This window comes from Rhinoderma darwinii, chromosome 4, assembly GCF_050947455.1.
Source record: "Rhinoderma darwinii isolate aRhiDar2 chromosome 4, aRhiDar2.hap1, whole genome shotgun sequence".
Lineage (NCBI taxonomy): Eukaryota > Metazoa > Chordata > Amphibia > Anura > Rhinodermatidae > Rhinoderma > Rhinoderma darwinii.
The window spans coordinates 232,529,570-232,817,927 of record NC_134690.1 but is presented as its reverse complement, the minus strand read 5'-3'; the positions used below and the strand labels follow the sequence as shown (position 1 = coordinate 232,817,927).

Genomic DNA, 288,358 nt, shown 5'->3' with positions numbered 1-288,358 from the left:
ATGCATTCGTCTGCTGCACCATAGAAAGAATACAGACTGCTTTTAAAGGGGATGTCTCGTCAAGGCAACCCCTGTCCAACCCTATTGAACACTTTATGGTCAAGACAATTGTTTCAGTTCCTTCTTTCTTATTGTTTGCGGGATGAGTTGTATTTATTTTAAAGGCACTATTTTGGGTTACCTATAATGTATTGTATAACTTTTGTAAAAACATTTGGGCGTTTTGTTTTTACGGTGTTCACTATACGGTATAAATGGCATGTTATCTTCACTTTGCTGGTCAGTACCATTACGGCGATACCAAGTTCTTTTTTGTACTTTTTACTACTTTTGCACAATAAAAAACACTTTAAAAAAAAAAGTTACATTTTTCCTTCAACAAAGCTGTATGAGGGCTTATTTTTTGCAGAACGAGTTGACGTTTTCGTTGGTTCCATTTTGGGTTACATACGAGTTTTTGCATAGGTCACATGGGATAAAACGTCATCTCAGGGCTGCAGAGCGTCATGACATCAGGACGTTGGTGGGTCGCGTCGCCATGGTAATTACCCTTTTTTTTTTCTGGCTGGTTTTCCGCAGTGGACATTTCGTCCGAAAACCTGCACCACAGTTTGGTGCGGTTTTTAGACCGTAATTCCCTGCGGAGCACAGGGCGGATACGCTGTGTGCTTTCAAGCAGCGTATCCACCCTGTGTGAACATACCCTTAGTGCAGTTGCACATAAACGACTGCCACTCGGGCTGTTTTTCATGGCATCCGAATGGCACCTGATAGTTTTCATGGCCCATTCATTTTAGCGGGTGAATCGGTTCCTTGAAAACTGACCCAATTCTCCGATCCGTGTAAAGATAGGACATGTTCTATCTTTCCATGGATCACTGATGGGACCCGACCGGCGCACACTGTCATGTGCTTGAGGCATAAGTGTTTTTGCCTCCCTTACAGCAGGTCCTGAGTTCTAGAGACCCGCTGAAGGAAAAGGCTAAACACTGTGTCGGAGATGCAGTGTCCTGTGTAGTTTCCTACTAGTAACCTCCTAGCAATATGCCATCGTTTTATGAGATTGGAAAACCCATTTAAACCCATATATTGTCATCTACCTTGGTTACATCTTATGTCCATTTGGTACTTCATAGTGAACCATTTTATAATGTCATTTTCATATTTGTTACACATTATACACAGGTGCAGTTGTAGATCAAAGAAGCAAAATATCACATTAGTGGCTAGATTATTTATTGCATTTATTTTTGATGAAAGAAAAAGACAAAAGTTCATTCTTTGCCTTTCGGACAACTATCTCTTGATGTTTTCTATCTATAGACGTTGTCACTTATTCTTGATGGTGCAAATCTATTGACAGAAGAGTCGGTTGTAGAAATCTGGAAATAGAGATGGGATTGTTTTTGAGTAATATTACGCCCATAAAGCTGTTAACCATATAGGATTTTTACTTAGGTACATTTTTTCACAATGTTTGAATGTGGCCCAACTAGAATATGGGACTAGATCATTGAAACATGGTTAGTATATGTCTTCAGAAGCCAGGGCAGACTGGCTGCCCGTAGTACCAGAGGATGCTCCTGAAGGCCCAGGGTGTGACACAATAATGGTTCACAAAGGTCCAGCAGAAGACAATTCCATTTGGAGCTACTCACTTGCCACTACACTCTATTTCTCATGGGTTGGTTCAGAAATATCCTTTTAGACCTTATTGATAATGAGTCCTGTGTATTAAATGATAACAACAAAATTTACGGTGCAAATAAAAGTGGACGTGCACATAGATGTAGGGGGCCCCTCACAATTATCTTCTCTGGTGAGCACAAGTAACCCCAGTCCAACACTATATATAAATATACACACATGCCAACATGCCATGTCAAGGTATCTGTTATGCCCGCGGTCGCTGGCTGTCGGCAGCCGCGACCACAGGACTGTATCTTCATGTCGGCATCTCCCTCCCTCAGAGATGTCGACACACACGACTGCAGTGTCTCTCCTGTGTCTTGTGGGGTGTGCGCACGCTCACTCCAGGCCTTAAAGGGCCAGTGTGCACACCTGTCTAAAGTTTCCCAATCAAACCAGTAACATCCTGAACTTTAAAAAGGGCTTACTCTCCTTGCCTGAGCGTTGTTTGTATTCCTGTGTTCGTCTATGCAAATGATCCCTTAGTTGTATCCTGCTCCCAGTGTTCCTGTATCCTGCTTCCCATATGCTGTGTTTGTTCCTGAGCCTAAGCCTATTGTGGGAGTCGTGTGTGCCTCATCTGCCACGTCTGTTACCATCTGCCACGTCTGTTGCCATCTGGCACGTCAGGTGTCATCTGCTACACCAAGCTCATCTGTGCCCACTTCACCACGTGTCTGCTATTCCGAGTACCTGCCTGATCTTCTACCCAGGTACCCATATCCGAGCGACTGTTATTGACTGTTGTTTAGCCAGCTGCTTCTCCGCTACGGTGGAGCAGCCTAGTGGGTCCACATACCACCCAGCCGTGGCAGTATCTCTGCATACAGGGCAAAAATATGACGCAACTTTATTTATATTGCCTAAGCCAGTAAACAGTGGGTGGCATTTAAATAGATATACTGTCTATACATGACTCAATTCCTGCCTAGCCGCATGAGCCCATCTGATGATCAGTACCCAACCTAGATTTGAAAAGCTTTACCAGTTGAGGTTTGTGTCATAGCACATAGAGAATTTCTAACATATTATTAAATATTTAATCTGTTTTATGTTATCTATAAGTCATATCCATATGAGCTTCTTGGCTAGGCAAAGAGGTCCCAAACCCAAACGTAGTATAGATGAGCAGATAACAAGATAACCAGGCCATCAGATATGATGAGAGATCTGCACAAACATGGCCAATCTTAAGCTTCCTATACATAATAAATGCTCTTCTCCACCTCCAGATCCCAAAAATAAAGGTGCACACTATGGCTATTTCTATGGGGAACAGAGGCTTAAGCAGCTGCTGGACACATCCTATGCCATTCATCTCTGGGAAGAATAAAAGAAGATGGAAAAATCCATCACAGCAATCAATGTTTTTCCTGAGAATGAATGGCCGGCAATGTATGCTGACAAAACTATGTGCGGCCAAATGTAGTAAGGCTAGAGCTCCACGAGAACATTTGGTTGCCTATGAGTCACGGTAGAATTACATCATTCTCGTGACTTGCGTGCAACCTATATGTAAACCTACGGGGGAAAAGCGACATTGTGGAAATTTTTACAATCAGTTTAAGATGCCTGCATTTTTATACATAATAGGTAGATCATGATTTCATGATCATGATGTCGTGATTTTACCGAAATTCGCAAGTAGGCAAATGTTACCATAAAGCTTTAACTTTAATTCTAACAATACATACCGATCTTGATAATGTTAATTCTAATCTTCTTGGTGGTAATGATGATGTTGTCTATGATTATTTTGATGGTGATGGTATCGTTTGTCTTGTAGATGGTGTTAGACTGGGGATACGCTGTGATCTTGGCTGCGACACAGGTCTTGCGGACAAAGATCGCTGTCTGCTCCTGCGTGCATCGCATGTAATTAAAGTAAATGTGGCCGCATTGCCACCCGCGGGTTGCCACTACCGTTAAACGACTGGCACAAGTACTCCAAACCTGTTGAATTTCTTGCAACTGTCAGGTCACGGTCGCAGGTCGCAATGCTGCCACATTCACTCTAGATATGTGTGATGTACGTAGGGGCACACAGTGATCTTTGGTTGGGTATCCTGTGCCACGGCCATAGTCACCTTGTAGTCCTAGCCTTTTTAAAAACCACGATATTATAGTGGCACATTTCTCCCCTTCTTTCAGCCCGCCACTGAATTTACCCAGATCTCAATTTCATTTTCAAGGATGTAGTAGGGATTCTCTGTTAGGCAGAAGAATAGAAGATGCTGTAAGTAGTTATAATGGAGCAATTCTAAAGGAGACATACAACACAATATCATTGCAATATATAGATATCTACACTATGTGGAAAGAAAGCATTCTTTAAATACACCCCAAAAAAGTTTGAAAACTTTTGGGTGCAAATTTCCTAAGACTGGCGTTTCATATGCCAGTCTTAGCTTTCTGTTTTGCTGAAATAAGATGCCACAACTCGAATAAATCTGTTGTATCTCTCCGCTTGTTTGATGAGGGGGTTGTCTGATCGGGGGCAATGTACAGGGCTAGGAGCTGGAGTAGATTTCTGCTGTAATTATCCATTATAATTTTCTGGCGTAAATTATAATAGATTTGTCGTGCAGCAGTGTTAAAGGGGGTGGGGTAATAGCGGGATTCACTGGTTAGTGGCACCCACTATTACTACCGCCTTCATAATCAGGGTAACTAGGGTTATGCCTAGTTCCCCTACCTTTTCCTTATACTAACGTTGATCTAATTGCTTTAACGGCTACTCAAGGGAATAAGACCGTATAGTAAATAAAGGTAATATTTATTAACATACAGTAATCACTCTCATATATAAATTACAGTAACTAATTACAGTACAGTATAAACACGGTATCACACTCCTAATTATACCGCCACCCACTTACCTAAACATACACAGAATACAGTTACGTTACAACACAATACACATACGTTACTTGTGATTCTCACACGCTCACTATCTCTATCCCACTCCCTCCTAATATAACTTTCCCTATACACTAAGGGTTAATACGGGATAAGGAGAAACAAGGGGAATGTGTTTCTGTGTACCTGGGGATGTGCAGGTCAAGGGTCACTGCAGGGTACTTAGGGCAGCAAGGGTGAACTTAGGGAACACAGGGTTACTCAGAGAAGCAGGGGTTAACTCTGGGACAGTACTCAGGGAGAGCAAGGGGTTAACTCAGGGAAGCAAGGGTTAACTTAGGGAGAGCAAGGGGTTAACTTACTCAGGGAGAGCACGGGGTTAACTCAGGGAAGCAAGGGTTAACTGTGGGACAGTACTTAGGGAGAGCAAGGGGTTAACTCAGGGAAGCAAGGGTTAACTTAGGGAGAGGAAGGGGTTAAGCAAGGGTTAACTCTGGGACAGTACTCAGGGAGAGCAAGGGGTTAACTCAGGGAAGCAAGGGTTAACTCAGGGAACTTAGGGACTCTGGGACAGTACTCAGGGAGATCAAGGGGTTAACTCAGGGAAGCAAGGGTTACAGCAGGAGGAGACAGGGAGAGACAGGGTTAAGTGTAGCTGCTGCTACACTTGATACTTAGCGTGACTTTGGTGGAGCAGAAGCAGAGGCAGAAGCAGAAGCAGGAGCCCAGGTCTTTGGAGGAGAGCTCTGTGAGCCGGGTCGTGGTGGTGTGGGAGGCAGGCAGCTCTCAGCTGATCGTCTTCTGCTAGCTCCAGCTAGCCTCGGCTCCTGAGCGTACCGACACAGGGCTATTTAACCCTGTCGGTGCGCTCGCAGCGGGGGATGTGGCGCTTGCCCCCGGCTAGCATGCGTCAGCATGGTGATAATCTATCACCAGCCGACTCATGAGCGCCCGCACGAGACAGTCCGTGCGTGCGGGAGACTTGAAATGGAGACAGGGGATAACTATCCCTTGTCTCCATGGTTTCCAAACAAAGCAGGGCAATGCTAATTGTCCTGCTTCGCTTACAACCGCATTCATGACCAGGGCTGTTGTTGTTACAGCCCTGGCTCATGATACATTATATGTATTATACATACACATATATATTATATATATATATGTGTATATATATATATATATACATATACACTGTATACATACACACGTATACATACACATATATATATATATATATATATATATATATATATACATATACAGTGAAGGAAATAAGTATTTGATCCCTTGCTGATTTTGTAAGTTTGCCCACTGTCAAAGTCATGAACAGTCTAGAATTTTTAGGCTAGGTTAATTTTACCAGTGAGAGATAGATTATATATAAAAAAAAAAAAACAGAAAATCACATAGTCAAAATTATATATATTTATTTGCATTGTGCACAGAGAAATAAGTATTTGATCCCCTACCAAGCATTAAGAGTTCAGCCTCCTCCAGACCAGTTACACGCTCCAAATCAACTTGGTGCCTGAATTAAAGACAGCTGTCTTAAATGGTCACCTGTATAAAAGACTCCTGTCCACAGACTCAATTAATCAGTCTGACTCTAACCTCTACAACATGGGCAAGACCAAAGAGCTTTCTAAGGATGTCAGGGACAAGATCATAGACCTGCACAAGGCTGGAATGGGCTACAAAACCATAAGTAAGACGCTGGGTGAGAAGGAGACAACTGTTGGTGCAATAGTAAGAAAATGGAAGACATACAAAATGACTGTCAATCGACATCGATCTGGGGCTCCATGCAAAATCTCACCTCGTGGGGTATCCTTGATCCTGAGGAAGGTGAGAGCTCAGCCGAAAACTACACGGGGGGAACTTGTTAATGATCTCAAGGCAGCTGGGACCACAGTCACCAAGAAAACCATTGGTAACACATTACGCCGTAATGGATTAAAATCCTGCAGTGCCCGCAAGGTCCCCCTGCTCAAGAAGGCACATGTACAGGCCCGTCTGAAGTTTGCAAATGAACATCTGGATGATTCTGAGAGTGATTGGGAGAAGGTGCTGTGGTCACATGAGACTAAAATTGAGCTCTTTGGCATTAACTCAACTCGCCGTGTTTGGAGGAAGAGAAATGCTGCGTATGACTTCAAGAACACCGTCAAACATGTCAAACATGGAGGTGGAAACATTATTTTGTGGGTGTTTCTCTGCTAAGGGCACAGGACTACTTCACTGCATCAATGGGAGAATGGATGGAGCCATGTACCGTCAAATCCTGAGTGACAACCTCCTTCCCTCCACCAGGACATTAAAAATGGCTCGTGGCTGGGTCTTCCAGCACAACAATGACCCGAAACATACAGCCAAGGCAACAAAGGAGTGGCTCAAAAAGAAGCACATTAAGGTCATGGAGTGGCCTAGCCAGTCTCCAGACCTTAATCCCATCGAAAACTTATGGAGGGAGCTGAAGATCCGAGTTGCCAAGCGACAGCCTCGAAATCTTAATGATTTACAGATGATCTGCAAAGAGGAGTGGGCCAAAATTCCATCTAACATGTGTGCAAACCTCATCATCAACTACAAAAAATGTCTGACTGCCATGCTTGCCAACAAGGGTTTTGCCACCAAGTATTAAGTCTTGTTTGCCAAAGGGATCAAATACTTATTTCTCTGTGCACAATGCAAATAAATATATATAATTTTGACTATGTGATTTTCTGTTTTTTTTTTTTTATATAATCTATCTCTCACTGGTAAAATTAACCTAGCCTAAAAATTCTAGACTGTTCATGTCTTTGACAGTGGGCAAACTTACAAAATCAGCAAGGGATCAAATACTTATTTCCTTCACTGTATATATGGACACTTCCCTTTACAAGCAGTGACCCCACCAACTTTGGTAAGCCACGCCCCCTATTCCCGAAAATGGTGAGGGGAGCGTAAAAACCCCAAAACTTTTATGCCCTTTTGTGACTTTCCTACGCTAGAGAAAAACTGATAAAACAATTGACAGCTAAGATGTCATGTCACGGTAGGATGCCACGCCTAGTAATCACATTACTGTTCTTACCTGGGTCATGTATTAATACTTCTCTCAGCTCATCCATTCTCTGAGCCATGAACAGCTTCTTCCTAAAAAAAACAAAACAGCAAAAAACAGAGAAAATCATTAAAGCCACAATCTTGTACAGAATTAAAGATAGAAGCGGAGGACAACGCAGACAAGGAGTGTGTTGACAACCCCATGCCACACACTCTATTACGGCACATGAACATCATATATCCCCCCCTCGTGACCCCCCTTTGTTAGCCGTAGCATAGGGAGTTGATGGAAAAAGCAGGCCTTGATCTCAAGGATTCGCCCAACCATGTATTACACGGTCTCTCATATATTTCAATTCTGAATAATTGATTAAAATCTAACATTCCTGTCACATGTAACCCTGTCCTGTCAGGGTCTGTCACATATAACGCTGGTTGTTCTTTATCTACTCAATTAAAATCAGTCTTTAACAAAAATAACATAAAATTAAAAATGGCAACAAAATTCTTCACCAATAACTGTCAGGGTCTGCAGGTTCATGGAGATTCCTGCAGATTTTTGCTGAATGAAGTGAAGCCTGAGGCAGCGACAGAGAAATAAGCTGTGGTCAACCATCTTTCGATCGCCATGCCATAACACAATTATTATACTTCCGTCATACTATGTTGTATTTGAGTTCCTAGAAGAGCACACACTGATACTTGGGGCCAGTGATAATGACTTAGAAGTAAACATGATGTCACTGGACAGGAGGACACAAATCATTACTTTATATGAACCCATACGAATTTTGTCTTACCCCTGGTACAGGGACATTGGGACATTGCACAACAGAGATACCATAAAGATAAGTATGCACCTACTTTCAGAATGATAAAAAAAAGAAATATAATAAATATAATGCAAGCAGTGTTGGTAACTTACCAGATATAACGCAGAAGCCAAGCAATAATAACATAAGTCATTATTGCCAAAAGAACGCTTGCCAAAATCTTATAGTCACCTGTTTAAGAAATAGATTCGATTTAGAATGGACACTGCTATAAAATCCCTATAGAAATCAAAGACCAAAGAAGTTGTACTCTTAATACGAGTAAAAGTAACTATTTTATTGAGACCAGTGTAAGAAAGAAAGAAATCGGATAAAATAAATTTTCACAATAATCATAATAATTATAAATAGATAAATGATGGAACATAATTTGTCAATTATATAAATGACTTCTGTGCAGTGTTTCAGCTAGTATTCTCAGTTATATCAGTAAGATGGGAAACTGCAGCTTTATTATTTCTATGAATACCCCTAAAATGACCAAATTAAATTATGGGAGGACCCCTTAAGGAGGAAGCCTATTCCCCCCTTTCTTCTGAATAGCGTTACATAAAATAACAACCCTAAATAAGGTGATTTATACATTGCCCCCATGCGTCTTCAGGCTCATGGAATCCCATGAGAACAAGCAATGTGACATCATCCCTCACATCGTATACATGGTATTGTATGATTGGTAGATGTGGTTGTATAATATTATTATTGGGGCTAATTCCTCTTTAAATATTACAATCTAATATATATAGAACTTTTTTATGGGGTAAATTTAGGGTGAGGGTTAGGACTTTGTCATATCTTATGGGGATGTTTTTGTATACAAGTTAAAAGTGGAAGACCCAGTTTATCTATGTGTACTAGTTATGGCATAAAGTGTAATGCACATATAATGGCAGTCATAGGGCTAACATAATATGTTATAGTGCGTATATATACATTATATCAGTCCCACTATCTACTGAATTTTATCGTTTTCATTTACATAAAATAATGCCCAGAAAATGCCAGCCACAGCACCAACATAATACCAGGGAGAGTGCTCATATAATATCAGTCATAAAGGACAGAAAATTGACCAATTCCATGCCCTCTGATATAACAATATCCAGAATTAACATGCAATCTGCCAATCAGCAGCCCCTTAAATGCCACTTCCCCCGCTTGAGACATGTCACAATGGGTTAGAACATGGAGGTTCAGCTGTGTGGCATGTGCTGTCTTTACTGACCACTCCTAGCATACAGCTACAGAAAGTAACAAGGGGGATTTGGATTCCAATGTAATGGGCCCCAAGCATTTGCCAACCCTGCCATATTGGTAGGTATGACACTGAAGAAGCAGACATAAAAATGGGAGGCAAAAATTCTTGTGGCACAAACCTGACATCTTCATTCGCCTTCACTAAACCCTCAAAGAGGTCAAACAGGTGATCTCCATTTACATTCCCCTTGGCACCATTGTGACATCATTTAGGTGCATGCCTATTATGTTGAGGTCTATGATGTAATAATGCCATACAGCAGAGAGTTATGTAACTTATATGTTCATTACTCATGGGCAAATATTACGTCTGGTGTCATTTATACGACTGACAAATAATAAATATTATTTTCACTGCATTTTCTTTTGAATCTGCGTCACATATTCAGTAATATCAGTTTATCTTGGTTATCTTCACTCACATAGACTATAATATAGAGTGCCCACACGTTCAGCCAACTCTCTGGTTATCTCCTACCCTCCTAAAACATTGGACCCCTGTCCCGGTGACTAGGAAATCCCACCAATCAAAAAATGCTATTGGTGTAATTACAATTGAAATTTCACATTTTTGCTAAATTCTTCCAGATCCCTCTACTAAGGAGAAACCCAATTCTCCTATTACATTTCTAAAAAGGGGTTGGTACATGGTTTGGCCCTGACTGTACACTATATATATATATATATATATATATATATATATATACACACATATATGCAGCACCAGAACAAATACCGATTAATTTAGTGCAACCCCTGCCGTATAGGTTTGTACGGCGTAAAACTACAGCTCCCAGCATGGCCTGAACAATAGTAAGGATATGCTGGGAGATGCTGTTTCACAAAAAAACTAAATCATAGCACTCATCATCTCGCTGCAGATTATACAGTGACTACAGTACTGATTAGAGGCAGAATAAACATTTACATTAAGTGACTCACCGGTGACGTCTCTGATTCTAGTTCTTTTTTTCTCCCTCTGGTCCAGACCTCTATTATGGATTTCTCCTGGCCACGACCCATTTCTGCAGTTTTCCGCTCAGATGTCTTCAGCTTCTCACTTTTAAAACATTTCTGCACCTATAAACGAAGTTAAAATTCTCAATACCTCTAAATAAATTAGAGCACTATACACCGCACCACTAACTATCATAGCACCATACACTGTGTCCCTGATTATAATAGAAACATACACTGTGTCTTTAGATAGTACCTCACATATAGCTCCCCCTGTATATAGTGTCCCACATATTGCTCCCCCTGTATATAGTACCCCACATCCCCACATATAGACCCCCCTGTAGATAGTGCCCCACATCCCCACATATAGACCCCCCCTGTATATAGTGGCCCACATCCCCACATATAGACCCCCCTGTATATAGTGCCCCAAATCCCCACATATAGACCCCCCTGTAGATAGTGGCTCACATCCCCACACATAGACCCCCCCTGTATATAGTGCCCCACACATAGACCCCCCTGTAGATAGTGCCCCACATCCCCACATATAGACCCCCCTGTTTATAGTGCCCCAGATCCCCATATAGACCCCCATGTATATAGTGGCCCACATCCCCATATAGACCCCCCTGTATATAGTGCCCCACATCCCCACATAAAGACCACTCTGTATATAGTGGCCCTCATCCCCACATATAGATGACCCCCCCCCCTGTAGATAATGCCACTCACAGTTTTAGTAGAAAAAAAAAAAAAAATACATACTCACATGATCTTGTTCCCGCGCTGTCCGGTGGCGAAGCAGATTTGCTCTCTTTTGAGCAGGTCTGCTGGAGCTGAACGACCCGTCGTTCAAAGGCGGTGATTGGCAGGTCTGAATGACTTGCCCCGTCAATCGGCACCTTTCAAGCATAGAAGCGGCGCGATGACGTCATCGCGACGCTAGCGTCGTTGAAAGGTGCTGATTGGTGGGGCAAGTCATTTTGCCCCGCCAATCAGCGTCATTGTAAGGCGCTGAATGGTCGGGCATGTTCCGGCCATTCAGCGCTAATGCATGTATTTGTACCTGCGTGCTATAAACGCAGATACAATTACTGCAAGACGGGGTGACTGTCACTATTTCCGGGGCCCCCTAAGGTGCTAGCGACGCCCGCGGGGATGAGAGGGTCCGTGTCGCCCGGGCTCGGCCGTGCGGGCCCCGTAGTAGCGTCGCTACAGCTGTAGCAGCCATATTGGCTGCTAGCGGCACCACCGGGCATATGGGGGGGCGTTTCGGCTCTCGGAATGGGCCCCCTCAAGCTACGTGCCGTTCGAAAGACAGGACGGAGTTGAACGTTATCCGAGGCAGCGAACTAGTGAGACAGAGAAAAAAGTGGAGCCATTCACTGTGATTGATAGTTCTGGTAAGTGGGTTGAGTGAGATGGGGAAGGGTGATGAATTCCGTTTTCCCCATGTTAGGTTTAAGGAAGCGGTAAGAGAAGAAGGAGGTTATAGCTGTTGGACACACTGGAACTCTGGAAAGCAGAGAAGTGACATCTGGACCAGAGAGTTAACTTTGCATGCCGTCAGCATAGAATTGGTATTGAAGGCCATGGGATTTTATGAGCTGTCCCAGGCCAAAGTTGTAGATGGAGAAGACAAAGTGTTCCAGGACAAAGCCTTCAGGGACACCAACAGAGGGAGGGCGAAATATGGAGGTGGTGTGTGAGTGGGAGACACTTAATGTTTGGTTGGTGAAGTATGAAGTGATCCAGGAGAGGGCCACGTCTGTGATACCAAGAGATGAGAGAATTTATAACAGGAGCAAGAAAACGACTGTCTTGAAAGCAGAGGACAGCAGAAAGCAGAGGACAGGTCTTGTAGAATGAGCAGATAGATAATGTTGTGAGGTTTTGGCAGTTAAAGATCATCAGTCACTTTGGTTAGGTTCCGTTTCAGTAGAGTGGTAGGGTTGGAAGCCAGATTGTAGGTGGTCGAAAAGAGTGTTGAATGAGAGGTGGACGATTTTTTTTATGTTACTAATGCCAATAGATAAAGGTAATTTTCCTGCTTGATGAGAATAAAAAATGAAAGAACTGCAGACCAGGGTCATTTGCTGGCACTGTACTTGCTGGCTGTGGAACCAGTTTTTGTTAGGCAAGAACCCTTTTATGATCCTGTGAATGTTTTTGTAAAGAATGGATTACAAAGATGAGCTGTAGCTAATATTTGACCACAGCATTTTTTTTGCCCTAAAAAAACAAGCCAAAAAATGCTGAGAAAAAAATGCCATAAAAAGCCTGACGTCTTTCCTAAAATCACTGTGTATGAAACCATCCTAATTATTATTATTTTTTAATACTGTGGTACTATTGAGAAAGTCCCACAGAATTTGTGAAGTTGTTCAGCTGTCATGAAGGGATTTTTTACACCATGAGATTATGCTACTCTATATTTGGCATGAAATGGCTAATAAAATGTTTTTTTTTTTACTTCCTCTTAACAGACTGAGTCTAATTTACTTACTTGTTGCTCCAGTTTCTCTTATCTCATTTTTAAACCCTTTTTCAGCCAATTTCTTTACAAACCAGCCTCATATAGGCCTTTGCCTTGTCCCAGACCACGTCCAACCCTGCTGAGTTCACATTTATGTGGAATAAATTTACCATCTCTTCTTCCATCTTATGCTGCTGATCCCTCAGGGACAACGAGTGTGCATTAATAATATAATCATTTGTTTACCGTTATTCCCACCCATCCTCATTTTAAGGCATCATTTACACGAGCGTAATATACGCGCGTGCTTTTCTCTTGTGTCGTACGCACCTATATTAGTCTATGGGGCAGTGCAGACAGTGCGTTGCGTAAAACACACGACATGTCCTATATTCGTGCGTTTTTCGCGCATCACGCACCCATTGAAGTCAATGGGTGCGTGAAAAACACGAATGACACACGGAAGCTCCTGCGTTGCATGCGCGTTTTTCACGCATCACTTGTTATGTCCATAAAAAAGAGTTTATAAAGCTGGGCCAAACAAGCACAAACCAGGAAGCGCTTGCGTTTCCTATGCGAGTGGGCCAGACTGAAAACTCCACCCAGACAACTGCAGGCATGCCGCGTGGGCTGGATGTGGAGAGGCTTATCAGCCTGGTGCAGGAGAAGGGAGAAATCTGGGACACCCGCGCGGAGTCCTATCACGACCACACGGCCAAGGAGGACGCCTGGGAGCAGATAGCCCAGGCGCTGTTTAGCTCCGAATGGGAGAGCAGCAGGACCCGCGACCGCACTAGGATGGGTGAGTATACATGTGTTCATAAACGATGCAATGTCATCCCTATTGAAGTAGTGTGTTCCTGTCTGTGTCTTTAGCTAAATGCCCGACTTACGTTTTGTGTTGCTGACGCATCACCGTGTAGCATGTCATTTGCGGTGTAGGGCCCCTCAGGTATTTTAGGGCCGATTTCTTTGTGCGTTACCGCAATGTGTGACCATGTATTTGTTTTTCCTCCTACAGTCCTGGATATAAAAACCCGCTGGCGGAGCTGTAGGGACCAGTTCCGCCGTGAGATGGGCGACAGAGGCAGAAGTGGGGATGGGGCTTCCCAAAAGCGGCCCTATATATACACCAAGAACCTGATGTTCCTCAAGGACATCATGGAGATGCGTTCGTAAGTAAATGTGCTATTGCATGTGTAAAATGTTTGTTTGCACAGGTCATGTTCGCCATACTGTTTTTTTGGGCATTGATCACTATTGGGTTCTCATTATGTTTTCCAATTACAGAACCACAGACAATTTGAACGATACAGAGGAGAGTGACCTGCCCGAGTCTGGGCCGCAACCTCCCGGCAGTCGAGTGGTGCCCCTTACCCCGGAGCCAACACCCCAGGACCCGGCCCCAGTAGAGATGGCCCCTGCCGTACTCTCTCCGCCTGAGGACCGCCCCCCGCGACAACCACCAAGATGCCGACGCAGTCAGCAGCCATCCGCCGGGGCCCAGGTGGATACTTGGGTACTGGACTATCTTCGGCGAGCAGCCGACGAGGACGGACAGGACTTCTTTGCCAGGGGAATTGTTCCCCTGCTGTGGAGGGTCCCAGAGGATAGGGTGGCACGCCTACACGCGGCCATCATAACCCTTATAGATTGCTGCTCAACACCCCCCCACAATCCGCACCACTGCTTCACAGCTATCGAGCAGTGACGCGGATTCGCCGTGGCTAGCACCACTTCTAATTTACCAGCCCCATACCACCCACCCACCCCTAGCGCACAACCTCACCCTTATTTCCGACCCATGGCTCCCCCTTTCCCTGGCCCAAGATACCAGGGCCATAATCAGCACCACTATGTTGGAGAGAAACATCTTCAGCAGCTCCATGGCCAGCATAGTGGTGCTGAAATGCCCGCTTACTCCTCCCCGGGCCACCACTACCAGCACTTGTAAAAGTGCCGTTGTGCTGTGCGGAGCAACGCACATTAGTGAAGGGCTCTAAAGTCTGCCCACCTACGTTTTACACCATGTTGGTGTGTACTTTATTTTCTTTTGTTGTGTTCCTTTGCACCCCTTGTTTGCTGTGCATTGTAAACAGTAAAACCAGGTTGTTGACAGTTGCAATTGCGTGGTGTTTTTTTTTCACACCCCTCCACACAATGTTTTCCGCAAATGTGTTTTACTGTACACTCACACACTGCTGGGCTTGGCCCAAAATTCGTGCACACGTTCTATGAGGTATTAGTTCATCTTTAGGGGTTTGCCATTGTTTGCAAGAGATGTGAAAGTTGGCGTGCTGTCATGTGACAATAGCCACACTAAGGACAGTCGCGATTTGAGTCGCCTAACTTTTGGCCAACCATCATTCATTCTCATGAAAACAGTTTCAGGAATGGCAAATGGCCCGATCAAACCCCAACAGATGTAAGCTCGCAACCCACGTCAAGGGTCCTCATGTATTGCGAGTCCCTAACACTACACGCCCATAACCTAAAACAACAAACACTGGCCACTTGGGACCTGTGGACTGAAAATCAAAAAAATATGCAACCCTTTAAATGACATCAAGCCCCCATGGTGCGGCTCCTGATGGGCTCTCAAAATATGCCGCCAAACTATCCCGCACTCGAAGTCCTGATGTGAGAGATCTCCCTAGAGGAATAGCCGGGACAGTGTCGCTGGTGGCTGCATGTGTTAGTATATATTCTGCATCAAAGGTAGCATCATGAATGCGGCAGAAGTTATGCAGAACTACACACGGTTATATGACACGTGTCACATTCTGCGGGGACAATTGCATTGTAGACAGAAAGACCCGCCACCTGTTCGACATAATGCCAAAGGCACATTCCACACATCTTCGAGCTCGGCATAGGCGGAGATTGAACATGCGGCGACGCTCATCCAAGCCCCTTCTTGCAAAAGGCCGCATTACTTGCCTTGTCAGGGCAAACCCCTCATCCGCAACGATGACATATGGGATTGGCGAGCCGCTGGAGCCAGGGAGGATTGAAGGTTCTGGCACCGCCAGGCGATTATTCAAAAGTCGTTTACCCATTCTTGATGAACGGAATATGCGGGCATCTGCAGAGCTTCCATACGAGCCTATGTCAACAATTGTGAAACAATAATTTGTGTCTGCCAAGGCCAACAATACCATAGAAAAAAACTGTTTGTAGTGATAGTATCGCGAGCCACTGCGTGGGGGCTTCTTCACCCGAATGTGTTTGCCGTCTAGGGCACCAATACAATTAGGAAATTGAGTTGCTCGAAGAAATCCCTCCGAAATTCGTTGCCACTGTTCGGTCGTGGGCTGAGGCATGACCGTGGTCTTTAAGCTCTGCCACAGCACAACACAGGTGGATGTGACAATGAAGGAAATGGTGGTCACTCCCAAAAGAAACTCAAAATGTAACGAATGGTAACTATTGCCTGTGGCCAGAAATCTAAAGGCAAGAGAAAACCAAACCAATAAACAACACATGTTAGGGCGGACTTGTAAAACATACAGCGTCATTGAAGAAGTAATTGCAAGTGCACACATACCTCAAGGTCACAAGCAGGCGTTCCTCTGGGGAAATGCAGCGTCTCATGTTGGTATTCTGGTAGGTGATTCCAGGGCGAATCTGCAGAAGATCAAATGTGGACACAGACATGCGGCAGAACGCTCGAAATTTTTCGTGGTGCCGACGTAAGTCCTCATAGAGAGTATGAAAATGCCCTTTGGAGGTTCGTTGGGCCACAAGTGGATGAACCCAAATGCGACTTCTTCCATGCATCTGGTGCTGCAGCATGGGTCGCCGTTCGCCAAAACGATGCAAAATCATCCACGCAAGAAGCACACGTGCCAGCGACTGAGAAGGCATAACTGGGCCTTGCAAGTCAAAACACGTGTCAACTGTTGAAACACACACTGGGGTTTCTGCAGAGGCTGCAATTAAGGCGCAAAACCAGTTTTTCCAGCAAGCAGGGATTGGGCCAGCAGGCCTATTTGTAGGCTGGCCTCGCATTAACTACCTCTGCGTTTTTTACGCGCGTTTTAAACGCAGGTCGCGCGCGTGTTAAAAACGCAACAACGCTGCTTATACGCATGACAAACGCAATGGCAACGCGCGCAATACGCAGCGTGTTTTACGCACGCTAATCGCACACGCTCGTGTAAATCAGGCCTAATTCACACAGGGACATGTCCAATAACCTGATCACCAAGAAGTAAATCTATTCGGATGACATTTATTATAACATGAAAATGTTTGACTTAATCCTTCAGGGAGGATTGAGGTGTTTACACGTTATTTTTTTAACCCCTTAACGACATGGGACGTAACTACGTTACGGCAGCTGAGGCGGAGGCACACAGGTCTGCCATTTCTGTGCTCTTATTAAGCTCTGCCAAAGGCAGGGCTTAGTAGGAGCCGTAATATTTACAATACACTGAAATACATAAGTATTGCAGTGTATTGTACAAGAGATCAAACGATCGCTTGTTCCAGTCGCCTAGGCGGGGGACTAAAAAATGTAAATAAAGTTTTTTGAAACATTATTTATCCTGTACGGTAAACGCCGTAAAAAATATAATGCTATGGTACAATGTTGCGGATGAGATATTCTAAAAAAAACATTCACATTGTGTGGTTGAAATGCCCACGTTTTTTAATTTCTTAGGGTATGTTCACACGCACTGTTTTCAGACGTAATTTGGGTGTTTTACACCTCGAATTACGCCTGAAAAAACGGCTCCAATACGCCTGCAAACATCTGTCCATTGCTTTCAATGGGTTTTACAGTGTTCTGTTCCCACGAGGTGTAAAAAGACGCCCACGAAAAAGAAGTGCCTGTCACTTCTTGGGACGTTTTTGGAGCCGTTTTTCATTGACTCCATTGAAAAACAGCTCCAATAACGTCCGTAAAATATGCGACGTTATACGCGAGTTATACACGAGTTGATACAAAAACGTCTGAAAATCAGGAGCTGTTTTCGCCTGAAAACAGCTCCATATTTTCTGACATATTTGGCGTTTGCGTGTGAACATACCCTTACGGTGAAAACTGCAGCTCTCCCTATTTCTGTGATTTTTGTGGCATTTAAAAACTACAAGTGCTACTTGCCAAGCATTTCTTTTTTTTTTTTTTTGTTCAGATGCTGCAATGTGGTTTTCCATAGAAACCGTTACCTAGAACTGCTTTTTTAACTCTTTCACTGCAAAAGTCGTATGTAATACGTTAGGACTCTAACCCTTATCTTCTATCTGTAATCCTCATTACGAGTTTTGGTTTCATGCCTCATTGAGATGGCGGCTGGACGACCAATGGGAAGTAATTTCCGCCATCCAATGGATAAAAAATTACACGTGTGACTCTTCATTACAATTATAGCCTTGAATGTTGACAACCCCTTTTTAGTAGTCAAAGGTCTGTCATAAGTGGTTTCTCAAACCCTCTTACATTCTAGAGGTAAGACTACCAACAGGGTATATGGTTGTGTTAGACCAGGTTCACATGCTGAGGATTCCGTGCCTAAATCCTGACAGAATTTGATATATTTCACCAGCAATGGTGCTGAAAAGTCACGGATTAGCTCAATTGAACCACAATAGGTCTAATCCGGATGCGGATCTGCTGGCTGTTCCGTTACAAAAAAAAAAAATTTTCAGCTGTGTATTTCTACCCCAGATTCTAAAAAAAATAAATTAATCTATGCTAAATGGCAACACTGTGTGAACATAGATGGTTCCGAACTAAAGGTCCTAAGTTACATGGGCCGTGAAAGGCAGCTCGTTGATCGGTGCTCATTTCACAAGTAGCAATGATCAGTAATGTATGGGGACAAGGGATCATTACTACGATCGTTCATCCCCATACATTTCCATCATGTCGGCAGCACATCTCCCTGCTTACACAAGGAGATTTGCTGCTAACAATGTGAATATTTATTGCTGCATAAATTATATGATCAGCCGATGAACAAACGTTTACTCGTTTATCAGTTTATTATTGTTCTGTTTAGCCAATTTTGACAATTTAACTGGTTAGTTTAGTATTAGGGTTAGTTAGTGTCAGGGAACCGTCAAAAAGCGTAGTTAGGTATAGCGTCAGGGAATTTAGCGTCCGTAATCCGTCACCGTAGTTAGATCTAGCGTTAGGGGTCCGTCACCGTAGTTAGGTTTAGCGTCAGGGAAGCTCGTAATAATCTAGATAGGTTTAGTGTCAGGGAATAGTCGCCGTAGTTAGATTTAGTCTCAGGGAAGTTCAAATAAAATCTAGTTAGGTTTAGTGTTAGGAACCCTCGCCCTAGTTAGGTTTAGTGTCAGGGAAGCCCACTCGTTCTATAAAAACAATTTTTTTTGGCTGGTTTAGCAGCCTATTAGGGAAGGAATCAAACATGTCCCAACGGACATTTAGTGCCGAAGAGGCATATTCATTTCTTGCCTCCGACACAGAGTCTTCGGATGGTGAGACTCTGTTTTAATTATCCACCTCCTCATCCAGTGATGAAGAAGAGGAACCCCCTAGGAGACGCCCCAGAACCACCACTGCAGTTGAAGCCCCCGAGCGAAATGACCCCGCCGCAGCTCAAGCCCCCGAGCGAAGTGACCCCATTTGGACCCCCACACCAGACATTTATGAGCCCCAAATCCCAGAGTACACGGGCAGCTCTGGGATAAAATTTAACACGGCAGGGCTCAGTGAGGTGGACTTTTTCAAGTTCTTCTTCACTGATGACTTTATAGAACTAATGGTCTCCCAGACTAATTTATATGCCCAACAGTATATAACAAAGAACTCCACATTATTTTATGCCCAATCCCACAGGTGGACCCCTGTAGATGCAGCAGAGTTGGGCAAGTTCTGGGGACTTCATTTGAACATGGGGCTTCTGAAAAAGCCATCCATTAGGACCTACTGGAGCACGGACATCTTATACCACACCCCGATGTACCGTATGGCCATGTCCAGGATGCGTTATGAGGCAATACTACGCTTCTTGCATTATACGGATAATGAGCAGTGCCCACCCAGAGATGACCCCAGTTTTGACCGTTTATACAAACTGAGACCCCTATTAGACCATTTCAGTGCCCGGTTTGCCCAAGCATAAACCCCCGGGAAGTCTATTTCTATAGATTAATCCCTGGTACATTTTAAAGGGAGGCTTCAATTCCGCCAGAACCTGCCGAGTAAGAGGGCAAGGTATGGCGTGAAGTTGTATAAGCGGTGCGAGAGTGCATCAGGGTATACATATAAATTCAGGATATATGAAGGGAAGGACAGCAGTATTCAGCCCCCAGAATGCCCCCCCCCCCCTTACTGGGAGTTAATGCAAAAATTGTGTGGGATTTGGTGCACCCACTGCTGGACCAGGGTTACCACCTCTACCTGGATAATTTTTATACCAGTGTTCCACTCTTCAAGTGCCTCGCTTCCAGAAGTACTGTGGCATGCGGCACTGCTAGAAAAAATCTGAGAGGCCTCCCTAAGACTCTAATTGGGCAAACACTCAGAAGGGGTGAGAGCAGGGCACAATCTAGCAGCAATTTATTGTGCGTCAAGTACAAGGACAAGAGAGATGTCCTTGTATTGACAACAATACATGGCCACACCAGTACCCATGTACCTGTACGAGGTACCAGTACAGAGACCCCCAAACCAGACTGCATCCTGGACTACAATAGGTACATGGGAGGGGTGGACTTGTCAGATCAAGTCCTGAAGCCCTACAGCGCCATGCGTAAATCGAGGGTGTGGTATAAGAAGCTGGCTGTGCACATTATACAGATGGCATTGTACAATGCGTACGTGCTACATCGATGTGCAGGCCAGAGGGGAACTTTCCTGGAATTTCAAGAGGTGGTTATCAAGAACCTAATCTTTAGGGACCGAGAAGGGGGGGGGGGTCACCCAGTACTTCTGGAAGCGAGGCCACACGCATCGTACCAGGGCAACACTTTCCAGGAGAAGTTCCCCAAACTGGCAAGAAGGGAAAAAGTCAAAAGAGGTGCAGAGTCTGCTCAAAGAGGGGGATAAGGAGGGAAACAATATACCAATGTGACACGTGTCCCGAAAAACCAGGGCTCTGTATGAAAGATTGTTTTCGAATTTATCATACATCCCTTAATTTTTAATTTACCCTGATGCACTCCGCACAGCTTATCCCCCTCATCTTTCCCTTCTGAGCCCTGCCGTGTGCCCAGCCACATGTAGGGTATTGCCGTACCCGGGAGAACCCACATTACAGCTTATGGGGTGTAGATCTCCGGTGACGCATGCTGGGCACACTATATCGGACACTGACATGCCATATATATATATATAGAAAATTGCAAATCTCACTCTGCACCATCTGCTGCGCATTATCTTTTACACAGTACCTGTGGGGTCAAAATGCTCACTACACCTCTAGATGAATGTCTTAAGGGGTGTCGTTTTTAAAATGGGGTCACTTCTCGGGGGTTTCAACTGTACTGGTACCTCAGGGGCTTCTTCATACATGACTTAGCACCAGAAAAGCTCCAGTAGGCCAAATGGTGGTCCTTTCCTTCTGAGCCCTGCCGTGTGCCCAGGCAGCTGATAACAGCCACATGTAGGGTATTGCCGTACCCGGGAGAACCCACATTACAGCTTATGGGGTGTAGATCTCTGGTGGCGCATGCTGGGCACACTATATCGGACACTGACATGCCATATATATATAGAAAATTGCAAATCTCACTTTGCACCATCTGCTGCGCATTATCTTTTACACAGTACCTGTGGGGTCAAAATGCTCACTACACCTCAAGATGAATTTCTTAAGGGGTATAGTTTTTAAAATGGGGTCACTTCTCAGGGGTTTCAACTGTATTGGTACCTCAGGGGCTTCTTCATACATAACTTAGCACCAGAAAAGCTCCAGGAGGCCAAATGGTGGTCCTCTCCGTCTGAGCCCTGCCATGGGCCCAAACGGCAGTTTATCTCCACAACTGGGGTATTGCCGCACTAAGGCCAAATTGGGCAACAAAATGGGGTATTTTGTTCCCTGTGAAAATAAGAAATTTTGATAAAAAATTACATCTTCTTGGAAAAAATTTCATTTTTTTAATCTCACAGCCCAATTGAAATAGGTGCTGTGAAAAAACTGGATGGTCAAAATGCTAACAACAACCATAAATGAATTCCCTGAGGGGTGTAGTTTCCAAAATGGGGTCACTTCTGGTGGGTTTCCATTGCTTTGATACCTCTGGGGCGCTGCAAATGCGACATGGCACCCGAAAACCAATCCAGCAAAATCTGGACTCCAACAAACACATGGCGCTCCTTTCCTTCTGAGCCCTCCCATGGGCCCAAACGGCAGTTTATCACCACAAATGGGGTATTGCCGCACTAAGGACAAATTGGGCAACGAAATGGGGTATTTTGTTCCCTGTGAAAATAAGAAATTTTGATCAAAAATTACATCTTCTTGGAAAAAATTTCATTTTTTTAATGTCACAGCCCAATTGAAATAGGTGCTGTGAAAAAACTGTATGGTCAAAATGCTAACAACAACAACAACAACAACCATAAATTAATTCCCTGAGGGGTGTAGTTTCCAAAATGGGGTCACTTCTGGTGGGTTTCCATTGCTTTGATACCTCTGGGGCTCTGCAAATGCGACATGGCACCCGAAAACCAATCCAGCAAAATCTGGACTCCAACAAACACATAGCGCTCCTTTCCTTCTGAGCCCTCCCATGGGCCCAAACGGCAGTTTATCACCACAAATGGGGTATTGCCGCACTAAGGACAAATTGGGCAACAAAATGGGGTATTTTGTTCCCTGTGAAAATAAGAAATTTTGATCAAAAATTACATCTTATTGGAAAAAAAGGCATTTTTTTTATGTCACAGCCCAATTCAAATAGGTGCTGTGAAAAAACTGTGCGGTCAAAATGCTAACAACATCCATAAATGAATTCCTTGAGGGGTGTAGTTTCCAAAATGGGGTCACTTCTGGTGGGTTTCCATTGCTTTTATACCTCAACACCTCTTCAAACCTGGCATGCTGCCTAAAATATATTCTAATAAAAAAGAGGCCTCAAAATGCACTAGGGGCTTTTTTGCTTCTAGGGCTTGTGTTTTAGTCCACGAGAATACTAGAGCCACATGTGGGACATTTCTAAAAACTGCAGAATCTGGACAATACATATTTAGTAGTATTTCTCTGGTAAAACCTTCTGTGTTACAGAAAAAAATTGAATAAAATTGAAATTCAGCAAGAAAAATGAAATTTGCAAATTTCACCTCCACTTTGCTTTAATTCCTGTGAAACGCCTGAAGGGTTAAAAAACTGTCTAAATACTGTTTTGAATACTTTGAGGGGTCTAGTTTTTAAAATGGGGTGTTTTGTGGGGGTTTCTAATACATAGGCCCCTCTAAGCCACTTCAGAACTGAACAGGTACCTTAAAAAAAAGGCTTTTGAAATTTTCTTAAAAATATGAGAAATTGCTGTTTATGTTCTAAGCCTTGTAACGTCCAAGAAAAATAAAAGAATGTTCAAAAAACGATGCCAATCTAAAGTAGACATATGGGAAATGTGAACTAGTAACTATTTTGGGTGGTATAACCGTCTGTTTTACAAGCAGATGCATTTAAATTCTGAAAAATGCTATTTTTTCAAAATTTTCTCTAAATTTTGCAATTTTTCACTAATAAACACTGAATATATCGACCAAATTTTACCACGAACATGAAGCCCAATGTGTCACGAGAAAACAATCTCAGAATCGCTTGGATAGGTTTAAGCATTCCGGCGTTATTACCACATAAAGTGAAATATGTCAGATTTGAAAAATGGGCTCCGTCCTTAAGGGGTTAAGGGAATGTTAGGAGATTAACCATGCTTAGATTCCATTTAATTTTTTTTTACAGAATGGGCATGACCAAGTTCTAAGCCCAAACACTTTAACAGTTCATGCCACAACCATCTAAATCTTTACAGGAAAATCTTTCTACTACCTACTTTTGGTACAAAGATTTCTAAGAGCCACACAAATGAAAAAACTGAGAAAGGTATATGTCAATTGCAGACCACATGGTTTTAAAGAGGTCAGACTAAACCCTATTTTATGAACGTTCTACGCATACAAATGTGTTAACTCGCTCTTTATCTCGACAAGTTTTTTGCAAACTAGGGGTCATGATGCCCTGGGTGAATCGCGATCCACTCACCGATGGCCCCAGGCCCACTGAGATGGTGGGGCCCAGGGCTGGTTCCCCATGGGTGGCATGTCCTGGTTTCAACTATATCTGCGTCATCAGGATGCAGATACAGTTGAATCCAATGCTAGAGAAGGGAGCTGATAGCCCCTTGCTCCAGCATTCACTTTGTAATGTTCGCCGCGCAGACAGGCGCGATGTAGTGACGTCATCAGACCTGTCTGTGCCAAGTTACACACGGCTCAGACCAGGGAAGCAGAGGTATCTCCTCACATCATGTTTGGCTATGATTTTCAAACGTTTATTTGATTTTTATTTTTTTATTTTTTGCCAAAACGGTTTTCAATGGGGCTTAAAAGTATTCACTAGTCTCAGTTTGTCTTTCCTATTGAACAACAGGATGCCGACAGATCAGATATTTTGTACAATGCAAGTCTATGGCAACAGGATGCTACAGGATAGGCATCCTGTTTAACATCCATTTTTTCAATAAACTTGCAATATAAATTACCCATTTAAAAAAAACAAAAAAAAACAAACAACCTGATCCATTTGAAAACAAATGGATGCAAAAACTACCACGGATCTGTCAAAAGACATACGGTTGTTCTTAACCCCTTAAGGACGCAGCCTAGTTTGGGCCTTAAAGAGGCTCTGTCACCAGATTTTGCAACCCCTATCTGCTATTGCAGCAGATAGGCGCTGCAATGTAGATTACAGTAACGTTTTTATTTTTAAAAAACGAGCATTTTTGGCCAAGTTATGACCATTTTTGTATTTATGCAAATGAGGCTTGCAAAAGTACAACTGGGCGTGTTGAAAAGTAAAAGTACAACTGGGCGTGTATTATGTGTGTTACATCGGGGCGTGTTTACTACTTTTACTAGCTGGGCGTTGTGACTAGAAGTATCATCCACTTCTCTTCAGAACGCCCAGCTTCTGGCAGTGCAGACACAGCTGTGTTCTCGAGAGATCACGCTGTGACGTCACTTCCCCAGGTCCTGCATCGTGTCAGACGAGCGAGGACACATCGGCACCAGAGGCTACAGATGATTCTGCAGCAGCATCGGCGTTTGCAGGTAAATCGATGTAGCTACTTACCTGCAAACGCTGATGCTGCTGCAGAATCAACTGTAGCCTCTGGTGCCGACACGATGCAGGACCTGTGAGTGACGTCACAGATCTGCACTGCCAGAAGCTGGGCGTTGTGAAGAGAAGTGGATGATACTTCTCATCAGAACGCCCAGCTAGTAAAAGTAGTAAAAACGCCCCGATGTACGCACATAATACACGCCCAGTTGTACTTTTACTTTTCAACACGCCCAGTTGTACTTTTGCAAGCCTCATTTGCATAAATACAAAAATGGCCATAACTTGGCCAAAAATGCTCGTTTTTTAAAAATAAAAACGTTACTGTAATCTACATTGCAACGCCTATCTGCTGCAATAGCAGATAGGGGTTGCAAAATCTGTTGACAGAGCCTCTTTAAGGCTCAGAGCCCATTTTTCAAATCTGACATATTTCACTTTATGTGGTAATAACGTCGGAATGCTTAAACCTATTCAAGCGATTCTGAGATTGTTTTCTCGTGACACATTGGGCTTCATGTTCGTGGTAAAATTAGGTCAATATATTCAGTGTTTATTGGTGAAAAATTGCAAAATTTAGAGAAAATTTTGAAAAAATAGCATTTTTCAGAATTTAAATGCATCTGCTTGTAAAACAGACGGTTATACCACCCAAAATAGTTACTAGTTCACATTTCCCATATGTCTACTTTAGATTGGCATCGTTTTATGAAAATTGTTTTATTTTTCTTGGAGGTTACAAGGCTTAGAACATAAACAGCAATTTCTCATATTTTTAAGAACATTTCAAAAGCCTTTTTTTAAAGGTACCTCTTCAGTTCTGAAATGGCTTTGAGGGCCTATGTATTAGAAACCCTGATAAAACACCACATTTTAAAAACTAGACCCCTCAAAGTATTCAAAACAGCATTTAGAAAGTTTTTTAACCCTTCAGGCATTTCACAGGAATTAAAGCAAAGTGGAGGTGAAATTTGCAAATTTCCTTTTTCTTGCTGAATTTCAATATTATTCAATTTTTTTTCTGTAAGGCCTCAATCACACGAGCGTGGCATTTTTGCACACGCAAAAACGCGGTGTGTTGCGTGCGCAAAAACCACTTAACAGCTCCGTGGGGCAGCAGCATATGATGCGTGGCTGCGTGCTTTTCGCACAGCCATCATTATGACACCCCATTTGGATGTTTGTAAACAGAAAAGCACGTGGTGCTTTTCTGTTTTCATTCATCCTTTTGACAGCTAATGCGTGAATCACGCTGTTCGCACGGAAGAGCTTCCGTGCGACATGCGTGGTTTTCACGCACCCATTGACTTCAATGGGTGCGTGATTCACGCAAAATGCCCAAAGAACGGATATGTCGTGACTTTTTTTCAGCGGACTCACGCTGAGTAAAAATCACGAACATGTCTGCATGGCCCCATAGACTAATATAGGTCCGTGCAACGCGCGTGCAAATCAAGCGTGTTGCACGGACGTTTTTCCTATTCGTCTGAATAAAGCCTAACACAGAAGGTTCTACAAGAGAAACACTACTAAATATGTATTGTCCAGATTCTGCAGTTTTTAGAAATGTCCCACATGTGTCTCTCGTGTGCTCGTGGACTAAAACACAAGCCCTAGAAGCAAAGAAGCACCTAGTGCATTTTGAGGCCTCTTTTTTATTAGAATATATTTTAGGCAGCATGCCAGGTTTGAAAAGGTGTTGAGGTGCCAAAACAGTTCGGAATCCCCCAATAGTGACCCCATTTTGGAAACTACACCCCTCAAGGAATTCATTTATGGTTCTTGTTACCATTTTGACTGCACAGTTTTTTCACAGCACCTATTTGAATTGGGCTGTGAAATGTAAAAAAATTCATTTTTTCCAATAAAAAGTCATTTGTGATCAAAAGTTCTTATTTTCACAGGGAACAAAATACCCCATTTTGTTGCCAAATTTGTCCTTATTGCGGCAATACTCCATTTGTGGTGATAAACTGCCGTTTGGGCCCATGGAAGGCCTCAGAAGTGTGTTCTTTGGAGTTCAGATTTTGCTGGTTTGGTTTTCGGGTGCCATGTCGCATTTGCAGAGGTATCAAAGCAATGGAAACCCACCAGAAGTGACCCCATTTTGGAAACTACACCCCTCAAGGAATTCATTTATGGGTAATGTGACCATTTAGACCCCATAGTTTCTTCACAGAACTTATTTGAATTGGGCTGGGAATTTAAAAAAATATATTTTTTCCAATAATATGTCGTTTTAGCTCAAAAATTCTTATTTTCACAAGAAATAAAATACTCCATTTTGTTGCCCAATTTGTCCTGAGTGCGGCAATACCCCATTTGTGGTGATAAACTGCCGTTTGGGCCCATGGGAGGGCTCAGAAGGAAAGGACCACCATTTGGCCTACTGGGAATTTTCTGGTGCTAAGTCATGTATGCAGAAGCCCCTGAGTTACCAGTACAGTTGAAACCCCCAAGAAGTGACCCCGTTTTAAAAACTACACCCTTAAGCCGCTATCGTGTAGCAGGCCGGCGATGGCAGCTTAACCCCTAAAAAGCCGCGATCTCTATTGAACGCAGCTTTTAAGGGGTTAATCAGCGGGGACACAGCGATCGGTCCCCGCTGTAGGAGCTGTGACAGCTGCTGTATGAGACAGCAGCTGTCACAGCTCCTGTATGTGTCGGGAGGACGGCCGAAACGGCCGTTACTTCCGAGACGTACTATTAGGTCATGGAGCGCGAACGATACAGCTACCATGACCTAATAGTACGTCCAGGAGCGGGAAGGGGTTAAAAAGCTTCTCGTTTCCTGTAAAAAATATATTTATATTTTTAAAGAAAAAAAAAACAGGAGGTTTCAACAGGATGAAAAAACTAGGTGTGAGCCTAGCCATAATTAGCAGTAATTGAATAAACAATTACCACCTGCCTATCCTATAAGGCCCGCACATGTAGTGGCTGTGTGCCACACAGCCAAGAACCATGTGTTTTTGTTGCCACATGGCTTGTACAGGTGAAGAACAAATGTATAGGCACCTTAAATGACCTCAGGAACCACACTTTTTTTTTTTTTGCACGTATGTTCACACTGCTTATTTTTAGGCTGATTTTGGAGAAGAAAAGCCTAATTTTAGGCTCCAAAATACACTAAGGATATGTTCACAGGCTAGACTAAAAACGTCTGAAAATACGGAGCTGTTTTCATGTGAAAACAGCTCTTGATTTTCAGAAATTTTGTAGCAACTTGCGTTTTTCGCGGCCGTTATTGGAGCTGTTTTTCAATGGAGTCAATGAAAAACGTCCCAAGAAGTGTCCTGCACTACTTTTTCGCAGGCGTGTTTTTACGCGTCGTATTTTGACAGCGACGCGTAAAATTACACCTCATGGGAACAGAACTCCGTAAAACCCATTGCAAGCAATAGGCAGATGTTTGTAGGCGTAGTGGAGCCGTTTTTTCAGGTGTAATTTGAGGCGTAAAACGCCCGAATTACGTCTGAAACCACTGCGTGTGAACATACCCTTAAAATAAGCCTGCAGTTTCCCATTGATTTTTAATGAGAAATAGACTGTGCTTTTCACATGAGACTTATTTTTTAGCTGCTGAATTTAAAAAAAACACCTTGTAAAAAAAAAAGTAGCATGTCACTTCTTGAGGCATTTTTGGAGCCGATTTTCCATTGATGAAAAACACCTAAGGGTATGTTCACACGGCCTATTTACGGACGTAAATCGGGCGTTTTTGCCCCGAATTACGCCCGAAAATAGCGCCTCAATAGCGCTGACAAACATCTGCCCATTGAAAGCAATGGGCAGACGTTTGTCTGTTCACACGAGGCGTATATTTACGCGCTGCTGTCAAATGACGGCGCGTAAATAGACGCCCGCGTAGAAGAAGTGACCTGTCACTTCTTTGGCCGTAATTGGAGCCGCTATTCATTGACTCCAATGAATAGCAGCGCTAATTACGGCCGTAATTGACGCGGCGTTCAAGCGCCTGCACATGCCGGTACGGCTGAAATTACGGGGATGTTTTCAGGCTGAAACATCCCCGTAATTTCAGCCGTTACGGACCCCCGCCGTGTGAACATACCCTTAAAGGCCGCAAAAGAAGCTTCAAATAAAAAAAAGGTTAATTTTCAGCTTCAAAAAAACGCCTTAAAATCAGAGGCTGTTTTCCCTTGAAAACCACGCTGTAATTTTCAGCCACTTCTTTTTGTACGTGTGAATATACCCTTTCTCTACTGATTCAGAAGAAGCAGTCTCCTTATTTTCTTATTAACTCATAGGATAGGTTGTATAGAGAGAGGGGTCTCTATCCCTATGCATGTGATTGGCATTGCCTTGGGGCTATATACAGAGGGTTAGGCTGGGTTCATACGAGCATGTTACGTCAGTAATGGACGGAACGTATTTCGGCCGCAGATCTCGGACCGAAGACACTGCCGGGAGCCGGGCTCCTAGCATCATAGTTATGTACGACGCTAGGTGTCACTGCCTCTTCGTGGAACTACTGTCCCGTACTGTAATCATGTTTTCAGTACGGGACAGTAGTTCCACGGAGAGGAAGGGACTCTTATCGTCGTGATGCTAGGAGCCCAGCTCCCGGCAGTGTGTTCGGTCCGGGATCTGCGGCCGAAATACGTTCCGTATTTTACGGACCGAACATGCTCGTGTGAATCCAGCCTTACTCTGTCCCTTTGGCAATTACAGGGACAGCTTTTGTGCATGTCTTAGCCGATGTATACACTAATTTTTCCCTGTGCCTCCGCATCTGATTAGACATAATAATTGAGTCCTACTCAATGATCTGCTTGCCATGTGTCAGCTAAAAGTTTTAACGTAATGTGCGGCAATGTTACCTCTAAGGCTGGATTCACACGAGCACATTATGTCAGTAATGGATGGAACGTATTTCGGCCGCAAGTCCCGGACCAAACACACTGCAGGGAGTCCCTGCCTCTCCGTGGAACTACTGTCCCGTACTGAAAACATTATTACAGTACGGGACAGTTGTCCGGCAGCGAGGCAGGGACTCCTAGAATCGTACATAAGTATGATGCTAGGAGCCCGGCTCCCTGCACTGTGTTTGGTCCGGGACTTGCGGCCGAAATACGTTCCGTCCATTACGGACGTAATGTGCTCGTGTGAATCCAGCCTTAGCCTTGGCAGCTCCTGAGCGGGGCAGTGAGGGAGCAGGGCAAGTCTCGATCAATGGTGGGCGATCTGATGACCAAAAGTAATACCCCCATTAAACGCTACTATAGCGACTAAATGATAGAATAAGGCTTAGTTCACATGGAGTGTTTTGACAAGTTTTTTGACGCGGAAACCGCGCCGCAAAACTCGTCAAAAACGTCCCTAAAATGCCTCCCATTGATTTCAATGGGATGCGGGGACGGTTTTCTCCCGCGAGCGGTAAAACCGCCTCGCGGGAGTAACAAGGGACATCCCCTATCTTCGGGCGTGTACGCCACTGACCTCCCATTGACTTCAATGGGAGGCAGAGAAAGCGTATTTCGCGGTGTTTTATGCCTGCGGCGCTCAATGGCCACGGGCGAAAAACGCAGCGAAAATTGACGTGCAGGGAGAGGAGAATCTGCCTCAAACTTCAAAACGGAATTTTGAGGCAGAAATTCCGCCTGCAAAATACTCCGTGTGAATATAGCCTAAGAAAACGAATTTTAAATTAGTTTTAATAACTTTTTTAAATACTATAGTATTACAAGTCCACCAGTAAAATAGACAGTTATAAACACTAATTATAGGTATCAATGAAAGAATCCCTCATTACAACACTGTCCCCATAGATAGCGCCACACAGACCCCCTGTAGATAGTGCCACAGATGCCCCTGTAGATACTGCCACACAGACCCCCCCATGGATACTGCCACACAGACCCCCCTGTAGATAGTGCCACACAGACCCCCCTGTAGATCGTGCCACACAGACCCCCTGTAGGTAATACCACACACAGACCCCCTGTATATAGTGCCACACAGCCCCCTTGTGTATATATATATATATATATATATAGTGCCACACAGCCCCCTTGTATATATACAGTGCCACACAGCCCCCTTGTATATAGTGCTACACAGCCCCCTTGTATATATAGTGCTACACAGCAATTCCCCCTATATATAGTGCTACACAGCCCCCCTCTCCCCTTGTATATAGTGCTACACAGCCCCCCTCTCCCCTTGTATATAGTGCTACACAGCCCCCTCCCCTTGTATATCGTGCTACACAGCCGCCCTCTCCCTTTGTATATAGTGCTACAAAGCCCCCCTCCCCTTGTATATAGTGCTACACAGCCCCCATCTCCCCTTGTATATAGCGCTACACAGCCCCCTCCTCCCCTTGTGTATATAGCGCTACATAGCCCCCTCCTCCCCTTGTGTAGATAGTGCTGCACAGCCCCCCTCCCCTTGTATATAGCGCTACACAGAAATTCCCCCTTGTATATAGTGCTACACAGCCCCTCTCCCTTTGTATATAGTGCTACAAAGCCCCTCTCCCCTTGTATATAGTGATACACAGCCCCCTCCTCCCCATGTGTATATAGTGCTACACAGCCTCCCTCCTCCCCTTGTGTATATAGTGCTATATAGCCCCCCTCCTCCCCTTGTGTATATAGTGCTACAGCCCCCTCTCCCCTTGTGTAAATAGTGCTACACATCCCCCTCCTCCCCTTGTGTATATAGTGCTACACAGCCCCCCTCTCTCCTTGTATATAGTGCTATACAGCCCCCCTCTCTCCTTGCATATAGTGCTACACAGCCCCCTCCTCCCCTTGTGTATATAGCGCTACACAGCCCCCTCCTCCCCTTGTGTATATAGAGCTGCACAGCCCCCCTCCACTTGTATATATAGCTTTGCACAGTCCCGCCCCCCTTGTATATAGCGCGACACAGCAATTCCACCTTGTATATAGTGCTACACAGCCCCTTCCTCCCCATGTGTATATAGTGCTACACAGCCTCCCTCCTCCTTGTGTATATAGTGCTACATAGCCCCCCCTCCTCCCCTTGTGTATATAGTGCTACAGCCCCTTCTCCCCTTGTGTAAATAGTGCTACACATCCCCCTCCTCCCCTTGTGTATATAGTGCTACACAGCCCCCCTCCTCCCTTTGTGTATATAGTGCTACACAGCCCCCCTCTCTCCTTGTATATATAGTGCTACATAGCCCCCCTCCTCCCCTTGTGTATATAGTGTTACAGCCCCCTCTCCCCTTGTGTAAATAGTGCTACACATCCCCCTCCTCCCCTTGTGTATATAGTGCTACACAGCCCCCCTCCTCCCTTTGTGTATATAGTGCTACACAGCCCCCCTCTCTCCTTGTATATATAGTGCTACATAGCCCCCCTCCTCCCCTTGTGTATATAGTGTTACAGCCCCCTCTCCCCTTGTGTATATAGTGCTACACAGCCCCCCTCTCTCCTTGTATATAGTGCTACACAGCCCCCTCGCACACAGATTGTACTTACCTTGCCCCGTTCCCGCGACAGACGAAGCTCTACACTGCCTCTCCGGCGGGATGCACGTGCAGACAGACGTGATGTGACGTCATCACGCCGACCTGCGCGACTCCCGGCACCTTATAGGCTGCAGGCTTAATGTGGACTGCAACCTATAATGTTCATTTGTTTGTGCGTCCTGAGGACGCATACAAGTGAATGTGGCTGTCACTAGCACCGGAGCCCTGTCCGGTGCTAGCGACGCCACTACATCTGCCCCAGCCCTTCTGATGTCTAGTCTGTAATGATTTACAAACGTATGAGGTGTGCTCCATGAAGCAGTCCTGCAGATCTGGTCCATTGGAACATGATTTCTCTCGGCCCAAAATTTTGCATTTGCTCGAGTTGAATGGGCTCAAATAGATCATGGGGCTTGAAGATCTGCTTGGTTATAGCAGATGGTAATCGCTTCCCTTATGCATCTGGACAGGGTTGCCCTAGAGACCTTCTAGCCTCTACTTCTGCCGTGGAAGGAGATAAAAAGATGATTCGACCTCCTAAACGCTTCAGTGCGATTCAGATAGACTTCCAAAGCCCTACCGACATACAAGGAATGGAGCTTGTCCTCTTCCTCTGAGGAGGGATCTGGGTAAAAGACAGGCAGTTCAATCTGCTGGTTAATACACTAAAGGATTGAAACACTGTGATATTCCTCTTACAAAACTCTCGTCGCCCTCCTACTCCTGCTCCCCGATCGTTCACAGAGCAGGAGAAAAAAAAAGACAGCAACCATAACTTACTGCTGAAACTATAAAGAAGGGGCTGGACGGAGCCTGCAGGGCTGAAGGGGAAGCCTCCATGACCTCCATGGTAGGGAAAGGGTTAACAGGTGAGGGAGAGTTGGAGGGAGTTGGAGGGGGTCAGGGAGGAGTCAGGGGGCCGTTGCTGCTCTTCCCGCTGTTTTCGGCATTGAGCCGGAAGCAGCGGAAGGAGTAGCACAGTAAGGACAAGCTCCCCGTTGCCCGCGCTCGTACAGCATGTCAGAGGCATTTTTGTTAGAGCAGCTGCGTGCTGCTGCTGTGCACCACGGTCCCGGATGGCTGGAGGAGACCGTGGCTGCATTAGCGAGGATCCCGGACGCCGTGTTGCCATGTCAGGCCCGGCGTTCGGGGTCTGTTGCAGGGGACAGGCTCCCCTCCCCCGGCCCCCTTCCTAGCATGGCGGCGGGGGGGGAGTCGGCAACAACTGCTCCTGTCCGGGCAGGCAGAGAGCGTTGCCGGGGGTGACGGCGACGCAGGCCGGGTCGACCCGTCCCTCCCGGCGTTCTCGACCTCCAGAGCGCCTCAGTCCTGAGACAGTCCCGCGGACACGGCGTCGCAGAGGGAGCCCGATCTCGGACGCTGCAGGCCAGGCAGCTGGGGGGACCGCCCCTTCCCAGGCCCTGCGTCCTGGCAGGAATCCCAAGCCGCGACGGGGTCCGGCGGTGAGCAGGGAGTCGCAGGCCGGGCTCCCTGTCACCCCTCCACCATCGGATGGAAGATCTGGAGGACGAGGTACGGCCGCCCCGCCTGGTGATGTTCCGGCCAGGGGGCAGGCCTCTTCAGGATCATCGAGACGGACGCCTAGATCTGCAGCGACGTTGAGGCAACAAGTCCAGTCGGAAGTCTGGGTTCCATCGGTCGGGCGGCAGGTTGCCGGCCCATCAGTCAGCGCTTCATCATCTCCGATCCGAAGATGTCGGTGGGATGGCCAGTCGTCTGCGAGAGAGGAGCTGGAGGAAGGTGAACTGGACGTGTATCGTCGAGGTCAGGATGGTCCGGCTGACGGGAACACAGCGCCTGTGCGGCCCGGTGAGTGTGTAACTCCATCATTGTCGTATCCAGCGATTTTTATGTCGGGTGTCAGCGGGGGGGCTGCTAGCGTCGCATCGGTGGCCGGTAGTGGCGCGGGCGGGCGCGATGGCGCGGGTCTGGCAGATTTAGTGGGTTGCTTGAGGGAGCTGGTCGGGCGCCTAGATAGGGCGGCGGCGCCGGTAGTTTCGGAAGTGTCCCCGGCGGTAGTGTGGGAGGGCCCCAGGGACGTGGGATTGGTACAGGCGCGGCCCGTGCTGGCGGTTAGGGAGGCGGTCGCGGTGTCGGTACAGACCGAGGCACAAAAGGATGGCGATCGGGTGCATATTGATGACCGTGCTCGGGGGGAGGTGTACGTTTGTTTCGAGGGTCCGTTGGGGGCGCATTTAAAGCAGGAGGTGCGCGAGCGGATCTGGAAGGACGAATATGTGGAGATTTTTTCTCTCTTGCCGCTCGCTAAATTTAATTTGGATAAGAGCAAGCGGGACGAGAGTAAAAAGGACGAGGAAGAACGGCGGCGGTATAGGCTTATCCCGCAAACGTTCGTTAATTGGTCGCAGGCGTTCGCCATATTGGCTACTGTGATAGGGGAAAAGGCGCCGGAAAATTGTTCGGCGTTGTTTTGTTATTTTGATGCCATTGGGGAGGCTCATAGGGCGTATGGTGGTCAGGCGTGGCTGCGGTACGATGAGCAATTCCGTCAGCGAAAAGCGGTTCGGCCGGCGATTCGGTGGGACCAGAAGGATATTGCTCTCTGGTTACGGGTTACGGCTCCGGTTAGGCAGTCCTTTCCCGGGAGCGCCGGCCAGGGAGGCCAGTCTAGTCAGGTTGGACAAAGCGGCGGGGGAAAGGCGGGTTTTTGCTGGCAATTTAATGAAGGCCAGTGTAAGTTCGGGGCCACGTGCAAGTTCAAGCACGTGTGTTCCGAGTGTAATGGGGCTTCACACGGGGCGGCAAAATGTATGCGGAAAAAGAGGTCAGGAAACCAGCCCTCCGCGGCTGGTCAAGGGGGTGTCGCCGGTGAGGGTGGAAAAGATGGCCCCTTATCTAAATGAGTATCCGGATAGGGCGGCGGCTAAGTTGCTTTACGAAGGGTTTCGTGCTGGTTTTGTTATTCCTCCGCCTCCTTATGAGGTTCCGGTTACGCGGAGGAATTTAAAATCGGCTTACTTGCATGCAAAAGTCGTGTCGGAAAAGTTGTTAAAAGAAGTTTCGTTGGGCCGCATGTCGGGGCCGTTTGTTGAGTCGCCTGTAAAAGATTTAGTTGTGTCCCCGTTGGGTATTGTCCCTAAACGCGAGCCCGGAAAATTTCGTTTGATTCAACATTTATCGTATCCCAAGGGTTCGTCGGTAAATGACGGGATTGATCACGAGTTGTGCTCCGTAGTTTATACCTCATTCGATAAGGCGGTGGGGTTAGTGCGGGCTGCGGGTCCAGGTGCGCTGCTAGCAAAAACCGACATCGAGGCGGCGTTCAGGTTGTTGCCGGTTCATCCAGAAAGCCAACGGCTGTTGGGTTGTTTTTGGAATGGGGCTTTTTACGTGGATCGGTGCCTTCCGATGGGGTGTTCCCTTTCTTGTGCATACTTCGAGGCGTTTAGTAGCTTCGTGGAGTGGGTAACGAGGGGAGTATCCGGGGTCGACTCGTTGATCCATTACTTAGATGATTTTTTGTGCGTTGGCCCGGGGTGTTCGCCGGTTTGCGGTAATTTGCTTCATGCACTACAGAAGGTGGCGAGGGATTTTGGGATTCCTTTGGCGCCAGAAAAAACGGAGGGCCCGGTAGCGACGATTTGTTTTTTGGGAATCTAAATAGACTCGGTGGCAATGGAGTGTCGTCTCCCTGCGGATAAGTTGGGTGCTTTGAGGCTGGAGGTTCGGCGGGCTTGTAGAATGAAGAAAATGACGCTGCGGGAGCTTCAGTCGCTGCTGGGGAAGTTGAATTTCGCCTGCCGGATTATGCCGATGGGGAGGGTGTTTGGTAGGAGGTTGGCGGCGGCAACGGCGGGAGTGCGTGCGCCGCATCATTTTGTGCGGCTCAAGGAGGAGCACCGAGCTGATCTTCAGGTTTGGGATGACTTCTTGGGCCAGTACAATGGTCGCTCGCTATGGATGGCCCCAGCGCAGGATACGAGTGATTTGAATATTTTTACGGATGCGGCTGGGGCGGGCGGTTTTGGAGCTTACGGGCTAGGTCCGTGGTGCGCAGGTCAATGGCCGGCTAGCTGGGTGTCCAGTGGACTCACGCGGAATCTGGCCCTGCTCGAGCTGTTTCCCATCGTGGTGGCGGCTACCATTTGGGGGGACAGGCTCAGGGATAAGAAGGTCCGTTTTTACTGCGACAACATGGGGGTGGTGCTTGCCATTAATAACATCACGGCGTCCTCTCCTCCGGTAGTTCAATTGTTGCGACATTTAGTGTTGGTGTGTTTGTCGTTGAACGCGTGGGTGGTGGCGGTGCATGTCCCGGGTGTACGGAATTGTATCGCTGATGCTCTTTCTCGCTCGCAGTGGGACCGGTTTCGGCAATTGGCACCGGGAGCGGAACATCTCGGTTTGGCTTGTCCGGAACATCTTTGGGATCTGGTATCGGTCCCGTAGAACAACTGTTACAAAGGTCTTTGGCGCGCACGACGTGGAGTGCTTATGCTGCTTGTTGGAGGCAGTGGGAGGAGTGGGTAAGAGAGTTGGGTGACGTCAATACGGATAGAGACAGGTTGGTGGCACTTTTGTACTGGTTAGGGGACGCCTGGGAGGCGGGGTTTTCAGTGGCGAAGGTGAACCGGTTCATATCTGCGGTGGCGTTTGGGTTTAAGTTGCGGGGCTTTCAGGATGTATCGAAGGAATTTCTGGTATCGCAGGCTTTGAAGGGGTTGCGCCGAGGTAGGGTGGAGGCGGATAGTAGAAGGCCTGTGTCATTTGCTTTGCTTAGCTCGTTGGGCGGTTCATTAGCATCGGTCTGTCGTTCTTCAGACGAAATGGATTTGTTTCGGTTGGCTTTTTCGTTAGCGTTCTTTGGGGCATTTAGAATAGGTGAGTTGGTGTCGCCAAGTACCAAACAGGCAGGGGGGCTGAGATCTGGCGAGGTGAGCCTATTCGCAGATCGGCTGGAGGTATGGTTGCGTCGGTCAAAAACTGACCAAGTAGGGAAGGGTAAACTGATAGTTTTGTTCGCCCTCCCGGGGTCGGTTATGTGCCCAGTAGAGTGCATGCGGGGTTTTACGCCAAAAAGGGGGTCTCCAGATTTGCCTTTGTTACGTCATGTGGACGGGTCGTTTTTGTCCAGGTTTCAGTTTGGAGCTGTATTTAAAAAATGTTTGACGGTGGTTGGTGTTGCGGCAGGCTCATATTCATCTCATTCCTTCAGGATTGGTGCAGCAACAGAAGCGGGGCGCTGGGGGTTGGATGATGAGGGGGTGCGGCGTATTGGTCGTTGGGAGTCCAACAGGTTTAAGTCCTATGTCCGCCCCCATATGTTATGATTTTTGTTGTTAACGCTTTAGAAATGTTATATGGTGGTGCCTAATTGTTTTTTCCATTTCAGATTCGCCTCCGTGTTTGGTGTGGTTGATGGGTCATTCTTACGTGCACTGGGGGGCTTTGAGGGCGGACGTCCGCCCGGATGGTCACCAGTTGCGCATTCCGCGACAGGATGCGGTTGTGCATTGGCTGGGATTTAGAGGTATGTCGTGGAGCAGGGTGTTGGCGGAATTCCAGACATATGCTCGGCTTGATAGGGTTCCGGAGGTCTTAGTGTTGCACGTGGGTGGGAATGACTTAGGAGTCCGCCCCTTTTGTGAGTTGGTGCGGGATATCAAACATGATATGTTGTGTTTGTGGGTATCTTATCCCAAGTTGGTGATAGTGTGGTCAGACATAGTCCCAAGAAAGCATTGGCGGTTAGCTAGGTCTGTGGAGAGAGTCAATAAGGCTCGCATTAAAGTTAATCGGGCGGTGTCCCGTTTTGTGGCAAAAAACGGGGGCATTTGCGTGAGGCATAGGGATTTGGAGTCAGGAGTGGGGAATTTCTGGAGGAGTGACGGGGTTCATCTGACCGAGGTTGGCATTGATCTTTGGAGCTTGGCGATAGCAGAAGGCATAGAAAGGGCGGTGGTGGTGTGGAGGAACTCACAGGCTTAAGGTGGTCAAGGCCTGTTTCGCTGTGGCGGGGGGAGTCCTTGAGGCCAGTCAGTACAAAATGGTGGGGGGGTCGCATCGGGGGTATGCGTCCCCCAAAAAAGGTACATGGTTGAAGACTTCATCGGGTGTTATCCCTTTGAAGTGGTCTTCTGGTAGAAGGTATATCACTTGAAGGCTTCATCGGGTGTTATCCCTTTGAAGTGGACTTCTAGTGGTCGGTATATCACTTGAGGGCTTCATCGGGTGTTATCCCCTTGAAGTGGACTTCTAGTGGTTGGAGCCATCTGCAGAGGTGAACGGTGCTTCCGAGCTGGTTTACGGCTGGAGGTAATTAGTGGTTTGCAGATGGCTAACTCGGTGTGTTCTTAAAAAAGGAATATCTGAAAGGGCTTCAAGGACTTCCTCTGCTCGGGTTAATGTTAACGTTAAATTGTTATTTACGTTTCTGACCCATGTTGGGTCATGTGAATTATTAGAAGGAATTCTCTGGTGGATTCCTAACTAGTTATCCGAAGGTTTCGGATTTAAATTGTTTTTATAAAACTGTAAATTAATAAACGGCTGCTGTGGCCATTTCACATCCAACCTCGGTGTCACGTGTCTTTCCTAAAGGTGGGGGTGGGGGGATAGGATGGGGTAAAGGAAGGTTCGTTAACACACGACTCTACTTAGGCAGGTCAAGAAGGGGCTGGACGGAGCCTGCAGGGCTGAAGGGGAAGCCTCCATGACCTCCCTGGTAGGGAAAGGGTTAACAGGTGAGGGAGAGTTGGAGGGAGTTGGAGGGGGTCAGGGAGGAGTCAGGGGGCCGTTGCTGCTCTTCCCGCTGTTTTCGGCATTGAGCCGGAAGCAGCGGAAGGAGTAGCACAGTAAGGACAAGCTCCCACCCTCCCGCCCTTGGTTTGTTACGTGGTGGGTATTTGCGTACGTCCGTATAGGAGTGTTTTGTTTTATTTGTGTGCTTATCTAACATGTTTTTCCTTTTTTCCTGAGTACGTTCTGTTGTCATGGCAGCTGGCGGGGGTAGTCCTTGAGGCCAGTCAGTACAAAATGGTGGGGGGGTCGCATCGGGGGTATGCGTCCCCCAAAAAAGGTACATGGTTGAAGACTTCATCGGGTGTTATCCCTTTGAAGTGGTCTTCTGGTAGAAGGTATATCACTTGAAGGCTTCATCGGATGTTATCCCTTTGAAGTGGACTTCTAGTGGTCGGTATATCACTTGAGGGCTTCATCGGGTGTTATCCCCTTGAAGTGGACTTCTAGTGGTTGGAGCCATCTGCAGAGGTGAACGGTGCTTCCGAGCTGGTTTACGGCTGGAGGTAATTAGTGGTTTGCAGATGGCTAACTCGGTGTGTTCTTAAAAAAGGAATATCTGAAAGGGCTTCAAGGACTTCCTCTGCTCGGGTTAATGTTAACGTTAAATTGTTATTTACGTTTCTGACCCATGTTGGGTCATGTGAATTATTAGAAGGAATTCTCTGGTGGATTCCTAACTAGTTATCCAAAGGTTTCGGATTTAAATTGTTTTTATAAAACTGTAAATTAATAAACGGCTGCTGTGGCCATTTCACATCCAACCTCGGTGTCACGTGTCTTTCCTAAAGGTGGGGGTGGGGGGATAGGATGGGGTAAAGGAAGGTTCGTTAACACACGACTCTACTTAGTCAGGTCATGCTGGGTTCACACGAGCACGTTACATCCATAATGGACGGAACGTATTTTGGCCGCAAGTCCTGGACCGAACACACTGCAGGGAGCCGGGCTCCTAGCATCATAGTTATGTACGATGCTAGGAGTCCCTGCCTCTCGGTGGAACTACTGTCCCGTACTGAAAACATGATTACAGTATGGGACAGTTGTCCTGCAGCGAGTCAGGCAGGGACTCCTAGCATCGTACATAACTATGATGCTAGGAGTCCGGCTCCTTGCAGTGTGTTCGGTCCGGGACTTGCGGCCGAAATACGTTCCGTCCATTACGGACTTAACATGCTCGTGTGAACCCAGCCTAACAGTAGAAACAACAGCATGGCCAGTGTGGAAAGAGGATACCACAGAGGGCTTTTACAGGGGTGAACCTAGCCCCTCTGCTGCCTGAGGCGAACTATAAAAAGAGACCCAACAATGCAGCACTAGCAGCCAGGGGCGTCACTAAGGACCTAAAATCTCAAGGGAAAAAGCCCCAATACATATGTGTCCGCCCAAAAAAATGTGTGCGTGTATAGGAGACAGCATAGCATATCTATAGCACTACGACCCTATAAACTATTGATAGGATTAGATACATTGGCTCAGCAGACAGTATCACACATGATAGGATTAGATACATTGGCCCAGCAGACCGTATCCCACATGATAGGATTAGATACAGTGGCTCAGCAGACAGTATCACACATGATAGGATTAGATATAAGGCCCAGCAGACAGTATCACACATGATAGGATTAGATATAAGGCCCAGCAGACAGTATCACACATGATAGAATTAGATACAGTGGCTCAGCAGACAGTATCACACATGATCGGATTAGATACACAGCTCAGCAGACAGTATTACACATTAGGCTGGGTTCACACGACCATGTTACGTCCGTAATGTACGGAACGTATTTCGGCCGGAAGACCCGGACCGAACACACTGCAGGGGGCCGGGCTCCTAGCATCATAGTGATGTACGACGCTAGGAGTCCCTGCCTCTGCGTGGAACTACTGTCCCGTACTGTAATCATGATTACAGTACGGGACAGTTGTCCTGCAGCGAGGCAGGGACTCCTAGCATCGTACATCACTATGATGCTAGGAGCCCGGCTCCCTACACTGTGTTCGGTCCGGGTCTTCCGGCCGAAATACGTTCCGTACTTTACGGACGTAACATGGTCGTGTGAACCCAGCCTTATAGGATTACATACAGTGGCTCAGCAGACAGTATCACACATGATAGGATTAGATACAGTGGCTTAGCAAGCAGTATCACACATGATAGGATTAGATACTGTGGCTCAGCAGACAGTATCACACATGAGGATTAGATACAGTGGCTCAGCAGACAGTATCACACATGATAGGATTAGATACACAGCTTAGCAGACAGTATCACACATGATAGGATTAGATACAGTGGCTCGGCAGACAGTATCACACATGATTGGATTAGATATAGCGCCCAGCTCGCTGACATTGCGGCTCCAGCACTGGACCCAGTAAAGGTAAGATTAATAATTGTTTTGCTTTTTTATGTGTTACTAATTATTCTTGTGTGTTTGTGTTTTTTTACAAGTTCGGTTGTTGGACTACTGTTTTTTTATTTCAATAAAAATTTTTATCTATGTGCTTGTACTTTTTTTAAACTTTATTATTACCGCCCTAGTAATGGCCGTTGGCTGATTGACAACCTCCATTACTAAGGCGGGGCTTAATTTTAGCAGGTGCAGAGGCTAACACTATCCCCCATTATTACCCAGTACCCACCAACACCAGGAGTACTGGGAAGAGCCGGGTACAAACCAGTACCAGACCATCTGTAGTAAAGGTCAGGCACCAGGGTGGTCGCAGGCTGGTATCATTAGGCTGGGGAAGGCCAAAAATAGTGGCCCTTCCTTCCTGGTAATGCTAGGCTGCTGCTGCTGTGTTGCATCTGGCTGGTTATGAAAATTGGGGGCGGGGGCCCCGCATTGTTCTTTCCAATTATTTTTTATTTTTTTTTAAATTACGTGGGGTCCCCTCCCCATTTTTCATAACCAGCCAGATACAATAAAGCAGCAGCAGCCTAGCATTACCAGGGTGGGCAGGGCCACTGTATCTGGCCTTTCCCAGCCTGATAATACCAGCCTGCGGCCGCCTCAACGCCCAGCCATCACTACAGATGGTCAAGTACTGGATCATACCCGGCTCTTCCCAGCACCCCTGGTGGCAGTGGGTACCGGGGTAATAAAGGGGGTTAGTGTTAGCCTCTGCACCGGCTAACACTAAGCCCCGCCTTGGCAATGGACGCTGTCAATCAGCCGGCGGCCATTACTAAGGCGGTAGTATTAGTTTAAAAAAAACACAAAGACATAGAAAAAATATTTTATTGAAATAAAAATAAACCACACAACCCTCATTAACCATTTTATTGATAATAAAAAAAGCCGTAATCGAAGTAGTCTTGGAATCCGACGTCGTCCAACGACCGAACCTGTAAGAAAACACACAAAAAACGATTAGTAACACATGTGTTAGGCTTAGATACAAGGCCCATGTGTGATACGATCTGTGGAACACTGTATCTGAGCCTACCACAAGGTAGGCTTAGATACAGGGTCCAGCTGACAGTAATCTTATACAGGAATACAGGGCCCATCAGACAGGATCACGCATGGGCCATGTATCTAAGCCTACCATGTGATTGGCTTAGATACAGGGCCCAGCAGACAGCATCACACAATCTGTGATCATGTCGCATGGGCCCTCTAAGCCTGCTACATCGTAGGCTTAAAGGACTTGTCCAGTCCCTGAACATTGATGGCCTATCCTCAGGATAGGCCACCAATAGCTGATGTGTCGGGGTCCGTCTCCCGGGACCCGTCAATCAGCTGTTTTGAAGGGGCCGCAGCACTCGTACGACAGCTGCTTCCCCTTCATTTCCCTTACTCGCTCACACTGTGAATTGCCGACACGGATTCACAGTGTAAACCACTGACCGGAATGAAGGGGAAGCAGCTGTCGCACGAGTGCTGCGGCCCCTTCAAAACAGCTGATTGGCCGGCTCCCAGGAGTCGGACCCACCAATCAGCTTCAGCAGACAGCGATATTAATCTTACCCTCCTCTTCAGCCGCGGCTGAAGCTCTGTCTTGACTCTATCCAGGATCACAATGTTGTGCGCGGCGCATAGCGTTGTGACATCATGCGCTGCGCACAGCGCTGTGATGTCAGGACCTCCACTGCGATTCCGAAACCAGGAAGGTAAGTACTGTCAAGTACTATAGTAAGAGCGGCCCGCGGCCCGAGTTACTATAGTAACTTTTTATTGATGTGGTGCGGGTGGCTACGGGCCCCCCTGGCTTCGGGGCCGGTCGCAATTGCGACCGCTGCGACCCCTATAGCTACGCCACTGCCTATAATATTGCAACATACACTACGCACAATACTGCTACACAGTCTACACACACAATACCAGAATATACACTATATACTCTACACATCAGTTTTCCCACTATTTACACAAAAGCACAGCAAAAACTGTTTCTAAATTATTGCTGCAAAACTACAATGTGTGAATGTCCTTACAGTATCATATGTACACGAGTATCATATATATCCACATACACAGATTATATATACATATATATATATACATACACACACACAATATATAAATAAAATACACACATTTACACACTCATACACACACTTCCCTTCTATGTAGGATCTCTAATGCAGACAGTCTCATATATAGACGAGAACCATATATCCACACACACACACACACACACACACACACACACACACACACACCAGTGGCGTAACTACCGCCGTAGCAGCAGTAGCGGCTGCTACGGGGCCCGCGGCATGAGGGGGCCCGTGTCGCCCGCCAGCACGGGCCCCCACCATGGCCGGAGGCTCCGCTAGCAGCCGCTATGGCTGCTACAGCGGGACGCCACTGATCACTACGGCAGAGCGGGGAGGTATCTCCCCGCTCTGCCACTAACTGGTTCCCGACCGCTGGCTGTATTTTTACGGCCAGCGGTCAGGGACGGGTCCTTAAAACCCGAGCCATAGACTTTCTACGGCTCGGGTTTTAACTTGCTGCCCGCGCGATCGGGCAGCTGAATGTCGGGTCTCCGGCTGTCAGTGACTGCCGGGGACCCTGAGGAGAAGACAGAAGCAGCTTTCGCTGCTTCTGTCTTCTCTGATGACTTGTACACAGCGCTGAATGCGCGCTGTGTACAGGAATAGAGACAGCAGCAGCGGCGCCGTCTCTATTCCTCCCGGTGATCATGTGACTGGTCACATGATCACCGGGTACCGTTAGTGGCAGACTGCTGCTGGGTCTTACTAGACCCAGCACAGCCCTATTAGTGACAATCGTCACTATGAGAGGGCTGATTTCACCTGTAACTGGGGCTGCTGTGCAGCTCCAGTTACAGTGGAAAAACATGGTGTAAAAGAAAGAAAAAAAAATATATAAAGTTCCCCAAAGGTCTTTTTTGACCTTTGAGGAACAGACCATAGTAATAAAAAAATAATAAAGTGCAAAAAAAATGTAAATAATAAATACACATAAAATACCCACCCCAAAAAAAAAACGTTCCCTCCGCCAATCATTGTTGTAACGCTAGCACTGACCCAATTACGCTAATATAGACATGTAATATATAAAAATTTACGGTAGACAATGACGATCACAAATAAAAGGTCTATTTTAGGGTAAAACTATGTTATTACCAAAAACAAATAGCTCAAACGTAAAAAAGCTTATTTTTTTTACTATTATTTTGAAACTTTATGAATAAAAATTCTAAAATAGCAAAAAAGGTGTGTATAAAAACGATAAAAAAAGAAACCTGCATTGTCTACGGAAAAAAACGTCGTAAAAATCATGTCGTTAGCCCAACAAATAAAAACGTTATAGCCATTTAACTAACACGTGCTAAAAATGGCTAAACGGTGTCTGGTCCTGAAGGCGCAAAATAGAGCAAAAGACGTATCCCCCCCCCCTCTCCACAGGACATGTATCCCCTCTCCACAGGATCTCCACAGGACATGTATCCCCTCTCCACAGGACATGTATCCCCCTCTCCACAGGATCTCCACAGGACATGTATCCCCCTCTCCACAGGATCTCCACAGGACATGTATCCCCTCTCCACAGGACATGTATCCCCTCTCCACAGGATCTCCACAGGACATGTATCCCCTCTCCACAGGACATCCACAGGACAGGGGATACATGCGTGATCGTTGGAAGCGATAGGGAGAACGGGGGACTGAAAGTCCCCTGAAGTTCTCCATCACAAACCTCAGACTTCCGGGGTCTATGTCGGCTTCTCCGTAGAAATGAATGGAGCGCCGGTCGTGCTTGTGCGCATGCGTGACCAGCGCTCCTTTCATTTTTATTGAGCTGCGCAGACGCCGGAAGTCAGAGGTTAGTCATGGAGAAGTTCAGGGGACTTTCAGTCCCCCGTTCTCCCTATCGCTGACAGCGATCACTCATGTATCCCCTGTCCTGTGGAGATCCTGTGGAGAGGGGATACATGTATTTTGTAGGACACACTGTAGGTCACATTTTTGTTGGGAGGGGGGACGCTGTATGGCGTTCCCTACGGGGGGGGGGGTGGCTGTATGGCGTTCCCTACAGGGGGGGTGGCTGTATGGCGTTCCCCACAGGGGGTGGCTGTATGGCGTTCCCTACAGGGGGGGTGGCTGTATGGCGTTCCCTACAGGGGGGGGGGTGGCTGTATGGCGTTCCCTGCAGGGGGGGCTGTATGGTGTTCCCTACAGAGGGGCTGTATGGCGTCATCTACAGCGGGGGCTGTAAAAATGGCACTATCTACAAGGGGGGGGGGGTTGTGTGACACCCAGGGGAGGGGGGGCCCCAGTCAAAAGTTTGCTATGGGGCCCAGTCTTTCCTAGTTACGCCCCTGACACACACACTTACCTTCTATGTAGGATCTCTCATGTAGTCTCTTGAAGCAGCAGGGGCTTTACAACATGTCCCATCCCAGGACAGCAGATATAACAGGCTGCAGAAGAAGCTGGTCTGTTAGAACAATGGGGGGACCCAGCACACGAGAGGAGGGGGGCAGAGGAGAGGGAAGCAAGGGGACACAGGAGAGGGAAGCAAAGGGATACAGGAGAGGGAAGCAAGGGGATACAGGAGACACAGAAGAGTGACACAGGGGAGGACTAGAAACGGAGCTTCCCCTCTGCAGACGCAGAGGCTGTGAACTCTCCCCTCCCCCTCTTCTCTGTTCCGACTACTTCAGACGAAAGGGAGAGAGAGAGGAGAAAGCAGCAGCACAGCAGTCCACCGCTCACCTCATGCGTCTCGTCACTTGTCATCTTGCTTGAGGAGAGAGCGCTCCTCCTGCAGACCTGCTCCTCTCTGGCGGCCGTGCTGCGTACAGCGTCAGAGAGGAGGAGTGTTCTTACAGACGTGCCCATCATGTGGCACGTCTGCTAAGTAAAATAAGCCCCCTCCCCCCGGTCCAGTCCGTCCCTGGCTCAAAATGCCACCCCCCACTTTCGGCTAGGCTGCGCCGCCTGAGGCTGTCAGCTCACCTTGCCTCATGGTAGGTGCGGCACTGGGCTTTTAAATACTAGCGCCTACTCCACATCACAGGATGCCAAAAACTACAGGGAATGTCAGAAAAGACTCCTGGAGCCATGATAGATTCTGGCAACCAAAATGTCAGGGAGACCAAGATTTCCTACACAGGTGTGCCTAAAATAAACACCATTGCAGCTCCTGTGGGATTGTCACCCAGCTTTCCCAGACTCCTGCACAGTTCTGCAGTTATGCATCCATATTGCTCTATAACTAGGCCAGGGAGGTGGATACTGCAGGAAGGAGGTGGGGGTGAGAAAACGCAGACCAGCTACTATGTATCTCTGAAAATCCAGCCCGCATACACCTGGACCCAGGTGTACACGAGATGGAAACAAAACCCAGAAGAAGGAAATAAAGAAAGAAGAGATACTTCCCAACATATCCTGGATCTTCGCTGTCTGACCTTCCAAGACAGAAGAAAAAAATACAATGCGGCTAAGGGCTTATTCAGACGAACGTATAATACATCCGTGCAACGCGCGTTATTTTCACGCGCCTCGCACGGACCTATGTTTGTCAATGGGGCCGTTCAGATTGTCCGTGATTTTCACGCGCCTCGCACGGACCTATGTTAGTCTATGGGGCCGTTCAGACTGTCCGTGATTTTCATGCAGCGTGTGTCTGCTGCGTAAAACTCACGACATGTCCTATATTTGTGCGTTTTTCGCGCATCACGCACCCATTGAAGTCAATGGATCCGTGAAAATAACGCGCAGCACACGGAAGCACTTCCGTGTGACGCGCGTGATTCACGCAACAGCAGTAAAAACTATGAATGAAAACAGAAAAGCACCACGTGCAAAAATCTCAACTCCACATTTTATATCAGCCCAACCAACCGGGCAGCTCTCAAGTGATGGTTAACACCAAATTGCCATTCCTCTCAATAAATACTCTTCACTATGGATCAGGCTCAGGATGGGGTGCCAATGTCGAGGACAAATAGCCTAACCGAAAAGGCAGCATGAATCAATATGGCCCAAACATATAAAGTACAAGAAGTAGAAGTATTATAATCTATATGGGCAGATTCAAGGGTGTATACCCAAAAGCATCAGGACTAAATATATAACCTATAAGAAATAGATGCTCACAAGACTCAAAAGATAATGAAAATAGAAAAATATTTTTAGTGAAACACATAAGAAACAATAGACAATGACTAAATATATAACCCATAAGAAATAGATGCTCCTCACGACTGACGACTTCCGGTGGTATGGATACAGCGGCCGGTAAGTACACAGTGAAGCTAATTAATTACTATAGACCTTTCTCAGCTGACGCTTCAACACGCAATTGGTCCGGTTTCATTCAAATTGTACTTGTCTGTTGTCTAGCAACCCCCCCCCCCCCAGACGAAGGCATTTGCACCGAAACGCGCGTTGGGGTGGACTTTGACTGTGTGCCTTGCCGTATCCACCATGGGTATGATATATCCTGCTTGATATGTTGCGTTAACTCTGCAGACAATTGTTCTTTTCCTTCAGCCTTTACTGCTCATATATTAGACCATATATTTGCTTAAACCTATGTCAAAACGTTTTGCATGGCTTATTAATAGTAGCACATATACTCATTATGTTTATGCAGCACTTTGCTCATTATATTACCTGTATGTCCTCTTTAGGGCTGTATTTGCACTTGCACTTTTTTGAAGGTCTGCTATAGGTACAAACTTGTGCTCTGTATCCACTCAGTTACACAGTCTTTTGTCCCGTTTTTAACTGTGGTTTATGGATTCCCCATTTTAATTCATTGTCTATTGTTTCTTATGTGTTTCAATAAAAATATTTTATCTTCATTATCTTTTGAGTCTTGTGAGCATCTATTTCTTATATGTCGAGGACAAATAGACACAGAGGAAATAGTCAGTAAACGACATGAGGTAACTTATAGCAATTTAATTTGCAAATATACATTTTAACCCCTCCTGCAACGTTAGGAAGTCATAATAGTCAGACAACATGGCTTTGGTTTGTTACATCAACAAGCAATTACTGTCAGGATGATATAGGCCTACTTAGCAGACAGGCTGGCAAGGTTTATGTCGTGCTTGGTCTTGCAAAACGAGAATGGTTTTGTCAAGAATTGAACTGTAATTTAAAGTATAAGAAAAGTCCTAGCAATGATGGTTTGCGCAAGCATAAATGTAAAAGGTCACGGAGAAAGCGGATACTTTTATGGGAAAAAATATTTGAAAGCTACAGTATTTGCTTTACTAAAAGGGAAGAGATTTGGGGGACATCTAGATTTTTTAAAAGTTATTTATATACAACCGAAGACCCAAGTAGTAAACATCAAAATAGATTTCTACACTGATAAGGAAAAGTAAACCAGGATGCCCACTACCCCCTTTACTTTTTAATTTAGCCATTGAACCTCTTTCCCACTATATTAGACAAAAAGCTCTGATAAGGGGTACAGAAATAAAGACAAGAACAAAAATCTAGCCTATTTGGGGATGATCTTTTTATTTTAGATACCCAGACTTCATTGTCTTAAGTATTATATACACTAGTTGAATTCAGATTATGCCCAGGTTATAAGATTTATTAAAACAAAAGTATGACTTTTTTTTCAACACCATCTAGAGATATAACCTGGATAAAACTGTTGAGAGTTTTAATAGCAGATTATAAATTCACAAATTTAGGAATATTTATGATCGCTCAAAGGAAATCTATAACCACAACATTCTGGGGAGTTAGATGAAATAAAATGTGAATTATGGAAAGATCTCCCCTTGTTGTTATTTAAACGGATTTAAACTGCTAAAAATGATAAATGTAACACTATAACCGAAGAACACAGCATGGATCTAAGCGGCCCAAGAGAGGTAAACTGCGGCTGTTAGCAAGCAAAAAATTTTTTTATGTGATATGAGCTAGATCCTGGGGCGTGTACCCACACAAGCATCCAAAGCATGAATATATAACCTAAAAAAGAGAAGATGCCAGAAGACTAGAAGTATAAGAAATTGAAAAAATACTTTATTGAGGACAACAAAAAACGAATCCATAAACCAACAGGTTAAAAGGACATGCAAGCCATGCAGCTCATGAAGTAAGTAAATTGTATAAATATAAATACATGAAAAAATGCCTGGTTGTAGACACTATCACTGTAAGCAATAACAAGTTAAATCCTGCCCAACACAGTTTAAATCAACATAGAATGGAGAAATACCAAATGAAATAATTGAATTAACAGGTATATGTGAAGATGGCAGAAAATACACATTGCTAATGAATGAAACAGTATAAGAACAAATTGCGATAGTTGAACATACCCATAGTAAGTCCAGGACTAGATGCACAGCAGTATGTCCACCCCAACGCGCGTTTCGGCGCTAATGCCTTCGTCTGGGGGTAGTGCTGGACAATGCGCATGCCACTTTAAATAGGGGGAGCCAGCCAATAGTGATAAAGTATCCAAAATGAGGGGTCCCGAGAATGAAAGGTGTACATGCCTCACTGTGTAATTACAGGTCGCTGCCTCAAGGTGAAGCAAGATGGCCGCGCCGCCGGAAGCGCCGCTCATGAGGGGCCGGAATCGGAAACGCGTCACCGCGTCAGCCGACACGGTCACGTGAGTCCGAGATCCGACACGTTACCAGCGACGGAACGGAGGCCCGTCACTCGTCCACCAATCAGAGGAGCGACACAGCGAGGAAAGGGTGACCCTGGATACAGCAAAAGGATATATTGGCTGGTATGAAAGATATGAAAAGATATATAGTATTTTGGCCGGAATCATCTGTGAGACCTTGCAAGACACATACTTAATATAGTGACATAAAATTATGAACAATTGTGAACAGAAATGTATATGTGCATAGCATAAGAATAAGTTACAAGAGCACATCAACGTTCCGCAACAAGAAACAATATACATGTGCGTGCCAAGGTGACATGTGGAAGACAAAAAATGTATTGGATGTAATGAAAAAGAAACGTGTAGGTGACATATATGTATATGTAAAAGTGACAGACAGCTCGATCGACAGAAAAAGAAACCATCGTATGGGGCCATATAAATGTGATAATGAAAAAAATAATAATGATAAAAAGGTATGTATATGAATGTATGCAATAATAATAAGGGGTGAAAAATAAATAAATAAATGTGAAACATTAATTAAAGTGTAAGTAAAATAAATAAAGTGAAATAAAGTGGAGTGTTGGTGCATATAAATATATAATCATGACAAGAATGGGTGCGAATAGAATGTTGTGAAACATAATATATTAATATTTATTATGTTGAAAAAACATCAAAAATGGTTACAATAATGTAATCGATGAACACAATAAAAAGGCCAGACGAATGATGATTCAAGGTAAAGGACCCCAAGAAAAGTGGACAAGCAGGAAATCCGGATATAATGAGAAGAATCTCAAATTAAAGATCTAATCTGTAGAATACAAATAAAAAATGTTAAAATCACAGAAACACAAAAAATATATATGTATATGAATTACACTGATAAAAGAATCCAACACCACTAAAATTACTGGCAATCAGAGAAATGATGAGAACCCCGTGGTCTCATTGAGACCCTTGGGGTGCAAGGTTTGGAGCCTCCAAATCCACTTGCACTCCCTCTGTAGTAAACGTTTTTTAAGGTCACCCCCACGCATATCAAGATTAATATGGTCAATACCCCTCACCTTCAACATTCTAGAATTACAAGCATGGTGGAGGCGGAAGTGTCTGGGGATTGTTTTAAGTTGTTCAACGTCGTCTGCATTTTTCGCATTTTCAATATCCCTAACATGCTCTCTAACTCGCAACCGCAACTCACGGGTGGTCATGCCAATGTATATCTTCGGACACGGACAAGTTGCGTAATAGATGACCCCTTTGGTGTTACAAGATATGGGCCAACAGATTTTGAAATTATTGGTACCACTAGAATCCACAAAAATGTTCGACCGCTCGACATTGGGACAACTAATACAGTCACCACACGGTTTGCAGCCCCATTTGGGCCCCTTTGTGCCAAAAACCTTACCAGGCTTGGTGGGTGAGAGATAGCTATGTACCATGGCATCACGCAGCTTGGGAGCTCTGCGTGGCGCCATGGCAGGGTAGTGTGGAAGTACCCTCTGTAAAATAGAGTCGGTCATCAAAATAGGCCAAAATTTGTTCAAAGTGTCACGCATCTCAGCCCAGCGTGAGTTGAAGGTGGTAACAAATCTCACCTTTGATTGTTTACGGTCCTTTGGGGTGACCTGAAGTAGTTGTTGTTGACTCACTTCTGATGCTCGATGACGGGCTTTACGTATGCAACGTTGACTGTAACCTCTCTGGGTGAACCTGTCTCCCAATTCATCAAAACGAGACTTGAGGTCATCTTCACTGGAACAAATCTTCTTGACGCGTAAGAATTGGCCTACTGGGATCGCATCAATAGTATGTCGTGGGTGTGAGGAAGTGGCATGCAATAGCGAATTGGTCGATGTCTCCTTACGATAAAGGTCCGTCTGCAAAAGACCATCAATATCCTTCTTAATCAAAATGTCCAAAAAATCAATATTTGAGTGGCTCCATTTGTAAGTAAGTTTGATATTAAGGGAATTGCTATTCAAAGCATTGATAAACGAAGAGAGATCATCTGGAGTACCCTGCCAGATCATGAAAATGTCATCGATGAACCGTGCCCAAAACAGGACACGGTTCATCGATGGCCCATGATCTGACATAAAAAGGTCCCTCTCCCACAGCCCCAGGAACAAATTGGCATACGAGGGTGCGCAGGCTGCCCCCATAGCCGTGCCCTGGAGCTGTAGGAAAAATGAACCGTTAAAGGTAAAAAAGTTGTGATTAAGAGTGAAATCAAGAAGAGACAAGATGAGTTGAGAAGTTTAATTCTCAATATCGCTCATCAATAAGAAGTTTGCCACTGCATGAAGGCCGTCCCTATGTTGAATGCTGGTATAAAGGGACTCAACATCACAAGTGACCAATAAATGGTCCGGATCTAAATGGATCCCCTTGATCTTTAGCAATAGATCAGCCGAGTCACGCAGATAAGACGGTAGACACTCTACCAAGGGTTTGAGATGGAAGTCAATCCATTTGCATGCCTTTTCAGTCAGACCCCCGGTACCCGAAATAATAGGCCTACCTGGCGGATTTTTAGCGTCTTTGTGGATCTTGGGTAACAGGTACATTGTTGGTATGGTAGGTTCTGGTACATAGAGAGAGTCACTCAACAGTTTCGTAATTGTGCCATTTTCCAAAGCATCTTGCAAAATCTTGTGGAACTTTAGTCTGAAAGATGACAGGGGGTTAAAAGTAAGTTTTTGATAGCAAACCGAATTTCGTAATTGACGGTTTGCCTCATTAACATATGACTGACGTGGCCACAATACTACGTTACCCCCCTTGTCAGCTGGTTTCACCAAAACATCATTCCATGATTTAATTTTAGCAAGACTATCCCTCTCTAGTTGGTTCAAATTATCATAACTGATTTTGCGAGATATCGTGCTCCACTCGTCCGAGACAAGTTTCACGAACAAATCCACTGCTGGGCAAATGGCGAGAGGGGGAAATTTAGTGGATTTATTCACTATGCACTCGGGTATCTTACCTTTGGGTAAGGAATCATCCTGATTAAGTAAATCTTCCAACGCACGTAATGTTTCTTTTTCTTGTGCTGTTGTGAAGATATTATCATCCTCTTTGAAATACCACCTCTTGAAAATCAGGGATCTCCCAAACAACTGTAAATCCTTCACTGCCAAGAAATGGTCAAAGGAAGAAGCAGGGGAGAAAGTCAAACCCCTTGCCAACAAAGACATGTCGCTAGGAGTAAGTGAATGCTTAGATAGGTTAATTACCTTTAAATGTTGATGACCTAGATTGAGTTCCGGATTGGAGTTTGGATTCACTTGTCTAGGATTGTAATCAATTCCTCTGTTGGCCCTTCTTTTTGGATATACTGAGTTGTTGTAATTGACTTTGCGTTTTTGTCTAGTGCTAATACGACCAGGAGCCGTGTTACGTGTGGTCGTTTCGTATTGGTCACTGAGAGATGATATGGATGAAATAGATGACGAACGACTGATGTTGGCAACAGGTGTTCTACGATTCCATCTATACATCCTTTTCTGAACGTAATCATCATGATCACGAATCAGTTTTTTGGTCTTAATAGACTCTATTTCTTTCTCCCATATGGTGCATTGTTGCTCCAGCTGTGCATTAAAAATCTCTAAATTCTCCTTAGTCATCTCAGATTTGAAACGTGATTGAATTGTTTCCAACTCTAGGTCCATAGTATCTATCGACTTGGAGTTTAAATCAATTAGAAGATCCATCATTTTCCGTGAACAGGCGTTGCAATTATTCTCCCACGAGGATGTGAAATTCACATCCTCGATGGGAAACGATGGAAACACCTGAACGCGCAAGCCCCTTGGAATAAGATTGTGCTGGAGATAGTTTTGCAAAAAAGCACGGTTCCACCATACTTTCATCCTTTTATGCATGAGGTTTTTAAAATAATTCTGGGACTCCCTAACATCTCTCTGACTGCCAGCACCTGCGGTTAAGGATCCATCTCTAAAAACATTTGAAATTTGGGAGAGCCATGATAATTCCCTGGCCCGAAAGTCCATAGTTGGATTGCTGCTGTTATCTGTAAAAAACAGAAACAAAACAAATAATATAACCGAAGAACACAGCATGGATCTAAGCGGCCCAAGAGAGGTACGTCTACATGTTGTCCTCAATAAAGTATTTTTTCAATTTCTTATACTTCTAGTCTTCTGGCATCTTCTCTTTTTTAGGTTATATATGATAAATGTAACACGTTTGCTCTACCCTATGCAGACTTTGTCCCACTTACTGAGATACAGTACTGTGCAAAAGTTTTGGGCAGTTGTGGAAAAATGCTGCAAAGTAAGAATGCGTTCAAAAATAGAAATCAGCTCAAAACTTGCAGAAACCAGGGGGACCCAGGTACAGCCATCTATTGTTTGTAAAGTTTGGCCAGAAGTGGTCAAAAAGCCATACCTTCGATGTGGAAACAAGGCCAAGCGACTCAACTATGCACGATAACATAGGAACTGGGGTGCAGAAAGATGGCACTTGGTGTTCTGGACTGAGGAGTCAAAATGTGAAATATTTGGCTGTAACAGAATGCAGTTTGTTTGCCGATGGGCTGGAGAGCGGTACAATAATGAGTGTCTGCAGGCAACACTAAAGCATGGTAAAGGTCCATTGCAAGTTTGGGGCTGCATTTCAGCAAATAGAATTGGTGATTTGGTTAGGATTAATAGTGTCCTCAATGCTGAGAAATACAGGCAAATACTTATCCATCATGCAATAGCATCAGGGAGGCGCCTGATTGGCTCCAAATTTATTCTGCAGCAGGACAACGACCCCAAACATTCAGCCAATGTAATTAAGAATTATCTTCAGCGTAAAAAACACCAAGTAGCCCTGGAAGTGATGATATGGCCCCCACAGAGCCCTGGTCTCAACATCATCGAGTCTGTCTGGGATTACATGAAGAGGCAGAAAGATCGGAGGAAGCCTACATCCGCAGAAGATCTGTGGAAGTTCTCAAAGGGGTTTGAAACAACCTGCCTGCCGAGTTCCTTTAACCGCTTCCCGACCGCCCACTGTATATTCACGTCGGCACTTGCTGGGCTCTGTGCAGTGCCGACGTGAATTCACGGTGGGCGTTAAAAGCACGATCCGGGTGTCTCAGAGTAGCGCTGACACCCGGATCGCGCTATTATCACCTGCCTCTGGTCCCGGAGATATGATCGGGACCTGATTAGTTCAGGTCCCGGTCATCTGATCGCAGGGAAAGTGTGTTGTAGCAACGAACTGGAAAGTTTGTTGCTATAACAAACTGGAAAGTTTGTTGCTACAACAAACTTTCCTGGGGTCCGATTGCGGGTGCTGAAGTCGGTTATAAGGCAGAACCGGGGGCCATACAACGGCCCCCGGGTCTGCCATGCAAGCCAGCCTATGAGAACCAGCCGGAGGCAGGTCCTCATAAGCTTCCTGTCAGTGTGACTCTCAGCGTCACACTGACAGTATATAATACGTTACACTACCTAGTAGGTAGTGTAATGTATTATAGCAGCGATCAGTGCTGCCAGTCTTCAAGTAAAAAGTAAAAAATAAAGTAATAAAAATGTTTTATAAAAGTGTAAAAACAAGTTATAAAAGTTACAAAAACAAAAAATGCTTTTTTTCCTATAATAAGCCTTTTATTATAGGAAAAAAAATGAAAATATTAAAAAAAGTACACATATTTGGTATCACCGCGTTCACAACGAACCAAACTATAAAACTATAATATTATTTTTCCCGCACGGTGAACACCGCAAAAAAAATAATTAAAAAACAAATGTCAGAATCACAATTTTTTGGTCACCAACCCTCCCAAAATATAGAATAAAAAGTGATCAAAAAGTCGCATGTACCCCAAAATAATACCAATAAAAACTACAACCCGTCCCGCAAAAAACAAGCCCTTACACCGCTTTTTGACGGAAAAATAAAAAATTATGGCTCTCAGAATATGGTGACACAAAAAATAAATAATTTTATAGAAAAGAGATTTTATTGCGCAATCGCCACAAAACATAAAAAACTATATACATATGGTATCGCCGTAATCGTACCGACCCGCAGAATAAAGTAAAATGTCATTTATACCGCACGGTGAACACTGTAAAAAAAATAAATACTAAAAACATTGTCAGAATTGATGTTTCTTTGTCACTTTGCTTGCCAAAAAAATCTAATAAAAAGTGATTAAAAAAATCACATGTACCCTAAAATGGTACCAATGAAAAGTACAGATTGTCCCGCAACAAATAAGTCCTCGCACGGCTCCGTTGGAGAAAAAATAAAAAAGTTCTGGCTCTCAGAATATGGCGATGCAAAATGTGTAGTGTTCCAAAAGCAGATGAGATCGGGCGACCAATTATCAGTGCGACACCGGCCACATATCTGCGGCTTATTATTTATGTACCCCATTATTATACCCTCTTATTATGTCCTGATGTTCTCCGCACAGGTTACATATACCCCCACATTATAAATTGAAATACCAGCAAAACCCCAAACAGAACAGTTACCAAGCAAAATCTGCGCTCCAAAAGCCAAATGGCGTTCCCTCCCTTCTGAGCCCCACAGCGTGCCCAAGCACCAGCTTACGTCCACATATATGATATTTTATATCCGGGAGAACCCGCTCAACATTGTATGAGGTATTTGTCTTCAGTGGCACAAACTGGGCACAACGTATTGTGCATTAAAATGGCATATCAGTGGAAAATTTTAATTTTCAATTTGCACCATCCGCTGCGCATTAACGCCTTCGCGCACCACGACTTAATAGCATGTCGTGGTGCGAGGGGTTATATATGGAGCGGGCTCACGCGCTGCGCCCGCTCCATATTCTGCAGCTGTCAGCTGTGTATTACAGCTGACACCCGGGACTAACAGACAGGAACAGCGATCGCGCTGTTACAGGAGCCTGTAAAATGACATTATACTGCAATACATTAGTATTGCAGTGTATTGTACCAGCGACCTAATGATCGCTCGTTCCAGTCCCCTAAAGGGACTTTTGGGAGGTTTCCACTGTTTTGGTACCTCAGGGGCTTTGCATATGCGACATGACACCCGAAAACCATTCCAGCTAAATTTGAGCTCCAAAAGCCAAATATTGTTCCTTCCCTTCTGAGTCCTGCCATGTGTCCAAACAGCAGTTTACTACCACATATGGTGTATTGCTGAAATCAGGACAAATTGCTTTACAAATTTTGGGGTGATTTTTCTACTTTATTCATTGTAAAAATTAAACATTTCTATGTTTTTTTCAGAAAAAAGTAGATTTTCATTTTCACGCCCTAATTCCACTAAATTCAGCAAAAAAACTGTGGGGTCAAAATGCTAACTAAGTGCAGTCTTCAAATTGGGGTCAGTTTTGGGGGGATTCCACTGTTTTGCTCCCTCCAGGGCGTTGCAAACGCGACATGGCACTGAAAAACAATCCAGCAAAATCTGCGCTTCAAAATCCAAATGGCGCTCCTTCCCTTCTGAGCTCTGCCGTGGGTCCAAACAGCAGTTTAGTACGACATATGGGGTATTGGCGTAATCGGGAGAAGTAGCTTTACAAGTTTTTGGGTGCTTTTTCATCTTTATTCCTTGCAAATATTATTTTTTTTTATATTTTTTCAGAAAAAAAGTAGATTTTCACTTTCACAGACATACTCCAATAAATATAGCAAAAGACCTGTGGGGTCAAGATGCTAACTATACCCCTAGATAAATTCCTTGAGGTGTGTAGTTTCCAAAACCGTCTCACTTTTGGGTGATTTCCACTGTTTTGGCACCACAAGACCTCTTCAAACCTGACATGGTGCCTAAAATATATTCTAAAAAAAGGAGGCCCCAAAATCCACTAGGTGCTCCTTTGCTTCTGAGGCCAGTGTTTCAGTAAATTAGCGCACTAGGGCCACATGTGGGATATTTCTAAAAACTGCAGAATCTGGGCAATAAATATTGAGTTGCATTTCTCGAGTAAAACCTTCTGTGTTACAGAAAAAAATGTATTACAAATGAATTTCAGCAAAAAAAATAAAATTTGTAAATTTCACCTGTACTTTGCTTTCATTTCTGTGAAGCGCCTAAAGGGTTAAGAAACTTCTGAATGCTGTTTTGAATACTTTGAGGGGTGCAGTTTTTAATATGGGGTGATTTATGGGGTCTATCTAGTACATAAGGCCCTCAAAGCCACTTCAGAACTGAACTGGCCCCTGTAAAAATAGCCTTTTGAAATTTTCTTGAAAATGTGAGACATTGCTGCTAAAGTTCTAAGCCGTGTAACGTCCTAGAAAAATAAAATAATGTTAAAAAAAACAATGCAAATATAAAGTAGACATATGGAATATGTAAAATAGTAACTATTTTGTGTGGCATTACTATCTGTTTTACAAGCAGATACATTTAAAATGAGAAAAATCATAATTTTTGCAAATTTTCTCTAAATTTTGGTGTTTTTCACAAATAAGCAATGAATTTATTGATCAATTGTACAATATGTCACGAGAAAACAATCTCAGAATCGCTTGGATAGGCAAAAGCATTCCAGAGTTATTAACACATAAATTGACACGTCAGATTTGAGAAAATGGGGCTGGTCATGAAGGTCAAAATGAGCTCGGTCTTGAAAGGGTTAAAAACTGTGTCCAAGTGTACCTAGAAGAATTTATGCTGTTTTAAAGTCAAAGAGTGTTCACACCAAATATCTTCTGTTCATTCACTTAGTTTTTATCAATTAACAAAATACAATTATCATTTCTATTTTTGAAAGCATTCTTACTTTGCAGCATTTTTCTATATCTGCCTAAGGCCTCATGCACACGACCGTATTTTTTCCCACCCGTAAATACTGGCGTAAATACGGGTCCGGTGTCACACGTATTCGACCCGTTTTGCACCAGTATTTACGGACCCGTGCCCGTAAATATGGGTCCGGTGTCACCCGTATTCCACCCGTATTTACGGGCACGTTTTTGGCGGCAAAATAGCACTGCACTAATCGGCAGCCCCTTCTCTCTATCAGTGCAGTATAGAGAGAAGGGACAGCCCTTTCTGTAATAAAAGTTAAAGAAATTCATACTTACCCGGCCGTTGTCTTGGTGACGCGTCCCTCTCTTCACATCCAGGCCGACATCCCTGGATGACGCGGCAGTCCATGTGACCGCTGCAGCCTGTGATTGACCTGTGATTGGCTGCAGCGGTCACATGTGCTGAAACGTCATCCAGGGACGGCCAGGACGTCGGGCCGGATGTCGAGAGGGACGCGTCACCAAGGCAACGGCCGGGAGACCGGACTGGAGGAAGCAGGAAGTTCTCGGTAAGTATGAACGTCTTTTATTTTTATTTTTTACAGGTTGCTCTTTATTCTGATCGGTAGTCACTGTCCAGGGTGCTGAAAGAGTTACTGCCGATCAGTTAACTCTTTCAGCTCCCTCGACAGTGACTAATTACTGACATTGCTTAGCAACGCTGCCGTAATGACGGGTGCACACATGTAGCCACCCGTCATTACGGGAGCTCCATAGACTTCTATGGACTGTCCGTGCCGTTATTACAGCCTGAAATAGGACATGTTCTATCTTTTTTAACGGCACGGGCACCTTCCCGTAAGAAAACGGGAAGGTACCTGTGGCCAATAGAAGTCTATGAGCCCGTTATTACGGGTCGTAATTACGACCCGTAATAACGGGAGTTTTTACGGTCGTGTGCATGAGGCCTAAAACTTTAGAAAAATCTTCTTTTTAAATAGCAAAGATTAGGCACTTTTATCCAATGAGCAGATTTTCCAAAATATACTGAAATAAGTAAAGAAATAAAAAAAATACAAAAGGAAATCGGGAAGGAAAAAGGGGGGTCTTAGGACGCTATATGGACAAAAAGTATTGTGGCACGCCTCTTAATCATTAAATTCAGGGGTTTCATTCAGTCCCATTGCCACATGTGTACAAAATCAAACACCTATCCGTGCAGTCTGCCTTTCCAAACATTTGCGAAAGATTGGGTCGTTCTAAAGAGCTCACTGAATTTGAGCGAAGTACCGTAATAGGATGCCACAGTTGCAACGTCAGTTCGTAAAAATTCTTCTCCCCTAGATATTCCACGATCAACTGTAAGTGTTATTATTGCAAAGTGGAAGTGTTTAGGAACCTCAGCCATGAAGTGGCAAATCGCGTAATGTTATATATAGAGCGGGGCCACCATGTGCTGAGGCGCATATGCAACGCTCTGCTGACTCAGTAACTGCATAGTTCCATACCTCCTCTGGCATTACAATCTGCACAAAAACTGTGCGCCGGAAGCTTCATGGCATGGGCTTCCATGGCCGTGCAGCTGCATGCAAGACTTATATCACCAAGCACAATGCCAAGCGTTGGATGGAGTGCTGTAAAATGCAGTCACTGGAGCAGTGGAAACGTGTTCTGTGGAGTGACAAATTATGCTTCTCTGGCAGTCTGATGGTCGAGTCTAGGTTTGGCAAACGCCAGGAGAATGTTACCAGTTAAGGGAAATTGTAATACTTTAGCATAACAAGAAATTTTGGACAATTACGTGCTTCCAACTTTGGGGAACAGTTTGGGTGAGGCCCTTTATTATTCCAGCATGACTGTGCTCCAGTGCACAAAGAAAGGTCTAACGATAAAGACATGGTTTGGCGAGCTTTGTAGAGAACTTGACCTCATCCCTATCGAACATCTTTTGGATGAACTAGACCAGAGACTGCAAGCCAGGTCCACTTGTCCAACATCAGTGTAGGACCTCACACATGCTCTTCTAGAAGAATGGGAAAACATTTCAACAGACACACTCCAAAACTTTGTAGAAAGCCTTTCCGGAAGATTGGTAGCTGTTTTAGCCTCATAGGGAGGGATCAACTCCATATTAATGCCTATTGATTTAGTTTGGAGCCGTCATAAAAACTCCTGTAGGTGTTAAACCATAAGTGGTTCTCTCTCCACCCAGGTATCTTCTTGGCAGCAGCGTTGGCTTTTAGTAAAACAGTGCTTGCGAAAACGGCAGGCTTGTAGTAGCCCCCCTTAGGCTACATTCACACGACAGTGAAAAACGGCTTGTAGATAGCACCCCACTGCCTAAAGATAGCTCTGGCAGGGGATTCCGCTCCTGGAGAAGCCTCCGGCGTCACTATCCATATATGGAAAGTGACGTCAAGGAGTTACTCCTGGAGCGGAATCACCGGCCCGCTCTGGCAGGGGATTCCACTCTTCTGCCGTCACTGTCCATATATGTCAGAGTCTCTGTCTATGAGCGGAATCCCCGGCCAGAGAGATTCCGCTCCTACAGTAGTGCCATCTACAGGGAAGGAGATACTATCTACAAGGGGGGCGCTATCTACAGGGGGCGTGCTATCTAGTGGGGGGTTGCGATATGGGGCGTGTGGCACTATCTACAGGGGCACTGTGGCCTTAGTATACATTCACACCACAGTGAAAAAATGGCCATTAAAAACTGATCAACTGTCAGTTTTTCGTGGCCATTTTGCATCAGTGTGTCTCCAAATTTTCATCCATTTCCAGTCCGTCTGTCCGTTTTTAATGGCCGTTAAAAAAATGGATTCATTCCATTTGTCAGGCTTTTTTTTTGTCCCAACCCCCTGAAACCACCCAAAGGAAGGTCACATGTTCACCTAGACACTATTTACAGCCCCTCTGTAGATGAAGCCACACAGCCTCCCTGTAGCGGATGCCACACAGGCCCCCTGTAGATGATGCCACACATACACCTCTCCAGAGAAAGCACCACACCCCTGTAGTAAATTTCTGGGACTGTCTCTGTAAATTCTGGACAGTCCCGGAAAATTCGCTAGTTGACAGCTATGTACAATGCCCCTGTACTATCGCCACACCACCCTTGTAGTGAGCGCAACAATATCCATTTATTATCAAACTTCCGGCTGAATGCCCTACACACTCACCCATGCATCGCCGTCTGCTTCAGGTGTGGGCTCTAGTCTTCGCACGTTCTGTGAAGGCGGCGCGATTATGTCATCACAGAACCCGTGAAGACTAGAGACCACATCTAAAGATGGCGCTGCATCAGTGAGTGTATAGGGCATTTAGCGTCATCGCTTCGCCGATAGCCAGCAAGGGAACCAATAGATCCCTTGCCTCTTGAATCCCCATGTCACAGATCCGTTTTTAACGGTTGTTACCTTATATTGACGGCCATTAAAAACGGATCCATTGACTTCTATGGGGGTCTACTGGCCGTGAAAACTACCAAAAATAGGACGTCATATTTTTTGACGGCCAATATTCACGGGCCGTTAAAAAAACGGCTGTGTGAATACACCCATAGAACATCATTGTTCTGAAAACGGACGTGTGATGGCCGTTCAAAAACATTTTTAATTGATTTAATTTTGATTTAGACACCACCTTCTGCATGCTAGATGTTACTTTAAAGTCTATAGTGAAATATTGAAAAGTCTGAAAAGTTTCTTATAGGCTGAAAAATGGCAAAGAATGTTTAAAAAACAGAAAAATTTCACTTAAAACGCCATTAAAAGGAAACGTCATAAAAAAAATGCATTCTAGAGTACATTTAAAAAACTGCTAGTGTATTTGCATGCAGACAAAAACCCTGCGTGAAGGAGGCCAAAATATTAGTTTTTAACCCCTTCTCCCGCAGCCATTTTTTGGATTTTCTTCATTTTATTTTATTTTCCAAAGGCCATAACTTTATTTTTTTGCCAAAAAAAACCTACATGGGCCTGATTTTTGCATGACGACCCCAAGCTACCATGACAACCATCAACACCCTGCAAACTCGTAACGGGGCGATGGGCTCTTGGAGGGGACCTTCCCCCTCCTTTTTATCGAATCCTGCTCGTTGCAGTGAAGTGTCAGCTGTTTTTAATGCTCGTGAGCCACTCCATTCTTCCCCTTGCCGACTTTGACATAAGTATACGTCAAATGTCGGGAAGGGGTTAAGATCCCATTTGCGTGTGCTGCCATAGTACAATCAGGAAAGATAACATTTCCGTATACAACATTTTTATTTTCTGGAGTCCGTAAGCAGCACAACATTCTTCACCAATAATATATTTCTATTGCTGCATACATTCTTACGTAGTTCTTAAGGCCGGGTTTACCTTTAACGTATTTGAGAGACAGGTAATTTTCGTTTTTCCATCGTCGCATTGCAATATGCCATAACCGAAAAAAATTATTCTTTGTGGGGAGTAATGGGAAAAAAAAATCAGCTATGTCTCCATTATTACTTCGGCTGCTTTTTATGGTGTTCCCTGGGTGGTAAAAACATGTTAATTGTATTCTGTGGGTCAATATAATTACAGCGATACAAAACGTATATGTTTTTATTTACTACTCTTAGGCCCCATGCACACGAACGTGTTTTTGCGTCCGCAATTCCCCCGAAAATCCACGGGAGAATTGCGGACCCATTCATTTCTATGGGCCCATACACACTATCCGTGTTTTCACGGGTCCCCGCATGTCCGCAAATCCGTGCCGCACAAACTCAGGACATGTCTTATTACGGCCCGCAAATTCGATGCGGACATGCCCATAGAAGTCAATGGGCCCGTGGAAAATGCGGGTACACCTCCGTGTGTCAACCGGTTTGCGGAAGTGTTGCTAGGCGACGACCGGGAATGAGTTCTGTCGTCATCCTGTTTTACCTAGGCTTTTTTTTTTTATCCGCATTTTGCGGATTACATACGGATGAACTGCGGATTACATACGGATGAACTGCGGAGGACATTTCACGGAACACGGTCCTGGAATTTGCGGACCAGAAAAAACACTACGGTTGTGTGCATGAGGCCTTACAAAGAAAAAACTGTAAAGCCCCATGCACACGAAAGTGTTTTTGTGGCCGCAATTTACCTGCAAATCTTCGGGTGAATTGCGGTCCCATTCACTTCTATGGGCCCATGCACATGACCGTGGTTTCCACGGTTCGTGCATTGCCTGGGAGCCTGGACCGCAAAAAGATAGGACGTCTTATTACGGCCGTATTTTGCGATCCAGGCTCACTGAAATTAATGCAAACACACGGCCATGTGCATGGCCGGTGATTTGTGGGTGGCCTACGGATGACACTCTGAGGCCGTCTGAGCCGCAACTCGTGGGCCGTGCACACCACTACGGTCGTAGTGCCATATTCTGAGAGCCATAACTTTATTTTTCTGTCAAATGAGTAGTGTGAGGGCTTGTTTTTTGTGGGATGACATGTCGTTTTTAAGAGTACATGTGACTTTTTGATCAATTTTTATTCCACTTCTTTGGTTGAAGCTAGGTGACCAAAAAACAGCAATGGTTGCATTGTGATTTTTATTTAATGGGATATTTTTTTTAGTTTGGCTTTTTACGGACACGGTAATACCAGTTATAGGAAACAGTATTTTTTTTAACTTCAATATTTTTATGCTTTTTACAACTTTTTACTATTTTTTAGCCCCCCTAGGGGACTTTAACATGTGATTTTTGGATCGCTCATGCAAAACTTATGTATTGCCGTGTATTTCTTTGACCTGTGCTCTATCTACTATTTAGTCTTGGCAAGGCTTAACCCCTTAATGACCGGCCTATTTTAAACCTTAATGACAAAGCTATTTTTTGCGTTTTTCCATCGTCGCATTCCAAGAGCTATAACTTTTTTAATTTTTGCGTCGACATAGCTGTATAAGGTCTTGTTTTTTGCGGGACAAGTTGTTTTTTTAATAACAGCATTTTGGGGTACATATAATTTATTGATTAACTTAGTAACTTTTTTGGGGGGGGGGGTAATGGAAAAAAAACAACTTTTTTGCGTCTCATATTTACGCCATTTACTGTGCGGTATAAATAACAATACACATAACTTTATTCAGTGGGTCATTACGATTATGGCGATACCAAATTTATATAGATTTTGTATGTTTTACTACTTTTACACAGTAAAAACTCTTTTCGCCATGTTTTAAGAGCCATAATTGGTTTTATTTTTACGCCGATGCAGCTGAATGAGGGCTTGTTTTTTGCGGGACGACTTCTATTTTTTTATTGGTACCATTTTGGAGTACATGCGACTTTTTATCACCGTGTGGGTTAAATAACAATCGCTTTATAGGTGGGGTCGTTACGGACGCAGCGATACCAAATATGTGTAATGTTTTTTAAAAAAAAAACATATTTAAGTATTTTATAAGGGAAAAAGTGGGCTTTTCATTTTTTTTATTTGGGATTTTTATTTATTAACTTTATTAAACTTTTTGCTAACTATTTTTAGTCCCACTAGGGGACTTCACTATGCGATCTTCTGATCGCTTTTATAATACACTGCAATACTTCTGTATTGCAGCGTATTATTGCCTGTCAGTGTAAAACTGACAGGCACCTGCTAGGTCATGCCTCAGGCATGGCTTAGCAGGCATCCACTACAGGCAGACCTGGGGGCATTTGTTAGGCCCACCGGCTGCCAGAGGCCATTGGCCCCTTGCGATTGCAATTGCAAGGTGCCGATGGGGTGAGAGGGGGAGCACCCTCCCTCCAAAACCACTTGGATGCGGCGCTCGCTATTGAGCGCCGCATCTAAGGGGTTAAACAGGTGAGAGCGATGTTGAAATCGATGCCGCCAGTTAGTGCAGGTGTCCGGCTGTCTTTAGACCACCCAACACCTGCTTTAGTCGGCACAGGACACCCGTGCCGGGCTTATGTCAGAGCGCCGTGAAAAGGCAGAGCTCTGGCATAAGTACCTTAAAGGAACAGTGTCATCACAATTTTTTTTTTAATATGTTAAAGATGTTAGTGCTTTATTAAAAACGTTTATATTTATTTGTGTGTTTGTGTTTTACTTTTTCTTATTTTTACACTTTTTCTTCCCTATGGGGGCTGCCATTTTTTTTTCCATTTCTGTATGTGTCGATTAACGACACATACAGACATAGAATATGGCAGCCACAGTCCCATAGGGACTGCGAACGGGGCCCGTTCCATCCACTAACATGTACGTCGTCTGTGTGGGAACTGCGCATGCGCCGCTCCCACACAGTCCAATTTGAAATGCGCGCCGTCCGGCGCCATTTTCCTGTGGACCGGACAGTAAGATTACTACTTCCGGTCGCGGCTTCCGGACTTGTGCACTTGGACCAGCGGCAGCAGACGGAGCGGACGGGCCGGAGGGAGCCGCGGCGGCAGGAGCAGGTAAGAGATTTCTATGTATGTTCGTGTTTGTGTACGTTTACTACTGTATGTAAACCTACTACACTGTGTGTTAGCTCAAAAAATGGCGACACACAGTGTAGGAGGTTAGACCATTCAAACCCCTCGTTTATCCCGGCACTAGCCAGGATAAAGGAGGGGGGGATGCTGAGAGCTCACTAGAGTGAGGGCTTTTTACCCAATTTTGCAATGCTGCAATTTTGCGAATAGCTCCATCTAGTGACCAGCAATGGGAAATATTATAAATTAGAATAAATTTATAATATTTCCTGACTCGTGAAAAAAATAAAAAAAATGTGAACAATGTTTGATCACCTACACACTAAATGTTTAATTAAAAAAAAACAAACATGTTTTTCTGGCAACACATTCCCTTTAATGTCCACCGTGAAAAGGTGTATTGGTGGTCGTTAAGGGGTTAAAGGGGTTCCCCATGCATTTTAAATTGATGACCTATACCCGGCATCCTGCTAATCTGCTGACTGAAGGGACCATGAAGTTCGCCTCCGCGGGCTCTTTAGTGTTTACACATTCTGTACACATTCGTAGCGACTGGGACTGCAGCTCAGCCCCCTCCACCTAATCTTTCAGATGCTTTGGTCGCTATTGACCCTGGCATCTGAGGGGTTAAAAGACCAGGATTGGAGTTATCTTCAATCCTAGTCCTTGTAGGCGGGTGTCAGCTGCTTGAAACAGCCGGCACCCGCCGCTTATAGAACAGGCTTAGCTTCTGAGCCCGCACTATATTGTAATGGTCTACATCCAATGTAATAGTACATTTGATGTCGCCAAGGAGTCAAAACAGGATGCAACAAGATACTTATCCTGTTACTATGGACTTCTATTGTACAAAAACAGTATTTTATTGGATCCCTTTCTTCAATAACACAGAAAAAGGGAGCCTGCATCATTTGTGTGTCCTGGATCCAGTTTGAATTGTAAATTTGCCCATAAAAAAAAACACAAAACACCAGTACCTTTCAGCAGGATGCAAAAACATGGTGTGAACCTAGCCTAACCCAGTTTTGTGTTGCCTACATACTCCAGGAAATAAACATTTCGGGTATACAAATTTAATCCTTATGTGCATCTGCAGAAACTAAAAAGAAAGATTATTCTGATTGAGTAAACAAAATCGCATCTCATAGCTTCTACCAAAAAAAGCTAAATAAGTGAACATATTTTGATGTAAAACTTACCCGAGTTTTGTATTTTGCAATATTACCGCACAAGGTTTGGACTCTTTTTTTCTTGTTTTATGTGACCGTCCTAAAACATCTTTTAATCAACTAGAGGTCAAAACTTGGTTTACATTTAATTGTAGATGTCTTTAAAACGTCAAATGATCAATAGAACAGGAGAACAATTTGGATCAACAGTTTAAAAAGAAGAAAAAAAAAAAAAGTCACCCTGGATCGAAAGAATGAAACAGATTTCACATTTTAACAAGAAAAAAAAAATATGCATAAATACCACACCTAATAGAAAAAACAATTACAATATATTCAAATTTATTATATTTAATGTATTTTATAAACACAAATAAAAACACAAAACCCAAACCACAATTAACAATGCTGCCTGTGCAGGATAAAAATAAGACTTTTGCCCAGATCCACTATACTTTCATAAAAAATGTCTACAAAGGGTACTTTCTCCAGATTGTGGACTCAGGTGGTCAATGGGATTGGAAGAAAACTACCAACAGCCCCTTACAGATTACATAAAGGACTATATTCCCACCGCAGAAACAACTGCAATGGAGCCTGCAACAAACCAAATGATCAGCCCAAAAAATCCACATCAGAATGAGCACGATGCAGATTTTGGCCACTATGTGCGGTGGGATTTTGAAAACTACCATTCACATGTATATTACTAAAAACAATTCTGCCACATCTGAACTCACGCTACCTGCCTAACTACACAGTCACTACTTCTGAGGTTTCTGCTCAATATGCAGCACCAGCTTTGGTAGGTCAATGCTGTGATATGATTTTGGGTATTCGAGTACATGGAAGAGTTAACATGTATAGTAAGTCCTGCCTGCTATTTATTTTTTCAGAACTCGTTCTTCTTGTCATAGTAATATTTTTACAAAAATATAAAAGGTGGAGAACATCTATAAGGCTAGGTTCACACAAGGCAGACTGGTGCAGTTTCTGATGCATTTTTTTAGGCAGCAATAACCAATAGCAGCACTTGCATAACCTAGAAAATTATTGAATGAATCTGGGTGGAAAATACAAAGGATCAATACATAATGAAATCTTTGGAACATGTAATTCTAATAGTTATTCCAGCCAGCTATGGCAGATCTCCAGGCAAACATTTAAGGTGGATTCACATGAGGCAGATTTTCTTGCAGAAGTTTAAAAATGTAGGAGCCAAATTATATTTTTGGATGCATTTTCGTCACCATCTGGAGCCCTGAGCCATCTGGAGAGTGCCACTATTTTAATTTTTAGAAGTTTGAAGGGAAGCCTGTGTGAAAGGTGTAATATGTTTAATGTTTTTAGCAAGAAACTGGTTTAAATAGTTAATTCACTAGTCAAAAGGTGCAAGGTCCTCCTAGCCACAACTCTATTGTGGGGCGGGGAAAAAATAAATATAAAAAAGCTTTTGGTATTTAGGGAGAGAAACTAATAGATTAATAAGTCTGGAACAATTGATATTTCTCAATTGATACAAGTGCTTTAATATCCTTTTATCCAAGGCAGTAATTCATTTCTAACACTCTGGCCTATTAAACATTCACTCAGAAAAGTATATGTAGAAGTCTGCATCAAGTATTCCAAAGTGCCTCACAACAGAGGGTTTACAAAAGAAAAAGCTTTAATGGACAATAAAATAAAACCCATGAATTATATACAGTAATCCAGCAAACAAAATGTCCAGTTACAGAGTCTTCAAAGAAACACACAACTGTCAAATAAAAAAGGAAAAATGCCCATGCCAAGTAATCTATGCAGCGACCATACCGGAGGCTTAACCCACACAAATTTGTGTCATCACTTCTAAGACCTCTCCTCACCAGTTATATTTTTTAACCCACAAGTGCTTAAACTGCTTTGTGAGCTATTTTTCAAGTGGGGACAGCAGAGAAAACAACCTCTCTGGTTTGTAGTTTTTAACAAAAAAATAAATTAAATAAAAATCAGTAGGCCCTAAAAATCTTACAAATTCCAGAAAAAGAAATACAAATAAAAAGCAAAAACACAAGATCAGAAATATAGGTAATTCTTTTGTTTCAGTTGCTTTCCGTTTGGCTCTGTTTGCTAGGTTTCCGTTTTTCTGCAGACTGCACTTTTGCTTCTGTCAAAAAAAACAACAAAACCAGAAACCTAGCAAACGGAGAGAAACGGAAAGAAACCGAAACAAAATAATTACCATTGAAATCAATGGTAATTCTAACAAAACCGTTGATTTCCATTTAATTTCGATCCTCTCTTCCTCTGACGGAAGAGAGGTAAACTTATATTAATAGTAGCGTGAACTTGGCCTTAGGCTGGATTCACACGAGCGTTGCGTTTTTTGCGCACGCAAACAACGCGGCGTTTTGCGCGCGCAAACACCATTTGACAGCTGCGTGTGTCATCCGTGTCTGATGCGCGGCTGCGTGATTTTCGCGCAGCCGCCATCATAGAGATGAGTCTAGTCGACGTCCGTCACTGTCCAAGGTGCTGAAAGAGCTAACTCTTTCAGCACCCTCGACAGTGAATGCCGTGAAAAAAAGAAAAAGTTCGTACTTACCGAGAACTTCCCGGCCGTTGCCTTGGTGACGCGTCCTTGGTGACGCGCCTCTCGACATCGGGCCCCACCTCCCTGGATGACGCGCCAGTCCATGTGACCGCTGCAGGCTGTGCTTGGCCTGTGATTGGCTGGAGCTGTCACTTGGCCTGAATTGTCATCCCAGGAGGTCAGACTGGAGGAAGATGCCGAGAGTTATCGGTAAGTCAGAATTTCGTTTTTTTTTTTACAGGTTCATGTTTATTGGGATCGGTAGTCACTGTCCATGGTGCTGAAACAGTTTAACTCTTTCTGCACCATGGACAGTGATTATCTCCTGACGGCGCGTACCGATAATTTTTTTGCCGGGTTCGGCCAAATCGAGTTCGGCCGAACCCGGTGAAGTTCGGTTCGCTTGTCCGGCTTCGCTAATCGCAAAGACACTCCGTTTGGATGTTCGGAAACAGAAAAGCACGTGGTGCTTTTCGGTTTACATTCATCCTTTTGACAGCTGTTGCGCAAACACGCAGTTCGCACGGAAGTGCTTCCGTGCGACATGCGTGGTTTTCACGCACCCATTGACTTCAATGGGTGCGTGATGCGTTGAAAACGCTGAATTAACGGACATGTCGTGAGTTTTTTGCAACGGAGCAACGCTGCGCAAAAAAACGCTGCCATGTCTGCACGGCCCCATTGACTAATATAGCTACGGGCAACGCACGTGAAAATCACGTGCGTTGCACGCGCGTATTTTACGTTTGTCTGAATAAGCCCTTAGGACTTGTTATACGTCCGTGATACGAGTGTGATTTTCACGAGCGTCGCACGGACCTATGTTAGTGAATGGGGCCGTTCAGACTGTCAGTGATTTTCACGCAGCGTATGTGCGCTGCGTAAAACTCACGACATGTCCTATACTTGCCCGTGTTTCGCGCAGCGCGCACCCATTGAAGTCAACGGGTGCGTGCAAATCACGCACGGCACACGGAAGCACTTCCGGGTGACGCGCGTAATTCGTGCTACAGCTGGTAAAGGAGAAGGGAAACACAAAATCCCCTCCTTCTTTACTGTGTCGTCACATAAAAATGGAGTGTCATAATGATGCCGGCTGAGTGAAAATCACACGGACCTTTTGCGCACGCAAAATGCAGCGTTTTTGGCGCGCGCAAAACGGACACGTTCGTGTGAATAATGCCTTAGAGAGATGTATGTGCAAGGAAATTAGTTATGGGGCTACCTCGTGCCAGAAACTAACTCAAAATGTGTCACCTTTTACATCCATTGGATCACATTGGTCAAACCAAAAGTTACATTCTAAACCACAAATCGGGGTTCTGAGCTCACCACTAAGCCAATTCTTGGAGCCTCCTAGCCTTCAATTCTACCCATTTACTGCAATCAGTAAAGGAACCACCTGTACGCTCCATAGACTTCTGCATTGGTACCTCACATTGAAGATTTTAACTTGCTTGCTTCCCCACACTGACAGGTATTTACTTGAATGGCAAGAGAAATATTGTCTCTCGGTAACACACCTCTAATCAACTGTAATATTGGTAACAGAATTCAAGGGTTTTTGAGATGCATTGAAAATTTGGTCTCAAAATATTCAGCTGTATCAAAACAAGTAAACACCCTAGCTTTTAACACTTCTGCTTTGTGAGACAACTATTTAGACCATTACTGGATGGCTCTTTCATTTTTAAAGTACACATCAAAGCATCATATAAAAGAGAAATTCTTTCAGCCAATAATTGAAGGCAATTTCAGCAAGCTCTACTTCTAGTCTTTTTTTTCCCTGTCCAAATTAAATTTTTTGGAGGGAGATCTATTAGCAATCACATCACTTGCTGTCCCATTTTTTGATACCAACTGGCTGTTGATATCTAAAGTTGAAGTAACTTCCGATGTGCCTTCTTGTATCACAGTGCTGTAGTTCTTACTTTGATCATTCATTTCAATGGATTCAAAATCTGCTTCATTCCAGTGCTGAGCATCCTCTTCCTCCTCTTCTATTCCGGAACCTGAAAGCAAAGCCCGCCGGTCCTCGCCCTCAATTCCGTCCCACCGCGTCTTGTCCTTTGGACAATTGGCCAGTTTGTACATAACTGGAAATAGAACTGCAGTCAAAACAGAAGAGCCCAAGATGGTATACATAAGTACTGGATAGGCAGGAAACAATCCCTGAAGGTAACCTACAGAAGCAGGAATAGCCATTTCCCCTAGTGCTGCTCCAACGACAAATAAGGAGGCAGACTTTCCTCCTATGGTTGTGTACTGCTGTGCCCAAGAAAAGCCACTGGGAAACGTAGTAGCCATGGAGGCACCATAGAGTGCACTACCAACCCAAAGCACAATGGGGTGGGTATGAAAAAGTAGTAAATACAAAGATGACACCGCACAGCCAATCACACTAAGAAGCAGCATGGTGCCAGGATACAAACAAGTTGCAAAACAGATGGCCAAGCCTCGAACGGCAGCAAACATTCCCCAAAATATTGAATTCAGTCCTGCTGCTTTGTCATGGTCCATTTCTGCTGTAGTGATGGCATAGGTAAAAATATAGGAACCATAAGCAACTTCTGCACCAACATAACAGAAAAAAAACAAGAAAAGAAGAAATATAAGGGCATTGTGGTATTTGGCTGTCCGTACTTTTTCTTCTGTACTCTTGGCGGCCGATTGCTTTGATTGGTCCTTGCTGTACAAGATAAATAAGAATAAAGAAACTAGCAAAATATATGTTGCAATAACAATATAGGATAACATGGACTTTCTTATTCCCAGAGGCAACTCCAGCGGCTCCTGAGATGTTTGGTTATCACTCCGCTGTTGTTCGATTACTTTGAAGTGAAGCTTGTCAAGTGGCAGAATTTCTGGGATTAGTTTTGCCAATATTGGAGCAAAGAGAGCACCCAAAGCAAAACTGAAATGGAGTGCTTGCACATGTGGTCCAGCTTCATCTCCCCAGGTGTTCAGAATGACAACATTTCCACCTGATGAACAAGAAGATACCATTGAGTGATTGATTTGATCATGAGACATCATAAACAAACGTGTTTAGTAAAATACTTATATGAAGCAACTTTCAGGGTCCATTCACACAAAGCGGTGCAGTTAGAACCGCATCAAAAAAAATGCATCTGAAAACCGCATGTGTTTTTACTGTGATTTGGTGCGTTTTTATATGCATATACATTTTTAACACAACCACATCGAAAAACGCATAAAAAAAAAAAAAATCACATGCATTTTTTAAATACATTTTTCTACCCAAAAGTTAAAAAAACAAACCAAATTGAAGCATGTGAACCCAGCTTTATTTATTCTGTAAACACTAGTGACTCATGCCCAATATGTCATCAATAGCAGGAAAAAACACCAACTTTTACAATTAACAATGCTGTTGCAAATACAGTAATACACCAGGAGATATGTTAAAAATACAGTAAGGCCGAATTTACATGAGCGTGTTTGGTCCGTGATATACGGACCGTATGTCGGCAGTATTTCCCAGGCCGAACACACTGCAGGGAGCCGGGCTCCTACCATCATACTTATCTATGACGCTAGGAATCCCTGCGTTGCTGCGGGAAAACTGTCCCGTACTGTAATCATGTTTTCAGTATGGGACAGTTTTCCTGCAACGAGGCAGGGACTCCTAGCATCATAGATAACTATGACGCTAGGAGCCCGGCTCCCTGAAGTGTGGTTGGTCTGGGAAATACTGCCGACATACGGTCCGTATATCACGGACCAAACACACTTGTGTGAATCCGGCCTTAAGGTCAACACTAAATAAATCAGCTCTTTATTAATCCCTTCCCGCACCTTGCCATTAATGCACGTCAATGTGTGCAGTAACTTTGCGCACCTTGACGTGCAGTTACGTCTGTACTTTGACAGGTAACTGCCGCGCGGCGCTACACCGCAGCGGCGATTAAATGTGCAAGATGTCTGCCCTGCATTCCCTGTTGCCGATCAGCGGCCCATCGTCACTAATTTTAACCCCTTAAATGCGGTGGTCGATTGTGATCGCCTCATTTAAGGCGTTTAGAGCAGATCGTCAGCCTCCACATGAAATCACGGGGGCTGGCGTTTGTTGCCACGGCTTCCGGGCTGCCATGTACAGAAGCTTATGAGGAACAGCCAGAGGCTGGTCTTCGTAGGCTTCCTGTCAGAGTGATTGTCACGTCACAATGACAGTTATAACACATTACACTACCTACGTAGTATAATGTATTCTAGCAGCGATCAGAGTTGCAAGTCTCATAGTCCCCTAGTGGGACAAGTAAAAAAAGATAATAAAAATGTTTTATAAATGTTTAAAAATAAAAGTTATAAGTTACATAAACAAAAAATGCTTTTTTTCCTATAAGGCTGAGTTTTTTTGCAGGCAGAAAATTCTGCCTCAAAATTCTGTTTGGAATTTTGAGGCAGCTTTTGATCTGCCTGCACACCGTTTGCCGCATTTTTAGCTCGGGCCCATTGAGCGCCACGGGCAAAAACGCTGTGAAATACACTTTCTTTGCCTCCCATTGATGTCAGAGACATAATGCCCGAAGATAGGGCATGTCGCTTCTTTTTCCCACGAGATGCGTTTTCCAACGCGGCTTCCGCGTCAAAAAACTCTGTGTGAACTGACTTTGTCTTTTATTATAGGAAAAAAGTGAACACGTTAAAAAAAGTACACATATTTGGCATCACCGCGTTCGTAACAACCCCAACTATGATGTTATTTTTCCTGCACGGTGAACACCACCACAAAAAAAAACAATGCCAGAATCACTATTTTTTGGTCACCACCCATCCCAAAATAGTACCAATAAAAATTCCAACCCGTCCTGCAAATAACAAGCCCTTAAGACAGCTTTTTTGACTGAATAATAAAAAAAAGTTATGACTCTCAGAATATGGTGACACAAAATAAATTATTTTATAAAAAAAAGTGTAATTTTATTGCGCAAACACTGCAAAACTTAAAAAAACTATATAATCGTATCGACCCACAGAATAAAGTAAAATTGTCATTTATAGCCCAGGTTGAACGCTGTAAAAAAACTGAATAAAAAACCTTGTCAGAATTGATGGTTTTTGGTCACCTTGCTTGCCAAAAATGGAATAAAAAGTGACCAAAAAAAACCGCATGCACCCCAAAATGGTACCAATGAAAACTACAAATTGTCCTGCAACAAATAAGCCCTCACACAGCTCAGGTGAAGAAAAAATGAAGTTCTGGCTCCCAGAGTATGTCGATGCAAAATGTGCAAAGAGTCCCAAAAGCGGATAAGAGTGGGCACCATTTATCAGTGCGACACTGGCCACATATCTGCGGATTATTATTTTACCCCACTATTATACCCTCTTATTATGCCCCAATATACGTCACAGATTACATGTGCCCCCACATTATAAAGTGAAACGCCAAACAGAACTACTACCAAGCAAAATCTGCTCTCTAAAAGCCAAATGCTGCTCCCTCCCTTCTGAGCCCTACATAGTGCCCAAACAACAGTTTACATCCACAGATATGGCATTGCCATACGCAGGAGAACCTGATTAATATTTTATGAGGTATTTGTCATAAGTGGCACAAACTGGGCATAACACAGTGCACTAAAATGGCATATCAATGGAAAATTAAAATTTTCACTCTGCCCCATCCGTTGCGCATTAACCCCTTCATGCACCACGAATTAATAGCATGTCGTGGTGTGGGGGGGTGAAGTATGGAGCGAGCTCACGCCATACACTGTGGGTGTCAGCTGTGTATTACAACTGACACCCGGGACTAACGAACAGGAACAGCGATCGCGCTGTTACAGGAGCCTGTAAAAATGACAATATACTGCAATACATTAGTATTGCAGTTTATTGTACCAGCTATTCAAGGATTGCTGGTTCAAGTCCCCTAGGGGGACTAATAAAATGTGTAAAAACACTAAAGTAAATAGTTATTAGTGAAAAAAATGTAAATAAATATTTAAAGTCCATATTTAAATATTAATGTTTAAATATTTAATGTAAAAAAAAAACCCACAATATTGGTACGCTGTGTCTGTAAAAGTCCAAACTATTACAATATACCATTATTTACCTTGCACGGTGAACGCAGTGAAAAATAATTTAAAACGGCAAAATCACTGTTTTTAGGTTACCTTTGCTCTACCAAAAAATGTAATAAAAAGCGCTGAAAAAGTTGTATGTACCAAAAAATGGTACCAATAAAAACTATAGCTCGTCCTGCAAAAAAAAAGCCTCACACCAATATTGACGGAAAAATAAAAATAAAAAGTTATGGCTCTTGGAAAGCGGGGAGGGAAAAACGCAAAAAGAAAAAATGGATCTAACCAGAAAGGGTAAATTAATTTCTAATCAAAAAACATTTATGACAACATGTGGGGTATTGCTGTACTCGGGAGAAATTGCTTTACAAATGTTGGGGTGCTTTTTCTCCTTTATCCTTTGAAATTGAAAAAAAATTCAACATTTTATTGGAAATAATGTTGATAATTCTAATAAATTCCGCAAAAGACCTGTGGAGTCTATATGCTCACTATACCCCTAGATAGATCCCTTAAGTGGTGTAGTTTCCCAAATGGGATCACTTTTGGGGGGTTTCCACTGTATTGGTGTCTCAGGAGCTTTGCAAATTCCACAGGACACCCGAAAACCATTTGAACTCCAAAACCAAATAGCGCTCCTTCCCTTCTAAGCCCCGCTGTGGGTCCAAACAGCAGTTTATTACCACATATGGCATATTTCCGTAAGCGGGAGAAATTGTTTTACAAATGTTCGGGTGTTTTTCTCCTTTATTCCTTGTAAAAATGTCTACGTTTTCTCAGAAAAAAAAAAAGTAGATTTTCAACCTTACAGACTAATTCCAATGAATTCAACAAAACAACTGTGGGTTCAAAATGCCAACTATACCCCTAAATTCCTTGAGGGGTGTAGTTTCCAAAATGGGGTCACTTTTGGGGAGATTCCACTGTTTTGGCACCACAAGACCTCTTCAAACCCAACATGGTGCCTAAAATATATTCTAAAAAAAATGAGGCCCAAAAATCCACTAGATGCTCTTTTGCTTCTGAGGCCGGTGTTTCAGTCCATTAGCACACTAGGGCCACATGTGGGATATTTCTAAAAACTGCAGAATCTGGGCAATAAATATTGAGTTGCATTTATTAGGTAAAACCTTCTGTGTTACAGAAAAAAAAAATATTACAAATGAATTTTGGCAAAACAAAAATTACATTTGTAAATTTCACCTCTACTTTGCTTTAATTCCTGTGAAACGCCTAAAGGGTTAAAACCCTTTCTGAATGTTGTTTCGAATACTTTGAGGGGTGCAGTTTTCAAAATGGGGTGATTAATGGGGACTTTCTAATATATAAGGCCCTCAAAGCCACCTCAGAACTGAACCTTGAAAAAATAGCCTTTTGAAATTTTCTTGAAAATATGAGAAATTGCTTCTAAAGTTCTAAGCCTTGTAACGTCGTAGAAAAATATAAGGATTTTCCAAAAACGATGCAAACAAAGTAGACATATGGGATATATCAAATAGTAATACCACACAAAATAGTTACTATCTGTCTTTCAAGCAGATACATTTAAATTTAGAAAAATGCACATTTTTGCACATATTCTCTACATTTTGGTGTTTTTCACAAATAAATATTGAATTTAGCAACCAAATTTTTTTCACCAACCTAAAGTACAATATGTTACGAGAAAACAATCTCCGAATCACTAGGATAGGTGAAAGTATTCCCAAGTTATTAACACATGAAATGGTCAGATTAAAAAAAAAAAAAAAATCTGCTTTGTCCTCAAAGCCAATACAGGCTCCGTCCTGAAGGGATTAAAAAAAAAAGTAACAAAAATTAAATAAAAAAAAATGTCCCCAAAAAGTCCTAATTTGCATAAAATATATTTTATTGCCCCTACATTAAACAACAACAAAAACCTACTCATATTAGGTATCTAAACGACCGTAATAACCTGAAGAATGAATTTAACAAGTTATTTGGCGTGAACATTTCTACATTTTCAGAAAAAATTTAGAAATGTTAAAATTTTACAAAGAATAAAAGGAGAAAAAACACCCCAACATTTGTAAAGCAATTTCTCCAGATTACGGCAATATGCCATATGTGGTAATAAACTGCTGTTTGGACCCACAGCAGGGTTTAGAAGGGAAGGAGCGCCATTTGGCTTTTGGAGCACTGATTTTGCCGAAATGGTTTTTGGATGTCATGTCGCATTTGCAAAGCCCTTAAAAAGACCAAAACAGTCGAAACACCCCAAAAGTGACCCCATATTGGAAACTAGACCCATTATCCTATCTAGAGGTATAGTGAGCATTTAGACCCCACAGGTGTTTTGCAGAATTTATTAGAATTAGGCAGTAAATGAATATTAACATTATTTCCACTAAAATGTTGAATTTTTTTTATTTTCACAAAGGATAAAGGAGAAAAAGCACCCCAACATTTGTAAAGCAATTTCTCCCGAGTACGGAAAATACCTCACGTGGTCAAAAATGTTTTTTCCATTTTAAATAAATTTACCCTTTCTGGACGGATACATTTTTCCCTCCCCGCTTTCCAAGATCAATAACTTTTTTATTTTTCCGTCAATAGAGTGGTGTGGGGGCTTATTTATTGCGGGAGGAGTTGTAGTTTCTATTGACACCATTTAAAGTACTGGGAAACTGAAAATGAAATTCTTTGCAGGCTGAAATTGGAACAAAAGTGTGATTCCTGCATGGTTTCTTGGGTTTTGTTTTTACTGCAGTAAAAACGTCAACTTTAATTTTTTCTGCGACTCAATACGATTACGGTGATATCAAATTTATATATATTTTTTGTTATATTTTACTACTTCTACAAAGTAAAAATGTTTTTTTCGAAAGGATGGAATGATGGTAATAGTGAAGATACTATATCAAGTTAGAAAAACGATAGGTATTTATTGGCTAGCTGCTGGACCACCGACGCAAAGGGAAATCACCAGGGCAAGTAATCACACCATCTTAATGGAACAAAAAATATATTATAAGTGAGGGAACATTAAAAACTTTGAAAAACAATAGGGCAATTGGATTGAACGCTCAGAGCTAGGGTTTACGGAGGTGCTCAGGCTACGAAGGTCAATATGAGGGATAGTTGGAGCTTGTTGATATGTGTACTGTATACGGTATAAATTGACATTGTTTACTATGCAGCATACTTAACATGTTATCTTTATTCTATGGGTCGGCACTATTACGGGGGATACCAAATATGTAAAGGATTTATATGTTTTCCTACGTCTGCACAATAAAAACCCTTTTAGAAAAAAATTTGCTTGCAAATTGCTGCATTCCAAGAGCCGTAAAATTTTTATTTTTACGTCGATGTAGCCATATTTGGGCTTGATTTTTGCGGGGAAAGGTGTAGTTTTCATTAGTACTATTTTGGGGTACATGGGACTTATGGATTAACTCTTATTTAATTTTTTACAGGGGGAATGGGAGAAAAAAAAAAAACATTTTGCCGTTTGTTGCGGGTTTTTTTGGACGCCGTTCATCTGGCGGTATTCATGTCTTAATTTTATTGTTTGAGTCGTTACGATCGCGGCGATACCTTGTATCTGTTATTTGTTTTGCCAATTCTACTAAATAAAACCACTTTTTGTCAAAAAAAGTGATTTTATTTTTTACTGTAATAATATTTATTTTTTTATTTCATAAACTTTATTTAACTATTTTATTATTTTTTTTTGTCCCACCAGGGGACTTTACTTTGCGAAATTATATTGCAGATATTATGCTTTGGGATACTTAGGCCTCATTCACACGGCAGGGTTTCCCGGCCGGGTGCCAGCCGTTCATAAATCGGCCGGCACCCGGCTGCATTAGGAATAATAGACTCCTAATGGGGCTATTCACACGACCGATTTTTTGACGGCCGGGAAAACCGGCCGTCAAAAAATAGGACATGCTCTATCTTCGCCCGGGTACCCGGCCCCCATAGAAGTCTATGGGGCCGGGTAATACACGGCCATCACCGGGATGTGTCCCGAGTGATGGCCGGGTTTTCCGGCGCTTGCGCTCTATCTCCTCCTCCTCACAGCGCAGCCTGCATGTGAGGAGGAGGAGGAGTTGATGCCATTCGGAAGAATGGCTACGCTGTACACTGTGTGGCAGGGCCGGGGTGTACAGCAGGTGGAAGGGAGCGCTGCGCTGGCTCCCTTCCCCTGCTTGTTTTAAAAGCACCCTGGCCCGGCGACACCTTCGATGGCGCCGCTAGCAGCTGCAGCTGCTACTACTGTAGCGACGTCACTATAGCAGAGCAGGGAGGTATCTCCCCGCTCTGCTATGTGCTAGCCGCACTTTAGCTCCTTGAAGGAGCGGAATCCCCGTGTGTTCGGGGATTCCGCTCCTGGACAGAGCGCTTGATGTCTCTGTCCATATCTGGGCAGTGACATCAGGGGAAACTCCTGAAGCGGAATCCCCGAACACATGGGGATTCCCCTTCAGGAGTTGCCGCTGATGTCACTGTCCGGATCTGCCCGGCCCGGCACGGATGCAAAACTTAATGCAAACCGGCCAGGCAAAATGGCCGATTTTACCGGCCGACACTCGGGCTCGGGAACGACCCGGTCGTGTGAATCCCGCCTTAGTATCCCAAGGCATTATTGCCTGTCAGGGTGAATCTGAAAGGCAATATATTGGTCCATGCCTCTGCATGGCCTAATAGGTAGTTGCTAAAGGCAGGGGGCCTTTGTTATGCCCTCGGCTGCAATGGAAACCCAATGGCGCCCCGTGATTTCTTTGTGGGGGCACGGAAGGGGTGACAGAGGGAGCTCCCTCCCTCTGTCAAACACATTAGATGCCTATTGACAGCGGCATTCAATGGGTTAAACTGCCGGAATCTGAGCGCGCTTCGATTCCGGCAGTTGGAGCAGGAGCCAGGGTGTGTATGACAGCCGTGCTCCTGCCGCTTATCGCATGGGTACACTGGCAGTACCCATGCGATCAGAGGACGGATATATCAGTCCTTATGCGGGAACTAGCTCCTGCATAGGATGCATGTATCGGTCCTTTGTCGTCAAGGCGTTAGTGGGAGTTATTTTAAGCACTCCAAGCAAATGTAGGTGAGGTAGACTAAACCCTCATCTTTATATGCGCAAAAAAAAGTGGAGTCAACACGTTTAATTTTTCGTATGTGATTTTGTTACTTACAATGTTGGGGGAATTGAGGGGGAGGAAACTTATGCACCTCCGATCACTCACCGGTTGGAGGTTAGGGTCACAGAGCTGGGGAAATAGCTCATCAAAGCCACCAATTACATTTTTATGCGAGTAGTGTCTTGGAACGTGAAGGGATTACTATCCCAGCATAAACGTGTGATGGTATTACGTCACCTGAAAAAACTATTGCCCTCTTGCAAGAAACGCGTTTAAAGGAGGCTGATTTTCATAGAATGAACAAAATGTGGGTGGGTGCGTTTCATGGTTCCCCGGCTGTCGGTGGCAAAGCAGGGGTATTGGTATTAATACATAAGGGACTTAAAGAGGCTCTGTCACCAGATTTTGCAACCCCTATCTGCTATTGCAGCAGATAGGCGCTGCAATGTAGATTACAGTAACGTTTTTATTTTAAAAAAACGAGCATTTTTGGCCAAGTTATGACCATTTTTGTAGTTATGCAAATGAGGCTTGCAAAAGTCCAAGTGGGTGTGTTTAAAAGTAAAAGTCCAAGTGGGTGTGTATTATGTGCGTACATCGGGGCGTTTTTAATACTTTCACTAGCTGGGCGCTCTGATGAGAAGTAACATCCTCTTCTCTTCAGAACGCCCAGCTTGTGACAGTGCAGATCTGTGACGTCACTCACAGGTCCTGCATCGTGACGGCCACATCGGCACCAGAGGCTACAGTTGATTCTGCAGCAGCATCAGCGTTTGCAGGTAAATCGATCTTACCTGCAAACGCTGATGCTGCTGCAGAATCAACTGTAGCCTCTGCTGCCGATGTGGCCGTCACGATGCAGGACCTGTGAGTGACGTCACAGATCTGCACTGTCACAAGCTGGGCGTTCTGAAGAGAAGAGGATGTTACTTCTCTTCACAGCGCCCAGCTAGTAAAAGTATTAAAAACGCCCCGATGTACGCACCTAATACACGCCCACTTGGACTTTTACTTTTAAACACACCCACTTGGACTTTTGCAAGCCTCATTTGCATAATTACAAAAATGGTCATAACTTGGCCAAAAATGCTCGTTTTTTAAAAATAAAAACGTTACTGTAATCTACATTGCAGCGCCGATCTGCTGCAATAGCAGATAGGGGTTGCAAAATCTGGTGACAGAGCCTCTTTAAACATCAAATATCGATTTCTTCTATTGATGATGAAGGTCGCTATATTAAGCTGCTCTTGGATACTCATGCAGGGAAAATTTTTTATATCTTTTGTATGCACCCAACAACATTTTCTTTCAGATAGAAGGTAATTTATTGCAAGACCGGGAACAGCAGATTCTTCAGGGAGGAGATCTGAATGCAGTGTTTGATGCATTGGAGGATAGAAAACGCTCATGTCAGATATTACAGAGAGATGTTCAAGAGGAGACTGTTTTACAGCATGTGACGGTTTCCACAAGTATGAGAGATGTATGGTGGCATTTCAATCAAATGGGTAGAAAATATACACATTATTCCCACTCACAATCTGCTTGGTCAAGGATTTATTTTGTTTTTAGCAACTCAGGGCTTGTTACATCGGATAAAGGATGTTGTTATTAAGGATATGGTGATCTCCCTCTCTGTTAGAACTGGAAGAGATTTTTCCAAAAGGAACTAACATATTATACCATCTACTTGCAGCATTAGCGAAGGGCGAGGAATTGGGAAACTGTTGAAAGGGTTGTGGGGAGAATATGCTCAAACTAACGCGGGAACACAGATCTAACCCATCTCTATACTGGGAGACGGCAAAAACGGTTATTAGAGGGAACATTATAGCCTAATATATCCAAGCCACTGAACACCTGAGAAAAACGTATTCCAATTTCCAGAGTGAACCTAAGGCCTCTTGCCCATTTCAGTTATTTCGTCTGGGTGCTATCCATTTTTTTAACTGATAGCACCCTGACACATTCATTTCAATGGGGCCATGCACACTTCCGTTGTTTTAAAGAAACCGTGCGGCTGTTCCGTCAAAAATAGGACAGGTCCTACTCCTGTACGTTTTTGACGGAACAGTCTCAGCCTGTTCATTGATTTGGTCCATGAAACAACAGACTGAAAACGGAAGAGATCCATGTGCGGTCCGTGTTTATGCGGCCGTACAACGGCCGACGGAAGTGTGCATGAGGCCTAGGGAAGAAAATAAAATTCAATGGGTATCAACCAAACAAAACTTTGACTTACAACATTTGAGACTTGAAACCTATTATAGAGACAGAAACTTGGCAGAGTTCTTTAAATTTGGAAATAAATCAAGGAGGCTTCTGGCCATCCTAGCGAGGGGAAGGAGGTCAATGCATCACATCTCAAGTTTAAGAGATGAAAAAGGGTATACCAAAAGAAAGTGAATATTTTTGGGCGCTTTTATGAGAAATTGTATCAACCAGGGCAGACTGATATACATAAAAGGACGTGACTTTTTAAAAGATATACCATTGCCACATGTAGGAGAGGAAGATAGCTCGTTGTTAAAAGCACCGATCATGGCGGAAGAAATTGGTATTATTATTGACAAACTCCGACCCAAAAAGCACCTGGCCCCGATGGGTACCCAGGAGAGTTCTATAGGATAATGAGGCATGAGGTTACTCCTGTGCTTAATGATTTGACATGGTGTTAGCAGGAGAGCAAATTTCTCCATCTAATAATGTGGCCTATATAAAAGTGCTACCTAAACTGGGGAAAGACTTAGAACAACCAGGTTCTTACAGGCCAATAACACGGACTAAGCAGGACCTCAAAATTATGTCTAAATTGATGGCAGATCGATTAGCAATTTTGTTGCCAAAATTAATAGGGACTCATCAAGGGGGATTTGTCAAAGGTCATTCTGCAGTCACGAACATTAGAACTGTTTAAGCAGTTCAGGATGGGTTGTCACTAAGGTAGGGGTGGGAAGTCCTCGGCATTATTAGCTAATGACGCCAGGAAGGCTTTTGATAATGTTAATTGGGAATGGCTGGTGGCAGTGTTGGACCACATGGGAATCCAGGGGCAATTCAGCACTTTTCTTTCTTGAAAATGTGAGAAATTGTAACATCCTAACAAAATAAAAGGATGTTAAAAAAAAACGATGCCAACCTAAAGTAGACGTATGGGAATACGTAATACATAATGCCCCCATACAGTATGAAGCCCACACAAAGGCCCCCATACATTATAATGCCCAATCAAATTCCCCTATACAGCAAAATGTCCCTATAGCTGCTCCCATACAACATAATGCCCCTATAGCCGCCCCGTACAGCATAATGCCCCTATAGCTGCCCGAAACAGCATAATGCACCCATACAGCACAATTCCTCCACAGTTGCCCCATACAGTATAATGCCCTATAGCTGCCGCCATACAGAATACCCCCACAGCTGCCCCATACAGCATAATGCGCCATAGCTGCCCCTCATACAGTATAATGGCCCCATAAAGTATAATGCCCCCTTAGATGCCCTTAGTGCCAATATAGATAGTGCCACACTGCCCATGTAGATAGTCAGTGGCGGATTGACAACTTGGGCCCCCCTCCTTCCCCCTCACACGCAATTCAACCTCCCCAGCCCGCTGATACTGTACCCGTCAGTGCCACTGACCTGACGGATTCAGGTTTTAGCACTAGATACAGCTGCTCTGTATACAGGATAAAAAAGCAGCTGTATCTCAAAAAGTAAAAATCATTTTTAATAAAAAAGTATTTAGAAAGTTGCAAACACACTGATACACTTTTTTTTTTTTAAAGAAAAAAATAATAAAAAATGAAAACACCTCTCTTTAAAGTATAACTGAACTTTTACAAAACTTTTGCAATGTCATAGTGATATCTTAAAACTTTTAAATGGCTGGGGGGGACCGAGCACTGAGACCCCCACCGATTGCTAAAATGAAGCGGCAGAAGTGCTCGGTTGAAGGAGCTGCTTCGGTTCTGATTGGCATTCCTCGGAGTGGTATACATCCGTACACTAGTTGTTCGGCTTTCCGAGAAAAGCATATCAGAAAAGAAGCGGCACAGCGGTCACCTGAGCGCTTCTGCCACTTTGTTTTAGCGATCGGTGGGTCACAGTGCTCGGATCCCCACCAATCAAAACTTCTGACATTTCACTATGACATGTCAGAAGTTTTTTAGAAGTTCAGTTACACTTAAAAGGGGTTTCCCCATGAGGGACATTTATTACCTATCCACAGGATAGGTCAGAAATGTCAGATAGATGCGGGTACCACCTCTGGGACCTGCACCTATTTCTAGAACGGGGCCCCCCTAAACCCCGTTCTAACTCTTTCTGCTCTCGCTGCCTCCCGGCCACTTCCTGACTTCATGGTAAGGAGTTACGAAAACAACGTTTCCGTAAATATCATAGTAGTAAATGGCAGTTACAGAAGCAGATCCCATATAGATCTTTGTAACACAAGAACCAAGCTCAGCATATAAATTTCAACACCTGCACAAATATAGCTCAATTTAGTGCAACCCCTGCCGTACAGGTTTGTACAGCATAAATCTACAGCTCCCAGCACGGCCCAAACAATAGTAAGGATTGGCTGGGAGCTGGGGTTTCAAAAAAAATAAAAAATAATCATACCACACATCATCCCGCTGCAGATCATATAGTGACTACAGTACTGATTAGGGGCAGAATAAACATTTATATTAAGTGACTCACCGGTGACGTCTTTTCAGATTCTAGTTATTATTTTTCTCTTTCATTCTTCATCCGGTCCAGGCCTATATGATGACTTCTCCTGGCCACAGCCCATTTCTGCAGTTTGCCGCTCAGATGTCTTCAGCTTCTCACTTTTCCAACATTTCTGTACCTATAAACAAAGATAAAATTCTCATGGCGCCACACACTATGCCCTGAATATAATGGCACAATACACGGTGTCCCTGATTATAATAGCACCATACACTGTGTCCCTGATTATAATAGCACAATACAATGTGTCCCTGATTATAATAGCACAAATCACGGTGTCCCTGATTATAATAGCAGTATACACGGTGCCTCTGATTATAGTAGAACCATACACTGTGTCCCACACACATCTCCCTGTAGATAGTACCCCCATAGAGCCCCCTGTAGACAGTGCTCCACATAGAGCCCCCTGTAGATAGTGCCCCACATACAGCCTCCTGTAGATATTGCCCCACATATGGCCCCCTGTACGTAGTGCCCCACATATGGCCCCCCTGTAGATTGTGCCCCATATATAGCTCCCCCCGTAGATAATGCCACTCACACTTTTAAGTGGAAACAACCCAAAACTTTACATATCCACCTTGATCCCGTTCCCGCGCCGTCCTGTATCAACGCAGGCCTGCTCTCATCTGAGCAGGTCTAATGGCGTCATCGTGCCGCTTGCATCGTTAAAAGGCGCTGATTGGCAGGGCAAGTCATTCTGCCCTGCCAATCAGCGACATTTTAAGGCGCCTAAACAGGAATCTGCAAATATATGGTACAGTGTCTTCAGAGTTGGCGGGGCCCACACTTTGTGAACTGCCCGAGGACCATGGTACCCTTAATCCCCCCCTGGTGGAAATCACCCATAAGCTACCTCATTGTGGAAACTACACACCTGAAGGAATTAATCTAGAGGTGTAGTGAGAATTTTGACCCCACAGGTGTTTTGCAGAAATTAGCACGCAATGGATGTTGCAGAGTGAAAAATGCCATGAAACTCCAGTTTCCGATATGTTGTGCCCAGCTTGTGCCACTGTGTAAAGAGAGTTATCTAAATAATGTGTTTTGTGATTTTAGAAACACCCTACATGTGGCCCTAATCATTTGCCTGGACATACGATAGCGCTCAGGAATGAGAGAGAACCATGCGCACTTGAAGCTTAATTTGGTGCTTCACACAGCATCATTAACCCCTTCACGACAGCCATACAGTTATATACGTTCCAACTGCGGATGCCCTGTCCAGTTGTCACATATATAAACGTTGGGAGCCTGGAATTGGGTTTAAATGGGTGTGGTGCTGCTTGTGTGAGTAGCACTGGACTTTCCTGTCTACCGGCTCTGCATCTCTCCCCCTTAGCTTCATCAAACAACCATGTGTTTGATCAGCCTTCGGGGGCTGAACAAGCTGAAGCATTGCTGCACTTTTCTGTCTGCCGGCGCTCTCCCCAATGTAGTCTCCAGGCAATGCATGGCAAGCGCTTTAGCAGGGGACTCCTGTCTTGGGAAAGTCCTTGACGTCACTGTCCATATATGGACAATGACAATAATGGCTTTGAGATACCGGAATACACCCCCGGAAAGCACGCCATTGCCCCCCTCCACATAGCACGCCACCGCCCCTCCCTCTACATAGCACGCCAACATGCCCTTCTACACAGTGTTCCAAATTATTATGCACATTGGATTTAAGTGTCAAACATTTAATTATTAGTTTTTCAATTAAACTCATGGATGGTATTGTGTTTTAGGGCTCTTTGGATTATTGTAATTAATCTCAGACACCTGTGATAATTAGTTTGCCAGATGTGCCCAATCAAAGGAAAACTACTTAAGAAGAACGCTCCACATTATTAAGCAGGCCACAGGTTTCAAGCAATATGGGAAATAAAAAGGATCTCTCTGCTGCCGAAAAGCGTGAAATAGTGCAATACCTTGGAGAAGGTATGAAAACATTGGAGTTTTCAAGAAAACTTAAGCGTGATCATCGTACTGTGAAAAGATTTGTGGCTGATTCAGAGCACAGACGGGTTCGTTCAGATAAAGACATAATGAGGAAGGTTTCTGCCAGACAAATTAATAGGATTAGGAGAGCAGCTGCTAAAATGCCATTGCAAAGCAGCAAACAGGTATTTGTAGCCGCTGGTGCCTCTGGAGTCCCGCGAACCTCAAGGTGTAGGATCCTCCAGAGGTTTGCAAGTGTGCATAAAGCTATTATTCGGCTACCCCTAAACAATGCTCACAAGCAGAAACCGTTGCAGTGGGCTCAGAAATACATGAAGACTAATTTTCAAACCGTGTTGTTTACTGAGGAGTGCCGTGCAACCCTGGATGGTCCAGATGGATGGAGTAATGGATGGTTGGTGAATGGCCACCATGTCCCAACAAGGCTGCGACGTCAGCAAGGAGGAGTCATGTTTTGGGCTGGAATCATGGGGAGAGAGCTGGTAGGCCCCTTTAGGGTCCCAGGCGGTGTGAAAATGACCTCTGCAAAGTACGTAGTGTATGACTGACCACTTTCTTCCGTGGTACAAAAAGACGCGTGCCTTCCATAGCAAAATTATCTTCATGCATGACAATGCACCATCTCATGCTGCAAAGAATACCTCTGTGTCATTGGCTGCTATGGGCATAAAAGGAGAGAAACTCATGGTGTGGCCCCCATGTTCCCCTGACCTCAACCCTATTGAGAAACTTTGGAGCATCCTCAAGCAAAATATCTATGAGGGTGGGAGGCAGTTCACATCAAAACAGAAGCTCTGGGAGGCTATTCTGTAATCCTGCAAAGATATTCAAGCAGAAACTGTCCAAATACTCACAAATTCAATGGATGCAAAAATTGTGAAGGTGATATCAAAGAAGGGGTCCTATGTTAACATGTAACTTGGCCTGCTAAGTTGTTGTTTTTTAAAGAGCTTTTGATTTCTGTAAATATGACCTCCTGATGCTGCAAATTCAACAAATTACCATTTTAGTTCCCTTTACAACCTTTAAAATGTTTTGATCTCTGTTGTGCATAATAATTTGAAACAGTGCATTTTGAGTTTTTTACTTCTAAAAAAAAAATCTGTTATCATTAGTAGATTTGTTCAATAAAATTCGCATTACACTCCAACGGTTGATGGCCTGAAGATCATACGGACTGTCATTAGCATTGACTATTTAGGAAAATCAGCGAAAAACAACATTTGCATAATATTTTGGAATGCGGTGTACATAGCATGCCACCGCGCCCCTCTACACAGCGCCACTGAAGCTGCCGCTAGGAGTGGAATCCTTGACCAGAGCATTGCCGATGCTTTGGCCGGAGACTCCGCTTCTAGAGGGAACCCCTGACGTCACCGTCCATATATGAACAGAGATGTCAGAGGCTCCTCAGGGAGAGACTCCGCTCCTAGAAGGCGACATCAGGGGCTCCCTCTAGGCGCACAATCCCCGGCCAAAGCGTCAGCAATGCTTTGGCCGGAGATTCACACTCCTAGAGGGAGCTTCAGGGGCACAATCTACAGGGGGGGGGGGGGGGTGCTATCTAAAAGGGGCTGTGACACTATCTACCTGGGCCTTGTGGCACTATATGGCCACTATTTATAAGGGACATTGTGGCGCTATCTAAATGAGCACTGTGTATGGCAATATCTACAGTGGGCAAAATCTACAGTGGGCACTGTGGCACTATGGCACTATCTACAGAGGCACTGTGGTGATTTTAGGTGTTGAGACAAAAAAACCTGACTAATGAAATTTTAACAGCCATGACACACATTGGTTAAAAACAGTCGGACGGCCAGGAAATAGATGAACATTTTGAGACGCACTGATGCTAAACGGGCCATGAAAAACTGACAGTTGAGCCATTATTAAAAGGTGTTTTTTTCAGTCATGCAAATATAGACTTATAGCCTTCTTCAATCTCCCCTCACAGCGATCCAGGCTAACAGAGAGAAGACGACTAATTGTTACAGAGCTGCAACAGCGATAGATATATATATATATATATATACACACACACACACACACACACACACACACACACACACACACACATACATATAAATACATATAATATAGAAAATGAAAGCCTCATAAGTCTTGTAAAAAACAAGTAAAAATAGTTATGGTATTCAAAGCGGTTGCAAATATATTATCGTTTAAAGAAGTGCATATCAAAAATGGGAAATTTGACCTGGACACGGGCATCGATGAGCCTCAGTCATGAAAGGGTTAAACACAAAAAAAAAGTGTGTCACAGGCTTGACAACCGTGCATGGGGGTTCTCTCAGTTGTCAACAAATTTGGAATCCCCACTATCTGCTGGTGTATTATTCTATCAATCCATTTAAAATAAAATTGTACACCACGAAAAAATTATTATATCACCAACAATTTGGATTAAAAGGTTCACGGTATATTTAGCCATTATATATTAGCCATTTTATGTATATTTCAACATATTGCTATTTGCAACTCGTTAGCAATATATATAGCCACTGTGGAGCAGTACAGATCAAACCCTCCACATGACCAGTGTATGTATTAATTAGTTGGTTGCTGCAGTGGCTTGTTACACCACCACCTTCCTACAACTACTTAGGCCCCATGCACACGACAGCAAAAAACCTCAGTTTTTGCGGACCGCAATTGCGGTCCGCAAAAACGGAGCCATTCACTTTCATTAAACACTGACACCTTTCCGTAGCACTACGGAAGGGTGTCAGTGCCGTGGAAATGTTCCGGGAATTATGGAACATGTCCGTTCTTTCGCATTTTGCGGGCCGTGCTCCCATACTTTGTATGGGAGCACGGCCCGAAAATGCGGCTGTCAGTCAGCGGCCGGCCGTGCCCGCAATCGCGGGCTGTGATTGCGGGCACGGTCGTGTGCATGGGGCCTAAGATTCACTGTGGAAAATACACGCATGAGAGTAAAACACAGACCCTGTCGGCTAACTCGACATGTTTCGGCAGTAAGGCTTTGTTCACATCTGCGTCGGGACTCCGTTCATGGGTTCCTTCTGAGCTTTCCGTCAGGGGAACCCATGAACGGAATACAAACTGAAACAAACGGAAAACATAGGTTTCCGTTTGCAACACCATTGATACTATGGGGACGGATCCGATGAAAATGGTTTCCGTTTGACACCGTTGTGTACGAGTTCCGTCATTTTGACGGAATGAATAGCGTAGTCGACTACGGTATGGATTCCATCTAAATGACGGAACCCTTACACAACAGTGACAAACGGAAACCGTTTGCACTGGATCCGTCACCATTGAAATCAATGGTGATGAAAACGGAACCTATGGTTTCTGTTTGTTTCAGTTTGGATTCCGTTGATGGGTTCCCTTGAGGGAAAGCTTCGACAGAACCCATGAACGGAGTCCTGATGGATGTGAACGCAGCCTTAAACGTCATAAACTCTTAATGGATAAATCTTAGTAGTATTCCTTCTTGAATAAATCTGTCAGAACATACATCACTTCCTTCACACTGGCTAAAACTAAACTTTTTCTACACCAGGGTCAAATGTGTCTGAATCCTGGCCAAGCAAAGTCACGCCCACTTTCTATTCCACTTTTACAAATGGAAGTGAATTTTAAAGGAAATTATTAATAGATATGTCGTATATCAGATTGGACAATATTTGGTAGTAAAATGTGCTGGAAAAAAAAAGTGCAGATACACTGATAAACGTGTGTATTTAGTACATACATTTAGGCCTTATGCACACCAAGGGGAAGATTTATTATTACGGTCTTCACTTAAAACTAGACCAAGCATGCAGAAGATGCCCCAATATTATGACTGGAGTCCCAGGCAGAGCGCTAGTAGCTCTGGGGTTGCCCCTGACATTACGGTCCATATATGCAAAGGTTTAGAAGTATGGGCAGCACAGCAAAGCCTCCAGGGCAAATGGGTGCCGGCCTCCGGGAATCTGGCTTGAAGATCCCACAGTGTGCAGACAAGAACAACAGAAAGTGGCAGCACTCCAGGTTGAAAATATGAAATAGATGGATTTATTCTCCCATATGTGCAATGAAGTAGCGCAACGTTTCAGCTGCTCAACACAGCCTTTCTCAAGCAGTAATACACAGGTGTAACAAGGGTTTTTATAGAGCCCAGTGGGTGGAGTAACAGTGAAAAATTAACATGTTTATTGTGCATTTTTAAAGTTTATTTTATGTATTTTATGTAAAATTATGTACATTTTTCAGTTAATCCACCCACTCCATCTCCCATTGAAATCAATGGGAGGCGATTTCGGGAAGTTATCGCAGGGAAAAAAGCGCCAAAAAACTTTTTGATCTATACTGCATTTGATTTTACAAACCTTACATGAAGCATTGTGCTTACCAGTGTCTAGGAATCCCATGGAAGTTCCCACAATAGTCATAACTCCAGTAAGAAATATGGCCTTCTTACACCATGGCAAGACAAAAAGTCCAGCACAAGTTGCCACCATTGACAATCCTAATGAAATAAGAATACACAGGAATTAAGATTAAACAACTTAATTCCAAACAAGTATAGATTGCATTTCACATCCAATGATCACAAAACAATGTAGTCCAATAACTTCTATAATCACGGATCCATTACTTTTTTTTAATTAAATTTAAAGCGTCATATGTGTGTACATAAGGAATAAATACTTCTCAGCTTTCTGACCTAGTGGGTAGTGATAGGAGAACAGGAGTCTCCTCATGTATGTGTGTATATATATATATTTATTTAAAAAATAAAACACAGCATGATGGACATTATAGAGCAGGAATGTGCAGTGTAGCTGTGAATCCAGCACTGGGGTGAGATAGAACACTTTCTGGGATGCTGCTGCAGTCTGTTTCTCCCTCTGCTCGCCTCTCCCCTGTCCATAGATCTCTAAGGACAACTAATACCTTATTCCACAGTCTGTCTTGTTTTGAGTAGATAGATTTAGAAGTAAATTCAGAGTGAGTGGGTCCGGACACGACATCACCCATAAGTGTGCTCTGGGGTCTATGGTGTGGGCTCCCCTGACAGAGCGACGGCATCCTGGGCTCATATCCCTCCTCCTGCCTGTGCTCCGCGACCCGATGCTTTTGGGCCTGGTTTGGGGTAGCATACCCGGCCTGGATTGATTGAGGCTGGACCGGATCCTCAAGGCTCATCCGGTGGACTGGAGACACTTACAACCGCCGACCCAGGATTATAAGATTAGTGGGCCCGGCCTACCTGTCTCAAGGAGGACTCGGTCAGCCATTGTAAGGCGGCTCACGCTGGTCGCAGCCACCATTTTGGATCCCTTAAGGTGGTCCTCCTCTGCACCATTTGTGGCCAGATACCCTGGGACTGTACAACGCTAGCTGGTGAGTCCCCTCTTCGGAGGCACCTTTTCCTCTGCATAACAAGCCCTGTTGATACATCCTGTGGTCCTATTTACATGTATTTCTCCTGTGCTGTCGGCCTGACCGTTGAGCTGTTGCCAAGATACCGCGGCAACCCTGTTTGTGGGTCACCTGCTAAACACAGTTTTTTGCTGACTTATCCAAAGGGCCCCCCTGCCCGATGAAGACCCCCTGTGTCCTTATACCGTGCCCACTATTGTGTAATGTAACGCTCTTAACATTGTCTGGTTGCCGAATCCCCACCCAGGGGTCTCACTACGCCTTGATGCTCCATACACCTGTATACACAGCTACTTAACACCCAGCAATGGCGCCTCCCAAATCACAAACCAAATCAGCCGCTAAACTGGACATGTTTCACAGAGTGAACTCCTTGGCGTCCACGCCTTCTTCTCATATCGCTGACCAAACCCCGGTGGAGTCGGATCAGCCGGCCTCTGCTATATCGGACTCTAATCCTGATAGCTTGAAGGTGCTGGCGGCCATCCATACATGTCAAACCACCCTCACCACACGTATTGAAGAGATTAAGGTTGATATCTCTCTCCAACGCCAAGATGATCAACACACACGAGAAAGGGTGACGGAGGTGGAAAACAGAGTCAGTACTCTGGAAGACCAAGCCCCACCAATCTCTAGACGTCTTGGAGACATTGAGCATGGCCTCACCAGACTACATCAGCATCTGGATGATCAGGAGAACAGACTGAGGCGCTGTAACCTTCGCTTCATAGGCTTGCCAGAGGGGTCGGAAGGCTCCGCTCCGGAGTCCTTTTTGGAAAACCAGCTCACTACCACCTTCGGCAGGGAGAAGTTCTCCGTTATGTTTGCAGTGGAGAAAGCGCACCGTATTCTGTGCCGTACTCCGCCTCCGGGAGTTCCACCTCACACGTTTATTGTTAAACTCAACTACCGAGACAGGGACACTATCCTTAAACTTACACAAGAAAAAGGAGCAATTCCGTATGCCAACTCACGGATATCAGTGTACCCGGATTTCTCTATTGAGGTCCAGAAGAAGAAAACTTTATTCTTTACTGCCAAGAAAAAGCTCAAAGAACTTGATCTCAAGTACGCAATGCTGTACCCTGCTCGGCTGAAAGTTCTGGTGGATAGCAGATCACATTTCTTCACTACTCCCTAGGAAGTTCTTGACTGGCTTGAATCCCGTCCTCGTGGTCAAGCTGGTTCTCCTCGTTTGCCGGATGTCTAAGTGCTGACGTTTGTAGCTGTGTTTCTCTACTGTCCTGCGGTTTCAAGCTTCTGGAATACTTCTAGTCACTGACATTCTGTGATGGAACTGTGGATCATTCGTTCACTGTATGGACACCTCCATCCTTCAGGATCCTTTTTTCTGCTGGGGAGGGGGGGTGCGCCCTTAGAACCCTTCTTTCATATGCTCTTTGAAAGTTACTGTTTGTAACTGGTACTACTGTTGTTACGACTACATTTGGTTTAAGGGATCCAAGACTTCATGCCTGCGTGCATGATTGTAGGGTGGGGGGACGGGTTTCAAAACTTTGTGAATTAAAAACAATAATTCAGAGTGAGTGTACAGTTAGTAGGGGGAAGACGAGTCTAATAAGTGGGGAAAGAGGCGTTTTTCTCTAATAAGATATTACATTTCCTGTATTCGCTCGTACGATTGATTTATGCAAAGTTTGTTGAAAAGTTAGTGACCATTTAAGTGATCTGAATACTAGTCTCTATCATCTAACATCAATATTTAAAGAAAATAGGGAGACCTGAATAAAAATGCACCCTTAGTTACCTGCAGGAATCTCAATAACAGACCTGTTCTCAATGCAGGTGGATACATTACAAATTATGTGGTGAAACTGACAATGCGTAATGGGCGCATTATATAAGTTACATACCTAAGAGTAGGTGCTGATTTATGCGGTCAAAAAGGATACCTCCCAAGACAGAGCCACTAAGATATCCAAAGGACCTCCCTACAAAAATGTAGGAAATGTTTCCAACAGTGCTATCCACATTAGCAGCCAGATCAGGGAACGTTGGACCCAACACCGAAATGGCCATACCCTAAAAAAAAGAACATACATTTTAATAAATCTGTTCTAGAAGCTTAACAAATGAGAATAACTTTTGTGGACAGAGAATTTGAATCCACAAATTCGATTAGGCCCTGTGCACACGCTATATTACAGCTCTATGCAAGCTACGTATATTTATAGCCAATGACAGGATCGGATCCTGTCCTGTGTAATGAGGAAAGCGTTTTCCAAAGCTTACAAGCGTACTACATTTTGAGAAAGGTTTTCTGGTATACCAGGATATAATAAGATTCCCATCATTGACTCTTACGCCTGGGCTACCCTGAGACTTTTTGAAGTGCAACGGATTGATTTTAAATATCAAGATACACCTGCAGTTGCATGCAATCTTCAGGGGCAAAGGCAGGATTTTTAAAGGCTCTGTATACCTTTGTAAGCAAAATGTATTTTTTTCTTAAATTAATGTATTTTGTGTTGGCTGTGAGCGGGTACATCTAAAATCCATCGCATCTGTTATACATTCATTTAATTTAAAACAATAATTTGCTTACAAAAGGGGCGTTCTTTGTGATTTGCTTCCTGCAGAAATTATTTGGAGATCGGTTCGGCAAAGACGAATTTAAGGCCACGTTCATATCACCGTTCCTTTCCACTGAGGGGTTCCATCAGAGGTAACCCCTCAATGGAGAGGCAAACGGAAGCATTAGCTTCCGTTTTCCTCACCATTTAACTCAATGGTGACAGATACCTAGCTAATGGTTTCTATTTGTCACCGTTGTGACAGGGTTCCGTCGTTTTGATGGAATAGCGCAGTCAACTGCTTTATTGGTTCCGTCATGAACAACGGAACCCTGTCACAACACTGACAAACGGAAAAAATTAGCTAGGTATCTGTCACCATTGAGTTAAATGGTGAGGGAAACGGAAGCTAAGGTTTCCGTTTGCCTTTCCGTTGAGGGGTTAACCCGACGGAAACCTCAGACGGAACTCTTCAATGAAAGGGCAGTGCTGGTGTGAACAGGCCCTAACACTGCTTCTGCATATTGCAGAGCAGTTTCCGGTTTAGGATTATGCAGTGTGATTATGTTTATGCTTATGTTTATAAATAAATTGTTATTACTAAAAATATTGACAGGGGACATATATTTAATTTGTGTTAGGCTTCGTTCACATCTGCGTTGTAGTCCCGTTCTGACATTCCGTCGGAGCTTTCCGTCAGAACGAGACCCTGAACAAACACAAACTGACACGAACGGAAACCAGGAGGTTTCCGTTTACATTACCATTGATTTCAATGGTGACGGATCCGGTGCCCATGGTTTTCGTTTGTTTCTGTTGTGCACCGGACTCGTTGTTTTGCCACAAGCAATAGCGTAGTCGACTCAAGGAATTTTTATAGGAGTATAGTTAGCATTTTGACCCCACAGGTTTTTTTGCTGAATTTAGTGGAATTAGGCCATGAAAATGATAATCTACTTTTTTCTGAAAAAACATAGAAATGTTTGTTTAATTTTTACAAGAAATAAAGGAGAAAAAGAACCAACACTTGTAAAGCAATTTCTCCCGGTTACAGCAATACCTCATATGTGGTAATAAACTGCTGTTTGGAGCCACAGCGGGGCTTAGAAGGGAAGGAGCGCTAACTGGCTTTTGGAGCTTCAATTTGGCTATAATGGTTTTCGGGTGTCATGTAGCGTTTGCAAAGCCCCTGAGACCAAAACAGTGGAAACACCCCAAAAGTTACCCCATTTGGGAAACTACACCCCTTAAGGAATCTATCTCGGAGTATCGTGAGCATTTAGACCCCACACGTCTTTTGCAGAATTTATTAGAATTAGGCCGTGAAAATGAATATCAACATTATTTCCACTAAAATGTTGATTTTTTTTAAATTTTACAAAAAGGATAAAAGGAGGAAAAAGCACCCCAACATTTGTAAAGCAATTTCTCCTGAGTACGGCAATACCGCACATGTGGTCATAAATGGTTTTTCATTAGAAAGTAATTAACCCTTCCTGGACATCCATTTTTTGCTTTTCCCTCCCTGCTTTCCAAGAGCCATAACTTTTTTATTTTTCCGTCAATAGAGTGGCGTGAGGGCTTTTTTTTTGTGGGACGAGCTGTAGTTTTTATTGGTACATACAACTTTTTGAGCACTTTTTATTACATATTCTGTTAGAGCCAAGGTGACCAAAAAAACAGCGATTTTGACGTTTTAAATTCTTTATTTTTCACGGCGTTCACCGTGCGAGTTAAAAAATTGTATATTGTAATAGTTTGGACTTTTACAGACACAGCGATACCAATTTTGTGTATTTTTAAACATTTTTACATTATTTAAAGAAAAAAATGTGAAAAGGGTTTTTTTGGACTCGAACTATTTACTTTTATTTTTACAAATTTTATTAACCTCCTAGGAGGAATTGAACCCGCAATCAGTAAATTGTCTATTTTACAGGTTCCTGTAACAGCGCGATCACTGTTCCTATCCGTTAGTCCTAGGTGTTAGCTGTAATACACAGCTGACACCCGCAGCGTATGGCGCGGGCTCAGTGCCTGAGCCTGCTCCATACATCACACCCCTCATCACGACATGCTATTAAGTCGTGGTGTGCGAAGGGGTTAATTCGCAGTGGATGGTGCATAGTGAAAATTACAATTTTCCACTGATATGCCATTTTAGTTCACTATATGTTATGCCCAGTTTGTGCCACTGAAGACAAATATCTCATAAAATATTAACCGGGTTCTCCCGGGTATGGCGATGCTATATCGGTGGACGTATGAAATTGGGAAAAAACTGCGATTCATCCATTGTTTTTTGTTTTTCGATTTTACGGTTTTCACCAAGCGGTAAAAACCACAATCCAATTTATAGAGATTTTTCAAGGTTCATACAGCACTAGGTTTTCAGGTGGGTGCATGCGTAGGGTCCCAACCCAATATAATATAAAGAAGGTACTATGCACACCAATTTGGGTAATTTCCAAGAGAAATATGTATTATTTTTCCAGTCCCAGTGCAATATTTCGGTCAGATCCTTGACCTTCTTCAGGCAATATAAATTCATGAATGGATATACATTAAACTTCATATATAACATATCATAATATCAGTAATCATGTAATAAATCGCATTGTGGGGGCTGCTGATGTGCTACAAACCCCCTATATGGGTTAATTGCCAAAATCAGCAGCGATGGGCCACTTATCGGCAACAGGGAGCGCAGGGCAGACACCCAGCACAGTTAAGCGCTGAGCAGCAGTTAACGGTTAAAGCCCAGACGTAGCGTCCATGTGCTAAGTAATAACTCGTCTGGACGTGCAGTTACGTCAAGGTGTGAGAAGGGGTTAACCAGTGGGACATAATTTTCACTTGATCCAATTTAATTAATAAATAGGTCTAACACTCGTAAGCCGAGTTCACATGGGGAGGACACGCTGCGTAAAAGCACGAAGCGTATCCGCCCTGTCCAATGCAGGGAAATCCGGGCGAAAAACCGAACCAAACTGTGGTGCTTTTTTTCGCCCGGACTGTCCGCTGCGAAAAACTGCAGCACTTAGCCGTCCGCCCTCCTGGGATGACGTTTCATCCCAAAAGACTGCTGCAGCATCATCCCAGGAGGCCGGCCCTCTGACGTCATCCAGGCCTCTGAATTCATCCCATGTGACCGCCGCTACAGCTGTGACATAGGATGAAACATTATTCCAGGAGGCCGGCATGGAGGAAGAAACACAGACTTCTGGGTAAGTACAAGATAAAAAAAAATTCCAAGTTGCGGGTTTTACCTCCCCATTGAATTTAATGGGGGAAAACCTGCAGCAAATAAGCAGTGTTTACGCAAATACAATTGACATGCTGCAGAATATTGCGCACCGCAGGTCAATTTGTGAGCGTCTTTTCTGCTCAGTAGTTACGCAGCGCGTGGATAAGATTTGTTTTATCTCATCCACTTTGCTGCTAATGTATATGCTGCGGATTTTCCACAACTAATTCCATTGCAGAAAATCCGCAGTATTTACGCAACGCGTGAACTGACCCTTATAAAATGGTGCGGTCCTGGGGTTTTAAAAAAAAAAAAAATTACTTAAAATCGTTTGGTTCCCTTCACACATCCATAGAATTTGATCAGTTTATACTATCTTCCTGCAGATGCCACAAAGGGGAGCTCACTGCATAGGGATTTCTACAGCTCTCATTGTACTCAATAATAAATTCATAAATTGTGAGCTTCCCCTAGTGGTAAAAGAAAAAATTAAAGCCTTTACTAAATTTTTCCTGAACTACTCAGAGGGTTGACAGTTGCAGTCCACAACATTAAATGCAACTCAATGTATTCCTTTGGACTGCAACTAGTTGCGCTAGCCTCCATGTAGCCCAGGCCTAAATATATGGCTCCCATACAGAGCTGCAATACAGCCATGTGCACAGAGGTTAAAGAGACTCTGTCACCACATTATAAGTGCCCTATCTCCTATATAAGGAGATGGGCGCTATAATGTAGGTGACAATAATGCTTTTTATTTAGAAAAACTATCTATTTTAAACCACTTTATGAGCGATTTTTAGCTTTATGCTAAGTGGGCGTGTTTTTACTTTAGACCAAGTGGGCGTTGTATAGAGGAGTGTATGACGCTGACCAATCAGCCTCATGCACTCATCTCCATTCATTTACACTGCACTAGCGATATAGTTATATCGCTATGTGCAGCCACATACACTAACATTACTGAAGTGTCCTGATGATGAATATACATTACTACCAGCCAGGACGTGATGTTTATTCAGAATCCTGACACGTCTGAATCTTTTCTGTGAGATTCCAGCAAGGCAAACGTAATCTCGTTTGAAATGACAGGTCATTTCGTAATCTCGCAAGATTACGTTTGCCTTGCTGTAAATCTCACAGAGACGCTACAGAAGTGTCAGGATTCTGAATACACATCACGTCCTGGCTGGTAGTGATGTATATTCATTATCAGGACACTGCAGTAAAGTTAGTGTTTGTGTATGTGACTGCACATGGCGAAAGTTAATAAAAGTTAATCAATAAATTATATGGAACCCAAAATGGTACAATTAAAAAATATAACTTGTCCCGCAAAAAACAAGACCTTATACAGCTATGTCGACGCAAAAATAAAAAAAAAGTTATAGCTCTTCGAATGTGACTATGGAAAACATAAAAAATGGCTTGGTCATTAGGGGGAAGGGGTTAATTGTGAAAAACACCAAAATGTAGCGAAAAATTGCAAAAATTAGCATTTTTCTCCATTTAAGTGTATCTGCTGTAAGACAGGCAGTTATACCACACAAAATTGTTGCTAATTAACATCCCCCATATATCTACTTTATATTTGCATCGTTTTTTGAACATCCTTTTAGTTTTCTATAACATCACAAGGCTTAGAACTTTAGCAGCAATTTCTCACATTTTCAAGAAAATTTCAAAAGGCTATTTTTACAGGGGCCAGTTCAGTTGTGAAGTCTTTAAGGGCCCTATATATTAGAAACTCCCAATAAGTCACCCCATTTTAAAACTCACCCCTCAAATATTCAAAACAGCATTTAGAAAGTTTCTTAACCCTTTAGATGTTTCACAGGAATTAAAGCAGAGTATAAATTTCATTTTCTCTTTTTTGAAAAAATTCATTTTTAATCCATTTTTTTTGTAACAGAAAGTTTTACCAGAGAAACGCAACTCAATATCTATTGCCCTGATTCTGCAGTTTTAGGAAATATCTCACATGTGGCCCTAGAGTGCTAATGGACTGCAGCACCGGCCTCACAAGCAAGGGAGCACCTAGTAGATTTTGGGGCCTCCTTTTTATTAGAATATATTTTAGGCACCATGTCAGGTTTGAAGAGGTCTTGTGGTGCCAAAACAGTGGAATCCCCTCAAAAGTGACCCCATTTGGGAAACTACACCCCTCAAGGAAATTATCTAGAGGTAAGTAGGCCGTGAAAATGAAAATCTAGATTTTTTTCAAAGAAAATGTTGGTTTAGCTAATTTTTTCTCATTTTCACAAGGACTAAAGGGGAAAAAGCACTACAACATTTGTAAAGCAATTTCTCCCGAGTAAAACAATACCCCACATGTGGTCATAAACAGCTGTTTGGACACACAGCAGGGCTTAGAAGAGAAAGAGCGCCATTTGACTTTTGGTGCTCAAATTTAGCAGGAATGGTTTGCGGAGGCCATGTCGCATTTGCAAAGCCCCTGAGGGACCAAAACAGTGAAAACACCTAAAAAGTGACGCCATTTAGGAAACTACACCCCTTGAGGGATTCATCTAGTGGTGTAGTGAGCATTTTGACCCCACAGGTGTTTTAATGTATTTATTAGAATTGGGCAGTGAAAATAAAAACAATCCCTTTTCTTCAACAAGACGTAAATTTAGTTAAAAATGTTTAATTTTCTCAACAAATAGAGGAAAAAAAGAACCCCAGCATTTGTAAAGCAATTTCTCGCATGGCAATACCCCATATGTGGTCATAAACTGCTGTATGTGCACACAGTAGGACTCAGAAAGGAAGGAACGGCATTTGGCGTGCAGATTTTGCTGGATTGGTTTCTGGGCACTATGTAGCATTTGCAAAGCCCCTGTGGGAACAAAACAGTGGAAAGCCCCCAGAAGTGACCCCATTTTGGAAACTACACCCCTCAAGGTATTCACATAGGGGTGTAGTGAGCATGTTAACCCCGCTGGTGTTTTGCAGAAATTAGTGTGCACTCGATGCTGCAGAGTGAACATTTTATTTTTTCCATAGATATGCCAATATGTGGTGCCCAGCTTGTGCCACCACTACAAGACAGCTCTTGAATTATTATGCAGCGTTTCCCGGTTTTAGAATCAACCTACATGTGGGCCTTAATCTTTTGCCTGGACATTCGGGGTGTAGTGAGCATTTTCACCCCACAGGTCTTTTCCATAAATGATTGCGCTGCGGATGGTGCAAAGTAAAAATTTCAGTTTTTCCCTAGATATGCTGTCATTTCAGTGGCAAATATGTCGTGCCCAGCTTGTACCACTGGAGACACTCACCCCAAAAATTGTTAAGAGGGTTCACCTGGGTATTGCAATGCCATATATGTGGAAATAAACAGCTGTTTGGGGACGCTGTAGGATTCAGAGCGGAGGGAGCACCATTTCTCTTTTGGAGAGTGGATTTTGCTTGGTAGTAGATTTGTTTGAGTATTGCTGGTGTTTCAGTTTATAATGTGGGGGTATTTGTAAGCCGGGCAGAGTACATCAGGTGCATAGTCAAGAGGTATAAATAACGGGGTAAAAAAATAATCAATAGATATTTTGCTGTGAAGCAATCCTTTCTGCACAGGCCAGTGTCGCACTGATAAATGGTGTCCTTTCTTATCCCCCTTCTGGTCCACACTTCGCACCTTTGCAGTTTGGGGAATTTTGCTGGGAAAGTGTTGTCCTGGTATAATACGGGCACCCTCGCTTTCAGCAGATATGTTTGGGCCCTACCGTTTGTGGTTCCCATATTTTAGGGCCTTGATAATTCGCCTCTTGAAACAGAAGAAATGGTTCTCTCAGTCCTGAACAGTTGCATATTTTTTCTTTCCTGGCTTATTGGAGCCTTAAAGTGTAGCTAAACGTTCGACAAACTTCTGACATGTCATAGAGACATGTCAGAAGTTTGGATTGGTGGAGATCCGAGCACTGAGACCCCCACTAATCTCTAGAACAAAGCAGCTGAAGCGCTTGTGTGAGCGTTCATCTGCTTCGTGTATGTTCGGCTATTTCCGGAAATAAATGTATTGGTGTACGGACTCAAAAGAAAGTCTATGAGTCCGTACACCGATACATCGGATTTCCGGAAAAAGTCGAACAGAAACGAAGCAGCTGAGCGCTAACACGAGCACTTCAGCTGCTTCGTTCTAGCGATTGGTGGGAGTCTCAGTGCTCGGACCTCCACCAATCCAAACTTCTGCCATGTGTCTATGACATTTCAGAAGTTTGTCGAACGTTTAGCTACACTTTAACTAATTTTATTTTTTCATAGACGTAGTGGTTTGATGGCTGTTTTTTTGCGGGACGAGCTGTAGTTTTTATTTGTACAATTTTTGGGTACATGAAAATTTTGGATCAGTTCTTATCCTATTTTTGGGAGGCCAGGTGATCAAAAAACTGCAATTCTGGCATCATTTATTAGGTTTTTTTTTATAGAGCGTTCACCATGCGTTATAAATTACATGTTAACTTTATTCTGCGGGTCAGTCAGATTCCGGCGATACCTAATTTATAGAACTTTATGTTTTACAACTTTTTGCACAATAAATATTAAATATATAAATATTACTTTTGTAAAAAGAATGTATTTTTTCTGTCGCCAAGTTATGAGAACCATAACGTTTTAATTTTTTAATCGACAGAACTGTATGAGGGCTTGTTTTTTGCGAGACGAGCTATAGTTTATATAGGTACCATTTTTGGATAAATACGACTTTTTGATCACTTTTTATTCCAATATTTGTAGGGCAAAGTGACCAACAAACAGAAATCCTAGTATAGTATTTTACGCCATTCACAGCGTGGAATAAATAACACAATATTTTTATAGTTCAGGCCGTTACGGTTGCGGCGATACCAAATATGTATTGTTTATTTTTTTTCAAATGATAAAGGACTTGATAAGGGAAAAGGGTGATTGTATTTTATTTAAAGAGGCTCTGTCACCAGATTCTCAAATCCCTATCTCCTATTGCATGTGATCGGCGCTGCAATGTAGATAACAGTAACGTGTGTTTTTTAAAAAAAACTTTCATTTTTGTCCAAGTTATGAGCTATTTTATTTATATGCAAATGAGCTTTGAAATGGACAACTGGGCGTGTTTTTTTTTCGTTATGTCCAACTGGGCGTGTATTGTGTTTTTAACTGGGCGTGTTTACTTGTTTTACTAACCGGGCGTTGTGAATAGAAGTGTATGATGCTGACCAATCAGTGACCAATCAGCATCATGCACTCCTCTCCATTCATTTACACAGCAGCATCACGTTCTTATTAGAACGATGTGCAGCCACATACACAAGTGTCCTGATAATGAATACACATGACCTCCAGCCTGGACGTCATGTGTATTCAGAATCCTGACACTTCTGAATCTTTTCTGTGAGATTCCAACAAGCCACGCGTAATCTCGCGAGATTACGAGGTAAACGAGATTTCGTTTCCCTTGCTGGAAATCTCACAGAAAAGATTCAGAAGTGTCAGGATTCTGAATACACATGACGTCCAGGCTGGAGGTTATGTATATTCATTATCAGGACACTTGTGTATGCGGCTGCACATCGTTCTAATAAGAACGTGATGCTGCTGTGTAAATGAATGGAGAGGAGTGCATGATGCTGATTGGTCACTGATTCGTCAGCATCATACACTTCTATTCACAACGCCCAGTTAGTAAAACAAGTAAACACGCCCAGTTAAAAACACAATACACGCCCAGTTGGACATACGAAAAAAAACACGCCCAGTTGTCCATTTCAAAGCTCATTTGCATATATATATATATATATATATATATATATAAATAAAATAGCTCATAACTTGGCCAAAAATGAACGTTTTTCAAAAAAAACAAACCGTTACTGTTCTCTACATTGCAGCGCCGATCACATGCAATAGGAGATAGGGATTTGAGAATCTGGTGACAGAGCCTCTTTAAGCTTTAATTATATGTTTTAAAACTTTTTTTTTTTTTTTTAAGTCCCACTAGGGGACTTGAAGGTCCAATTTTTTTTTTCTAATACATTGCACTACCTGTGTAGTGCAATATATTAGATCTATCAGTCATTCTCTGACAGCAAGCCGATTAGGCTTCGCCTCCCGGCGGGGCCTTATCGAATTCCGTAAAGTCATAGCAGGAGGCCATTGTTAGGCCTCCTGTTGCCATAGAAGCGGTCTGCAGCCCCGATTTCATGGCAGGGCTGCCGATCTGCTTGCAACCTCTGTTGGCTGCATCTAAGGGGTTAATGGCAGGGATCCGAGCTAGCTCCAGTTGCTGCCATTACAGGTGGATGTCAGCTGTAACATACAGATAACATCCACCGCTGATGATGCCCGCTCAGCTCCTGAGCAGTCGGCTACAGAAGCCTTTCAGGCCTCCAGAATGGGCATGAACGGCTTACGTGCTACGCAGGCCGGGAGGCCAGTATAGGCCTCCGGTTGCCATTGCAGCCACCGGAAACCCGGCAATTTCATTGCTGGGGTGCCGATGAGCTGCAAACACCTTAAATGCAGCGATCGCTTTTGACCGTTGCATTTAAGGGGTTAATGGCAGGGATCGAAGCGAATTTTGGTCCCCGCCATTACAACCGGATGTCAGCTGTAATACACCGCAAACATCCGGCGATGATGGAACCGACTCCGCTTCTGCGCCGGTGCCATGCATTTGTCATATGGATACTGCAAAATGCGGGAAGCGCTAGCTTTCCATGACGTATCCATACGACAAATGTCGGGAAGGGGTTAAACGGAAAGCGCCGGTTCCCTTACAATTACCTTTGATTTCAATGGTAATTCTTTCGTTTGTTGCTTTCCGTTTCTCACGTTTCCATTTTTTTTTTACGGAAGCAAAAGTGCAGTCTGCAGAACTTTTGTTTCCGTGAAAAAAAAGAAAACCTAGAAAACGGAGACAAACGGAAAGCAACTGAAACAAAAGAATTACCATTAAAATCAAAGGGAATTCTAGCGGAACCGTTGCCTTCCGTTTAATCTTTCGATCCTCTCTTCCTCTGACGCAAGAGAGGTAAACGTATACCAGCGGTAGTGTGAACATAGCCTTATACCTACAGAGGCCAAAATAGTGTCCCTTTAGCCTCCGTCGGGGCATAACGTTTTTTTATTTTCTGGATAAAATAGTGTAGTTGACAAAGATATTCCATCCAGAAAAAAAACAATGTTAAACTTAATCAGATGCTACAATAGACTATTGGTGATAGACGCCGCTGTACGGAATCTGTCACTGGTCAATGCTAAACGTATTCGCCGGGAAGCTCCAGTAACAGAACGTTCCGTATCTGTCCGGTCACCGGGGAATCCCCAAGTGGAGGTTAAAAGCAGCTGGGGACTCGGGCTGCTGTGAAGGTCTTGCCGCGACACTGGGGGGGGTGAGGAACTCTGTGTGGCACAGTCGTGGGGAGAGATTCTCTGGGGATCGCAGAGCTGTTGGCTGAAGTGGGGGACATTACTGTTGGGACTGGGGGAGGGGCACATAGTTGTAAGAGAGGGTGCGGTGTAAGCGATGTATCCCACTGTATGCCTATATAGTGAGATACGTTGTAGCCTTCCATCGGAGGTATACGTCTGGAGTCCTGCGGATGTATACCTCCGAGATAAGGCTGAAATACACTGTGAAAGGGGCCTAATATTTTATTACTGACTTTCTTTAGTCCTATGGATAAAGGCCTCGTGCACACCACCGTATTATAGATTCGTGATGTATCAATACATAGTACAGTGCTAATCTAAATCTATGGGCCCATACTGTACCTCTGTATAACCTCAAAGTTGTACAGAGCCATAATAGGCTTTGGGCCCTATTATATCTCCGTTTCATTTTATATGACATTGTTTGTGCCAGTTTAAAACAAAAAAAACATTCGCCATTGGATGTTGTATTATTAAACTAATCTCCAGGAAGAATAATCCAGTAATATAGTGTGGAATCACAGGAACGTTGTGGCCTTCATCCAGCTTCCTGCACACAGGCTTGTGACCAATTTCGACACCTGTAAGACTGGTCGGAGGTGGCCGTTTACACGTTTACACACACAGATTTTTTGTTAGGATAAAAAAAACTCTTGTCTTCCGCATATTTTATGATCTTAGTAAAATAAAATCTCTAGAATGGTTTTGTATATTTAGATCTCAACTTATTCTAGTAAACTATCAACGTCATCAGCCCCATCCCCCAGGAAATCTCATCCTGATCTGACTTGGAACGTCAGGCGATTAGGAGGGCACAATGTGTGCCAGACTGCCATCTCCAGTGAGAACCAGCCAGCAGTGCCCTGCTCAGTTTGGCTTCTGAAGCATGGTCATGAGGAGGTGGCAATCCTAACCGACTATATTGTAGCCATTCATCCTGGCAGTGTTTACAGGACTCTGTAATACGGAGGGTATTGGACATGTAAAAATACTGGAGGCCCACTGTGACTGGACAATCACCTGGAGCACACTTTGCCTCTAACTCTCTATGCAAGTAATAGAAGGTGTAGCTTTCCCAAAGGTGAACCTGCACCGCCATACTGTTGTATATCCGGACTAACAAGCAGCAGGAGTGAGGAAACACTACTCTGTAGTAACACGAGTTACTGGGGCACATGACAGGCTGCAGCCGACAAGCTCTTACCAGCCCCAGGAAAGCAGCGCACATGACGGTGGTCACACAGCACCTCAGTCCCCCGCACTGCCCTCCGTCTCGCTCTCTCAGGCCTCCGAGCACTAGCCGCACTTCATCCTCCGCTCTCCTCCTCCGACTGCCGCCTTCCTCATCCTCCCGGCCGTCTCTCATACTTGCCGGCCGCTTATCAAACAACGTGTCCTCTTCTTCCTCGTCCCCGGCCTCGTCGTCCTCCGCCCGGGCGAAACGCACCTGCTTCTTTTTTTTAGTGTTCCCCGCCATGTCCCCTATATTCTGCTGTCACTTAAGAGTCGCGGCCTCATTCCTCCCAGAGAATCCGGCTCCGATCTCCTCTCTCCGGGAACAACCCGGATGTAGCAGCCCTAGTCGAGCAGTGACAGGCCGGGTGTACCTGGGTGGGAGGAGCGGGAAGAGCCGGCCCTTTCTCTCCGCATCATTTTTGCTCCGGTCTCCGAGTCTTGTCACTGGAGCTGTGACTAGACCTGCAGTCCTCTTCCTCCATCCCACAGCAGTCCAGCTATCCTACTGTACACAGGCCGTCCATAATACTGGCGCACACATTACAATAAGTGGACATGTGCCACATTCACAGGGTGACAAAGTCCTTAGGCTTCATGCCCACTTCAGTCTTTTCCTTCAGGGTGCTATCCGGTTTGTCACTGATAGCACCCTGAACCCATTCATTTCAATGGGCCCATGCACACTTCAGTTATTTAAACGGATCCGTTGTTCCGTTCCATCAAAAGTAGAGCATGTCCTACTTTGGTCGATGATTCAGTGACCGTGTGGCCCATAGAAGTCAATGGGTCAGTCAAAAAAACGGATGGCACACGGAAGGCTTCCGTGTTCCGTCCGTTTTTGACGGATCCGTTGCCATAGCTACGGCTGGGTGAGCCAAAGTTCACAGACTACAGTACACTTTCATTCCTGAAGATGGATGTGGAGAGACTCATAGCATTGGTGCATAATCACCCAGAACTGTGGGATACGCGGGCAGAATGCTACCACGACCGCTATAAAAAGGACGCCGCGTGGGAGGAACTTGCCAAGGAGGTTTTGACGCACAGATGGCAGCAGGGAACTAGTGCCCACGTCACAAGATAAGTAAGTAAATGCACACATTTCACTCCAAAAATCCCAAAAAAACAAAGTAAGCCAAGCAGAGTCATCTCATACTGTTCTCTATGCTCTGAAAGCTGCAGAAAACGGCACCAAAAACTTCTTGTAACCTTTCTATGGGTGTTTCCTGGGACATGTGACAAGTTCAAATTAAGTTTACCTTCCGTTTTTTAAACGGAAGCCAAACGGAAGCGCAACGTGCGTGTAAAACGGAAACACGGAACGGAAACGGAGTGCACACGGAAACCACATGGAAACAAAAACGGACACACGTATCCGTCAAAAACGGTGATGAAAGTGTGCATGAGGCCTTAGGTGACAGGACGGTTTCGTTTTCTCTCATGAATTTCACACATAATCATTATTAGTATATTTTCTGTCATCTGCAAGAAAACATTGTTGGTAGGAACTGCAGTTTATTTTCTCAGATGAGACGATATGACGAGTCTGTGATTTTTGTAATTAAAATGGCATAAAATTTACCTCACGTGACAATAATTCCTGTATTTTACCTTACCGCTGTGACACATGCAAAAGACATTGAAGGTTTGCTTAAACTCAGGCCGGTTTCACACGTGTGTAAAATAGGCACATTTTTGCATTTGTATTATGGCCACAAATCTCAAAACAGCATCATAGGGATCTATAATGCTGTTATATAAGGTCATTAGATACACGGTTGGGCCTGGATTTGCAGCGAAGGGTAAGGGCACAAAAATGTGCCCTTTTCTGAAACCGGGATTAGTGTTTACTGAGGCATAGTGTATAGAAGCAATGTTTCGGCCATGCAGAAAATAAAAACAGACATGAGGAAAAACCTGCGGTATGCCAGTCTGAGGATGCAGTGTATCATTTTCTATATTTATCTCGGACCTTTTCGTGTGTTTTTTTGTGCATTTAAAACAAACACATAAAAATGCCTGTGGTTTTGTAACGTTTTAAGCATTTTTTGAACATGCATATTTTTTATGTTTTTTTAGGTATAATAAACAAAAAACTCCATAATGCCAATGGCTTTTGATACATTTGAGACTTTCTGGCCTAGAAAAGTTAATGAATTTCCCCCTATGCCTGTAGAGTTATTAATATATTCCAATAGACTAACAGCAAACATCTGGCCACAGGTTTTTTTACTTAGAAAAAGTGCATTGAAAAACGAACCTAAATGCTGTGTGTGAACCAAGCCTTAATTACGGACATCTTTAGACGTTGTGGTGAGGTGCAGTTAAAATCTGCATAAAAAAATGCATCCAAAAACCACATGCGTTGTTCTTGCTAAGGGGAGAATGTGCAACATCCTTTCTCAGGAAAAAAAAATTAAATATGAGGTTTTTTCTTTACATATGACAGTAAAAATGTTATCTACTTGTGAGAGGAGCCATATAAAATTACATATATAGGTCAAGCCTTTATTAAAATGTATTTAAATGAACTCGTCCCACAAAAAAAAAGCTCTTACACAGCCTTGTCAACGCAGAAATAAAAAGTTATGGCAACCCAAAAAATAAACGATTTTAAAAAAGTGATTTTATTCTGCTAACGCTGTAAAAACATTAAAAAAAAGTTATACATTTGGTATCGCCATTTTTGGAACGGCCCACAGAATAAAGTAAATATGTCATTTATAGCACTAACGCCGCTAAAATAAAACATACCAGAATTGCTGTTTTTTGGTCACCTTGCTTCCCAAAAAAATTAAATAGAAAATGACCAAAAAGTTGCATGTACCCCAAAATGGTACTACAGATTGTCCCACAGAAAATAAGCCCTCACACAGCTCAGTTGACGAAAAAATTAAAAAATTCTTGAATATGACACAAAATGTTCAGAGTATGTGCCGAAAGGGGATATGATCGGGCATCACTTATCAGTGCGACACAGGCCAGATATCTGTGGATTATTATTTATTTACCGCATTATTATACCCTCTAATTATACCCTGATGTACCCCGCACAGCTTACATATGATCCCACATTATAAACCGAAATGCCAGCAAAACCCAAACAGGACTACTACCAAGCAAAATCTGCGCTCCAAAAGCCAAATTGTGCTCCCTTCCTTCTGAACCTTACAGTGTGCCCAAACAGCAGTTTACATCCACATATATGTCATTACCGTACCAGAGAGAACCCGCTAACCGTTTATGAGGAATTTGTTTTCAGTGGCACAAACTGGGCTCAACATATTGTGCACTAAAATGTCATATCAACGGAAAATTCTAACTTGCACCATTCGCTGTGCATGAATTCCTTCTTGATAAATGCCTTGAGGGGTGTAGTTTCCAAGGTAGGGTCACTTCTTGTGGGTTTGTTTTACTATTTGACCTCAGAGCCCAGCAATTGTCGGCCAATGCTGCATAAATCTCCAAAATGACCTCAAATGCGTATGGTGCTTTTTCACTCCTGAACAGTGTCGAATGTCCAGGCAAAACATTAGGGCAACATGTAAAGAGTATCTAAAGCCAGGAAACACAGCATAATAATTAGAGAACTGTCTTTTCATAGTGGCACAAGCTGGGCACCACAATTTGGGCACTGAAATTACATATCTGTGCAAAAAAAATTCCGCTTTGCACCATCCGCTGTGCATTAATTTCTAATAGAAAATAAGGGGTGTCAAAAAATCTCACTACACCCCTTAAAAAATGCCTTGAGGGGTGTAGTTTCCAAAATGGCATCACTTCTGGGGGATTTGACTATTTGACCTTGGAACCCTGCAATTGTGGGCCAATGCTGTGAAGCTGTCATATTTCCAGGCAAAGGATAAATGCTTTTAGGGGTATAGTTTCCAAAATAGGGTCACTTTTCGGGGGTTTCCACTGTACTCTGGTACCTCAGGGGCTTTGCAAATGTGGCATGGTGCTTGAACAGCAAATAGTGCTCCTTCCTTTCTGAGCCCTGCCATGTGTCCAAACAACCGTTTACGACCACATATAGGGTATTACCATACTAGGGAGATATTGAGTAACACATCTTGTGGTGTTTTTTCTCCTATTACCCCCTGTAAAAAGGAAAAATTGGGAGCTAAATCTACATATTTTTGGAAAAAATAAATGTTTTCATTTTCACTGCCTAATTCTAATAAAATCTGTGAAACACCTGTGGGTTCAAAATGCTCACTACACACCTAGATGAATGTCCTGAGGGCTGTAGTTTTTCAAAATTGAGCCACTTCTCAAGGGTTTCTGAGGGGCTCTTTAAATGTGACATGGCGCTTAAAAACCAATCCTGCAAAATCTGTATGCCAAATAGCGCTCCTGCCTTTCTAAGCCCCGCTGTAAAGGATCTGCCAGTCACAGCTTCGGGGTTAACGCCCATAGATAATCAGTCTGCACCTGCTTCTATGTCTGTGAGACTGACTCCATCTTCCACCACTCAGGGTGGCAGGCTTAGGAGTGGGAGAACCTATCACAGCCTGGCCAGACAGAGTTAGCTCCCGCCCTCTGTCTATTTATACCTGCCTTTCCTGTTCCTCCTTGGCTTGTGATTATGTAGTGACGGGGGTGGGGAGACAGACAAGTGAGCCCTAATCTACCCGCCACTCAGTCCCTGCCTACTTGCAACGACCCGCCCTAGGCGACGGGGTACAACTGGGTGACGGTCCCTACGCTCAATAAGTGCACGACAGACAAACAGACAAGGGTACACAGAGCTAGGGGGAGAAAGGGGCAGTTGCCCACGGCAACACCGTGAGCAACAAGAGAAGTGAACAAGCCGAGTCAAACCAGGAGAGTACGAGGTGCCAAACGCAGAGCAGGAGAGTAGTGAACAAGCCGAGTCAAACCAGGAGTGTACGAGGTACCAAACGCAGAGCAGCAGAGTAGTCAGCAAGCCGGGGTAAATATGAAACAAGGACAATAGTACAAGAAGCTGCAGCAGGGCCAGGAAACCAAACGAGAAGAATCACAAGCAAAGGAGGAACAGGAAAGGCAGGTATAAATAGACAGAGGGCGGGAGCTAGCTCCGTCTGGCCAGGCTGTGATAGGTTCTCCCACTCCTAAGCCTGCCACCCTGAGTGGTGGAAGGTGGAGTCAGTCTCACAGACATAGAAGCAGGTGCAGACTGATTATCTATGGGCGTTAACCCCGAAGCTGTGCCTGGCAGATCCTTTACACCCGCCATGTGTCCAAACAGCGATAAATATAGCAAAAAAAAACACAGGGCACTCCTCTAAGGTGATAACGTAGGTTCAAAAACAGATAGCACAAACTTAGGTGAAAGAGGGGGTGTTTGGTAATACACTCACCTTCTACGGTTTTGCAAGGTGGTCGGCACAACACGAACTTCTAGCATGTGGAGACCACAGGCTCCATAGATTGGCAGTCAACTGGCCTTTGGAGTTGGCACCGGTAGCCGGGTAGTCAGCATAGTCCGATGTAAGAAAAAGTTCCAAAGATACACGAAAAAAGGATTCACTCCTTACTGAAGGTGCTCCTGGACAGGCGTGGATAGTCGACGGCGTTCCCAATAACGGAAAGGCCTCTCGAATGAAGTTGTAAACGACTTTATTGCTTAAAAAGATATGTGTATTTGAAACAGCATGTATCTCTATAGGTAGCTCTAGAAGCTACGTGTTTTGACTTAGTACTTAGGTCTTCATCAGGCTTACAAAAAGATATCAGAAAGCATTCTTTAGGTACTCGAGAACAAACACTTCTGGGTCAAAGGTACAGGTGATAGTTCGAAATGGGAGTGGTTAGTTCCCATTCCACTAACAGTAATTGGTCAATGTTAAAATCGATCTTAATCAATATAGTAAAATATATATGAACTGTAAAACAATGTTAAAACTTTATTAAAACTATACGAAACCAATAAAAAGACGTCTAGAGAGTTTGTTACAACATATGGGGTATTTCCGTACTTGGGAGAGATTGCTTTACAAATGTTGGGGTTCTTTTTCTCCTTTATCCCTTGTAAAAATGAAACAATTCTACAATTTAATAGAAGAAAAATTAGATTTAAATTTTCACGGCCTAATTCTAATAAGTTCTGCAAAAGACCCGTGGATTCTAAATGCTCACTATACCCCTAGATAGATTCCTTGAGTGGTGTAGTTTCTTAAATGGGGGTCACTTTTGGGGGGTTTGCAATGTTTTGGTCCCTCAGGAGCTTTGCAAATATGACATGACACACGAAAACCATTCCAGCAAAATGCTCCTAATGCCAAATTGTGCTCCATCCCTTCTGCCGTGTGTCAAAACAGCAGTTTACGACCACTTATGGGGTTTGACCATACTTTGGAGAAATTGCTTTACAAATTTTAGGGCGCTTTTTTTCCTAGTGGAAATAATTTATTTTAAAAATATTTTTTCATTTTCACAGCCTAATTTAAATTAATACAGCAAAAGACCTATGGGGTCAAAATGCTCACTATACCCATAGTTTAATTCCTTGAATGGTGTAGTTTTCCAAATGGAGTCACTTTTCAGGTGTTTCCACTGTTGTGGTATCTCAGGGGCTTTGCAAATGCGACATGACACCGGAAAATCATTGCAGCCAAATTTAAGCTCCAAAAATCAAATGGTGCTCCTTCCTTTCTGAGCTATGCCGTGTGTCCAAGGAGCAGTTAATGAGAACATATGGGGTATTGCTGAACTCGGGAGATATTGCTTTGCAAATGTTGGTATGCTTTTTCTCCTTTATTTCTTATTGACATTAGAAAAGCTGAGCTAAAACTACATTTTATGAGAAAAAATTAAAATTTTGATTTTCATGGCCTAGTTCCAATACATTTAGCAAAAAACCTGTGGGGTCAAATTGCTCACTTTACCCCTAAATAAATTCCCTGGGGGTGTAGTTTCCAAAATGGTCTCTTTTTGATGGTGTTTCCTATGTTTTAGGACCACAATACCTGTTCAAACTTGACATGGTGCCTAAAATATATTCTAATAAAAAGGAGGCCCCAAAATCCATTAGGTGCGTGCTCCTTTGCTTATGAGGCCAGTATTTCAGTGATGTAGCACACTAGGGCGACATGTAGGGTATTTCTAAAAACTGCAGAACCTGGGCAATAAAAATTAAGTTCCGTTTGTCTGGTAAAACCTTCTGTGTTACAGAAAAAATAAATTAAACAGGATTTTCTCAAAAAAATAAAAATTTAATTTGTAAATTTTACCTCCACTTTTCTTTAATTCCTGTGAAACACCTGAAGTGTAAAGAAAATCTCTAAATGCTGTTTTCAATACTTTGAGGGGTACAGTTTTTAAAATGGGGTGGCTTTTGGGGGGTTTCCAAAGTATAAGGCCCTCAAAGCCACTTCAGATCTGAACTGTTCCCTAAAAAAAAATAGATTTTGGAAATTTTCTTGAAAATGCGAGAAATTGCTGCTAAAGTTATAAGCCTCCTAACATCCTAAAAAACTAAAAGGATGTTCAAAAAACTATGTTAATATTAAGTAGACATATGGGAAATGATTAACTAGTAACTATTTTGTGTGGTATTACTTACTATCTGTCTTACAAGCACATACATTTACATTTAGAAAAATTCAAAGTTTTGCAAATTTTCTCTAAATTGTGGTGTTTTTCACAAATAAATACAGAACATATCGACCAAATTTTTCCCCTAACATAAAGTACAATATGTCACTGGAAAAGAATCTCAGAATCGCTTGGATAGGTAAAACCATTGCAAAGTTATTACCACATAAATTGACACATGTCAGATTTGAAAATATGGGCTGTGTCCACAAGACCAAAATTGTCTGTGTCTCCAAGGGGTTAATGTATTTTTGAAAATTCATAATAGTTTGTATATTATAGATGTGATATAACTATGTTATGATGTATGTACTAAGATCTATGTTTTACAGGTGACGCTGCACTGGTTAAGCATAAAAGGCTCAGAAAGTATCCACTTGATTATGAGGAAGGGGGGTTGTCCCCCGAAAAGTCACATGATGGAGGATCTCTGAATGAGAACTCAGCATTCTCTTTCTGTTACATGTATTGTAGTATATGCATGAAATTGTACAAATAAATGGGAACAAGATCTAGAACGACTACTTGAATGTAAGTAATTTTTTTGTATTTCCTATATACGGATTGGAGGCTTGTAACCTGTTTGTGTAAGAAGGCTGTGTGGCGGAATGGGAGTGGTATTCTGGCACCAAGTGTCAGATCATGTCAGGCTTTCCCACCCGTACCGCCTTTAGACAGTTGTTCCTAAATGAAGCCCGGTGATCGGCCCCTGTATCGTCCCTTTATTCCCCTCTATTTCCCCTCCTGGACTGTCCCATTATTACCCTCTATATCCCCTCATAGAATTTCCCCTTTTGGACTGTTCCGTGCACAGGAGGCGTGGCTGTTGTTGCATGACAGTTGGTAGGAAAAAGCAGTTGAACGATTGAGTCAGCCATTTTTTCAGATGGGGTATCCTGGTTCCAAAGTAAAGAAAGAAAAGTATTTATCATCAACCAATAGACTATATTATAGCTAGTGGTATGTGTACTGAGCCCCCCTGTGTCTCCCTCAAATAAACGCGCTATTTTAACTGTTAAACTATTTTCTGTGACCGCCTGGATTATTTCACCCACAACCAGGATACCGAGCACCTGATATCACCACAGGCTGTCAGGCCATATATTCTACAGGAAATACATGGGTATAGCTATCTCAGACATAATTTGGAGCGATGGAATACACAGATGTTATACTAAATGTGTTAATATTAAATGACCTGTTCAGGCTAATTAGGCTTGTTATATTTTGAAACTCTCTTCAAAGGGTTTATCCTCAGGAAAGGCCATCAATATTAGGTCGGCGGGAGTCCGACTCTCTGCACCACCACCAATCTGCTGTTTTAAGGGGCCGTGGCACTGGAGCAAGCACTGCAGTCTCTTCATTGTAAACCTCGGGTTTCAGGCTGCTTGTACTTGCACACGCCATTACTTTTGTAGCATGTAGTTGAAGCAAAAACCGGATAATTCTGAGGCGCAGGCATGTAGCGAAAATTGCTGCTGATGTTCAAGATAAATGACCCAAAATTGGCGATAAAAACTCTGTTGGTTTTTATCGCCAGTTTTGGGTCATTTATCTTGAACACTGACAGCAATTTTCTCTACATGGCTGCGCCTGAGAATTATCTGTTTTTTGCTACAACTACATTCTTCATGATATTTCTGGACCCATCGTTCCAGTCCGGAAACCTGGTGGCAACTTAGACACCCTTGCAGCCCAGCCGGGCTTATCCATTCACACTTCTTTGGAGGTTGTGCTCCTTGCATAACTCCTCCAGGTCATCGCAATTTGACCACCAATTATTTTCCCACCCATTTGTATTGTTTGATGCATTATTTGCGTGGTGTTTTTCTCTTTTTTTCTGTCATCATTTAGCTAATTACTTTTGTAACGGCTGTGCACGGTATTACAGCGCTGTCCCATTTGCAATCCCTTCAAACAGCTGATCGGCAAAAAGGACGAGAGTCAGACCCCGAACCATCTAATATTGATGGCCTTTCCTAAGGATAGGCCGGCATTTTTTGAATTCATGGATACCCCCATTAAGTAATTTAATCTGCAGGAATTTCCTGTATTACTTGTTCAACAAGGAACTGCTGGCTTCCATATACCTATAAATTTTTCTTATGAAAAGGAGATTCCATAAAGAATAGAATGGTCTTGTTTATTACAGGAAGCAGCTGCTTTCCCTATGTGCCCTGGGAATTTATGACAGGAAACATATCATTATGGCGATCAGACGAGCTGAGTGTTGTTTACTGCATGATGGGTTGTCTCAAATATTCCTCATTACTTTCCAATAGTGGGGGGCTTTATATGAAAATGTCAGTGAATTGAAATGGTGCCCATTTCCAATAGCATTCTTGTAATGTCCCCGTTCGCAAACCGCAGACTCCTATCTTCCTGCAGACGTCGTCCTCCCCAGAGATGCCAGCACATGCGGCCGTCCTGTCCTGCAGTGACCACTAGGGTGCGCGCTCTAGCTCATTCCCGGCCTCAATGAGCCACACATGTTTTAGATTTGAGCTGATTGCTGCCAGATCGCCCTGGACTATAAGAAGGGCCCTGACCCTTCCTGCATTGCCTGAGCGTTGTTTGCACCTACCCGTGTCTGTCTCTGCAAATGGTTCCTTGAGTGTTTTCCAGTTCCAGTGTTCCTGCTACCTGTACCCAGTATCCCATGCTATCTTGTTCCAGTACCGTGTAGAGTTGGAGTCCTGATGTGCTGTATGCTGTATACTACGCCTGTCTTGTTACACCACGCCTGGTGTCTGCCTGCCGCCAAGGTGCCATCCGAGCCTATCCTGCTACTGTCTGAAGTTACCACAGGTACACCTATACAAACTATAGACTTTGACTTGTATCCTGTTGGCCAGCTGCTATACCGTCAGGGCGGTACGGCCCAGTGGGTCCACAATACCCACAGATCGTGACAATTCTCAATGCTTTATTTACAATACAATAATTACAAACAGCTGCAGATGTATAAAAGATACTTTGCAGACAGAAGAAAACAAAATATTTTTTGTAATTTGTCCTTCCCTCTGCTGATTTATGAAAATGTGGATTTTTTTTTTCCTCCATGAGTGGACAATTCCTGGTGTGATGTTATCGCTGTGCTGTGTGCTGTGAACCAAACAGACGTCTGCACACCTATTCCTCAACCTTCTTTCTCCCCCACCTGCTGATTCACTGTAACACTGAAACTGCAGCTGCATCCCCTTCATCCCTGCCTTCTTTGTACTGTTTTACACTAGAAGTATTTTTGGAGACTGAGGAGGTTAGAGAGCCGGCAGGCAGAAAACTACAGCTGGATGGTGTAGAAAATGCCACATTTCCAAAATAAGATATGCAACAAAGTTCTATGTATTCACTTATACTACGGATTTATTAACTGATTTATAAACAAAGCGTTCTTGGGAGACAAATAACATTCTAATATGAATTATTACTACTACCTGTAAAAATGTAAGTGTGCAAATTAATATATTTTTAGCTTATATGTTTTTTTTTATTTCAAGCCGAGATCTAATTAAGGTCTAAAAAATTATACTCAAGCCACTACCCCATGTGTGATGCTTACCTGCTATTTTTTAATGAGTGAATGAAGCCTTAAATGGTCAGTAACCTTTCAACAAACTTTGCATAAATCAATAGTACAAGCGAATAAGAAATTTTATCTTTCTTTTTTTATGAAAAATGCTTTTTCCTCCATTTATCCGGCTCTTTTCATTCTGGCTTTACTGCTTTTTCTGCCTTTTTTTATCATGAGTTTTTTCCCTGCATGTTTTTCACATTTTTTTCCTCTTTTCTTTATCCTGATTCACGCTCTTAAGCTATTATTATACCTGAGACTGTACAGTTTATTTTCACATGTTAAAAAAGAAAAGAACACACACATGGTAGTCCATATTTATTATGTACTCATACACTGGCAGTTGTTATGCAACTCCTGCCCTCCTTTCACATTCATTGCATAGTTACACTTTAGCATTAGTCCTTTAACAAAAATAGCAACAGAAAATACTGTTTTTGTTTCATTTCATTACTAAAAAAGTTGAAAGTTATTCAAGCAGATGTATAAAAATTTCCTCAGATTTTCTTCATTTTGAGGACAATGATATAATACACATTAATATAGTATATTTAAAAGAATCAATACTTGGGAGGACCTTAGCAAAGGTCCCTATAAGGCATAAAGTTTGCATAAAAGCACAGCATTAGTCACATTTTTACAAATTTATACAGAGGGCAAAGGGTGGCAAATATGGCTATTACAACTCTTGCATATTTGTAATACCTTAAATCTTCAATCATACTGGATAGCATAGATAGCAACTAGTTCAGAATCATGTGAAGTATGTATGTAAATCATATAACGTTGAGTAAAGGCCCTTTTACACGGGCCAATGATCGGGTAAAATGAGCGTTGATATGAACGCTTGTTCCCGATCGTTGCCCTGTTTAACGGTTAGCCGATGAACAAGCAAACGCTCATTCATCGGCTGATCTGCTAGTTTATGGAGCATTAAATATTATGGTTGTCGGCGGCACATCTCCCTGTGTAAATAGAGAGATGTGCTGCCGATATGATGGCAAAGTATGGGGATGAATGATCGTAGAAACAATCCCGATACATAACCAACAATTGCTCCTTGTGAAAGGAGCAAACGAGTTACGATCAATGAGCTGTCTTGTTGATCAGCATTTGTTTTCACGGCCCATGTCGGGCCGTTTTATAGGACCCTAAGGCCTCATGCACATGACCGCGTTCGTGATATACTGACCACATGTAGGCCGCATTTCCCGGACTGAAAACAGTTCAGGGAGCCGGGCTCCTAGCATCAGCCAGCTCCCTGAACTGTGTTCGGTCCGGGACTTGCGGCCAATATGCAGGCCGTATATCACGGACCAAACATGGTCGTGTGCATGAGGTCTAACTCTGCATGTATCATGTATAATGGCCTACATCTGCATTACATTTCTTCTGGTTGCTAGTAGTACAAGTCAATAGTTTTACGACAGGCACCCCAACAGTTTAGTCATGGTCTCGTAATACAATGCTTTCTGCTGCACTGTTTTCTGGGAGAGTTGGGGCCTTGCAGTACACAACACCTCACATAATACAAATCATCAGAGCAAGCTCTGTACAGACACTGAACATGAATGTACCGTAGGGAATATGAGGTAAGTAGTGGTTAAAGGTATAAAACAGAAACACATATAACCCAAATCTTCCAGCTATAGGCTGCATATATTCTGTAAAAACTATTTCGTTTTACAGTTTAATTCTGAGGAAACTGAATTGATAACAATTTCATGGCCTGTGGAACAGATTTTTTTTTTTACCAACATCATGATAGAGTTTACATATTTGGCACAATTAATCCATAAATAATTAAAAAACTGGATTTAATTTTTAATATTATCATTGTAGCTTATTGACTAGTCAAGACTTTACATTATGTATATCTTAAAAAGAACCTGTCACTAGGTCCTAGAATCTAATCTACATGTTACCTTTAGCTCGCTTCCTCCCTGTTTCCATAGCCGATTTACTTTTTTTTCCTCATCCCCGTGTTCCTGCGTTATTGTACTGTGTTTTTTTTGGTGCCAATATGTCAATTCACTGTATTTTGCCAACGGGGCATGTACTACAGTTAATACCCCAGCCATCTTCACTGCCTCTGATACTGACCAATCAGTGTGAGGCAGCTCATGACCAGCCTTGCTCAACTTGATCTCACAAAACTTCTCATCAAGCGCATTTGTCATAAGCTGTCTCACCCTTATTGGACAGCATCAGAGGCTGTGAAGTTGGCTCCACTCCACTCCACAACCCGTAGACTAACTACAGTGAATTGACATATTGGGCACCAACAGAACGGTGAACAATAACTCTGGAACTGGCGGAGCAGAAAGAAAAGAAAAACGGCGATGGAAACAGGGAAGAGGCAGGCTTAAGTTAACACATGTAAACAAGATTCTAGGTCCTAGTGACGGGTCCTCTTTAACATGATTCAAGCATGGCTCACACAAGCACTTAAAATGTCTGCTGCTTCTTAGCAACAAACTTTAAACCCTCAAGTACCAAGCTTATTTTGACGTTAAAGCCTGCAGGATTTTTTTCGTTTTTGCATTGCTGCATTCCAAGAGCCATAACTTTTTTATTTTTCCGTCGATGCAGCCATATTTGGGTGGGACAAGATGTACTTTTTATTGGCACCAATTTAGGGTATATGGGACTTATTCATTAGCTTTTATAAAAAATTTTGTGAGGGGAGATGGTAAAAAAAAAGCAATTCCGATGTAGTTTTTTTGTGTGCCGTTCATCCTGCTGTTTAACCGGTTGAGGACCACCCATTGTATATTAATGGCATTTACGGCACGGGTTTTAAAAATAAAATAAATTAATTAATGAAATCAAAATTACACGTAAAAAAAATCCCCCGCCAACCATTGTCATAATGCTAGCCCTGACCCAATTACCCTAAGATAAACATGTACAGATGTAGCCGTCTTTATCTTGACTTTTAATGTATTAAATACACAGTGGCAAGATCCTTTATCTTGGCTTCTTCCGTTACTTTTCAATGTCTTTCGTTGTGTGATATCATGCTGCAGCAAATGATCAGTCAACATAAAGATGGCTACATCCGTAATATAGCAAAATTTACGGTAGACAATGATGATCTCAAATGAAAATTTTATTTTAGGGTAACACTATATTATTACCATAAAAAATTAGCTAAAACGTAAAAAAGCTTATTATTTTTTACTATTTTTTTTAAACTATAACCCTAAAAATTCTTAAGAAAAAGGCTAAAATTATGTGTATAAAAATGATAAGAATGTGGGCGTTTAACTAACGTGTGCTAAAAATGCCTAAACATTGCCTGATCCTGAACCGGTTAAACAATATTACGTTACGATCATGGCGAGACAATATATATATATTTTTTTTATTTACACTTTTACAAAATAAAATTACTTTTTATATTAAAAATTGGTTTTATTTTTTTCACTGAGCACTTTTTTATGCCTAATAAATTTTATTTCACTAAATGAAATTATTTTCTAAATCCCACTAGGGGACTTGACAAAGCAATCTTCTGATCACTAATATAATGCTTTGGTATACTTTGTATACCAAAGCATTACTGCCTGTCATTTTAAAACGGACAGACAGTCTATTAGACATACAGTCATGACAACCCATCGGCGGCCCCCTCCCTCTGTCAAACCACTAAAAAGACCCCAGTCGCTCCAGGGGCAAAATGCCTTTTTTTGTGACAAAGTCACAGGTTTAGTCTTTTGCGAAGTAGCAACTGGAAAAATGTTGCCGTGAATGTTGTCCATACTTAGTTGTCTATGAGTGTTGTGTTACAGCTCTGTACAACTCAGAACTTAGATGGAGCCATGTGCATGAGCCCTAAAACTACATTTAGATAGCAGCCACTAGTAATCTGAGATGTATATGAACGTGGGCATGATACTGCCCTCTGTTATTTCATCATAGATTCCTCTGTTTACAAAGTTGGCCACGTTTGACTGAAACATTTGTAGATAGGATCATCTGGTACTATACATAAACTTCCACCAGATTTGCAAAAATAAATAAAAATAAGTTGAATTTTCCTCTTATTTTGGGTCAGTTATCACAAATATTCCTTACAAATGTGTGCCCAATTATATCAGAAATCAGCATGTACATAGTACACAGGTATTATGAGAAGATTCTCCTATAGTGATATAAGAAACCTTCCTATAGTAAAGCTGTCTGCAGAGATGGCATGATGGCACACAACACAGGCTCGCCATGATCCTAGTGCTGCAATGTCTGCTGTGTACAGGATTGGATTACATCTAATGCTGCCAGTTAGTTTTACGTAACCAGACTCAGTAGACTTAACCCTCTCACAAACAGCATCAGAATAGAGGAAGGAAAGAGGGTACATTGTTTCAGTTCTGGTAGCATTTTTGTTATAGTGTTGGGTGAAGATTAGCTTTTTTTTAATGCTTGACATTGCTGTGTGCAATATTGTTCTACTGCTCCTCACGGTTTTTAAAATCTACGTACACCTTTGTAAGCAATTATTTTATTTATATTGAATGAATGTATTTTCTGTTTTTAAGCAACTTTTAAATTCACTTTAAAAAAAAATGTTTTTAAAGATACAGCTTCTATGTATCCTGTATACATAGAAGCTATATCGTTCCCTCTCAGACTAATCCGTCAGTGCAGCTGAACTAACAGCTCGGCTGAGAGGGGGTCCTGCGTGTCTCTGACACAAAAGATCCAGCTAGCAGTCATTGCATGGGTAACTTTGTTGTTTTCTGCCAGAGAAGGAAAATCTCTCTTGGTCATATGGTGCTCACTCAGAAGCACGGCGAAAGAGCTCTGAATCTGTACTGTAACATGACGAGCACCGGTGTGATCACATGATCATTCTCAGGAAAAAAACTATAAATAAAGTTTCTCAATCAATGACCGAAAGCTAAGATTTTTAAAACTGTGAGGAATTGATACAAAAAATGCATAACTTTTTTTTTTTTCATATAATGAATAAACTTTAGTTATTGAAACTAGAAAATCCCTTTAACTTTGCAGAACTGTCATTTTCAGTAGCAGCTCATTTTGGAACCAGGAACAGCAAGCTAGTAAATGGAGGTCCTCCAAGCCAGGCATTAAAAGTACGGCCGCTGGATGACATTTTAGGAGTTATATATTTATACACACACTATTTATATCTGATCTCAATCCAGGGACTTGGCTGCAAATTGTATCTACTATCATGGATGGGGCATATACATTGTTCTTGATTTTATGCTATGTGTTTAATAAAACCAAAACACTAGCCTTACATATAGTGTTGATTGGCTGTTATACACTAAAAACCAAATAAATGATTCCTGGTAATATTGAGATATATTCATCATGCTACAATAAAACTTTCTTCTGCGTAGTAATCTTGTACATACTGACATCAAAATCAAAACAATATTCACACATACTAGGTAACTAAATTGACTACAAATGCAGATAAGGCAAATTTGGATATATTCTGCTACATAACCCTGTGGCACACAGACCTTCCAGCACTTGTATTTACACATTGCTCATTTATATTTATAATATTACACAAACTAAACACACATCACTAAAGATAATACCATATAGTAGATTAAAGCCGTGTTCACATCAGCGTTCGTTTCCGCTGAGGGATTCCATCTGAGGTTTCCGTCGGGTTAACCCCTCAGCGGAAAGGCAAACGGAAGCCTCAGATTCCGTTTCCCTCACCATTAAAATCAATGGTGACGGAAACCTAGCTAATGGTTTCCGTCTGTCACTGTTGTGACAGGATTCCGTCGTTTTGACGGAATCAATAGCGCAGTTGACTGAACCTCCGACGGAACCCCTCAATGGAAGAGCAACGGTGATGTGAACAGGCCTTAAGCTGGTTACATTTTAGTATATAATAAATCTTTGGTATATTTTTTATTTTTTTTGGTTACTATTAGAGGAACACTGTAGGCAAAACATATACAATGTTTTATTACAAATGGTCCTTTTACATGAAAACATAGATTGCTAAAACGAGTCACGATCGCCGATATTAGCAAGTTAACGTTCCCAAGACTTGCATTTATAGGTTACAATAATCTGATGTTTTTATCGTAAATGCAAAAGTTCATGCGATCGCTTGTATTTCCTCCTCTCATCCTTTCCATGCGATGCCTGTTTACACGATCATTTTTGAGTCAGCGTAAAATATTCGCTCAACGGCAAAATGGCGAATTATCACTAATCGTTCACTCAATGCACATGTTTACACTGGACAATGATTGAAAACATTCAATTATCTCCCCATGTAACATGACAGGAATGACAGGGATTCAAGGAGCACGAGAGTAAATATGCCCCTCAGCCTCTGCACTAGACATAACTCAGTGGGGCAGATTTACTTCTGCCTCAAATTGAGCCAGATATGCAGTGCACGTTGTCCAACAGGGGGCTTGGCTTTGTATGAAAGGAGCAAAAAGGGGGAATGGCTTAAATCCGCCGACATGCAACAAAATTGTGCCATACTGGCGTAAACTTTGCCAACCAAGAGGTGGTAGATGCACCAAATTTACCACGGTTATAAATTTGTCACATCTTCTGACTGCCTGGCCTAAGTTTACACTGTCTAAATGTTAGACAGCATCAGTATTTTTATTTTGCTCGGATTATGTGTCTTTACTCATAAGTGAATTACAAACAAAGCACTTTTCATTATGATAAACTTCACCTCAAACCCTGTACTTATGCAGAAAACAGCCCTTGTTAAGCATAGTCATCTACACAGAGAGAGTGCTCATAAGGCACATATTCATGGGGAAACATAAAACCTGAACTGCCAGCACATAGGATGGACACCTGCAAGGTCTTTGGCTCATTCAAGAAGCTACTCATGGGTGGATACCAGCAAACAATTTAGTCCTAAAGTGCATATACAGCAAACACTGAGCCGCACATTGGTAATGAAGAATATATGAAGAAAAATTAAAGCAAACGCTACATATGGAACAGTAATCCCCTAAGTGATTTATACATCATTCCAAATAAAAGAGAGATGTTGTCAAGCACAAACAAGAATGCTTTCATATTGCTGCTTACAGGAATATATAGCTAAATACAAGTTATTTCTCCAGCATACACAACATGTGTGTCCTGCCTGGGGAAAGATGCAATTTGCTAATTTATTCTCGATCATCTATAATTAATAGAACATTTGGTTGTATATCTGACATATAAATCTAGTCCCAAAACAGCTGATATTGATATCAAGATAGATACGCTAGTAAGCGAGTAGAAACAGATAAAATTGTTCTGCCTGACAATAAAATTGTAATGTTTCTCTGCACGGGAGGCATATATAAGTACATTGTCACCTTTCACAAATGGAAAAACAGTGATATGTGAACATAGCTCAGCTTAGTTATATTGCTTGTGGGAAAACTCAGCTTGTATGTTAATAATTCATCTCCGGTGACCTTGAAATCTTTTATGTGTGATATACAAATTAAACTTAAATATATTTTGTTAGTGAGTCTCATTTCTGACAGGTAAGGCCCCATGCACACGAACGTATTTTTGAGGCCGCAATTCACCCGCAAATCTGCAGGTGAATTTTGGCCCCATTAATTTCAATGGACCCATGCACACAACCCTGGTTTTCACGGTCCGTGCATGGCCCAGGAGCCTGGACCGCAAAAAGAACGGACATGTCTTATTACGGCCGTGTATTGCGGTCCGGGCTCATAGAAATGGATGCGGGTGGCCGCGGGTGACACTCCGCCGTCTGAGCCGCAAGTCACAGCCCGTGCACATCACTACGGTCGTGTGCATGAGGCCTTAGACCCTGCAGCAGAAATGTATAGATACCCAGCATTGATTGAAAACAGATCCTAACTCTAGCAGGCCGCAAAATAAAAAACAATAAAAATGAACATTGTAAGGCTCCAAGCGCTATCACTCCAGAAATCTAATGTGATTGTAGATCAGACATAATTTTTCTGCACAGAAATCTGGTAAACAAAGTAGAAAATTGTTCAGCTACTAAGATTGAATATCAATAGAATAGATGCTATAAAAAAAACAAACCTGTACTGTTGTAAAGCTAGTTCTGAATGTATTACTTTTCTGTAGCATTGATTAGGCTGCTCAATAATCCTGGCATGATACCAGGGCGCTAAGTTTCAATAGGCTGGAATAAAGGAATCTGACATGGCAGGCTAGTCATATATGCAAGCAGACAGCCTAGTGTGATCATACAGCTTTGGTTTTATAGCACCAGTTACAAAATTCAGTCACTGTCATACAAAAGTCTTACAAAATTTGTTTTTGTGAAATAATGGAAATTATATGACAGAAACATCTTCCTTTTTAGAATTCTCAGCCGTGCCAGGTGTCAATGCACTGACAGGGTAATATTGCATGATGTTCTCTTCAGCCTCTCTATCCAATACTTTTTCCTTCTTATTTAAAGTCCTTTCATGGATCCAAGGGATAAGACAAAGGATAATTCCACCAATAATAGGGGGGACACCCGCCAAATAAAATGCTAGATCATAAGAACCAAGTTTGTCACGCAAAAAACCTGGGGGAGACAGTAAATGATAGGACGCGTTAGTCACCAATATCAAATGTACTCTTACAAATGTGCATAAAAATACAGTGACTTGATGCCATAGGATGACATTAAAAAAACAATTATATGCCAACCACTGCACAGTCATCATTCTAAATCAAAGTCCTTTTACATACTTGAGCTAGGTTCATAGTGCACAAGTACATGTAGCCTCTTCTAAAGGGGTATTCACATCTCCCTTATTAACATAACTCATCTATACATCCTCCAAACTGCAGCAAATAAACATGTTTCCTCTCAAAAAATTGTATATCTACCTATCTAGATGATCTCTTCATCACTAGTGTTTATCCGATTTGTGGGCAAAACTGCTTCCTTATTTGTGAGCATTTTCTATGTGGCCACATTCTGAGGACAGTCGAATAGGACAACTGTCCGGCTACTGCTCATGCCCGGGAGCCATCCTATTTATCCTATTCACAGGTGGCCGGGAGATACTGCGCATGTACAGGCAATAAGTGCTCCTGAGAATTTGGCCATAAAACTACAGAAAAAGAAACCTGTAATCTGCGCAAGCACGGTTACCGCAATAGTGCAGAAGCGCTTGCTGTATCCATGGACAACAATATGAAAACAAGAAGATGCTCATAGAGAAAACAGTAAGCCATATCTGGTGAGCAGGGCATTTTTAAAAAAGGAATAAATTATTTTCTAATATGCTTGTTTAGACTGTTCACATTACCGTTGCTCCGTTGGAGGTTTCTGCGCTATTGGTTCTGTCAAGAACAAAGGAACCCTGTCACAACGGTGACAAACAGAAACCATTAGCAATATTTCCGTCACCATTGATATCAATGGTGAGGGAAACGAAAGCTAAGGTTTCAGTTTGCCTTTCCGTTGAGGGGTTAACCTGACGGAAACCTCCGACGGAACGCTTCAATGGAAGGGCAACACTGATGTGAACAGGACCTTACGTGTGATGGAACATATAAAATTTTATCTATGGGGTGGGACTGCCCATTTAAGGAACTAATATAATACAAAACAATCATATTATTTGACTGGCAAAGTAAAATATAACATTCAGATTTACCTGCAACAGGAGGGCCAACAGTCATAGGAATAGACATAAATCCAAGTAAAAATCCAATGGCCTGAGATACATTCTCTGGCCCAACAAGCTCAAATGCAATGGGAGCCATAATACATATAAAGCAGCCATCAAATAGGCCCATGAAAAGACAGACCGCAATCAAACCACCAAAATTGTGGCACAATGGAATCATCATAGACATCAGTCCAATGAGAAAAAAGGATATCACCTACAAGAAGAAAAGTCCAGATAAAATTTTAATGGAAATAAATAATTCTGTACATCGAATCCATCTAAAAGACAATAAGGAAATATATGATAACTGTACTTTTTTGTTTCACAATGTACATAACTATAAGATCACAACACCACATAAATTAATGACATTTACTAAATGTATAATTTCAGCTGTAAATCCTGCTGTGAACAGTAATATTCGCCTATAACAATATTACTATGAATGAAACTACCTCATAAAAGCAAAGTCCAAAATCAAACACTCTCGTGGCTTCTCTCTAAGGCCATGTTCACACGTTTAGGAGTCACACCTTTGAAATAGTTTGTGTTTGGTTTTTTTAGTCAGTGTGATTGGTCCAACTTTCAAAATATTTTTTTTTTAAATTATTTTTACTTTGAGATACAGCTGCTTTGTTCCCTGTATAGAGAGCAGCAGTATCTTGCGCTGAGACCTGAATCCATCACTGACGGGCTCAAGGAGTATCCACCTGTAATCGATCACATCCAAATTATGAACTCAATGTAATCGATAGCAGCTCGATCCTGCTTGTCGACCCGCTAAGGGTATGTGCACACACACTAATTACGTCCGTAATATACGGACGTATTTCGGCCGCAAGTTCCGGACCGAACTCAGTGCAGGGAGCCGGGCTCCTAGCATCATAGTTATGTACGACGCTAGGAGTCCCTGCCTCGCTGCCGGACAACTGTCCCGTACTGTAATCATGTTTTCAGTACGTGACAGTTGTCCTGCAGCGAGGCAGGGACTCCTAGCATCGTACATAAGTATGATGCTTGGAGCCCGGCTCCCTGCACTGTGTTCGGTCCGGTATTTGCTGCCGATATACGTCCGTATATTACGGACGTAAATAGTGTGTGTGCACATACCCTAACACTGAACCCGTCAGATACAGGCTTCAGCGCTAGATACAGTTGCTCTGTATACAGAATACAAAGCAGGTGTATCTCAAAAAGTAAAAATAATTTTGAATAAAGTTTTTAGAAAGTCGCACCAATCACAATGACAGACATTTTTATTAAAGAAACAACGAAAAAAACACGATGTACATAGCCTTTAAATCCTGACGGAATCCGCTGACATTCAGCCGACAATGTATGTGAATGGGTTACTTTATTTCTCATTCGCACGCGGAGGGTGGGTTCACACACCCTATTTACGGACGTAATTCGGGCGTTTTAACCTCGAATTACGTGCGAAAATCCGGCACCAAAGCGTCGGCAAACATCTGCCCATTCATTTGAATGGGCTTTACGATGTTCTGTGCCGATGGTCATTTTTTTTACGCGCCGCTGTCAAAAGACGGCGCGTAAAAAAGATGCCCGCGTCAAAGAAGTGCCTGTCACTTCTTGAGACGTAATTGGAGCCGTTTTCCATTGACACCATGGAAAAACAGCTCCAATTACGTCCGTAATGGACGCAGCGAAAAGCGCCTGCACTTGCCATTACGTCTGAAATGCCGGAGCTGTTTTCTCCTGAAAACAGCTCCGTAATTTCAGCCGTAACGGAGGGTGCCGTGTGAACATACCCTTAGGAAAATATCTGCGTGGAATAATGAGGATTTAAAATCGGCAGCATGTTCATTATCGCTTTGGATTCCGCCCTGGAAAGCCGTGAAATAGATCAATTAAATTACAATGGGGCTAACAAGTGTGTGGATTCACTGGCCAATCCACGGCAGAAATCAAGGTGTCCGCTATGGATTTCTGCTGCGGATTTTCAAAAAGATCCTTGGTCGATTTGCCTATGGGGAATTTGTGGCATGTAAACATAGCCTAGCTTTGTTCATCAGCAAAACTCATCTTTTTATCATAAGGGTATGTTCACACGGCCTATTTTCGGCCTTTTTTCGGGCCATAAACGCCCGAAAAACGGCCGAAAAATCGGAAGCAGACGGAGAGTTTTTTGTGGCGTTATTTTACGCGTTTAAAAAATGCCACAAAAAAGAAGTGCAGGGCACTTCTTGGGACTTTTTTGGAGACGTTTTGCATATACTCTATTGAAAAAAGCTCCAAAAATGGTCGTAAAAAACGCAGCGAAAATCGCGAGTGGCACAAAAAACTTCTGAAAATCAGGAGCGGTTTTCTCTTGAAAACAGCTCCGTATTTTCAGACATTTTTGCTCACTGTGTGTGAATATACCCTAAGGGCAGATTCACACGAGCGTTGCATTTTTGCGCGCGCAAACGCGGCGTTTTGCACGCGCAAAAACCATTTGACAGCTGCGTGTGTCATCCGTGTCTGATGCGCGGCTGCGTGATTTTCGCGCAGCCGCCATCATAGAGATGAGGCTAGTCGACGGCCGTCACTGTCCAAGGTGCTGAAAGAGCTAACTCTTTCAGCACCCTCGACAGTGAATGCCGAACACAATATCGCAAAACCTGTAGAAAAAAAAGAAAAAGTTCGTACTTACCGAGAACTTCCCGGCCGTTGCCTTGGTGACGCGTCCTTGGTGACGCGTCCTTGGTGACGCGCCTCTCTTGACATCGGGCCCCACCTCCCTGGATGACGCGCCAGTCCATGTGACCGCTGCAGCCTGTGCTTGGCCTGTGATTGGCTGGAGCTGTCACTTGGACTTAATTGTCATCCCGGGAGGTCAGACTGGAGGAAGAAGCCGGGAGTTAGCGGTAAGTCAGAACTTCGTTTTTTTTCCTACAGGTTCATGTATATTGGGATCGGAAGTCACGGTCCATGGTGCTGAAACAGTTTAACTCTTTCAGCACCATGGACAGTGACTATCTCCTGACGTCGCGTACCGATAATTTTTTTGCCGGGTTCGGCCAAAACGAGTTTGGCCGAACCCGGTGAAGTTCGGTACGCTTGTCCGGCTTCGCTCATCGCAAAGACACTCCGTTTGGATGTTCGGAAACAGAAAAGCACGTGGTGCTTTTCTGTTTTCATTCATCCTTTTCACTGCTGTTGCGCGAATCACGCTCGTCCCACGGAAGTGCTTCCGTGTGGTGCGCGTGATTTTTGAAGTCAATGGGTGCGTGATGCGCGAAATACGCAGAGTTATTGAACCTGTCGCGCTTTTTGCGCAGCAGACAAACGCTGCACAAAAAGCACGGACTGTCTGTACTGCCCCATAGACTTGTATTGGTCCATGCGTGCCGCGTGAAAACCACGCGGCCCGCACGGACCGAATACACGCTCGTGTGAATCCCCCCTAACAGTGATGAGAAGTAATACATCTCATCCTATAGGCAATCCCTGCATGGCATTAATACATACAGTGTCCACACAGTCACTGGTGATGAACCTGCCACATGAGAGGCATACTTTGGGACTTATAACTGGTAAAAGGAGGTTGTTTAAAATAATATAATTATTTTTTATTTTTACGTTGGAGAGTGAGCGTGGCATAGAAACCCGGAGCAAGAAAATCTGTTTAAGGGCTGATGCATACGGGAATGAAAACCCTATGTGAAGTTTTGTTGTTTGTTTTTTTTAAAGATATGCAGACATATCAATATTTGATCTTCATTTTAACAGTATATAAAGGTGATGTAATTGATCAGAGAATAAAAATAAATGGACTTTGCAGTGATTATTAACAATTTTTTTTTACTGTTTATTGTTCAATTACGTTACCTTAAGCTATATTTACTTTTTCAAATGACTGTATATTAGGCCTCATGCACACGACCGTAGCCATGTGCACTGCCGTGATTTTCGGGTCGGCCGGCTGCGGACTGTCAGCTACGAGCCGCCCGCAAATCGCGGGACATGCACATGGCCGCGGCCATTACTTTCAATGAGCCAGGACCGCAGAAGTCGGCCGTAATAAGACAGGTCCGTTCTTTCTGCGGTGCGGGCTCCCGGGCCATGCACAGGCCGTAAAAACTACGGTCGTGTGCATGACTAGATAGAAATGAATGGGGTCGCAATTCTCCCGTGGATTTTCGGGGGAATTGCAGCCGCAAAAGCACGTTCGTGTGCATGGGGCCTTAGTGTACCTCAAACAGCTGCCATAAAAACACATTGTGCAGTCATTAAAGGGTTATTCCCACCTTAGACATTTATGGCATGTCTGATAGATGTGGGTCCCGTTTCGCCTGGTGGGGTGGCCCCTGGCACATATGTGCAGCTCTCTCCATTAATTTCTATGGTAGTTACGGAAACAGTGAGGCCACCCCTCTATTCAATCTCCGCCTGGATACGGCGGCTGCCTCATCAGATGGGACCCACATTCTTGATATTGGTGCAGGTCCCAGAGCTGGGACCCACATCTATTAGATATTTATGGCATATCCTATGCATAAGCGATAAATGTCTCTGGTAGAAATACCGCTTTAAAGGGGGTTAATTACGTCCTCAGAGTATGGTGCAGCAGACACATACTATTGTAAACAGGCTAACAGGGAAGTTCCATGGAATTAGAATTTCCTGATGCCACCATTCTCTATTATCAGAAGGCTTACACTTGTACCTGGAGATATTGTGATAATGTGTAGATATTAAAGAATTCTATAATATATAAGTGCAGGATCAATAAAAGCATCTAATAAAGCTGATATACGCTATATGGCCAAAGTATGTGGATACCTGACCATCACACCTACATGAACTCATTGGACAACCTATTCTAAAACTATGGGCATTAAAAGGGTTGTCTCATGAAAATCATTTATCACCTACCTGGAGTGTTCGGCTATTTCCATCAGTCCCAAAGAAAATAAATGGAGAGGGAGTGAACATGCGTTTGTACCGATACTTTCCAGTTGGGGACACAGAAATCTCATCCTCGTGATCGCTGGGAGTCTCAGCGGTCAGACTTATAGCGATCATACATTTATTACCTATTCAGTGGATAACTTATAAATGATTTTTATATGAATTTGGGCTCCCACTCCTTTGTGCCCATCCTGCCAAAAGAGCAATTGTGCGATAAGGCACTGATGTTGGACGAGAATGTCTGGCTCACAATTGGAGTACTAATTCATCCCAAAGATGTTCAATGGCTTTGAGGTCAGGGTTCTGTACAGGACACTTGAGTTCCTCCACACCAGAATGGTTAAACCATGTCTTTTTGCAACTTGCTTTGAGCACTGGGGCACAGTCATGCTGGAACAGGAAAGGGCATTCCCAAAACTGTTGCCAGAAAGTTGGAGGCAGACAACTGGAAAGAAGGGGCCTAGCCCAAGCTCTGAAAAACAGCCCAGGACTGTTATACCTATTTCACCACATTTTACAGTAGGCACCATGCATTCCGATAGATAACTGTAGCATTGCCCTGGCACCCGCCAAACCCAGATTTGTCCATAAGACAGCCAGATAGTTTATCAGGATTCATCACTCCAGAGATCACGTTTACCCCGCTCAAGAGAAAAGTGGTAGTGTGCTTTACACCCTTCCAACATTTAAAATTGTGCATGGTGATCTAGACTTTTGTGTAGCTTCTAGACTATGGAAACATATTTTATGAAGTTCCCAACGCCCAGTTCTTGTGTTGATGTCATGTCAACAGTAGGCACTTTTGGAGCTCTGTAGTAAGGGGCGCAAAAAAAAAAGAATAGGCGATTTTTACACCCAATGCACTTCAGCACTCGGCTGCCCCCACTCTGTTAGTTTGCGTGATATACGGCTTTGTGGCTAAACTGTTGTTACACCTAGACGTTGCCACTGCACCATAATAGTACTTGTAGTGGACTGTGGCAGATCTAGTAGATCAGAAATTTTACAAACTGACTTGTGCCAAAGGTGGCATCCTATGACAGTGCCCCATTTAAAGTCACTGAGCTCTTCAGTACGACCCACTAACAATGTTAATCTATGGAGATAGCATGGCGGTGTGCTTAATTTTATGCTCCTCCAGTATTTGCAATGGGCGTGACAGAAACACCTCAACTCAATAATTAGGAGGGGTGTCCACATACTTTCGGCCTTATAGTGTATGAAACCCAGTACTAGCTGGAAGACTTTTCTTTTTTAACAATAAGTAGGATAGACAAAGAAGATAAGTCTTGCAGTACCTGTAAATAGACTTTCTTGACACCTGGAATGTAATCTGCAACTCTGCCAAAGACAAGCCTTCCAACCCCAGATGTAACACCGATACATAGCAACAAAACCTCTTCCTTTACTTCTGGTCCCAGACGCTCCTTAACATGTTTCATCTGTAAAGTAAAAAAGCAAACAACACAGAATTAAAAATGCACTCAAATAATTAGAATACCATATAATCACTTTTATATTCTACATTTTGCTCTATCCATTGCATTAGACATTTATCTTTTTCCAATGATCCAGAGCCCAAAACGCACAACGGGAAAGGTGGAATTCTCAACTGAATCCAATATAAGTGTGTATTTAAATGCACAAAAATTGTTAAATGTTTACGTTTCATCACGTGCTATCAAGAGTTGGCCAAACTACTGATGGTCTATGTAAGTGATTACCAGTATATTATTGACTACTCACACCAATGGTACAAACAAGGCAATATAGCTGAAGAAATATTCTACCTCAGTGTCGCAGATTTAGTGAATTGTAGGATTTTAAAGAGGCTCTGTCACCAGATTTTGCAACCCCTATCTGCTATTGCAGCAGATAGGCGCTGCAATGTAGATTACAGTAACGTTTTTATTTTTAAAAAACGAGCATTTTTGGCCAAGTTATGACCATTTTTGTAGTTATGCAAATGAGGCTTGCAAAAGTCCAAGTGGGCGTGTTTAAAGTAAAAGTACAACTGGGCGTGTATTATGTGCGTACATCGGGGCGTTTTTAGTACTTTCACTAGCTGGGCGCTCTGAAGAGAAGTAACATCCTCTTCTCTTCAGAACGCCCAGCTTCTGACAGTGCAGATCTGTGACGTCACTCACAGGACCTGCATCGTGACGGCCACATCGGCACCAGAGGCTACAGTTGATTCTGCAGCAGCATCAGCGTTTGCAGGTAAGTCGATCTTACCTGCAAACGCCGATGCTGCTGCAGAATCAACTGTAGCCTCTGGTGCCGATGTGGCCGTCACGATGCTGGACCTGTGAGTGACGTCACAGATCTGCACTGTCAGAAGCAGGGCGTTCTGAAGAGAAGAGGATGATACTTCTCTTCAGAGCGCCCAGTTAGTGAAAGTATTAAAAACGCCCCGATGTACGCACATAATACACGCCCACTTGGACTTTTGCAAGCCTCATTTGCATAACTACAAAAATGGTCATAACTTGGCCAAAAATGCTCGTTTTTTAAAAATAAAAACGTTACTGTAATCTACATTGCAGCGCCGATCTGCTGCAATAGCAGATAGGGGTTGCAAAATCTGGTGACAGAGCCTCTTTAAAAAAGTATTTAAGGCCACATGCAAACAAGTTCGCATTTGCGGCTCAAATTTTTCTGCTGGAAATCCGTAGCGTAATACAGTACTAAGCAAATTAAATGAGACTTCAAGTTAGCTCAACTACACGTTGCAGAATCATTCCGTAAATTGACCTTGGGTGCGGATTTTAAAATCTGCAGTATGGAAATTTATCTTGCGCTTCTGTATCAGAATTGTATCTGAAAAGTTTATTTTAAAAAACCGCGCCAAAATCCACAACATATAATCTGCACCTGCTCAGAATCAAAATGTAAAATCTGCATCTAGAAATGCATAAAAAAATGCAATATGAAATGCGGATTTTACCTGTAGAATTACCTGCTTATTTTCTGCATCATATTCAGCAATTTGTGCATGTAGCCTACATGGGTTAACTGGTTTAGAAAATCCATTTTTGATTATCCTAGTAGGGATTTAATAGAGGGGAGTCCCCTACTCAGGACCCTCCACTATTAGTCATAGAGGAAAGCCACTACAAACACTCCCTCGCTCTGAAAGACCAGCACATCCGTGTATTAGACCACATTCACATGGTTGCAATAAGGGCACATTTTCCCACCCGCATTATGGATGCAATAACTGTATTTAGATTGCCTTAGCATTCTATGGTAAACAAGTCGGGAACCGCCGGAGGTCCGGGTATTGCAGCCATAATACACGATCTTACGCCATATGAAAGCAGCCTTACACACACAACTAATTGCTTCCAATAAGAACTGTGTAAGGGCCAGTTCACACTGGGTGTTTTGGCAAGTTTTTTGGCGCAGAAACCACGCCGCAAAACGCGCCAGAAAATGGCCGAAATTCCTCCCATTGATTTCAATGGGAGGCGGAGGCGTTTTTTTCCCGCAAGCGGGAAAACCGGCTCACGGGAGAGATAGGGGACATGCCCTATCTTCGGGCCTTTATGCCTCTGACCTCCAATTGACATCAATGGGAGGCAGAGAAAGCGTATTTCGCAGGGTTTTATGCCCACGGCACACAATGGCCGCGGGCGAAAAACGCAGCAAAAATCAGTGTGCAGGCAGAGGAAAATTTGCCTCAAACTTCCGAATGGAATTTTGAGACAGATTTTCCTCCTGCAAAAAACTCTGTGTGTACTCAGCCTTAGGCTATGTTCACACGGAGTATTTTGGGGGAGGAATATCTGCCTCAAAGCTCCAAACGGAATTTTGAGGCAGATATTCCTCCCCCAAAATACTCCGTGTGAATAGCAATGATCGCGCCGTTTTTCGCCCGCGGCCATTGAGCGCCGCGGGCAGAAAACACGCTTTCTCCTGCCTCCCATTGAAGTCAATGGGAGGTCGGAGGCGGAAGCGCCCGAAGATAGGGCATGTCGCTTCTTTTTCCCGCGAGGCAGTTTTACTGCTCGCGGGAAAAAGACGCCGACGCCTCCCATTGAAATCAATGGGAGGCGTTCTCGGGCCGTTTCTGCCGAGTTTTGCGACGCGGTTTCCGCGTCAAAAAACTCGGCAAAAGACCCCGTGTGAACATAGCCTTATGCTGCATTTCCCATGGGATGGCACAGCAGGGAAACTAAACACTTGATGCCGGGTTCCCCAATACATTACAGCTCCTTGCTAAGGGTCCCAGTAGTGGAACACCCTGCGATGAGCTTCTTGTTGGGGTTCAATCCCTTTTTTTTGCCTGCCCATACCAGCTTTACCAGCCCGTAAGCCAAAAGGGCTCTGTTTTGGCATATGCTGGGTGCATGTGGGACTATTTGCACTTTGGAGTATATATTGGGGAATACTCCTAGCGTATACTTCCGATGTCCCTTAAAAATAAAATGTGAACTTCGTTCACATCTGCGCTGGGGCACCGTTCCGACGTAGTCGACTACGCTATTGATTCCGTCAAAACGACTGAACCCTTGCACAACGGAAACAAACGGAAACCATTGGCACTGGATCCGTCACCATTTAAATCATTGTGTCAGTCAGGGTCCCGACGGAAAGCTCAGATGGAACGGGACCCTGGCGCAGATGTGAACGAAGCCTAAGGCCCCATGCACACGACCGTGCACGTAATCGCGGCCCACGAAATCTATGTTTCCTGTTTGTGTCTGTCAGGGCTTCGTTCCGACGGAAAGCTCCGACGGAGTGGAGCCCTAGTGCAGATGTGTATGAAGCCTAAGTTTGACAAAAAGATACACATTCTTAAAGTTAAACCTATTCATATCATGCATATTGGTCCAGAGAAAGGTAAAAACAAATCCCTGAGGCCTCAAAGCGTTTATGGCAAGTGGTTGAAAACAAAAGCAAGCTATTGTATAGACCATCACTTACCAAATGAACATAAGGCACAAAATAGCCAAAAAGCGCTACTGGAATTCCAAATGCCCATATGCAATAACTCCTAGATTTGAATATGGAGAAATTGAAGATCTTTTTCCCCCTGTTGCTGCTCCTAGGCATTAGTGGCTTGTAGGTGAATCCAGCCAAAAAGAGCACAAACATGAGGATACATAATACACGCAGTGTATTATAAAGTCCTATATTTTTAAGCAAAAAACTGAGGAGGAAGGGCAGTGACACAGTAAATAGGCTGCTGCCTGCTGTGACAATACCATTCACTAGACCCAAGCGCTTCTTAAAGTAGTGTCCCAAGATTACCAGGGATGGCTGGTAAGCAAATGAGCAGCCACAGGCAAATAAAATTCCGTATGTAAAATAAAGAGGCTCCAAGCTCCTATGGAAAAAGAATAAAAAATTAGAAATAAAATTTTATTGCAAAATAAACACTTAAAATATAATTTTATACAGTCAGACAAAATCAGAATACAAAAAAGAGCAACGTTTGCAGGTCAGTAGTGTCTTTTGAAGCCAAGCCACCACTTACAGCAATAGAACGTACTAAGGTGTGAGGTATGGCTTCTGGTTCTGATCTAACTCTGGTTGAGAAAAGTAAAACAGGAGCAGTGAATTAGTGTACTGTAAGCATATATATAAGTGATCCAGGACTCATCTACAGTGCTGCTTGAAAGTTTGTAAACCATTCAGAATTTTCTATTTTTTTGCATAAATTTGACATAAAACTACATCAGATTTTCACACAAGTCCTAAAAGTAGATAAGGAAAACCAACTCAAACAAATGAGTCCAAAACATTAGACTTGGTCATTTATTTATTGAGGAAAATGATCCAATGTCACATATCTGTGAGTGTCAGAAGTATGTGACCTTTAGGATAAGCAGATAATTTGAAGGTGAAATTAGAGTCAATGGGATGATAATCTTGTGAGTGGGCAACCTCTTTTATTTAATACCTTAACAATCGTCCACCGTCTTTTGAAGGCAGGCGGTGCATGTCCTCAGTCTACAGCGACGTCTTTTGGCGTCGCTGTAGAAGAGGCTGATAAGCGCTCCTGTGAGCGCTCATCCTCTAAGCAGGAGCTGTAACTAACAGCTCCTGATGTTAGAGGAGCCTGCTGAATACAGCTGGGGTCGGAAAACATTCGGACCCCAGCTGTTTAACCCTTTTTTATCGCTGCGGTCCGTGACCACGGCAAGATCAAAGGGGAACTCCCCGCTTTGATCTCGTCATCGGAAACCCGGTGACGTGATCAAACACCGGTGAATCCCTCTGCAGTCAGCCCTGGGAACCTGCAAAGGACCCCAGAGCTGTCTGTTAAGTAAGCCTGCTGTTCTGGCACACTATGTGCTGCCCTAACAGCAACCTGTGTCATAGTGACACAGTATGATGTATTAGCATAAACGAGTATGCTAATACATTACAAGTAAAAAATAAAGTTATAAATAAAGTTATCCCTTAATGGGATTTTAAAAAAAAGTAACAAAAAAATAAATAAATTAAAAAAAGTCATTATTTTGCATAAAATATATTTTATTGCCCCTACACGAAATAAAAACAAAAAACCTACACATATTAGGTATCTAAATGACCGTAATAACCTGAAAAATTAACTTAATCTATTTAGAGTGAAACGTGTATGGGATAAAAAAAATAGACAATAAAAACTATGCTGAGAATCGCTTTTTCTTATATTAACACCGTAAAAATATTTTTTTTTCTACCTCCAAACTATGAAAAAAAAATAATACAATTTCTCCCGCATAAAACAAGGCTTCATACGGCCACATCAATGAAAAAATAAAAACGTTATGGCTGCTGAAATGCAGAGAGGTAAAAACTGAAAAATGTAGCTGGTCATTAAGACCTTTTGAGACCGGTCATTAAGGGGTTAAAGAACTGGGATCTATCAAAGTAGGATCTTCACAATATGTTTGTGGAAGCGTATCATGGCACGAACAAAGTAGATTTCTGAGGACCTCAGAAGAAGAGTTGCAGATGCTCATCAGGCTGGAAAAGGTTACTAAACCATCTCATTCAAACAGACTGTACAAATGGAGGAAATTCTAGACCATTGTTACCCTCTCAGGAGTGATCGACCAACAAGGATCACGCCAAGAGCAAGGGTTAAAATAGTCCGCGAGGTCACAAAAGAACCCAAGGTAACCACTAAGCAACTAAAGGCCTTCCTCACATTAGCTAATATTAATGTTCATGAGTCCACCATCAGGAGGACAAGGAAAAACAATGGTGTGCATGGCAGAATTGCAAGGAGGAAGCTGCTGCTCTCCAAATAGAACATTGCTGCCCATCTGCAGTTTGCTAAATATCACCTGGTCAAGCCAGAACACTATTGGAACAATGTTTTGTGGAAGGATGAGACCAAAATAGAGCTTTTTGGTTTAAATGAGAAGCGTTATGTTTGGAGAAAGAAAAACACCTCATATCATCTGTGAAGCACGGTGGTGGTAGTATCATGGTTTGGGCCTGTTTTGCTTCATCTGGGCCAGGATGGCTTACCGTCATTGATGGTACAATGAATTTTGAATTATACCAGCAAATTCTAAAGGAAAATGTGAGGACATCAGGTCCGTGAGCCGAATCTGAAGAGAACGTGGGTCATGCAGCAAGACAACGACCCTAAGCACACAAGTAGTACTACCACAGAATGGTTAAAGAAGAATAAAGTTAAAGTTTTGGAATGGCCAAGTCAAAGTCCTGACCTGAATCTAATTGAAATGTGGTGGAAGGACTTGAAGCGGAGCAGTTCATGGGAGGAAACCCACCAACATAATAGAGTTGAAGATGTTTTGTATAGAGGAATGGTCTAAAATTCCTCCAAGCCGATGTGCAGGCCTAACCAACAATTACCGGAAACGTTTAGATGCAGTTATTGCTGCACAAGCCAGATACTGAAAGCAAAGGTTCACATACTTTTGCCACTCAAATATGTGATATTGGATAATTTTCCTTAATAAATACATGACCAAGTCTAATATTTTTGACTCATTTGTTTGATTTGGTTCTCTTCATCTACTTTTAGGACTTGTGTGAACATCTGATGTAGTTTTAGGTCAAATTTATGAAGGGTTCACAAACTTTCAAGCAGCACTGTAGTCCCAGATTTGTATGCTTTTGTCACATTTGCTTGGAGTTTGTGCGAGTGCTCCATTTTCGTTAGACAATATAAAAACATATTACTAGCGATGTTTTACAATATAAGCTCATGCGATATGTTACCCACAATTGTAGTAAGTAGGGGGAGAGAATTTGGGAAATCACAGAGGCATGACATCACATGTACACATGTGATGTCATGCGTCTTGTAGACTTAGCTTACAGTGCACTGTGTTCTAACTTAATTGCACTTATGTGATTACTGAACTTGATATGTAGACCTGGAACCCTGGCCTTAAACTACACTTAGCATGTGTGTAACAAAATGCACCTAAGACAAGGAAACTAATACCATCTGGTAAGGAAATAATGTGAATTAAAGGGAGTCTGTCAACAGATGCTGCATGGTAATGTCTATTAGAGCCTATTTCCTACATGTAAATAAGAGAGGTGCCTCTTGTCCTGAAGCTCCATGTCTAGGGAGTCTTTCATCCTGGCAGATCCCCTTTAATGTAATTATTGCACAGCATAATACATGGATGTTATATAAATGCTTTATATTTCAAATATTTCTCATCTCATCATTATTACTATTGTGTGAGAGACTCGTCTAATATATACTTTTTATCTTAACCCTTTCCCGTCACTCCCCCAGAGATTTACGTTGGGAAAGGGTATTTAAAAATGGCCATAGCCGTCGGGTCTCTGCTGTATTACACAGCAGGAACCCAGCGGAAATGCTTGCGATCAGAAACATCTCTGATCGCAAGCATTTAACCCCTCAGATGCCGGTGTCAGATGTGACAACTGGCATCTGAGGGGTTTTACTTTTACTTTCTGTTTGCCAGCGGTCACCGGCTCCGGCGTGGTGAGATCGCGGGAGCCGGTGTGTCCACAAGGCTATTTTTGCCTTGACCAGTTCAGTTGTGAAGTGACTTTGAGGAGCCCATACAATACAAACTCCCATAAATCACCCCATTTTAAAAACTGCACCAGACAAAGTATTCAAAACATCATTAACCAGTTCAGGACCGGGCTATTTTGAGCCTTCAGGGCCAGACACCGTTTAGCCCTTTTTAGCACGTGTTAGTTAAATGGCTATAACTTTTTTATTTGTTGAGCTAACTACGTGATTTTTGCGACGTTTTTTCCGTAGACAACGCAGGTTTCTTTTTTTATCGTTTTTATACACACCTTTTTTGCTATTTTAGAAATTTTATTCATAAAGTTTGAAAATAATAGTAAAAAAATAAGCTTTTTTACGTTTCAGCAATTTTTTTAAATAATAACATAGTTTTACCCTAAAATAGACCTTTTATTTGTGATCGGCATTGTCTACCGTAAATTTTAATATATTACATCTCTATATTAGGGTAATTGGGTCAGCGCTAGCGTTACAAAAATAATTGGCGGGGGGGAACGTTTTTTTTTGGGGTGGGTATTTTATGTGTATTTATTATAACATTTTTTTTGCACTTGACTTTATTATTTTTTTATTATTATGGTCTGTCCCTCAAAAGGTCAAAAAAGACCTTTGGGGAACTTTATATTTTTTTTCTTTCTTTTACACCATGTTTTTCCACTGTAACTGGAGCCGCACAGCAGCCCCAGTTACAGGGGAAATCAGCCCTCTCATAGTGACGATTGTCACTAATAGGGCTGTGCTGGGTCTAGTAAGACCCAGTACCAGTCTGTCACTAACAGCACCCGGCGATCATGTGACCAGTCACATGATCACGGGGAGGAATAGAGACAGCGGCGCAGCCACTGCCTCTATTCCTATACACAGCGTTCACTGAGCGCTGTGTAAAAAGACATCGGAGAAGACAGAAGCAGCAAAAGCTGCTTCTATCCTCTCCTCAGGGTCCCCGGCAGTCACTGACAGCCGGAGACCCGACATTCAGCTGCCCGATCGCGCGGGCAGCAAGTTAAAACCCGAGCCGTAAAAAGTCTATGGCTCGGGTTTTAAGGACCCTGACCGCTGGCCGTAAAAACACAGCCAGCGGTCGGGAACCAGTTAAGAAAGTTTTAAGAATTAAAGCAAAGTAGGGGTGACATTTTCAAACTCACTCTCAACTACTCTACATCTCAAATACATTTCCTGGACATGACCATATACATGAAAAACAATGCCATACAAAACAACTATCTACCATAAACCTACAGCTTCCATCCGAGACACATAAAGAAATCCATAATCTACAGCCTGGCTCTGCGGTACATACGGATCTGTTCAGACAGTGAAAACAGAAAACAACACCTGCTATCACCGAGGCATACATTCAGGGATACCATCCAAGGATTATAGATGAACAGATCTATAGAGCCACAAGAATTCCAAGTAACAATCTTCTGGTGTACAAAAAGAAGGAAGACAACAGCAGGGTGCCCCTAGTGGTCATATACAACCCACAAATAAACATCTTGAGGAAAATTGCTGCTGATCTCCAACCTATATTTAACAAAGAAAATAAACTGAAGGAAATATTCCCGGATTTACCTCTCCTTGCATACAAACAGCCACCAAACCTAAGGAATCTCCTGGTCAGAAGTGCCCTCTCATCTCCATCAGAGACTGGCACCTGTCCTTGCAACAATAGAAAATGCAAGACCTGTACCAACATCTTGTCATCGAACACCATCCACATCCCAAACACGCAGCAGGACTATAAAATCACTGGCACGTTCTCCTGTACATCCTCCAATGTACAGGAGATACATGATACTGTACATGATCCTGTGTACAAGGTGCATAGATTAAGGAATCTACATTAGCGAAACAATACAAAAATTACAATCCAGGATGAATCTTCACAGACATACAATAAAACAGGAGGTGGATACACCCGTGGGAAAACACTTCTCTGGACCTGATCACAGTTTGGCAGATTTCAAGGTCCTAATTCTGAAGGGTCATTTTAAAAACAACAAAGAAAGAAAAATTTGGGAATTCAATATGATGATAAAATTCCAGTCATTGACACAAGGCCTCAATCTAACACCTGGATTTATGAGCCACTACATGGACACAAGTCACATCCCCCATCAGACTGACTCCAGAAGCCTTATCTCCTAAGTCATCACCCCTATAACCTCAGTTTTATTGCCCCGGCTTATCTTAATGATATATCACTTCATGTACTAATTATATTTGTGTAACATCTAAATGTTGTGCTAATTTCTAAGTCATTCATTTGTTAACTGGCCTGAAGAAGGAGCCTCTGCGCTCTGAAAGCTTGCATATAGAACTTTTATGGTTAGCCAATAAAGGTATCATACCTATTATACTTTTGTCTTTTTTGACACAAAAGTATTTAACATTTCATATTTTTTTTTGCAGAAATTTATATTTAATCCTTTTTTTCTGTAACACAGAGGGATTTACCAGAGAAACGCAACTCAATATTTATTGCCCAGATTCTGCAGTTTTTATAAATATCCCACATATGACCCTAGTGTGCTTATGGACTGAAACACCGGCCTCAGAAGCAAAGGAGCACCTAGTGGATTTTGGGGCCTTCTTTTTATTAGAATATATTTTAGGCACCATGTCAGGTTTGAAGAGGTCTTGTGGGGCCACAACAGTGGAAACACTCCCAAAAAGACATAATTTGGCAAACTACACCCCCCAAGGAATTTATCAAGGGGTATCAACCTGGGATCGTAAACGCCAAGACTGATGAGCTGGAGAAAATGTTCTATCTATCTACAGTGAAAATGAAAATCTAAGTTTTTTTCTAATAAAATGTAGTTTTAACTCAGATTTTTCCATTTTCACAATGAATAAAGAAGAAAAAGAACCACAACATTTTTAAACCAACCTTTTCTGAGCATAGCAATACCCCAAATGTGGCCATAAACTTCTGTTTGGACTCACGGCAGGGCTTAGAAGGGAAGGAGCACCATTTGGCTTTTGGAGCTCAAATTTTGCTGGAATGGTTTGCGGCGCCATGTCACATTTGCAAAGCCCCTGCGGGACCAAATCAGTGGAAACCCCCAAAAGTGACCCCATTTGGGAAACTACACACCTGAAGTCATTTATCTAGGGGATCATTTTGACCCCACATGTTTTTTTTGCCAAACTTAGTGGAATTAGGCCATGAAATTGAAAAGCTATATTTATTTTGATAAAACATATTCGTTCGCAATTTTTACAAGGAAAAAAGGAGAAAAAGGACCTGGGTCCAAAACAGTCGGAGCCCCCCAAAAGTGACCCCATTTGGGGAAACTACACACCTTAAGGAATGTATCTAGCGGTATGGTGAGCATTTAGACCCAACAGTTTTTTTGCGTAATTTATTGGAATTAGGCCATAAAAATTTATATCAACATTTTTTCCACTAAAAAGTTAAATTCTTTCATTTTCACAAGGGATAAAGGACAGAAAGCAGCCCAACATTTGTAAAGCAATTTCTCACGGCTAAGGCAATACCCCACATGTGGTTATAAACTGCTATTTGGACACACAGCAAGGCTCTAAACGGAAAGAGCGCAATTTAGTTTTTGGAGTGGAGATTTTACAAAATTAGTTTTCTGACACCATGATGCAATGAGCTAAGGTAGAGGCGTAGCTAGGTTCTCCAGCACCCGGGGCAAAGATTCAGCTTGGCAACCCCCCCCAAACCTCTTTCCCGACATCTCCTTCCCGCTCGCCATGTTTGTTTTTTGCCACCACTCAATGAGGTGTCATGATTTTTTCCACATTTTTTTTTTATGTAACTTGAGCATTTTACAAACAATATAGTTATATATACACAACACCAGAACTATCTCATTACATATATACAGCCACAGAACCAAGCTCATCACATATATACAGCTCCAGAACAAAGCTCATTACATATATACAGTACCAGAACAAAGCTCATTACATATATACAGCACCAGAACAAAGCTCCGTACATAAATACAGCACCAAAACCAAGCTCAGTACATACATATAGCATCAGAACAAAGATCAATACATATATACAGTGCCAGAAGCAAGCTCAGTACATATATACAGCACCAGAACCAAGCCCAGTGCATATATACAGTATCAGAACCAAGATCAGTACATATATACAGTGCCAGAACAAAGCTCAGTACATATACACTGCCAGAACCAAGCTCGGTACATATATACAGTGCCAGAACCAAGATCACTACATATATACAGCACCAGAACAAAGCTCTATACATATATACAGTACCAGAACAAAGAACAGTACATATATATAGCGCCAGAACAAAGCTAAATACAACACCAGCACAAATACAGCTCAATTTAGTGCAACCCCTGCTACATAGGTCTGCACTAAATTGTATACAGCTCCCAGCATGACCCGAACAATGGTAAGGATATGCTGGAAGTTGCTGTTTCACAAAAAGAAAAAATCATCCCACCCATCATCTCGCTGAAGATCATACAGTGACTACAGTGCAGATTAGAAGTAGAATTAACATTTACATTAAGTGACTCACAGGTGACGTCAGATTCAAGTTGTTCTTTTTGTCTTTTCTTCTCCACCCGGTTCAGACCTCTATGACGACTTCTCCAGGCCACAGCCCATTTCTGCAGTTTGCAACTCAGATGTCTTCAGCTTCTCACTTTTCAAACATTTCTGCACCTACAAACAAAGATAAAGTTCTCATGGTGCCAGACACTGCGCCCATAAATATAATAGCACCATACACTGCACCTCTAATTATAATCGCACCATACACTGTGTCCCACACACACACACACACACACACACACCGTGCCCCCTGTAGATAGTGATCCCCATAGAGCCCACTGTAGAGAGTGCCCTACATAGATCCCCCTGTAGATAGTGTCCCACATATAGCCACCCCTGAAGATAGTGAACACATATAGCCACTCCTGTATATAGTGCCCCTCATATTGCCCCCTCTGAAAATAGTGTCCCACATGTAGCCCCCCCTGTTGATAGTGCCCCACATATAGCCCCCTGTAGATAGTGCTCCACATATAGCCCATCCCTGTATATAGTGTCCAACATATAGCCCACCCCTGTAGATAGTGACCTACATATATCTTCCCCTATAAATAGTGCTCCACATATAGCCCCCCTGTATATGGTGCCTCACATATAGCTCCCCCTATAATGCTCCACATACAGCCCACCCCTGTATATAGACCCCCTGTAGATAGAGCCCCCCTTAGATAATGTCACTCACATTTTTATTAGGAAAAAAAACAACAACTTTACATACCTTAATCCCGTTCCCGTGCCGTGCGGTGGCAATGCAGACCTGCTCTCTTCTGAGCAGGTCTGCTGGGGTTGAACGGTGCAAGCGGCGCGATGACATCATCGCGCGGTTTGAGACTTTGAAGGGCGCTGATTGACAGGGCACTATGACTTGCTCTGTCAATCAGTGCCTTTCAACGACGCAAAGAAGTAATCGCGCCGTTTGAGTATTTGAAAGGTGCTGAATGGCCGGGCAGAGTGAGTGCCCCCTTGTTTTTTGAGGGGGTTTTACATGGAACAGGATTTCACCATATTTTTTGTATGTGCCATTCATATATTTATATAAGTTAATCATGTCCCCCATTAGTCGTCTCTTTTCAAGGCTAAATAGGTTTAATTCTTTTAATATTTCCTCATAACTTAGATTCTCCATGCCCCATATTAGCTTTGTTGCTCTTCTTTGTATTTATTCTAACTCCAGGGCATCCTTTCTATGAACTAGAGCCCAGAACTGAACTGCATATTCTAGATGAGGCCTCACTAATTTGTAAAGTGGTAGTATTATATACCGGTCCCGCGAGTCCATGCCTCTTTTAATACACAACATTATCTTGCTGACCTTTGAAGCAGGTGATTGACATTGCTTGCTGTTATTTAGTTTATGATTTAGGGTATGTTCACACGCAGTGACCAAGAACGTCTGAAAATACGTAGCTGTTTTCAGGCAAAAACAGCTCCTGATTTTCAGACTTTTTTTAACTCGCGTTTTTCGCGGCATATTTTATGGCCGTTTTTGGAGATGTTTTTCAATGGAGTCAATAAAAAACGCCTCCAAAAACGTCCCAAGAAGTGTCCTGCACTTCTTTTGATGAGCCGTCATTTTACGCACCGTATTTTGACAGCGACGCGTAAAATAAAGGCTCGTGGGAACAGAACATCGTAAAACCCATTGAAAGCAATGGGCAGATGTTTGTAGGCGTAATGGAGCCGTCTTTTCAGGCGTAGAACGCCCGAATTACGACTGAAAACACTGCGTGTGAACATCCCTTACAAGTACACCCAGATCCTTCTCAACAAGTGACTCCCCGAGCATAGCTCCCCCTAGGACATATGATGCATGCAGATTGTTGGTACCCAGATGCATAACTTTACATTTATCTACATTAAACTTAATTTGCCAAGTGGACGCCCAAACACTTAGTGTGTTAAAAATCAGCTTGCAATTTACGAACATCTTCCATAGACTGAACATTACTACATAGCTTGGTATAATACTATTTTTTGTCACATAATCCTGTATATAGTCCCTCAATAGCCCATCAAACATTTTCCCCACGATGGATGTTAAGCTTACTGGTCTATAATTACCCGGGGAAGACCTAGAGACATTTTTGAAAATAGGCACCACATTTGCCCTGCGCCAGTCCCTTGGCACTATACCAGTCACTAGATAATCTCTAAATATTATGAAGAGGGGGACAGAAATAACTGAACTGAGTTCTTTAAGAACTCTAGGGTGTAACCCATCTGGTCCCGGGGTCTTGTGTACATTTATTTTATTTAACTTAGCTTGGACCATATCTACATTCAGTCAATTGAGTATATCAACTGATATATTAACAGCACTGGAACCGGCTACATCAGCTGTTCTTTCTTCTGTTGTATATACAGAGTTAAAGAACCCATTTAGTAACTCTGCCTTCTCTTGATCCCCTGTGACCAACTCCCCATTACCACTATTTAGGGGTCCTACATGTTCAGACCTTGGCTTTTTTCCCATTTACATACTCGAAGAATTTTTTGGGGATTTGTTTTACTATCATTGGCCACCTGCCTTTCATTTTGTATTTTTGCTGATTTTATTACCTTTTTACAGATTTTATTAAGCTCTTTATGCAATGTTAAATACTTCTGTGTCAAAAAAGACAAAAGTATAGTACGTATGATACCTTTATTGGCTAACCATAAAAGTTCTACATAATCTCTTTATAATTTACAAAGTCTAGAGCTGTACCCTCAGATTGTCATATATTGCCCTTTTTACAGAAGGTATAAGCCATGTGGGGTTTAATTTTAGTAGTTTATACTTGTTACCTATAGGAATAAATTTTGCATTATAATTACTTTATTTGCACTATAAAGTCGATTTTAAAATCTCCCATTTATCATTTGTACCATTATTTTACATTAGTTCTTCCCAGTCTATATCCTGAATTGCAGCCCTAATCCTGGGGAAATTGGCCTTCTTAAAATGAAGTGTTTTTGCCCTCCCAGCCTGTGTTTGTTTTTTACAGTATAGGTAAAATATAACTACATTGTGATCACTGTTACCGAGGTTTTCATGAACATTGACGTTCCCAACAAGCTCTGCATTATTACAAATTACCAGATCCAACAGAGCTTCACCTCTAGTCGGGTCTTCCACAAACTTGCCGATAAAATTTTCCTACAACAGGTTGAGGAAATTTCTCCCTTTTGCAGTTGAAGCCGAACCATGACCCAAATTAATATCCCTGTAATAAAAATCTCCTATTATCACTACAGTACCAGCCTATGCAGCCCACTCCATGTGTTTATATATTTGACCTTCTCTCTCCTCAGTTATATTGGGGGTTCTATAGATTACACCAAAAGTAATTTTTTCAGTGTTTAACTCCCTTTGTAATTCCACCCACAAGGTTTCAACGTCCTCACAATCTTCACCCTCTAATGACTCTTTCACACTTGCCTTCATATCACTTCTCACATACAGACATACACCACCGCCTTTCCTATTTGTCCTGTCTTTCCGAAACAGTGTAAAACTCTGTAGATTTACAGTCCAGTCATGTGAAGAGTCTAGCCATGTTTCAGCAACACCAACTATATCTATATATTCCTCCAGTGCCAAGGCCTCTAGCTCCCCCATTTTGCTTGCTAGACTTCTGGCATTTGTGAAAATACTCTTTAACTTGTCTTTAATTTTTCACTTTAAGTAACAGAAATGTGATTATTTGACATTATTTGGGCATTTTTATTTTCACTGCTGTTTTGTAACGAAAGGATCTCCTTATCTTGTTGCCTAGTCCCCTCCCCACAGTCTGTTTCTCCCCCCCACCAATATAGTCTGACCCCTCTCTAACTACCCCTTTATATTCTACATTGACCTCCCTCCTCAGTCCTAGTTTAAATACTCTGCCACCCCAGCTAGAATTCTCAGCACAGCGGACCCCCTTCCATTTAGGTGCAAATGAAAAGTCAGCCCAGTGTTCTAGCTAGGAACCCAAAGCCTTTTCCTCTACACCAAGACTTAAGACATGCATTTAACTCCCTGAACTCCCGTTGTCTTTCCTGTGATGCGCATGGCACAGGTAGTATTCCTGAGAATACAACCTTGGAGGTCCTTCCCTTCAGCTTGTAGCCTAGTTCTTTAAAATTATTCTTAAGGCTTCTCCACCGACCATGTATTCTAGCGTTGGTAGCCACATGGACCACGACAGCTGGATCATCACCAGCCCCTCCCAGTAATTTCTCCACCAGGGAGACAGCAAACCATTCGGTTGAGACGGTCTTGGCGACAAATTATTCTATCCGTCTTCCTGATTATAGAATCCCCTACAACTACTAATTGTCTTACCTTACCTGCATTACCATCCCGCCGACTACTAGCTGGGCTGTTCTCCCGGCTGTTAGGGAGATCAGTATCCACCATTTCTGAGACCAACACCCTTGTATCATCATCCAACTTTGCACTTTTGCTTGGAATATCAGAAACAGGATTGGCCTTCCTTTTCTTGGACCCCTTTTTACTGCCCCTAACTACATTAACCCAGCTACTTGCCTGATCCTGCTGACCCATGTCTTCACCTTCCAGTTCTACCCCACTAGTTGCTTGCTCAGTGAGCAGCATGCTCCGCTCAAGATTGTCTATCGCCCTCAGTGTTGCATTTTGCTCCTCTAGATCTCTAATGCGAGCTTCCAGGTCAACAACACGCTCACATCTGCCACAGAGGTATTCACCCTGGAACTCTGGCTCCAGTCGTGCATACATATGGCAAACTGTGCACTGAAGAAAACCTCCAATCTTGCTATTCATTATCCCAGTTACAAAAAAACTGTGAACAATTGAAAAAGTAAAAGAAAAGAAGAGTACTTACAGGGACTTTAACTCCTCTTTTTAACTCCGGTTTAATAACTCCACTTATATCACAAGCTACTTAATTCACCTAGCCCAAAAGAGAGCAAGAGTTGCACTCGGGGCACATGCCCCGCCTGCCCCCCTTGTTATGCCCCTGGCTAAGGTACCAGTACATTGGAAAGCCCCGAAAAATTACCCCATTTTGGAAACGACATCACTGAAGAAATTCATCTAGAGGTATTGTTAGCATTTTGACCCCGCAAGTGTTTTGCAGAAGATTGAAAATTGCCATTTTTCCACTGATATGCCATTTCAGTGACCAATTTGTTGTGCCCAGCTTGTGCCACTGGACACACACCCCATACATTGTTAAGCGGGTTCTCCAGATTATAGCAATACCCCATATGTGGTCATAAACTGCTGTTTGGGCACACTGTCAAGCTCAGAAGGACCGCCATTTGGCTTTTGGAGCATAGATTTTGCTTGGAAGTAGTGTTGTTTGGGGTTTTACTGGTATTTCAGTTTATAATTTGGGGGCATATGTAATCTGTGCGGAGTACATCAGGGTATATGCAAGCAAGGCAGAGTACATCAGGGTATATGTAATCTGTGCTGAGTATATCAGGGTATATGTAAGCTGTGTGGAGTTCATCAGGGTATATGTAAGCTGTGCGGAGTACATCAGGGTATATGTAATCTGTGTGGAGTACATCAGGGTATATGTAAACTGTGCAGAGTACATCAGGGTATAGGTAAGCTGGGCGGACTACATCAGGGTATATGTAAGCTGTACGGAGTACATCAGGGTATATGTAAGCTGTGCAGAGTACATCAGGGTATATATAAGCTGTGCGGAGTACATCAGGGTGTATATAAGCTATGCGCAGTACATCAGGGTATGTGTAAACTGGGCGGAGTGCATCAAAATATATGTAAGCTGTGCGGAGTACATCAGGGTATATATAAGCTGTGCGGAGTACATCAGTGTATATGTAAGCTGTGCGGAGTACATCAGGGTATATGTAAGCTGGGCAGAGTACATCAGGGTATATGTAAGCTGGGCGGTGTACATCAGGGTATATGTAAGCTGTGCGGAGTACATCAGGGTATATGTAAGCTGGGCAGAGTACATCAGGGTATATGTAAGCTGGGCGGAGTACATCAGGGCATAATAGGATGATGTAATAATGGGGTGAATGAATAATAAAATGAATAATCCATGGATTGGTGTGGTACACTTTGAACCAATCCTTTATGCACAGGCCGGGTTTTTTGGGTATTATACAAAATATCTGCGCTCCAGTATTGCCTATTCTTTGACTTCTTCACTAGCCCTATAAGCAGCACAAGGCCCTAAAGTTTTCTCATCTCCGCTGCATCTATGGGGTCCACCTGTGGGGTCTAGCAAATGACGATGTGGGGTATTTAGTGAAATTCTACTAGACCTAAAAAATTTGTCTGGCCCGTCATTTAGCATCACTTTGCTTCATTGCGTTTTGAAAGTCATAACGTGTTATTTTTCCGTTTTATTGGTTCCTTTTGGGGGTAAAAGCAATTTTTTTTATCACTATTCATACAATTTTTTGGGAGACGAGGAAACAATAAAACAGCAATTCTCGCACTGTTTTGTTTCTTCTTTTTTACAGTGTTCACCGTGCGCTATAAACAACATGTTTACTTTATTCTGCGGGTCGATACAATTACAGCGATACCACATTTATATTGTTTTTTTACGTTTTACTACTTTCCCACAATAAAAATATTATTTTCTAAAAAAAAATCATGTTTTAGTGTCATCATTTTCTGACAGCCAAAACGTTTTTATTTTTCAGTTGATATCGCTATGGGAGGGCTAGATTTTAGCGTGACGAACTGGGTACCTGTACCATTTTGGGGTTCCTTTGACTTTTTGATCACTTTTTATTAAAAAAAAATTGTGAGACAAGAATGTATTTTGTCTAATATTGTTTTTAACATTTTTTTACGGTGCTCGCCGTATTTTTATAGATCAGTTTTTAATTTATTTTTTTTCAAATTATAATGGACTTGATCAGGGAAACAGGGCGATTATTGTTTATTATTACTTAAAACTATTATTTATTAATTTTTCTTCAACATTTTTTTTAAACTTTTTTTTCACTTTTTATTTTACACTTAGGCCCCATGCACATGAGCGTAAAATCGCCTGTAATTACGGACCCATTCGTTTCTATGGCCGGCCGACACTTTCCCATATATATATACATAGAAACTTTCCCAAAAAAAATAGGACATGTCCCATTTTTTTATTTTATAGACCGTGCTCCCATACTTTATAATGGGAGCATGGCCCGTAAATATGGACGGCTCTCCGCAGCCGGCCATGCCCGTAATTACAGGTCGTAATCACGGGCACGGTCATGTGCATGGTGCCACACTTGGGGACTTGAAGATCTGGGTCTTCTGATCCCCGGTACAATACACTGCAATACTTATGTAGTGCAGTGTATTGTAACTGTCATTCTTCATCTGACAGTTAGCCTATTAGCTCCTTGGGCAGGACCTAATAGGCTTCCGTACCTGGCCGACCAGGAAGCCGGTGCTAGGCTTCCTGGTTGCCATAGCACCATCGGCAACCGCGATCGCTCGCGGGGTGTACAAAGGGAGCCCCCTTTCCTTTGTCAACCACTTCAATGCGGTGGACGGCATTGACCACTGCATTGAAGGGGTTAAACGGCGGCGATCGGCGGTAACTGTGATCGCCAACGTTGCAGCGGGATGTGAGCTGTATATTACAGCTGACACCCGCTGAAGATGAAGCGAGCACAGCTCCTGTAAGTTACTTGCAATGCCGACGTACCAGAACCGTCATTTTGCGGGATGTGTGAAGGAGACCTAAAATGTAAATTGAGGAGCTCAGGTCTAGTGTCATATGGCATCTTCTAGAGAGATTGCATGAAAACCAGAGATTTTAGCACTTAGGGCCTGTTCACATCAGCGTTCGGTTTCTGTTGAGGGGTGCTGTCAGACCTTTCCGTCGGGGGGAACCCATCAACAGAAAAGGCGAACGGAAACCATAGCTTCCAATTTGCATTACCATTGATTTCAATGGTAATGCATCTGTTGCAAATGGTTTCCGTTTGTCTCTGTTACGTAATGATTCCGTTTTTTTGACGGAATAAATAGCGCAGTGGACTGTTGTTCCGTGTTTTCTCACCCTTATGTAATGTTCACTAAAACAAGACAACTGAGGTTTGATTGGTAGCTAAAGGCAATACTAGTTTCATAAATTAGCTGGGTAACAAAAGATAAAGATCTTACTTCACAAAAGAGCTGGAAAGAAGGCCAATAATCCCAACTCCGGCACCGATAACTGCGGTCTTTCGACATCCGAACATGTCCGTAAATATGCTGACCACAGGGGAACAAAAGAATATCATTCCCATTGATAAGGAGTTCACCCATGCTGTGGGGGAAAAAGAAGAACCCGTGTTATAAAAAATAATATGCAAATACTACTATGCAGTAAAAATAAATGTATGCCAATCATGAGCAAATGTGTTTATTTATTTATTAGGGAAATATCCTCCTATACTAGTTTATGAAACAGCAAGAATTCTAAGATTGGAACAACTAAAAATATAATTATCCTTTTTCTGTTCTATGGAGATTTCAATGATCACATGAGACTGTCAGCCTCTACATTTCACTCTTTACTGATTGTATTGCGCTACAGTGCTGGACTCTGCCGTGTATGAGACAACCATCTGGTATTTTAGTTATAGTTTAATGAAAAAATAATAATAAATGGACATTTTTGTGTTGGTCACATTTTTCCAGTCACGCTGTCCTATGAGAATGAGTGAGTTTTGCCTAGAGGGTGTCCTAAAGAGTTCTTGCTCTGGTGACTAAAACAGCTGCCAAATAGATGAGAAGAGAATGTTGAACTCGTGCTGATCACAACACAATCCAATGAGAATTGGGAATGAATAATTACTCTATGTGTAGCCACAAAGTAAAACAATAAACAACAAGAAAGATAAAACACACAAATTTCCACCATAATCTTTACAGTATGTTCACACTGGGCAGATTAGCTCCGCAACGTATTACTGTAGCCGCATCTCAAAGTGGATGAGACTTCAACGAATAGCATCCACACGCTGCAGACAAAATCTGCTGAGAAAACGTGCATAAATTGACCTGCGGTGTGTATTTTTAATCCGCAGCATGTGAATTTATGCTGACGAATTGTTGCAATTTTATTGAGATTTTTTCCCCATTGAATTCAATGGGAGGTAAAAGTCGCAGCAAATAGCAAATGTTGCAATATTTTTTTTTGCGGTGGAAAGGCTGCGATTCCACCGCAAAAATCGTAAATCTGCAAAAAAACTAGCTTTTTATTGTTTTGTTTTCAAATTCAATTTTAAAAAAAAAGTCCATGCTTACCACCCTGGCGTTGTCATAGCGACGGCTCCTTGTTCCCCTGGCTGTTCTCCGTGCAGCCCGGCCTACTGGGTTGACATTTCAGCCCATGTAACTGCTGCAGCCAATCACAGGCTTTGGCGCTACATAGGGTTGCAGCGTCATCCCAGGAAGCGCGACTGTACGGAGAAAAGAGAGACGCAAACCTATGGCAACGCCAGTGAAGGTAAGAATTTTTTTTCAGCTCTGTTTTCCGCAGTGGCGATTCCAGATGGACTTCTGCACCCCAATTCCCTGCAGGTTCTAGGTCAGATACACTGTACTTTTACTCAGACTATCCGACCTGTGTGAACATACCCTTAAGAAGCTCTTCCTTAATCAAGATGAGCTGACATTTTTATGTTTGTTTATTCTGTTTTTTACAATACTCTGCTTGAAAAAGAAGAATCATGACAGATTGGTTGATGGATCCTATAACATTTTTTGGGACTCAGACAGATGCCAAACTGAATTAATTTAAATCAGTTTTGTAATCAGTTAATATTAGTTTCAGAGCAAGAAAAAAGGGTCGTCAAAATATTAAAAAATGCGTGAACAAACCCTGACTGGTATAGAAAGGAAAATTTACATATTCAACTTAGCCAAATGTCCACAATTCACAATCCATATGCTGTAAGAATGCCTAGGTTTATGCTTCTTCTGACCAGAAGATGGCGCAATAACTGCACAGCTGTGAAATATACTTTTAAAGTAGCTGCGCATAATATATATCCCTACACAAGTAGTCCATAATGTTTATCGCACATTATCCCCGCTAGTGTCAAGGGGGAGCATAAAATTGCAGTGTCAAAGGGGAGCATAAAATTACAAATGTATATGATGTTTTATGCAACCCTAATTTTGTGAGTGCAAACAATAAACGTTTTATTTTGTATGATCGTAAACTCACAGACGCAAGAGAGTATGTAAATGTGATTTTTATATTTTAACACTTGTGTTGATATAGTGACATAGTGATACCACGATTGCAAGGTGCGATATTTGCCATGTGGAATGTTTGCATGGAGCTAGGCCTAAGAGCGTAAAGAGTTTAAAGTAAAGCGCCACCTTCAGAGCCATTACAATGTGATATCAGCGAAATCCATAATATAATCAGAATCGCTACAATAATACAAATCTATTTACAGGGATAGTGGTGTAAAGTCAGTTTATTTTAGTATCCATATTACAACACCTGGCCCTTTACTATTCCAGGGTAATCTAAGTTCGGTTTAGTACAAAAGCGGCCTTATAAAGTTTTGATGTATTTTGTGTTTGCTTTATTCCAGGACTGCAACTTTTTAAAAATATGTAGTAGTATAGAACACTCCTGTAGGCCGGGTTCCCAAGTAACTTCCGCAACGGAATTCTGTGTGGAAATTCTGCAGCATTTACAGTAGCAGCAAAGTGGATGAGATTTAGAAGATCTTATGCCCACGCTGCAGAAAAAAAGATGCGATTTTTCGGACGGAATGTACTGCAGGTTCCAGGTCAGACACGCTGCGTGATTTTTATGCAGTGTATCCGACCCGTGGGATCCCGGCCGCAGGGTGCAAGGTTTATTCGTGACAATGTGGTAGCATTTGCCGACATCCTCTCCATCATATGATTGAGATGAGGGGTGATGACTATATATTTTAAAAGCATTGTGCTATATCAAAAGGATGCAGTACATTCCAAAGGTCAATGTTAGACTTTGTAGTATGAACGTAAAACCATAAATACACTATACTGTAAGGCATTGTGTCTTGTGCTTGAATGAATGGTAATGGTATCTTTCATGTCTATATCCCTGAAGCTAGTTGCTTTAAAATGGAATTCTACTAAGCTCGCAAGATATGACACCTAAACATATCAAGCAGCAAAAATCGGAATGAAAACAGTCTATGAGATTTATGAGGGTGTGGAGAAAATATAAGATAGGTGTACCCTGGTAACCTGTTGCTTGATGTGATTTGACTATCTAGAACTGCTGTTTTCATACGTGGAATGTATAATATATTTACTTGGCAAATGTCATTATCTGGAATCCTTAAAAAAATAAAAAATTTGCCTGACTGCCTAAAACCCTAAATATACTCTGGCAGGTCAAATGCACATGCTGTGAGATATAATGCAGCTGAAATAAAGTACATATAAAATATTTTTGTTACATTTTTTTTGCACATATGGGTTCAAACCACAATATCTAGAGCAGTGGTCCCCAACCTTTTATAGACTCTTTTAAATATGACAGGTGCTCTTCAACCCAGAATTTACTGCCCCATACCATTAGACTTGCTTCTAACATTACCAGTTTTAAACGTGCCTAGAAAACAAATTTCTTCAAGAAAACTTTTGTCACATATCCATATTCCATGGCCCATTCACAAACTGACCTGGTCACAGATATAAGCACTCCACCCTGTCCTCAACTAGTTACCCTTTTTGCATTACTTTGCACTTTATATCCGTGTTTATATCTGTGAAATACTCCCAACTTGACTTGTCCATGGCATTTTTTTAGCAGATTTGTCCTCTGCAGGCTACATCTCCAATTGTCAGTTTTCCCTAAACTTAACTCAGGTTGGGCTGAGACTAGATGTTATGATGTTTACCATACATAGCACAGAGAGAAGAGAAGACCCTGCTCCCCTATCCCTCTGTAGAACAGCCTCAGAAGCAGCAGCAACATGGAGGACATTATACAGCATTAATGAGCAGTGTAGCTGTGAATCCAGCACTGAGGTAATATAGTAGAACACTTACTAGAAGCAGTGTCTATGTGCCCCTCTCTCTCTCTCTCTCTCTCTCTCTTTAGCTGCTTCCTCTTCCCCATAGACATCTATGGGCAGCAACTGTAAACTGATCCTTAGTGAGCTGAAAATCCATCTTATCTCTGCCTCACTGGGAAAAAAAATTGAACCGACAATTACACTTTAAAGGGCCAAAAATCAATTAGGCCTACTATAGACACTCTTTTTTTCTGTATTTTTTTCTATGGCGAAAAATGCCAGGAAAACACTATTGCTAAAGAATGCTGCATTTTGATTAAAACGGCACTTACCCTAAAAACACCAAAATGCTGTGTATGTAGGCATTCTCATATTTCACTATAGATTTTACAGTGGCATCGGGCTGCAGTGTTTTTGACCCAAAAATGCTGTGTGTAAAAAGATGACTAAGTGATATGACTGTGTTAGCTGCCTGTAATAGGATTTTGACCCTGGTATAAAGTTCTACGCTATGATAGTATCTAGGGATCACATGCAGGAGAACCTCTGGTTTGGGAACACTGATCAACCAATGTTTTGCATTTGCTCTAGAACACACCATACAGGATCTCCTAGGTTCAACTTTAAACACCATGTTACAGTTTATATTAACAAAATGTCTATAAAGTTTGCAAATGTTGTGCATTATTTGTTACATGTCTGATTTATCATGAGTTACAGCTGCACCCACAACTCTGAAGGCCGCTAAGCTGAAATCCCACAACTTTCTTTGCTAGGGTCTATAGAGATCTTGTTCTGGTAAACTGCATTCGAGGAAGTGCAGCCTTTACACTGGAGACAACTAAACACATTAGCACAAATTACTTGTCCTGAGGGTTTGCTACATTGTATCAGTGTAGGTAAAATGCATCCACTTGGAGCTAGGACTGGTCAATTAATTCACCGTTTGTTTTCATCACGATTCTGTTATCATTAAATTAATTCTCGCCGCCTCCCCCACTATTGGCCCAGCCCCGACGGCAGCTGGGTGCTGCTGCTGACGGGGTGCCTAGTTCCAGATGAGGAGGCTCAGCAGTTGTTTCAGCCAGGCTATGTGACACAGCCGCAGCGGGGTGTCCCGTACATTGCACAGAGAGTAAGAGAAGTGAAGGGGGCATGAATGGATCTAAACGCTGCTTCACTATTTACATTCACCGGCGCTCAGATCAGCGGACACTGTAGGGAGGGAGCTTAAACACTGGAAAGCCCTCTTATTCGTAATATATTTGGGTACCTAGACTTTACTCCTTTATGGCAATCTTTACGCCTACAAGAGTTGTGAAATATAGATAGTAATTTTTGGGTAACCAGAGGGATTGTTCAAGTCTCCCATATTCTAGATAAAGGGGATCTGACATATGGGTATTTTCTCCAATATTTACAACTGAAGTCTGCCTATGATCATTTACAGGGGAAGAAGAGAACTTGTGTTAAACCAAAGGGCATACTGCATTTAATATTGAATATGATTATTAGACGAGGAGATATCTCGAGTTTATATAAGTTACTTTTGAGCCAGCTGTCTAGCTCTAAAGATGGGAAACAGATATAGGTGAACAGCCTGAAGAATTTTGATCTAGAGTATACCAACAAATCCCTAAGTTTCCTCCAAGAGTAACCATAGAATTTCTCAATTCATGATGCTCCACAGACTATTTTTTATTTTAAAAAAGTATAGCGTTAAGGCAATCTGATATATGCCCAATAAGCCCAAAATGTTTGGGACCTTAAGCTGGGTGGATCCAACTTACATGGCGATGTCTAAAACTGGTTACATACTGAAATGAAGTGAATACTTATAGAGAGAATATTTTCCATAGTGCAATTCCCTTAGACCCTAGGATTTGTCTATTAGGAGATACATCCCTGATACCCCAAATTAGGTGCAACTCCCACTCCATCAGTCAAATATTATTTATGGCCAGGCTGGAGATCGCAAAGAGATGGCTTTTATCCGTCCATCAGTCAAAGCCTGGGGAAAAAAGTTTATAAATTTATCTCTAATGAATTTAGATTGTCCTGCGGAAAAGGGAAATCTTTATGAAACAATGGGATCTTTGCACTAAGGAATTTCCAATCATAAAGCTATAGTGATTAGTTTGGGCTTCCTTTTATTTTTCCTTAATTTTTGTATTTTTTTTTTATTTTGGCTGGCAAGGGATCGGGGTGGGAGGGATTTGAATGGAGGGATTATGTATCTATTATTAGATATTGAATATTTAATTTACGTTTCTAAAAAAACAACATAAGAGGGCTAAATTAAAAAAACGCCCTGGCCCTTTGAGGCCCACCACCCCCCTCCCCCACAGAACACAATGGAGTGGAGTATGGACCAGTCCCTGACACTCAGCAGCCAGCCACTGCAGCCTGCCAGATATAGAACCCCTTCGTCTCAGAGACTCTATTTAGGCCCTAGTGGACTGTCCAACTGAGATAACATTTGCATTCTTCCACAGACTAGCCCTATAAGTATATATACGGCCCAGTCTGTGCAGAAATATGTTTGTTGTCCCAAGGGAGCCAAAGATCCCTATGGAACTGATAGTGGTGGTTTATGGGTTAATCTCTACGCAAAGTAAAATGGTAGAACTTCTATCATTTTACTTTGCAAATGCATAGAGATCAGGTCAAATACCAGCACCATCAGTTTCTATAGGGGATACGAGTCCATAAACATACCATTTATTATGGTGTAATCATGTAAAAGCATGGGTTTCAATAAAACAATATATAGTACACATAATATATTACAGGTATTAACGAATTGCTGTGCTTGCAATTCTTCATGTAAAAGAATGGGATTCAATAAAGTAATAGACACATGATCATGTGTCTATTACTTTATTGAATCCTATTCCTTTACATAAGGAAATTGCATGCACTGCAATTCCTAATGGCATAGCCTGCCATGTCACCTATAACATGGTGCCCTACTTTTACTTAATGGGGCTGCATCACGCTCCGATGCTACATACACAGTTCAGTGACCTAGTGCCGAGAGAAGGAGTCTGATATATTCCATGCAGGCTTCCTACTCTAATTAATCAGAGCTGGGTGTTTGGACGAGGATCAAATATATCCGACTCCTTCTTCCCTCGCCAGCTCACTGAAATTTTTTGAAGTTTGTTTTAGCACAAAAAGAAAATCGAGACTAAAATCGAGAATCGCACGTAAGTTTGAAAAGACTTGATAGAGATTTTCTTTGTAGGCCATATCGCATAGCCCTACCTGGAACCAGGATATTCATCTCACAGAGGATTGTCTAGACCAGTGGTCCCCAAACTTTTTTGCACCGAGGACTAGTTTGATGCAAGAAAATTTTTCCAGGGACCGGCAGGGCAGAGGTCAGAGTCAGTTCACACGTTGTGTAAATACGGCGTATACCTGTATTATAATACTTGTATTATGCTGCGGAAAATCCGCAGCATAATACAGTAGCAGCAAAGTGGATGAGATAAAACAAGTCTCATCCACACACTGCGTAAATGCTGAGCGGAAAAAACGCTCAGAAATGGACCTGCGGTGCAGAATTGTATTCCGCAGCATGTCAATTGTATTTGCGTAAAAGCTGCTTATTTGTTGTGGGTTTTCCCCATTGAATTCAATGGGGAGGTAAAATCCACAACAAATAGCAGCAGGGGCGTAGCTAAAGGCTCATGGCCCTGGTGCAAGAATTCAGCTTGGGCTCCCCTACCCCTCCCCAACACCACCAGACCCCTGCCCGCGCCTATGCCCAGCCGCCTTGCCCAACAGTCCCCATGGATGCCCCCACAGTATAATGCCCTCATAGCTGCCTCCACGGTATAATGCCCCCATAGCATCCCCCACACAGTATAATGCCCATAGTTTAATGCTCCCCATAGCTGCCCCCACAGTATTATGATCCCCATATCTTCTCCCACACAGTATAATGCCCCATAGTATAAGGGTATGTTCACACGGCCTATTTACGGACGTAATTCGGGCGTTTTAACCCCCGAATTACGTCCGAAATTACGGCTTGAAAGCGTTGACAAACATCTGCCCATTGAAAGCAATGGGCTGATGTTTGTCTGTTCACACGAGGCGTATATTTACGCGTCGCTGTCGAAAGACGGCGCGTAAATAGACGCCCGCGCCAAAGAAGTGTCATGTCACTTCGTCAGACGTAAATGGAGCCGTTTTCCATGGACTCCATGGAAAACCAGCTTCAGTTACGTCCGTAATGGACGCGGCGTTAAAGCGCCTGCACATGCCGTTACGGCTGAAATGACGGGGCTGTTTTCTCCTGAAAACAGCCCCGTAATTTCGGCCGTTACGGACGCTGCCGTGTGAAAATACCCTAATACTCCCCATAGCTGCCCCACACAGTATAATGCTTCCCACAGCTGCCCCATACAATATATGCTCCCCATAGCTGCCCCCTCACAGTATAATGGCCCCATAGCTGCCCCCACAGTATAATGCCCCCATACAGTATAATGCCCCCTATACTACAGTATAAGGCCTCCCATACAGTATAAGGCCCCCCTTAGCTGCCCCATACAGTAAAATGCTCCCATAGCTCCCACCATATCAGCCCCTCTCCCATACCCAGCATAATGCCCCCATATGTGCCTAATAAGAAATAATAACATAATTACTTACCTATCCCTGTTCCCACGACGGGTGGAGGATCCTTCTCCTCCGTTCTGTGCTATGAGTGACTCGCTCACGGCAGAGTGATTGTTGGAGCAAGGAGCCGTCACTCTTGCTCCATCATTCAATTTAACTGTATCTGCATCCAATTCAACTGTATCTGCCTGGATGACGTTAGAGGGTCGGCCACCTGGGATGACGTTTCATCCCATGTGACTGGGTTGAAAATTGATCCCATGAGGCCTGCTCGGCAGTTTTCCACAGTGGCGATAAACTGCACCACAGTTTGGTGCGGTTTTTCGCCCGAAATTCCCTGAGGACACGGGGCGGATACCAGATACCGTGGCCCGGTACCTACTGATCCGCGGCCCGGTGGTTGAGGATCACTGGTCTAGACCACTGTCAATTACCTTAAAGGAAATCATTTTTATGTAACCTATAATTATCTTCTAATAGGCTCTGTACCTTTATTATTCAGTTTTTTAGTGTTCCCGCACCGTATGTTATTGAGCATAAAGGGTCATATCTTAGTTCGAAAAGAGTCTTATCTTCATTCCTCAAGCCTTTCAGAGTTTACCCCGTCTCCTTACTTTTGATTGACAGCTCCTCACCTCCCCCCAGCACACAGGAAATCCCACGATTGATGTCCTGTTCTAGTGTATGCACACAATGGGACACCATAGCGGCACATGCGCAGTAACTAGATTTGAGGCCTGGGCGAACAGTGCAGGGTGTAACGTCTATGGCCAAAGGCCATCGTTCAGACTTACCCTCTAACGGCCCGGGCCATGGACATCTGTGTTCTCGGCGACATCTCCCTCCAGGGAGACGCCGGCACTCACTTCCGGGTTCTGGGACTGTTTCCCGCAGGGTGCGCATGCGCCCGAGCGTGCACGGCCTTAAAGGGCCAGTACGCGTCCAGCTGTCATTAGTCATTAATTAGCCAAGAATGCTGCTGGACTATAAAAAGGGCTCTGCCCACTTGATCCTTGCCTGAGCGTTGTTGTCTACCTATAGTTTGTCTTGCAAATGGTCTCCCAGTGTTTTCCAGTTCCCAGTGTTACACGTTCCTGCTGCCTGTACCCTGTATCCTGTGCTACCGTGCCATCTACAGTGAAAGTCAAGTCGTGTCTTCCGCTCCATCTACTGTGTCTTCTACAGTGAGAGTCAAGTTGTGTCACCGCTGCTGTCTACATTGCCTCAGGTACCTGTTCTGGACTATAGACATTGTTTTGTACCTAGTTGGCCAGCTGCTATCCCGCTACGCGGTACGGCCCAGTGGGTCCACACCCTGCGCCGTGACATAGGGTATCGGGCCATACATGACGGGCGCATGCGTGCCATCTCAGACGAGATTTTGGCATTCAGGGCTGGCCAGTTTTCGGCGGTGGGCGGGCAAAAGAAGAGGAACGAACGAGACTGCCAGATTATTAGAATAAAAGGCGCAAAATGTTTGCAGACCGCTATTTACGGTCGGAGGAGGAGTTTAGGAGAGGGAATAACACCAATGAACTTTTGACAGCAGCGGCCAGCGAGGGGTGAGTAGAGTTCAATAGGTGAAATGCTGGCGACAGGTTCCCTTTAAACTTCTGTCAATTACTTTGACACTAGTATATTACACTTCATTTAGCAGGTCTAATACACTTGCTAAATCTCTAAGTGACATGTTATTGTATCTTCAAGTTGTTTCATTGCTTTCTCGTAGAAAGATTAGAAAGCTGTGTTCAGGCATAATAACTCATCTCACAGTACACAGTACACAGTCTTCACATTTTCAAAGTTAATTTTTCTGGCTATAATATGGCAAAGTAAGGCTGGTCATCGCTGATGCCAAACAATTGTTTACTCAATGGGTAACAGTCTGACTGACGTATTAACATACACATTCAGCTCGGGCGAATCTGCCGCCACTTATCTCAGGTTATCCTTGTTTCTCCTAACAACAGATCTCATCAAGCCATAAAATTATTGGTAGATCTCATCAAAATTTGTGTAATCTGCTGACTAAATTCGAATTTCTATAACCAGCTAAAAGGTAATACATGTGAAAAAGAAAACGTGTTAGGCCTCATGCACACGACGGTAGAGGATTTTACTGTCCGCAAATACGGTTCCGACGTCTACGGACACACATCCGTAGCCGTCAGCAATTGTGGAAGCGCCTATAGACTTCTATGGGCGAATTCGTGCTGCAATTGCGGACAAGAACAGAACACGTGCTATATTTTGTGGATCATTTTTTCGGCCCGGACACATATCCGTAAATATACGGAAAGGTATCTGTGGTCAATAGAAATTAATGGGTCTGCAATTTCATTTGTGTGTATGGGGCCCCATGGAACAGAAATAAGACATTAGAAGTGTATGAATGCACTTGTATACATAATGGCATTCCTTCCTATACTGAGCTCCAGCAGCAGTGTATGCTGGTCAGCAGATGATCTTGCATTTTGTAGAGAAATGTACAAGAACAAAATTCTTCTATTCCAACAACAGCCTATTTGCATCATGCTGAGCACTTGACGCCCAGATGTCTTTAAAGGGAATGTGTCGCTAGAAAAACATTTTTTTTTGTTGTTAAACAGTTAGTGTATAGGTGATTAAACATTGTTCTAATTTTTAAAAAATTTTCACGAGTCAGGAAATATTATAAATTAGATTCTAATTTATAACATTTCCCAGCGCTGGTCACTAGATGGAGCAATTCTCAAAATTGCAGCATTGCATGTGGTAAAGCAACCACATTGCTTTATGCTGCAAAATTTGAGAAAACTCACTCGCTCTAGTGAGCTCTCAGAATACCCCCTCCTTTATCCTGGCTAGTGCCGGGAGAAACGAGGGGATTGAACGGTCAAACCTCCTACACTGTGTGTCGCCATTTTTTGAGCTAACACACATTGTAGTAGGTTAACATACAGTAGTAAACACACAGTAAAACACGTACATACACAGACCTAACTTACCTGCTCCTGCCGCCGCCGCTCCCTCCGGTCCGTCCGCTCCGTCTGCTACCTCCGCTCCAAGTGCACAAGTCTGGAAGCCGCGACCGGAAGTAGTAATCTTACTGTCCGGCCGCGACTTCCGGTCCACAGGAAAATGGCGCCGGACGTCGCACAGTTCAATTTAGACTGTGTGGGAGCGGCGCATGCGCCGTTCCCACACAGACGGCGTACAGCATAGTGGATGGAACGGGCCCCGTTCGCATTCACTATGGGACTGTATGTGCCGTATTCCATGTCTGTATGTGTCGTTAATCGACACATACAGAGATGGAAAACAAATGGCAGCCCCCATGGACAAGAAAAAGTGAAAAAATAAAAAAAAGTAAAACACAAACACACAAATAAATTTTTTTTTTTTAATAAAACACTAAAAGCAAATTGATATAAAACATTTTTTTTTCGTGACACTGGTCCTTTAAGGGGCTTGTTTCTCCGTTCTTTTTTCTCCTGCTGTGCTCATTGCCTTTCACATGGTGCAAAGTCATTCCTGCCAGATGCAATATCTCAAGTTTAGTTCAACGGCAATTACTCATATAAAATGCTGTGCTCGCAAACTTTGATATAACCAACAGTGGTGGAGGAAATATTGCACAATAATGTAACCGCAATAGAGAAAACTATATTCCATTCTGTTTTGTTTTTTACTGTATGAAGTTCCTAACCAATTTACATTATCATATTATCATCAAAAGATGGACCCAGTTATGGCCTTTTAACCATGGCCGAGTTTTATTTTAGCTGCCTATCTGAGTAAACTTCTTACTGTGCTGTTAGGCTGGGTTCACACGACCTATTTTCAGGCGTAATGGAGGCGTTTTACACCTCGAATTACGCCTGAAAAGACGGCTCCAATACGTCAGCAAAAATCTGCCCATTGCTTTCAATGGGTTTGCCGATGTACTGTGCCGACGACCTGTCATTTTACGCGTCGCTGTCAAAAGACGACGCGTAGGGGGGCGTGGCTTGGACATGGCGCTGACCAGACGTGCTGCTTGAGAGCTCCGCTCCTGCACTCCTTTAACCCGATCATAAGCTCATTAAAAAGCATCCTTTTACTTGCCTAATGGTCAGGAAATCCAAGGCCTCCACGGGGACTCCGTATTGCACTCGGCAGATGTCTGCAGCCGGCTCCATCCAGCGATTTCTGACCGACGTTGCTGCTGGAACATCTTCTAAGATGGCGCCGATGGAGGAGAGGCGAGATGCACCGGGACCTTGCTTCCTGAGGGGATATCATCTGCGGCTGGCGCTGCTGCATCAGGTACCGTTAGTACCTTCTCCTCACTATCCGGTTCGTCTGGGCGGATTCCCTCCCGGCTGGATGGGGTAACACCGAGCTCTTCTGGGGCTGTGATGGCGCTGCCTGCGCGGGACTGCTCGCCACGTGGTGCCTGTCATGGCGGCCAGGTCTCTCCATCATCCTTCCCTCATGTGCTGGGGCCTGCATTGCTGCCTTCTACCTCTCCTACAGTTATGGCTATTCATCCCTCATCTCCACTGGGAGTTTCTACTGTCCTAGGGGATGATTTACAGGGCTTGAGACGACAGTTATCAGCATTACCCACTAAGCAGGACATGGAGCGTTATGTTAACCGTCTTGAGACGACGTACAAGTCAGAGATATAATCTCTTACCACCAATCTATCCCAATTGTCCGATCAAGTGCAGCGTATGGAAAGCGATGTTTCAGTTATTTCACAACAGCAAGTTTCTCATGACGCCCGATTGGATCAACACTCTCATCAGATTCATGCGTTATTTAACCTTGCTGAGGATCATGAGAATCGGAACCGCCGCAATAATATTCGGCTTCGGGGTATTCCTGAGGATATCTCTCCGGGTCAACTCATCCCTGCTTTACAGTCTCTATTTAACACCTTACTGGGACGCCCTGCTGATGACCCTCTGGAGCTGGATAGAGCCCACAGGACCCTGGGCCCTGGAACCCGGATCCTGATAGGCCTAGAGATATGCTATGCCGTGTCCATTTCTTTTCTCTCAAGGAGCAGATAATGAGGAAGGCCCGAGATAAAGGCGAGGTTTTATTACAGGGGGTCAAGATTCAGCTGCTATCTGATTTGTCCAGGATGACTCTGGATAAGCGCAGAGTGCTACGTCCTTTGCTGGATGTATTGAGGGAGCATGAGATCTCTTATTCTTGGGGTCACCCCTTCCAGCTGCAGGTTCGCAGGGATGGGACATTGCTGAGTGTCCGGGACCCAGGGGATGTTCCGGACTTCTGCGCTGCTCTCCGTTTACCTCGAGTCTCCATACCTGATTGGCCTTATGTTCCCGTTCCGCCACCGCGTCCACGGTCGCGCAGGCGAGGTCGTTCTCCTGCTTCTCCTATGCGGCGTCATGAGGGTCGCCCCGCTGAGCCGATATGATATCCTTCTTATGTCTCCTTGCGGTCTGTTGTCAGAGTTCAATGCAACAGCTATTGTGTTCCTCATCTGAAGCAATTGCATTCTGTGTTTCTTATCGCCATTGCGGTCTGGGTTTACCTCTCGTTATAAATGATTGCTGCTGGAGATCTGATAGCTAATTGGTGTAGGTTGATTGCTGTTAATGCGCTACAAAAGCGAATGCTTAATATTTCTATAAATTCCATGTATTGCTAACCTGTATGTGTACTTATGATGACATTGAATGTATCCAGGAATGTTCTCCACTGAGGTATCTTTAGGTCTATACTAATGCTGCATACCTTTGTCTCACTACTATTGGGTAACATGCTAAGTGCCTTGGTTTTCCTTTCTTTTATGTTCTATCGTTATTTGCTTTATTGTAATTTGCCGGGTTGGGGGGTGCGGGGCACTGGCTAGTCCTTGTCCTGACACTTCTCCTTTTAGGGACTCACTGGTTGACTCCGGTGTCTATTAGATTGTTTCTCCTTGAGTAGCTTAAGGAGTGGGTGATTATTTTGCCCGTTCGTCTGTCTTTGTTGTCGTGTCTCCCCTCCTTGTCTGTCTTGTTCTATTCACCACTGCTTTAGCGCATTCTTATTTTGTGTTCATCTGGCTGGAGGAAGTGATGGCACAATTGAAAGTCTGTACCTTTAATGCTAGGGGGCTTAATGTCCCGGAAAAACGCTCGCAAATTTTATATAACATGCACAAAGAGCGAGTACATATCTTGTTCCTACAGGAGACTCACTTCCAGGTGGGCCATACGCCACAATTTACAAATCAATATTTCCCGACTTGGTTTCACAGTGCCAACCCGGAGTCCAAGTCCAAGGGCGCTAGTATATGTCTCCACAAGTCACTCTCTCATAAACTCATTGATGTTTTGGTTGACCCAGGAGGTCGGTATGTTTTTCTCAAATTGTCCATACGCAATAAGATTTTTACTCTGGCTAACTTGTACCTCCCCAATCAGGACCAGGCTAGAGTGGGTCGCTTGTTTTTGAAGAAATTGGAAGAGTTTACCGAGGGCGTTTTAATTGTGGGAGGAGATCTTAATCTGACTTTTGATTCCAGGCTTGATACCTCCTCGGGCAGGTCTACTGTTCCTAAATCACACTTGGGGGCACTAAAGACTATGATGCATTCCATGCAATTGATTGACGTGTGGAGGATTCTGCACCCTCAGGTAAGAGAGTATACTTACTTCTCCCCATTGCATAATATGTACAGTCGGATAGACGCTTTTTTGATTAGTCACCATTTGCTTACCTGCCATCCTACTACTAATGTGGGTCCCATGATCTGGTCAGATCATGCCCCGGTGTTTCTGACTCTTACGTTTCCTGACTCGGTCCCGAATTTTCAGTCTTGGAAACTTAATGACAATCTATTACGGGATACAGTGTGTGTGTCGGCTCTTAAGGACTCGCTTTCCGGGTTTCTCGAGGTCCATGAACATGACCCTACCCCCTTGCCATTCCAGTGGGAGGCACTGAAATGTGTCATTAGAGGAGTCCTAATACAACACGGGGCACGTTTGAAGCGAGAGAAAGGGGTAACTATTGCGCGTCTCCTGACTCAGATTCGGGATTTGGAATCATGTCATAAACGAATTCCATCTTCACAGGTTTTTGCGGATCTTACTACAGCGAGAGAATCCTTACGCTCCCTCATAGATCAGTCCCACGCCCGGTTTAGGGATCGGATGAGGAAGCACTCCTACGAATTTGCAGACAAGTGTGGTAGGTCTTTGGCGCGGATATTGCATCCCCGTACACAAGCGTCCTACATCCCTAAAATTCTATCTCCCTCGGGCAACGAGGTTCATGACCCGGCGGGTATTACTGATTGCTTTAGACATTATTACTCGGCCTTATATAATATTAAAGGTCAATTTCACGATATGCAGGCTGAGGCGTTGCGGGATAAAATCGATCATTATGTGCACAATACTGCGTTGCCGTCTTTGGAGGATGGGGAGGCTTCGGGGCTCGAGGAAGATTTTGTGGAATCAGAAGTGGAGCGTGCTATTGGAGAATCACCCATGGGCAAGAGTCCAGGGCCCGATGGGTTTAACAACAAATTCTATAAGACATTTAAGGCTCAACTGGCTCCCTTTTTGACGAAAGTCTTTAATTCTGTGTCTTCCTTGTGTCCCTTTGCGTCCCAGTCCCTCGAGGCTCACATCACCCTTTTACCAAAGCCAGGCAAGGATCCAACATCTTGTGCTAACTTCAGACCCATTTCACTAATTAATGTAGATGTAAAACTTTTCGCGAAGTTGCTTGCCTCTCGTTTGTCACCGTTGTTACCTGGCCTGATACTGGATGATCAGGTGGGGTTCGTATGTGGTCGGGAAGCGCGGGATAACACTAACAAAACTCTCCTGTTAACATCATACTGCCAATCCCGTAAGATACCGATGTGCTTACTCTCGGTAGATGCCGAAAAAGCCTTTGACAGAGTGCACTGGGTGTTCCTCGGCAGTGTCCTGGCGCAGGTTGGCCTTGGCACTACTATGGTGGATAGGATAATGGCATTATACCATAGACCTACGGCTCGGGTTCGTGTTAATGGACTTCTATCTGATTCCTTGTCTATTGCTAATGGGACGAGACAGGGGTGCCCACTCTCGCCTCTATTATATGTTCTGGTCATGGAACACCTGGCAGTGGCACCGCGGAGCAACCCTAATGTTAATGGTGTACGTGTTGGATCACAGCATCATAAACTGGCGCTTTATGCAGACGACCTCCTTGTATATATCACAACTCCCATGATTTCTTTGCCATCTTTGACTGAGGAATTTGAGCGTTTTGGTCATCTAAGCAATTTTAAAGTTAACTACTCTAAATCTGAGGCCTTGAATATATCCCTTGATGCTCCTCTGGCTACCCATCTCGCTCGGGTTTTCCCATTCAAATGGCAAACTATGTCCTTAAAATACCTGGGGGTGCATGTTCCCACGCAACAGGCAGACCTGTTCGCCTTGAATTATACGCCTATTCTGCAGCGTACTTTGAAGGAATTGGCAGAGTATGGTGGGAACCGTATGTCATGGTTTGGGCGTATCAACGCGGTCAAAATGGATATTTTGCCCAAATTTTTATACCTTTTCTAGACCGTCCCTATTGTAGTACCATCGGGCTTTTTCAAGACCTTACACAGGGCCATAACTAAATTTGTGTGGGGCTCCTCTAAGCCTCGCATCCGTTTTGCTGTCCTTAGTCGTCCAAAAGTAGATGGGGGCGCGGGTCTTCCAGACTTTAAACGATACCATCAAGCTGCATTGATTATGAGGGTAGTGGATTGGTTCCGCTCGGAAACAGGTAAGCAATGGGTGCGCATCGAAAGAGACATGTCTCCTCTTGCATTGTCCTCTCTGCCGTGGTTGACTGTCCTACAGCGCCATGTGCTATCTTTGCCTTTCCTCACACGTCAGTTTCTTGTAGTCTGGGAGCGAATCTTTGGTGCTGCGTGCCTTGTTCATCGCCCGGGTCCTCTGACTCCTCTCTTTGACAACCCCTCCTTCCCTCCGGCGGTGGGTGTTGATACATTCCTCTGTTGGGAGAGAGGAGATGGTGGATATTTGGCTGAGACCCTTACTCCTGACGGGGCCATCTTATCAATGAATGTTGTCTCTGAGGCCTGCCCGGGGAGACGATCAACCTGGTGGTCATACTTACAGTTGCGTTCCTATCTCTCTTCCATGGAAGACTGTCTGGTGTTGTTACAGGATAAGACTCCTTTGGAACATTATTTGTCTTTATCAACTGCTCCTTCTCATGTCTTGTCCTATTTACATGGGATTCTCTTACCCAAATTTTCTTTCTCTCAACTGTCCTTCACTACTGCATGGGACGAGGAAATGGGGGTTCAACATTCTGAAGAGGAATGGAGTACTTTTTTCTTTTTAGCTCACAAACTACCAACGTCTTGCTTTGCTCAAGAAAAAAACTACAAAATACTCACCCGGTGGTATCGTTGTCCTGGTTTGTTGCATAGGATATTTCCTGATGTGTCTGCTGATTGTTGGAGGTGTGGGGAGGCTCCTGGAACCATGTTGCATATTTGATGGGACTGTCCCAGGATACGTCCCTTCTGGGGAAAGATTTTTGACTTGGGCAACAAGCTCTTTCACACTGAGGTCCCGACCTCGGCTTCTATAGGATTACTCTCCATGGTTCAAGGATCACTCCCACACCTCAAAAGGGGTGTCTTTAGGCATTTCCTGACTGCGGCGAGAACGGTGATACCTCGTCACTGGAAGTCTCATACTGTTCCTTCTTTGACGGAATGGGTAACAGAGGTGAACGGGATTATGAGGATGGAGGAATTGCTGTCCGCTGACAGGGGCAAGTCTGTGCTCTTCGTCCAAACTTGGGCAGTGTGGTCTGGATTCCGGGGTGGTACTGATCTACCTCTCTGGCTGGATGGAAGGTTCTGAGCAACTTCTGTGATCTCACTCCATGCGCTATGTCTGTTTGTGTTTCCCTTTGTTGTCTGGTGTCTTGTGTTGGTGTTATAATATCTTTGTGGCTCTTATACGTACCAACGCTTACTTCACTGGGGCCTGGTCCCCATGTTTATTGCACTATCTTGATGTGAACATGGTACAGTTAGTACCACTGTATTTTGATTCATATGCACTTTTGATGGCTGGGAGGTTACCTCCCATTGATGTTCATGCATTTTATATACTGTTTATATACTGTAAAAATATGTATTTTATATTGCGTGCACATTTTTTGGCAATATTGTACAATGTTTTATATACTGTAATCTTTTTTGCAAAATAAAAATCTTGATAAAGTAAAAAAAAAAGACGACGCGTAAAATTACAGCCTCGTCAAAAGAAGTGCAGGACACTTCTTGGGACATTTTTGGAGCCGTTTTCTAATAGACTCTATTGAAAACAGCTCCAAAAACGTCAGAAAAAACGGCGCGAAAACGCGAGTTGCTCAAAAAACTTCTGAAAATCAGGTGCTATTTTCCCTTGAAAACAGCTCCGTATTTTCAGACGTTTTTGGCTCAGCGTGTGAACATACCCTCATAGCCATGATGCTGTGGTTATTACATTATCACTCTCAGAATTCTCAGTACTTGCCATACCTGATTAAAAAATTTCTAGACATAAAGAAATGAATCATCAAACTACAAAAGTCAGTAAGCGTTGATTTAAGACTAGAAAAATGAAGGGTTCATGCACACACCAATGCCACATGCAAGGACCCTGTACGGTGGCACACAGACCCTACAGGTCCATCTTTCGGAGCCATAAGCACTCCATATGTGACTCTGTGAGACACTGTGTTCTCCCCTAAAAGCAATGCTTGTGTATACACCGAGGTACAGTATAGGCTCATAGATGACCATGGGCGCTGTATTATAGAGCCATACAAAATTGAATCCTTAAACCGTTCCTACCCACCACACGTAAATTAACGCGCCAGAAGCCTATAAATTTATGTGCTACCTTTGATGGCACTACACGCACCTCCAGAATCCCACAGACACACCCGGTATGGTAACAGGGAATAAAAATAATCAGTTCCCTGTTAGTAAAACACCTGAACACAGCCACTTCTGCATATGGGGGTTGCTAGGAAATCCTGTGACGTCATTTAGGGCATGTTCAGATATGGCGGAATTGCTGTGGAATACCACTGCGGACAGTCCCCAGTGGAAGTTCACAGCAGACCTTTTTTCATTACTTTCTATGGCTTTTTAGGTAACTTAGTGCAGCCGTTGCGGAAAAAGCCATTGCGGAAAATAGGATGCGGTGCAGAATTTTCATTCTGCAGCATGCATGGCCGCCAGCGGAGAAGCAGAGGATTTTCACTGAAGATTTCATCCTTTGCAAAGCAAAGGCTAAAATCTGTGGCAAGTCCATTGTGAAATCTGCAATGTCTGAATTACCTGTCAAATATTCAAATTTTGCAGCACACTCATTTCGTAATTGGCGCAAATTTGCAGCAAAATCTGCAGTGGAAAATTTCCGCCACGTCTGAACAGGCCCTTGGAATGCAGAATTCTAAAAGGGAAAATTACGATTGCGATTACGCTGCAAAAGTTGCAACACTTGGCTTTCTGTTGCGGGTTTTGCATCCCTATTGAATTGAATGGGGAAACCCCACAACAGAAAATCGACAAAAACGCAGCATGAATCGTCATGCCGTGGAATTAAATTCTGCACCTCAGGTCAATTTAACGTTTACGCTGCGTTTTTTTCCCCGCAGTGTGGGCATTCGATTTTCTAAATCTCATCCACTTTGCTGCTACTGTAAATGCTGTGTAATTTCTGCTCAGAAATCCGGCCTTATTCTCTCTCTGATTTTAGCTTGGTTTAAAGTTAAATATGGTAAAAAGTATAAGACAGAGTATATGTAGTAATGGTGTCTTCATTGGTGTTGTAGTGATCTCTTGACAGTACCTTAGAAGAATGGGGAGATTTACTAATAAAATAATACAAATAATCACTGTATGTGACATCTGTTACGAAACCCACCATGGATTGTGCCCTGCAATGGTGCGCCATTTCATATCATGTTTGAAGGCCTAATTCCCCTGTTGCTGATCTCTCAAGTACTAGACCAGTAGCTAAAAGCACCTAAAAGTTCCTAAATACTCGCTGTGACCAAACAAGACGCAGCAGCAACAGATGGCTGGAGTCACTAGTAAATGAAGGCAGGTTGTGTTGATAATGACTAGTCGTCATCAAAATTGCCTCCTGTTATCTGTAAAGCACATGCCAAGTACATTAATTCATGTTGCCCTGAGATAATGGGTATGGCACAAACAGTATTAGCTACGAATATAACTCTTTTTGGCTTATTAGACCATGTACTGCCGTAATTATTAACTTAGAAATATGCACAAAGTAGACAACTCTAGATCGACCTTTGGTAGTTCATAAGACCTGTAAACACAGGACAGTACAAGAGGACTCCTCCTTACCAATCGTACATAGACATCCATGCAATGTACTCGAAGACTCTTCAGACTATTATGTGTAAATGTAAGACATTCTCGTTGTACTTAGATCAGCACAACATAAACCCACACGCTTACTCAGCTAGTATGATTTCTAAAACAGAGGTTATTGTAAAATTAGGAACTAAAACTAATGACAATCAAAGTCTGAAAGTCCATGACTATGAGATAAAAGTCAGACGAGCTGGCGCATTTCAGCAGAATTGGAAGACAATATCATGTATGGGGTCTTTTGACTCTCCCCCCGACTGCAAACCCCATGAGAAATAAGTATTGGGCATGAAGAAACTCTGCAGACATGGCATCCCCCAGAGGCGTAGCTAGGTTCTCCTGCACCCAGGGCAAAGATTCAGATTGGCGCCCCCCCCCAACTTATTTCCCGACATCTCCTTCCCCCTCGCCATGTTTTCTTTCCCTACCAATCAATGAGGTGTAATTTTTTTTCACAACTTTTTTAATGTAACTTGAGTATAAAAGCATTTCTACATTTTACAAGCGATATAGTTCTATAATGTAATTAACATAAAAATAAATTAACAGAAAATAAATTAAAGAGGCCACACACAGCCCCCTGTAGATAGTGCCGCACTCCCCCCCCTTTGTAAATAGCGCCACATTCTCCCGTTTTAAATAGCGCCACACTCCCACCCCTTGTACTTAGCGCCACACTGTGAACAGACCGGTGAGCGGTAGCCTACCACTCTCCGCTCTGCCTGGTGTGACTTACCGGAGAAGCTGAGGAGGTCATGCGGCGCAGGCAGCGGCGGAGTTCCTTCTGACTTAGGTCGGTGACAGCCAGGGCCGGCCTTAGCTTGGATGGTGCCCTGTGCGGGACTCTCTATTGCCGCCCCCTACACAAACCAAAAATTAACCACATATATGGACACACTGGAACATATATACTGTACATACATAAAGACATATATGTAGATACAGACACACAGAGACACAGACAGGAACATATACAAATACATAAAAGGCACAAATATACAAGCACAAAGACACATTCACAAACAGACCCATATATACCCACACAGGCACATATGTACACAGCACAGATAATGTAGTAGATGTTACCTGCAGTCCTATGTAACACCACGGATAACACAGTGATAACTCTCTGTGTACAGATAATGAAGTATGTTACCTGCAGTCCTATGTAACAACACAGATAACACAGTGATAACTCTCTAAATACAGATAGTAGTGTTACCTGCAGTCCTATGTAACACCACAGATAACAGTGATAACTCTCTGATTACAGATAATGTAGTAGATGTTACCTGCAGTCCTATGTAACACCACAGATAACACATAGTGATAACTCTCTGAGTACAGATAATGTAGTTGTGTCCCCTGGAGTCCTATGTAATACCACAGATAACACAGAGATAACTCTCTGAGTACAGATAATGTAGTAGATGTTACCTGCAGTCCTATCTAACACCACAGATAACACATAGTGATAACTCTCTGAGTACAGATAATGTAGTTGTGTCCCCTGGAGTCCTATGTAACACCACAGATAACACATTGTGCTAAATTACAATCTCAGCTCTGCTACACAGTACAAACATAATGTAGTAGATGTTACCTGCGGTCCTATGTAACACTACAAATAGCACACTGATAACTCTGAGTACAGATAATGTAGTAGATATGAGACACACACACACACACACACATCATGTCTCCTTGCTGACAGGTCAGGACGGGCTGTGAGCGGAGCTTCCTCTCTGCTTCTAGGCATGTGTAACTTCAGATGCTGGGAGGCTGCAGCACGGGAGTGGACCTGTCCCCTGACCTGAGTCATCTGACCTCATGTCACTGATGTGAGGTCAGGTGACTGGACTGGTCCACTCCCTGGCCGTCACAGACCCCAGTCAGAACGCCCTAATTTCCTGGCTCTTCCTAAGCTGCTGCAGGTGTCCCACATACGGGGCGCCTGTCAGCAGCGATCAGCTGCTCTTTGGCGCCCGCCCCTTCCCTTGCGCCCGGGGCACATGCCCCGCCTGCCCCCCCCCCTAGCTACGCACCTGCATCCCCCTATGCAGGCACTTGAAGCAGGCAAGGAAAACCATGTTGCATGAATTGGGCCCCTGAACACGGGTCGGAATTGCAACAGTGAATTCCGGCCAAAAATCTGGACCAAATTGTGGTTGATTTAGTGCTGACTTTTAGCCAGAATTACTGCTGTAGACACAAGATTAGTGGAGAAAAAAAAGGAAAGTCAATACTTACCTCCTCCCAAGGCTGCCGGCCTACTGGGATGACCGTTGCAACCTGTGATAGGCTGCAGCGGTCACATGGGATGCAAAGTCATCCCAGGAGGTTGGCAGCTCTGACACCAGCCCTGGGAGGAGTGACGCAACGCTATAGGAACGCCAGGAGCTCTGAGTAACAAAACGGACATCTTGCTTGTGACTTTTGTTGCGAATTTGCAGTTTTTCTGCAGCAAAAATTGTAAGGCTTGCTTTTTGTTGCGGAATTTCACTTCCTAATTGAATTAAATGGGGATATTGCTGCGGTTTTATAAATCCACACTGCAGGTCAATTTCTGAACAGAAATTGTCAACATTTTTAAAATCTCATCCACTTTGTTGCTGCTGTAAAACGCTACAGATTTCTGTCCGCAAATCTGGAAGGGAAATCTGCAGCAATGACGCAATGACTTTTTTAGGTCAGCAAAAAAAACTGAAGAAGGTGTTTTTCTTTTCCTCATCACTTCTTTAGCAACTGTTGCATGAATCACGGAGAGCACACGGATGACGTCCGTGTGCTGTCCGTGATTTTCACGCACCCATTGACTTCAGTGGGTGCGTGATTCGCAAAAAAACGCACAAGAATAGGACATGCAGTGAGTTTCACACAGCGGACACACACTGCGTGAAAAACACAATGTCTTGAATTGCATAGGTCCGTGTGACGTCCGTTGTTTTAATGTGCGTAACACAGACGTGAAATATGCTCGTTTGAATAACGCCTTACTCTAAGGGTATGTTCACACGGCTTATTTTCGGCTGTATTCCGGGCCGTAAATGGCCGAAAAAAGGACAAAAAATCGGAAGCAGAACGCCTCCAAACATTTATTTCAATGGGAAAAACGGCGTTCCGTTCAGATGGGCTGTTTTTTTACGCAGCTGTTTTTCAAAGAAACGGCCACGAAAAAGAAGTGCATGTAATTCTTGAGACATTTTTGGAGCCATTTTTCATTGACTCTATGGAAAAACAGCTCCAAAAACGGCCGTAAAAAATGCAGCGAAAAACGCGACTTTGAATAAAAAACTTCTGAAAATCAAGAGCTGTTTTCGGATCTCTCTATCAGAAAAATGGAGCTCCTACCACTATAAAGAGAGTTTATGAAATTATTCAGCATAGCATTCTGGAACTATTTAGATTTAGAAAGGGTGGACATTCACTAGAGGTTTGAGCAGATACAGTTGTTGTATAATGAACACTTATCTGAATTTGCAATGTACTTTCTGTCTCAATCCCTCATGGTTTTCAAGATCTCTGATTGCTGTCATTTAGCCCTCACCCACCACAGCCATTTTACAGATTTTCACTTTCGTTTTTTTCTCCCCACCTTCCAAAAGCCATAACTAATCGTTAAGGGCATGTTCACACGTGGCAAAGTTTTTCGGCTGCAAATGTTGGTGCAGATTTGGGGCAATTACGCAACGAATCTGCACCAGCATTTGCATATTTGACAGGTAATTCAGACATTGCAGCAAAGACAGCGGACTTGCCACAGATTTCAGTTTTTGCATTGCAAAGGCTGAAATCCGCAGTGAAATTCCGTTTCTTCTCCGCAACAGACAGTGCGGAGGGAAAATTCCGCACCGCAGCCTATGGTCCGCAGCGGAGTTTTCTACAATGTCTGAACTAACTTGCCTAAAAATGTATTGAAACAAATGTAAAAAACGGCCGCAGGAGAATTCCACTGTGGACTGTCCGCAGCGGAATTCCGCAGCAATTCCGCCACGTTTGGCCATGCCCTTAAAATAAAATTTGTTTTGTGCTGCCAAATTCTGACAGCCATAACTTTTTTTTATTTTTCCATCGATTCAGCGGTATGAAGGATAATTTTTGGAGGACGAGCTGTAGTTTTAATGCTACCATTTTGGGGAACATGCAAGTATTTGATCACTCTTTATTCCATTTTGGTGGTTTCATTTTTTTTTACCGCGTACACCGTGCGGGTTAAATAATGTTACGTTGTAATAATTTGGACGTTTGTAGACGCGCCGATATCAATTATTTTTATTATTATTTTTTAAATGGGAATTTTTTTTTTTCTAACTTTTTTAATTTATTTTTTTTGTACGTAAAACTTATTTTATTAGTCCCCCTAGGGGACTTGAACCACTGATCGTTGGATCGCTTGCACGTAATAATGCAATACTTATTTATTGCAGTATTTGTGATTCTGACTTTCTTATATTAAGGGCTTAATAGGAGTACAAAGATGGCAGACATGGGAGCCTTCAACCATCAGACCATGCAATCGCGTCAATGGGGGCCGATGGGCTGTCAGGGCGGGTCGTCCCCTCTTTCTAACGGCGTAAATGCCACGGTTGCTTTTTACTGCGGTATCTAAGGGGTTAAACAAGAGGGATCCTGCTCATAACAGTGAAGTGTCAGCTGTATCATACAGCTGACACCCACGTAGTAGGGAGTGGTCTCAGCACGTGAGCCCGCTTTATACTCCCCCCATACGAGCTATAACGTAATTATACGTCAAACTTTGGGAAGAGGTTAATAGGAACCTCCATTGTTTACTTCCAGTGGATGAAACTCTGTCCTGGTCATGTGATGGACACACAAGTGCAGGCAGATTACAGCTGTGTGTTCTAACTAGCCGGGACCCTGTGTGATCATTATATGACCAGGACAGAGTTTTAGCCCCTGAGGGTAAACAATGATCGCGGTGGACCGATGAGCTGCTACGGCAGTTGGGGCCCTAACAATGGCCTTCCAGGCAGGGGCGTAACTAGGAAAGACTGGGCCCCATAGCAAACTTTTGACTGGGGCCCCCCCTCTGCTGGGTATCACACAACCCCCCCCCCCTTGTAGATAGTGCCTCCCTATAGATTCCACCACACAGCGCCCCCCTATAGATAGCACCATACACAGCCCCCTGTAGATAACGCCATACAGACCCCCTCTGTAGATAACACCATACAGAACCCCTCTGTAGATAACGCCATATAGCCCCCCCCCCCAAAAAAAAAAACGGCCTATAGTTTGTCCTACAAAAGACATGCATCCCCTCTCCACAGGATCTCCACAGGATAGGGGATACATGAGTGATCGCTGGCAGCGATAAGGAGAACGGGGGACCGAAAGTCCCCCGAAGTTCTCCATGACAAACCTCGGACTTCCGGCGTCTGCGCAGTTCAATAAAAATGAAAGGAGCGCTGGTCACGCATGCGCAGAAGCACGACCGGTGCGCAAGTCATTTCTACGGAGCTGCCGACACAGACCCCGGAAGTCCGAGGTTTGTGATGGAGAACTTAGGGGGGACTTTCGGTCCCCCGTTCTCCTCATCCCAGCGATCCCACATGTATCCCCTATCCTGTGGATAGGGGATGCATGTCTTTTGTAGGAACAACCCCTTCAGTGGCGTCGCGCTGTAGCAGCCATAGCGGCTGCTAGCGGAGCCTGCGGCCATCGGAGGGGGCCGTGCCGGCGGGTGGCACGGGCCCCCTCATGCTGCAGGCCCTGTAGAAGTCGCTACGGCTGCTATAGCGGTAGTTACGCCACTGCGTATAGGTTTGTACGGTGTAAAACTACAGCTCCCAGCATGGCCGGAACAATGGTAAGGATATGCTGGGAGATGCGGTTTCACAAAAAAATCCTATCACCATCATCTCGCTGCAGATCATACAGTGACTACAATACTGATTAGAGGCAGAATAAACATTTACATTAAGTGACTCACCGGTGACGTCTCAGATTCTAGTTCTTTTCTTCTCCCTCCGGTTCAGACATCTATGATGGATTTCTCCCGCCATGACCCACTTCTGCAGTTTTCCTCTCAGATGTCTTCAGCTTCTCACTTTTAAAACATTTCTGCACCTGTAAACAAAGTTAAAATTCTAAACACATCTAAATATAACTGTCACACACACACACACACACACACACACACACCGTGCCCCCTGTAGATAGTGACCTACATAGAAGCCCCTGTAGATAGTGCCCACATATGGACTCCAGAGCTGCAAGGCAATAGTGCTAACCACTGAGCCACCGTGCTGCCCTACATATAGCTTCCCCTATAGTTAGTGTTCCACGTATAGCCCACCTCTGTAGATAGTGTCTCACATATAGCTCCCCCTGTATATAGTGTCCCACATATAGCCCACCCCTTTAGACTGTGCACTACATATAGCCACCCTGTTGCTAGTGCCCCACAGGTAACCCAACCCCTGTATATAGTGTCCCACACATAGCCCACCCCTATAGAAAGCACCCTAAAAAAATAGCTCCCCTATAGATAGTGCTCTCCATATAGCCCACCCCTGTATATAGTGCCCTACATATAGACCCCCCTGTATATAATGGCCCACATATAGAGCCCCCTGTATATAATGGCACACACCCCCACATATAGACCCCCCTGTATATAATGGACCACATATAGAGCCCCCTGTATATAATGGCCCACACCCCCACATATAGACCCCCCTGTATATAATGACCCACATATAGAGCTCCCTGTATATAGTGGCCCACACCCCCACATATAGACCCCCCTGTATATAATGGCCCACATATAGAGCCCCCTGTATATAGTGGCCCACACCCCCACATATAGACCCCCCTGTATATAATGGCCCACATATAGAGCCCCCTGTAGCTACTGGCCCACATATAGACCCCATATATATATATATATATATATATATATATATAATAGCCCACATAAAGACGACCCCCCCCCTGTAGATAGACCCCCCCACTATAGATAATGCCTTTCACACTTTTATGAGGGGGGAAAAAAAAAACTTGACATACTCACATGATCCCGTTCCCACGCTGTTCACTGGCGATGCAGACATGCTCTCTTCTGAGCATGTCTGCAGGAGCTGAACGAGCATCCTCCAATGACGCTCATTGGCGGGGCAGAATGACTTGCCCCGCCAATCAGCACCTTCCAAGCATGGAAGCGGCGCGATGATGTCATCGCGCCGCTAGCCAATCAGTGTCATTGTAAGGCACTGGATGGTCAGGCACGGAACATGCCCGGCCATTCAGTGCTAATACATGTATTTGGCTGCCGCTAGCACTGGGGCCCCCTCCGGTGCTAGCGACACCTACAGGCATGTGTAAGGCTCGGCGGCGCGGGCCCCACAGTAGCGGCGCTACCGCTGTAGCAGCCATAACGGCTGCTAGCGGCGCCACCGGGCATTTGGGTGTGCGTGTCGGCTGGCGGCACGGGCCCCCTCAAGCCCCGGGCCCCGTAGCAGCCGCTACTGCTGCTACCGCGGTAGTTACGCCACTGCTTCCAGGTCTGGAAGCTGAGTAGAATAAGGGCGTAATAGGATGCATATCAGCGTTAGGGTATGTTCACACAGCATATGTTTGAGGTAGAAAAATATGAAACTAATTTTAAGTAAAACATCTGCTCAATTCCAGGTGTTTTTGGAGATAATTTTTAAAGCGGATTTCATTTTTGAGTACTTGTGTAAAATTTTTTTGGTAGTGTCATTGGAAAATATTCTTGTAAAACTATTCAGGAAGTGACATTTCAATTATTTTTTACACGGCGTATTCTTACGAGGATTTTTTAAGTTCAGCAACATAAAAATACGCCTCTTATGAACTGCACAGTGCATTTCCAACTAAAATGAATGGGAAACTTTTTGCAGGCGTATTTGAAATGCATTGTAGAGCAGAATACAAGCGTATACGCCCTGAAATACGCCTGAAAAGAACCAGTGTGAACATAACCTTATGCTGACAGGCATAATACACTGCAATACAGAAGTATTATACACCGATCAAGCAATCGCATAGTGAAGTTCCCTAGACGGACAAGGGTAAAAAAAATAAATGTTAAAAACAAAGACTAAAAATGCAAAAAAAGATCTCTGTCCTGCTATATTATGTAAAAGTATAAACATAATTGCTATCGCCACGTCCATAACGACCTGAACTATAATGTTATTATGTTACTTATACCGGAAGACAAATACGTAAACAAATAAATAGAAAACATTGCCAGAAATGCGTTTTTTTGCTCATCTTGTCTCCCAAAAAATGTAATAAAAAGTGATCAAAATGTCTTATGTACTCCAAATGGGGACAAATAAACTGCAACTCGACTGGCAAAAAGCAAGCCCCAACAGCTACAGTGGCGGAAAAAAAAAAGATTTTAATTTTGTATCGCCGTAATAGTAATGACTCCTAGAATAGAGTTAACATGTTCTTTTATACCTCAATGTGGACGCCGTAAAAAAATATTTGCAAAATTGCTGTTTTTTCCATTTCCTCTCAAAAAATGTAATTACGTTTTTTCAATACATTATATGTGCCCCAAAAATGTGCCATCAAAAAATACAACTCATCCTGTAAAAAACAAGCACTCCTACAGCTACGGCGACAAAATAAATTATTAAACTAAGAAAATTGCTGCGTCACTAAGTTCAAAAGTGGTTTGCGGCGCCAAGGGGTAAACTTAAGTGACAATGTTTTTTTGCAAATGTTGAAATTTTTAGTTGATGCCCAGGATTTCACTTTTTCTAATATATAGGCTATCGATGTGGTCCCAGCACTTCCGCCTATGTTCTGTGTAGAAGTTTTGTGGAGTATGGGAACTGAAGCAGTTAAGCAGATGAATTGCATGGCCTTGACAATGTATAATATTTCAAGACTAAGTCTTAGCTCTCTTTCTAAGAAATAGCCATACCATGTGAAAAGCTCTGCTTACATGCAAAATCGTACTCTTCCCAGTGACCTGATATCACAATGCGCTGATACGTTTTTCCAAACCTCAAATAAATAAAGTTATAAAAGGCAAATATATATTCATACGTTGGCCACTTGTTCTGCTTCCTGACCGGCTCAGTCATTTCTGTCATGAGCCTACACCAATAATGAACTTCTTGTACTGAGCGGAAACTGTAACCAGCAGTGTTTGTGTTTCCGTATTTGCGTATGTATTAAGCCTTTGTTCAAAAGGGGAACGAGTCATATTTATGTACCTATTATCTGAAGATTTCATTTATTTTTCCCAATCAATTTTCCAGTCTGGCATCTGTATCCTCTTATAGACGTCAGTTTCTGGCAATGTAAGGGTCAATGTTCCGTTCAGCTATCTCTTTGTTTTACTAATTCTACTAACGTCTAATTTTCTGATGCTGACCTAAAACAATGGAATCCATGCCCGAGTTACATACTTTGACTAAAAAGTTCACTTGTGCATGTGCACATTCCTGTGCACTTTTGCAACCAATTTTTGTTTTTGCTCCAATACATTGAAAATAAAAAAAACTCCGTAAATTTGCAAATAGTCTTGATTGAAAATCTCCTACAGTTTTGCATATACAGATCCTACGCAGACCTATGCATCCCAAAGGTTAGCTATGTTTACACTACAGAATTTTCCTGAGGAAACATCAGACGAGGATTTGGCAGAGATTCCGCGGCAAAAATCCAGGGCTGACCCTTGGATTTCTGTTGTGGTTTTGCAGTACAAACAGCCGTGTTTCTGCACGCAGATTAGCCCCATCCGTCTGACTTGTTTTTTCCAGCGAGCCGGTTTGCAATTTCACCCGCTGAAAATTCTGACCTGTATGAACAACGGGGCGGTTTCCGATTGAAAGCAATGGTGGGCTTTTTTTTATTTAAGCAGAATTCACACTGATTCCAAAGCGGAAAATGTGTCGGAATCAGCGTGAATTTTCTGTTGCGTGAACAAGACTGGACAGACTACACATAAACCATGTGTAGTCTGATCCTTTAGTCGTGTTACTCGCTTCCCTCTGTCCCCTACTCCTTCCTAATTTACACACATATAAGCAATGCCTACTCTAACATTTCCATGAGGCTTCTTGAGATTTTATGCACATGCCTATTGTTTGGAATAGACAATTTTCAACAGCCATTATTTGCAATATAATGGAAGTGAACAATGAAAGGTGTATCCAGCACTCGGTATAAAAGTTAAATGGTTTATTCGGTCATTTAAAACAAAAACATTAAAACAAAAATCCCGGGACCACGCTTACGCGTTTCAGACTGCTAGGATCCTTAGTTAAAGCTATGACTAAGGACCCTAGCGGTCTGAAACGCGTAAGCCTAGTCCCAGGCTTTTTGTTTTAATCTTTTTGTTTTAACTTTTATGCCGAGTGCTGGATACACCTTTCATTGTTCACTTCCATTACCTTGTATACCTGCTGTCGACACAGGACTTGGTTGGGGTATTTTCAAGCACCTGGACGAAATTAACTTGAACCAACTAACACATCGGAATTGCATTGGAAACACGGTGAGCGAACTTTCTGTAATACATTTCTTATTATTTGCAATATGTTTAGAATTGTCATTATTGCTTTGAACGGCAGATAATAGTTTGTCTGATAATTAGGGCCAGGTTGTTTTTGTAATAACACACAACTAAAAACCAAGAGAATATGAACAGCAAGAAAGTCCTTATAAAAACGTAATGTGAACACATAAAAATGTATTAGCCATAAGCAGAATAGAAATAAACATTACCTCAAATGCTTAGCAAAGTGAGTTACATGTACTGGGAATTCAAATAGGGTTGAAGAAAAGGTGAGCCAGATGTTTCTCGGTAATATTTCCGATAGCACAGATATCTGAAAGAACAGCTGGACTCCAGAAACCAATTATTCCAGTCAAGAATATTTACAAGTTCGGCATTAGTGGCTACCTGCTGCCTGTATCAAATATTAACAGCTTATTATGGGAACATGAAAGCCGGGTCCTCCTGCTGAGTTAGGCATCTCTGGTGCTCTAGTAACTCACCCGTGAGGGTTTGAAGCCTAAATTACAACAGTAAAGTACAATGAACTAATACAATTACACAATGTAAATTCTACTGCCATCCATTGTCCTCACTGAACTGAACTCCTTAAAGAACCTTTGTCAAATGACAGCTGTGCTTGAAAACCTGCTTACCGTTAATTAATATTAATGTCATTGTTATCCTAAAGGGCCTATATGGCAGAACATGGCACAGCATCTTACAAGCCTGTAGTATAGAGGTGTAGGCACTCCGCATGCCGTCATATGGTGTTTCCGTATACTTATCTAGAAGCAATACTGCTCCTAGAGGAGAAAACCTGCATAATACTGCATGCCACAAAAAAAACCTACAGAACAGCAGTTTATAGAATAGGCCCATCGCAGGCTATGGACACCGTATTACAGAAGGAGCAGAACACAAATCCATAATACAGATGGTGTGCATGAAGTTTAGGACAAGAGACAGAAGTTTTCTATTTATTTATTTCTGTTACTTATATAGTGCCAACACAGTGCTTATTCTTACTTACTGCCTCCATTGGGGCTCACGATCTAAATTCGCTATTGGTATGTTTTTGGGGTGTGGGAGGAAACTGGAGTACCCAGAAACATACAAACTCAGTGCAAATGTTGTCCTTGGCTGGATTTAAACCCAGGACCCCAGCGCTGCAAGGCTATAGTGCTAGCCACCATGCTACCCGCCTTCTCTTATCTATAACCAGCAGTACAACCGCTGTCTTTTCCAAACTTTCAAAATCATCACTGGCTTTTGCCAAATTAGGCCTCACCCCCAAACCTTTAGAACCCCAAGTCCATCAATTTATGCCCAGTTGCGATAAATTCATACTGACTTCTTCTTTTAACCTAGACATCTTCTGCCATCAGAACATCCAAATGGCTCCGTCATGACTCGGGTAAAAATAGTTAGACATGACACCAATGTGGCAGAGCCCACAACACAAGTTAGGGTATGTTCACACGGCAGCGTCCGTAACGGCTGAAATTACGGGGCTGTTTCCAGTAGAAAACAGCTCTGCAGGCGCTTGAACGCCGCGTCCATTACGGACGTAACTGAAGCTGGTTTTCCCTGTAGTGCATGGAAAACGGCTCCATTTACGTCTGAAGAAGTGACATGACACTTCTTTGGCGCGGGCGTCTATTTACGCGCCGTCTTTTGACAGCGACGCGTAAATATACGCCTCGTGTGAACAGACAAACGTCAGCCCATTGCTTTCAATGGGCAGATGTTTGTCAACACTTTCAAGCCGTAATTTCGGACGTAATTCGGGGGTTAAAACGCCCGAATTACGTCCGTAAATAGGCCGTGTGAACATACCCTAACAATGTGATGTATGTGGTGCAAGTTTACTCCGTAGCTCAGCATTTATCTGCTCTAAATTGTATAAAACTTTTCAGACTCTAACAAATACCAGAAAGGACAAAAAAATAAACTTAAAAATCCTTGAGTAACACAAACTGTTCAATGTTTACCCGCAGTCCTGCCAATAACACTTAAAAAGAACCCGCTGGATGAATGAAATGAAACACAAGTTTCATTGACATATTATAAGCAATACAGGTGCTCGGTACTAACTATTATTTACTTTAAAAAAGAGTCAATGTGTGTATGAGAATGCAGTGCCAGTCGTGATCGCAGCTCCGTTCCACCCATCTCTCCACCAATCACACTGGGGGATGTTCTGTTGATAAACCACATGTGAGAAAGAAACAGCCGAAAGAGAACTAAAAACAGCTGATAGCTCATATGTTTGAAAGCTTTAGGCCATGTTCACACGGCATATGATGCAGTCTAAAACATACGAGGCTGACATCAAGAGTAATCAGCTCCTGAAATTCCGGTATTTTGCAAGTGTACTTGACCAGTATTTTGAGGTGTATTTTCAGAGCTTTTTTTGGAGCAAATTAAAAAAGACTCTCATGGCAGATATCAACACGAAACAGCGTTTTGTTTTTTAATTCAGCGGCATAAAAATATGCCTCGTATGAACTACTAGGCGTATTTGCAGGTGTATTTCGGTGCATAATATGGCCAAAGGATATACTTACATGAATTGTTTTTTTTTTGCAGTTTGCAACGCATATTTTTGTTACATACGTTTTTAAAACGCAATTAAAAAAGACCGCCATGCATGTCAAACTTTTTTAATTGTGTTAGTAAAGTTTGTTTTTTGTTAAATGTAATTTTGTATATGCATTTTGCTGGTGTTTTCGAAGTTCTATAAAGAAGTCTATGAAGAAATATGGCAGAAAAAAAAAGTCATACCAAGAGTATTCTGCATTTTGGTAAAAACCCCACTGACCCCAGAAATGCAAAAAATCGGGCAAAAACCAAAACGCTGTACATACAGCCTTTCACAAGTCCATAATAAAGTATGAGAAAGCCTGGATAAACAGCGTTTGGGTTTGAGGGGTTTTGCAGCTTTTTTGGGTCAGCGCATGGTCTAAGTATGGTGTTTTTTTTTTCTTGTACAAAATAACACAAAATAAAAACCGCCACCAAAAATACATGTAGAAATCTGCAGCGTTTCACATTTTGTCTCAAAAATGATTGCTTCTAGTTTATTTATTTTTATATTATTTGTTTTTATTAACATTTGTTTTCAAATAGTGGGGAGAAACATATCAAGAACCAGAGCGCAGTTGACAAAATTATCCTCACCAGGAAGTACAGTAATATAGTGAGTATAGGCTTGGACAGACCTGTGAAGGGAAGAGTCTAGAGGTGTATAGGCCCATAGGAGTTGTAAACAAGCAGTTGAGCAAAAACATAATTTCTGTACAAAAAAAACAACAAATCGAGCCCATGGTGTGCACTGAATTTATTATGTTTAATGTGGCGTACTGTTGGAGTATACACCGATGTGTCAATACACTTTAATAGGCAAACATATGGCAAAATACCACAGCCTCAACTATATTGAAAGAGCATTTGACTGTATACAAAAAAATTATAGTTAGTGTCATCCAGTTGCGTACGTCCGGCTATACCAGAGGCATAGCTAGGTTGGGGACAGGCGCCCCGGTTGCAACTAGGAGGGAAGGTAGGGGGCATCGGGAAGGCACAGGCATAGTTGCCAACAGTCCCGAATTTGCTGAGAAAGTTCTGGCAAATACGTGCCCCGCCAACTGCCATATTATTCAATTGTATCTGCGTCCTCAGGACAGAGCAGGAAACTATCCTCTCCTGAAGAAGCACCTGACGTCACTGATTATATATGGATGGTGATGTCAGGGGCTTCTCCAAGAGCGGAATCACTGGCAAGAGAATTTCCGATGCTCTGGCCGTGGATTCCGCTCCTAGAGGCGCTATCTAAAAGGAAGGGGTGTAGCGCTATTTACAGTGGGGTGTGTGTGCCACTATCTACAGGGGCTGTGTGCCACACTATCTACAAGGGGGGCTGTGTAGCTTTATCTACAAGGGTGTATGTGGCACTTTCTACAGGGGGTGTTTGGCACTATCTACAACGGTGTGTGTGTGTGTGTGTGTGTGTGTGTTTGGCACGATTTACAAGTGGGGAGTGTGGCAATATCTAGAAGGACCATGTGTTTGGCACTATCTACAGTGGAGGAAATAAGTATTTGATCCCTTGCTGATTTTGTAAGTTTGCCCACTGTCAAAGACATGAACAGTCTAGAATTTTTAGGCTAGCTTAATTTGACCAGTGAGAGATAGATTATATATAAAAAATAAAAAAAACTGAAAATCACATAGTCAAAATTATATATATTTATTTGCATTGTGCACAGAGAAATAAGTATTTGATCCCCTACCAACCATTAAGGGTTCAGCCTCCTCCAGACCAGTTACACGCTCCAAATCAACTTGGTGCCTGCATTAAAGACAGCTGTCTTACATGGTCACCTGTATAAAAGACTCCTGTCCACAGACTCAATTAATCAGTCTGACTCTAACCTCTACAACATGGGCAAGACCAAAGAGCTTTCTAAGGATGTCAGGGACAAGATCATAGACCTGCACAAGGCTGGAATGGGCTACAAAACCATAAGTAAGACGCTGGGTGAGAAGGAGACAACTGTTGTTGCAATAGTAAGAAAATGGAAGACATACAAAATGACTGTCAATCGACATCGATCTGGGGCTCCATGCAAAATCTCACCTCGTGGGGTATCCTTGATCCTGAGGAAGGTGACAGCTCAGCCGAAAACTACACGGGGGAACTTGTTAATGATCTCAAGGCAGCTGGGACCACAGTCACCATGAAAACCATTGGTAACACATTACGCCGTAATGGATTAAAATCCTGCAGTGCCCGCAAGATCCCCCTGCTCAAGAAGGCACATGTACAGGCCCGTCTGAAGTTTGCAAATGAACATCTGGATGATTCTGAGAGTGATTGGGAGAAGGTGCTGTGGTCAGATGAGACTAATATTGAGCTCTTTGGCATTAACTCAATTCGCCGTGTTTGGAGGAAGAGAAATGCTGCCTATGACCCAAAGAACACCGTCCCCACTGTCAAGCATGGAGGTGGAAACATTATGTTTTGGGGGTGTTTCTCTGCTAAGGGCACAGGACTACTTCACCGCATCAATGGGAGAATAGATGGAGCCATGTACTGTCAAATCCTGAATGACAACCTCCTTCCCTCCACCAGGACATTAAAAATGGCTCGTGGCTGGGTCTTCCAGCACGACAATGACCCGAAACATACAGCCAAGGCAACAAAGGAGTGGCTCAAAAAGAAGCACATTAAGGTCATGGAGTGGCCTAGCCAGTCTCCAGACCTTAATCCCATCAAAAACTTATGAAGGGAGCTGAAGATCCGAGTTGCCAAGCGACAGCCTCGAAATCTTAATGATTTACAGATGATCTGCAAAGAGGAGTGGGCCAAAATTCCATCTAACATGTGTGCAAACCTCATCATCAACTACAAAAAACGTCTGACTGCTGAGCTTGCCAACAAGGGTTTTGCCACCAAGTATTAAGTCTTGTTTGCCAAAGGGATCAAATACTTATTTCTCTGTGCACAATGCAAATAAATATATATAATTATGACTATGTGATTTTCTTTTTTTTTTTTTCATATAATCTATCTCTCACTGGTAAAATTAACCTAGCCTAAAAATTCTAGACTGTTCATGTCTTTGACAGTGGGCAAACTTACAAAATCAGCAAGGGATCAAATACTTATTTCCTTCACTGTACATGGGGGAGGGGTGTTTGGCAGTATCTACAAAGGAGGGGTGTGGCACTATTTGCTAGCTGGGGTGTGTGGCACTATTTTCTAGGGGGGGGGGGAGTGTGGCACTATCTACAAGAGTAGTATGTTCATTATGTCACCATATAGTCTCATTAGCCTCCGTTATACAATCTGTTTTAGTCAGGCACACTGAACTCTTTAGTTTATTTTCTTTTACTTTATTGTTATGTTAACTACCTTATATAACTATATTGCTTGTAAAATGTACAGATGGTTTAAAGAGAACCTTTCACCTGCCCATACATGTGCAGCTGAGTGCAGCATGTTATAGGCAGGGCTTCACAAACCCTGGGGAACCTTAAATTTTTTTCCTATCTTCCACCTTTATTTACATATCGGTGCTGTTATATTTTGCGCCCAATATGTAAATAAGCTCCTGAACTGTCAATGGGGCATTGCTATCTAACTAAATGGCAAGGGGGCATGATCTCTTCGCTCTGACACTGTCCAATCAGCTATATGTATGGGCAGGTGAAAAATTCTCTTTAAGCTCGAGATACATTAAAAAAAAATGTGAAAAGAAAATTACATCTCACTGATTGGTAGAAAAAGCAAGCATGGCGAAGGGGAAGGAGATGTCGGCAAAGAAGTGGGGGTGTGCCAAACGGAATCTTTGCCCCGGTGCAGGAGAACCTAGCTACGCCTTTGGGCTATACGATCAGAAAAACCGTTTGATACGCAATGTGAACCAAGCCTAAGACACTTTTTACAGCTGACGGTGACTGTTCTATAGTGCTGGAGCACGGCTATCAAGTATTCTTTTTTTGTTGCGGTTTGTTTTTTACTACTACTATTATTATTATTTAAGCTCACATACATGTAGGAGCACAGTGCGCCATCCACCCACCCCAAATCGCTCTTCTCTCCCTATGTCCCCTCAGGCTTACTCAGCGTGCGGTGGCTCATGCAAGGTCCTTATGCCGAGCAGCGTCAGGACCTTATATGCGACACAGCACTCTGCGTCAGTGCTGTGTCACATATGTCCTGTCGCTGCCAGGCGTCTTGACTTTACATGAGCCGTCACACGCTGAGCGAGTCTGAGGGGACATGGAGAAAAGAAGAGGGTCAGTGAAAGGACTTCTAAGGGTAGTGTCTGCGTGTCTCCCTCTGCTCTTGCTCTCCTCCCCTTCCCCTCTCCATAGACTTTAATGGGCAACGTGTCTGCGTCTCCTCTGACCCCCCCCCCCCACTTCCTGTAGTCCGTCTCCTCTGCTCTGCAATTAGGGGTGGACAGCAGATTACAGTAAGGGAGACACCTAGTGGCAGTAACTTCACACAGAATTTGCATCCTTCTCCCTGTCTTTTTCTGTCTAGGGATGTAGCTGTGGATCGTGTGGGTGTCGGGTAAAAAAGAGCCAGCTGTAGATTGCAGCCTACCAGCCTGTATCTGCTCCCTGCACCGCCAGCAAAGAGGCGTATGTTTCCCTAAACTACTGAGGAATGGTAAAAGGTGGCACTAGCTTAGGGCCCCACGTCTCCGCTTCACCGTTTGTGCACGAGACTGTCGATAAATAGGGTAAGTTGCCGCTTTTGTCACTGAAAAGCCTGTTTACTCTGCCATTGCCTAAACACACCCATGCGATACCAAGTTTATATAATTTTTTTTATGATGTACCACTTTTACAAATAAAAAACAGTTAAGAAAAAACGATGTGTCGCCATATTTTGGGAGCCATAACTTTATTATTTTTCCATTGATGGTGTGGTGGGAGTGCTTGGTTTGCAGGGCAAGCTGTACTTTTCATTGGGACCATTTTGGGGACTTTTTGATCACTTTTTATTCCATTTTCTATAGAACGCAAAATAACAAAAAAAAAACAACACTGGCATTGTGAATTATTTTTTTCCAACAGCGTTCACCCTGTGGATTAAATAACGTAATATTTTAATAGTTCAGAATTTTATCGATGCGGCAGTTCCAATTATGTTTATTTTTTTATTGTTTACATATTTTTATGTGACAATAGGGAAAGAGGTTGTTTTAACTTTTAATATTTTTTTGTACATTATTAAAAGTTTTATTTAACAGATTTTTTTTTTTTTTACAGTCCCCCTAGTGGACTTGGACAATCGATTGTTGAATCGCTGGTAGAATAAACTAGAATACCTCTGTGGTGCAGTGTATTGTGCTATTTACCGGCTAGAGGCAGGGCTTAAAGGGGTTTTCCCATGAAGGACATTTATGACATATTCACAGGATATGTCATAAATGTCAGATAGATGCGGGTGCCACCTCTGGGACCCGCACCTATCTCTAGAACGGGGCCCCCTAACAATGTTCCCTCTAAGTCTTGGCAGCTCCTGAGTGAAGCAGTTAGGGAGCAGGGCAAGTCGCCATCAATGGTGGGCGATCTGATGACCAAAAGTAATACCCCAGTAAACGCTAATATAGTGGACTACATAAGAGAATAAGAAAACATATTTTAAATTAGTTTTAATTACTTTTTTAAATACTATAATATTACAAGTACACCAGTAAAATTGACAGTTATAAACACCAATTATGGACATTAATGAAAGAATCCCTCTCTTACACCACTGTCCCTATAGATAGCGCCACACAGACCCCCTGTACATAGCATCGCACACAGCCCCTGTAGATAGTGCCACACACACCCACTGTAGATAGCACCACACACAGACCCCCTGTAGATAGCACCACACACAGACCCCCTGTAGATAGCACCACACACAGACCCCTTGTAGAAAGCGCCACACACAGCCCCTGCAGATAGCACCCCACAGCCCTCCCACTCTTGTAAATACTGCCACATAGCGCCCCTTGTATATAGTGCCACATAGCCCCTATTGTATATACTGCCACACAGCCCCCCTTGCATATAGTTTCCTCACGCTGACTCCCGGCCACTTCCTAAATACATGGTCGGGAGTTACAGAAACAGCGTAACTCGCTGAGCTATGCTGTTTCCGTGACTCCCATAGTAGTGAATGGCAGTTACGAAAGCAGCGTAGCATGTGAGCTACGCTGTTTCCGTAACTACTATTCAGTTCTATGGGATTTAGGGAAACAACGTAGCTCAGCGAGACACGCAGGACGAGCTTTCATCTAAGCCGTCAGGTCAGCTGAACTGACGGCTCAAGTGACAGCTGGTCCCATGTCTCTGACACACAGGATCCTGCTAATAATGATCACATTTAAGTTCCTATGATAGAAGGATAAATCTTCTATGTATACAGGATACATAGGAGCTGTATCTTAACCTCTTAACAACATACCAAGTACTAGTACGTGGTAGCCGTTAAGGGGAAGCATGGAGCGGGCTCACGGGCTGAGCTCGCTCCATACTCAGCGGGTGACGGCTGTGTTACACAGCCGACACCTCACTTCAACGGGCGGAATCAAAGATCACTTTGATTCCGCTCATTTAACACCTTAAATGCTGCGGTCAATCGAGACCTCGGCATTCAAATTGTTAGAATCAGGGGGCGCCCCTTCAAACACGCCATCGCGCCACTCGTGATGGGATCGGATGGTGACTATGGTTGTTATGGCAGCCTGGGAGTCTAATGAAGAAATGCATGAAGAAAAAAGTGTAGTTTCCGTAACTTCCATAGTAGTGAAAGGCAGTTACGGAAGCCGAGTAGCAGACAAGCTACGCTGTTTCCGTAACTACCATTCAGTTCTATGGGGCTTACGGAAACAGCGTAGCTCAGCGAGGTACACTGTTTTCTTCTTCATGGTCGGAAATCACACGCTTCAGCCGCAACACAGAGAGGTCGAATGGGGTTTAGGGGGACCCGTTCTAGAGGTAGGTGCGGGTCCCAGAGGTGGGACCCGCATCAATCTGACATTTATTACATATCCTGTGGATATGTCATAAATGTCCCTGATAGGAAAACCCCTTTAATAAATGCTAATTTTTCCTAAAGTTACTTTTACTGCACTTCGTGGGAGGTATTTATTCGTCCATGAAGGTAGCGGAGGGAAATTAGATTATGAGGCTGTTATAAGAGAGTATTGCAGTCTACATACTTTTCATACCACAGTTGTCCCTAACTTCCTAGACAGGAGGAGTGGTATTTGGGTTCCTAGTTTTCATAGCCCTAGTTCCCTTTCCTTGTGCTGAAGGGAGATATTTGAATGGGGCTACCCAAATCTACAGGTTTTACTGGGGGTTTCTTAGTTGGGTTAGGGAGGGGGAGGAGGGGGGTTCGCCGGGAGGGTATTTTACAGAGTCTTTGGGGGATATATGGTTTGTGGTCCTAATGAACGTAATGGAAGGGTACAGAATTGCATATCCTAGTTTAATACGATACATCTATCCTAATAGCTAATCCCATATCGATTGTAACATGGAATGTGAATGGTCTCGGGATCCCAATAAGAGGAGAGCGGTAAGGGATTTATTAAACCTGTCCAGCCTTTGATCCTGTGTCTACAAGAGACACATATGACCAAAGACAGGATGCACCTTTTAGATGGGCCATGGGTAGGTCAGAAATTTCATGGGGTGCACATGGCTTACTCTAGAGTTGCTAGTATTCTCATGCATTTTTTACGATCTTGTACATGCGGCCTAATAGATTAGAGGGGGATCATGTGTGTCCGACCCGCTGTCACTGAAGCTGTCAGTCCCGCAGACTTGACGGGAACAGGATTTAGCGCTACATTACAGCTGCTCTGTATACAGAGTACAAAGCAGCTGTATCTAAAAAAAAGTAAAATGATAACCCTTACTCAGTGTGGAATGCTCACAAGGCAGTGTTGAGGGGAATTCTGATTCAGCAAGGAGCTCGCTACAAGAAACAGCAATTAGCTAAATTCACCTCCCTGATGGATCAGATACGAACTCTTGAGGTACAACAGCAGCAAACTAAATCTGTGTCCGTTCATGATGACCTTATGTCTTTAAGGCGTCAACTTAAATCTTTATTACTAGATGATTATGATAGAAAGGTAACTGCTCTCCGCATGACATATTATACCTCTTATAATAAAGCTAGTAAACTAATGTCCCAAAGAATTAAAGGTCGACGTCTAAAATCCATTATTCCTAATTTGATCTCACCGGAGAATAGCTCCAAGATTATACATCCACAGGACATAGTTAACCAATTTGGTTCCTTTTATTCTAAGCTTTATAATCTTAAAGAAGATTCTTCTGTCCCTCAACCCACCGAATTAAACATTAATGCCTTCTTAAGCTCGGTGCAACTACCCTCTCTAACGCTAGATCAATTGTCCCTCTTAAATGCTCCTATCACTCACCTGGAGGTTTCCAAGGCTATAGGTGTATTGAAATCAGATAAAGCTCCGGGCCCTGACGGCTTCTCTAATGAGTATTACCGCACTTTTTCTCCTATTCTCTCCCCACATTTGTCAGCGGTATATAATCGAGCTTTGGAAACAGGCAGCCTCCCTAGCGAAATGTTACAGGCCACAATAGTCACTATCCCTAAACCAGGAAAATCTCCCACTACTCCAGCTAATTTTCGACCAATATCCCTCCTTAATTGTGATAAGAAAATATATGCTAAAATTTTAGCCACTCGCTTGATAGATATTTTACCTACGCTAATACATTCGGACCAGGTTGGATTCACGAAGGGGCGGCAGGCTTCTGATGGCACCAGACGCATCGTCAACCTGTTGGCAAAGGTGGGAGGCAGTCGGGCGCCTTCTCTCTTCCTTACCCTGGATGCGGAGAAGGCGTTCGACATAATACATTGGGGATTTGCTTCTGCTACTTTGCATAGATTTGGTTTTGGGGGTCCTATATTACAGGCTATTCAGGCCCTTTATACTTCTCCCTCAGCTAGGGTTTTGTCAAATGGATCTCTTTCCACGCCCTTTAATATAACAAATGGGACGAGACAAGGGTGTCCACTTTCACCATTATTGTTCACGTTAGTTATGGAGCCATTTGCGGAATCTATTCGCTCTAATATAAATATAAGGGGAATACCTGTAGGATTCCGATAACACAAACTGGGCCTATTTGCAGATGATGTCATCCTGACGGTTACTGATCCCTTATCTTCTCTACGAGAAATAATGAATGTCATATCGCGATTTGGTTTGGTCTCATATTATAGGATCAACGCCACAAAATCACAGATATTAGGGCTTTTCATTAACCATACTTTGAAGAGAGCCATTCAAGCTGAGTTCCCTTTCAAATGGGAGAATACTTCTGTCCCCTATTTAGGGATCCAGATTGGTTTTCCTCTTACTCTGATGCCTAAGCTGAACCTAGAACCTTTGCTGTCCACTATTCAGGAAGATCTTAAAAGCATATCGAAGCATGAACCTTCCTGGTTGGGTCGCAATGTATGTTATAAAATGTTTATTTTACCTAAAATACTGTATTTTCTGCGCACTCTATCTGTTCCCATACCATCCTCTATTCTTATGAAGTTTCAAAAACAACTCAGAACATTTATTTGGGGAGGCCGACATCCGAGAATAGCTGCAACCACTCTGATAGTAAATGCACGTAGAGGGGGATTGGGAATGCCAAATATTATTTCCTACCATAAAGCCTTGATAGTTAAGCAATTATGTACATGGATTTCCCCGACCTCATTATCTAACTGGGCTTCTATCGAGCAAAGTCTTACGGGCAGTAAATCTCTTAGAAGTGTTCTATTGGCTTCTGCTATAAAACCATCTCTGCCCCTACCAGTGGCTCCAACAATAAAGGTTTCTGTACAAGCTTGGTTATCTCTTCTGTCAGCCACCTCTACCACTAAAAGGGGGGCACCTTTTCCCTTACCTTTAACTGTTCTTGAACTACTGATCCCAGGCCTGAAGGTACAGACATGGATGGGGTGTGGTATCCATTATATTTCAGAGTTATACCGTGGAGATAGACTGAGATTGTTTCCAGATCTTGTTGCCACATATCATGTACCATGTGGTGACTTGTTTCGATATGTTCAGATTGTACCTTATTTGGCTTCTTTTCCTACTATTACGGCCTCTTTACCACGATTTATTTGTGATCATTTTTCTAACTCCAAGGGGGGCCTGAACTTTACTAAGTGTATATATGACTACCTAAACGGAGACGTGGAGGTGACTAAGCGGGCTCATTTTCTGGGTTGGGAGTGGGACCTAGGACGAACGTTTACTATCGAGCAATGGGCTGAGGCAATGAAGTGGACTATGAAATTCTCATGATGTATGAATCTCTTGGAAGTCTACCATAAAATGTTGATGAGATGGTATTATACACCTTCCAAGCTAGCCAGTATCTATCCCCATTCGTCGGCCTTGTGTTGGAGGGGATGTGGCCAGATAGGATCTCTTTATCATATTTTTTGGAATTGCCCTATTATATTAAAGCTGTGGGAGGATGTGTTTTACCTTCTATCCTCAGTACTGGGGACTTCTATCAAAAAAGATCCAGCTTTAGCTCTCCTATCATTGGGAATAGAGGACCTTCCACATGATTTTAGACGTCTGGTGGGCTTCTTACAACTAAGCTTTTGATTGCAAAGGCTTGGAAATCCTCCACATCTCTTTCCTGTATTGAAGTGATAGGAAGAGTGTCTAACCATTGTACCTATGAACGCCTATTTTATCTAAGAAATCACAGATATGTTTTGTTTTCTAATGTATGGAGCCCATGGTTGCGTCATTTTGTGGACTGTAGAGACCAATTGCCTACGTCAGACTGATTTTTTTTCTCCCCCCTCCCTTCCTTCCCTTCCCTTCTTTACCTTTTGATAAGAAAGAACTTGTTTGGTATTTACCACTTGAATGGTTGTACATTTATTGGATATCACGCTGTTCGGTCTCTGTGCACTGTGTATGACTGATAATGTACTATATGATGTTGAAAATTCAATAAAAATTTATTGTTCAAAAAAAAAAAAAAAAAAAGTACAATTATTTTTTAATATAGACTAATTAAAAAGTTGCACAAATCACACTGACCTGTATATAATGCCCATCAAAGGTTTACATAGCCTTCAATGATCTCCTAAGCTAATTATGGATTAAATGAAAGTTGAACTTTGATTTATCTTAAATCAGATTAAAAGATCATTCAGGAGCTGAAGGGGCTGACGAATGAGCTGTCAGACAAACTATCTGACGGATTTGCTACTGAACAGCATTCTGCAGCTTGTTATGTAGTGAATATACATGCCAACTGCAGAACCCAAACGAAACAACATAAAACTCATTCAGAAAAACGCATTGTTTTTGGGTTTTTTAGCACAAAATACATGCAATTCAATAAAAAAAAATGGCTACAAAAGTGTCCATAGCCTTCAAATAGTCTTTGCATGACATACACACATCTCTCACAAAGGACGTGTGAGGTTATTTTATTAGTTTACCACTTTGCTGGTGGTGAGACATTTTTATAGTAAAAGCAAGCTTTTCCGGAGGGTACAGTATGTATACGCTGCAGAAATACATAGTAAGTATGCTACATCTGACTGCACCTAAAGCCTTGTTCAAACAGTGCAGATTTGCTATAGATTTTACATGCATTTTTTAAAGCCAAAACCAGAATTGGATGCAGGAGGCCTTCCCTATATATGTCTTCTGTTTAGGTTCCGTTCCTGGTTTTGGCTTAAAAAAATATATACAAAATTAGCATCAAATAGGCCTAACGGTGAATATATTTTTTTTCTTTTTTTGCGGCACAGGTGAGATTTTAGTGGTACCAAAACAAAAGCAGTATCTTTAAATTTTTACGTTTTATATAAGGTAAAAATATCAAAAATGGAAAAAAAAAATCTAAATTTCCTCCTTTTATAATTTAAAACTTTTTACCTTAACCAAAAAACGTTACAGCATAATATAATTCATTTTCTCTCACGTGTATTGCGATACCAAATATGTGTACTTTGCCCAACATGCGTAGTTGCTATAACGCCCAAGAGCAAAAATCCCCATATTATTTCTAGCTTGTCCCTCACCGTTAGGGCATGCCCCCACGTGGCGGATTTCCTCCGCAACTGTCCGCATCAATGCCGCACAGAATCTGCGTTGCAGATTCTGCGGCGGATCTGCCCAAAATGTGCAGTAAATTGATGCGGACTAGCTGCTGCGGACTGTGGGAAAAGTGCTTCCCTTCTCTCTATCAGTGCAGGATAGAGAGAAGGGACAGCACTTTCCCTAGTGAAAATAAACAAATTTCATACTTACCGGCCGTTGTCTTGGTGACGCGTCCCTCTTTCGGCATCCAGCCCGACCTCCCTGGATGACGCGGCAGTCCATGTGACCGCTGCAGCCTGTGATTGGCTGCAGCCGTCACTTACACTGAAACGTCATCCTGGGAAGCTGGACTGGAGACAGAAGCAGGGAGTTCTCGGTAAGTATGAACTTCTATTTTTTTGACAGGTTGCTGTATATTGGGATCGGTAGTCACTGTCCAGGGTGCAGAAACAGTTACTGCCGATCGCTTAACTCTTTCAGCACCCTGGACAGTGACTATTTACTGACGTCGCCTAGCAACGCTCCTGTAATTCCGGGAGCCCCATTGACTTCCTCAGTCTGGCTGTAGACCTAGAAATACATAGGTCCAGCCAGAATGAAGAAATGTCATGTCAAAAAAGCAAGACGCATCCGCAGCACACATAACATGTGCATGACAGCTGCGGACTTCATTGCAGAATTTAGAATCTCCATTGAAGTCAATGGAGAAATTCTGCCATGAGTCCGCAACCAGTCCGCCACTGGTCCGCAACAGACAGAGCATGCTGCGGACACCAAATTCCGCTCCGCAGCCTATGCTCCGCAGCGGAATTTTACGCCTCGTCTAAACGAACACTTCTAAATAGAAGTGGAAGTCAATGGAGAAACGGCTCCGCTGCAGATTAACGCTGCGGAGTGTCCGCAGCGGAATTCAAGTGAAATTCCGCCACGTATGAACCCAGCCTTAGCTGGTATACGGGATCTGTAAATGGGTGTGTTCACAAATACATTAATTTTAAGTGTTAAGAGCAGATGCAATGGGCTTTAGAGACAGAAAATAGCGACTGTTAATTATTTGTGTGGATTTGGGTTAACATATTTTGCATTACGTGGACACATTAAAAGGGTGCCCGTCATAGAGGATGCTCCTGATGATACAGACTAGTAAGGAGTATGGATTTAAATATAGTATTTTTTTTAAACCTGTGAATGTTTATGTTATTTTCATATATATATATATATATATATATATATATATATATATATATATATATATATATATATATATATATATATGTTTTTATTTATTTTTTGCTAGTTTATTTGTTTATTTAATCTCACACTTATTACACTGGGCTGGAGAAAGCTAGGATGACATGATCTCTGTCCCCCCAGTATTCTCCTCTGTATGCAGATTACATATAATAGTGATCTAAAAGCCTGCTGGCCATTAGATTACTATTAGCAGTGATCTGTATACAGGGGAATGCTGGGTGGACACAGATCATGTGCTCCCAGCATGCTCCTCTCCACTATGTCACAGTTGGGAACCCCTTGACGTATGTAGCACGATCTGCCATTAAAGTGAGGACTGTAGATATACGCCCTGGCTGCACGGAGAATCGTCAGGTAGGATGTATATCTACAGATTGGTGGGCAGAAGGGGTTAAAAAGCTTGTCTGGTTTAGGAAGCCCATTTTCAAACACTCTAATCTATTAGCTACAGTGGAGAATGGCTACAAAGAGTTTCTCTTGCTCTGGAGGACCCATTATGTCCATGTCTTACATGGACAGCTTATTGATTTCAACGAGAACTGTGTAATACTTTAGTTGTCTTATGGTGGCATTACCCAGGGATAGAACACTTGCTGCCATGTTCCCCTATAAACTACACATTATGGCTGGAGGTCCCAGCAGCAGACACCCTGTGCTTATCATCAGAGGACTCCTCTAAAAAAAAAAAGAGATGTCTAAAGCTGACAACCCTTTTGAGCATGTCACAAAACAAGCAAAATCTATGTCTGTCATCATAGTAAAAAATAAGCAAATAAAAATAGTAATTGCAATTTGTCTTCAAAACCATGTAATAAATTTAGGAATGTGCCAAGTAGATTTCCTAGTCGTGTGATGCTGACACTGCCGTGTAGGGAAATATACAGTCAGCTTTCTTGTCGCAGGGTCCGGATCAATGAACACGCAGTAATAGGATCTGCCGCTGTTACACAATGATAACAACAACAAAAAAACAAAGTACAAGCAGAAACGTGCTGGTAAAGTTCAAATGAATGTTAGCCTGAGCTCTTTCTACAAAAATGATTACACTTGCAAAATAAAACGCCAAGCTGCAAGTTCATCACAGGAAAGGAAAGATAAGTTTACATTTGTGGAATTTGTGGAATTTGATGTAGTGAAAATATACTTATCAACTACTTTCTGGTTTAGAGACCTACTTGAAGGGCTAGACCACACATAACGGAATTGCTGCAGAAAATGTTTGCAGCAATTCCACAGAAAGTAGGAATTTTTTTTTACTGCAGAAAATGATGCTGATTTTGCGGAGTTTTTCTCAATATTGGGAGATTGTGACATCTCCTCTGAAAAACACAGCAATTCAGCCCACTTTCCGCAGCAGGAATTGACATGCTGCGGTACGAAAAATACGCACCACAGGTCAATTTGTGGTCAAATACTTTACGCATGTGGGTGAGATAAATCTCACCCACTTTGCTGCTACTGTATATTTTCCGTCCGCAATTCCAGACGAAAAATCCGTAGCAATTCCGCTACGTGTGGACAAGCCCTTATAGTATGGGCGGATTTGGAATAGTCAGTAGTTAGGTTCCATTTTTACTGAGGCGTCAAGGCCAGGATAAAAAAACAAACACACACACACACACACAATCTCTTTTTATTTGTGTCCAGTTCTGTGTTGGCTAAAAAAAAAACTGCATCAAAACTGCGTGTGTGTTCCTGGCCCTATAGGGCCGGGTCCACACATAGCATAAATACTCTGGCTTTTCCGCAACAGATTTCACTGAGTAAAATCTGCAGCATATTACAGTAACAACAAAGTGGATGAGATATGAACAAATCTCATCCACACGCTGTGTAAAAAACCCACCGAAAAAACTTTTATAAAATCACCTGCGAAGTGTTTTTTTTAATCCGCAGCATGTTAATTTATGTGGAATTGCTTGTTTTCTGTTTCGGGTTTTCCCCATTGAATTCATAGGGGAAGTAAAACCCACAACAAAACGCAGATGTTGCGATTTTTATGTTGGAAAAGCTGCAATTCCTCAGCAAAAATCGCAACAAAAAAGTCTATATTTACCCAGAACTATATGCTTCTGAGTCCAGTCCGGCCTCCAGGGATGAGGTTTAAGCCAATCACAGGCTGCAGTGGTCACATGGGATGAACCGTCATCCCAGGAGGGCGGGCTGCAGGACGTCAGAAAGATGTGTCGCCATGGCTATCGGTAAGTATAAAGGTGGGGGGTATTTTACGTGCTGTTTTCCGCAGTGGACATGCCGGACGAAAAACTGCACCACAATTTGGTGCGGTTTTTCGACCGGAATTTTGTGCGGGCTCCATGGCGGATATGCATTATACTTTTACACAGCGTATCCGCCCTGTGTCAACATGGCCTGGTAGCCTGCATTTACAGAACTGATAATTTATTAAGTTGCATACTAATCTTCTCAATAACCATCTTATTCATAATTTTAAATGTGTTTTTGGTAAAATATCTATAGTTTAAAAGAATATCTTACAAATGATTTCGCTCATTATTAGATTATAATAGTAGAAAGACCCCCCCTAACCAAAAGTTGTCAACCAAATGGCTTGTACAATAGCATTGCCTCCACTTCTAAGAAAAAAAAACAAGTGGCCCCAGCCGACAGCAGCCTGACAGTAGATTGAGTCTCTTTGAACACAGACATTGCTCATCTGTTGATATGTCAGATAACATAGTTACAGGAAGTGACAGGTCTTATATATGATATATAATCAGTACAAGTTAAAAATAAATTAAAAAAATTTATGTTATCAGAATCTATATTTATGTTATAGAAACAATGCGTCGACCAAGGTTCTGCTCACATTTGTGCTTGTATTTCTGCTATTCTGCTCCGTCAAAGGAACAGAATAACGAAAATAACAAATGCCAGACACATGACGGACCACAATGGCGCCTAAATCAATGGGTTGCGTCGAGTTTCCGTCATTGCATACTGCGCTATTTTTTCCAGGATTTTCGACGGAATCTGTGACAGAGGCTCTTAATAGAGCCTCTAACACAGATGTGAACACAGTCTAAAAGGACATGATGTAGGGCAAAATGTGTTAAGGCAACTTCAGGGGGAAGTACACACTGAATTTATCAGTGAACACCAGGAATGGAATGGTGTTTATAACACATACCCCCAGGGATAAAACTTTTTAAAAAATTATAACCACTATGGACTAGACACTTATCATACCACTTAGGTGTGTAAATATTTAAGTGGGGCATACTTTTGATGCTAGTTGACTTGGACCGGAGGACTTATGCCAGCTGCACACGACCGATGTGCCACTCAGGCTGTTTTTAACGGCATCCGAGTGCAACCCGATAGTCTTCACGAACCCATTCACTTTAGCGAGTGAATCGGGTCTGTGAAAACTGACCAGAGTCTCCAATCCGTGGAAAGATAGGACATGTCCTATCTTTCCACGGATCACTGACGGGACACGTCCGGCGCACACTGTCCTGTGCATGAGGCATTAGTGCTTGTTTTCCCCATGATCTCCTTTCCATGAGCCTTGGATCAATTCTCTACACAATACAGGAGGCAGTACTGAAATCTATAAGGTACATCTGGAAAGCATTTTGCACATACAAGAATTTACCTTCCCCAAAGTAGCTATTAATAAGATATAAAAGTACATGTGGAAATAATCTTTGTTTCTTTTAGGAATGTTTGGCAATACCTCTGAGGTTTCTGAGGCTCGCCCCCTCCTCACCAATTAGAATTTTTGCTTTTTCTTCCCTGCCTTCTAAAGCCATACATTTTTTATTTATCTGGCGACATAGCTTATGAGGGCTTTTTTTGTCTGGACAAAATGTAGTTTTAGTGGCACCATTTAATTAACTATATAATGCACTAGGAAACGTAAAAGTTATTGTGTAAAGAAATGGAAAAAATACAGCAATTACGCCACTGTTTTTTTTGGTTTCGTTTTTGCGTTCACCGAGCGATAAAAATGACATGTTAACTTTTTTCTGCAGGTCAGTACGATTCTGATGATACCAAATTTATATGTATTTTTTTTTTACCATTGACTATTTTGCAAAAATATACAATTTGTTAAAAAAAATATAGTTTTGAGTCGCCATATTCGGAGACCCCAAATTTATTTATTTTTTCTTCGATGGAGCTGTGTGAGGGCTTGTTTTTTGCAGGGAAAGCTGTCATTGGTCTTTTATGTAATTTCTGTGTGCATACGACTTTTGATCACTTCAAATTCCATTTTTTGTTGGACGTAAGTTGAACAAAAAGTGCTATATTACACTCCTCAACATTGAAATTGCAAAAATCGAGGAAGTAGCAAGTGTCGCTAAAATCTGAAAATGTTCACATTTTAAAGAGTCTCTGTCACCACATTATTGTCAGGTCCGTATATCAGGGAAGCTCCTTTCTCCCTGTCATTTCACACCGAATAACCACCTCTGTAAATTGAAAGCTGAAGGCATGCCTGGAAAGAAGTGAACGAGTCAGAAATGTTCGCTACACACTTTCCCTTCATCAGAAAAGAGGAGAACTGAACTTTATTCAGAACAAAGAAACAGACAGAGGAGACACATGCCCCTCCCTCGAGATGTGGGACTTGCTTAAGTCACATTGGCTCCTCTGTTGTAAGTTTTCCTGTACATTCTTCTGCACACTCCTCTATGCATTCCAGGGGGCGGTGTCTTCCATAGGCATGTTATGCAGGCTCTTTGTGCTCCATGAATCCAATCTCTTTGTGTAATATACTGAATATATATATATATATATATATATATATATATGTAAGGATATTTTTCAAACAATATACATGGTAATGATCCCTGACAGTCCCCCCTAAAAATATTATTCTATCCCTGAGTCTTGCCTAGCAACCTACCACTGACCACTCGAACCAGGCGGGTAGGGGTTTTGGATTTCTTCACCAGCTTGAGACGAGCCACTCCTGATGAGTAACCCCCCTTTGTACCTGGACTTCCAAGGTGTCGGAGTGGTCCTAACTTTCCCTATTCTCCTCTGGATACAGGATGGTTGTCTTGATATAATCTACAAACCGCTGCTGGTTGTAATATATATATAATTAATCCGGTCTACATTGTATTAATGGTAACAACTGTCGCACTGTCACTTACTGTCCTAATGGGACTTTTACCCCTGCAGATATAACAGGTCATGGGCAGCACTGTGACCTTCACCTCACACCTCCACATAAAACTCCTCAGATTGTAATTTGCAGCACCATGGCATATTTACACACATTATAATTATAAACCTCAGACATTATAAACAATAGGGCCTCAACTAATAATCATAATGCTATCACCCTCAGGTTTCGGGTCCCATCAGTTCATTGCCAGTCCTGTACACCATCGTCTTCTTCTTCTCCTGTCTTCTGCTCTTCACTGACTGTCACCCTCAGGGTAACCCACACAATTGTGGAGTCAGACTACGTTGGTGTCCAGTGGGGGAGTTATTATTACCCCCTCCTAGTCACTTACTTATCAAAACACTTGATCCTGCTGACGGATTCACTCAGGTCTTTGGTCTTTACTTTGATCTTTGCTGATGTCATCAGGACTTGGTTTGGTCCTTCTCATCTGTCCGACACCGTCTCCTTTAGTTTACGTCATCAGGCTGTACATAGCACCTCATGTTGTGAGCCTGGGGTGAGATCCCACTAAGGAGATGGGCGCTATAATGTAGGTGACAGTAATGCTTTTTATTTAAATAAACAATCTATTTTTACCACTTTATTAGCGTTTCAGTTGCTTAATGCCCAACTGGGCGTGTTTTTACTTTAGACCAAGTGGGCGTTGTACAGGGGAGTGTATGACAGTGAATAGACATTCCACAATCTCTGCACTTGGTTACTGTTTCTATGGTAGTTACAGCCGAGGAAGCGTGATCTCGTTGTAACCTGTCATTTAGAGCGTAATCTCGCGAGAATACGCGTCCTCTGCTGTAACTACCACAGACAGAGTAACAAAGTGCAGAGATTGTGAATAGACATCCCGTGGAATGTCTATTCACTGTCTAAACACTTCAGTATCGTTAATGTGTTAGTATAAGACCGCACATAAGGATCTAACAGGATCCCTATGCGCTGTGTAAATGAATGGAGAGGAGTGCATGATGCTGATTGGTCAGCGTCATACACTCCCCTGTACAAAGCCCACTTGGTCTAAAGTGAAAATACGCCAACTTGGGCATTAAGCAACTCATTAGCATAAATCTAAAAACGGTAATAAAGTGGTAATAATAGATCGTTTTTTTTAAATAAAAAGCATTACTGTCACCTACATTACAGCGCCCATCTCCTTATCTAGGAGACAGGGCACTTATAATGTGGTGACAGAGTCTCTTTAAAGAACCTAGCTCCAATCTGTGACATGTGGGAGGGGCATAAAAGCCAGATTGAAAGCAACGTTTTTAAGCCACATGAAACCTAAAAAATCAAGTGTTGTGGGATGATTGCGCGATGCCTCCTGTTCGACGACGTGCCAGTTATTGCCACTTGTCGCAAACTGAGAGGGAAAGAACCCTTGTACTGAGAGACCTTGGTTAATAATTCTGGCAGATCGCTACACCCCTAGGCCGAGATGTCAGCACTGTTCAACATTGCGTGTCCCGTAGATTGGGGGAACAAAAACAAACGGAATGACAGCAAGAGGTGCGCGGAGGTGAACCTCTGCACAGTCTGATTGAAAGAATGGTGCGTAGTGATCAATTCTGTACTGCAAGTGAAATTGGACATCCCAAGCCTAGGACGGCAACCAGTGTGAACATAAACCATCAGAAGGCATTTGCACAACATTAGGCTACGAGCCAGACGTCCAGCTACAGGTGTTCCACTGACCACACGCCACCGCTTTTAAAGACTATCATGTTGCAAAGCAATGCGGCAATGGAGGCTGGAAGGGAGGTCTATCCTCTTCAGCAATAAGTCCCACTTTTGTCACGGAAGCAATGATAGCAGGAAATTGGTCTGGAGAAGATGTGGGCAACGCCATGAAGAAGCCTTCAAAAGGGAACGTCACACCAGTCCTACTCTCGGGCTTATGGTGTGGGGTGGCATAATGTACAGTAGACGGAACCCTCTAGTCTTCATTTCCAGTACATTAACAGCTCGACACTACATCAATTTGGTTGTGGAACCAGTGGTACGGTGATTTCTCCAGTGATCCAGAAGCCATTTTTCAAGAAGACAATTCCAGGCCGCATGTTGCTCATTCCATTGTGAGCAGCCTGCGTGGGCTAAACGTGCTACCATGGCCTGCAGTGTCTCTGGACTTGTCTCCCATCGAGCACATCTGAGAAGTCATTGGTTGGCAATTGAAAAAGGAGCTGCCAGCAGCCAATCTTGATGATTTGCATGATCAAGTGCATTCAGCGTGGCATAATATTCCTCAGGCCACCATTAATAACCTCATTGATAGCATGCCAAGGCGTGTAAGTGTGTGTATTTCTGAGAGTGGTGCTAATACTCGATACTGAATAAATCAAGATGTTTGGAATATTTTATTTATATTATTTTATCATTTACATATAATTAACATGTTTATCGATCCTGTGATTTCCATAATTGCAAAACTTTTCCTTCTTGGCGTTGCAATTTCAATGTTAAGGAGTGTATAATAAATCACTTTTACCAATCATGTTTATTTATTCACTGTTTACATTACTATAGCGGAAAAATTAGTTAAAGAGGCTCTGTCACCAGATTTTGCAGCCCCTATCTGCTATTGCAGCAGATAGGCGCTGCAATGCAGATTACAGTAACGTTTTTATTTTTAAAAAACGAGCATTTTTGGCCAAGTTATGGCCATTTTTGTAGTTATGCAAATGAGGCTTGCAAAAGTCCAAGTGGGTGTGTTTAAAAGTAAAAGTCCAAGTGGGCGTGTATTATGTGCGTACATCGGGGCGTTTTTAATACTTTTACTAGCTGGGCTTTCTGACGAGAAGTATCATCCACTTCTCTTCAGAACGCCCAGCTTCTGGCAGTGCAGATCTGTGACGTCACTCACAGGTCCTGCATCGTGTCGGACACATCGGCACCAGAGGCTTCAGTTGATTCTGCAGCAGCATCGGCGTTAGCAGGTAAGTCGATGTAGCTACTTACCTGCAAACGCCGATGCTGCTGCAGAATCATCTGTAGCCTCTGGTGCCGATGTGTCCCCGCTCGTCTGACACGATGCAGGACCTGTGAGTGACGACACAGCGTGATCTCTCGAGAACACGGCTGTGTCTGCACTGCCAGAAGCTGGGCGTTCTGAAGAGAAGTGGATGATACTTCTCATCAGAACGCCCAGCTAGTAAAAGTATTAAAAACGCCCCGATGTACGCACATAATACACGCCCAGTTGTACTTTTACTTTTCAACACGCCCAGTTGTACTTTTGCAAGCCTCATTTGCATAACTAAAAAAATGGTCATAACTTGGCCAAAAATGCTCGTTTTTTAAAAATAAAAACGTTACTGTAATCTACATTGCAGCGCCTATCTGCTGCAATAGCAGATAGGGGTTGCAAAATCTGGTGACAGAGCCTCTTTAAGCATGTTTTTTTTAAATTTGTATCTTAGAATGAGTTAGGGGAGGGGGACTTTTAGTAATTGGGAAAAATAGATTGAATTCAACTTCAAGGGACAGCTGGAGAACACCTGTCCAGAAGTCCTAAACAACATTATATAGGCATATGGTCGTCATAGAGCGAGTCCGTCTCTTCCCCCATCAATTAGCTTGAGGTGTCTAGCAATGGCTTATTCCATGCCTTTCCTCAGTCCCCACTGAAATAAACATGTACACACATTTATGGGGGTGTTGCGAGAGACGGATGTGCAAAATTTATGTGTATGGCCAGCTTTAGTGTCTCTTTAACGGGGTCGTCTCATCAGCAACAACCCCTTTTAGATAGAAACAGATGATTTTGCCAGGGGAAGCTATGACAAGCCAGACATTTTAAAAGAATAGGGCTTCTTACTTAGCGGCTATCTGTTCTGGCTCATAGAGGGGTGTCCCCCTATATGAGGTCATTATGCCCTAATAGTTCATCATGAGACAACCCTAGAGCTGCACAGCAGACAGTCTGATGCAGCTAAATATTTTCCCAATCTGAATATTTTTAAATGCATCAAATGTATAACCCACCGTATTCTCTCATAAAAGCACTGTTTTCAAGGCTGACTGCAATGCAGTGTTCATTAAAATTCTGCATTGAGAACCAAAATTCAATCATGCCTATGGGTATGTTCACACGCAGTGTTTACAGGCGTATTTCAGGGCGTTTACGCCTGAAAAAACTGAAGCTGAACGCCTACAAACATCTGCCTATTGAAATCAATGGGAAAAACAGCATTTAGTTCATACGGGGCGTCTTTTTACGCCGCTGTTTTAAAAAATGTAGCGTAAAAAGACGCTCTGTAAAAAGAAATAGGGTATGTGCACACACACTAATTACGTCCGTAATTGACGGACGTATTTCGGCCGCAAGTCCCGGACCGAACACAGTGCAGGGAGCCGGGCTCCTAGCATCATAGTTATGTACGATGCTAGGAGTCCCTGCCTCGCTGCAGGACAACTGTCCCGTACTGTAATCATGTTTTCAGTACGGGACAGTAGTTCCACGGAGAGGCAGGGACTCCTAGCATCGTACATAACTATGATGCTAGGAGCCCGGCTCCCTGCACTGTGTTCGGTCCGTTACTTGCGGCCGAAATACGTCCGTCAATTACGGACGTAATTAGTGTGTGTGCACATACCCGTAGCATGTCACTTCTTGAGGCGTTTTTTGGAGCTGATTTTCCATTGAACACTATGAAAAACGCCCCATAAAACGCCTCAAAAGAAGCTCCAAGTATGATCACACGGCCTATTTTCAGACGCACGAAAAACGGCTGAAAAATCGGAAGCAGAACTCCTCCAAAAGATCTGCCCATTGAATTTAAAAAAAGGCTGCGTAAACAAACGGCCGCGAAAAAGAAGTGCAGGACACTTCTTGGGACGTTTTGGAGCCGTTTTTCATTGACTCCATAGAAAACAGCTCCAAAAACGGCCGTAAAAACCGCTGTGAAAATTGCGAGTGGCTTAAAAACGTCTGAAAATCAGGAGCTGTTTTCCCTTGGTTAAGCGTTTGGTTAAGCGTGTGAACATACCCTAAAAGAAGCTTCATTTTCAGCTTCAAAAACGCCTGAAGATCAGAGGCTGTTTTCTCTGAAAACAGCTACGTATTTTCAGAAGTTTTTGAGTTTTTGTGTGCACATACTGTACTCTTACATGCAGCAAACAGATTTATCAGACAATCACGTTCCAGAGACATCTGCAACTTGACAAGCTAACATGACGCGCAGAGATAGATCTTTAAAGGAAAGGTCCACCTTCAAAAACCATTTTATTGTATTGTTACAATGTATCTAAAATTGCAAAGTTGGCTAATTTTTAAATAGCCTTAGGGTATGTTCACATGTGCACGTCCGATACGCCTGAAATTACACAGCTGTTTTCAGGAGAAAACAGCTCCGGCATTTCAGACGTAATGGCAAGTGCAGGCGTTTTTCGCAGCGTCTATTACGGACGTAATTGGAGCTGTTTTTCTATGGAGTCAATGGAAAACGGCTCCAATTACGTCCCAAGAAGTGACAGGCACTTCTTTGACGCGGGTGTCTTTTTTACGCGCCGTCTTTTGACAGCGGCGCGTAAAAAAAATGACCGTCGGCACAGAACATCGTAAAGCCCATTCAAATGAATGGGCAGATGTTTGCCGTTGCATTGAAGCCGTATTTTCAGACATAATCCGAGGTTAAAACGCCCGAATTACATCCGTAAATAGTGTGTGTGAACCCAGCCTTAATTAAAAATCCTGTATCATTTTCTGTGTGTCTCTCTGTGGTAACAGACTGCAAACCAACACTGTGCAGTCTGATCCTATACTCCCCTTCATCTGTCTCCTACTCCTTAGGGAGGATTTACACGAGCGTGTAATAAGTCCGTGCAACGCGCGTGATTTTCACGCGCGTCGCACGGACCTATGTTAGCCTATAAGGCCGTGCAGACAGTCATGAAACGCACGACATGTCCTATATTTCTGCGCTGTTCGCGCATCACGCACCCATTGAAGTCAATGAGTGCGTGAAAATCACGCGCACCACACACAAGCACTTCCGTGGGACGCGCGTGATTCACGCAACAGCAGTAAGAAGTATGATTGAAAACAAAAAAGCACCACGTGCTTTTCTGTTTACAATCATACAAACAGAGTGTCATAATGATGGCGGCTGCGCGAAAATCACGCAGCCACGCATCACACGGGGCTGACACACGGAGCTGTTAAGTGCCTTTTGCACGCGCAAAACCCCGCATTTTTTGCGCACGCAAAACGCACACGCTCGTGTAAATCCTCCCTTACTAACATATCTCTGGTATAAGTGCATATTAAGGCCATGTTCACATGCAGTGGAAACGGACTTAAATTTGGTGAAAAATCCACGTATTACATGCAATTTTTGCCATGGATATCTCTGCAGCAAATCTAGCAGAAATCCGCAACAGATGGGGCATGCTGTAAATTTGATCTACAGCATGCCCTTAAAAACATATACGTATAGATTTTTTTCTGCAGCGTGTGAATAGAGTTTAGTAAAACAACGTTCACATGCATTGCACTTTATTTTGTATCACATTTCCTTCGTTCCTTTATTTCATTTTTTTTTTTTATTGTATATATGTTGTAATGAGAGATTTCTTGGAATCTGGAAAACATATACTTCCCAAGCTGTATAAACAATGAGAACACAATCGTATTCTAAAGATGGCAATAGCAGTTTGAAAGTGGAATTGGAAAAAATTACTGACTCTGCCATCATGTTTTTCTCTCTCCTGCTTCTAGCTAACCTACAGAAGAGGAGGCAAATGGAAGAATATTAGGCTGGCTTCACAAGAGCATGTTAGGTCCGTAAAGGACGGAACGTATTTCGGCCGCAAGTCCCGGACCGAACACATGGCAGGGTAGCCGGGCTCCTAGCATCATAGTTATGTACGACGCTAGGAGTCCCTGCCTCTCTGTGGAACTACTGTCCCGTACTGAAATCATGATTACAGCGGTTTCAAAATAAATGGGAAATATAAAGGAAGAAGTTATACTTCTCGTTCCTCCTCGATCCACTTCTGGCTTTGGCTAAAAAATCTGCATAAAAATCTGCAACAAATTGCGATGTGTGAACATCTGTTAGTATCCATTTTCTATGTTTTTTATGATTTTTTTTTATATAATTGGTCCATCAGATTTCTGTCAGGTATTTTATTTTCTACTGCATGTAATGCTATTCTGATGAAAGAAGTAACACAAGTGTGAACAGAGACTAACACATAAATGAAGGATCTGACTACACACAGGGTTTAATTATAGTCTGCAACCATGAAAATACAGAGGTTTGCTTAGGAGCTGAAGACATAAAACAGTAGGTTATATTTAATGTAAACTATTTGCAATGCAGCGCCCCTCTTTTTTTTTTAGATAATTTAGACCATATTGTTGAAAACGTGCATATAGCCTAAAATTACACAGTGCAATGTCAACAGATTATTTAGGAAACAGTGGTGCACAGGACTAGCAATGTGTTTCTCCTACTAAAGCAACACCTATTTAATTATCTGTACTTGTGTATTTTTATGGGTTTGTGCCAGACGCTGTAGGAAACATAATCTACATCTAACCAAGCACTTGCACGATTGCCAAGAGTATTAAGCTGCTGCTGCTTTCCCAAATATGAACTCTGCAAACAGGGGCCGTTTGTATTGAGAAATGGCTACCATAAATTCTGATTAGAGACTTAAAGAGGCTCTGTCACCAGATTTTCAAACCCCTATCTCCTATTTCAGCAGATCGGCGCTGCAATGTAGATTACAGTAACGTTTTGTTTTTTTCAAAAACGAGCATTTTTGGCCAAGTTATGAGCATTTTTATATTTATGCAAAAGTCGATGTAGCCTCTGTCGCCTGGTGCCGATGTGTCCTCGCTCGTCCGACATGATGCAGGACCTGGGACAGGAAGTGACGTCACAGCGTGATCTCTCGAGAACACGCTGTGTGTCTGTGCACTGCCAGAAGCTGGGTGTTAATGAAGAGAAGTGGATGATGCTGATTCGTCAGCATCATACACTCCTAGTCACAACGCCCAGCTAGTAAAAGAAGTAAAAACGCCCAGATGTACGCACACAATACACGCCCAGTTGGACTTAACTTTAAACACGCCCAGTTGTACTTAAGAAAGGCTCATTTGCATAAATATAAAAATGCTCATAACTTGGCCAAAAATGCTCGTTTTTAAAAAAAACAAAAACGTTACTGTTACCTACATTGCAGCGCCGATCTGCTGCAATAGGAGATAGGGATTTATGCACACAGAAAAGAAAAGGAGAATGCACGCCTATATGTAAAACGTAACTTTATTGATATTAACATATGAAATATTAAAAATGTATAAAACAGATACACACAATGGACTAAAGGACACTGTTCCAATAACAGTAACAAAAAGACACATTGGTACAGACTGTGTAACACTCATGCCGAAGAGCAAGGAAAGTCAATGCTGAAAATGGAGTTGCAGCCATATGATAATATGCATGGCACTAGTATTCAACTCTAGCAATGAGAATCAAGGGCAAAACAGTGTGCACAGATTAACTAGTAGTTAGACACAATAGCCATAAAGTGGCTTACAGGACTATGCTCAGAGAGTAAACTCTAAAAGGCTGTATAAGAATTATAGCTAAAGACAGATCTCTTACCCATAAACGGCTGTAGATGCAGTCTGACAGTGTGCACTGGACCCCAACGCGCGTTTCGCACTTTGCTTCCTCAAACCCCTTGAGGAAGCAAAGTGCGAAACGCGCGTTGGGGTCCAGTGCACACTGTCAGACTGCATCTACAGCCGTTTATGGGTAAGAGATCTGTCTTTAGCTATAATTCTTATACAGCCTTTTAGAGTTTACTCTCTGAGCATAGTCCTGTAAGCCACTTTATGGCTATTGTGTCTAACTACTAGTTAATCTGTGCACACTGTTTTGCCCTTGATTCTCATTGCTAGAGTTGAATACTAGTGCCATGCATATTATCATATGGCTGCAACTCCATTTTCAGCATTGACTTTCCTTGCTCTTCGGCATGAGCGTTACACAGTCTGTACCAATGTGTCTTTTTGTTACTGTTATTGGAACAGTGTCCTTTAGTCCATTGTGTGTATCTGTTTTATACATTTTTAATATTTCATATGTTAATATCAATAAAGTTACGTTTTACATATAGGCGTGCATTCTCCTTTTCTTTTCTGTGTGCATAAATGTCTATATAGGAGTGCCTATTTTGTTACCTGGGGAGCATGCTCTACCGTATAGCAGCTAGCCCCTTCTACTTTCATTGCTGTTGGACTTTTTCTGTTTCTATAATAGGAGATAGGGGTTTGAAAATCTGGTGACAGAGCCTCTTTAACGTAAAGGCAGCGATTCCGTTTATGTCATGGGGAAACTTACTTTTCAAGCTGTCCAATTTAAAATATTTCCTGGTTTGTAGCTATATGAATTAATGATGGTTAATAAAACTTTAGTTGCTTATTTTGAACCCATTAAAATGATTTCATATATAAACATATATACAGTACTGTCTTAGCACTTTGGTGCAGAATACATGCTGTGTCTGGATTTTATCTTGTCATTAGGAATATGCTGGGGGTGATGTTACTTGCCAAGAATGGAGAGGGACAGTATTGATGTTATTCATGACAAACAGAGCATGAGAATCCATGTACAAATGGCAAGACTGCCAGTATCTGGTAATTTTCTTCCAATAGTGACACTACTCATCCCCCTACCCTATTCCTTATAGATTGTGAACAGGTATGGATAGGCCTGTCTTTCCTATTCTATCTTATTTACACTGTGGGGTCATTTATGAACATGTTTAGTATTTAACTGATTGTTTAATAATAGGAAAAAAAAACATCCAGGTCACTGAAATAAGAAAATATTATGTATTTCGATATGCAATAGAATCCATTGGGAAAGTATATCAGTGTGATGAGAATTTTTGTTAAATATTATAAACAAAACAAGTAAGGCCCTATTCACATCTCGTTTTGAGCCTAGGTCAGAGGTATACATCGGTAGGATCTCTGATCTGTGAACAGCAGTTCAGGGATTTGCTTTACAGCAGGCACCTGGATATAAGGAACCTCAGTCAGAAAATGACCTAGTGACTGTTGTAGGCATGCTCTGTGACCTGTGCAGAGGTCACAGAGAAGGAAGAGAGGGGAGGTGAACATCACAGATAGTCAATGGAGCTATTCTGTGTTATCTGCCTCGAGCTGTATAATGAAGGTGCTATCTTTCATTGTAATCATGCTTGTGATGAGATGACTGCTTTAAATAGATCTCTGAAAAACATATAAGGGGAGATTTAATGCGCGTTTACACGGGCTAATAATCAGGCAAACTAGCGTTCACAGAACGCTCGTTCCCGAACATTGCCCTGTATAAACAGGTCAAAGATCAGCCGGTTGCATTGTCTTAAATAACGAGACTATTATCGTTTTCGGCAGCACATTTCCCTGTGTAAACAGGGAGACCTGCTGCCGAAAGGATAAAAATGGATGGGGACGAACGATCATAGTAACGAGCGCTCATCCCCATACTAGCTCCTTGTGAAAGGAGCAAACGGGCTCCGATAAACAAGCTGTCTCATTGATCTGCGCTCGTTTACTCTGCGCAGGACAAGCCGTGCAATATCACCCTTATTAAGACTAGTGTTTTATTCGTCTGTCTAAAAAAAGTTTGTTGGAGTAAATTTCACTACATTTTTTTTAATGTCTTAGGCCTCGTGCACATGGCTGTAGCCGTGTGCACGGCCTGTGATTACGGGCACGGCGGGCCGTGGAGTGTCATCCATGGGCTGTCCGTAATCACGGACCTTGCACATACAAGATCTGCATTGATTCTAGGTAGCCCAAATCGCAAATGCGGCCCATAAAATTACGTGTCCTATTTTATTTCTGTCTCCCGGCCAATGAATGGACCATGGAAACCACGGTCGTGTGCATTGGCCAATAGGATAGAATGTGTCCTATACTATTCGCAATTGCGGCACTGGAATTGCGGATAGTATGCGGACCGTAATGTACAGCAGTATGCATGAGGCCATAGAGTCAGTAAGGCAAATCTATTCCTGCTATAAGCAGGCATAGATGTGCGCTACAATTTGTGCCATTATCTGGCATAAGAATTGATAAATCTTTTGGACCGATCATTGATTACAAAAGTGGCGAGAAAGGAGAAAAGTCGCGAATGTGGTGTGCAACAAAATTTGCGACTTTTCTAATGCAGAAAACTGGAGTACATCGATTGATAAATTCCCCCCTAAGCGTTTGTCTATTGTGAGGGCTCAATGGCCAGTGTGAAAATGTAAAATATGTTTAACATAAAAACTTGATTTAAACATCTGCTCATTTTAGGATGACAGATTTTCTATAAATCAAATATTCATCTTTGTTATTACCTTGAAAATTTTCCAGTGCAATGCTATAATAGATATTGTGGTCTTTTTACAATTGTTTTGTTCAGTTGGTGCCATGTGTGTACTGGAAGAAAGCAGACTCTCTACTGTTGGTTCTCCTCCACTAAAGCTGCCCATTTTATTTTAGGTAAAACTTGTCCAAAATAGACGATTTTACACTTTGAGACAATGGTTTTATGGAAATATTATGCAAACAATAGGTAACGTCCACCGGGGTTGTGGACCCACTGGGCCACTCCGCCCTAACGGAGTAGCAGCAGGCCAAACAAATATAGGACAGTCACTGGTCGGTGGTACCTGGAGACAGGGATACCCTTTAGATGGGCAGGCAGCCCAGGGTCCACTGAAGAACCCCAGGGATGTCTGACCATATTTCCTGTTGTTAGAGCATACTTGGGTATGTTCTAACAACTGCCTGTGTACTATCAGTACACAGGCTAATGTACTGGGATATAGATATATGCTAGTACATTAAAGCTTAAAAATTGAAACGTAAAAAAATAAAAAGTAATGTTAAATGAAAAAAAACATATTTAAAAAAAAAATAAACATTAAAATAAATATCTCAATATATAAAACATACACAGATTCGTTATCGACGCGACCTTAATAACCTGCACAACAAATTTATAGCGTCATTTATGATGTGTACGCTAAAATAAAATATAAACTGCTTTCTTTCACTTATTAACGTGAGGCACATGGTATGAATTTTGAAACTCCATGTGCCTCACATTAAGGGCATGGCCAGACGTGGCGGAATTGCTCTGGAATTCCGCTGCGGCCAGTCCGCTGCGGAAATCCACAGCGGACATTTTCTCCATTGCTTTCCACTGCTTTTTAGTTAGGTTCGTGCACACGTTGCGGAAAACTCCACTGCGGACCATAGGCTGCGGTGCGGAATTTGGTGTCCGCAGCTTACACTGGCTGTTGCGAACGTGTAGCGGACTTGTTGCAGACTCATTGCGGAATTTCTCCATTGACTTCAATGGAGATTCAAAATTCCGCAATGAAATCCGCAGATGTTATGTGTGTTGCGTAGCGTATTGGTTTTACGAAAATGATATTTCTTCATTCTGGCTGGACCTATGTATTTCTAGGTCTATAGCCAGACTGAGGCCCCATGCACAACAACGTAAAAACGCCCGTAATCACGGGCCGTTATTACGGCACGGGCAGGCCCATAGAAGTCACAATGGGGCTCCCGTAAGGGAAGTGAAGTCCCAGAAAGCAACTCTATTCGAGAGTGGGCGATGAGGAGGCAAGGTCTTAGTTTCCTTCTTGCTGAGCATGTCTGCATAACAGGCATATTGCTGAGGTAGACCAGGGAGCGACCGAAGCACTGGAGATTGGGCAGGACAAACCACAGGCAGTCAGTTGAGGTGACAGGTCCCCACTGAAGAATTTCTCCAGAGTTCCAATCAATTGCTGGAGCGTGTTTGCGAAGCCAAGGTAGTTCCAACAGAATTGGATTAATAGCCACTGGTAAAACGTAGAAGGTTATTTGTTGAGTGTAGTGCACCCACTTGTAACTTCAATGGCTCAGTGATGAATAGAATTGGGGCATGCAACGTATGGCCCAGCGCTAGAGTTTTCTTTAGGGGAGTCGTGGGTAAGTGTCTACTAAGGTCTACTAAGGCCTGGTGTATGAAGTTCCCAGACGCTCCAGAGTCCAGATAGGCTGAGATGGAATGTGAAGATTCACCAACGAGGATAGAGACTGTGAGCGAGAGTTTAGGAGAGGATTTTATAGAAGACATGGGTTCATCTAGGGTAGTCTCTCCTATCAACCCATGGTGCTGGAGTTTTCTGGCTTCTGAGGACACTAACACACATAGTGACCCTTTCTTCCACAGTACATACACAAGTTAGCAGTGCATATGTGCTGCCGCTCCTGGTCCGATATTCTGACCCAGTCAATCTGCATAAGCTCTTCAGAAGTAGTAGTGGAAGGAGGCAGAAAGTGTCTTTGAAATTTAGGTGCCAGTCTAAAGTACTTTCTCTCTTGGAGGGTTTCTTGAGAGCATTCCTGGAACCTCAGGTAAATGTGGGTGGGCAGCAGAATCAGGGCATCCAGAGAAGATGGGAGATCATGACCTGCCAGTACATCTTTGATCCTACTGGCTAACCCTTGCCAGTAGATCGTCACCAGAGCCTCATCATTCCAAGAAAGCTCTGCTGCAAGAGTACAAAATTGGATGGCATACTCTCCCACAGTCGAACTTGCCTGACGTAGAGCGAGAATGAAAGTGGCGGCTGAAGATTTGCGGCCTCGTTCTCAAACTCTATACGGAAGGTGTCCAGGAAGCGCTGCAGATTAGTGGACTCTGGATCCTCACGTTCCCAGAGGGGATTCGCCCTTGCCAAGGCCTTGCCAGACAACAGGGAGATTATGAAGGCTATTTTCGTCTGGTCTGATGGAAATAGATGAGAATGTAGATGAAAATGGATCTTACATTGATTGAGGAAGCCTCCGGAGATGACTGAAACTATGGCTGGCTGAGGAGTAGCTGGAGCAACCACTTGTGGAGCTTCCGGAGTAGGAGCAAAAGCGATGTCCAGGTCGAATGGCCATGTAATTGACATCTTGCAGAAGCTAATCCTGGCATGATTGGAGTTCTCGCATGTCCGCTTGCATGGATTTAACTGCCGTCTTGGGTTGACCGGCGGGATCCATGGCCTGAGCAAACTGTAAAGTCCACCGGGGTTGTGGACCCACTGGGCCACTCCGTTGTAACGGAGAAGCAACTGGCCAAACAAATATAGGACACTCACTGGTTGGTGGTACCTGGATGGCAGGCTGGTGCCGGATAGCTGGAAGCTGGCTTGTGCTGGATGATCGGAAGCTGGCTTGTGCTGGATAATCGAAAGCTGCGTTGTGCTGGATAATCGGAAGCTGGCTTGTGCTGGATTATCGGAAGCTGGTTTGTGCTGGACTATCGGAAGCTGTCTTGTACTAAATTATCGGAACCTGCCTTATGCTGGATTATCGGAAACTGGCATGTGCTGGATTATCAGAATCTGTCTTGTGCTGGATTATCGGAAACTGGCTTGTCTCGGACAATGGACACAGAAACCGGACTCGACAGAGACACTGAAGTCGTCACAGACACTGGACTTGACACGGATACTGGACTTGACACGGTCACTCGTTACAGGAAGAGGCTATGGAACATTTGCAGACTTACACAGGGTTAGCAACAACTTTGCTAAGGGTGCACAGGGATAGGCTGGGGACAACTTTACTGGTGCGCGCGCTGGCCCTTTAAGAATTGGCACGAGTGCGCAAGTACCCTACGGGACAGGCAGAGGAGTTAGAGAGCAGAGCACGCCGGCGTCCCTGGGAAGGGAGACGCGCCGGAGAGGCATAGTCCTGCGGTCTCAACTGCCAATAAGAGGGGCATGCCAGCGATGCGCGGCCGCGGGCATTGCACATTAATTTGCGATGACCGACATGCATAAGATATTTGCTTAAAACTGTTCGACTTTTTATGAGGTTTTTTACATTAACAATTGTATGAAAAGTTGGCCCCTTTGTACGATGCTTGAGACCGATTCAAATGTATACCGTAAAAAACGTGTACCTAAATAGTTGGAATTATCATTAATTCATTATAAAGAAAAACTTATATTTTTTTTCAATTAGAATTTTTATTCATTTTTCAAAAACATACAATAAGGATTTTACTTTCAATTACTTCAGTATAAACAATCATCAAGTAAAAAAAAAAAAGTAAGGGAAAGGTAAGGAAAGGAAAGAAGAACAAAAATACCTGAGTACATAAATGCAGATATAAAACAACCGTCAATAGCAATATCAGTGACCAAAAAGCAATTGGTAAATTTAAAGTACAATTAGACTCTTCATTAATCCAGACAACCAATCATGTTATAAAATAACAACTAAGACACATAGTAACAAAAGAGGCTACATGGACGTAATAGACTGATACAGGGTCCATGGCAACCAGAGAACTGTATGTGAATGACCTCCAGGGTATCTAGCACAGTACAACTGTTCCATCTTACAAGAATGAGTAACTTCATTAATCACTTCCCGTTTTGAAGGGGTAATAGGCAATTTCTAATGTCGGGCAATTACTAATCTCGTCGCAAGAATAATATGACTCAACGTATGAATCAACGTAAAGATGGAATCCCATAATGTTTTAATCACTGGACATGACCACCACATATGAAGGTAAGTACCCTTAAGCCCGCATTGCCTCCAACAGGACTCCAGATAAGATTTATCCATTTGAGCAAACCTAACAGGAGTGAAATACCAATGAAGGAACAGTTTCTGTGCCATTTCCCAATGGTTAATACCGTGTTATACGCTCCTTACCCAAGAAAGAGCGTGCTTCCAATCAGGCAAAGAAAATTGGACTTCAAAGTCTCTCTCCCAGATAAGCATATGGGAAGATTTGACTAATGAGACAGGTTCAAAAAAGGAGTTATAAAATGTAGATATTCCGCCAGAACACCGAGATGACAGCGAAAAAAAAACAAAGGCAACCTCAGGAAAAGTAAGAGAAGAATTATCTATAGGCCGCAAAGCATGTCTGATGCTAAGGAACTTGTAAAAATCTATAGCTGGAGGGTTGAATTTAGTCTGAAGCACCTCAAATGTAACCAGCTTCCCATCCTCATACAAATCCCCAATTTTCGTAACACCCAAAGTTTCCCACCCAGATAGATCTAACTGTGGGATAAATGTGTATAAATACCGTAATGGAAAGTCCGAGATCGGCACCACCCCCGAAGAGTCAGATGTCCATACAGAATTGAGGTAACACCATGCGCGAACTGACGCTTTTATGCCAGCTACCTGTGGCAACGTACAGACAGGAGTAGCCATTTGGGGATGTAAAAGGGAAATTAAAGGAGCCCCTAAAAGCACCGCCTCTATAAAAGCCCAACGCTCCTGCGGGGTTGAAGGCCACCAACATTTAAGTTGGTCAAACACAGCAGCATAATATTTTTTAACATTAGGAGCACCCATCCCCCCTAAATCAGTTGATTTAGATAACGTGGAAAAGTTTATTTGAGCCCGCAACCTATTGCAGATATATTTATTCAGTATAGTTTGTAACTTATTAAGAAAGGACACCGGAACAGGAATTGGTAAAGTCCTAAACAAATATAAGATGCGCGGAAGGATCATCATTTTAAGTACTGCTATATGACCAGCCCAGGAAATAAAGGGTTTACAAAAATCAGACAATATCTTGGGGATAATAGAGGAGTATAATTTCGCACAATCGTAGTGGAGCTAGGGCTAGCCAGGGATATGCCCAAATACGGGATACAGGAGTCACTCCATTTAAAGGGGAAGGAAGTTGCCATAGAGGACTTGGTTAAGGGAATCCAATCCAATATTAAGAAGTAGGGACTTTGACCTGTTAATTTTAACATAGGAGACCCGCCCAAAGGCATTTAAGAGATCCAGGACACATGGTTAAGTGACAACCAGATTTGTAACTGCCAAGATCACATCGTCGGCATAAAGGCCAATCCTGTGTTCCTGCCGACCCACCGTAATTCCCCGAATCCCAGGAGACGTTCTGACTCGCTCCGCCAGGGGTTCCATCATAAGTGCAAAGATGAGAGGAGACAGGGGGCACCCCTTCCTAGTCCCATTAGTGATACGAAAGGGTCCCGAGAGACACCCAGATGTAAACAACCTAGCGGAAGGAGGCGAATATAAAGCCAATACGGCCGATTTAATGGGCTCTGTAAAGCCAAATTTAGTCAATGTTGCCTCCAAAAAACCCCAATGAATACGGTCAAACACCTTCTCCGCATCCAAGGCTAGAAGCAGAGAAGGGGTCCGAGCGAGTTCCACAGCTCTGATAAGATTTAAAAATCGTCTCGTACTATCGGGAGCCTGTCTATAAGGAACAAAACCCACCTGGTCAGGATGGATCAGGTCAGGCAAAATCGCAAACAAACGGGCAGACAAAATCTTAGCATATAACTTGACGTCTGTATTCAGACGTCAAGATCGCAGGGGTAGGGTAGTCAGCTCCTTGACGGGTTTAGGCAGAGTGCAGAGTGATTATAAGAGCTTCCAGCATTTCCAGAGGGAAAGAACCCTGAACCATCGCCAAATTGAGCACAGATGCCAAGTGAGGAGCTAAAGTCAAGGCAAATTTCCTATAGTACCCTTTAGAGAACCCATCCGGACCAGGGGACTTAAAGGCATTTAACGCATAACCTCCTAAACAGATATGGGGAGCGAAAAGGAGGTAACCTGATCTTTGGTCAAATGGGGGAGGGAGACTGTATTTCGAAACGCAGAAATGTCAACTGCTGTCGGCATATACGTGCCCTGGTCCTGCCGAAGATTATAAAGGGACTCATAATAGGATGCAAACTGATCCACAATCTTTTGAGGGTGTGAAGTTTTATGACCTTGCGAGTCTAATAAAAAGCTAATAGTTGCTTTTAATTGTTTAGCCAATAAGGCTCCCGATCGGTTACCATGGGCATAAAAGTTCATTTGGGTCTTTTTAAACGCATAATCAAATTTTAACAGCAAAAGGGTATGTAAATCAGAGCGAAGTATACGCAATTCAGAAATTAATCGAGCAGAAGGGGACGTTTTATTTTGAGTCTCTAACAGCCGCATTTTAGAAATTAAGGAGTTACATTCTTTATCACGTTTCCGTTTAGCTAAGGCACATGCCTTAAGGAGCACACCTCTCATGACTGCTTTGTGCGTGTTCCAGACCATAAAATCGTCCGAAACAGATTTTGAATTGGTGTCAAAATATTGTGCCAATTCCATCTCCAATACCTGTTGATGGTCTGGATGCGACAAAATGTATTCGTTAAGCCTCCACACATAAGTAGGCGAATGCGAAACGGTTTCGTTAAGAGAGAGCGTAATTGGTGCCTGATCCGACCAGGTTATCGTGCTGATCTCGGTCCCCACCACATCCCGCAAACCCTGATGCTCCAGGAAGAACATGTCAATCCTGGAATATGAGGAATGCACATGTGAAAAAATGTTAAAATCTACCTCTGATCCGTGGTGACACCTCCAGACATCATACAATACCCGCTCACTTAACAGAGAAGCTATAGCAGATAGAGAGCTCTGTGACATTGCCGAAGTATCCAACGAGGGATCCATAACAAAGTTAAAATCCCCTCCCACAACCAAAATACAGCGTCTGACAGCATCCATCTTTTTAAGAAGAGATGAGAAGAACCTTCACTGGCCGGTATGAGGAAAATACACATACACTAGGGTATAAGAAACATTGTTAACCCCTTCCCTCTTTAGCCACTTTTGACCTTCCTGACAGAGCCTCATTTTTCAAATCTGACATGTGTCACTTTATGTGGTAATAACTCCGGAATGCTTTCACCTATCCAAGCGATTCTGAGATTGTTTTCTCGTGACACATTGGACTTTATGTTACTGGCAAAATTTGCTCGATATGTTCAGTATTTAATTGTGAAAAACACCAAAATTTAGCGAAAAATTGCAAAAATTAGCATTTTTCTCAATTTAAATGTATCTGCTTGTAAGACAGGCAGTTATAATACACAAAATTGTTGCTAATTAACATCCCCCATATGTCTACTTTAGATTGGCATCGTTTTTTGAACATCCTTTTATTTTTCTATGACCTCACAAGGCTTAGAACTTTAGCAGCAATTTCTCACATTTTCAAGAAAATTTCAAAAGGCTATTTTTACAGGGGCCAGTTCAGTTGTGAAGTGGTTTTGAGGGCCTTATATATTAGAAACCCCAAAAAAGTCACCCCATTTTAAAAACTTCACCCCTCAAAGTATTCAAAACAGCATTTAGAAAATGTCTTAACCCTTTAAACATTTCACAGGAATTAAAGCAAAGTAGAGGTGAAATTTACAAATTTCATATTTTTCTGCAGAAATACATTTTTAATACAATTTTTTTTATAACACAGAAGGTTTTACCAGAGAAATGCAACTCAATATTTGTTGCCCAGTTTTTGCAGTTTTAGGAAATATCCCACATGTGGCCGTAGCGTGCTACTGGACTGAAACACCGGCCTCAGAAGCAAAGGAGCACCTAGTGGATTTTGGGGCCTTATTTTTGTTAGAATATATTTTAGGCACCATGTCAGGTTTGAAGGGCTCTTGCGGTGCCAAAACAGTCAAAATCCCCCAAAAGTGACCCCATCTGGGAAACTAGACACCTCAAGGAAATTATCTAGGGGTGTAGTGAGCATTTTCACCGCACAGGTTTTTTACAGAAATTATTGGAAGTAGGCCGTGAAAATTAAAATCAACATTTCTTCAAAGAAAATGTAGGTTTAGCGATTTTTTTTCTCATTTCCACAAGGACTAAAGGAGAAAAAGCACCGCAAAATTTGTAAAGCAATTTCTCCCGAGTAAAACAATACCTCACATGTGGTAATAAACGGTTGTTTGGAGACACGGCGTGGCTGAGAAGGGAAAGAGCGCCATTTGGCTTTTGGAGTTCACATTTAGCAGGAATGGTTTGCGGAGGCCATGTCACATTTACAAAGCCCCTGAGGGGACAAAACAGTGAAAACCCCAAACAAGTGACCCCATTTTGGAAACTATACCCCTTGAGGAAATTATCTAGGGGTATAGTGAGCATTTTGACCCCACAGGTTTTTTGCAGAAATTTTTGCAAGTAGGCTGTGAAAATGAAAATCTACATTTTTTCAAATAAAATGTAGGTTTAGCTAATTTTTTTTCATTTCCACAAGGACTAAAGGAGAAAAATCACCATAAAATTTGTAAAGAAATTTCTCCCGAGTAAAACAGTACCCCACATGTGGTAATAAACGGCTGTTTGGACACACGGCGAGGCTGAGAAGGGAAAGAGCGCCATTTGGCTTTTGGAACTCAAATTTAGCAGGAATGGTTTGCGGAGGCCATGTTACATTTACAAAGCCCCTGAGGGGACAAAACAGTGGAAACCCCCCACAAGTGACCCCATTTTGGAAACAACACCCATTGAGGAAATTATCTAGGGGTATAGTGAGCGATTTGACACCACAGTTTTTTTGCAGAAATTATTGGAAGTAGGCCCTGAAAATAATAATCTACATTTTTTCAAAGAAAATGTAGGTTTAGCTAATTTTTTCTCATTTCCAGAAGGACTAAAGGAGAAAAAGCACCACAAAATTTGTAAAGCAATTTCTCCCGAGTAAAACAATACCCCACATGTGGTAATAAACGGCTGTTTGGACACACGGCAGGGCTTAGAAGGGAAAGAGCGCTATTTGGCTTTTTGAGATCACATTAAGCAGGAATGATTTGCGGAGGCCAGGTCACATTTGCAAAGCCCCTGAGGGGACAAAACAATGAAAACGCCCAAAAAGGGACTCCATTTAGGAAACTACACCTCTTGAAGAATGCATCTAGGGGTGTAGTGAGCATTTTGACCCCACAGATGTTTCATAGAATTTATTAGAATTAGGCAGTGAAAATAAAAACAGTCCTTTTTCTTCAATAAGACGTAGCTTTAGCGCAAATTTTTTCATTTTCTCAACAAATAAAGGAAAAAAAGAACCCAACATTTGTAAAGCTATTTCTCCCGAGTACGGCAATACCCCATATGTGGTCATAAACTGCTGTTTGGGCAAACGGCAGGGCTCAGAAGGGAAGGACCGCCATTTGGAGTGCAGATGTTGCTGGATTGGTTTCTGGGCACCTGTGGGCCCAAAACAGTGGAAACCCCCCAGAAGTGACCCCATTTTGTAAACTACACCCCTCAATGCATTTACCAAGGGGTGTAGTAAGCATTTTAACCCTGCAGGTGTTTTGTAGAAATTAGTGTGCGCTCAATGTTGCAGAGTGAAAATGGGATTTTTTTCCATAGATATGCCAATATGTGGTGCCCGGCTTGTGCCACCATAACAAGACAGCTCTCTAATTATTATGCGGTGTTTCCCGGTTTTAGAAACACCCTACATGTGGCCCTAATCTTTTGTCTGGACATATGACAGGGCTCAGAAGTGAAGAGTACCATGCGGAGTGGAGGCCTAATTTGGCGATTTACAAAGTATTGGTTCACAACTGCAGAGGCTCAGATGTGAAATAATAAAAAGAAACCCCTGATAAGTGACCCCATTATGGAACTGCACCCCTCAAGGCATTTATTAAGGGGTGTAGTGAGCATTTTCACCCCACAGGTCTTTTCCATAAATGAATGCGCTGCGGATGGTGCAAATTAAAAATTTATATTTTTCCCTAGATATGCCATTCAGTGGCAAATATGTCATGCCCAGCTTATGACGCTGGAGACACACACCACAAAAATTGTTAAAAGGGTTCTCACGGGTATGACGGTGCCATATATGTTGAAGGAAACTGCTGTTTGGGCACGCTGTAGGGTTCAGGGCCGAGGGAGCACCATTTGGCTTTTGGAGAGCGGATTTTGCTTGGTACTATATTTGTTTGAGTATTGCTGGTGTTTTATAATGTGGGGGTACATGTAAGCGGGGCGGAGTATATAAGGGGCATAGTCAGGTGGTATAAAAAAATAAAAATAATCCATAGATGTGTGTTACGCTGTGAAGCAATCCTTTCTGCACAGGCCGGTGTCGCACTGATAAATGGTGTCATTTCTTATCCCCCTTTTGGTCCACACTCCGCGCCTTTGTAGTTTGGGGAATTTTTCTGGGAAAGTATTATCCTGGTATAATACGGGCACCGTCGCTTCCATCGGATATGATTGGGCCCTCCCTTCCTGGTTCCCTAATTTTAGGTCCTTGATAAATCGCCTCTTGAAACAGAAGAAATGTTCTCCTCGGGCACAACTGCATATTTTTTTATTTCCTGACTTATTGGAGCCATAACTAATTTTATTTTTCATAGACGTAGCGGTATGAGGGCTGGTTTGTTGCGGGACGAGCTGTAGTTATTATTGGTACCATTTTGGGGTACATGTGACTTTTTGATCACCTTTTATCCTATTTTTTGGGATGCCAGGTAAACCAAAAAACGCAATTCTGGCACAGCTTTTTTTGGTTTTTTTTTATACAGAGTTCACCACGCATTATAAACTACATGTTACCTTTATTCTGCGGGTCAGTACGATTCCGGCGATACCTCATTTATAGAACTTTTTTATGTTTTACAACTTTTTGCACAATAAAATTACTTTTGTAAAAAGAATGTATTTTTTCTGTCGCCAAGTTGTGAGAACCATAACGTTTTAATTTTTTTGTCGACGGAGTTGTATGAGGGCTTGTTTTTTGCGGGACGAGCTATAGTTTTTATAGGTACCATTTTTGGATACGTGCGACTTTTTGATCACTTTTTATTGTAATATTTGTAGGGCAAAGTGACTAAAAAACAGAAACTCTGGTAACGTTTTTTACGGGTTTTTTTTACGCTGTTCACCGCGTGCAATAAATAATATAATATTTTGATACCTCCGGTCGTTACGGTCGTGGCGATACCAAATACATATGGTTTATTATTATTTTTCAATAATAAAGGACTTGATAAGAGTAAAAGGGGGATTGTGTGTTATTTGATTACTTGAAACTTTTATTGTTTTCAAACTTTTTTTTTTTGCACTTTTTTTTACACTTTTTTATACTTTTTTTACACTTTTTCTCAAGTCCCACTAGGGGACTTGAAGGTCCAACGGTCAGATTTTTTTTTTTCTAATACATTGCACTACCTATGTAGTGCAATGTATTAGATCTGTCAGTCATTCACTGACAGCAAGCCGTTTAGGCTTCGCCTCCCGGCGGGGCCTAAATCGGCTTCCGTAATGGCAGAGCAGGAGACCATTGTGTCTCCTGTTGCCATAACAGCAGTCGCCAGTCCCGATTGCCTGTCAGGGCTGGCGATCTGCTTGTAACCGCTACGATGCAGCAATCGCTTTCGATTGCTGCATCGAAGGGGTTAATGGCAGGGATCGGAGCTAGCTCCGGTTCCTGCCGTTACAGGTGGATGTCAGCTGTACAGTACAGCTGACTTCCACCGCTGATGACGCCGGATCAGCTCCTGACCCGGCGCCATCTTGCCGGCAGCTACGGAAGCCGATCAGGCTCCGCCGCCGGGCGGATCTTGACCGGCTTCGGTGCTAGGCAGACCGGGAGGCCAGTATTAGGCCTCCGGTTGCCATTGCAGCCACCGGAACCCCGGCAATGTCATTACTGGGGTTCCGATGAGCTGCAAACACCTTAAGTGCAGCGATCGCGTTTGAGCGCTGCACTTAAGGGGTTAATGGCGGGGATCGAAGCTAATTTCGGTCCCCGCCGTTACAGTCGGATGTCAGCTGTAAGATACAGCTGAGATCCGGTGATGATGGGACCGGCTCAGCTTCTGAGCCGGTGCCAAACGTTTGACGTACATGTACGGCAAGATGCGGGAAGTCAGTACTTTCCATGACGTACATGTACGTCAAATGTCGGGAAGGGGTTAATGTCACAAACAACAATAAGAAATCTTCCCAAAGGATCGAGTATGGTAGTATGCAGAGAAAAGGCCACAGAATCCCCAAACGCCATCAAAACCCCAAGTTTTTTCCTAGTACCATCAGAAGCAAAAAAAATATTGGGGAATTTAATATGCGTACATTTAGGGTGTTTACCATGAATAAAATGAGTTTCCTGAGCAAAGATTACATCACAACGGGATGTAGTGGCTTCCTTCCAGAACATACTTAGTTTAAATGGGCTGTTCAGGCCCTTCACATTAAGAGATATTATAGTAATCGGCATGATTTACAACGGAAATGCCGACCCACCAGCGGGGAACCATCCGCCCCCCAAGCATTACCATAGAAAAACCAATTGCCCTTGTGTAATATACAAAAAATACAGGTTGTAGTCAGGTACCATACAAGAAAAGAAAATAACATTACGACAGGGAAAAAAAATGGTTATCACCAGGCAAAAATACACTACCGGTGAGAAGTGGGGGGATAAAACAATATCCAGAGCTCAAAACGGGCTATGATGAAAGATAAATGGACCAGAACGCAACCCAGGTGAGGCCGAATCAAGAGTAGCGACCATTTCTACTCACGACAGTCCAATCTTCTTGGATACGAACCAGAGACCTGGGACGTTTAGAAGAGGATGTCGAGTCGACCAAAATGTTCCATTTCTTCAAGAGATTTATACCCACATCTACAGACAAAACCGTGTGAGGGACCCCATTCTTATGGATGAAAAGCTTCAGAGGAAAGCCCCATTTATACTTGATATTTGCAGCACGAAGAGAAGAAGTAACCGGGTAAAATCCACGTCTCTTCTGTAAGGTGGCAGCCGATAAATCTGGAAATATGGATATCTCGGCATACGGAGCTGGAAGAACTCCCCTCTTTTGGCATTCCGCCATCAACATCTCCTTGACCAGATAAAAGTGTATAAGTGTATGCGAGCTAGAACATCTCGGGGTGCAAACTCCGGAGCAGACCTCGCCTTAGGGATTCTGTGCACCCTATCAATAGTAAAGTCCAATGCAGAGCAGGACGGCAGTGAAATTTGGAAAAGTTGCAAGAGATACTTAGCCAGATCAGGCGGCAAAACTTACTCTGGGACACCCTGAAACGTAAGATTGTTCTGTCTTGATCTGTCCTCCAGGTCTATGACCTTATCCCGCAGCCGGTTCACCGCCTCCTCAAGCGCAGAATGAGCGTCCACAAGCTCGTTATGAGCAATAGAGAAATGGCCCATTTTCTGTTCAATATGGTCCGTACAAGAACCAAGACCATCAATATTTGTTTGCAATTGGTGAACGACAGAATTAAAGTCTTTAGCAATATCCTTGTGCAAGGAGAGCAGCATACCTTTCAGAGTATCAGCAGTCAAGAGGCCCCTCCGGGCCTTCATAAGCACACAGTCCTGATGGCGTCTCCAAGTCTGAAGGCACTCCAGCAAATTTCATGTGGGCACCTTTCTTGTGAACCGGGCCTTCCCCACGTGGGGATGTGGTATTCAGAATCTGGGCACCTCGCTTATCCAGGTCTGGGGGGCTCCCAGCAGACGACACCGGAGATGCAGCGTGGTTGCCGACATTCGGCTGCCGGGCGGCACTAGGACCCGCTTCCTGCACTGCAGCCAGGGAAGGAGATGCAGCTCCCTCGAGGATCTGGTCGGCGCCATCTTGCTCCGGCCCCGAGTTCAGGCCGAAAAACTCTGTCAACTTCCGAGGAGCCGCCGGTTTAAGTCGTTTCTTCACCATCTCAATGTGGTAAGTAAAGACTCACAAAAGTGTCCGAAAATTCCGGTCCAGTGTCACGATTTGAGCCGCTTTAGCTCTAATTCAAGCAGGAGCTCACCAAAATGCGGACATCCAGACCAGCAGCCAGTCTCCGCCCCCAAGAAAACATATATTTTAACATATCGTATCGACATGTAAACCTGTCAAATATATGCCAAAATTACAAACTTTTGCCTATGGGTACTGTACAGTTTAAGTCTGGACACTTTATTGTTTTCTGTTTTGTTTTTTTTCCAGGTATAGACTATACCTCAAATGTAGGGGCCAAACGTGGAAATATATGTTCATACACTACAATAGTGTGGTACATGGGTTCTAGAGACTGTTGCATTTTATTTATTACAGCATAACCCATTCCTGACATTTTGGTGACCTTTTCCCCAAAAAACAAGACATTCTTCTTTTAGTATAAAAATAAAGCACTTACTAAATAGTAAGATGCCCTGGTCGTGCTAAAAGAGAAGCGGTTATATGATCCTGGAAGATTAGTGAATTTACAGTAAGCTGTGACGCGTCTTTACAGGTGCATGTCACAGTGAGCTGCCCTCCCCTCCTGTATGTGTCGGCATTGATCTGTTTTAGGCCGGGTTTACACGAGCGTGTGCGTTTTGCGCACGCAAAAAACGCTGCGTTTTGCGTGCACAAAAGGCACTTATCAGCTCCGTGTGTCAGCCCTGTATGATGCGCGGCTGCGTGATTTTCGCGCAGCCGCTATCATTATGACACTTCGTTTGGATGTTTGTAAACAGAAAAGCAGGTGGTGCTTTTCTGTTTACATTCATAGTTTGACAGCTGTTGCGCGAATCACGCTCGTCCCACGGAAGTCCTTCCGTGTGGCATGCGTGATTTTCACGCACCCATTGACTTCAATGGGTGTGTGATGCGCTAACAACGCACAAATATAGGACATGTCGTGAGTTTTATGCAACGGACTCACGTTGCGCAAAAATCACGGACTGTCTGCACGGCCCCATAGACTAACATAGGTCCGTACGACACGCGTGAAAATCACGCTCGTCGCACGGACGTATAACACGCTCATGTAAATGAGCCCTTACTCGCACTCCCGCCGCTGCTGTAGCATACTGCCCTGCCTCTTTCTCCCACATCATTATGGATCGGCTAAATCACCAGGCCCCATTCCCAGTGACACATCAACACATATGGAAGGGGGGTAGAACCCTGTGAAGTTTAGCTGTGACGATACGTCACAGCTTTGTGAAAATGCACTAAAATCCCAGGATCATGTATCCATTCCTCAGTTCAGGCAATCAGGGCATCTTTGGTAATATAAACTATTTAGTAAGTGTTTTATTATTATTATTATAAAAGCAAGCTGGACAACTTCTTTAATAAAGCGCCTTTATTACTTTTAAACTATGCCTTTACTTTTGATAACGTGTCTTTTATAGCTTGATTGATTTATAAACATGACACTTTGCTCACAAGATATTGTATATACTAGTTGTTATTTAGGATACAGTAAAGAGCACATGAAGGCAGCTAGTTATAAAGTCTAATAGATCATTACATACAAAAACACAACACAACTAAACCGATGCTTTAGAATCCAAAACATCAATAGGATAGAAATCTGTCAACAGTGTACCAAAAAAATAACTATAGTTTAACCCCTTAATGACCAAGCTTGTTTGGACCTTAACCCCTTAATGACCACGCTTGTTTGGACCATGACCAAGCCACATTTGTCAAATCTGGTATGTCTGACTTTATCAGAGAATAACTCTGCGAAAGTTTTGAATATACAAGTAATTCTGACATTGATTTTTCATCACATGTTGTACTTTATTTTAGTGGTAAAAGTAGACTGATACAATTTGCGTAAATTAATTAAAAAACTAGAAAAATTGAAGAAATTTAGTAAAAATTAAAATCTTTCCTTATTTTTAATTGCAAAATGTCACATATGTACATACAATTTTAGCAATTTAGAAGACTTACAAATGTAATAATAATTTTATAAATTTTGAAGTACATTTTGTTTTCCTGCACCAAGCCATGTTTTCAGAGGCTCATAGGTGTCAGAATGATGGAAACTCCCACAAGTGACCCCATTTTGAAAAACTACACCCCTTAAGGTATTTATTAAGGGGTGTTGTAAGTATTTTGACGACAACATTTTTTTTGTAAGAATTCATGCAAAGCAGGTGTAAAAAAATATAATTAAAATTGTTTCACAAATGTGGCATTTTAAAGACTAATTTCTTTGTAAATCGAACCTGAGAATGAAGAAACACACCCCAAAATGTATCACCCTGTTTCTCGCGTTTTCAAAAATACCGCCATTGTGGCCCTAATGCGCTGTCTGAACACACGGCAGGGCGCAAAAGGAACAGAGCACACAGAGGCTTTTAGGAATTTTGCTTGAAAATGTTTCAGGCTCCAAATACACATTTGGAGAGGCATTGAGCTGCCAGAACGATAGAAACTCCCCAAAAACCACCGCATTTAGAAAAGTAGACCCCTTAAGGTATTTATCTAGGCGTGTAGTTAGTATTTTGACCCCATAGTTTTTTGCTGAATTTAATGCAAAGCAGATGAAAAAATATAAAATTCCACTTTTTTCACAAATGTATTATTTTAAAGACAGATTTCTTTGTGAAGAGAACATGAGAATGAAATAACACACCCCAAAATCAATCACCCTGTTTCTCCTGTGTTCAAAAATACCCTGATTGTGGCCTTGATCTGCTTACTAGATGTGTGGCTGGGCCAAAAGAGAGGGAGCACCCTTTGGCTTTCAGGGCACAATTGAATAAATTGTATGCCCCATATCATGCATTTAGAGACATTGAGCTGCCTGAACAAAAAAATACACCCAGAAATTACCCCATTTTAAAAACTAGACCCCTAAAGGTATTCATCTAGTGGTGTAGTGAGCATGCGGACCAAATTTTAAAGGAGGAAATAATGGGTATTATTTCAGATAGTATGGGTATATAATGTTTTCTTCAAATTCTTATTACATTTCCACATGAAATAGAGGAGACATGTGGTAAAAGGTTATTTTGTTAGAAATATGCCACGTTAATAAATTTGTGCGGCATACACAAGAAGTGAAGCCGTGTATTCATAATGGATGCATGTCGCTGTATACGTATTTGCCTGTACTTATGACTATGTCTTGCTAAAGAAGCAGTTGTCCCGAATCTGTGCCATTATGATGTCATTGTGGACAGAATTCTGTCCTAATTTCAGTCACAGAGGAAAAAATAAACTGAACTGGATTGATGGGCAATATCTTTAAAAAAAATGGAGGAAAATGTATCCAACCATGTGGCAAACTCGAGTCTCTTCACTAGATAGAAGAACACCTGTAGGGCTGTCATGACAAGCTTTTTTTTTTTTTCTTTCATTTACTGGTTGTGCAATGTCTCTTTAGCTCCATCAATCCCGATATAAGGGACACACGTGCCAACTGACGCGGTACACCATAACAGGCCCCTGCAAGGCAAGGTAGGGACCGATATGCACACAAAACAACCAATCGGTTAGAGTATATATAAAGGGGCAGTTTCCAAAACCATCTATAGGAGAAGTAAAGGATCACTAATCCCCACAATAATGTCAGTATTTCTAGAAGAATTGTCGGGTGCACTACATCCAGTAAAACCCTGAACAAAATGGTAACAAAGTCCATGGTGTATGGATAAGTAACAGCTTGATTATTAGAGATCCTCCAAAAAAATAATAATATGCCCGTATCACAATACAGAAATAGGACTGTAACAGCTGTATGTGGCAGGACATAGTCATAAGAAAAAGCAAAAACATCCTCAATTTATTTTTGTAATCATTGCTAAAATGCATGACTTCCACTAATTCAGGGGCGGCATGGGCTGCACGAGTTGGATTTATCTACTAATAAATGAAATGCCCACATTTATTTTTTATTTCAAGAACACTTGTGGGGGTCCATATTCTGAATAGACAGATGTTGCCTCCTGCACCATAAACTGTATTAATGTGTGAGCGATCATGTCAATTATATATAAAATTAATAATTACTAATGATGTGATAGGTCTGAATACAGGGAAAGTTGCACAGGCCTGATTTTGAAGGGCACATGGGCAGTAAAGGTATTCCTCCTCCTGTTTACTGCAAACCCGGCATCTCTTTTGTGGATATCTTTGGTTCTCAGTGGCAGAGACGGGTGAAGGAAGTGGCGCTCCGTGAGCCTTTGGACATCCTCTGACTCAAAGGATCCCCCAGGTGCGGGGGAGTGAAACAGGAGGTGCTCGATAAATTTCTCCTGATATTGTAGGAAACTGAGCGTTCCCTGGGTCTTGTAGAGCACATAACTGTTATATGTAGCCATCTGGATGAGGTAGATCACTACGTTTTTATACCAGGCCCTAGGCTTGCGCTTGACTAGGTAAGGTTGTATGACGTGGTCAGATAGATCGAACCCCCCATGAACTTATTGTAGTCCACTACACAGACTGATTTCCTTTTATCAGTGGTAGCGCCCCTCGCTCTCACTGCCACTGTGGTGTCCTCATGCACGGTGGTCAGCATGTACACCTCCTTTTTGTCACTCCACTTGACAACAAGTAACTGGTCACTGGCAAATGAGAGTGACGCACCCCTTGTTATTCGCCTGGACACCAGTTGTTGAGGGAAGCCGGCTCTATTTTTACGTACCGTCCCACAGGCCCCTGTACTAGCAGCTTGGAGGGACTTACAGTTAGGTCCAGAATTATTTGGACAGTGACACAATCTTCATGATTTGGGCTCTGTTGCCACATTGGATTTGAAATGAAACAACTGAGATGCAATTGAAGTGTAGACATTCAGGTTTAATTCAAGAGGTTGAACAAAAATATCCTGTGAACGTTTAGAAATTGCAACCATTTTTCTACACAGCCTCCTCATTTCAGGGGCTCAAAAGTAATTGGACAAATTAACATTACCATAAATTAAATGTTTTTTTCTAATACTTTGTAGAGAATCCTTTGCAGGCAATGACTGCCTGAAGTCTAGAACCCATGGACATCACCAAATGCTGGGTTTCCTCCTTTGTGATGCTTTGCCAGGCCTTTACTGCGGCTGTCTTCAGTTGTTGCTTGTTTGTTGGACTTTCTGCCTTAAATTTTGTTTTAACCCCATAATGACCGGGCCATTTTGCACGTTAATGACCAACGATTATTTTTTGTTTTTTCACGGTCGCATTCCAAGAGTCGTAACTGTTTTTGTATTCCGTCTATATAGCCGTATAAGGGCTTGTTTTTTGCGGGACGAGTTGTATTTTGTAATTGCACCATTTTTAGATGCTTACAATATATCGATTAACTTTTATTAACTTTATTTTAGGAGAGAATTGAAAATAAGCAGCTATTCCAGCATTGATTTTCACGTTATAAATTTACGCCGTTTACTATGCAGCGTAAATAACATGTTAACTTTATTCTATGGGTCGGCATGATTACGGGGATACCAAATATGTAAAGGTTTTATATGTTTTTCGTACGTTTGCACAATAAAAACCCTTTTCGAAAAAAATTACTTGTTTTTCCAAGAGACGTAACGTTTTTATTTTTCCGTCGATGTGGCCGTACCTGGGCTTGATTTTTGCGGGCCAATGTGTAGTTTTCATTAGTACTATTTTGGGGTACATAGGACTTATAGATTAACTTTTATTTTATTTTTTATGGGGGGAATGGGAGAAAAGAGAGAATTTTGCCGTTGTTTTTTGCGTTTTCTTTGGACGCCGTTCATCCGGCGGTTTAATTAATGTGTTCATTTTATTGGTCAAGTCGTTACGATTGCGGCGATACCATATATGTGTATGTGTGATTTGTTTTGACACTTTTACTAAATAAAACCACTTTTTGGGCCAAAAAAGTAGTTTTATTTGACTTTGACTGTAATGTTTTATTTTTTTTTTCACAAACTTTATTTAACTGATTGACATTTTTTTTTTTAAGTCCCATCAGGACACTTCACTATGCGATCTGTTGATCGCATATATAATGCTTTGGTATACTTCGTATACCGAAGCATTATTGCCTGTCAGTGTAAAACTGACAGGCAATCTGTTAGGTCATGCCTCTGGCATCACCTAACAGGCAGATGCTGAAGGCAGACCTGGGGGTCTTTGTTAGACCCCCGGCTGTCATGGAAACCCGACGGCGACCCGCGATTTGTTTGCGCGGGCGCCGATCGGGTGACAGAGGGAGCTCTCTCCCTCTGTCAAACACATTAGATGCCGCTGTCACTATTGACAGCGGCATTTAATGGGTTAAACTGCCGGAATCGGCGCGCGCCTCGATTCCGGCAGTTGCAGCAGGGGCCAGGCTGTGTATAACAGCCGGGCTCCTGCCGCTGATCGCATGGGTACGCTGTCAGTACCCGCGCGATCACAGGACGGATATATCCGTCCTCCTGCGCGAACTAGCAGCTGCTGAGGACGGATATATCCGTCCTTCGGCGTTAAGGAGTTAAGCAAGTGAAATGCTGCTCGATCGGGTTGAGATCTGGTGACTGACTTGGCCATTGCAGAATATTGAACTTCTTTTCCTTAAAAAACTCCTGGGTTGCTTTCGCAGTATGTTTTGGGTCATTGTCCATCTGTACTGTGAAGCGACGTACAATCAACCTTGCCGCATTTGGTTGAATCTGAGCAGAAAGTATATCCCTGAACACTTCAGACCTCATCCGGCTGCTTCTGTCTTCAGTCACATCAATAAACACTAGTGACCCAGTGCCTTTGGCAGCCATGCATGCCCATGCCATCACACTGCCTCCACCATGTTTTATAGAGGATGTGGTGTGCTTTGGATCATGAGCCGTTCCAAGCCTTCTCCATACTTTCTTCCTCCCATCATTCTGGTACAGGTTGATCTTAGTTTCATCTGTCCAAAGAATGCTGTTCCAGAACTGGGCTGACTTCTATAGATGTTGTTTGGCAATGTCTAATCTGGGCTTTCTAATTTTGAGGCTGATTAATGGTTGGCACCTTGTGGTAAACCCTCTGTATTTGCTCTCATGAAGTCTTCTCTTTATGATAGACTTAGATACTGATACACCTACTTCCAGGAGAGTGTTCTTCACTTGGGTAGATGATGTGAAGGGGTTTTTCTTCACCATGGAAAGGGTGCTGCGATCATCCACCACTGTTGTCTTCCGTGGACGTCCAGTTCACAAAATCACCAGTGCGCTCTTTGTTTTCAAGTATGTACCAAACTGTTGATTTGGCCACTCCTAACATTTGTGCTATCTCTGATGGATTTCTCCTTTTTTTTTTTTCATCCTAACGATAGTCTGTTTCACTTGCATTGAGAGCCCCTTTGACCTCATGTTGTGGGTTCACAGCAACAGCTTCCAAATGCAAATGCCACACCTGGAATCAATTCAAGACCTAGTAGCTGTTTAATTTATGATGGATAAATAAGGGAATAGCCCATTAAATAGCTTTTGAGATAATTGTCCAATTATCTTTGGTCCCTTGAAAAAGAGGCAGCAGCATATTAAAAAGTTGTAATTCCTAAACCCTTCCTCAAATTAGGATGTGAATACCCTCAAACTAAAGCCGAGAGTCTACACTTTAAGCCCATATTGATTATATAACTGTATATTCAATATGTTTTGGTAAAAAGCTAAAATGTTAAACGTTTTGTCACTGTTCAAATAATTCTGGAGCGAACTATATACAGGGGGATACTAATATAATAATTGTTGGTGTACACATGGTACCCTTTATGTAGAAATGGCACCATGAGTTCCCAGACAATTTTCCCACTAATGGCAATACCCTGTGGACATCCTGGGGGATTAAGGTGGCGGTCTCTGCCCTCATAAATGAAAAATCCATAGGTGTAGCACCTTATAGAGTTTCACACCGTTTCCGGCTCTTTTGGAGGGTATAAATTGGCCAAACTATAGACGGCCCTTGAAGCTCATAATAGACTCGTCTATTGATAATTTTTGGCCTGGGGTGTATCAATTTCAAAATGACTCTCTTAGGAGGGAGAAAAGTGGTCTAAAGGCAATCATAGCCTGGATCACTTCTTAGGGGGATTTGGGAATTATCTTAAAAATGCATGAAACACATTATTGTTTCATAGCGCGTTCGGGCCATAATAGTTGCAAAAACTGGGGTGCTGTGGATAGCGCTGGTAGCCCAGTAGGACCGGATGGAAGGTTTTTTTTTACTAACCCCAAGTTTAGGGTAATTCCCAAAAAATCTATTTTGGAACCTGTTGTGGGGGATTCATGCTCTGGCATAGAAAGACCTGGGATTTTCGGTCACACATTGCCTGGCTTATAAATTTGTCTGCTGGACAATTAGTTCCAGGACCTGATCACCTATGAACATATTAAAAAACATTATAGGGGGTAAAATTTGAGACATCTGCGTTGATGCAGTCGCTATAAATGGCGAAATTTTGGGGGGAGAAAGAAACTGCAGGACCCCACATTGCGGGAGGGACTACATTACTAGATACTGCTCCTGATGCTTCAACTGTGATAGCTGCGTCCACCACCATAGGCCTGGGGGGTCCAGTGGCAGAAGCAGAATTTGTGTTGCTTTTTGAAGTAAGATCTGCTTCTGACACAGTGTCCGTATCGCTGCCTGAACTGCTGGAGCACCGCAAGGTGTACGTCTGCTCTGCAGTAAACATTCTGCGGTTTCTGCGATTCATAAACTACACTACACTAATAAACTAACTTATTTTGTATTTTTTATTTACAGACAAACAAAAAACAAACCACCAGCTAATAACCGCTATTATAATAGCGTAATCAGAAAAAAACAGAGATCATGGGGTGGTTACAGGTAATCTGGGGTGATTACAGGTAATCTGGGGTGATTACGGGTAATCTAAGAACAATGTCAGATTTGTGGTGTTTTTCACAGTATTAGGCCTTATTCACACGAACGTATCCGTTTAGCGCGCGTAAAAACCGCTGCTTTTTGCGCACGCAAAAGGTCCGTGTCTCATCAGCATATGGTGCGTGGCTGCGTGGTTTTCGCGCAGCCGGCATCATTAGGACACTCTGGTTTTATGTTTACAAACAGAAAAGCACGTGGTGCTTTTCTGTTTTCATTCATTCTTTTTACTACTGTTGCGCGAATCAAGCGCGGCACCCGGAAGTGCTTCCGTGTGCCGAGCGCGATTTGCACGCACCCATTGACTTCAATGGGTGCGTGCTGCACGAAACACGGGCAAATATAGGACATGTGATGAGTTTCACACATACGCTGCGTGATATTCACTGACAGTCTGAACGGCCCCATTCACTAACATAGGTCCGTGCGACGCGCGTGATTTCCACGCGCGTAGCACGGACGTATTATACGTTCGTGTGAATAAGGCCTAATAGATAACAAGATTTGAAGCAGTACCTCTCTCTTCTCTCACAAACAACTACAGTGAGAGGAGGGTGGTTACCAGCACAAATCCTGTGCTGTATTTAGTAAATATGTGACTATGGTCACTGTGATAGGTATATACCAATTATAACAATCCCTGATCAGTTACTATTTACAGGCAGACTTCTGCCTTACAGTTACAGCGCATGCGTGCGCCGTTTTGATTTTTCAGTGGCGACGGGGGGAAGGTAAGGGGTGCCAATCAGTGGCAGCGGGGGCCTAACAGTACGTTTTTTTATCTCCTCTCACCAAGCATTCATGGTGACAGGAGATAAAAAGCGGCAAGTCAAATTCAAGTCACATAGTTATAACGGTGATCGCCGGTATTCATGAAATACCGGAGATCACGTGTCTGGGGACCGCAAACAACGGTCCCCAGTCAGTGCTTCAAGCCCTCAGCTACCTCTGGTAGCTGAGAGCAGGGAGTTTTTCCACTTATTTATTCTGATGCAGCGCCGTGAAACTTCCTAAATACTTTTTATTAAAAATGATTTTAACTTTTTGAGTGCCCAGCGGCTCTGACGGGTTCACTGTCAGCGGGTCCTGCGTGTCTCTGACACACAGGATCCAACTGTTATCAATCACATCTAAGTTATGAACTTAGATGTGATTGGTAAGGGCCGGTTCACATCAGCGTCACCCTTCCGTTAATGGGTTCAGCTAGACCTTTCCATCGGAGGAACGCATGAACGGAAAGGCAAACGAAAACCATAGATTCTGTTTGCATTACCATTGATTGCAATGGTAATGCTTCCATTGCAAATGGTTTCCGTTTGTCTACGTTCCGTAATGTTTTTTTTGCGGAAACAATAGCGCAGTCGATCCTCCGACGGAAATGTGTGACGGAACCCATGAACGTCAGGGTGATACTGATGTGAACACATCCTAACAGCTCGATCCTGCGTGTCAGAGACATGCTGGACCCGCTGTGATTGAGCCCATCAGTGCTGCTGACTTGACGGATATAGGTTTCAGCGCTAGATACAGCAGCTCTGTATACAGGATACAAAGCAGCTGTATCTCAAAAAGTAAAAATAATTTTTAATAAAGAGTATTTAGAAAGTTGCACCAAACACACTAAGACATTTTTATTAAAAAATAAATAAAAAAATTCAAAGGTGTACATAGCTTTTAAGAATATTAGAAGAAGAAATCTAAACCATGCCTTGTAATGCACTGTAGTACAAACCAAAGGTCAATGTACTCTGTGATCTTCCGATAAGGATAGAATTCAGCGGGGTTTTTTTCTCCTTAGCCAGTCATTAGTTTACATTACAGGTCCGGACGTAGAAACAGAATAAATAAACACATAGTGTATAAAAACATCCCTTATGTATAAATAAATAGACTGAATAGACAGGCGTCTGCTTTGGCTTTAAGAAAAGCAAGTTATATAATGTTACTGTATTTATGTTTATGCATACAGTAATGAAATCATTTTGAAATATAGAAAATGTAAATTGTTTTAATCATTCTAGACTTACACTTATATAAAGAAGTCATTCATTTATAGCATTCCTTTCTAAGTATTTTTTTTAGATCTAGAAAATGTTACGTGTTTTTATAGATGTGTGAATGCACACTAGTGTCTGTAATATTTCATGTTTTAATCGTTTTTATTGAGGAAATACGTGAAACATATTTTGACATAATAAAGAAAGAGTAAAGTAGAGTCAACATAGCCCCGCAATACAGAGCAAGATGGAGCAAATAGTCGCAAATGAGTCTGGAAAAACCTCTCTGTTTTATTGAAAAATAAAAATGAGCCGCTTAATAAAAAAAAATATATTAGTAAATATATGCCATTAGAAATATTTTTTAAAAAAAAGAACCTTACATGACCTGGCTTTAATATGCAAATTTTGGAGAGTTCGGTCTGAACTTCCGGGTTTGGTGATTCCCAGGATCCCCTGCGTGCTCCCACAATCCCCCACGGCAGCCTACAGGCTCAGTAAACTTTCGAACATGAAGACACGTATGTAAGAATGCACCTCCAATATGAATGGAATAACTTTATTACAACATTACATAATACACTGGTTATCGCAATATCTCATGTTCTATCTTAAAGAGCGCTAACTGCTGTATTAATGCTTACGGATTGGTAACTGCTCTTTTAATATAGTAGATAGCACTCTTTTAAACACAATATGAGATCTCGCAATAACTAGCAAGATCTCGTGTTCTGCACCTATGGTCTGACGTGGAGTATTGTGGGAGGACGCAGGGGATGCCGGGAATCACCAAACTTGGAATTTTGGACCCAACTCTTTCATCGAGTCTGATCATTTGCATATTGAAACCATATTGAAACACACAGACGCAGCCCCGCTCTAATGATACCTCTGATCTCCAAAGTTTAATGCTCTGAATGCCACGATTGCTGATAGCAGCATTCAAAAGGAATGACTAGCGAGGGACCACCATTTCATCGTGTCACAGGGAATTCCTGTGATGCGATCGAGGCCCATACCTGGATATTGAAATATTTCAGGACATTAGTTAAAAATATAATTAAAAAATCTAAATCAAGCATCCCCTTATGGAATAAAAAAAAAAAAAGTTATAAAAAGGAAATCTGTAAAATAAAAAACAACACAGAAAGCGCATTTTTTACAATAAATAAACTCTATTAAATATAAGTACTAAACATTAAAGAAGAACTCCAGGTTTTTTTTCCACCCCCCTTTGTAAATGTAATGTAGTATAATGTAGACGTGTATTGACTTACCTGGCGCTGGATTTCACGGCCTGCTTTGGGGTCACGTGATCTTCATTCTGACTCCCTGTATCCTACAGCGTCTGCTGCAGGGACCGGAAGTCAGGCTCCCAATGCAAGTCAATGTGAGTCTCATAGTGTACGAGTAAACGCTGTAGGATTTGAGTTGTCAAAGTATAGATCAAGTGATCCCACCGTGGCACCGGAAGCCTTAAGTCAACCAAAACATAAAAAAGTTTAAAGACCGCAGGAATGCAAAGAGGAAAAATAAAAAAATTGTTCTGGTCTTCAAAGCCAAACTTGTCCTGTGCTCAAGGGTTTAACAGGCTTTTTCTGAAACCTACTCTATTAGGCCCCATGCACACGACCTTGCCCGTAATTACGACTCGTAATTACGGGCATGGCCGGCCACGGGCAGCCGGACGTTTTTCCGGGCCGTGCTCCCATTATAAAGTATAGTAGCACGGCCCGTAAAATAAAAAAAATAGAACATGTTCTATCTTTTTCAACGGCACGGGCACCTTCCCGTAAGAAAACGGGAAGGTACCCGTGGCCAATAGAAGTCTATGGGTCCGTTATTTCGAGTCGTAATTACGACCCGTAATGACGGGAGTTTTTACGGTCGTGTGCATGAGGCCTTAGGCAGTGTAAAAACGTACCCAACTGTAAACCTTACAAACAAAACTAAAAGGACAATCGAATGCCATATGTTTGATCCAAAAAAGCCTATGTATATTGTAAATTATATGTCTGGCTACTTTTTTTGTTTATGTTTAGTTCAGCTGTATGACCAAACATTGTGTGAAGCTAGCCTTAAAAAGACAGCAAATTGAAGTTCATGGCTGGAATGGAGCAGCCACTACTATGTAGCATCACACGATGTTTTGATGGAGGGTCTTTGTGAATTAGATGGAAGGAAACAGAAAGCAGACAAACTTTCCAGACATCTACATTCAGCATGGTTTACTCTTGGATTTGTGTGCAATGACATGAGGCAAAGATGGGGGCTTATTGTATTATCTCATACACAATTAACTTCACAATAAGCACTGCATCTGACAGCTTGACAAATCTCTTTGAACTATCTGCTGTGCAAAGTAATCTTCTATGGCAAATTCAAGCAATTACCTATAGATTAGTCCACAATGATTCCTTTATCCTCATCACTGAGCTGACATAATAGAGATTAGCTATACCCATTTCATTTCTGTGGTCACACTTCATGTCCGGCAACCTTCAAATGCTATTTCTGCATCAATCACAGAGCAGGATTTCGTGCCATGTTCCATGTCATCATTAATATCAAAATTTACATTTCTTAAAAATCGAAAGTAAATTATATAAATAAATATAGAGTTTACAAGTAGAAGGTAAAAATGGTAACAATATTAAGTACTAGAACTAAAAAGGACAACTTAACTTAATTCTGAGGCTCAATACGATTATGGTGGCACCAAATTTATATAGTTTTTTTTATATTTTATTACTTTTACAAAGAAAAAACTATTTGTTAAAAAAAAAAATTTGTTTCACCACATTCTGAGAGCCAAAAATATTTTTTTTTTTCATCGATTAAGCGGTGTGAGGGCTTATTTTTTGCGAGACGAGTTGTAGTTTTTATTTTTTGGTACATACAACTTTTTGATCAGTTTTTATAAAAATTTTTTTTAGATATAATGTGACCAAAACCACTGATTTTTATGTTTTTACTTTTTTTCTTTTCACCGTACAAGTTAAATAATGTTATATTATAATGGTTCAGACATTTACAAAAGCGGCAATACCAATTTTGTTGGGTTTTTTTACATTACTTTAGAGGAGAAATGGGAAAAGTTTTTTTTTTAACATTTTAAAAAACTTTATTAAACGTTTTTTTTTACACATTTCATTACTCCCCACTAGGGGACTTGAACCAGCGATCGCTGGTACAATACACTGCAATACTAATGAATTGCAGTATATTGTAATTTTTCAAGGGTTCTGTTAAGACTTGGACAAGCAATCGTTTGATCACTGGTATAATGCACTGCAATCAATTATGTATTGCAGTTTATTTTGATTTTTACCAGATCCTATAAAGTCCTAACTCTGGCACAAATATGGCAGACCTGGGAACCTTCATTCAAACTCCAGGCTGCCATGACAACCATCGGTACCCTGCGGTCCAGTTGCATTCGATGGAGTGATAGAGGGTGGCCCCTCTCTAATGGCTAAGATACAGCAGTTGCCATTAACCACGTCATCTAAGTGGTTAAACGGCCAGGATCAGAGTTATCGCCAATCCCTGCAGTGTATCGTGAAGGGTCAGCCTGTGAGCTTGTTCCGTACTACCCCCTGCCAACTTTGACTTATGTTGGTAAGGGGTTAACAATTTAGCTTTTCATTAGGGATCATTAAACTAGAATATAAAAAATAAGGCTATATGCTAATCTAATAACAAATGGCATTGAGTGTTATACATAACTTAGAAATGAGTGATATAATATTGATCTGAGAAAGGGTGAACTAGATGGACATGGTTTTTCTTTTAACCTAAGGGTATGTGCACACACACTAATTACGTCCGTAATTGACGGACGTATTTCGGCCGCAAGTCCCGGACCGAACACAGTGCAGGGAGCCGGGCTCCTAGCATCATAGTGATGTACGATGCTAGGAGTCCCTGCCTCGCTGCAGGACAACTGTCCCGTACTGTAAACATGATTACACTACGGGACAGTTGTCCTGCAGCGAGGCGGGGACTCCTAGCATCGTACATAAGTACATAATATGACTTTACGTACAAGAGATGCTATATTGTCACTTAAAAGAGTTGTCCAGGATTAGAAAAATTTGACAGCTTTCTTCCAAAAACAGCACCATATCTGTTCACAGGTTGTGTGTGGTATTGCAGCTCAACCTCATTCACTTCAATGGAACTAAAATGAAATACCTAAGGGTATGTGCACACACAAAATAAAAAACGTCTGAAAACACGGAGCTGTTTTCAAGGGAAAACATCTCCTGATTTTCAGACGTTATTTAATCAATGTCGCGTTTTTCGCTGCATTTTTAATGGCTGTATTTGGAGCTGTTTTTCCTATATGAAAAAAGGCTTAAAAAACGACTGAAGAAGTGACATGCACTTCTTTTTCGTGGCCGTTTTTTTTCCGCGGCCGTTTTTGAAAAACGGCTGCGTAAAAAACACCTCGTCGGAACAGAACGCTGTTTTCCCATTGAAATCAATGGGCAGATGTTTGGAGAGGTTCTGCTTCCGATTTTTCGGCCGTTTTTCGGGCCGTTTGCCGCCCGAAAAAAGGCCGAAAACTCTCTGTGTGAACATACCCTAACATAACTGATGGACAGGTGTGGATGGTGTTTCTAGAAGAAAGCAGCCACATTTTTTTTAATTCCTGTCCTACTCCTTTAATTAACTGCAAACATCATTATCTATTAGGCTGAATTATATTTATGTTTTTGTCTGCTAATATGCTTTTTTTTTTTTTTTTTTTATAACAGGAAAAGATTACGAAGATCTTAACAAAACTGCTGCAAAAACAGCACATGTGAATATAATGTAGCCATATAGTATATTCTACCGTTATTTCCTAGTTAAATCCCAGAGTGTAATGAGTGAGTGGAGTCCCTTTTATGCAATTACCTGATTTTACATGTGCCCTGGTTTCCTAAATGATCTGGTCTCCAAGATTAAAAAACCCATCTTCTTATATTCTAATTCTAAGAAAATCACTGGAGTAGGACTAGAGTTTTAATAAAACATAACTTCTACTGTTATTATTTCTTAAAAATATGTTTACACAAAACTTGGAAAGACTTACAATTTGTGTTGCAATAGATAGATTACTTTTTCCTCCTTATCATAGAAACATCCAATAGTGCAATTCAATGTATCCTCCAGATTTATAAGGTATAAAGCTACACATATTTGTTTCACATTAACCCTTAAGGTAGATTTTCAGGGGGTTAATGTAGATTTTCAGCGTTTAAAAAAACATGCTCCATAAATCTTGATTTAAACATCATCCCATATGTCACCTTATATAAGCGGATAAAACTACTGGGGTAGTCAACCCCCCTACCCGTTCCGTAGCTTCGTGGGATTAACTCCACTCCTCAGCAAAGGGGAATGGGAAACCTCTTTTTAATATTTAGAGATCACTTTTTCTTCCGTCATGTTTCCTTGTGGGCCAAATTCATCACGGGGGTGTGTACACTGCAGGAAGCACGGATTCGTCGCTACGCACAGTGACTCAGAGTGCCTCCAAATATGGGAATTCCGGTCATGTGTTCGCGGCGCCCAGTACCTCCTCCCTTGTCGACACATCGGTCCGGAGTCCTGCCTACCACAGCCACAGTGTGCTAGCGCATGTATAGCTTATCAGAGGTGGGCAGTCCTATAGAGGGACATCACTAAGTGATGTTAGTTCCAGACTCCAAGTATTGGGATCTCCCCACAAAGCGTCAAAAAGGTACTGATTAAGGTGGGGGGGGGGGTCTAATCCATTGAAGAGCAAGACAGAGTCACTAATTACCGACAGCCACCAAACCTCACCAAGTTTTTATGAATCAACCTCTCAATCATTTTGTCTCCTATTTATAATTTAAAAGGATTAGGGCTAGTATAGAACTGATATTATAATCATTTATATTTGGTGGGTATTTTTGGCAATGGCCACACAATGAGTATTTACTGAAAAGGCCCTTTCAAACTTGTTAGGCTTTTTGATAAGTAAAGGAAGTAACATTTATCTATATTATTTCAAGAAAGTAGTATAATGTATGGCATGAATCAAATTCAAAAACTGAGTACCAGTTTTTTTTTTTATATAAGAAGCAAGTATAGTTAACCTGCTCATTTAGCCTATTGGGCATAACTGAGCCAAGTTTAAAAATCCCTTTAGACTATTTGTAGCACTATTCTGTCTATGTCTCCTCCTCTCATTGCTGGATGGATTAATTCTAGGGCTATACATTTCAGACATTTGGTGTCCCCCCTATGATGTAAATGGACATGCCTGGCCACTGGTTTATCTCTATCGTTTTCAATGTCCCCTAGATGTTCTAAAATCGTTTTTAACCATTCTCTGGTTGTTTTCCCTATGTAGTCTAAGGGACATGTAATTTTGTAGACCACATTCCTGGAGCTACAGTTTATACAATCCTTAATTATGTAGTTCTCTCCTGTGTGTACACTTGAAAATTGTTTTAGTTTGTACTACTGTACATGTCTTGCAATGTCCACATCTGTAACAGCCATTGATTTTCCTATCCAGCCAACAGCCTACCCTTTAGGAATTTTTTAGGTGGCTGTGTGTTATTCTATCTCCAACGCTCCTCCTTTTTCTATATGTCACCTGTGCCCAAGGAGATATCACTTCTTTCCATATTCATTTGGAAAATGCCTCAGTGTTTCCTGAGGATCTTTTTAATTGTCTGATTGGCCCTATGAGTCTGATGGGCTGTTTTGTGGATTTTTAGGGGGAAAAGGAGTTCTACCCTTTTTTGTTTGTATGCATATTTATACGCTTCCTTTAGCACCTTGGGGGATAGCCTCTATATAGAAACCTAGTTTTTAATTCCTTCGCCCGTTCTTTAAATTTACAATCACTAGAAATTCTTCTGAGGCGGAGATACTGCACTTTGGGTATACCCTTCTTAAGTGGGTATGGATGGCAGCTCTCCCACCTCAGAAGGCTGTTTGTGGAGGTAGGTTCTCTATATACTCCTGTCTTGAGCCCGCCTTCCCCATGTTTGGAGATCAATACATCCAAGAAGGGTAGAGCCTCAAGATTAAATTCAAAAGTAAACCTTAAACCAAAACAATTATGATTCAATGCATTCACATATTGTTCAAAGCTGCTCTTTGACCCTACCCACAGTGCGAACATATCAGCTATATAGCGTGCCCACATTGAGATTGGATGATTAAGATGCTGAAATTCGTCCGTAAAGACCATAGTCTCTTCCAACCAGCCCAGGAACAAATTTGCATCGGTTGGTGCGCATTAATTACCCATGGCAGTGCCCCTGAGCTGGTGGTAGATGCGGCCATTAAAGAGAAAGTGGTTTCTTGTTAAGACAAACTGCAGTAACTCTAATGTGAGGGTGCTATGGTGACATAGGTGTGTTCCCCTTGTGCTAAGGATGTAATGGACCACCTTCGAGCCCATCTCATGGGGGATGGATGAGTATAGAGCCTCCAAGTCTATATTTCCCAAGATGGCATTGTGGTCTACAATGAGACCATTCATTTTTTATAGCAAATCCATTGTGTCTCTCGTAGAAGAGGGTAATGCTTGCACAAAACTTCTTAGGACCTTGTCATTTCTAATTCTAGTCATCTGTTTCTTAAATTTTGGACCTTGATTATTATTTTCATTTGAGGAGTAAATTTTACATACATTTGTCACCTCATAGTTTTTGTGCTATTAATACAGGGGTTGTCTCATCAGAGATAACCTCTAATAAATGTGACAATCAGCTTATCGTCGTGGGTCCGGCTCTCAGAACCCCAGAAAAACAACTGATTTTGCTGGTAAAGCCACGGCCAGCCATTCAGATAGATTTGCCATCCATGTAACACATGGACGGCTTGAGTCCGCTGGAGTGGAAGCTCACTCAGTTCTGGCCCATAGAGGAGGGTCCCAAGCTGGGGACTCCCCTCTATGATGTTTATATGCCCTAAAAGGGCATGAAAACAGGGGTTATCTTCATAAGCCCCTTTAAAAATAATATTAGACATTAACAAACATGTATGCTTCGTTTCAGGCTGTGTAATGTTCTTAAAATACATAAGGCTATTGGGGAAAAAAATCTTTGCATTGCTATATAAAAAAAAGTCCAGAACAGCAACCGGCACACTGTGTTCTGAGCAGTTAACTTACATGAACTGAAAGACATTGTGCAACAGTAAAAATAAATCTTTGGATGAGAATATTTTCTGTTGCCTGAGGCATTACTCTGACAACTCCATGACTGTGAAGTCATCTCAAAGAACAGGAAACAACAGACAACCTAGGAATGCAATTGCAGTACAGTATAGTACAGTGCAATATATAAAAAAAACACAACACAAAGCATTATTACTTTGATAAAACATGGTTTCAGTCTAAACACTGTAGGCCTTATGTATAAAAAAAATGTTATAACAATTTCAGCTTTGTTTTTCATCCAGTCAAAGTTAGAAAATTCGAAAAACATGATTGAATGCAGTAGGAAATTGCTCCACCGTCTGCACTTGATTCAAAATATATATCCAAGACTCTGTTCACATCTCATTTGTGAACAAAGTTCGGTGTATGCGCCAGGAAAGTTCAAACGTCAAACATATCCATAGGGACCCATTCACCCGAAGCATATTAAAAGATTGTCCTTATGACAAATACCAGACCGGTATATGATGGTATATCTTTTTTTTTTTTTTTGGCTATTCAATACAGAGGAATACAGTATATATTGGCAGGATACTTTTTCTTACAATGCGAGCGTATTGGCCATGTATGCCGGAGGAATACATTCCCCCAACATATTACCTTACTACAGGAGCTCAGGGACCCCACTCAGGACAGGAAGTCCTAAAGAGTCCTTTAAGAGCGGGCACGAGCGTGCGCGCGCATCCTACGGGATCCGGCAGAGGTGAGTGGATGCGAGCACTGGCGTCTCCTGAGGAGGAGGCTGGGGCCAGCGCTTGCCGACTCGTGGCTGCGGCTGTCAGGGGAAGGTTGGAGCTGACAGCCCGCAGCCACGGACATTACAGCAAGGAGAGAAAGACACAGACATGCTCCCCATAGAAATCTATGGAGAGAGGAGGGGGAGCAGAGAGGAGAAACAGGCTGCTGGTAAGACCTTATATGTCACCGCAGTGCTGGATTCTCAACTACACTGCTCCTTACCGCTGTATAATCTCCTCCATGCTGATGCAGATTCTCTCTTTCCCTCTATATAGTATTAGTTATATGCAATCACTTTGGTCACTTACACTGACTGACTCAGACTTGGTGAATGTAGTGAGTGATACATATGTTACTATATAAATCAGCTGTCATACTACACATTTCTGACATACCTGTGTACCTGAAAACGACTAATTGTTTTATGCATGTCTAAAAAAAAAATGAAACAAACTACTTTCATGCATATAGTCTAAGCATATGTTCCTAGCACTGACAGTTTTTATTAAGGAGCCTCGAGATATCATATATCCATAATAATAGATCTCATACTGTGAGAAACCTTACAAAACTCTTTTTTTTAAAAAGGTATTCTATATAAATTATGAAGAATAAAAGTGAAGAAAGAAAACAAACACAGGTCTAGTGTAAAATTACCCATTCAAAATAGGTGGAATTATGCACTAGTTCCAGTTCAATGGGCAGTGAGAGGGAACCCTGACAGAAACAATCTGATATAACCAGGTAATGCCAAGGGGTGTGAATAATGTATGAAGTAGATTGCAGAAAACCAAGACCTTCAGGCAGGCACCTATAGAAATGAGCTTGTTGGTAGATACATCCGAAATCAGCAAGACCTGCCAACACAAAATGTCATGTCTATGGCCAGCTTAATATTGCTAAACAAGACAACAATCAGAAAGAGTAGTGAGAATGCGGAATAAGAATGTAAAAGCCCCATCTAGATAAGACCATGTGTCTACTGCACAACTTCAGGGTCTATGCACAGGGCTCCATATTACAGACACATAGGTACTCCCTGAGGCACATACTCTCCCCTAGAAGCATTGAATTTAACAGGGAATACCTCTACAATATGCCATGGGTTGGAACATGCCACAATTTTTTTTTTGTCACGCATTCCTTATGAATCTAAATGAAAAAAAAAAAAAAAAAACAACAACTCTGTAATTAAGCTGTGTGATTGGGACCTTAGTTTAACAACTTTTTTTCCACCATATCTTGAAATAAAAAGTAATACAAGAAAGAAATAAAAAAATACAAGTATATAAAAAAAGGAGTAAAAAAAGCTGCACAGCTTTGTGCAGTTGCAGAAAAATCCCATCTGGCCATGTGTAGAAAACCCACTAAACATTGCTGACTGGCTAAATGGGATCATTGAGAAATGGCAAGGTGCCATACATGCTCACTAACTACGTGAAGCAGCCTTTGGACCCTTCACTGAGTGCAGCTTCCATACTTCTCCCTTCCTAGATTTTCTCCTTTTCCAGCACCTTGCCCTTAAAGGCTACGTAAACCTTTAAGGACTTTTTTTCTTTTTTTTTTTTAAATAAAACAATGTATTATGGTGTTTAATGCAACTTTTGAATTGGTTTTTATTTATTTTTTAAATTTACTTTTTGAGATACAGCATCTATGTATCTTGGATACATAGAAGCTGTATCTTGCGCTGAAACCCGAATCCGTCAGGTCAGTGGGACTGACAGTTTCGGTGACAGCGGGTCCTGCATGTCTCTGACACGCAGGAGCCAACTGTTATCGATCACATCTAAATTCATACCTTAGATGTGATCAATAACAGGTGAATCCTGTGTGCGGAAGACATGAGGAACCCGCTATCACCTACGCCATCAGTCCTGCTGATCTGACATATTCGGGTTTCAGCGCAAGATACAGCTATGTATTCAGAATACATAGTAGCTTTATCTGAAAAAGTAAAACATTTTTATTTATTTATTAAAACCAATTTAAAAGTTGCATTAAACATCATAATACATTGTATTATTATTAAAACAAAAAAAGTGTTCAAAGGTCTACTTCCACACCAAATCTTTACTACCTTCAAGTTCCAATTGATAAGCTTTTTACCTTTGTTTTCCCCTCTCCCTTTTCTGATATCATGTCAACTATATGTGATTAGGAATTCTGTATCCGCATTGTGCACTGCTAATACATAAACACTAAAACATGACTGTGTTATATGAAATATATATTTAACAGTTTATGTGCTCCAACTAGGAAGTCTCTAGTTTCTTCTTACTTTCTAATATCAAGCAGAGCTGGCACATTAAAAACTGCCAAGAAAAATCTATATTGAGTTTCGATTTGCTACTTATTCTTGAATAAGATAGCATGTATAGCTTATCAAGCAGAAAAACAAACTACAAGAAATAAGCAAGTCATAGTACAAAAACAGAAAAAAACGTGTGTGTGCATACAGCAATGATACCTGGTGTATATTAATATATAGTATAAAAGAGAGGAAGGAGAGTGAGAGGAAGGAGAGAGAGAGGAGGGAGAGGGTGAGGAAGAAGAGGGAGAGGAAGGAGAGGGTGAGGAAGAAGAGAGAGAGGAAGGAGAGGGAGAGGAAGGGGAGAGAGAGAGGAAGGGGAGAGAGAGAGGAAGGGGAGAGAGAGAGGAAGGAGAGAGTCAAAGTTAAGAAATTAAAATAATTCTGATAGCTCCGCGTTTTTTAAAATGTTTTTGCACCACAGGCGTTTGTTGCCGCTTTTTTTTTTTACTCCTTTCTTAAACAGGCAAAGGAAAATTCCGCAAGCGTTTTTTGCCATAAAACGCATATTAAAAACTCAGTGTGAACAGGGCCTAATAAGGGAACTATCAATCTAATCCAGGAATTTATATTCACAATCAAAGAAGTTGCCACATCTGTGAAAACAAATAACAAGGAATCATTTCCCTGTGGAGAGGTTTATCTGGTGGGGAGCTCTCACACATATGGGGAAATTTTAAATGGCTGTACACCGGTATTATAATGTTAAAAAGTCGCAAATTTGGGGAAAAAACGTAGAGGGGCTTAGTGACCGGGGCGGGGCCTTCAGCAGCCTGACAAATTCACTATAATTGACACCAGAAAATGGCGTAAATTAAAGCGGAAATCAACGCCAGCTGGTATACTTTTCGGTGCACAGACAGAAGATAGAACATTTTTATTAAGAGGCGTGCTCTTACTCCTATATTCTTTAAACTATGAAACGCTGGAACGCTGGTTTTGGTAAATCTGCCCGATAAAGTTTTTGCTACTCAAGACTCAACATATTCCTTTAAATAACTCTCCCAATTTCCAAAGATTGCCAAAATGCTTTTTTACAATCCAGAGCTGAACTACGTAATCGGAGAGACATGAACTGAAAGATATATGATAAGGTAATAAATAAAATACAACACACTTGACTGAAGTAAAACGGTTTTACACTTTTGCAGCTGTTCACATTATAGACAAGAGATAAACAGCTGTCGGAAACATTCCAGTGAAATTATATATATATATATATATATATATATATATATACATACACACACACACACACACAATAGAGTAATAGTACTTTTTATTAAATCAATGTAAACGTTGTTAATGATATAATTGCTGTAAAAATCATGGTGCTTTTATTGCACAGAGAGTGCACCACAAGAGCCTTGGGGTACGAACGCACACAGCATAAACACAGCGGATTTTCCGCAACGGATTAATTGTGTAAAATCTGCAGTGTTTTACAGTAGCAGAAGTGGGGGTGAGATTTCAACAAATCTCGTCCCCACACTGCGGAAAAATGCAGACTAAAAAAAATGCATAAAAATTGACCTGCGATGCAGTTTCTTCTGACCCCGCAGCTCTTCTGTTGCAGGTTTTCCCATTGAATTCAATGGGTGCTTAAACCCGCAACAAAGTGGTGTATGTTGCGATATTTGCGCCAGAATCACAATGATTCCGCCGCAAAAATCGCAAGTAAGAAAAAAAATTATAAAATGATAGTTACCCAGAGTTCCCTGCTTCTTCTCTAGTCCGGCCACCCTGGATGACATTGCAGGCCATGTGACCGCTGCATCCAATCACAGGATGCAGAGGTCACATGACCTGCAACGTCATCCAGGGAGCCTGGAACGGACGTCAGATGAGGGAGGGGGTAAGTATGTGCACTAATCTACTAAGCGGAATTTACGCCCGAAAAAAAACGCACCACAGTGTGGAGCGAGATTTTGGACGGCATTCCTTGCGGTGTTCAGGGCGGATACGCTGCGCAGCTTGACGCAGTGTAGCCACCCTGAATACGCCGTGTGTGTTCCTACCCTAAGTGTTTTCTGGTGGCAATAAGCTTTGTCATACTAAGGGCCTGTTCACATCAGCGTGTATATATAGGAATTAATTCTTTATTATGTGCGGATTTGCCGTGTGTATTTGCATGCGGTAAATCCGAAACGTAATACAGTACTAGCAGAGTAAATAAGATTTCAAGAAATCTCATGTACACGCTGAAGTTCTTTTCAGCACCTAAATTGACCTGTGATGCATATTTTAAAATCCACAGCATGTCAATATATCTTGCGTTTCCGCTTGCGAATTGTATCTGTCTAGTTCTAAAGGAAAACGCACCAAGACCCGCAGCAAAATGCGCAACGTGTGCATGTAGCCTATAGGGGATGTAAACACCATGCTGCATCAATAGACCATTCTCAAGCCTCTAATAATGGCCCTCAAGGAAAGGGGAATATCCTACATCTAGGAGCATCCAGATCCGGAAAAAAACCACAAAAAAAACCTTCCTCATCTGCCTAGCTAAACTGGTGAATTTTCTAATGATGTTAAAACTCCTGGATACTTGAATCTGAAACAAAACATTTAACTAGCTTAAGCTATTGTGACATGCCATAGTGAAGGTTGATCCTGGTACCTCCGTGTGAGGTGTGAGTTTAATGCCACAGGTCAGGCCAATGAGGCTTTACATGGACTGACCCCTGAAATGCCCCACATTGGGACCATTGACCATTTTGTTACTGGTTTTCCATTATGTTGTTAAACGCTGATTGGCATTTACAGTCAGAATGGCATTTGTACTGAATATCATATTCAGGGGCGTAACTACCACTGTAGCAGCTGTGTAGGACAGGCCGTACAAAACAGAAGGGAGTTATCAATTCAATGTCAGCATCCAGCTACATTATCAGCAAGTCCAAATCTGGCATTAGACTCGCTGAGTCACTACAGATCACAAGGTCAAAATACTATGTTAGGCTGTTTCAGCAACGCTATAACTGGCAGTTTAATGGTGGCAGATACAGAATTACATATACCGTTGTAAGATTTCAGTAATGCTGTGTCAACTATTGGTAACTGCAATCCACATAAATTATTTGCATCAGATGACTAAAATAAATATCAGCAGTTCGGATCTGCTTAGGCCTCATGCACACGACCGTGCCCGTAATCACGGCCAACGATTGCAGGCACGGCCGTCTGCCTAAGGCCTTATTCACATGAACGGGTCCGTTTTGCGCGCGTAGCAATTCCATGTGGCATCAGTATTTCCTGCGTGCCTGCGTGATTTTCGCGCTGCCGTTATCGTTATGACACTCTGTTTTTATGTTTAGAAACATAAAAGCAGGAGGTGCTTTTATGTTTTCATTCATTGATTTTACAACTGTAGCGCGAATCACGCGCGGCACACGGAAGTGCTTCCATGTAGCATGCGCGATTTTCACACACCCATTGACTTCAATGGGTGCGTGATGCGCGAAAAACGGTCAAATATAGGACATGTCGTGAGTTTTACGCAGCGGACACACGCTGCGTGAAAATCACAAAAAGTCTGAACCTCCGTGCGAGGCGCGTGAAAATCACGCGCGTATCACGGACGTAAAATACATTTGTGTGAATAAGGCCTAAGGCCCCATGCACACGACCGTAAAACCACGGACCATAACATGATTTTACGGACCCATTCTGTTCTATTGGCCACGCACACCATTCCGTATCACTACAGATGGGTGTCCGTGCCGTAGAACTGTGCCGGGAATTATGGAACATGTCAGTTTTTTCATGTTTTACGGGCCGTGCTCCCATACTTTGTATGGGAGCACAACCCGAAAATACAGGCGGCCCGTCACCAGACGGCCGTGCCCGCAATCGTGGGCTGCGATTACGGTCACGGTCGTGTGCATGGGGCCTTAGGCTTCGTTCACATCTGCGCCAGTGTCCCGTTCCGACGAAGCTTTCCGACGGAATGGAACCCTGACTGACACAAACGGAAACCAAAGGTTTCCGTTTCCATCACCATTGATTTCAATGGTGACGGATACGGTGCTAATGGTTTCCGTTTGTCTCAGTTGTTCAAGGGTTCCGTCATTTTGACGAAATCAATAGCATAGTCGGCTACGTCGGAACGGAGCCCCAGAGCAGGTGTGAACGAAGCCTTAGGGCATGACCACACATGGCGGAATTCCTCCGCAACTGTCCGCATCAATGCCGCACCTAATCCGGGTTGCGGATTACGGCTGCGGATCTGCACAAAATGTGCAGAAAATTGATGCGGACTAGCTGCTGCGGACTGCGGGAAAAGTGCTTCCCTTCTCCCTATCAGTGCAGGATAGAGAGAAGGGACAGCACTTTCCCTAGTGAAAGTAAAAGAAATTCATACTTACCGCCCGTTGTCTTTATGACGCGTCCCTCCTTCGGCATCCAGCCCGACCTCCCTGGATGACGCGCCAGTCCATGTGACCGCTGCAGCCTGTGCTTGGCCTGTGATTGGCTGCAGCCGTCACTTACACTGAAACATCATCCTGGGAGGCCGGACTGGAGACAGAAACAGGGAGTTCTCGGTAAGTACGAACTTCATTTTTTTTTACAGATACATGTATATTGGGATCGGTAGTCACTGTCCCGGGTGCAGAAACAGTTACTGCCGATCGCTTAACTCTTTCAGCACCCTGGACAGTGACTATTTACTGACGTCTCCTAGCAACGCTCCCGTCATTACGGGAGCCCCATTGACTTCCTCAGTCTGGCTGTAGACCTAGAAATACATAGGTCCAGCCAGAATGAAGAAATGTCAAGTAAAAAAAGCAAGACGCATCCGCAGCACACATGACATGTGCATGACAGCTGCGGACTTCATTGCGGAACTTTGAATCTCCATTGAAGTCAATGGAGAAATTCCGCCATGAGTCCGCCACTGCTCCGCAACAGACAGAGCATGCTGCGGACACCAAATTCCGCTCCGCAGCCTATGCTCCGCAGCGGAATTGTACGCATCGTGTAAACGAACACTGCTAAATTAAAGTGAAAGTCAATGTAGAAACGGCTCCGCTGCGGATTAACGCTGCGGAGTGTCCGCAGCGGAATTTAAGTGCAATTCCGCCATGTGTGAACCCGCCCTTAGTGCTTAATGCTAGCCTTAGTCGACTACGCTATTGATTCCGTCAAAACGACGGAACCCTTGAACAACTGAGACAAACAGAAACCATTAGCACCGGATCCGTCACCTTGAAATCAATGGTGATGGAAACGGAAACCTATGGTTCATGTCAGTCAGGGCTCCATTCCAAAGGAAAAAAAATAAGGAATAATGAAACGATGAGTCATAATGCACTCTGAACTCAACTGCAAAGATAGGATCTTGCTATGTTCAGGACATTAAGACAGATGTGTACAAAATCCTTGTGCATGAAATAAGATTTGTGCATTTTATTTCAAATAATGACATCAGGTGGGAACGATGCCAATGTCTACAATCCCACAACCTCAGGATTCCATATCAGACCCGCCTTGCTTCTAATATCCCTAGGAAGAAAATTTGTCGTGTTTCGGTAATAAAAACATGCTGTCTTGGGCTACATTCACACGAGCGTATGAGATTCACGCGTGTGGAAAAAGCGCCTGAATCTGGTCTGTTATGCATCAGTGCGCTGTGCGAGGGGCATGCGTTATTCATGCGCATGATTACCCTGCACAGCACACAGACGTTATTCACATTCGTCTGAATGAGCCCTTAGCTTGCACACATTATGTTTTGTTAAGTAAAATAATTCTAGAAAAGTACTAAACACTGTACCCCAAATTAGGCCCCATTCACATTACGTTTTTGTCCTACGTTTAGCTTCCAACGTACACACTAAGGCCGGATTCACACAAGCGGGTTTATTTTGCGATCGCAAAAAACGCTGCATTTTGCGCGCGCAAAAGGTCCATAACAGCTCCATGTATCAGCAGCGTATGATGCGTGGCTGTGTGATTTTCGCGCAGCCGCCATCATTATGACACTCTGTTTTTATGTTTGTAAACAGAAAAGCACGTGGTACTTTTCTGTTTTCATTCATAGTTTTTACTGCGGTAGCGCGAATCACGCGCGTCACATGGAAGTGCTTCCGTGTGCTGCGCGTGATTTTCATGCACCCATTGACTTCAATGGGTGCGTGATGCGCGAAAAACGCACAAGTATAGGACATGTCGTGATTTTTACGCAGAGGACACACGCTGCGTGAAAATCACGGACTGTCTGAACGGCCTCATTGACTAACATAGGTCCGTGCGAGGAGCGTGAAAATCACGCGCGTTGCACAGACGTATTATATGTTCGTCTGAATAAGCCCTAAGTGTGTCCACAGGGCTCCATTAGCTCGACAGGCTCATGGGCTTTTCAATAGCTTTTCATGATGTATATGTTAAACACATACCATAAAAGTCTAATGTCACATTATGCCTGTGACAGATGCCTAACAGTGGCATCCATCTCCCATATACTACTAACGGATTCATATTAAGTACACATAATGAAAAGGTTCATGAGAGTACATGACGTATATTTTTAACGTATACTCCAATAATCTATAAGTGACGGATGCCACTGTTAGGCATCCATCAAAGCCTACGTTTAACGTTAGAACCTTTTACTGGCATCAGGGCCGGCGTCAACACCCCCCTGGCAAACCCAGCTGGGGGGCTTAACGCTGCCGTCATGGCTCCTCCAGGAGTGGAATCCCCGGCCAGAGTGCCGGCAATGCTCTTGCCAAAGATTCCGCTCCTGGTCCATATATATTAACAGTGACATCAGGGGCTCTTCCTGGACCGGAATCCCCGACCAGAGCATTGCCGAAACTCTGTTCGGGGATTCTGCTCCTGGAGAAGCCCCTGACGTCACTATCTATATAAGGACAATGACGTCAGGGGCTCCTCTAGAACAGCATCAGTATGGCAAAAATATAATTGTGTTTATTAACACATCCAAAATATATTTAAAAAAACGGCTACGTTTCAACTCCGCAGGAGCCTTTTCTGCTTGAGAAAGGCTCCTGCGGAGTCGAAACGCAGCTGTTTTTTTTATATATTTGGGATGTGTTAATAAACACAATTATATTTTTGCCATACTGATGCTGTCCTCAAGTTTTCTATATGAGTTATCTGTCTGGTTGGGATTGCTGGATATGGAATTTGCATCTTCTTCTCAATATTGAAGTGGAAAGAAACTGATCAAGGGAGTGCTGTGGAATATTTTTTACAAAGGGGCTCCTCTAGGAACAGGATCCCTGGCCAGAGAGTTGCCGACGTTCTGGCCTGGGATGCCGCTCCTATAGGGAGCCCCTGACGTCCCTGTCCATATATATGAACAGTGACGCCAGGGGCTCCTCCTGGACTGGAATCACCAACCAGAGCGTTGCCGAAACACTGTCCGGGGATTCCACTCCTGGAGAAGCCCCTGACGTCACTATATATATATATATATATATATATATATAGGTAGAGATAAGCAGCACTCTGCGACAGATTCCAACACGGTAATGGGTGCAAGCAGGTAATCCAGATCCGTGGATTATAAAACATAAACAAAAGAGATCCCACAGCACTCTGATGGTTCCAAAAAGTATGTGATTTATTCAGTCAACAGCTGCAACGTTTCCATCCTGCTATAGGACCATTTTTGTTTTTATATATATATAAGGACAGTGACGTCAGGGGCTCCTCCAGGAACGGAATCCCCGGCCAGAGCGTTGCCGACGCTCTTGCCTGGGATTCTGCTCCTAGAGGGAGCCGCTTTCTAGGGGCGGAATCCCCCCCCCCCAGAACAATGCCAACGCTCTGGCTGGGGATTCCGCTCCTGGAGAAGACCCCGACGTCACTATCCATATATGGACAGTGACATCAGGGGCTCCTCCAGGAACGGAATCCGCGGCCAGAATGTTGGCAACTCTCTGGCTGGGGTGTCCACTCCTTGAGGGAGCCCCAATGGGAGGGGAGCGTAGTGCTATCTACAGGGGGGGGCATTTGTGGCGCTATCTATAGAGGGCACTATCTACAGAGGGGACTGTGGCACTATCCACAGAGGGGATTGTGGCACTATCTACAGAGGAGACTGTGGCACTATCTACAGAGGAGACTGTGGCACTATCTACAGAGGAGACTGTGGCACTATCTACAGAGGGCACTGTGGCACTATCTACAGAGGGCACTGTGGCACTATCTACAGAGGGCACTGTGGACTATCTACAGAGTGCACTGTATATATGGTGGCACAAACTAAGGGCCTAACTTCTATATGGAGACATTAAGGGGGCCTAACTTTTATATGGGGGCGCAAACTGTGGGACTAACTTTTATATGGCGGCATAAACAGTGCCTAACATCTATATGGGGGCACAAACTAGGGGCCTAGCTTCTATATGGGGGCACAAACGGCAGTTTTCTGTAATTTTACTGCCGCCGTAACTTCCCCCGCAAAGGGGCCCACTAAGTCTGTGTCACCCAGGGGCCCACATAACCTGGAGCCGGCCTTGACTGGCATATACACTAAAAGAAAAACAAAAAACGTGATGTGAACATAGCCTTAGACAGGTGAAGCCTGCACATTTAAACTACTTATGTTTTTAATCTGTGTTAAACAGAATGATCAGCAAGACCCCTCCTCGTCTCACAAACTTATAAAACAAAGCAAAAGCTATCCAATTATGACTAACAAGCCATGCCCCAGATATCCCTCCCAAGGGATCGTCCCTTTTAAAACAAACATTTGACAAATGCATGTATCATAAGCTCCCCCTAAAAATGTGCAACTCTTTAAGTTTAGTTTTAAAGATCCTATAAGGTTGTGTTCACATCTGCATCCGAAGTCTCCGTTAGTAGCCTCCGTTGCAGATCCAGTGAAAAATGCAAAACAAAATGCATGCTGTGCTATTTTTTCCGGGAAAAAGACAGACGCGTGACGGATCCGGCGCTTCTGTTTTTCTTGTTGTTCTGCTCCTAAGTCAATGTGGCCACAACACAACCACATTGACTTTCATTACCTGCGAGGCAGGCAGGGTGACCCAGCAATCTTTGGCCGCACGACCCCTGTCGCAGCCAAAGTCGCCATGTAGCCCTAGCCTTAGGGCTGCCATGCATTAATAGATTTGGCCCAGTGTGAAACATGCCTACCATTAAGTAGTTTGCTAAATCTATAGAATGTACATTAAACATAAAAACGGTCTGATGTTTTTAACTGTATTCATTTCAAGCGTATTTACTATTTCTGCAATTTCCAATACTTTTTCAAGATGTGGATTCGATGAGGACAGCCTTAACCTTAAATGAACCAATGCAGCCCCACCCCCGCTCTTTACTAACTATTCACTGCATACGTCTACAACAAGCAGGACGGTACATCAGTGGAAAAATAATAACACGGTCAATTAAAATAAACTTTTAGAAATATACACTTAACTAAACGACTAAGACATGCCACATATTGCAGCTTGTGGTTTCTTATATTTTTAGGATGATGTCATATTTGTATGGAACATTCTTTCTAGACTGAATGAATGGGAACACGCTCAATTTCTTCAACTATAAATACAGTTGCTTGAAGTTACGGCTACATTTTATATACCAGGTATGAATCTCCGTTATGATCCTTGTAATTATTCATCTCAGCAAGTAAAATAGGAAATGCATTGAAATAATAATAAAAAAACATAAAATAAACAACCTGTGCTGAAAACACAAAAATAAAAACTGACTAGTTAGCTGTACCTGTGCCTGCCTGCCGTGAGGAGGTAAAATCAAATAGTCACCAATGGTGAACTCTCCAATGTGAGATCCCTGCGCACAGCTAACATCTCTGGTTTCTGGACCTCCTGTGGTATGACTTAAAGGGGCTCTGTCACCAGATTATAAGTGCCCTGTCTCCTACATAAGGAGATTGGCGCTGTAATGTAGGTGACAGCAGTGCTTTTTATTTAGAAAAACAATCTATTTTTACCACTTTATTAGCGATTTTCAGCTTTATGCTAATGACTTTCTTAATGCCCAAGTGGGCGTGTTTTTACTTTAGACCAAGTGGGCGTTGTACAGAGGAGTGTATGACGCTGACCAATCAGCATCATGCACTCCTCTCCATTCATTTACACTGCACTTGCGATATAGTTATAGTACGGTGGTTGGGATTCACAGAACTCATCTGAGCAAATTTGTGCCTAAAGTGCACACAGTCAGAGCTGTGTATAAAGTGTTATAATATTGCATCATGTATTATGTATAAATCTGTTGCATACTAAACAAGTTATGACAACTGCAGTAGCTGTAGCAGCTTTTCTGTAATATTTTTTTTTTTTTTTACATTTGCTTAAAAATACGGTGTATTAGAACTCCTCCAGAAGTGTCAGAATTCCCTTTTATAAGTTTGCGACAAGTCCCTATTCCATTTGTTTTGTTCTTTATAAAGAATAAATTGATTTCCTAGCAATCCATAATCATTTGTAGAACATAAAGCATGGAAATCTAAAACGTGAAGTGGTCAATTCTTCTAGACATTTAACACAGCTCATAACGTCACTGAGTTTCCTTTACAACTAGAAGCAATCTGCTGTTCTATTTTGGCTCCTAGGCCACTTGTGCTGGAAGTATTTATGGCTGTGGAGCTAAACACATGCCTCAGAGGCCTGCAGAGAAGCAGATCAATACAGTGGAGGAACAGGAAGACACTGCTGACATTCCAGCAAACAAAAGAGTCATGTAGGAACTGTCTACCTGCTCTCATCCCATGTGGGGGGCACTGCATCTCCTTAATGGACTCTCATGGACTAAGTCAAAGCTGAACAAAGCTATGTAAACAAGACCTGAAAATAAGAGCAGCCCAAATAATATTGGCTTTAACTTCAGAAAATGCTAAGAGAGTTTTAAAAGTATGCAATACAATCACAGAAAGAAAGAAAGAAAGAAAGAAAGAAAGAAAGAAAGAAAGAAAGAAAGAAAGAAAGAAAGAAAGAAAAGCTTGAGAAAGAGATAACAAACAAACATATGTGAAATAGATAGATAGATAGATAGATAGATAGATAGATAGATAGATAGATAGATAGATAGATAGATAGATAGATAGATAGATAGATAGATAGATAGATAGATAGATAGATAGATAGATAGATTTGGATATGAGATAGATAGATAGATAGATAGATAGATAGATAGATAGATAGATAGATAGATAGATAGATAGATAGATAGATAGATAGATAGATCTTTGTTATAGGATGTGTTTGTGTCCTTCTAACGTCCTAATATTAAGGGATAATATTAATAAAGTCACTGCAGTCACATCTATCGGTCCTACCATTGCCTATGTTACATTGAGTTTATGTATAAACCTTAGCCTATCCTTATGACTTTAACACAGAGACCAGATGTGATGTCAGAGTAAGTTCAAGAACAAAGAGACGAGTAACTTCTAAACCCCCCCCCCCCCCCTCCCCACAGCCCCGAGTGTTCTGCCCCTAGTGGTCGCACAATAGCCTTATTCACACACCTGTCTTAAACATGACCTGGGGATCATCTTCGGAGCCAAACTCTTTTATCAGGACCACGAAGAGGACCCCGCATGCGTTCTGGATGCCAAACACTGAGCCATTGCACCACATGGCAGAAAGCATGACAATCCAGCCCCAGCCGCCCTCTGGGGGAGTAAACTCCGCGCTCTGCCCTGCGCTGGTGGTGGTCTCAGTGACTTCTAGCTTCTTGTCTTCACCCCCTGGCCCGGAGCTCCACTCCCCGTTCTCTTTCTTCTCCTCCACGTTCAGAGGTGAGCTCTCGTCTATTGCCGAGCTCTGTTCTTCTGCCGGGACATTAGTGAGCGACTTCTCGGTCCCCGGCTCTTCCGTACCGTGGGCTCTGTCCTCTGTCATCTCTGCGCTCGGTGTACCGCAATAGACTGGGGACAGGAAGAGGCTTTCTGCACTATCTCCTGTCAGGACCAGTGGAGTGCTCCCAGCTGCAGTCACAGCTCCGCTCCCCTCACAGCGCAGCAGTATTTAGAAGTCAGTCTTAAGAGATAAGAACTTGGTATAATTGTGTTCTATGACGCTAGGCTCCTGGTAGCAGTCACAATGTCAGCATAAGCCGCGCATGTAATACAGGGGCTCCTTTTACCTGCTGCTCCCCTTCCCCCTGGCGTGTCCCGGCTCCTGTCACCTCGGACACAGCTAATGCCTGTTCACTTAATTGAGGTCCCATGTTTCTTAAAGGGTAAACCTCTGGAGGAGGCGTGGTTACCAGCAGAGGTGTGTCCAAGGAAGTCCCCGCCCCCGGTCACTGCGCGGGAGGGGAGCTTATATGTGGCAAGAGCAGCTGTACAGTTACGTGTGTGACAGGAAGAGTGAATGTCATGTAAACCTCCTTCCCAGCGCAATGTCCAGCCTGTCACATAATACATTCGCCTATAATGCTAAGCCTCGCTTCCTTCAGCGACGGATGAAAAATAAAAACACCTCTCCCCTGTTCCCCAGTGGCTCCTTTTCGTAGACGGCCATGCTTTGGTGCCTCACTGATATTAACATGAAGGAGAATAATGTTCTCTTTATGCCGCCTCTCAGGCCCATATAATAATTTTAGTGGGTACATGGGAGAGAGAATATAATACTATACACACCCTTATGTAAAATGATGGGCACCATGTTGGGGACCATGTTTGCCCAATATCACCTATTAAATTGGACCCTTTGATTTTATAGCTCCCATGCAGAAACCATTGGGGAGACTGCAAACAATCCCTTTGTAGTCTGATTCTGCAGCCATGTATCGCAAGACTTGTGGAGAGAATCCTTGTTGTTGCAACCATTTGGCGCTTGCTAGACTGGGGCACGGACTCAAAGTAATCCCTGGTATTCACCCCTAACCCTTGCAAGAAGGTGTGGTCTTTGATGCAGAGTTATCCCCAGGTCGCGGTCCACTGTATAGTCAGTCACCTGTTGGCAGCCGTACTCTGCATCAACGAAAGGACACAGGCGTGAAGACAGGAATGGAATGGAGACTCAGGCCACGAGTGTGGGTAGACGGAGCCAGATGTCAGAACCAGAAGTCAGGATCAGGAGTACCAGGCATAGGAATAGAAACATATAAGAATGTAAATGAGGCAGAGACTGAGCAGACTTCATACTCAGGCACTAAGTAGGTGAATTAGCTGGGTATATATATATATATATATATATAGCAACCGTTGTTGACCTCATACTAGAAGCAGCCAATGGGAAGTAATGCTGCATGACACCTGGCCCTCACAGCACAGGAGCAGTTAATGAACATGAGTTGTAACAGTAGGGTCACATGTCCAAGAAAGTCACAGAAGCATAACACTTACTAAGGCCCCATGTACACGGTTGACCGCGGACAGCCGTCCGCATTTTCAGCCCATGCTCCCATACAAAGTATGGGAGCATGGCCCGTAAAAAGCAAAAGATAGGACATGTCCTATCTTTTGCAGTTCATTTCTACGGCCCGGACACCTTCCCGTAAATAAACGTACGGACAATTAAATAAAATAAAATTACGGCCGATTTTTACAGTCGTGTGCATGGGTACTGCCTAAGTATGTACAGGGTCAAATGGTGTTGTTATTCTCCCTTGGCTACACCGTAGCCAACTCAAAAACCTTCAACATCATCCCACTATCGGCCCAACACTACGGTGCTGCTCTCTTCCATCGGTAAGGACATCTTGCTTACCACTCCACTCCTCAATGTATCCTATACTGGGCAATCCATCCTTTCCCATCAGTATGACGGACCCAGTTTTCCGTACATGGCAGGCCTCGGTATGGTTTCGAGCGGATCGGTTCCTGACCGACACTGAATGGCTCTCCGTGGTGGAGCTGGCCCAGATTCCTGACCTCCCCCCGTTGGGACATTGGCGATCCCTGCAACTACGACACTTTTGCGCTTCTATCTCAGCTCCTGCGTCCTACTAAGTGGACAAAACTCCATTAGAGGAACTTTGTAATGGATCAGAGTTAACTAGGCACACATTGTCCGCAATTTACAAACTCCTTATGGATCCCCCCGATTTGCCCACCCCTGCATATCTCTCTAAATGGGAGGCGGATCTGGGTATCTCCTCTCCCACACAAGGCCAGCGTATACTCCTCATGGCCCAAAAGACTTCGATCTGCTCACGATACCAAGAAGCAAGCTTCAAATTGCTCTCTCGCTGGTATAGGACCCCAGCTCGCTTACCCAGCATCTTCCCTACAGCATCCCCTATGTGCTGGAGATGTGGGCAAGACATTGGTACCCTCCTTCATACCTTCTGGTCATGTCCCCTCCTTACCCCATTCTGGGAAGGCATAAAACGGGTGATAATTGAGGTCACAGATACAAGTATAACATTGGACACGGCCTTTTTCCTTCTTCATCACTGCGATATTCCAGCAAACATATATAAACGCTCTCTGCTTCACTTTTTAGTGATGGCAGCGCGTCACTGCATCCCATTACGTTGGAAGGATTCTTCTCCCCCCACACTGTCCCTCTGGGCTTCACAGGTCAACGACATTATGCATATGGAGGACTTGACATCCGTTATTCACGACTCAAGCGCCAGGTTTTGCCAAACTTGGTCGCAGTGGATAGTTTTTCAGGACTCGGATTACTATAAAGACATTATACGAGAGCCACATTCCTCTAGTCAGCCTGACTAGTGTTCCTGCCTGCGGGATGTCGTGGAGGGCCCCCTCCTCCTTTCTTATCTACCCTCCCTTTCCTTGTCCTCCTTTGTGGGCATTCAGTTCAGGCCCTCGCGTCGGAGGTCTGATTTCTCTCTCTCTTTCCCCTTTTTCATTCAGAACAACTTCCCTATATGGGAACGATAGTGTATATGCATCGGTATATAAGTATGTATGTATGCTATGCTTATACTTCTTGTTGGTTTTCTCTACTTTAAATATGCTTTGTCATTTGTACCCTATATGTTATAAAATGGACCTCTTTGGTCAACAAAATAAAGAATTTAAAAAAAAAAATGGTGTTGTTATGGAAATGCAAGTTTGAGTGATTTTCCAAAGGCTGCTGGAGTCTGCCAGGAAAGAGCGCGCACGTAAAACCGCAACCTCAAATCCGTAACCACTCTAATCGACAGAGTCTAAGGTGTTCGCCAGAGCCGACCGCAAGGTGGGATGGTCCTTGCTGCTTAGAACCCAGGTTGTCTTAGCAGAGTACTGTGTTGGATTAGAGGTGCTATGCAGGCAAACCTGAACTGGAAACCAGACAGCCAGAGGGTCAACTGAAAGTCCAAAACTAGAGCAAGGTGTAATCAGGCAAAACGGTCAAAACCAGCCAATGGGAATAATCAGAATCGGTAGGCAGAGGGTAAATAAGAGACAAGCTAAGGTCAGTATTCACGAAGTCCAGAAGTGCAGGAAATGTCAGGAGCTTCATCAGAACATCAGAAGATAGGAGAATCACAAGCAAAGACTGAGTGAGAAGGAAAGGTATAAATACAAAACCAAATCTGATAGGCAGAAAGACAGAGAAAAGATATAGGCTCAAGGAAAAAACAGACACCCCCAGAAGCCGGAACCGTAGCCATGGTAATATTAAGGGAACAGGCGTTTCCTAACAGTACCCCCCCCCCCCCCTTCTACTAGGAGCCACTGGACCCTTAAACCTTGGCCTAGGTTTTAAAGGAGACTTTAAATAAAAAATTTTAACCAAAAGACTGGCGTGTACTGAATCGGCAGGAACCCAAGTTCGTTCTTCTGGCCCATACTCGAGAAGGAGGTTTCCTGAATGGATTGGATGGTGGAAATTTATTTTTAGGAGAGATTTGTGAAAAACATTTTAAAAGACGGGGGAAGAGCCAGACGAAAAGACACAGGGTTAATCATTTCAGTAATTTCATATGGACCAATAAACCTAGGAGCAAACTTATGAGAAGGTACTTTCAGTCACAAATTTTTCGTAGAAAGCCACACCTTTTGACCCACACTAAATACAGGACCTACAGTACGTCTTTTGTTAGCATTTTTCTTTTGAATAACTTGGGAGTTCTTCAGGTTCAATTGGACCTGAGCCTAAACTGTGCACAGTTTATTGGATTCAACTTCCACCTCAGGGTTATCAATAAAAGAGGTGGAAAGTAAACCAAAACGAGGATGAAAACCATAATTACAGAAAAACTGCGAGGTCTCAAGAGAAACATGATTTACACATTATTTATGGCAAATTCCGCTAAAGGAAGATATGAGAGCTATTCAGCCTGGTTATTAGCAATTTAATACCTAAGATATTGTTCCAAGGTTTGGTTAAAATGTTCGGTTTGACCATTAGTCTCAGGGTGGAATGCAGAGGAGAACGATAACTGTACCTCAAGTTTCCTACAGAGAGCTCTCCAGAAGTTAGCCACAAATTGTACACCTCTATCAGAGACAATATTTTCTGGAATACCATGCAGACGAACCACTTGATCAATAAACAATTTAGACAAAGTTTTGGAATTAGGAAGTTCAGGCAATGGGATGAAATGACACATTTTACTGAAACGGTCCACCACAACCCAAATTACAGTTTTCCATTCAGAGGGAGGCATATTAGTAAGAAAATCCATGGACAGATGAGACCAAGGTCTCTGCGGAACAGGCAATGGCAGCAGTTCAGCCATAGGACGAGTTCGAGCAGTCCTAGCGTGAGTGCAGACATCGCAAGCAGAGACATAGGAACTTACATCACTAGACAATGATGGCCACCAATAGAGCCGCGACACCAACTTTTTAGTACCAGTTATCCCTGGATGGCAACATAAAACAGAATCATGTAACTTATTGAGCAAACAAAACCTGAACTGGGGAGGTGCAAACAACTTTGTCAGTTGCTGACATTCTTTAATCTTAGTTGAAAGATCCAATGATATTGCAGAAACCACAATTCCCTTAGATAAAATAGGTTCAGGAGGAATATTGGGAACCTGTGCGGAACAGAAGCTTTGAGACAAAGAATCAGCCCTGATATTTTTAGACCCGGGTCTGTAGGTTACAATGAAGTTAAATTTGGTAAAGAACAAGGCCCAACTAGCCTGTCTGGGATTGAGTCTTTTGGCTGATTCCAAAAAGGTTACGTTTTTATGGTCAGTCAGTACATGTATTTGATGTTTGGCTCCCTCTAGAAAGTGGCGCCATTCTTCAAACGCCCACTTAATAGCAAGGAGCTTGCGACTACCTGTATCATAATTTCTTTCAGTGGAAGAAAATTTGCGAGAAAAAAACCCAAAAGGATGCAAGTCAGTTAATACAGAAGAACCTTGGGATAACACAGCCCCCACACCTATTTCTGAGGCATCACCCTCAACAATAAAGAGACTAGAAAGGTCAGGTTGAACAAGTATAGGTGCTTTCATAAAACTTTGTTTTAAGATTTTAAGACTGCAGTAGGTTTCCAATTTGCAAGCTCAGAACCCACTTTCGTAAGATCTGTCAAAGGTTTGGCAATGGAGGAAAAGTTATAAATACATTTTCGGTAATATTTGGCAAAACCCAAGAACCTCTGCAGAGCCTTTAACCCCTTAATGACCGGGCCATTTTGCATGTTAATGACCAAGGATTATTTTTTGTTTTTCCACGGTCGCATTCCAAGAGTCGTAACTCTTTTTTTATTCCGTCGACATAGCCGTATAAGGGCTTGTTTTTTCCGGGACGAGTTGTATTTTGTAATTGTACCATTTTTAGATGCTTATAACATATTGATTAACTTTTATTAACTTTATTTTAGGAGAGAATTGAAAATAAGCAGCTATTCCAGCATTAATTTTCACGTTATAAATTTACGCCGTTTACTATGCAGCGTAAATAACATGTTAACTTTATTCTATGGGTCGGCACGATTACAGGGATACCAAATGTGTAAAGGTTTTATATGTTTTTTCTACGTTTGCACAATAAAAAGCCTTTTAGAAAAAAATTACTTGTTTTTGCATCGCCGCGTTCCAAGAGCCGTCATTTTTTTATTTTTCCGTCGATGTGGCCGTACGTGGGCTTGATTTTTGCGGGACAATGTGTAGTTTTCATTAGTACTATTTTGGGGTACATAGGACTTATAGATGAACTTTTATTTTATTTTTTATGGGGGGAATGGGAGAAAAGAGAGAATTTTGCCGTTGTTTTTTGCGTTTTCTTTGGACGCCGTTCATCCGGCGGTTTAATTAATGTGTTCATTTTATTGGTCAAGTTGTTACGATCGCGGGGATACCATATATGTGTATGGGTTATTTGTTTTGACCGTTTTATTAAATAAAACCACTTTTTGGGGCAAAAAAGTAGTTTTATTTGATTTTGACTGTAATTTTTTTTATTTTTTTTTTCACAAACTTTATTTAACGGTTTTACTTTTTTTTTTTTAGTCCCACCAGGGGACTTCACTATGCGATGTGCAGATCGCATATATAATGCTTTGGTATACTTCGTATACCAAAGCATTATTGCCTGTCAGTGTAAAACTGACAGGCAACCTGTTAGGTCATACCTCCGACATCGCCTAACAGGCAGATGCTGAAGGCAGACCTGGGGGTCTTTGTTAGACCCCCGGCTGTCATGGAAACCCGACGGCGACCCGCGATTTGTTTGCGGGGGCGCCGATCGGGAGACAGAGGGAGTTCCCCCTTCTGTCAAACACATTAAATGCCGCTGTCACTGTTGACAGTGGCATTTAATGGGTTAAACTGCCGTGCTCCTGCCGCTGATCGCGTGGGTACAGTCTCAGTACCCGCGCCATCACAGGACGGATATATCCGTCCTCCTGCGCGAATTAGCAGCTGCTGAGGATGGATATATCCGTCCTTCGGCGTTAAGGGGTTAAAGAAGTGGGTTGCACCCAATCAAGAATTGCTTGAACCTTAGCGGAGTCCATACGAAAATCAGTAGGAGACAGCACATACCCCAACAAATAAATTTCCTAAACTCCGGACTTACATTTTTCAAACTTCACGTAAAGACAATTTTCCCTCAGTACTTGAAGGACGGATCTTAAATGTTGGACATGAGAGGACCAATCGGAAGAAAATACAAGAATATCATCCAGATACGTACACTACACTACAACAAAGCGTCCAATAAAATTTCTGAAAATATCATTAACTAGGTTTTGAAAAACTGCAGGAGTATTACTTAAACCAAAATTCATGAACAAATATTCATAATGACCATCTGGAATATTAAATGCTGTCTTCCACTCATCCCCTTTGCCGATACAAACCAAATTGTAGGCCCCACGTAAATCTAGTTTAGAGAACCAATTAGCTCCTGAGTTCTGATTAAACAGGTCCAGGATGAGTGGGAGAGGATATTCATTGTTAACGGTAATTTTATTTAATTTACGATAGTCAATACAGGGTCTTAAACCGCCATCTTTCTTTTCAACAAAGAAAAAACCTTCTCCAGCCGGAGAAGTAGACGGACGAATATGACCCTTACGGAGACTGTCTTTAATATAATCCTGCATGGCCTGTCTTTTCGGAGAAGAAAGCTTATACAACCACCCCTTGGGTAGTTTAGCGTTAGGGAGAAGTATGATAGGACAGTCGTACGGTCTATGAGGAGGGAGAGATTCACAACGGACTTCAGAAAAGACCTCTTCAAAATCATGAACAAACTCAGGCAATAATGGTGCGTTGCAAGAGACATTAGCAATAGACAAAGACACGCAGGAATCATAACATTTAGAATTCCACTTAATGAAATCTGCTTTCACCCAATCAATAACTGGATTATGTGTCTGTAACCATGGGATACCCAATATTATTTCGGAGGGCAAATTTTCTAAAACAAAGAGATTTGTTCAGTATGTAAAGTCCCCACTTTTAATGTAACAGGTGGAGAACTTGACTGACCCCTGATCGAGAGAAGTATTATCGATAGCAGAAACTTTGACTGGGGTACTCAACTGAACAAGAGGGATAGGCAATTTTTTAGCAACCTTAAAATCGAAAAAATTCGCCACAGAACCACAATCTACAAAAGCTTGTCCAGAAACAAAAATATTATCAAAACCCAAATAAACAGGCAAAATAACTTTTTTAGAAAATGTGGGAAAAACCTGACTGCCCAGATGGCATTCCCGGGGACCATCTAGGCTCTGAAGTTTTCCAGAGCTGGATGTTCTGGGCGTTTGGAACAGTTCTTGAGAGTATGACCAGAGTCCCCACAATAGTAACACAGCCCCTTGCGTCTTCGAAAAAGTCTCCGTTCCTGAGAGGATATAGTGGATCCCAACTGCATGGGCTCTTGTGCATCAGAAGGGCTCTCAGCGCAGGGAAGGGGAGCGGCCATAATTGATTTTTCATTTTTGCGCTCCCGTAGTTGTCGGTCCAGACGTACTGCAAGGGTCATGGTATCCTCTAGAGCAGGGGTCTCAAACTCGGCCGGACAAGTGGGCCACATATATAAAAAATGGGAAGTTGACGGGCCGCATTACTTTCAAATTTGATACAATACAAAATTATGGTTAATCAATTAGTTATTTGAACTACTATAAAACGCTATATTACTATAATAATACTACTACATTACTATAATAATACCGCTAGGTTTAAAATTTGAGAGAATTCTCCACGTGCTTATTTCAACAATCCAGTTTTCCAGTTTGTGTCGCTAAATGCAGTCCGGCGGCTCACTTGGCAGTGTTTGGTAGACACACGTCAAGATTGGGCAGCCCCTTTTTAGATAGTGCCACAGAGTCCTCTGTAGATAATGCCACAGTGCCCTCTGTAGATAATGCCACAATGCCCTCTATAGATAATGCCACAGTGCCCTCTGTAGATAATGCCACAGTGCTCTCTGTAGATAATGGCACATTGCCCTCTGTAGATAATGCACTGTGCCCTCTGTAGATAATGCCACAGTGCCCTGTGTAGATAATGCCACAGTGCCGTCTGTAGATACTGCCACATTGCCCTTTGTAGATAATGCCACAGTGCCCTCTGTAGATAATGCCACAGTGCCCTTTGTAGATAATGCAACACACCCCTAGATAATGCCACAGTGTCCTCTGTAGATACTGCCACACACCCACTTGTAGATAATGCCACAGTACCCTCTGTAGATGCTGCCACAGTTCTCTCCGTAGATGCTGCCACAGTGCCCTCCGTAGATGCTGCCACAGTGCCCTACGTAGATGCTGCCACAGTGCCCTCCATAGATGCTGCCACAGTGCCCTCCGTAGATGCTGCCACAGTGCCCTCCGTAGATGCTGCCACAGTGCCCTCCGTAGATGCTGCCACAGTGCCCTCTGCAGATGCTGCCACAGTTCCCTCCACAGATGCTGCCACAGTGCCTTCCACAGACACTGGCACAATGCCCTCCGCAGACGCTGCCACAGTGCCCTCTGCAGATGCTGCCACAGTGCCCTCTGCAGATAATAGCACACACACCCCAAGTAGATAGCTCCATTGGTGCTCCCTCTAGGAGTGGAATCCCCAGCCAGAGTGTTGCCGACGCTTTGGATGGGGATTCCTCTGCTGTTGGAGCCCCTGACGTCACTGTCCATACACAGTGACGTCAGGGGATGATCCAGGACCGGAATGTGGTATCAGGGGCAACCCCAGAACCGGTATCCCGGAGCTGGAGTCCCAGAGCAGAGCCGCTACTAGCACTCTACATGGGATTCCTGCTCTGCTCCTGACATCCATGTCCATATATGGACATGGATGTCAGGAGCAACCCCAGAGCTGGAGTCCCGAGCAGAGCGCTAGTAGGCTCTTCTTGGGACTCCTGCTGTGCTCCTGACATCACTGGGACTCCTGCTTTGGGGAAGCCCCTGACATCTCTGTCGATGTATGGACAGCGATGTCAGAGCCTTCCCCAGAGTCCCGGAGCAGAGCCTATAGAAGCGCTCTGCCCAGAACTCCGCTCTGGGGAAGACGCTGACAACACTGTCCATATATGGACAGCGATGTCAGGGAATTCCATAGAGTCCCGGAGCAGAGCCGATACTAGCGCTATGCCCGGGACTCCGCTCTGGGGAAGACAATGACAACACTGTCCATATATGGACAGCAATGTCAGGGAATTCCATAGAGTCCTGGGGGAAGAGCACATACCAGCACTCTGCATGGGACTCTGGCTCTGGGGAAGCCCCAGACATCCCTGTCCATATGTGGACAGCGATGTCAGAAGATTCCACAGAGTCCCGGAGCAGAGCCCATACTAGCGCTCTGCCCGGGACTCTGCTCTGGGGAAGACCCTGACAGCACTGTCCATATGTGGACAGCAATGTCAGGGAACTCCAAAGAGTCCCGGAGCAGAGCCTGCACTAGTGCTCTGTCCAGGACTCCGCTCTGGGGAAGACCCTGACAACACTATCCATATATGACCAGTTTAAAAAAACAATACAGTAGTTATCTACCTCAAAGCGTTTATTAGATTAGGTAGGAGATAGAGAAGTATTAAACTAGTGACAGAGCCTCTTTAAAGCCTCAGTGCAGCGCAAAACATCAGACACAACTATAGAACCTGACGGGCCACATTAGCAGTCAATAAGGTCTATCAGGTGTCGGTAGTATCCGTCATACAGATGTGAACAGAGCCGAAGATGTTAAAGTCTACGTACACCTTCGACTTTGTTTTTTTTTGTTTTTTTTAATAAAATTGTGCTTTTTACTTTATGAGATACAGCTGCTTTGTATTCTGTATACAGAGCAGCTGTATCGTTCACTAAGACCTGAATCCGTCAGGTCAGCAGGACTGACAGTTTCAGTGGCAGCAGGTCCGAGATTTAGATGTGATTGATTACAGGGGGATCCTGCGTGTCAGAAACAGGCAGGACCCGCTGTCATTGAACCCGTCAGTCCCGCTGACCTGACGGATTCAGGTCTTAGTGAACGATACAGCTGCTCTGTATACAGAATACAAATCTGTATTTCAAAAAGTAAAAATAATTTTTAATAAAATGTATTTAGGAAGGTGCACCAATCACACTGACAAAACAAAAACAATGTCAAAGGTGTACACAGCCTTTCATTATCTGGCTAGAGAGCGACATTTTCCTGATTTCTAGATCTTCAGCAGAATCTTTATTTACGAGTATTACAAATAAAAATGGCAAATATTATTTATGGATAGAAAAGAGCTAGAGAAATAGGAAAACAGATTCATATTGTCAGTGGAAAGACTTTATAGCCGGGTTTAAAAGCAGTTTTGTGATTTTTTTTTTTTTTGTGCTTACAAAGAGACCAAGTCTGCATGACAAGTCATGTGAGGAAGAATTTCCATAGGAAATAATAATTGCCAATAGCTATGATCACCACCTACCAGCCAAAGATATAGCAAACTGCGTTCATAGTCAACAGTCATGTCATAAATCACATTTGTAGCTCAGTTTCACAGAAAATTATAATAAACAACCATATGTAACAATGCCAGGATGTACTATTGACATAGGATTGTATGAAACATGGCATCCCTTTCAAAAAGCTATTTCTTTAATTTGAATTATAATCTCTTGGGAGTATTTTTTTCTGTTAAACAGTCATGTGAAGAAGTAAGAACACCACATGTAAAGTTTTATTATTTTAACATATACAGACATATCAATATTTGATCTTTATTCAAACAGTATATAAAGGTGATGGAATTTAAAGAAATATAGACAAACAAATTGACTTTGTAATAATTAAATAAACAAAAAATTCACAGATATGGCATTTCTTTCTGTGGAGAAAGTAAGTACAGCAAATCGCATGTAAATATGTTCATTTTTATGGCTTTACAGTGATGACCATAAAAACCACGGCAAAAAGCATCTCTCTACAGTACCATTACTGCCTCGTGTGTCTACACTCTCAGTGCCTGTCCACACTTAGGGTATGTTCACACGAGGTCATTACGTCCGTAATTGACGGACGTATTTTGGCCGCAAGTACCGGACCGAACACAGTGCAGGGAGCCGGGCTCCTAGCATCATAGTTATGTACGACGCTAGGAGTCCCTGCTTCGCTGCCGGACAACTGTCCCGTACTGTAATCATGTTTTCAGTACAAGACAGTTGTCCGGCAGCGAGGCAGGGACTCCTAGCATCGTACATAAGTATGATGCTAGGAGCCCGGCTCCCTGCACTGTGTTCGGTCCGGTACTTGCGGCCGAAATACGTCCGTCAATTCAGGACGTAATGACCTCGTGTGAACATACCCTTAGAGCATGGCCCCACGTGGCGTATTTCTTCCGCAACTGTCCGCATCAATGCCTCACAGAATCTGCGTTGCAGATTCTGTTGCGGATCTGCCCAAAATGTGCAGTAAATTGATGCGGACTGGCCGTTGCGTATTGAGGTGAAAGTACTTCCCTTCTCTCTATCAGTGCAGGATAGAGAGAAGGGACAGCATTTTCCCTAGTGAAAGTAAAAGAATTTCATACTTACCGGCCGTTGTCTTGGTGACGCATCCCTCTTTCGGCATCCAGCCCGACCTCCCTGGATGACACGGCAGTCCATGTGACCGCTGCAGCCTGTGATTGGCTGCAGCCGTCACTTAGACTGAAACGTCATCCTGGGAAGCCGGACTGGAGAAAAAAGCAGGGAGTTCTCGGTAAGTATGAACTTCTATTTTTTTTACAGGTTGATGTATATTGTGATCGGTAGTCACTGTCCAGGGTGCTGAAACAGTTACTGCCGATCGCTTAACTCTTTCAGCACCCTGGACAGTGACTATTTACTGACGTCGCCTAGCAACGCTCCCATAATTACGGGTGCACACACGCAGTCACCCGTAATTATGGGTGCACACACGTAGTCACCCATAATTACGGGAGCCCCATTGACTTCCTCAGTCTGGCTGTAGACCTAGAAATACATAGGTCCAGCCAGAATGAAGAAATGTCATGTTAAAAAAACAATACGCTCCACAGCACACATAACATGTACATGACATCTGTGGACTTCATTGCGGAATTTAGAATCTCCATTGAAGTCAATAGAGAACTTCCGCAATGAGTCCGCAACCAGTCCGCCACACGTCCGCAACATCCATTGTATGCTGCAGACACCAAATTCCACACCGCAGCCTATGCTCCGCAGCGGAATTTTCCACATAGTCTAAACGAACACTACTAAAATGCAGTGGAAGGCAATGGAGAAACGGGTCCGCTGCGGATTAACGCTGCGGAGTGTCCGCAGCGGAATTCCAGAGCAATTCCGCCACGTGGGGCCTTGCCCTTAGAGTATGCAGATTTTCCGTCTGGATTTTCCAGCTGAAAATCTGCAGCGTATTACAGTAGCAGCAAAGTGGATGAGATTTAAAGAAATCTTGTCCACAAACTATGGCAAAATTATGTACAAAACAGGTGTACAAATTGACCTGCGGTGCAATATATAAATCCACAGCATTTCAATTTAAGCTGCAAATTTGTTGCAGGATTTCCCTATTGAGTTCAATGAGGAAGTCAAATTCTGCAACAAATGCCATAATTATGCTGCGTATTCAAATTAAAAAAAAAAAAAGAGCCATACTTACCACTTGCGGGGCTGCCATAGCAACATGTCACTGCTTTTCTGGCTTCTCCGTGTCCAGGGTGCCCCCTGTGAGGCTACAGCAGTCAAATGTGATGAAACATCATCACAGGAGGGCGCCTGGACCCACAGCAGCCGTAAAAACAGGGATATATTACTATGGCAATGCCCGGGGAGGGAAGTAGAGGCATTTTTTACTTTTCTAGTGGCCGTTTTCCGCAGCTGAGTATCCGCACGCCATTAGGTGCGAATATTTGCCTGAATTTCTCTGCATGTTATGGGTCATATATGTTTCAGACTTTTCCGCAGCATATACACTCTTTCTGAACAAACCCATATGGTATGTTGACAAACATTCGTTGTATTAACCCCTTCAGGACGTAGCCACTTTTGGACCAAATGACAGAGCATCATTTTTTAAATCTGACGTGTGTTACTTTATGTGGTAATAACTCGAGAATGCTTTTACCTATCCAAGCGATTCTGAGATTGTTTTCTCGTGACATATTGTACTTTATGTTAGTGAAAAAATGTGGTCGATATATTCAATATTTTTGTGTGAAAAACACCAAAATTTAGAAAAAATATGCAAAAAATTAGCATTTTCTAAACACAAATGTATCTGCTTGTAAGACAGATAGTTATACCACACAAAATAGTTACTAGCTAACTTTTCCAATATGTCTACTTTAGATTGGCATCATTTTTTGAACATGCTTTTATTTTTCTAGGACGTTACAAGACTTATAAGTTTAGAAGCAATTTCTCACATTTTCAAGAAAATGTCAAAAACCCATTTTTTTAGGGAACAGTTCAGTTGTGAAGTGGCTTTGAGGGCCTTATACATTAGAAACCCCCACAAATCACCCCACTTTAAAAACTGCACCCCTCAAAGTATTCAAAACAGCATTCAGAAAGTTTTTTAACCCTTTAGGCGTTTCACAGGAATTAAAGCAAAGTAGCGGGGAAATTTACAAATTTCATTTTTTTTGCAGAAATTCCATTTTAATCCACTTTTCCTATAATACTGAAGGTTTTTACCGGAGAAGCACAACTGAATACTTATTGTCCTGATTCTGCAGTTTTTAGAAATATCCTACATGTGGCTCTAGTGCGCTACTGGACTGAAATACCGGCCTCAGAAGCAAAGGAGCACATAGAGGATTTTAGGGCCTTCCTTTTCTTAGATTATATTTCAGGCACCATGTCAGGTTAGAAGAGGTCTTGTGGTGCCGAAACAAAGGAAACACCCCAAAAAATACCCCATTTTGGAAACTACACCCCTTGAGGAATTTATGTAGGGGTGTAGTGAGCATTTTGACTCCACAGGTGTTTCATAGATTTCATTAGAATTGGGCAGTGAAAATGAAAAATTACATTATTTTCCAATACCATGTAGCTTACCTCAAAATTTTTACTTTTTTTCAACAAATAAATGAGGAAAAGCACCCCAACATTTGTAAAGCAACTTCTCCAGAGTACGGAAATACCAAACATGTGGTCATAAACTGCTGTTTGGGCAAGCGGCAGGACTCGGAAGGGAAGGCACGCCATTTAGCTTTTGGAGCGCTGATTTTGCTGGATTCATTTCTCTGCACCATGTTGCATTTCTAAAGCTCCTAAGGTACCAATACAGTGGAAACCCCCAAAGGTGACTTTACACCCCTAGAGGAATTAATCTAGGGGTGTAGTGAGCATTTTGAGCCCCCAGGTGTTTCATAGATTTTATTAGAATTGGGCAGTAAACATGAAAAATTTCATTTTTTTTCCACTAAGACGTAGCTTTAGGTAAAAATGTTTCATTTTCTCATCAAATAAAGGAGAAAAATCACCGTAACATTTGTAAAGCAACTTCTCAGGAGTATGGAAATACCCCATATGTGGTAATAAACCACTGTATGAATACACATCAGGGCTCAGAAGGGAAGGAGCGCCATTTGGCTTTTGGAGAGCAGATTTTGCTGGATTGGTTTTTCTGCGCCATGTCGCATTTGCAAAGCCCCTTAGGTAGCAGTACAGTGGAAACTACCCAAAAGTGACTCCATTTGGCAAACTACACCCATTGAGGAATTCATCTAGGGGTGTAGTGAGCATTTTGACCCCACTGGTGTCTCATATATTTTATTAGAAATGGGCAGTGAAAATGAAAAATTACATTATTTTAAAATAAAACGCAGCATTAGTTAAAAAATTTTCATTTTCTCAACAAATAAAGGAGAAAAAGCACTGTAACATTTGTAAAGCAACTTCTTCAGAGTAGGGAAATACCCCACACGTGGTCATAAACTGCTATTTGGACACACAGCAAGGCTCTAAAGGGAAGGAGCGCCATTTAGTATTTGGAGTGGCGATTTTATAAGATTAGTTTTTTGACACCATGTTGCATTGAGCTATAGTACCAGTACAGTGGTACCCCCAGAAAAATTACCCCATTTTGGAAACTAGATCCCTCAAAGAATTGATCTAGGGGTGTAGTGAGCATTTTGACCGCACAAGTGTTTTGCAAAAATGAGTAAACAATAGATGTTGCAGATTGAAAATTGCTGTTTTCCACAAATATGCCATTTCAGTGCCCAATGTGTTGTGCCCAGCTTGTACCACCGTAGACACACATCCCATAAATTGTTAAGCGGGTTCTCCAGAATACCCCATATGTGGTCATAAATTGCCGTTTGGGTAGACTACCAGGCTCAGTTGGACCACCATTTGGCTTTTGAAGCGCAGATTTTTTTAGTGTATTAGTGGTATTTCAGCTTACAATGTGGGGGCATATGTGAGCTGGGCGGAGTACATCAGGGTATATGTAATCTGGGCGGAGTACATCAGGGTATATGTAAACTGGGCGGAGTACATCAGGGTATCTGTAAGTTGGGCGGAGTACATCAGGGTATATGTAAGCTGGGCGGAGTACATCAGGGCATATGTAAACTGTGAGGAGTACATCAGGATATATGTAAGCTGTGCGGAGTACATCAGGGTATATGTAAGCTGATTTTAATTTAGGAATGACCTCATAAGTGTTCCTGCTCCTGCTTGTACTCTCAGTCGGCCACTGGGGGTGCATGGCAAGGTGAGCTCATTCCATCTGTTCACATGTTGTGGTGGTGTCTGTTGCTGTAGTGCTGCACTTGTGGGGGGATGTGGCCCAGAGCCAAGGAGGCTTGGCACGGTCTGAAGGCATGGGTGCTTTTGGGCACCTGGGTTGCTCCCTCTGCAGGAGCGGTGCTGCGGTGGCGGTAGCCGCCATGCGGTGCTGCAACCGCTAGAGTAGGGACCCACTTTTAGAGGTCGCCGTGAAGTGGCAAGTGGGCTTGCATACAATTTGATCAAAATGTTACAAAGAACCTCTCGTTCATATTTAAATATTTTGCTTAGCCGCATTGATCATAGTATACAGTGGATGTGCGGTCCATGTCTTTTCTCTCCCCTTTGATATGTAAGCTGTGCGTAGTACATCAGGATATATGTAATCTGTGGAGTACATCAGGGTATATGTAAACTGTGGAGTACATCAGGGTATATGTAATATGTGCGGGAACATCGGGCTATATGTAAGCTGTGAGGAGTCCATCAGGGTATATGTGAGCTGGGCGGAGTACATCAGGGTATATGTATGCTGGGCGGAGTACATCAGGGCATATGTAAGCTGGGCGGAGTGCAATAGGTCATAATAGGATGATGTAATAATGGGGTGAATGAATAATCCATGGATTGGTGTGGTACACTTGGAACCAATCCTTTATACACAGGCCGGGTTTATTGGGTATTATACAAAATATCTGCGCTCCAGCGTTGCCTTATATTTGACTTCTTCACTAGCCCTATAAACCGCACAAGGCCCTAAAGTTTCCTCATCACCGCTGCATCTACAGGGTTCACCTGTGGGGTTCAGCAATTGACGATGTGGGGTATTTAGTGAAATTCTACTGGACCTAAAAATGAGTCTGGGCCGTCATTTAGAATCATTTTGCATCATTGCGTTTTGAGAGTCATAACGTGTTATTTTTCCGTTGACGGAGCTGTGTGAGGGCGCGTTTTTTGTGGAACGAGCTGTAATTTTTATTGGTTCCATTTTGGGGTACATGCGATTTTTTTTATCACTATTTATTCCATTTTTTGGGAGATGAGGAAACCAAAAAACAGCCATTCCAGCACGTTTCTTTTTTTTTTTTTTTTTACAGTGTTCTCTGTGCAGTATAAACAACATGTTAACTTTATTCTGCGGGGCGATACGATTACAGTGACACCAAATTTATATAGTTTTTTTAACTTTTTTTACGTTTCACTACGTTCCCACAATGAAAATACTCTTTTCTAAAAAAAATCATGTTTTAGTGTCGCCATTTTCTGACAGCCATAACCTTTTTATTTTTTCGTTGATATCGCTGCGGGGTGGCTTGTTTTATGCGTGACGAACTGTAGTTTCTATTGGTACCATTTTGCGTTACTTGCAACTTTTTGATCACCTTTTATTACATTTTTTTTTAGACAAAATTACCCAAAAATAAAATGCTGTCATTGTTTTTTATTAAAAAATTATACAGTGTTCACCGTGCGGTAAAAATAATGTGATCTTTTTATAGATCAGGCTGTTCCGAACGCGGCAATACCTATTATGTATAGTTTTTTTCCATATTTTCATTTTTTTTCTAATAATAAAGGAGTTGATCAGGGAAACAGGGCAAGTGTTGTTTTTATTATTTATTTATTATTTATTAACTTTTATTTATTTATTTTTCTTTCACATTTTTTTTAAATTTTTTATGTTATACACAGCTGACATGCCGCTGCAATGGCTGCGATGGCTGTTTTAAGGGTATGTTCACACGGCTTATTTACGGACGTAATTTGGGCATTTTAACCCCCGAATTACGTCCAAAAATGCGGCTCGTTAGCGTTGGCAAACATCTGCCCATTCATTAGAATGGGTCTTACGATGTTCTGTGCACACGGGCATTTTTTTATGCGCCGCTGTCAAAAAACGGCGCGTAAATAGACGCCCGCGTCAAAGAAGTGCCTTGTCACTTCTTCAGACGTAATTGGAGCTGTTTTCCATTGACTCGATGGAAAAGCAGCTCCAATTACGTCCGTAATGGACGCAGCGAAAAAGCGCCTCAACATGCCATTACGGCTGAAATTACGGAGCTGTTTTCTCCTGAAAACAGCCCCGTCATTTCAGCCGTTACAGACGCTGCCGTGTGAACATACCCTTACACTGACCTGGGGACTTGAAGATCTGGTCTTCTGATCCCCGCTACGATGCACTGCGCTATTTATGTAGTGCAGTGTATTGTAACTGTCATTCTTCATTTGACAGTTAGCGTATTAGGTCATGCCTCGGGCAGGACCTAATAGGCTACCGTACCTTTTGACAACCAGGGGCATAACTAGGAAAGACTGGGCCCCATAGCAAACTTTTGACTGGGGCCCCTCTCCCCTGGGTGTCACACAACCCCCCCTGTAGATAACGCTATACAGCCCCCTCTGTAGATAGCGCCATACAGTCCCCCCTGTAGATAACGCCATACAGCCCCATCTGTAGATATCTACAAAGGGGGCTGCATGGCGCCATCTACAGAGGGGGCTGTATGGCGTTATCTACAGGGGGGCTGCATGGCGTTATCTACAGGGGGCTGTATGGCGTTATCTACAGGGGGCTGTATGGCGTTATCTACAGGGGGGCTGTATGGTGCTATCTACAGAGGGGGCTGTATGGCGCTATCTACAGGGGGGCTGTATGGCGTTATCTACAGGGGGGCTGTATGGCGTTATCTACAGGGGGGCTGTATGGCGTTATCTACAGGGGGCTGTATGGCGTTATCTACAGGGGGGCTGTATGGCGTTATCTACAGAGGGGGCTGTATGGCGCTATCTACAGACGGGGCTGTATGGCGCTATCCACAGGGGGGCTGTATGGTGTTCTCTACAGGGGTGAATGTATGGCGTTATCTACAGGGGGGACTGTATGGCGTTATCTATAGGGGGGACTGTATGGCGTTATCTACAGGGGGTCTGTATGGCGTTATCTACAGGGGGTCTGTATGGCGTTTCCTACAGGGGGGTCTGTAGGGAACGCCATACAGCCCCCCCTGTAGGGAACGCCATACAGCCCCCTGTAGGGAACGCCATACAGCCCCCCTGTAGGGAACACCATGCAGCCCCCCTGTAGGGAACGCCATAGAGCCCCCCTGTAGGGAACGCCATACAGCCCCCCCTGTAGGGAACGCCATACAGCCCCCCCTGTAGGGAACGCCATACAGCCCCCCCTGTAGGGAACGCCATACATCCCCCCCTGTAGGGAACGCCATACAGCCCCCCCTGTAGGGAACGCCTTACAGACCCCCCTGTAGGGAACGCCATACAGCGTCCCCAACCCTCCAAAAAAATGCGACCTACAGTGTGAAAAGACAAAAGACATGTATCCCCTCTCCACAGGATAGGGGATACATGTGTGATCGCTGGCAGCGATAGGGAGAACGGGGGACCGAAAGTCCCCTGAAGTTCTCCATGACTAACCTCTGACTTCCGGCGTCTGCGCAGCTCAATAAAAATGAAAGGAGCGCTGGTCACGCATGCGCACAAGCGCGACCGGCGCTCCATTCATTTCTACGGAGCTGCCGACACAGACCCCGGAAGTCCGAGGTTTGTGATGGAGAACTTCAGGGGACTTTCAGTCCCCCGTTCTCCCTATCAATGCCAGCGATCACACATGTATCCCCTATCCTGTGGATAGGGGATACATGTCTTTTGTTTAATGGCAGAGCGGGGAGATACCTCCCTGCTCTGCCGTAGTGTTCAGTGGCGTCCCGGCCATGGTGAGGGCCCGTGCCGGCGGGCGACACGGGCCCCCTCATGCCACGGGCCCCGTAGCAGCCGCTACGGCTGCTATAGCGGTAGTTACGCCACTGTTGGCAAACAGGAAGCCTAGTAACAGCTTCCTGGTTGCCATAGCAACAATCGCCACCCGCGATCCAGGGGTTACAGAGGGAGCTCCC

The 288,358-nt window shown here is 43.0% G+C and overlaps 2 protein-coding genes and 1 long non-coding RNA gene across 3 annotated transcripts; all 3 read right to left on the bottom strand.

The window, feature by feature from the left end:
- Window positions 1-3,740: 3,740 nt before the first annotated feature.
- Window positions 3,741-9,829, bottom strand: LOC142761043 (uncharacterized). The gene is made up of 4 exons (XR_012883487.1): window positions 9,806-9,829; window positions 8,522-8,600; window positions 7,625-7,686; window positions 3,741-3,898 (listed from the first exon to the last, which is right to left on the bottom strand). It is a non-coding gene; the product is annotated as an uncharacterized LOC142761043 (long non-coding RNA).
- Window positions 9,830-68,399: 58,570 nt separating this feature from the next.
- On the bottom strand, window positions 68,400-108,963 carry SLC60A2 (solute carrier family 60 member 2). Its single transcript, XM_075862279.1, has 4 exons — window positions 108,304-108,963; window positions 95,786-95,954; window positions 92,875-92,991; window positions 68,400-73,620 (listed from the first exon to the last, which is right to left on the bottom strand). Exons 1-4 carry the CDS (start codon window positions 108,574-108,576, stop codon window positions 72,407-72,409), a joined length of 1,773 nt encoding a protein of 590 aa, XP_075718394.1. The 5' UTR covers window positions 108,577-108,963; the 3' UTR covers window positions 68,400-72,406.
- A 10,830-nt stretch (window positions 108,964-119,793) lies between these two features.
- SLC16A10 (solute carrier family 16 member 10) lies at window positions 119,794-268,269 on the bottom strand. The gene is made up of 6 exons (XM_075862278.1): window positions 267,419-268,269; window positions 155,730-155,874; window positions 138,981-139,383; window positions 135,350-135,493; window positions 129,123-129,351; window positions 119,794-128,038 (listed from the first exon to the last, which is right to left on the bottom strand). The coding sequence occupies exons 1-6, from the start codon at window positions 267,792-267,794 to the stop codon at window positions 127,800-127,802; spliced, it is 1,536 nt and encodes a 511-aa protein (XP_075718393.1). The 5' UTR covers window positions 267,795-268,269; the 3' UTR covers window positions 119,794-127,799.
- Window positions 268,270-288,358: the final 20,089 nt, after the last annotated feature.

What these genes read in the sequence shown, in the direction of transcription:
- SLC60A2 (XM_075862279.1), bottom strand. Translation starts at nt 108,576, where the DNA reads ATGGCGGGGAACACTAAAAAAAAGAAGCAGGTGCGTTTCGCCCGGGCG. An exon ending in AAATCAGCACCTACTCTTAG is followed by an intron (nt 92,992 to 95,785) that starts GTATGTAACTTA and finishes TTATTTCATTAG; the next exon opens with GATTGTCAATGGTGGCAACT. An exon ending in CATGGGATTCCTAGACACTG is followed by an intron (nt 73,621 to 92,874) that starts GTAAGCACAATG and finishes CTTGTTCATCAG; the next exon opens with GTGGAAATGTTGTCATTCTG.
- SLC16A10 (XM_075862278.1), bottom strand. Translation starts at nt 267,794, where the DNA reads ATGACAGAGGACAGAGCCCACGGTACGGAAGAGCCGGGGACCGAGAAG. An exon ending in CCAGGTCATGTTTAAGACAG is followed by an intron (nt 155,875 to 267,418) that starts GTGTGTGAATAA and finishes TTTCCCCCACAG; the next exon opens with CATGGGTGAACTCCTTATCA. An exon ending in CTTTCCAGCTCTTTTGTGAA is followed by an intron (nt 139,384 to 155,729) that starts GTAAGATCTTTA and finishes CTTTTTCCATAG; the next exon opens with GAGCTTGGAGCCTCTTTATT.